Source organism: Vidua chalybeata, chromosome 3 (assembly GCF_026979565.1).
Source record: "Vidua chalybeata isolate OUT-0048 chromosome 3, bVidCha1 merged haplotype, whole genome shotgun sequence".
NCBI lineage: Eukaryota > Metazoa > Chordata > Aves > Passeriformes > Viduidae > Vidua > Vidua chalybeata.
Window position 1 is genome coordinate 25658582 of NC_071532.1, and position 247853 is coordinate 25906434.

The window sequence follows — 247853 nt, forward strand, 5'->3', positions numbered from 1 at the left end:
CCTGCGCAAATGCTTTACCTGGTTTTATCCACCATTGTGCTGTCAAAATCCCACCACCCCCTGCTCCACTCTTCTCCCAAAACCGGGTACAGATCAAAGAGCACACAGCTGTTTCATTCTCTTTATAATCTTTTTTTTTTTTTTTTTTTTTTTTTTTTCCCTGAGGAAAGATCTCCAAAAATCCATGCCATAGTCCATGCCCTGCCACCCCTCACCCTGAGGCAGCCCTCATCTCCACCAGGGGCCTTGGGACAACTCAACAGGTTCACCCAACCCCACCATCCTTTTCTGAAGTTTTGGAAGGAAAGGGAAAAACACAAAGCAGAATCTGCTCGGGAGCTGATGAGCACAATCACCACAGGCAGCTGTGTGGGTGTTGGCTCCAGGGCAGGCAGTTAAACATTCTGAGGGACAGAGAAATATATGCCAATAAGGGGTTGGCAAATTCCTTGAAAGTGAGGATTTGCAGGGCACCTCAGCTTTTCTGCTCTCATGGGTCCTGGGCAGCCTTGAATGGAGGTTACCTCAGTGACCCACAGCCATGTCCCCAGGCAGGAAAGAGACAGTGACATGGCTCCTGCCATCAGCAGTGGTGAGAGGAACACCACTTTAGGGTGTGGATTATTGTTCCTCATATTCCTTTGTTTGCCATTGTAATCTCGGCAGTCATTCTCCTTGATAAACAAACAAGTGAAAAGATGCAATGAGGTGTAAGAATAGATTTGCACAGGGCAGACAACTGAACATTTAATTTATTTACCTCTCCTAACAGATACCTGGGGTGACATTTATTAATAAACGGCATTATCAGGTGTCTGATATGTAGCTCACAGAAATTAATTACCCAGCCCATGGTAAAACCATAACAAGCCTGCAGTGCTGTAACATTTGTGCTAATTGAAAATGAGATAAGTGCTGTGGGTGCAATTTGCATTCAATGCAGTGTATTAATTATCTTCAGTTCTCTTCATGATAAATATACCTGACTGAACCACTCTGCTAATTTACTGGGTAATAGAGTCATAAGTGGATTCCCTTAGGTGACCAGCTACAGGCATCGGGCTCTTTGGAACATCAAGGCCTTCCCCTTTCCTGAGCACTTTTATAGGTTAGCAACCATGGATCACTTTCCTTGCAGGCTGGGCTGGAAGTATGTGGCAGCAAACGCTTCTTGTGGCCACACGGCCGCTCAGTACAAAATTGGGAAACAACACCCCTCACCCCAAAACTTCTGCGCTGAAGAGCAGGCAGTGTGCCTCCGTTGATAACACACCGTGGTGTCTGAAGGCAGCTCCATAAGGAAAGGATTTTCCCACCCTTCTCCTCACTCCCCCCCTCTTCATTTCACAGTCAGGTTATCGTGGGATTTAATTACATTTTGTGTGAAATATAAATTAATTGACTCTTGTAATACCCATAATGATCAGGAAAATTCAGATTTAAAGATACTGTGTAGTCCCAGTAGATTAAGGCACTAATTGTTCTGCTCTCACCAACTATGATTTATGTGGGGATCAGGTTACAAAACCAATATGTGCTCAAGTTAAAGCTCTGTGGTACCATACAATTAGGGCTAAAGCTTTTTGTAAATGGGCCCAATAATGCAAAAAAGCTCTTTGCTAATCCTGGTCTTTTAATTCAGAGGTCACGCATTGTCTAAGGCAACCGCTTATACTGTACACAGCCACTGTCCTTTATTCACCCTCCCCGTGTAGCTTGGGTATCTGAATTTGCCACTAACCTTGGACGTGCTGTTACTAATTTCAGGGTAGGTGATGGCAATGCAAGAAGATCAGGGCCAGTGCTTTGCTGTGCTGCCCCTGGAGCAGCCTGGGCATGTTGTGACTGAGAGGTGATATCTACCTCCCCCAGCTCCCCTTCAGTGTGCAGCCTGCAGATGGGGTCAGCTTTTGGGCTCTGCTGTCAGGCAAGCAGACATCCGGGGCAGCAGACGGATGGAGGTGACAGTCACTCTCACTGCTGAAGGGGGCAGGAGGTGGTGCAGGCAAGGAGAAGGGGCAGCAACAGAGGAGGGGGCAGCAAAAGAGGAGGGGGCACAGGCCCTGCTCCCCTTCAACCCGCCTACCCCACGGTCAGCAGCACTTTGTTATCTTCATGCAGACGAGTGCTTTTCCATCATTTTGTCCTTGTCCCTGGGGTACTAAAATTCAGCTTAGTTTTCCCTGCTGAACATTGCTAGCACAGCTCTCCACCACTCTCCATCAAGCACTGATTCCCGTGTAGTGAACGTGTGCTCACAGGGCAGGAGGTGGCATGGGACGGGCACGTGGTCAGTGTGCCAGAGGAACTAAAAGGTGAGAAAGATCAATTCAGTGCCAGAAGAATCAGTTTGCTTTTTCGAAAGATCATCTAAGTAAGAGCAAAAGAACTGGAGAGAAGGTGTGTGTCTGACAGAGACGGATTCACATGTTCCAGTTTAAGACAGAAAAAGCTCTCTAAGCTCTTACTCTGTCCGTTTCTAAACACATCAACAACAAATACAAGTTGTGTGGCTGCCCAAATACTCCTTGCTTCTTGAGTTTGGTCAATTTAATATGAAAGGAGCACTGTAACATTTTGAAACTATTTTTAAGGTGCTGATAATATCTGTGCCAGAGACCTTAGCAGTGATGTCTCCAAAGGAGGCATCAATTATATCTCCTCATCCCTTTCTTATTCTTTAGTAAGGAATTCTTTGGAAAGATACAATCAAAGAAATCTTATTTCTTAGAAAACTCTGTGTGTTAGCTTAGCAGTATCACTTGGTTCAAATGATAGCCCAAAAACAGATTTCTTATTTTTCCCTTCAGTGGGCAGAGAAAAGGAAAACCTGGTGGAGTACTGGTTCTCCAAGTCCAAATAATTATCTCGCTACAAGGACAAGGGATGAAGAGGGATCCTGTAAGGGTGGAGTACCTGAACCCAGAGAAAGGGCAGGCAGGGTTATCCCACTGACATCAGAGCTGTCTGACATAACTGCCTTGTGGAAACAAACAGGCATGGGAAAACTTTAACTGCAGCCACCTTGCTTTACCATCCACTCCTTATTATCACCCAAGTCCAAGCTGAGTTCCTCTCAGCTGTAACTCCTCATATGGACTCCACATTCTTTTTCTGGAGAGGAGAAAAAAGCTCAGAGGGGAAGGAGAGCCACAACATATCTGCAGTGCCTAAGGACCCCCAACACAGATGTCTGAGCTGGCATCCCTTAGTGAAATGTGCTGCAACACCTGCCTCTCTCAGCACCATGCAGCCCACCTGCCTCTTTACCACCATGGAGTCCACCAGCAGCTTCAGCAGTGTCACAACCCCTCCTGGAGCGAGCAGGATGGCTGCTGTGCTGTGCTGTGAGGGTGTCAGCATCCTCACCCCTTGGGCAAACAGGACACAGCAGAGTGCAGGCACACAGCTTGCCCGGGGGTGCTCAGAAGGCTGCACCAGGGCTCAGGCAAAGCCCTGCCCTGCTTCGTCCTTGTTTTGTTCTCAACATGCCAGACCTCACTGCCTTTGCACAGGTGCAGTGGGTAAAACACTTTCCTGCTCTTTCAGGCAAGCCAGCACTGCACAGAATAGGATATGAGATGCAATCAAAATCATGGCAGGGAAAACATGAACAAAAAAAGTCTTAACTTCTAGTGTGAAGCACACATTTGCTAAATAGAATCCTAATGGCATTATTGTAGCTAAAAACAGAGACTTGAAAATGCGGTATACATTATTATGTTCATTATCTACCAACTGCAAGAATGCTGTACTAAAACTAACTCAAAACACCTCAGGTAAGGTAATTGCTACTAATGGATTTGAAGTGTGCAAAATTGAGCATTATTACACAGACATCACATTCTCAACTTGGTGAAGCCGTTGGATATTGTAGCTACCAGCTCACTCATCTCTTGATCAGGGAGAGATTTGAGGAAAAGGGCAAGCTCTCTTTCATTCGGCACTGGAAGGAAAATTCAACAACATGATATTGCAGCAGCCTGTTTGCACCTCTGTGGTTAAGAGGGGGTCAGTGCTTGCTTTCTGAATCAATGCTTCAGAAAAACATCTGCAAAAATTTGCTCCAGGATTCAATATCTCAGGAAAGACCTGAAAATAGACTTTGCATTTATAAACTTTTGCAACTTGTAGGTCAAAAGAAAAGAATGGAAGAGGAGCCTGCAAAATTATGAGGGGATCCATAAATCCTGTGTCATATTCTGATGTAAATTAAGGGCTGGCTCTTCAAGTTATTCCAAGCCACTATAAAGCCCTCCTGCCTAAAGACAGAAAACAATTTTAATAGACTCCCTCCTATGCTAGGATATGTCTGTGGGTCAATCACAGCAAATCTAAACTTCAGCAAAGTCCAGGTGTGTTTGAAACAAGATACTTGATTCACCTGCTGGAAAAATCCCATATAACAATATAACTAATACATTTAGTTTGCTTGATATCTTGATTTTCAGGGAGGGTAGGATTCATTTTTTAAATTAGTGACTCTGCATAAAAATCCATTATTCCAGTTTAACTGTTTGTAGCTACATCAGTAGTCCCCAGGTTATTCTCAAAAAAGGGCCTCCCAGGAGTTTTGTCTCTTTCATGGAAACAAAAATTGAACTCTACCAGAGCAGATGATTTTCTAATCTTTGAGAACTTAAGTTACTATCTTATAAACTATTTTAGTATTAACACTAAAGCTATGAATTGGTGTTTGGATAAAATTATGTAAAACATTGTCATTTCAGTTAATATGTAGAAAAAATATGTGGCCAGGAGCTAGTAAGTTTCAATTCCTTCTGATTATGTTGAGGAAAAGAAATTAAAAAGGCCATGTATGTTCAAGATTAAAGCAGTCTCTATCTGAGTACAGAAAGCACAAAGAAATTTGAACTCACAGCTGCAACCGAAGGCAATGGGAGCCGTGCTTTGAACAGATAACAAACTAAGTCCTCTGAAAAATCAGACCATGCATCTCAGATGGGGAACTTAAAATTAGTGAATACTTTTGTACTTAATCTCTTTCTGCCTCAGTTCTTCATCATGAAATGGGGATAATACTACCACCCAATGCCTCACTGCAGTGCAGTGAAAATAAGTTCATTAATGTTTATGAAACATTCAGTTACCATAGTGATGAGTTCTATAGAAAAGCCCATGTGGAAATTAATATTTCTGTCTTCAGAGCAGGGTTTGAATAGAACACATTTACTAAGGCCTGGGGCCACACAATGGGGAGAAAAGTAAACAGTAAATAACTTGCCATTGAAAGATAAAAACAATAATCAAATCAAAATGGCCTGTTAAACAAAATATTTTTAAGAGAAATCTTGTATTTCTATAAAGTGAAATTTTATTTTACAAATTTTTACCACTTTCTTGGTAAAAAATCCAAGCTGTTTTGCTTTTAACTTTCACTACTCTAGTTTTCTGCTTTTGTCTTCCTAGCCGGGGAGAGAGAGTTTTTCTAAGGAGATTATTTAAATAATCTGGAAACCATTATCTTCCACTTTTCAAAAATCAAAACTTTTACCAATTTGCTTTGGCAAAATACCTGAAAAAATAGTGACATTGGTGGCCTCAAGATTGCCAAGATGGGCTCCTGAATAATCCTGACCCATCCCATCCAGCAAGTCTTCTCACCAAGTCACTTTGCAAAATAGGGACTATAGGGTTTATATTTTGAACCATAAACCCAGGTACTTGGTTTGGATAGCTTGCAGGCAGGCATATCAGGTGCTGATTGGGCAATCAACACAACTACCTCTGAATTTGAGCCATTAACCTCTTGGCCATAAGTAAATCACAGGCAAGTACAAACTGACTCTGCATAACCTGTGCAGATAAATGTGTAGGTGAGAAGACACCCCATTTTAAGAAGAGAGATGGTTCTGGCAGGAAAAGAGTCTCACCAAGAAACTGCCCTCATGGCCAATGGCAAGTTCCTATGGCAGGTGCTGAGTGACCCACAGCAAGCACAGATCAGGGATAAATTTGCCCAGGAGTACATTTTCCACCATTTCATAAGCTGCTTTTGAAATTAGACCCCCATTTTTTCCCTTCAAGCTGTTTTGCAGTCAAAGGCATTGCCTTTCCTTTATGAGAGAACTTTTGCCAAAAAGCAAAGAAAAATCTGAATACACCTACCTTTCACTGAAATCAATTATTTAAGTCTTTCTCCCACTTGTCTGCTTTAGTCATTGCTTTCTCACACATCTCTCCATTATGTCCAACAGAAATATCACAGAATCATAGAATGCTTTGGGTCAGAAGGGGCCTTTGAAGGTCATCTAATCCAACAGCCCTGCAATAAGCAGGGACATCTTCATCCAGAGCAGGTTACTCAGACCCCATCCAATGGGATCTTGAATGTTTCCAGGGATGGGACAGCCGTCACCTCTCCAGGCAACCTGTTCCAGTGTTTCTTGTAAAAAAGTCTTCCTTCTATCTAATCTGAAGCTCTCTTAGTTTAAAACCTCTACCCCTTGACCTATCACTATCTGTCTTTTTAGAAAGTTTGTCCCCAGTTCTCTTGTAGCCCCTTTAGGCACTGGAAGGTGCTCTAAAGTCTCCCCAGAGCCTTCTCTTCTCCAGGCTGAACCACAACTCTCTCAGGCTGACTGCACAGCAGAAGTGCTCCAGCTCCATTAATATTTTCATTACCCTCCTCCGGACCTCCTCCAACAGTTCCATGTTTTTCCTGTGCTGAATATAGTGGTAGAGCCTTCTACAGCAGCTTTACTTTCATTTAGCAACAATGCTATTTTCTGAAAAATGAAGCTTCAAAATGTTGCAGGGTGACAAGATTGAGGCAGGGATAATAAACTACTGGAATTATTTATTGTGCTCATTTATTGAATTTGATACCAAGCTGGGTTGCTCACCTGCTTTTTTCTTTCTGATGAGTTATCAGATAACACTGTTATCTGTAAATTACCAGTTATTTTAAAGCTATGATTAATAGTTTTTAAATATATAATAACAGAATTAATAGAATATATTTCTAATGTTCTTCTGTAGGAAGCAAAGGAACCTGTTCACTCATGCAGAACTTCCACAAAGCCAAAATCCAAGGTGTGTGGCTGCAACTGCTCTGAAACCCTGTTGTCCTCAGCTGTGCTGGGAGGTGCTTCTGCCCCCTTCATTAGCACAGGGTGACTCTCCTACCACACAGGAATTGCTGTGGAGCTGAGCCTGGGAGCCAGCACTTCAGGCAAAAGACAGCATTTCTAGTTAAGCACAGCATCAAATGGGCTTGTGCAATCCACTGTCACAAAATCCCCTTAAAATCAAGACATTAATGAGATTTTAAAAACAATAAATAAATATTTTAAACCAAATAAATTTTAACAACAGTTCAAGCAGATCTAGTTAAAGCTGTTCAAGTAAAGAAAGGTAAGACGGGTACAATCTTTGAAATTTCAAAGCGAAGTCTGAAACTAATTGGACTTTGCAAGGAACTCCACCTACAAGAAAAATATGTCATGGTTCTTTTTTATAGAGATGCAATTCTTAGGCAGGCCTGGTGCTGAAAAAGAGTGAAGAGCAGGCACTCCGGGCAGTGAGCACTGATTTTATTTCAGAATGCCTATGTTTCTATATGGCACCTAAAGCTGAGGACGCTGCAGCATCACTGGTGCTGCATGTTTGCTGGGACATGCAGGGGGAGAAAGAGCAGCTGTGCCTGGAGCCTTCAGTATCCTGTCACAGGAGTGGTCCTGCCTCACAGGCAAGGACCAAACCAGCCCACAGTTATAACCTTGTCCCTCCGAGACACAGAAGCATGCTGTCCTTTTTCACAAACTTTAGGGAGCTGCACCAGGATTACAGAAGCTTTCAGGCTTCCTTTAGGAAAAGCTCTTCTAAGCCAAGGTAGCCTAATTATGAGACCTGAGTCTGCTACACAGAGCTCTCGTACCACAAATGATGTGAGGGCCAATTGCCAGAAATAAACATTTACTGCATCAACAGGTGTTACATGTTATGCATCAATGAGGTGTACATCACCGAAACATAAAGACCCAGCAAGCCAACAGCACAGCTATCAACCAGAACAACACAGCTATAAAATCCTAATTAGCCTCATACACATGTTATGGACATTTTTATTTATTGACATGGTCAAATTAACAGGCAGCAGCATTTATTTTTAATGATAGCCTTGAAATCAGACCAGGAAGAAAGTTAGCATTAATGTTCAGAATACTGCATGCCATCCACATTTTTCCAGATGAAGGTATATTTTAAAATAATAATTAAATATTGTCACCCTAATTAAGTTACCTTGAGCAGGTGAGAGAAACACAGTTCTCAGTCAATGCAAATCTTGTTTGTCCTATTCTCAAGCTGTACAGAAAAACTACCCAGCAGGAGAAACTCAGCAAGCTCCATGGTTTAAAGTGTGCACTTAATTTAGGTGAAAGATAAGCTGTGTCTACAAAGATTTGTGTTGGTCACCACGGAATGGAAGATTCCTGTGAAGCAGACAAGATGTAATTGCCAGTAAATATCAGTGCTAGCTTGGCCACATAACATTCACAGAGCAGGAGGGAATATCTTGGTATATTTATTATTACAGTGGGGAATTTTGACAGTCACCCTAATCACTCTTTGAGACAGGTAAAGAGAAGGGAACTGGGCAGCAGCACAATTATCAGCTGGGATAGAAAAAGCACACAGAGCAAAGGAGAATAAAGAGCATTTCACAAGGTATTTTAAACAGGTTTACATTTGGATGAAGATATTAGGAGTTTTTGGATATTAAGCACTTATGGAAATTAAATCATTGCTTCATGCATTTAAAATTTACTCACTAGAAGTGCCTTCATAAACCAGATTGCCCACTTTAAAACTTCTGATCTATCCACCTTAAACAAGAATATTCTATAAATTGCAAAGAAAGACTGGGAAATGATCTGTGTGTAATAGCTGAACCAAGCAATTTGCATATTTTCATGAATTACTGTAATGTGTTCTGCTTGTAATTTCACTTGTACACAAAGGATCACAGTTGCAAAAAGTACCAACATCTCACATTCAAAAGTGATTCAGGAGTCTAATTTCATAGTCTAAAATGCTGAGACATTTAAAAATTAGAAGTTGAAATCATAGTTATCTTCATTGCACTAGAAAGTTTTGCACTAAATCCTGCTCAGTGGCTTAGATATGAGCTGAAAATTAGAGGAAGAGGAAAGCCCTAAACCAGGACACACTATTAGAGGCTCCTTGGTTCTTTTGACTTGGCATTCACACATGTGCATGCAGATAAACCTGTCTCAATCTATTTAAAAAAAATAAATAAATAAAAGAAGGGAGAAAAAAAGAAAACAAAAAAATAAATAAATAAATAAAAGAAGGGGGAAAAAAAGAAAACAAAAAAAAATCAGAAAAAAAAAAAGAACTAGAAAAATCAATTTTCACTGAAAGATTCTGAGTTTTTTTTCAGGGAAGAAGAGGTCTGTAAGCTGACCTGAGAAAAAGTTTCCACAGCAATTTTATTTTTAAAAAATGGTGATGAATGACCCACAGTGAAGGTGGGAGAAGGACCCAATTTCTGCCCACAAGGGAGAAGATTGGGTGCATGGTGGGCATCTCAAGCTGCAAGAGCAGGCACAGGACAGGGCAGCTGCCTGCAGCTCCTGGCCAGTCTCAGCCTCTGTGGGGTCCCTTAGAGAGGCTGAATTATTGTACCCAGAGAGCTCCCCCCCCATCCTGGGCAAGTCAGGATACATTTTTATAGCCTTTCTTCAAGTGATAGAAATATCAAGGGGAGGGCAAAATATAGGGGAGGGGGGAAAGGGAGGCAGTTTCCAGTATTTGTCATTATTATAGGTTATATATACAGGAAGAAAGTTAATTAAGCTTTAAAAAATCCATCACACATCAATGGGTGCATTTTAACGAGTACAAAAAGTTGAGATGTTTACTGCCAATTAAAGTGGTTTTTAAATAAGCATTAATTAACACAGAAATTCAGAAGAAAGTTATACCTTGTCAAAGAAAGGCCAGTGCAGTCTATGCCCACTTCTGCTCCCATTCATACTCAGATAGTAATTACCACCAACCCTATATTTTCCATAATAATGAGGAGAGGCTGTCATGGCTGTCAAACAAAAACAAAACAAAAAAAAAGAAAAAAAGAAAAAAAGATGCTGCACAAAAATACCCTCAATCTGAAGTAAACTTTTATTTTTAAATATATAATAAAAAGCCACAGGAGACAGTGGTGTGGGGCAAGGCACTGAGTGGGGCAGTCAGGCAGCCATGCCAGGGGCAGCTGCACACACATGGCTCCTTCCTAGGGAGCAGAGACTCTGGAACTTGGGAGGAAGCCTCTCCAGACAGTCCAGCTGAAGAAAGACTGAAGAAAAGCCAAAGAACAAGCAGTTCATCCCTAGTTTCATCCCTAGCACTGTAACTCGTGGAGGAGCTGATTCCTCTGTTAAAGCCAGAGGAGCTGGTTTTTTCCGCTAACAAGTGCCGACAGACCAGCTCCATGCTTCCCAAAGTCAGATCAAAGCAACCACTGCAAATAAGTTCAGCTTGCATGTGCATTTCCAGCTGGTGCAACTGGTGACATGGAAAACAGTATGACCCTCAATTCTGTCACTTCTCCATTCTTGAAGGATTTCTTAATAATTGGCAGGAGTTTCAGTTCTACTTCAGCTAGTGTCAAATCCTGAGGGGAGAGCAAAGGAATTGATTTCTCTGATTGTTAGTCAGGTGAACATTTAAATATCTTAGGAAATCCTTCCCTCCCCCAAATGCATCTTAGGCACCAAGTAAGATTTTCAAATTGCCTTACTGAGAATGGTTTCTCTCCTCACTTCCCCAGCCATGGAGAGATAAAAACCCCACTGCCTTTTCAGCCAACAGAAGAGGCAGGTCCCATTCCCAATAGCTTAACAAATTTGAGACAAATCTTTGCTGTAGTGTTTTTAAAGTTGATTAAAAGAAAAAAAAACACAGAACAAAAGAAACAACAAAACACAGAAAAGAAGGCTGTAGATATGCACAGACTCTTGTTCCTGACTCTTGGCATTTCACTTAGATAGTGTGCAGCTTCTCTGTAGCTTGTGTCTATCGGGGAGTATCTGGGAGCCTTTTTCCTACTCCATGTCCACAGGCAATATCTACAGTGAAATAAAAAAGGAGGGCATTAAAAGCCATGGAAGTTTTGTTGAATTTAGCTGGACAGGGCCTTCAGATCTTGTACTAATCTTTCTAACATATCTGATGGCACTACAGAGGAATATTTTATTGCTAGAAATAGTTGAGTGATTACTTCAGAGAAAGGACGGACGTAACACAAAAGAGTTTCCAAGTGCCGACAGGAAGGAGTGTTGCTCATGCAAAATTCCACATTAGGTGTTACAAAAATAATAAAAAAAAAACACCGGCCCTTGTGATGTCTGAACTCCCTGACACTGATATATGGACAGGGGAACAGAGGAGGAAAAAGACAGGGAGAGCAAAGCAAATACACTGGGATGCTTATGAACAGAATACAGGAGCCAAGTGTCACAAGTTGACCCTCTGTGTTTGCACTGAAATTTGACCACTCCAGACAAATTTCCTTCAGTGGGTTTTACCTGGTTGGAGTTCAGTCGATAATGGCTATTTCTTACAGTATTGTGACATCAATGCTGGTGAATCAAGACTTCAGAGGAGGAGTTACAACTTCAATTCCTAAAAAGAACATTGTAAGATCTTTATGTTTTCCTTAGAGGGATTTGACACAGCTCTGATTAAGGGCTGGAATAAATAAGCATTGTGCATAGAGTGGCACACCAGGAACACATCTTGCTTTGTAACAGATGAGCTGCACACATCCAAGGAAAACACTCTGTCCATGATGACTGCAGAAAAGCCCTGTTGTATTCCATGCTAGAGAATCTCTGACTTCCTGCAGCAGAGCTGCCCAGTGCTCAGGGTGGATGTACTGTACATCATCCTCTGGGACTCCCATGGCAGCAACACCTAGACACCAGCACAGGGGGTTCTCATCATTCAGGAGCAAGGAAAACAAGCGAGAAAGTTGTGCTGGATATAAATCATCTACACCTTTATTATTAGGGTGAGCGTGGCACTGGGCTGGGAAATAATCAGGCACCCGAAGAGAGACTGAAGAGCTCAGTCACACCAGGATCAGTGGTAGCAAACACTGTGGCTTCAGCCACATTTTTTCAGGCCCTCTGATGTGAAGCCATTTGAACTGTCTGTTCTCTGGGGCTGAGAATGTTCCCTCTTTCAGGCTTCCACATGGGTTGTATGAGATTGCAGCATAAAGACAAAATAGTGCTACCTCACTGAAGACAGAACAAGATTTTTTCTCTTATCCATCAGACTTTTGGGTTGGTGTCCTTCTCCAGCTGGTCCAATTCACACTTAGTTGGTATGGGGACTATACCAGCCCCACTACTGGCAGGAATTCTTGGTGCTTTGGGTTTTGCATAATAAAAAAAGCTAGCCTCCAGCCAAAAATCCTGTTCAAAAAGACCAGTGGGAACATCAGTCATACTATCAAGAGCAGGGTTAGAAGATGGAAACCTGAAGAAACCCAATCTACTTTCAGTCATCTTCTGGAAGCTGTACTGACCCAGCTCTGAAGGTGGACTCTGAATTCAACTGACTGTCAGAGCTCTGCAGTTAGTCTCTTAAAATGATGAAAGATGAAGGACAGAAAGAAAGTTTTTATTTTAAAAGGCCTAGCTGAATGTTGACTTATGCTTTAAGCCAAAAGTGCTTCTAATTCTTCCAAAGCTCCTAATCTCATTCACAGTGTTTGGATCTTTTAATATTTCTCATTTATATAGAAATATTTTAATAGCTACATAAATTTGTACAGCTCTTGGGCCTCAACATACAAGCTATAAGGATGTACTAAAAAGAAGGGAACATGCTTTTAAAATGTTAGAATGGAAAGCAAGCCAACATTTCTGCAGCAAACTGCCCTTTTGGTGGCTAGGAGACAAGTCAGAACCAAGTCCATCTAGAAAAAGACTAAAAAATAAATGAAAGTAAAAACTGCTGTCATGTGAATTATAAATCCAACATTCAATGAATAACTTGGTTGTAAATGGAACCCCCTCAGGAAGCACATACATGGAGAGAGGAGAAGGTATTCCCTTGGAAGTTATGTAGGAGCTGTCCAGGCTCCTAAGGCTTCAAATGAGGGTGCCTGGTCTAGTCAATAAGCAAAGCTGTACCATACTCCTAAGACTGTATTTTATGCTGGGGTGTTTGTTTGTTTGTTTGTTTTGTTTTGTTTTGTTTTTTTAATTAAATCAATGGAAAAAACCCTACCTGTACCCTCTGAAATCTGTGGAAACCTCATTTCTTTGCATGCTGATCTCTGCAGCCTCATCAGACACAGCTGGCCAGGTGAAGTGTCCTTCTATAGGGCATAAGCATCATGACACAAGTGTAAATCTCAATATAACCAATGTCTTGCACCAACATCAGGACTTAAAAAAAATGAAAACGTCAGACAATGTTGGCTTGTCCTGCACTTGCCAGGAAACTGATAAAAAGTCCCAAAACCCAGCAGCACCACCAGGTTCAGCTCCATAAGTAGTTGCAGCCATAGGACAGACAGCTTGCCTGTACCAACCACTTCAGGCATGCACAACTTTATTTGTGATCCTGGAAGAAATGCACATCTCCTTCATTGCCACATAAACATCCAGTGACCCATCTCTCTAAAAAACAACCTGACAGTTCTTTATTTTTTGTACAACTGAACAATAGATTCAACATTTCAGTGAGGCCTTCTCTTTTGGCCACCCCTCAATAATAGAGCTTTTGGTTAGAAAATCACTCACACACCAGAAACATTTTGAAAGTACTAAAGAGATGCCACACTGTAAAGAGGGTCCAAAGAAAATCTCAAAAGACCTCTCTCTTTTTTCCCATTGACTGTGCGGCAGGAGCCCTGATTTACACCTCTCTACCTGTTCAAGTGACAAAGGTCAACAGAAAATTTCCAAAACGGAAACAAATCTTTAATTTTAGATACTACATTTCCAGAGATGAGGCCAACAATGTGACAAGATAGTATGCTGGTATGAAGGTGGATATTATTGTGAAATGGGTGGGAGGTCAAAAAGCAATCCCTAGGCTACAGGCAGGAGGTGACCGGTAGCACAGGTTCCATATCCCTGTGCCAGAAAAGCCAAACCAAAACATAAATCCTCACGTGCCTTTGCACATGTGCTGCAAACCAAGGTGTGGGACTCCTAAAGGGGCCATGCCGGTGCTGGTGTCACATTGCAGACAGGACCTAAGGTCTGCCAAGAGACCTGCTACCTCCATTGTAAAGACAGCTTGCCAGATTTTTTATTTGAAAACCAAAAATTATACACTTTGTAGAGGAAAAAAAATAAAAAAGAGAGAGAGAGAGAGAAAAAGAAGGGAGTAAAATCTAGTTGACATAACAAAAAAAATGGAGTACTGTGTTTCCAAGAGGGTCTAAATAAAAAGACACCCTGAAAACTTCACGTGAAACATCTCTGAGCATTTAGAGGTTTCTCATGCATTGTATTGTAAAACAGCAGCTCATTCTTTTCAGAGCAGCAGAGGTAAGAGCACACAAATGATTAAACAAGCAGGTTTAACTATCTTGCACTGATGAGGAATTTGTCAACATGGGCTCAGTATTTATGCAGCTCTGCAGCAAATACTGTGTGGCTGCAGGAGTCAAACAGCTGTCTGTCAATAAAGCTATTCTCCTCGCTGGAACATAATAGCACAGACTCAACATGACCCTCAGAGGCCTCTTTAAGCTGCCTGGCTGTCTCCTCCTTCCCCATCCCTCCAGAGTCCTTCACCAGCAAGCTCTGAATTAAAAGGGAGAGGGGAAAAAAAAAAAGAAAGAAAAAAAAGTATTAGAGTCTTTGCTATCAGTCTTAATATTAAAAGTGACTTAACCCTGAGCAAGTCAGTCTACACACACAAGCCTGAGCTAAAGCAAAGTTAGGGAAAGACAGCTTTGATTCACCGCACGTGAAGGGCTACTGACAATCCCTTTTAATAGAGCTTGCAACATTAATGTAGCCAGAGCCACATGTGACACCCATTAGGGCCAGGGAGAGCTCCCACGCATATATTTCAAGGAAGCAGTAGATTCCCCGGTCCCAGAAGCTGTCTTCATTACAAAAGTCTAATGAATTTTTTATTATTCAGCCTTCAGTGGAAATGTCACCTTTCTAAAGCAAGCTGTTATCGTGTGTTTCCCATGCCAAACACATGGCCTCGAAGGAGAGGGTTTTATCTCTACATTTTTTGTGATTTGTATTTCTCTTTCAAGGAGCTCCATGCCTTAAGGCACCTGAAACGCTCACAGCACAAGAAGGTGAGGTTACACAGGATGCTGCCGACGAGGACAAAAAAACCCAGGGCCGGGAGCCGGCACAGCTTCCAACAGTAGCCGCCCTAGCCGATAATTCACCTCCTCTAGCAGATTTAATTATTATCCCTGTTCTTGGTTGGGACCACATCCTCAAAGAAGCAGGGCGCCCACCAAGCGCCGCCACCGCCGCCTGACAGCGCAGCCAGCACCACTGCCCGGCGCCTGCCAACCAGCCAGATGCTGCCACATATTGGCATCTGGGGCCTGGAAAAGCAACTGCGGGCTCCGTTTGGCGGCGAATCCTGACCCCGACAACTGAAGGAGACAAAAGGAAGATAGACGGGAGTGGGGGGTGGAAATCTCTCCTGACAATTTCACTGGTAAAGATTTAGACAAAAACCTATTGTTTCATCGCTCTCCAAATGAATAAGTTTCGAAGAGGAGAAGAAAGAAAACCGACCCGGCATATTCTAAATGCTGTCAGAGTCCAGGGTGCAAGGACAAGGGATTATTTATGAAAAGAAATAATGAGGAAACCAGATGCCTGCCTTTCTCAGCCCTCTGTGCTCCAGTCACCCTAACGGGGCTTGTGCAACCCTGCTCATCAAAGACTTCTCAGCCTTAAAACGCAGGGCAGGCTCTCAGTAACTCTTCCCATCTCTGCCACCAGGCAAAATGCCCTCCGTGTTTTATAGGGAGGCCCCCACAGTAAATCAGAGGCACAGCAAAGGCTGAGGGAAGACTAGCAGACCTCACCCCAGCCAGGGAGAGTAACTGAACAGCCATATTAACTGCACCCACCAGAATAGCAAAGAAAGCAAAACATTAAAAAAAAAACCAAACCACAAAAACCGACCAAACAAAAAAACCCTACGCTTATTTCACTAACACCAGGACTGAAACTACATGGGTGTGCTTAAAGTAGGAAAGCAAACAAGCATTCTATATCTGTTTCCAATGAAATTGGCTTCTCTCTGTAATTGAAGGGTAAGCTCCTGACCTCAGAAAAGTCAATGGGAAAACTCCTAGTGATGGTGATGGGGTTGGGACTTCACACTGTGCAGTCGCTTTACCCTGGGAAGGTGATTAACTCAGGGCCCTGCAGTATCCCTGAGCACCTGTTGAGGGGCCTGCAAGGAGCCAGAGTAGCCAGGGTCCTTCTCAGGAGAACTCCCTTCTCACCTCACCCTATTGTGTTTGCTGGGCCTGGCAGGGGCTGGTGGCGGGGGAGTTCTCTGAGGCCAAAGAAGACATGATGCTGGAAAGGATGGAGACCAAGGTAGCGAAGTAGCAAATTTTAAAATCTGGAGAAAGGGTATGTGCCACTTGGCTCATGATCCATGCTGTTGAAATAGCTCTTCTCCATGCCTGGTTTGTAAAGGAACTATGAGCTGGCAAATGTCAGACCACAGAGCACAAGCATGACCCCAAGTGGAGCATAGCTGGCCAGCGCCATGCTCTAAATCATGGCACACCACCGATCTCTCTCATGGAGGCTCTTTCCTCGTTATCCCACCACCGCGCGAGGTACCATAAAACTCTCGTTACTCACACACTGCTGTGGGGGAACCAATTTCCTAACGCTTTTACAATCCCTGTACTTTCATATTGTGGGAGTAATCCTCTCTCTTTGCTTCACCAATACATGGGGATAACAGCTGCATTTAATAATCTGCTCCTGTGTCCCAGCATTTTGGGGCAGCATTTCAGAATCAAGGGCACAGAAAGGGCAAGAAAATCTATGACCAAGGCTGGCTGAAGGACGTAACACAGGACACGGATGGAGAGAGCTGAGCAAACCTAAAAAATACCCTGGAAATAAATGGCTCAAGCCATGGAAGGGGATGGGAGAAACTGGCACAAGTGAGGTTGCATCAAGGCAAAACATCTCTTCTCCAAGGCAAAGCAAAACAAGGTTAGCAAGGCCTAAGGAAGGGCTAGCCCTAAGGAAGACTACTGACCCCAACAACTGCTCGTTCCTTGTCTGGTCCATTTTTATCCAGCTCCACCACTTGGCAACAGCCTAGTCTAGCTTACCACCAAAAGACTTTTCTCAAACTTGTCACCCTTAGGATGTCAGCAGCAAAGCATCAAGGTGACCACCCACAGCCTACCCAAGACAACACCAATTCCCCACTGCCCAGAGCTGCACATGTCCCCAGTCCTCCCGCGTATCACAGAGCCACTGCAGTCCTCTGGCAGCAGCACTAATCCCTCCTGATGGTCCCTGGGCCAAGAAGATGGAGACAGAGAGGCCTTTGGAGAAGGAGAGCCTCTGATTTGCCAAGAGACAGCAAGGTCCTGTTGGGGCAGCACATCAAGCTGTCACCCGCTGCCAGGAGTCTGGAGCATCCTCTCTGCTGAACCCTGATTAGCCTGCTCTGCCCCGCAGCAGGGGTGCAGGAGATTTCACTGCACAGCACCAGCAAACAGTGGGATCACTTCTACTGCTTTGCCACTCACAAGTTGGGATTTTCTTGAGGACAACACAACCTTTGGGCCAGGGCTGCCCAGCTCTGCTCATGCAGATGGCTCAGGCAGGAACCAGCCCTCCACTGTCCCTGCGGCGCAGCAGCCAGCCCTGTGCTGCCAGTCTCAACCCCTGCTGCCAGCAGCAGCTGCTCGGCACCTTTTAAGCAAGTCCCATTCCCCCTCTGGGAGTTGGCTCTGCCACCCCTTCCCAAACGGCAGCTGGAGCCACATGAGGCACCCTGTCCTGGGGGCTGCCAGCATCCTTGCTGCTGGCAGGGATGCTGGTCCGATGCTGGCCCAGTCCCTCACTCCCCCCCCTCGCCCCCAGACTCATTCTCCGAAGCAGGAGCTACCCCCCAGCCTGGTGACCTTGCCACAGCCCTCGTCCCCATGCAGCACCATGGTGTGACACCCGCAGGGGGCCCAGCCCTGGAGGCACAACCACATGGAAGGTCCTCAGGCATCGGGGTGGCCAAAGCCCCACATCTGGTCCTCACTACACCCCAACCACCTTTGTTGGTGGGCACGTGCCAAACAACCACCATTAACGTATGTGGTGCCACGAACCACATCAGAGCAGAGCCTGTGGGAGGCTGCTGGGCAGGAGTGTGGCTGAGGGGAACAACAGGCCCCGGCCACACAAGGGGCCTCTCGAGCAGCATCTCCCATAGTCCCCTCAGGACACCATGCAGCAAGTGCAGCAGTCCTCAGGGAACAAGTCACCGAGGGGAGGGAATGGGCAACATTCAACAGGGCGCTGCTGCAGGCAAACAATCCCGCACACCAAACTTCTTGGGGCCTGCAAAAAGCCGTGGGGCTCTGATTTGAAAGCCATGGGTGTCTCAGCACTCACACAGAGCTGAGGGCTAGCTGCCAGAGGTGCTGCTGACTGGAGGAGGACATTGGGTGCCCAGCCACAGGAATGCACGTGCCGGGGCCCAGGAAATGGCCCCTCACATGGAGCACAGGACCACGTAGCAGCCAGGAGCTACAGCACTCAGCTGACAGTACAGCCATCACAGAAAGCACAAACCCAAAGAAACTAACAATTGTACTTTTTCATTTTATTGCTGAAATCCCTAGCATAAATCTCACCACAGAGGAAGTTTCTGTTTCTCCAGCTTCCTACTCAGCGTCCTTGAGAAAACAAATTATACCACACTCAAAAAAAAAAAAAAAAAAACCAAAAATCCCATAGTGGTTTACTTCACACTTCCCTGTACCTTGTTATGCTGAGTGCTTTATTTAGAGAGGGCTGACCTCCCCAGCCTTCTTCATCCCAGTGCCCTTCGCTGCAGGGACACACCAAGGAACAGGTTAGCACTGGAGAGAGGAGCCGGGTGGATGTTCCGGCGCAGGTAACCCTGCCAACTCAGCATCCCAAAGGTGCGCCCAGAGTCAGCGTGACAGTCACTGCTGTCTGCGAGGTGATTTTCACAGGAGACACAGGAGCTGTGCTACAAGAACAGAAACGGTGAATACAGCCATTCAAAGTTATGTCTCTTGTATTTCATGAGCTGCAGTTTCTCTTATAGGTCTGGGCAGGGGCCCAGCCTTACTTCATGGCAGTTCTACCCAGGGCAAGCTTGCAAACACTTTGTATCCCAGTTTTTCTTAGTAGGACACAAAGAATATTACAGGGTGGTTCCACGGGGTGCAAAGAATTAGCACTTTGAGATGCCCTAAGTGCGTAATCTGCTGTACCTGAGCATCTACAGGAGAATAGGAAAATCTATAGGTTTATTTTACCGTGTTTTACATAGACTGTAGGGGAATTCTTGTGAGGAAAAAAAAAGGCACTGATTTGTTTTGCTGTTAGCTATTAGGTGTAACAGGAGGAAGTGGGAATGAACAGTCATCCAAATGGAGATGTGCATCACAGGGCTTTGTAACAGGCACCAAAAAGAAGGTATCTAGAGCATTTCAACTCAATAAGCAAAGAACAAAAAGCACTGATCAGGTAAGGTCAGTCTTCAAGAACTAAATGTGAAGTTCAGAAAGCCAAGGTCTGAATTAGGTTTGAAAGGTTTTGTTTATTAAAGGAATACATGTAAACACCAATACAACATAATATATGTTCAAGGAAAAAAAAAATAAAAATAGAAGTAGGATTGGTTTTCTGCAATTAACTCCAGACCGTGCTTCTCTTGACAAACAATTATCTGAGTCAGTGGTAATGTTACAAATCCTTGTAGCATCTCAAAAGCTCATTTCTGGCAAGTCCTATTGCCATTCCTTCTACTCTTCATGATTTAGATTTCCTCACTACTAACACACTTGACAAAAAAATATGTTGGTGTCATTAACTAAACCGAATGCTTTACAGTGAGAGTGACTGATCATCTGGTTTCTGCCGGAACAGGGTTCTCCTGCTGCTGCTCACAGAAACCAGCTTGTGCTCCCGTGCAATCTTATTCTGCCTTTGCTTACAGCCAGCACACGAGCACAACCTGAACACAACAGCATTTCAAAGTAACATGGAAAATACTTTTTTGTACAGTTATCACCAGGCAAATGCAATGGGACAGATCAACACAGACAGTGGCATTATCTGGTGCTGGGCTAGAGACCCCCAGGGAGGGAGTCAGGTGGCCGAGGGGAGGGAGGCTTTCCTTGAGCAACGAGCCCTGTCCAAAGTCACAGCCAGGGCAGTGCTGGAAGGAAGCTCGGGATCAGCTTGGTCTCTGCATTAGAGATTTCCGACCCGCTCGGCACAGGAAGTTGTTCCTGTGGCTCACCTGAGGGAGTTCCTGTTATGAAGCCAGAGGGTGGCGGGTTGAAACGCAGCTTCTGCGAGTGATGTAATCTTGGACGGCACTGGGTAGGCAGTGATACTAGTGACCGGTTACAGCCTGCAGTGTTGTGACAGCCCCTCTGCTGGCCTGGCGATCACAAGAAAGGGAAGAAAAAAAAAAAAAAAGGAGGGGAGTGGAATAATTTTAAAAGGAAAAAAAAAGTTTCCAGATTTCCTTTGTTTAAGTGAAGCATTTTCCTTTTCCACTTTATTTGAATACATCAACCTGGTGTCTAACAGATGGAGACTGTACAGATGCACTTTTGGGAGTGCCTATAAAATACACTGCTAAAATACAAATGGAAGGATACCTTTTTTTTTTTTCTGAGTTGTAAATTCAATAATTGTTGCTGTCACCTCACTTTCCCAAAGGAATTTGCCCTTTGTTCTCCGGATAAAGCTGGGCAGAAGAAGAAAAGAGGGGGGAAAAAAAGAGTGCAAGCAAAGGGAATATTTAGGAAAAAACCCATGGATACATACTCTGTACATTGCAGCGTACAGTGTTTGTACATCAGGAACCCATACAGGCATAGGTGCTTAGCAGCACTCAGCAAAATATTCTGCATGTCTTATATTCTTCTCCCATTCTCCAGACGTTTCTAGCAAACAAACAGGTCAGCTAATTGGCTCCTGCCCAAGTCTTACCCACTAGGGTTTGCTCAGAGATGTCACTTAGTCATTTGGCATGAGCAAATCCCTGTTCTTCCTGTTCAAGCAGCAGAGTGGGTGAAGGCTTTCTTTGATTTATTAGACTATTAACAAACAAACAAGGGAGTTCAGAAGCTTCCTCAAGCACAAGAACACGAGCAGAAAGGTTTTTTTCCTGAAGTAGCAGCTAAAAATAGGACACTTAGAGGAAGTAAAGTTCATTAAGTGATAAAGCAGTGGCTGCAGTGATGAAAGAAGAGTTTTGCCTTTTTTATCTATATATTTATTTAGTGTTATGTGTTCTTGCTCCTTATTAGAGTGCTAAAGCAGTGTTTATCCAGCTGAGGAAAAGAAGATTTCCCTTTCTGTAGTGACTTTAACATGTAGCTCATCAAATACAATAGTCAAGAGTTTTAAACAGACATTGCCAGCCAACAAAGTACAACATTTGACAGGATTATTTGCCTTTTATATGCTCTTTCTAGAATGGGAAATGATATGCTATTTTCAAGACACATTCCACAGTATTATGCAACAGCTTTCTTAATTTTTAACGGATATATTACTTTTAATGTGTCAACTTTTGCATAAAGCATTTTAGTATTTTATTTAGTATTTTCTTTAGCATATACCGTTAATAAATTATTTGCTTTTTCCTTCCCTACCCCCCCAAGAGCTGCACTTAACATAGGGAAATGGTCTATTGACACAATAAAAAAATACTTTCAACTGGCACAGTCTACAGACACTTCCATCACCGGACAAGGCACCAGGAGGACATTCCTGCCCCTGCTTATCTGGCAGTGCCAAACATGCTGCCCAGGAGTTGTCTCACAAACTTTCCTTTGATGAAAGGACTCACACACACGTAGCAACCAGCTGTCGTAGAAATAAGCCAGCAACCTGTACAACCAGTGATTCCTGTTAAAATGTGATTCCTGTTTGGCTCTGTTGCTCCAGCATCCTTTAGCCATTACATCCAAGTGGTTGGAGACATCCAAAGGAAGCGAGTCAGGGTGCTCCTGTGCCAGAGAAACCTGTCCAGTTGACCTGAGTTTGTTCAGAGGGCACGTGCCTCTCATCTCTGCAGATCTGCCCATTCTATAAGGGCGAAAAATGGATGAGATTTGATGTCTTCAACACCAGCAACACCAGCACCAAGACGCTCCGCAGGATTAAACTGCAAAAGCTTGACATAAAAGAAAAAAACACATGATTCAGTGAGTAAGAACAAAAACAACTGCTTAAAAGTTCCAGAAAGGTCTAAGGTAAGGGACATCCTACTGTTTTCCTGCTCTATGAATTACTTTCAAGAGTGCAAAAGCATACTTGAAATTCCTAAAATCCAGTAAATGGAAGAAGACTCTCTTTTCCTTGAGTATCAGTCTTACAGTCTTCAGAGACTACTGATCACAGCATGCAATTCCCTGAAGCACTGCACACTGGGACTTCATTTTAAGTGTAACCTCATTTTAAAAAGAGACAGCAGCAGCCAGAGCCTGCATCAGTAGAACTCTGGACGCTGCACTTGCTTCATGTTAACCTTTGCTCACACCACTGTGTTATGGCTACATCAGGGATAGTGGTCTGTAACTTTCCGTTTCATAAATTTTGAGTCAGTCCTAAAATATCAGGATAACATAGCCAGCTCTCCATTTCCTAAAAAAAAAAAAAAGTTTTAAAGAGTCCTACAAACGGCCTAAAACTGAAAAGTCAAAACCTCAGTGAAAGAAACAAAACAGCCTAATGGCTTCATGGAAATTTCCTGAAATTCAGCACCTCGTTTGCTTTTTAGTTGTACATCACATGCCGAATTCATGTGAAAAGGAAATCACAATATTTACATCTGTTTAAAGATACCGATCCATATAAAAGGGAATGCAAAGATAAACTCCAAAGAGACTAATAAAGACACACAAACATATTTTGCAGTTTTCAAGAAATGTTTATACGCTATTCAATTACAGCCAATACAAAGGCATGATCTCTTGCTTGCTTTTTCTGCAACAGCTAATAAGATAACTTCTCCCAGTTGTCACTTGGAAAAATGTGTATTCATATCTCGATGCAGTTAACATCTAAGTGAGCCTACATCCATAAACATAGGAATGGCTCTGCTATTTGCAGTCACTGTCACACAGTAAAAGTACCTTGCTGACAGTGAATGGTGCTGCTCTGGTATCTCCCACAAGCCACAGATGCAGCCAGGGTGTATCTGCCTTCCCTGGAAATACAGGCAGCACCAGCACAGGGAAATCACACATGGTCACTTACTTTCTGAAGATTGTCTTTCTAGAATAACTTTAATCTCGGAAAACAAATGTAAACTGAAACAGACACCTACTGAAAAGTCATATTGTATATTTTGTTGGTAGTAGAACTTGAAGGTTCCTGAAAACAAAAACCTGAGTGCAAAATACCTAACCAACATCAAAAACCAACTTTATCTTTCAGCAGAAATAAACAGATCTCTGTTTTTCAGATCCTGACTAAATGAAGATGATGTTCACAATGAAGTCACCTGGACTGGAAGCCACAGCAGGAGACAACGCCTGACACAATTTTCTGTATAGCTGAACACTGATCCCGGAGAGTTACTCTGTGATGTTTTGACCTGTTTACCCTTGGCAGTGGGGGGAAGGAAAGTCGCAATGACAAATTGCTATCCATGCCAAGAGAGCTCTCTTCCTTTTCCTGACAAGGCTTCCTCAACAATGAATGGCAGCTTCCTTGGATAGTCACACAACAAAAATGTGATTTACTGCTTCATATAGCCAAACCTCCACCAGATAAGTCACCACCCTACACTACACAGCTTGATCTAACAGGCACTAGGGAGACTGTTCTCTGAATAGACATGGCCTTGTAACACAGCTGTGAGTGGCAGAAATACATCTGCCACTTAAACCCACCAGTGGCAAAAGAGACATTCTATGGCATATGTGAAAATAGGCAATACATTAGTCTACAGCAAAAAAACAATCCTGCACTGGCAGGGACACATGGACTGGATGACTTCATTTGTCTTCTAGTCTTAATGGGATGAATTCCCTTCATTAAAAGTGATTTTGCTTTCCTTCAGCTATTTGTCTCTTATAGCATCTGTGGATGAAGGTAAAAATTTGCTACCATCCAACTATATAAATGCAGATTATATAGAATGGGATTTTTCTTCAGTCATTTCCCTTTCTACCTTTGCCAGACATGTACTTTCACCTTCAGTGACTTCATGTCACTTAGTCAAAATAGGTGGCGTCCAAACATACAGTGCCATTTCCACTAATCATTTCACAGTAACAGCACAGAAATCAATCATCTGTCTTCTCATTCACTGAGTTTTCAAAATCTGTTTCCTTTGTTTTCTTCACGAAATACTTTGTTCACTCTGCTCTGTTTAAAACTGCATCTAAGTCATGCCACTATTTATGCACCCACTAGCATGATCCTCTTCAAAGCTGAACAGCATAATTCACATATATTGCTTCTTCTCAAGTGGAACAGATCAGATCTAGGCACCACTTCCACAGTTATGTCAAAATTAACTATCAGGAAGATTGCATTAACTGAATTTCAAGACCCTGTACTACATGTTCAGTTATGACTACCTAAAGCTAAGAGTAAACTAAAACCATCAAACAGTACTATTCCCATTAATTTAAAAATGGTATATCAGGCTGGAAGCTTGTCTATATTTTACAATTTTGCCTTTTATCCAACCTACCCACTTATCTTCTGACTACAAAAGTCAATGTATTCACCATTTAAAATATTTTGCTTAAAAAATCGCATCCAGAAGGTTTCCTGGAATAGAGCTACACACTTTCAACCACAGCGAGGTTGTAACTTCAAATCAGTGTGCTACAGGTTTCATAGCACTTTGAGCTATTTTGCCGAATTGGCATCAGCATTTTTCACTTTAGTTCACGACAAATGTTTCCATGAACATTTAGGGCAGAATTCCTCAAATGTCCATGCATCACCAGCAGGTGTTTCCAAAGCATTTGCCAAACTTATTATTTGAAGAAATGGCAAAGCACTCCAGTTTTCTACAGACCCAGCTGGCAGCACAATTCAAAGTTTGAAAATGCAACAAGACAACTGGGCAAAACTCATCAGGCGCTGACAAAAGGGCTATCCACGGTCCTAGCAGCAGCTTTCTGTTTTTACATTTACTTTACCAGAACAAGTTAGGTAAGTAAGTATTTGTCCCATCCATACATACACATAGAGAAAACAAATCCTCCCCTCACCTACCTGCTGAATCAGTGATCTGGCCTCCTCTGATACATGGTCTGGTATATTCAAAGAAGTATGAGTGTTTATTCCTGATGGATGGCACTCAACCAGAGACTGGAGGAGAAAAGGAAGAAGGGAAAAAATAAAGCAGGAAGGCATGTTTATTAATTTCAAAATTGCAGTGTTGGATTATCTCCCACTATCCATGCAAATTTAACACACAAAGCAAAAATTCAGTGCTTCCTAGTATGAAGTACTGGTTCTGGGAGGAATGTCTACAGGTGTTGATGAGTCCCTGAGATAGAGCTTTAGAACATTTACATCTTAAGGCTTCTGTTCTATTGCTCACATTTGAAAAGGCTGGGAATTTGCTGGACTTTGCTTTCTTTGTGCAGAGCTGACAACCAATCACCAGTTTGATTTGGTCGAGCATTCTTAGTCTCAAAATACTGAATTAATGTGTAACAGCAATATATGGCTTCTACACCGTTTCAGGAAATAATACTGGAAGTATTAGAGCAAAAGTTTTGTACATGTATAGATGGAATGTTAGAGAACTTGGATTTCACTGTAGCTAAGAGGGCAGCATAGTTTTGGGGTTTTTTTTTTTTAGTCCTTAGTTTGGTACAGCTCTATTAAGTTGTTCTGCTGAAGGCTGAACATGTTTTGTTACTCTGGTCCCATGCAGACTAAGCAAATTGAGAGTGCTCAGGTTGGCAAAGCTCATCAGAGAAAGACAACCGAGGGAATTACACCTGGGCACACCACTGGTAAGAAACTACTGGCCAAGAAGTCACTTTTATTGAGTCACTTGCCCCCAGCCCTACCTTCCCAGTGAGGAGTTCAAAAAGAATGGCACCCAGGCTCCACCAGTCACAGGCTTCTGTCTCTTCTAGGATAGCACCAACCTCTAAACATGAGACATTTCAATTAATATTAAAAAGGTCAGTTACACCTTCAAAATTAACATATATTTACAAGGTGACTGTTTAATGCTGACAGAACATATACTAAATACCACAGAGCTTTCATTATGCCTGCAATTTAGTTAGCCCTTTAGCCACCTACAGATTGCATTGTTCAAGCACAGCAACACCATACATTTCATGCATAATTTGTCTTTTCCATGCATACACAGGCACTTCCGAGGCTTGTAGGCATTACAGTTATGATTTTTCTATTCTAGACAAAACTGAACAATGACAGACAGTAAAGCAAAGCATATTTAGAGAATTTACTGTGGCCAGAAGAGCTGGACAGATCAGAGTGGCCTAAAACATCCAGAAGAGCAGCACAAGGGAGGGAGCAGTAGTCTACTGCATGCCTTAGTTTTGCCTTTGAGGGTAGGATTTGTCTCAAGGCTAACCCACACCCTTTACTGGGATCCCCATGGGAGGCTTTTCACAATGGTCTCATAGAGAGATATCAAATCTGCTTCCCACAGCATAACCACAGCCAGTACTGTGTATCGCTACAGCCCAGCCCAAATTGTACATTGGTATGAAAAGTCGTTTCCCCTTGCATCCAACCCAACACTGCTATTGCTGCACAGGCACAAGGGACAGCAGGGAGGGGAGACAGGAGTGACAGTCCCTGGCCATACACACACACCTATTCAGTAGCATGATGCATGCAGAAAACTTGGCCTTCACTGACTCAGGCTTTAAACTACAAAAATTATTGAATACAAACATACCGCGTTGTCTGCTCTAAAAGAGGCAAAAAATCAGATTGCAATGAAGATGAAATCTTCATTTTGACTGTCAAAAAATTGCAGAAGCTGCACTAAAATAGCTTTGGTGGCAAAAGCCACACCAGCTCCCCAGCAGAGGACAACAATTAGCATACAGTCACATAGCTGTTGCTGTGAAGAGCAGTACAGCATGGGCAGAAAAATCCTGCTCATCATTTTATGGAGCTTAGCATGAGCATGGCCAAGGAGAGCTCCAGATGAGTCCCAGCCCAGGGTCAGGGAGAGGGAGGCATCACCTCAGAGCTCCCCAGAGGCAAGGAAGCACAGCCACGCTGAGCTCAGGGATGTGCAGCTGCCACACAAGCTGGAAGAGGCTCAGCACCTCACAGAACTAAGCTCAGGCTGCTGTTGCAAGAACAACAAGGAAGGATGGCTCAGACTTTGTTTCTTGAGGTAGCACATCCCTCACACTGAAAAGCTGGCTACGTTTAACAGCCTTGGAATGACTGATACATTACTATAAGGGTGCCACACATTGGAATTTATTCCACTCCTTACAGATTAATGCTCCTATCAGCACCAAGAAACTTTTACAAAGATGCAACAGCAACCACATGAGGAACTGTATCAGGATAGTTACATTAATTTTTAAAATGTTATAAGATGCCATGCAAGCACCCAGATGAAGCTGAAATTACTGTAAATTGAGAGAATTTGGTAAAAACCAAAATGTGTTCTTGCAATTAATTTTAAAGTCCTTCAGAAAGGCAGAGCTTCTAAGTAGCCATCCTTTAAAAAAAGAAAAAAAAAAAAAAAAAAAAAAAAAACAAAACAAAACAAAACAAAAAAAAAAAAACCACCAAGAACAAAGTTGGGCCTTTCCACACAAACCAGCTGGTGAAAGGTTTTCACAGCATTTTTCACTGAAACCCACTAAATGGAAATGCCTTTTCAGTTCAAAGGAGCTTTCTTCCCAATAAGTGAAGATTTTTATTTCTAAATTAAATTACACACTTATTACAGAATAAGGACAGCAAAGCCAAGAATTAATAAGATTGACTACTACATTCTCAGTTCCATTAACTATCCCATATTGACACACCTTAAATTTTAGAATAATGCCACAGAAGGAAATAACCCATTTTTCCCAAAGGTGTTCAGTGGGAATGGGCCTTATGAGTTACAGCCCAACTGAAAAAAAAATAAATTACCTAAATGTGAAAGAAATACCTCATTCAGAGCACAGGGAAAGGAAATTCTACAAAAAAAAAATTACTCAGTTTTGGTGTTATTTTCCTTTATGTTGGCAATCAGAGATGCTGATCCAATTCCCTATAGAACCAAAGTTACACTGCCTTCTTTCACAGAACTGTTCAATACAGGAAGCAACACTGATGAAGAAAATCAACATATATAGAATAAGAGTCAAAAAGCAAACCAGAGTCCACTTCCTCAAAATCCAAGTTCATCTTTTCAACTGGAAGAACATTTTCAATATATGCCAAAACAAATGTCACTGCAGTTCTCTGACAAGAGCAGCACGGAACTGTTCCATCCACTTTTGGCCATGACCAAAATGATACAAGTGGAATAAATTAAGAACAGGCAAGTAACACAGATTTCTCCCAGGGCTGAAGGACTCTGCTTGTGTTCTCATGCACAAGCAGAAGCTGCATAACAAGTCATCTGAACCAACACAGAACACAAAATGGAAAACTCAGCTGAGGGCAACACCTGAGTCCCCTTCTTTAAAAAACCTAAATTTTAGCTCAACTTTTTTCCTATTATGCAATGTCTGCCTTCCAGCTGCTTTCCCTAGGTTCCAAAGTTTCCTTATTTCAGGTTAAAATAAATGTTTTCTTAAAAAAAAAGAAAATTTAAAAATCACTGTGTACACTACAAATAAACATGTTGTTTATATTTCCTTCCTTCGAACAGGTCTCATGACTTCTGATGAAATACTGATCATAATAAGGCCAGGATACCACATCAATATTACTGCATTTTATCTTGACTAAACATCATGGGAAAATTTAGAAACTGTAGATTATTAAGTGCTTTTGAGGGACACAGAGTAGCTGGCTAATGTAATATACCACACAGGGCATATGCTTTTTTTAAAGCTTCTATACTGCAATAAATCTGAACTACAATATCTGCCTTCACTAAGAAAACATTTTCATCTCAATCCATCAGCAAAGTAATTTAGACAATAAATGGTAGTGACACATAAGCTTAAGTGAATAACATGGGGATATTTGTGCCAAATCTTTCCTCCATGAACCTTGAAATGAAGGACCTTACCCGGATTTGTACAAAAATAAACATGTGTACACATGTACATGGTGTTGGGGCTTCTAGGACTGGCAGAACAGCATTTGCAGAAAAACTCATTCCTATCATCCTCAGATAGAAAATCAGAGAAATAATGAAGTAGGGTGAAAAAAAGTCAATAGCTCTTCCAACTTTACTGCAATTTCATTAAAGAGAGAGCTTTCCTCTTTCTCCCTTCCCAAAGCATGGCCATGACATCCAGCACCACGAAGCACAAGTCAACAGCAATGCTAAATTCCTGCACAAAGCAATTCCAACAGCAGCCACTGGGATAACTGAAGGGAAGGAGATTTGTAAAATGCTATCAGGTTTAGACAGAGACAGATGGTGCAGGTAAACAGCTTCACTACCCTGCACTGTCCTCCTTCCAGAGCAGCTGGTCTCAACTGAAAGGCCATTTCTTTATGGTTTCCATACTTATCTCAATATTTGCATTATACACAGCAATGCCTTACTTCCTGATAAGAGAGACATAGCTGACAACATTCTGTATTTTAAACAGAAGTGCCAGTTCCAAAGAAAAAGCAGAACTTCCCCTCTCCTGAACACATATTCTCAATAAAGCTATCAATGGCAAACCAAAGCTTATTTTCTCACTCTTTACACAGCAACTTGAAATATATACTGTATATATACCCTTCTTGCTGAAGGATTTCAAAGGCTTTTAACGACCACACCTGCCACATTTTTTTCCAAACACAGTTCCCTCCAGGGCTGACAATAATGCCTCATGATCAGCACATGCAAACAGTAGTTAAGATGGAAGAAGCCAGGCTTGCAGGAGGCCTTAGACATTCACTGTGCAACTCAGGCCAGATGGCTCGTGAATCACCAAGAACAAAAACTTAATCAAAAATTTGGTAGGACAAACAGTAATATAAAAGAAAAAATGCATCTCCAGTCAGCTCACAGGAAAACTGGTTCTAGGTGGATGCAGCGCATCCCCAGACACCTAGGAGTAGGGAAAGGCTTTTCCCTTACCCCACATTGCAAGCAGAAACAGCACATTCTCAAGTACCATTTCTGCACTGATAAGAAAATAAGGACACCCATGTGAACTACCATCAGGTGTCTGAAACTGTCCATGAGGAATTGGACTTGTTCGATATCCTGAAAAGAAATACAATGTTTTCCCCTTCTGTGGCCATTAAAATAAGCATTGCATGAAAAACCATTAGAGACTCTGGAAATTCTATTTACCTTACACTCACTTAATTTTAAAAGATTACTGTTTTATCATATTTTGATATCTATATATGTAAAGAAACATTTGCAGAGAATCAACTAAAATAATTTCAACCTAATTCACTCTCATCAGACTCAAGTCAGCCAAGATACCGTAAGATACAGTCACTAAATAAAACACTCCACAAGCAATCTGGCCATAACGCTTTGCCTAAAATGCTTCAGCAATTTATAAAGCACAGTATTGAACCATCTATATTTAACTATAAGAAGTTTATCATGGTCTTTAAACAATAAAGTAGTGAGGCAAGTCCAATGAACATTTGCTAAGATCAAATGGAGTATGAAAATAGGAGGTTTCATTTAAAAGTTATTAAAAAACATATGAGCATCTGTGTTCCTCTCTGAAAAAAAAAAAAAAAAAGAAGAAAAAAATAATAGAATAGTGTTTGTTCTTTCTTTCTTTAAGTAGCCCAAGATGGAATCAAAACTTCCTCTAAAATAATCATGTGATGAAAGAGACAAAGTTTTATTACTGTTCTGTTATCAAAACAAAGCAAACACTAATTAACCTCTGTTTATTTTCACAAGGCATCTTGTATGCTATCTTCAAGGTTTAGTCGCATCTGTAATATTAATACTACTAAAAAAAATAGACATAAATAAACACAGGTAAAGTACAGTTTCTTCTGGAGTTAACAACTGGCTTTTATGACAGCCAGACTGAAACATCAGATTTTTAAAAATCAACACCTTGGCTACATCTTACTGCTAATTATAGTTACAGAGTCTAAGAAAAACCACAAGATCACGTACTTCACCTGAAACACGTTGTGTACTTACAAGCCTGAGATCCAATTTTTTTCAGAAAGTACCTGATACTCTCTCAAAACCTATGCTTTCAATTACCAACTCCAAGTTCATGACATTTTGCTATTCTGGGAGCAGTCAGTTGTCACTGTTTTCTGTGGGACACTCTGGGGTCTTTAGAGAGCTGTCCCACTCCAAATGGTTGCTGTAAAACTGCTACCCCAAGCCTCACAGGAACTTTTTCTGCACATCCAGACCTCATTCACACAAGCCATGTATTTTTCATGTTTGTGTTTGATCCTGTTTCCTATTACCAGGGCTTTTCAAATCAAGCTAGCCCATCCTTCTGATTTTGATGCCCAAAGCTCCTTCACCTACCCAGATTTTTTCTTTTCTTTTTAGGATAACCCTGAGACATTAATGTCACACAAAAATCTAGGACAGAGTCAGAGATAAAAAGCAGGAAGTCCAGTCTTACACTATAACCAAGAGAGCAGCCCACCCCTCAACACCTCTCAGGGTCAATGGCACTTTTAATCTACCACAGTTATTTTGTTTCTTAAACAATCTACTCAAATTAAATTACTATAATACAGAATAGCAGATTTAATGAGTGCCTGCAAACTCCTACTGAAAAACACATACACAAATAACATGTAGGTTTTTCTGCATCAAATGTGTATTTGGTAAACAGAGGCAAATCATCTTTTTCCTTATTCAGTAAATAAAAATTATAGCATGCAGGCTAATAATATCAACTAGCAATTTTTATTTTCATGCCATCTATTTTAGGTGACCAGCTGCACTTTGCATCTGTATTTTAAATTGTTTAAGAGCAAAAGTGACATCTTTATTTGGGAGTACAAAAATCAGGTTGCACATTGAAACATTTTTGTCTTTTTTTTGGAACAAATCCTTTACACACAATGCCTTCTTTTTGCTTAGGTTTTGCACTGTGCACAAGTAACAGCAGGTTACATAAAACCAAATTTACCATATATTTATGAGTAGGCTTCTGTGAATGCTAGTTTGTGTAAATAAGACTTGATTATAGCACACAGCTTATGAAAGCATCAGAATAATACGATGCATTACTGATGGCCAGTTTCCTACTTACATTTTCTAGGAAGCTAAGCTCCCTTTGGCTTTAGGATCTCAAGCAGCAAATCTCCAGTTTTTAGTAAACACAGTCTGGTGAAAACTTGTTTAAACAAAAAAGAAAAAAGACTCTAAAGGCAGCCCAGTTCTGAAACCTCATCCTCCAAAAACACTACAGGGATGCAACAGAAAGCATCCCCGCTGCTGGAACAAGAACTCGGGGAGTGTAAATAAAACATCTCATTCACACATCATATTTACACAAGATGTCAGACCAGCAAGCCGCTTCTACAACATGACACTTTACAGGTTAGACTGAAAAAGTACCTTAAAGATTTCTCTTCATGAGAAAATCCTCAACTTAAATCTGCTTTAACCAAAGACAGCCTTGACTAGGCAACAGCTGTAGACAATTCTGTCTTTCTCACAGGTATTAAGCATACTGAGAATGGCTTTTTATAAAAAAAAGTTACCAATTGTATTTTTAAAATTGTGACTGTCAAGAATGGAATACAATTATTACTGTATTTAAAAGTTAACAACTCTTTATACTTAAGATCACAATGTTGGCAAAACCAATACTTAAAATAACAGAAGGTGATAATTTGCATTTCAAAATTCATCTTGCTTTTCTCTCAATTAGACCAAAACATGTTGATTCACAGGTTTGTGTGTGTGTGTGTTTCTTTTTTAAACTTATTTATAGAGCAGAATAATGGCCCCCCTGCTAGGCTGGCATTTGCTCAAGTTTCTGTCCATGTAAATTGAATCTGTTACTGGAATTTTCCCCCCTTCAGAATACCAAGGCACATTAACCAAGAGATAAAGAGATACATTGCTGATACAATCAGCCACCAGGCAGGTGGATAAAGCAAGGGATTTTTTGTTCGTTTTCGTGGGGATTTTTTGGACAAATATGTGATAAGAGTTCTCAGGGGGCATGGAGAGCAAAGGGCTGTTTAAACAGAAGTGAATCATTCTCATCTGATCTGCTAATAACTTTGTATTCAGACATCAGCTGCTCAGCACACTTTTAAATGTTCAGAAAACAAAATTACTATAAAGAGGAGGAAAGTTAAAGGAAACAAAACACATAAACCTCACTATAGTCACTTTAGCCATATTAACACAGCAGAAATTCTCAGTTACAAGTGCTTAATTTCTTATTTAAAAGCAAATAGGTCATTCTCAGCCAAACCCCCACAGTTTACTTGAAGTGGTGTTGAGTTTATATGTCTGATTTATAATCCTATGCTGCCCTTGTGAATTAGAGAAACAACATTTGACTTATCATAGGTGAACAGCAAAGATGTAGTTTGGGCATTAATCAAAGTATAGCACAGAAACTACTTTTAAGCATCTGCAGACACCTTTGTCGGTGCCAGAGCTGGTTCAGGAACTTTTGGGTTTTTTTTTTTTTAATTGAGCAGAACTGTACAGCAGTAAAGAGTTACCCAGCCACACCAACCGATTCAGCAGCACCGTAACAGACCGCGAGCTTACAAGCACAACTCTTGATGCGCAAATCATTACAAATGAGCCGCATCTTCGTCTCCAGCTCTTAGGAGAAGTTAAGCAAATTAGGGGCAGCCAGTGCGACAGCAACATCCATTAATGGTACAATGCCACCTCCCGTCGGCAGCGGGGAAGCGCCACTCCTGCAACAGATGCAGCCCTGCTCGTAACTTACGCACAATGCAAAATGACCACTGCTGTTTCTACAGAACTAATTATACTGCTCGCAGGGAGCGGGATGCAGCTTTTTTCAACTATTCCCTCTCCTCGTCTTTTTGACACTTCTGCATTTATAATCATTGCAGTTGTTCTGTTATTTTATATATGCACTGCATAATGTCTTTTTGACATATGCATTCAAATTGCCTCTCCACTTTTTCTAAGACAGCAGGAGCTGAACAAGTCCCTGCGCTTCACCAGGGCAGGGATCTGATCACTGTTGCTGTACCCATGCTGCCTTGCTTTACCTTAATGCAAGGTTACACTCTGATGCACAGAAAGCCTTAAACACAAAATCCTACATCCTGCAAGCAAGTTCCACATAGGTGAACCTCTATTCTCCCTTGGCCCTGCAAAGCTTCCACACTAATACATTACTATCCCTAGCCATTCCAGCAATTAGTTTTCAATATATAAATTGCAGAATTTAGACTTCATGTTTTTCTTCAACAAATAAAACAGCTTAAGATTTAAAGACATCTTCATGCACTTCATTGCAAATCACTTTATAACTTACACTGTGGAAAAGCAACATCTGCAACCTCAACAATTGAAAAGACAATTGTTTCAAATACATGTTTAAAATTTTCATATAACTCTGCAATACAATTTCCTATCTATTTTAAACTGAAGAAATCCTGCAATGTGTTTAAATTTCACATTCATCCTCCCCTTTTTCTGCCTCCAAAATTTGCTCCTCAAAAATCCATGCAAAAAAGAACTGCAGCCCTAAACTCATCATCTGTTCTCAGTCTCCAACAGCAGACCCTAAAAAGCAATGTTTATTGATAGACACCTTTCCTTTCTTGCATACATTGAAAGAGTCCACTAAATTGTTGAAATCAGGTAGAATACAAGTGATCATATCCAAATCTCAAATTCTGTTAAAAGCACACAGCAAGCTAAACACAAATTTTTTACAAGCCAAGTTTCAGTGCATCCTTCAGCAGGAGAGAAAAGGAGAAGGAAGGCTGACTACCCAGAGGCAGGGCAACACAGCACATAATCCTGAAAACACCAGGAAAATTCAAAACAAGATAAAGACTCACTTTGAGTCACTTATTTTAGACACTGTGTTTTATTACAGTGATAAAATTTTGTGAAGATAATTGTTCACCTCTACAAAGCTACAGCATTTCCCTCAGAAAAAAAAAAGCAAAACCAAGATGTGAGGAACACTTATATTAAAAAGAAACTTTAAAAATAGTAATAAAACCTCAAAACTTGTTCCTAGTGCACTGAACAGAAGCACAAATACAATTTCAAAATCCTTACTCCAAGAAGCAGCTTGAGGAGCAATGCTTTCATGATAAAAGAGTTCCAGGGACATAGTACACTCCTCAAAATGAAAAAAATTATCATCCTGTAATATTGGAACCTAGAGAAAGCTTATTAACGTGATTATTTCTTTTAACAGTGGTCAAAAGCTCTAAAGCAACATTTGTCAGCAGCAGTAGCCCTAAGAAAGCTGCTGTGGACACAGCTATACACCATTACTGAATCATTCCTCATAACAGAATGACACTTGACTCCAAATATATTTTGTGCTGCTAAATTATGCCAAGTATTATTCTCCTTCTAAAAATCAACATGTTACAGCTACAATAAAGTACAAGCATGCTTCACAGAGATAACACTAAGATCAAGAAGTATGAAATGCAAGAATCATGGAATGGTACCAATTCATCCACCTTGAATATATCAAATACTTGCATTTGCAAATCTTCACCTTGCACACACACAAAGCAAATGCAGCCTGGGGTAGGGCAGAGAGGGCAGAGAGGGGAGGGAAACTTCAGTAAAAAAAGCCCGGATGGGTACCACACCTGTGCTGTGAGGTGGAAATAATGATGGTGTGGAAAACTTTATTCTTGCATTCAGGGACTTCTAAATATTATTTCAACTGCTCCCTAAACACTTAATTACTGCAGGAGTTGGCTGGCTGGGGCTTTGGGGGCAAAAAGCACCTCTCTTTAGATCCTCATTAAAGTAGAGAAAAATTAAGCTTTGACTTTCACAGCTCATTAATGATGACAGGGTGGGAAAAGGCTGCACTTCCATCTTTGCTAGAACTCAACTGGGGAGCGCTTTGTTCGCGGCTGCGTCAGGGAGACAGGGAAACACCTCTTTCTAACAGGTTGTCATACATGTTGGCAACCAAGACAGAGCCATCTATTTAACAAACACAGTAATTGCTGGGATTCCCCAAGTATTTTGTTCTTGAATAAAAGTGGCATGAGGGTAGAACGAAGGTGTTGAATTTACTTTGCTAGGTGAAAAGAATTATTTTCTGTAATACCTGCCCTTTAACTTGCATAGAAAAGATGTTATTCTTCATTTATCTCAAGAAGTTGACATTCAAAGTTTGTTGAGACCCTACCACCTTTATTCACAGAGGCACTTCCTTGCTGCATTTCACTTGCGGAACAAAAGCACAGAAGAAACACCTGATGCCAAACTAAATTCAGAACTTCCATGGCTGGTAACTCTTATTCTAAATTTTTCTAAGCACATTTGCAGACTCTGAGCTTGAGGACTACCTGCATGCCAAGTTGCAATGCCTGGCCAGACCACGCACTCAGCAGAAAGTTATGTTGGCATTTCAAAGTTGGAATGAAAACACAGTAATTTCAACTCTAAACATAGTTTTTATAAGTTAACTATGAATTTTTTAAAATATGAAGCTGTATGTGGTACACCTGGCAGTCACTGCCAAAAATCACAGACCACTATATTAGCAGAAAATAAATTGGAAACAGGAAAAGAGGGAGGGCTCAGTTTCAAGTGCCATCCTTGCTATAAGATCCCAAGAGATATTGATTTTATCACCCTCATGATTGATGAAAGCGGTTCTAAGGAAAGAGCTCTCTAAACTATTTCAAAGCCCACTGTAGCTCATCAAAAATGTCAGAGGCATCTCTGAGCCTATTAGGGTTGTATTTTTCAAACCTCTGTGGTTCTCCCCCCACCACCCACGTCCTTTGCATGTATAAATTTTTGTATTTTTAAGGGTCTTAGCGCCACCTTTTCATTTACCAAGATGTACTCACACAGAGGAAATAACTGGAAGAAAACAGAACATTTCTAACTTGCTCAAACAAGACATTCAGTACAATTACATATTATGGAAATGACATAACAAACACTGCCACAGTTCAACAATAAAGCAGTTATGAACCCTGTAGCTTTTTAAGACATTAAGGAAAAGAAGCAAAGAAAACTCAGATATTGCATGATCTCAAGCCGTATGCCACAGAGACTACATGAGAAAATGAAAGCTGCTAATCTACTTTCCAAGTGAAACATTGTAGGTGATTGCTCTAACCTGGGGCACAGTACATTCTCTCTATGGCATCGTTGTCACAGGAATCTTCAACCTCCCTCCACCTGCTAAAATACGTTAGCTGAATGTGTCCTAAAAACAAAACGACAGGAGAAATCAAAACATTTTTCCCTTCCATTTTCTGCAGAAGTGAACTGTAATTACTCCTTTTGTAGCTAAAAACAGTATCATTAAGAATAATGGCATCATTAAGTACTAGAAGCTATTACTGGGGGTGAATTTGCTGCACTGATAATGAAGCTCTAGACAGGAAATGAAGATACTAATTACAAGATAAAACGCCTACTCAGTTAATTGGAAGCAACAGCGAATAAAAAGAAATGCATTTGCAAAAGTTCCTGACCTCTATCATTCAATAAGATGTTGTTTGGGTTCAAATCGCGGCACACAATTCCTTCTCTATGTAAAGCATCAAGGGCTACCACCATTTCAGCTGCCCATCTTTGAATGCAATCCTCTGGGATATTAAACCTGGAGGTTAGCGCTAATCTTTCATCGAGGTCCTGAAAAATTTGATGTATTTCCTTCTGCCCTGCTCCTGCTACTTTGTCTTCCTTCTTTGGTGCAGTCTTTTTACTTTCAGCTGCTGGTGACATAGCTGAGTCTGTTTCCTCTTTCCTGCTGTCTTCAGTTTGATTGGAAAACAGCGACACTCCTTCATTCTTTAGCACATCTGTGTCCAAGCTTACCTCTGGAGCACCTGAGAGCAGGTTGGAAACACATGAACTTTCTTCTTTGCTTGTCACGTTTAAGGAGTAGGCCCCAAGCTCTTGGAACAGAGCCCCATCTTCTGAAGCACCTACCTCTTGGTCAGATGTAAAGAGGGTCCCAAGAGCTCCCTGAATGACACCGCTTTGCTCACTTTCTTCCTTGTGGGCAGGATCGCCCACTTCTGGTGCCACATGATTTGGCTCTTGATCAAATGCTTTGCATGGCTCCACAGAATTATTTAATTGCAAGACATCAGGTGTTTCTAACAACTTTACTTCTGACATGTCCCTATCAGATTTTGTAAACTTTGCTGGCCTTGACACGGCTGGCTCCTCTGTTTCATCAGACATGCCTGGTAAGTTTATTAGGAGATCAGGCCTTCCTTCATCAATGCTATTCACATCATCAAAAGCAGCATCCTTAAAGGAGATAACTGGCACAGAGTCATTTGAACCCCTGCTCACAGTGTCATGAGCTTTCACACCCATTTTGCTCTCCAGGACATCCAAGCTTCTGTCATTATCTGGGACAGAAAACAACGGCTTTAAAGGCTCTGATTTCAGGTTATATAATTTTTCTCCAAACTCAAGCCCCAATAGCTCACTAGTGCTATCTTTGCTGTCTATCCTGAAGAGCTCCATGGGGCTGTTCTTGGATCTAGTTAATGAGTCCAGTATCCTAGCAGGGCTGGCTATTTCTGACTCGGCATCGTCGATGAACAGCTTTTGTTCCTGAGGTGCAATCTGGGAGGTGAAGCTGTCACTGCCAACAACACTGCACTTCTGCAAGGAACTCCTCTCTTTGATATGCAGCCCTTCACTCTCTGCTTTAGCCACTGGTTCCTCATTTAGGGAGCCAGAGTCAATTTTTTCCTGCCCATATTCATTGCATAACGTTAAATAACTAGTGGTGCACTCTTCTTCTGAGCTGGATGCTGAGTCCATCCACTTGGAACTCTCCTGACCATCTTCCTGGTTGCTGCTGTCATCCTGAGAGCTTGGTGTCAGGCTGCTCCTCAGTGGGACCACCTTCAGCATGCTCTCCCCATAGCTTTCTCTGGAATCAATGCTGCTACCAGTTTCTTTAGGAGTAGGTGTTGGTTGCTCCAGGTAAATTTTAGTTGAACTGGATGTTCTGGATTCAGGAATTTCAAAGCTCTCTTCAGGACTTCTGTTTAGAAACTTACTGACATAAGACCACAGTTTCCCTCCTGAAAAAAAAAAAAAAAAAAAGAAAAAAGGGAGGGGATCTCTTAATTTCACTCAAAAAAGAAATTTTTTTTATGAAACAGGAAAATATCCTCACTCTCACTATACCCTTATGTCCACAGAGTTATTTGGATCTGCTACCCGAACAGGAAATAATTACAGGGACCACAACTTGCTTATCACACAGATTTGTATTATTACATAAATATTTAAAGAGCTGCATCTGAGATTCAGCTGCTCCTTTTTTATTTTAAACTTCACATTTCAGAGTGTGTCTCAAGTTGCAAAGTGGTCACTACTCTCCACCTGCTGCCTCTAAAGAAGCAGAAACTAGGGAAGATCAAATTGTTTAGTGCCCATCACCACCTCTGCCTACACTGAATAATTCTGTATCACAGCTCTAAACTCATCAGCAACATTAGTGGAAATAGACTGAAAACTAAACAGCAAGTTCAGTAAGGCAAATTACCATATTAGCAGGATATTTTAAGGGTCTGTGTCTCTTTGAGGAAATTGGTGTTTTTAGTTAAATATTGATATATTTCTTCCATTAACTTTAGAATTCAAAACAAGCTTTTTATGCTTTGCTGCACCACACAAGAATTTATCAATACTTTAAGTTAAACGGGCAAACAGCTCCTTCACAGCATCTAAGAAAGTTCTATCTCCAAAAATAAGTTACATTTAAAAAATACAAACCAGGACGCTTCACGTTTCCAAATGCTGCACATACTAAAAAAAGCTCACAGACTTCAAAACATAATTTTAGCAAAATAAATCAGGAAGTTACTGTACCTCTTATATGTGACAAAGAATTTGGCTTAAAGCTAGCAAGTCTCCTTTGATAACTTAGGGAGAAATGGAATGTCAAGACATTTCAACTTAAAAGACTGTACAGAAGTTCTGGAAAATGCAGGAGTTTGAACAGAATCTTTGTAAAAGACAAAATAAGTATCCATCCCACTGGGCATGTGCATGGTTTTTTGTTGGGTTTTTGTTACTTATTTGGATAAAACAGAGTTTTATATTTTTCCAAAATACATTCCTTAATACTTTGGGGTTTTTTAAACACTCTCTTTATCAGTCAAAATTCCTTTAAAAAGTACAATAAAAGAAGAAACTATTTATCATTGCCTAGGAACAGATTTTCTATACTCCCAGGTATTTCAACTAAAACTTAGCAAAGACAGGAAAACCTTGACACTTTAAAAAATTAATTTGAATAATATAATGTGAAGTTTTCCTGCTCTCCATCCCCCTTGGCTAAGACAAGACTTGTTTTTCAAGGGGAAAAATATCTCACTGGTTGTGGTGAAAGTAAGTATATTAAAAACACTAAGAGGGAATTCTAACAGCTTGAGTCCAAGGTAAAAATGAAAATTTAGGTCTGTTAATCCACATGGTTTCTGCTCTACGTACAAGCAGAGTTAGCACCAGGTCAGGATGACCCTTACCACTTTCTAGAATGCCGTGAGAAAGGATGCCAGGTAAACGAACAGGAGCAAAGGGAAGCAATGCTCACAGAGAAAGGAACAAGAACTGCTATACTGACCACAGTAAACATAAGCACTTTAGATGCTTACCCAGAGGTGCATTCAAAATGTGCACCCCAAAGCAGCAAGGCACAGCCCCTGGGTCCCTCCCAGCAGAACAGCCCCCAGCCCAGAGAGGCAGGGCACTGACTCTGAGCCTGCCTGGGCACAAGTGCCCTGTGCTGGTGACACCAAGGGCCCTGGCCCTGCCAGAGCTGCCTCTGGAGCAGGATTTCAGCCCTGTGAGAAGCAGGGAGCCCCTGCAGGCTCTTCAGGTGAGGCCACTTGCTTTAAACACAACAGGTCACACAGCAGCTCAGCAGGGCAAAGGCAGCCTGCCCTCGGAGCCCTGCAGCTTGCACAGCACTTCAGGATTAGTGGTCTGCAGCTGATTTGGTGCAAATAAGAGTTGTCCATCCATAATCACCAGCAGTTATTTTCTAATGTTATACTTCTTCATTTATTCATATTTTTGCTATAAAATGGCAGGGAGATAAAAAAACAGAAAAGTGAATGAGAAAGAGAGTGAGAAGGTACATAATTTTTACATATATGAGAGTTTATCCTCTTTTTCACACTTTTATCCATAACAATTTATTTCCTTTAAAATTTCAATTAAATTACTTCAAGTACTATAATAAAATAACTTTGCCCAGTTTATTACTAGGCATGGAATTATTCAGGTCCATTTTATACCAAACAATAAAAGCTAATTTGAGAACCACCTACTGCATTTAATAAAGCACACTATTTAATAAAAAAAATATATAGTCTCCCCATCCCAGCTGCATTAAGATTAATTAGTACAAGCTAAATATTTTCATCTACATATTACTAGTGTTTAGTCACAAATTTCTTCTGAAAATACAAATCTCAGGTGTCAAAGTGTGTTCACAGACCATGACCCATGAAGACTCACATAAGATTTTTGGAGCTTTGAGAAGTGTCTGGCAGGACACCACCTCAGCCTCCAGGTATGGCTTTATTGCAAGTATGAGCACCATCAGTGCTTCCTCTGAAGGAAGTTGTAAGAAAAGGTCTTTCTAACAGAGGCCTGCCTTGAGCTTTGACCCAGGGAGGCATAAAGCTCAAAACCTTCTTCCTGTGCTCTTCTTGTCACATCTTTTTCCTGTGTCATTACTGGACACGAGGTGTGCTTTTACACGTGACACCTGAACAGCTCTCACTGACGCAAATGTTTTGTGTTCCTACACTAAGATAAGAAGGGGCTGGGCTGCCCAGCAATAAGAAGAATGCAAGAATTATCCTTGCACAAACTAAGTTTTTCACCTACTGACAAGTAAAGCTGCTCTCAGGACAGCTCCTGTCTTCTGCTCTCTCCACCTCACTTCATGCAAGATTTCATGCAGTCTCCACTAGATTTGGGCTTCTGCTTGGTTTACTGCAGCTTAAGGGAGACCCAAGAAAGATTAAGGAAGGAAAAAGAGCCATGTTGGGATCAATACTTCAAAAATCCACAGAAAAATCACTGGCAGATTTGAGAGGTTCAGTAAACATAAAAGTTGCAAAAGAAAAAAAAGAAATCTCTTTATTTTTACAGTGTTCAGATCACCACTGTCCACTTGCGAAAACAGGGAGAACTGCAACAACTCATTTGTTTTTGCAAATCTATTATCTTAGGTTTTCAAAAAAGAAGTTTTTCATTATTAATTACTTGTATTTAAAAACCACACTGGAAATGACTACTTACTGCAACTCCAACTTAAGAGATAAACACAAGTAAAAAAAACAAAACAAAACAAAAATTATGTCCAAATATGTTAATATACAAATATTTCAAGACTGGCCTCCTGGTCAAGTGGAAATACGTAAATAAATGCCATGCAATAACTGTGTTCTATAGTGAAAAACAACAATTTAATTCCTTTTTGAAAACATTCAATCCAGGGTCAAACAAAAGTGATATTTGTATCCGCATATGTAATTATGCCTTTATGAATGACATACTAATAATCTTTCCCCCTCTCCCCATGTGTTGTGTAAGATCAAGAAAACCCATTAGCAAACCATGCTAATACAGTATCAGGAATCTATAAAAACTAAAATTACAGAAATCAATCCAAACAAGTAAGCTTCAGTTATTGTCAAATAGTCCAACAGACTAAATAACTATAAAAGCTACAGTATTAAGCTAAAGTTTATTAGTGTTTAATGCAATTTCAGAACTATATTATTAACGTAACTAATTATTTTGTTTTCTTCTGCCATGAACTGATTCTACAGCCAGCCTAGTTCAGTCTTTCTGATTTTATAATCACATGAAAATCATCAAGTTCCACATTCTTCTGCAGTTGTTCAATGAAAAATTTCTTATTAGCAGTGCCATACTTAACCACATTTCCAGCATTCTGGAGCTTATACCTCTGCTTCTACAGGCAGAATCTAAAAAGTTAGTGTCCAAAATAATCAACAGGAAATTCAGCATAAAGTGACCAAGCTGATGAACTGAATAGGAATCTTTTGTATTCTTTCAAATATTTCTGCAGCTTTTTTATTAATAGCACTTGATGTAGGACCACCAAAAAGAAAATAAAGAGACTATACAGTCTATATGACAAAATAAAACAAAACCTAACAGATCAGCAAATTTGTTTCCTAAACATGTTTTTGTTCCAGCTGACAAGGAAAATTCACGACCAGTTGGATTCTTCCTCACCCAGTGCTCAGACACTTCCCATTTCAGCTTCACATCCTGGAAGACTGGCTGACTAAGGAGACATATTCCAAAATAAATCAATACCTTTTGCTAGCTTGGTCCATGAGATTATTCCCAAGGATGAAGTACTGCAATTCTCACAGAAGTGGAATGCAGCTAATAATGCAGCAGTCACTGTATTTAGGAAATCCCAAACAAAGTCAAAGTGAACAACTCAGGCTTCCAAATAACTATACTGTGATAGGGAAGAAAAACAGAGCACTGAAAGACACATGCTTGAATTATTCTCCAAAACTGGGCCCAACTCTCTACATCACTGCATAAGGATTTGCGTATGGCCAGGACTTCCAATCTTAAAAAATGCACCTCATGAGAATCAGTAGCCTTCCTTGCTGGAAAAGGAATAATTTCATGGTTTTCAAAGAATCACTGTCCTCCTTTTGAACAGAGACATGCCTGCTGGTAAACTTCACCATGCTAATGCAATGGCTACGAAAGTGAGGCTTGCACAGTTCCTAGGCCAAAAGCAAAGCAGACACACAGGCACTGCCATGGCATAACAACAATCTTCCACAGCAATCCCAATGGCAGGCACAGTGGAGCTGCAGCTCCACATGAACGGGAAGCTGACCTCCTGCCTAATCTCTAACATGACAGTAGTTACAAGCACCAGAGTCCTGTATCTGCAGTCCTGTATTTCCAGTGTTGCTGCTGAATCTCTGCTGCAAGGTTTGCTAGTTTAGGCAAAGCTCCAATGCACTTGGAGCAAAAGCAACTATTCCAAAGCAGCCTCCTGAAAAAGTCACTTGCCAAGGAGCGTATCACCTTCCCTACATTTTCTGATTGCTGTCAAATATTTACAGCTAGCATTATCTCCTCTCCTAAGAACAAATCCCCAGCTTTGCAAGCCAGAGCACTACAGTGGCGTTGTCTATCATTTGCTGTGTGCAGCAAGCCTCTTCAGCAGGAAGTTTCTTGAGTGCTCTCCAGATTGATAGGAACTCCAGCTTGTTTATGCTTAAAGAGATTTGACAGCGTCTAACAGCCACTTAAACTTTGATGTCCCATGGAAGCCCCCCAGCCTATTTTTGAAGCATCTGTTTCTAAAATTTCTGTTGTTAGCAGTGCCAGGAAGAAGCGAGGCCTTATTAACATCAGATTGGCTCTATCCCACACTAGAACTTGGCAAGTGCTTTCCAAAAAAGCCACAAGATAACTTTATGGACTTTTGTGATTCTGTTGCATCCTTGAAGCCTCTCACTGTGGCCAGGAGAAAAATCTCTAAGAGAACCCAAGACCTCACTCACCGATTCTAGGCATGTAACATCATCATGATTTACCAAAACAACCAACCATCCAAAGTCTTCCTCTTGAGCCTGTGGTCAAGCTTGCAGAATTCCATACAAAACCCAATAGTGCTGCTCTTAATAATATACTTAAAATATACTGTGAACAGTAAACAGTGAGCAGCTTAGCAAACATATATTGTACATTCATAGATTGTCCATTAAAACCTCTGAATTAGCTACAATACGAGCCACTGCCCATTTAAATTAACATTTTACCCTTCAAACTCACAATGGAGTAGTTAATATACCTAACATCATAAATCAGTACCACTTATAAATTTGACTAGCACAATCTGCTTTCTTATTGGAATAGAATTATTTGGAGTATGAATATTTAGAGCATTCATAAGTCATGAAATAAAATTTCAAGAGATTATTACTTAAAAAGTATTGTCCTAGAAATTTTTATCCTTTCCCAGCATCAACTACAAGCACGTTCTCTATTCATATCTGGTCTGAGATGGACAAAATTTTAAGATGGGTTTGTCTATAGGGATTCCTGGTATTATTATCCTTGCAATTTAAAGAATGAGTACTACTAATGTAAGACTGATCTGATCAAGACCATCATTAGTGGGGTGAGCAAGACTACTCTGCATATAGTGCAGCATAACTTTAGCCCTATTTTTATTCATCTTTATTCACACAGAGTGAGAAGCCTTTCTCCTGAATCACTTTCCAGCATCAGTGCCATAGCAGGGTGAGGAGCAGTGGCCATTGCCCCAGTTTGGGATTTGGAATCAGTCCCTACATCTGCAATACACTTATTGAATACATTCTCAGGCAACTTACTCATCACTATGTACCCCAGCTACCCCTCTTTACAACAGAAATATTATATCACTCTTCCTCTCCCTTTGCGTGTTCTGAGCCCAGACAGTAGGTTCATGAAAATGAAAGAGCTCTGTTCATGCAATGCCTTTGTTTTTCTTACTGTTATCACAATAAAATTAACACTTCCAGAAGACTGTCTTTATCAGCTGCTCACATTAGGCCTTCCTTAAAATTTTTGTTCTTACATCTGACCACTTCTCCCACGAAATTCCACTACTACTCCACTCACTTTTCCACCTGTCACAAGGAAGAACATTCTTCCTGAAGAGAAGAACAAAACTGTAGGACTTTAGAAACTGCAGAAATATTAGGAAGACTTTTTAAAATTATGTAATTATGCTAGTCTTAAGGGCAGCTGGTATCTGACAAGGGTTGTGGGTGGGATTTCTTCTTTGGTTTGGGGCTTCTTTGGTTGTGGGTTTTTAAAAATACTTTTTCTCTGAACAAAATGTAACAGCTTATGTGGAGATTGCAGCTTAGGTGAGAATCTCCCAATTATCTTGTGTCTTATTATAGACACACCTCAAAAAAAGTGCTGCACTGTACAGAGCAGCACTGTAAATTCCCAAGATCACCATCAGGCACTACTGCAATGTAAGGCTTTTCTTCCTGCATCAGTGCTCATGGCAAAACCAAGTCACACATTGCAGAAACATTCATTCCTGTTGCAAAGCTAACTTTAACTGGCCTCATATGACATATTGTCCATGAAAAAGCCAAAATCCAAGTTATTAGGGGAAAAAGAAATAATATTCAACTTAAAAAAATTATCTTCTCTATCAGTCAGTTTAGTTCCTTCACATCACCCATTCTGTCTGAGTTATTAACATTTCCTAAAAAAATAACTATTAGCAACCCCAAAATTTATATTCTGCACTCATTCTAAACAAATATGGGTAATTACATTTAGGGAATATTTAAATCCAGGTGTTCGACAAAAAAATCAAAATGTAATTATTTTGTGCCACCTGTTCCCTGTACATTTAACAGGAATTTTATAAATAGTTTGAAGGCACAACTCTGTGGTTCTGCTTTGAACTCCTGTGTGATGCCACTAGCTCTTTTCTTAAAAATCCAGATCAGAGCAATATTAACCAACAGGAAAATGTTCATGGTTTTTAGCAGAGCGATTAAATTCTTGTGCAAATACTTGTCATTTTAACTAGAAGATGCTAAAAAGATTTACTAGTCAAAGTTTATGAAAAGTAGCCAAAGACTTTACTCTGAGAGATAACTGTAAATAATGCATAGTTGTTGCAGTCAAAGCACTCCCTCTCCTGTAGAAAAGAAACAGTTGGAAGCTTTCAATACTGCTACAATTCAAGTAACCCATCAGGATTTGAGGCCATTTGAAGCAGGAATCAGATCCACCACAGAATGAGAGGGGAAAGGGGGGAGGGACAGAGGAACAGAGTGGGGTGTCTTACATGACATCTCTCTGGCACACTAAAAATATTTTAACTGGATATATGAGAGATTAATTTGACAATGAAGTGCACCATTGATTAAAACTGAAAACCTTTGACTCTTTTCAACAATATGCTTAAAGGAGAGACAAACCTTCTGCATGCTGCAGCACGAGGAAGACAGACTCCTCGGAGATGATGTACTTGTGCAGACACACCATGTTGGGCACGCAGCGGGGGATGATGGTCGTTCTGCTCCTGCTGCACTCACTACTTTTCCTTAGACCCTGACAGAGAACAAAAAGGTCAGTTGTACCCTCAGTTGCCTTTGGAGCCTGCTGTGCTCTGTGTTTATCAACCAAACTAATCTATCCGAGTTACTCTGGGCTTCAGAGAAACCACTCATCTGCTGCTCTATGCCCCTCGGTCCCCCGAGGCTGTGCTGATGGCATCTGGCGCGTTTCCAGAGAACAGAAGATGGCACAAAGCTGCCATTAAAATCAATTACATGGGTCAATGTTTTTATTAGAATCTCTCTCAAACTAAGTCATCAGGATGACACTCAGTTATTTCCCTGTGACCTTTTTTTTAAAATTTTATTTTTGCGCGTGACCAAAAGACACTATTAAAAAAAATCAATTCAAGTCTTAAAGACAAAAGAATGCCTTAGCCTCACAGGTAATCCTCACATTTCCATTTTACTTTACTAAAGACAGTAACCACCTCAATAAAAAGGAAAGGATTAGTCTCCTTGAGAGGAAATGATTTCTGGGAGGTAGCGCAGGGATGAAGTTGCCAGAAGTGAAAAAATTGATGTGGGAGGGTGGAAGGGAGGGGAGAGAGAAAGAGAAAAAAAATTATGTCGATAGTGTGACCTATTACAATATTGATAAACATAGGCATTTACATGGGAAATTCAATGTTACCCTATCTGCCAGTAGATAATGTGAGGTTCTAATATACAATATTCGCAAATGAACCTTTATGAGAAACAAACAGGTTTGCTGTATCCTGCACATACAATTTCAAAGGCCAATGGACAAAGTTTAGAAGGGTTGTAAGCCAGATCTGAAGCAAAGTCACAAAATGTTAACAAGTAATTAAAGCTTCATGTTTGGGACACAGCTTTTTTTTCATCCTTCCTGCCATTAGCAGTGGAATTCATGTCAAGGGGAGCCTGAAGTAAATGGCCACAAAAACAATACTCATAACTAAACCAATTCTCAGCATCACAGATGCCCTGAGCACACTGGGGTCTTGATCTGAACACTTTCTGAAACATAAAAGAGTAATGCAAAACATTTTATTCTGACCAAATAACTGTACAGAAATGTAGTGGGTTAGTAACATTAAACTCTGTTATCTCAGACTACTGATGCAAAACATAAGGTAACGGATTTGAAGAAGTCCAGTTGTACATTTCATCCAGAACCCACTTTGGCCAGCAGGATATTCCTCAGCTAAAGAAGACCAAACACAAAGTGCAGTGGATGTGCTTGGATTATGGAGAATTTTCACCTTTGTCAGAAGTCCTGAGCCACCAGGGCTTTATAGATGTTTTAAGCAGCACATTAAATGTGTGATTCTTTACCAAAGCCTCCAAAGGTGTTGGCCTCAATAACCAGACGCATCTCAGGTGACTAAACCAGCACATCTGAGCACTAGGGATGTTAGAGAGAAAGGAATGCAACCAAACACTGACAAAAAGAATTTCAGGGCACTTAATATGTATTATCATAACAACAATATATTGTAGGGATACCTCTATAAAGTACATACAAATTGATCTTTGTGTAGTGGCATAATTTCGGAGGCCATATAATAAAAGATTTTACTCACCTTCAATATAAAAGTCTGCTGTGTTCTAGTGTCCATTACAAGCAAAACCTAAGCAAAAAGTAAGCAGAATTTATTTAGGATTCACAGGAGTAAGCGAATCTAATATTGAATACTCTTACAAAGAAAGTGATATAATCAATTTAAAAATTAAACCCCTGCAGCATACAGACTTGACAACCAATCTTTTTTTTTTTTTTTTTTTTTAGCAAAAAGATGACAGGATATAGATCTGTAAAATTAGGGTAACAACAACAAAAAAAGAGGATTTATTTAGAGAGAAAAGTGTGGATGGGTTTGCTGCAGAGAGAAGAACACCTACAGCTGGCAAAGAGCATCTCTGCTAGTAGGGCATCACCTCTACTGAAAGCACTTTAAACACAGCAATGAGAGAAGCACTAAATAGCACCTACAGTCTTAGCAAGCTCTATTGGGTTATGTGTTGAAAACAAAACAAACAAAAAGATACGTGTGTGTGTGTGTGTGTGTGTGTGTGTGTGTATACATTTAGGAAACTGCATCTTTAGAAAACTGGAACCCTCCGCCTTCAAGTCACCCTGCTCAGGAATTAAGTGTTTTCAAACCCTAAGAACACAAACGTGCTTGAAAAGCACCAGCTGCAAAGCAGCGACACAAGTAGCGCAAGCTCAATCCTCCTCTAGGAACAAGAATGTGCCCTCATTGTTTGTTTACAGCAGACATTGTAAGCTTCCAGTATAAATATTCACATATAGTTATAGCAAAATATTTAGGCTGCAAAATCAAACTCCTAAAGGGCTTCTCTCCCTTGCTGGCACTGGGGTTACCTAACACTGGGTTGAACAGACAAGATGCAGCAACTCCAAGTGAACAGACAAGGAGCAGTGAAGATCAAGTCAGCTTGCACCCACAAAGACTTCTTGCAGAGAAAGTCAGGAGCAACATGGCTTCATCGGGTGGCAGAAGGAGAACACCACCCAGCCTCCCTCAGCTCCCTGCTGCAAGGGGCAGCAATGCAGCCATGCTCTGCTGTCTCTGGATGGCAGCATTCAAAACCTACTTCTCTCCCCACTGCATCTCAAACATGAGAAGGAGAACTGCAGTATTTTCTAATCATTTCTCTCTCACGCTCTTTCTCCAAAGTAAATGAAGTCACAGACTCTTCCCCATTTCAAAGACCTCCTCTTTTACTAGGGTTGCAGGCAATTTTAAAAGCTTTTCTGTATCTTTGGGGGGAAAAAATATCAACCGAAGTTGGTGCTACTGAGATTTTTTTGACAAAGGAATGACACACAGTTTCCATTTCAAGGGCATGTAAGGAAAGACAGATATTCCCAGTCTTTTGAGTTTGCCACTCAACTTTTTGTTGCCACACAACAGGGCTTCAAGAAACAGTGGAAACCAACTCAATAAATAACAACTATAAAACTGGTTTTGTTATCCTTGCTTAACCAAAAGGTGTAAAATTAAAATTGAAGAAAAACACAAAACCACACCAACCAACCAAAGAAAATCAACAGAACAAGAGAAAAATAAAAGCCACTTTACAAGAGGTGCCAAAAGAACATAAAAATTGTTTGGAAACATCTATGTGTTTACAATCACTCTCCTTCCTCTTCTCCCAAGTTTGTTTGCAACTAGACACCGTTCACATTGAGGTAATAAATATGAGAACATATGTGATTTTTTTTTTTTTTAATGTGCCCTTTGACTGTCAATATCTCCCAAACAGGTGTTGGCTAAATGATTATAAATTGGCCTCTGGATACACCTCTTCAACTGAGCCATACAGGACTGGCGATAATATAATTAGACCTAAAAACATCAGGCTGGTGAATGCTTTCCATCTGTTTGGCAATAATGTTTAGTTAACAATAGTCTTTAAAAGAAGCACCTTCAACTTCAGTTCTTAAAGTTATTTATAGGGCCATTCTTAACACACCAGCACTCTTGCTAACAAGAGCTTTAGCCACTTGGAAATTATTAGCCATACAGCTGTATATGAAAAGGAATGGTAGCATTTAACATCTGTATCTCTCCAGATTTACAAGCATCAACCTCATTTAAAGTCATTTCTTAATGAACAGTTCCATGGTCTGTATTAATATTATAGTTGCATGCACAAAGATCATAAGGAGCCAAACATTTTTTTAATACCAACAGTAGGCCAATCAGTAATGAAGCTGTCAGCATAAAGGACAGAATAATAGCTTCTTTAACCCTCAAACAGGATTTGTTCATTTGTAGAGTAGAAGACACCAATTTAAAAACTGCTCATGGGTTTGCTCACCTTTATAAAGACAAAAATCTAATTTGGTACTAATTTGATACAATTGTCTTTCCAATAAAAGGCTCCTAAAGCCATCTTTTATTCCATGATAAAACAACTGCTATAACTAAAACTGTCATGAAATAATTACCTTTGATAGCATACCTTATTGCACAAATACAATTAATGTATTCCTCCCTTTCATTTTTCACACTTGCTTATCAGCACTGTATTAGCATATGGTGCAACAGAAGAGATTACTGAGCCCTCTCCCCGTAAGTTGAGGTACAGAACCACCACACCAAGGCCAATAAAGCAGGCAGCAGGTCCCTGTAGGGTAACTTCATCTGCTGCTATATTGCAGCATCAACACGAAAGCAGCAGCTACAGCTTTATACCTGCAATAACAACAACTAAGATGCCTGTGCCTTTGAGGTTAACTACCTACGTGGACTACCCAGTCCAACTAACCAGCTCCTTTCTTTTTGCTTCCAGTCAAGCATCCCACCTTCCCCGAGTGACTAACATCTCATTTACAGCTCCACTTCATTTTAGGGGCAATTATTTCTTTGTTGATTCAGAACCAACCTTTGGCAAGACTGTTTACTTCAAAAGGGACTCCAAGAAGCCCAGGAAGAGCCTTGGAAGTAACTTCAGAAATTCACGTAGTGATGGTCCATTTGGCCCTGGCAGACTGCAGACTTTACATGGGCCCACCAAAGCAAAAACTTGCTTCAAGGGAAAGCAGCCTGCATGCATTATTATCAAGATGTGGTTTAACCAGATTCTCCCCAATAATTAAAGGATAACATGAATGATTAAGTCACTCAGAAAGCTATTTCAGGAAGGGGTAAGTCAAGGAAAGAGAGGGTCACAACTATATCTGCTTAACTTTTTATCACTCATCCAGAGCAGAGAAAGGTCAGCAGCTCTTGGATGCATTACAACACTGCTGCAGAAGAGTACAACTGACCCAGCTGCCAACTTACTCTCCTCACCTCATGCTTTACAGCCAACTTATAGACAGCAGTGCACCAAGTCTCCTGTTTGCATTCCTTCACACTTCTCTCCCATGGCAAAAGTGTTTTTTGTAATTCTAAGATTCCTTTTTAAAATGCAAAGTGAGGAGTCCTCACCCTAAAGGTACAATGGGACAAAACAGGATTCCACAGAGCATTCCCTAGGACAGAGCTCTGCTGTTCTCCAGAGCAGATCACACAGAGATGCTGGCATTAGCCTAGGCTGCTTCTAGCCCACAGAGCTGACAGCACCTCTTTCACCATGTAAGTTGTAATATTTAACTTCTCCTAACAACGAACTGTCAGCTGTAACATTCAGCATCCTGTCTCAGAGAGGAGGGAGAAGGCGGCACAGCAGGGCACTCCTGGGCACTGAGCAACTAGACTGTAACACAAAAGGAGACAAGGCAAAATCCTATTTGTAATACTAATGGATGAACAGAGTCAAGGTCCACATGCTGGCTCTTACAGCTCTGTTGCTTACTCATTCTTTCTCTATTTTTTGCACTGATGACAACCTCAACACGGCCAAAACCACTGACACACAAATAGCAATCACTGCAAATAAATATCTAATGTAAATAAGTATCTTCAGCAGGACAGACATCCTAATTTTGTACAAGCACTGGAGCTCTCAGGAACATCGTAAAAAACAAGTGAATACAGCAGGACTGCATGACAGCATCTCAGTAAAGTGCAGACAGCAATACCCCTCCATGATGCCAAATAGGATTTCCTACTTGTGAATTTTTTTTTCCTTTCCTAAGTCAAGAGTTAATTCTGATGCTGACAGCAGCTACTTAAAAAAATTAGCTTCTTAGATTTGATTTACAGTGTACCCAACAGCTTAGAGGAAAATAAATTCAATTCAATTCAATATAGTAGGTCCAATTAATTGGAAAAAAATAAAATGAAACCTGCTTGGTAAATAACCATAGTCTAGCTTTAAGAAAACAGTTAATTTTAAGATCCTTTAAATGCACAGAAATTAGCAAATGTTTCGGTATGCTAATTTTTTTTAATTAAAAGATATTTCTGCAGTAAAAGCTCTTTCATATGCACTACTGATTCTTCATCAAACGTTAAGTTTCCAACTTAACACCAGTATAGCCGGTGGCAGCCTGAAGGTTTACCATCTGCTGCCACCCAAAGTCACGGTGGCCACCTTCAGAACATATGCATCAAAGCCCTGAGATAAGAGACGGAAGGAATACTGCAGAAGTCAGCATAAGGGGGAGCACAGACCCAGGGGCAGGCAACAGGCAAGTCACCAGGAAAAAAGAACACGGTGAACCAGCAGTCACCCCAGCGAGCACCCAGCCAAGGTCACGGGGGACAGCGCTGGGAGAAAGAAGGGCTGCTCTGAAGAGCATTGTTCTGCCGTGGGTGGCTTTAGCACTAACACACAAATCTGTCATACTGCACACATTTGCTTCCCCAGCTCCCCTTCCTTTTCTGGGGATTATTTTACCCCTCCCTTCTCCCCTGCCCAGCATCTCAATACTGATTTTTTTTCTAGTTTCTGTTCTTTCAGGACATAGCACAGAACATACCTATGCTTTTTATTTACCGGAGCAGCTTTTAACGCTAATCAAAACAAACACGTCAACACATTTGCTTACAAAAATGTGACTTTAAGTTCACTAACACAAGTGAAAAAGAGCTCGTGCCTGATCAAAGAAAATTGAGTAAGATCTCTCACTGCAGTACCAGACAGCAGAAAGGTTTCCAAGACAAACCACAGGTAAGGGATTACTTTAAAACCAGCTCCATTTTGTTATTAAATTGCTGCTTTACACTGAAAACACATCATGTAAATATTGTCACCAGTGGTCCACCTATTAGTTCTGCTTATATCCTGATCTGCTAAACAAATGTACCCTTATCATAGGATAGATACTCTAGCAAAAGTCCTACAAACTTGAATATGTATCAGATGATCATCTAGGATTTTTTTTTTTTTTTTGTGTTTACCCCACCAGCTGGAAAATGCTGTACTGACAGATGACAAGAAATGAGATACATCATCCACCTGATCCATGGCATGAGTATTTGGGACTGCAAGAAAACCTCAGCCGGGGCTGGAGCTCAGCTGGGTGCTGCACTCAGGACACGGCTGTGTTGATGGGCAGGAGCAGGGGTGCAATTCCTCCTGCTCTCCTCAGCTGTGCCGGCTGTCACAAGGCTACCAGGATTAAAAGATCTACTTAACACAGATTTATTCTTGTCACTTTTCAGATTACACCACTCGGACTCTCACTCATGTCCTTCTGTCATTACAGAAAGAGATTACATTTGGCTAATATGTATGAAAAATGTGATTATTCCTTATCCTTGTACCTGTGCAATATGAATTATCTTCAGTTTGCAATTATTCCTCCTTTCAAACCATTATTCTGAGGAACTTACAGCCTGTATATTCTATGACTTGGAATAATAGTGTACTTATAGGACAAATGGTGCAGCTTTAAATAATGAAAATGCTAAGAAAGCAGCATATATTCAAATTCGAATTTTTAAATACTTGGAGACAGTTGGTAATAGAGAGGAAAGTCCATTTTCTTAAAGTAAACTAAAAACTGGCTAATAAATTACAAATGGTGAAATATTAACCTAGAAAATATATCTGGCAGGTTTTACTAGTGAAAACATTTTACAATATGAAATGCCACTGGCATCCCAGAGCAATTGCCTGGCACAAATTATGTATTAAGCAACTTAGTAACAATTAGGAAGACAAACTTGTGTAATCTTGCTTTAAAAGAAAATATCTCAATAATTTATTTCTTTCTGAAGGCCAGAAGACATATAGTACAGCCTGCAGAAGAACATTCAACAATGCAATTTCTTTTTTCTAAAGGCAAGGGCAAAATTTCCATTACTCTACCAAATCTCACTCAAGTCAAAAGAAATTTTAGTGAGACAAACAAGAAAGAAGTTAGAGAGAAACTAAGGGTTACAACAACAAACACAGAGAAATATTCAGATTTGTGTAAATGGAAAGATTTCAGGAAAACAAGTGGCAGGTGTTTGGGGGTAGGGAAGAAGGGACAGGATTCTTTCTAGCTGGCAGAGACTACATTTTAAAGTTGAGCAAGCTTTGTTTCTTGGGGCTTGAAACCTGACAGTATCTTAGGAATAATCCCACAGCAGTAGGGAAAGGAAGGTGGTGAGCCAAGAAATCAGTTTTGACAACAACTCTGTAGTTGGTTTGATTTTGTAGGACTTGGCAAGCCACTTAAGAAAAAAGGTTATCAAAACATAAAGCCAGCTCTTAGAAGTTTATTTATATGAATAGTTACTATTATTACTCAGTTTCAGATTTTCAACGTTTTTGCCACTGCTATTTTCCACTATGCCCCATTTGTACATACATTCCAGTTCCCTTTCCCCCAGATCTCTTAGGCACACACAGCCACTCATTCAAATCTGTAAGATGATCTAAAGGTGCTCAACAGAGTGCACCTGAGAGCCAGGGGAGAGAAAACATCTGCTATGGTCAACTCAGTTTCACAGCTGCAACAGTCTTTAATCTCACCTGACAATAAAAGGCTGAATATTTAAGTTCCTAACAAACACTAACAGGACATAGTGAGCTACGTCTGTTACTTAGGCACAACACCACACATGCTACCATAAGAAGGGACTGTTCCTCCTACCCCTCTGATTAAATTTCATTAGAACTAGCCATAACCTGTTTGAATTCAACTCTGGGTCTGCAGATTATGCATGTGAAGTTGACATATATTCTACCCATTTCTGTCTTTTGGCACTTTCACTCATTAAGCAGACAAGCAGTGATCACACTTTATAAATAATTAATAATATTAATTTGGTTCTCCTGTGTATTTTTAAAGTTACTTCACCAAAATGTACAGCCAACAGAATTAGGACTTCTCAGGACAGCATGTGAGACACAAAAAACCCCTATATTCACAATTAACAGGATTGCTTCCATTTTCTAAAAAGCATTATCTGTTTCAGAAACTCCAAAAATAATTTGACCACAAGGCCCTGATGAAAGCATGTGATTTTATTAGGTTTCATAATAAAGCTTAACAGTGTATTGAACAACAAGCTCAAATGGATGGACAGCTGTGGAAGAACTGAACACAGCCAGTACCAGCACCGACAGTGTGCCTTGATGGGGGACCGGGGAGGGGATAGAAGAGACATGAAAGACAGCCATTGGTTACAGAGGCATAGTTATTACTTAATGCACTCTGCTTTCAAGGTGAATCTTTAAATTGAATGAATCTAAATAACAGAGGGTTCTAAAGAATAAGAAATTGGGTTTGAAACAGCATTGTGAAGGTATCCAGCAGCACCATAACAAAGTGGCTTCTTTAGGGGCCAGTTGTAGCTTCAAAGGAAAGATTTGCCTAGGGCAGAAACTCAGCACAGAACCTGCAACCTTGCTTTTTAATTAGGCAAATTTTGAAAGCAAAACTCTTCCCTATTCCAAAAAAAGAAGTTTCCTACTTTAAGGTACATGAGATGCTAAAATAATTGATCATTTGTAGTTGGTGATAACAACAGCTACAATATTTAGGTATTTGTTTTGAATGCAGTACCTCTGGTAACATTAATAAGAGCCTTGTTGCCCAAACAGCAGCACCTCACATTCCACAACGCTTGTAGGACAAAAGCCTCCTTTACAATTAGATTACACCTCCATTTTCAGAAACCTAGTCACAGGCAGGCTCTTTACATATTAAACATATAAAAAACCTGCAAACACCACCTCCTTACCTTTTGACACCATGAAGTGAGCAAATACAGCAGCAGCAGAATTAAAAAAAAAAAAAAAAAAAAAAAAGAATGGCTTCCTCAAGCAAAATGTAAGTCCATTTTAGTCTACTAAAATAGTCAGATTTATACTACAGCCTTTGCACGGGCTGCAAAAGCGGAAGGATGGGAGGCAAGGCACATATGGGCATAATTTCCCTGAATTTTCACAATAATTTAAGGAGCTTAATAATGCCAAGATCTGAACTGTCTCAGATTTAACAGAAAAAGGTCAATGCAACAAAAATTATTGAGGTGACAAGGAAGGTGAAAGGGCAGACAGGGCAGAAAGATTGCACATTGGGAATAAACTAAGCTAAAATTAAATATCTAATCATTCTGCCTAGTCTAAAATAGTTTGAAAAACGCAGAGTTTCAGGTAGCAACAAGCATTTTGTCCCTGAAAATGAAGCCAATTCAAAACACTTGAAGAGGCTTCAAACGAAGAACAAAGAGTGACATTACTCCAAGGGAAAGCACTGAACCTTTCAGCATTTGAATGAGGGTTAACAGCTGGTTTTCTCGAGGCAGCACTGTAGCAGGCAGACACCACTCTGGGCTTCAGCAGTGGGAGAACAAGTCTGCAAACCAACCAACACCGTTTTCAAGTCGGTGTGTTTAAGCCAGTCTTGCAGAGGGTTAGTCAAGCCAGCAGTTATAACGCCAGTGGCTCATTACTACCCACACACCCATTTTCTGCTGAAACCAAAGCAGCTACCTTAGGGTTTGAATGGAAGATTATTTTCAGGCAAAACTCTGTGTGGTGCTGAATCAGTTACAGCCTTGTGCCCAAAAGCATAGCATCTTCAACACCAGCCCTGAAAATCAAAATCCATTTTCAGGAACAAGCACGCTATGTCATCTACTTGGCTGCAGCAAGGATACTTACACACTGATTGGATTTCTCCATGATGAGAGCTTTAGGGCATATGGAAGCAGAGAAGGAGGGAAATGACAGTGGTGGTGAGGAAGGAAGGGAGATGGTGCTTTAAGCCAAGGGCAGGGGCATCATCTCCAGCCCACAGATACATCTGCACAGTTTTGCTTCATATTCACATGCATTTTGTGTATGCATTATAAAACCAAATAAAATATTCTCTGGGCTTAGAGCAGGTTTTCATTTGCCTCACAATTTTACAGACCCCTAGAAATATATGCTAAAAAGCAGCATACTCAGAATAAGGCTAAGATTGTGACATGAGAATCTGGAAGAAGGAACTCAGAGTACAAAGACACCTGAAAGAATTTTCTACACAATAATTAAACATGAACTCTGAGCCCTATGATACTGTTCACACAGGAGCATTGCAGTTATATGCACAGGCCTGCTACTCCTTGCATATATCTCCAACTCTGAGAATCTGGTGGTTTTGTCATCATTAGAACCCTGATTTTCCCCAACTCTGCTTCAAAGATCTGGACATGTTCAGCTCACACCTGGGATGCTTACTGAAACTGCTCAGAGAGAGCTAAGGAGATCTGGTACCACCAAGGACTGCAAAAGCTTCATTCTGATCAAGCATCTTTTCCAGTAGCTGCTCATTAGCACTACACAAGAATGGAGATATTGAGAAAATCTTTCTTGATCCATTTCCAGCATTTCTGCAGGCTCACTCTGTCAGAATAATTCACAAAATCCATGCATACCACATCCATTTAGTAGCTACTAACTTAGCACCTACTAACAGGTGCTACAGATAGGTGGTCTTTCCAACATGTCTCTCTGATATGTATACAGAGTGGAATACAGGTTAAATTCTCTACTTACAACTGAGGAAAGAAGATACAATGAATATGAAGTCAGAGATTAAAAAACCTTGTGTGCTATAAAAACAACCATAATACCTAATGTATACAGCCCCCTAAGGAGAAGTTATCAACTTATGCACACAATTACAACGAAACAGACAAAGAAAAACAAAAACCAGTCCCAATAGCAAAGTTCAGTCGAACAAGAAAAAGAAACCAAGAAATACAGACCTCAAGGGATGAGCCACAGGTTTTTGATGCACGTTACAAATGCATAAATTGACCATGCATCAGTAGCTCATGCACAAACTAGGAACTACATAAGGAACTATCAAAAGGCACAAGGGATTTGGCACAGCAAAAAGGAAAGGAACCGTTACAGTCTGCATTAGCCACTGTCACACTGCTGAATAATGCATCATCTTAAAAGTATTTGGTAAGGTGGTAACTAATCAGCATTATCAAAACAACCCAACAATTCTTCTGGTCTCTTAATTAGGCTTGCAAAAAAATCCGTATGGCCCTTTACTGTTTACAGACGGGTATTATCCTGGGATTCTGGACGACATTATTTGCATGACTCAAAAATAAGCTTGGCTTCATTGCTGAATCTCTGTCCTGGCAAGGGATTTCAATTCTGAATCTCAGGGAAGGAGAACAGCCGTGTGTGTCCCCAGCTCCCATTTCAAGTAAGAGTTCAAAAGTAAGAATTTCTACCCCTCTATATTTACAGTATCCACCAGATTGTTCAACTGAAAACACATCAACTTGTCCTTACCCAGAATGGCAACCATGATTTCATTTTTGAAAAACAGGCCTCATCCTATTGAATGCTACCAAACATGTACCTTATCCTTTAAGCTCAAATACATTTTGCATGACCTTACATGAATTGCTTAGATAAAAGCCTTTTTTTCTTCTACTTTTGTTATTTTAAAGTGCAGATGCATTTGAGTCATTTTCCCCTTTTGTTTCATATCCTTAAGATCCACAGCTTCAAAGACAAAATGTCAGCATGCAGTCGATTTATGACTGAATTCTTGAAGAGACACTGAAGAATTACCTTGTCAATCACCCCAAGGACTCTGAAGGTCTTCAGTTCCTCGGCAGGGCTCCTTAGGTTCCAAGAGGGCCTTGAACTTAGTGATCCTGGAGGCTAATGGAAGATATCAAAGATTATACATCAATCAGGGTGGTACTTGAAGGAAGACTGCCTGCTGAAGCAAATGCCAGGCCGAAGGAAACTAAATTTATCATAAATCAGAGAGACTGAAGATGAAAGGAGAAGTTTTCTGTTTGTCCTTAGTGGGGGGAAAAAACCAACTTGCAAGTAAATAAAAGTCGAGATAACATTGAAAACAAAAATTTAAAAAAGAAAAAAGCAATGAATTTTTGTATTTTCTATGCTTAATGGAACTCAGCAATTGATTACTTAGTTCTTACCACATAATAATAATCAATCAAAGCCTTACAGGTATTCTGGGTACAAAATAATTCAGAGATCACTGAGGAGGAGAAAGCAAATTAGAGGCTTTTTAAGCCTGAAGAACATAAAATATAGAATTATAAATAGGGTTCTCTTGCTCTCTGGTGGGCTTTATGAAATCCTTTTAATAATAAGGTGCACAACAGAAACAATTCCTAAAGCTGCCTTAGAAAAAGTAACTAGCTATGTATCATTAATCTAGAAATTAACACCATAGCAAGAAAATTGGCAGGTGCTAACTATTCAAGTAATTAATATGCAAATATACATAGATGTTTGTCCATAGTATGTTTTGTAGTGTCTCAGAGAAAATTCAAAGCTTGCATGTCAGAGGGGGGAACAACGTTTCAACTGGAAGTCTTTTGGGACAAAGATCAACATTTTAAGCATCCCATATACCTCTGGCATGTGAACAAATATTTTCAGCAGTTTCTAGATGCCAACTGAGAGAATTTATTAGATCTTCCTCCAAAAATTCAACATGTAGCTTCTAGTAGAACCACAGACCTGTACCTCACAAATAAGGTAACTTCATCTGCAGAGCTGCTGAATGCCAAACTCCTCTGAAGCATAATCTGGCCCCCCCAAGAAGATTTCTATCACACAAAGGTGCAAAGAGGAAGGTGAGGATTCTGAGACAATATTTAACAGCTGTGTCACAAAGGAAAATGGTTGGTAAGCAAATATGCTGTGAATTAAATGCTTCAGTATCAGGAAAAATCAAAAAAATTTCCCCTGTGATGAGAAACTCCAAGATCCTAAACTAGGCAGAGCAATTTCCTGCCCCCCTATCTTTCCCTCCCTCAGGCATCCTTACAGTGCTATCCTCAAAGGCCAAAGCAACTCCTTGAAGCCTTCCCCATTCACTCAACAACATTCTCTCCTTCCAAATTCCTTCCTAAAAATCAGTACTTATTTAAGTACTGATTGCCCACAAAATCCAAAAGAAAAGGCCGTAAATACATATCCAAAAAGCTTAGAGAAAAGTGTGCTTTTCTGGGCTCAGTGTTTGGGAGTTTATAAGTTATCTTCATTTTTTTTTTGTATGGATCTGATAATTGTTTTGTCACATAAACCCTGCCAAGCAGGAATACCAACAGCAGTTAAGAGAAAACAGCTCAGATTCTACAATCTAAAACTAAAGGCTTTAACAGGAAGAAGAACAAAAAAAGAAAACTTTACATGAACTATCTTCTCCAAACCTAATTTTGGTTCCACATTCCAGTGAGCTGTTGAAAGTATTTTGAGAGTGTGCAATTTTTCTGCAATAATGAAATACTTCCTTTGAAACAAAGAGTTGTGCTAACACAGTTTATTCATGACAAGATTTCAAAAGCATTCTAAGGAAGACATTTAAAGGAAGAGAACATTTCCTAATCCTCTAGACTACTATAAAAGATTTTCACTTCTATCTGCTTGCTATTACATTGTATAACCATTCCTCAATAATCATGCTTTTAAAATTTTCTCTTATGAATAACATTTCAACCATGAATTAAATTCATATATCTCTACAGAAGTTAATAGTTGTCTAATAATGCTATACAATCACATTTCTGCACCCATCCTGTCTAAAGAGCCAAAAAACCTCAGTATATATATTTTAGGTCCTTCTCTGAAATGTGACCAGTGGTGGCACAGTTGGTAATACTGTGTATACACACTGATTTTTATATGTGTGCTCTACAGTCACTTCCTACCTTAAAGGGATTTACAATCACATCCACAGCTCCCAGCATGCTCTCCATTTTTATCAGTTCTGTTCTTTACAGTACTTTGGTTTCACTGTTTCAAAAGTCTAATAGAAGAGCCCGATGATGGGAAGGCATCACGTTCTGTTGTGAAGCAAGCTGGAAGCAGACTCTAAATTCCCAGAACAATTCCCAAAACTACAGCAATTAAGCACTCTATGAAACAGCCTGCTCCTCTGAATAGAGTAAAAATTCAAGCTCAGCATCTAGGCAGCAAGAAGAAAAATAACTAAAAACCCTCACTCCCATCAAAAAACAGAGGAACAAAAAATACAGGAAGGAGGATAACAAAAAAAAAAAAAAAAAAAGAGCTTCATTTGCCTTTAGAAATGAGACAAATATTCTGAACAAAGTGTCAGGCTACCTCTGCCTGCAGAAGGTCTTCAGCAGCCTGTCCAAATGCTCAGCATGCTGCTCAGGTATCCCAGGATCTTCTCTGTTGTGATCAGGCCCTCCCTATTTCCAGACTACACTGTGAGCTGCATAGCTGGATTTATCCAGAGTTAGGACAGGCATCACCAGTTCCTCTCCCACCATCGCCTTCTACCATGTATAGAATTCAAGTAGAAAAGGCTGATGCTGATTATGTGCAAGGACCCAGCAGCCTGTGGCCACTGCTTGCCTTTGGAAAGCTCTGGTTTTACAAGCTACACAATAGCCCTTGCCTCAGCTTTGGCATCACTGCCAGCAGGCAGAAGAGCAGAGGGGGACAGAGGAGAACTCCACCAATCAAGTAAGAGAAGAGGCATTTCATGTTAACCTCATTTAAGGCAAGAGCAGTATCCCTAGCCCAGTGACACAAACACCATTTGATCGGAAATCATAGAATATCCTGAGTTGGAAGGGACCCACAAAAATCCAGCTCCTGGCCTCACACAGGGAAACCCCAAAAACCACACCATGTGTACATTTCAGGCTGGGGGCACCCCAGCATCTGTAAGGGGGGTTTCTTGCACCCTTTTCTTCCTGGGATGCAGTGAAACACAAGGAATGGTGGAATCCTGGTCCTTTCTTGGTTGCTCAAAGCAATCCACATGCTCAAGCAGTGATGCTACTCACACTGGTCTCTCAAAGCTTTCCCAGCACAATGCTATTTTCCCTGGATTTCCTCTAATTAAATATTTGATCTTTATTTTCCCCCTCTTCATTCTTTCACCCAGAAAGCTCTGCTAATTTAACTGCTAATGCTGCCACCTTTGACATCAGTCACCACAGATCCTCAGGATAAGAAAAGAGAACTTTCATGAACACCAGTGCAGATCTGCACATCAAAATGCAATCTCCCCTTGCCATTCAGAGGTCTGAGTCTGATGATTTCAATAACTGTCTACCTGTAGCACAGCCAGAGTTTCACTTGCAGCAAGGAGATGCCTTGTTTTGATGCAGATACACTGGTATCTGCTTCATGGATGTGACAGTGCTTCGTTTTTCTGGTATGGCAAACATGCTGGCTTCTTCCTCTCTCTGCACCAGGAGAAAACCAGGTTGGATTTCTGCCTGCATCTGAACCAGACAGAACTACAGAGTGCTGCAGAAGGCCCCCAGTGAGCACCAGTTGGGGAATGCACCTTTCCTGAAGCTGGGACGCACCTTGAATGTGATCCTAGAAGTTGAGACTGAATCTCTTATTTTATGTTAAATTTATATCTCACAGAACTACAGCAGTACGTTTTCTTTATACTTCATGTAATTTTCATGCGCATTTAATGAGAATTTTAGGAAGATATCTTATGGCAACCACAAAGACTGCTTCTTCTGTTCGGGCATCAGGCTTACATGTACCTCTTGTTACTAAATTGCTTTGAAAATCAAAAATAATTGACATTTTAAAAGACAACAGCTTTCATAATGATGCAAAAAGAAACAACTCTGAATATACAAAGTTAGGCGTAAGTAGCATCAGAACTAATTTCAAAGAGTGAATAAAAATATGCTTAATAAAAACTACCAAAGTTAAAACAGCCTCACAGCCTGTACTGCTGGGCTTTGCAGCTGACAGCTATGCAAGACTCCAGCTTTCTGATGGTCAGTCCAGTGTGATTCAGAGGGTGTTGCTGCAGCTCCCACTCAGGCTTGGAAGTGGCTCCCCAGAGATGCTACTTATAAAGGGGCAGAGGAGAAAATGCAGCTTGAGAATCTGGAAAATGACCCAGTGCTGCTCTTACACAGCGCTCTGCAGCAGTTGTCCAAGAGACGGCCTTTGAGGCTGCTGTGCTGCACCAAAGGAAGAAGAAAAGGACAGCATTTGCTGCAGCCTGTTTTTCCAGAAGGTTCACATGCCTATTTAAAGTCTCCACATCTTCTACTCTTATGGGTCACAGCAAGGCTTTTCTCAAGGTTTACAAGACACTCAAATGTGTTCCCAGCTCAAGGTCACAGCTGTGTCAGTTCCCTATGTTTCTTTTAGGCCCTCTACCCAAAACCATTCTTTAACAATGCCAAGGATTCTCCAAATACTACCTTCTTGTGTTTTTCTCTTCACCACTTGAACTTGCAAGCAGCAGGGTGGTTGCTAAGGATGCTATCCTTGAGAGCTACACTGCTGAAAAGTAACAAAGTAGTTGTTCTTCATTTGGTTTCCATGACATCAAAGACAATTTTGCTTCTCAGCTCTCAAATACCAGACTTCTGCCTCTTTAGGGAAATCTGGTCTTGGAACAGGCGAGGACCTGGCATTTCCAGCCACTAACGAATGGCTCACTTCCTCCTTGCCTGGGCCCCAGAGAAAAGCCAGTGCTTTGTGCTTTACCTTCAAGTGGTGTTCAGATGGCAAAGGGGTACCTTGGGGCACATTTAGCGAGCACAATCTTCTGAGACTGCTGCAGGTGGCTCAGCACATGGCTCAGCACATGGCTGGCACCCCAAGCCTTTGGGAGATCTGACAGGCTGAGAAGTGCAGGACAATAACTGAACCTGCACTTCTGAGCTTACCCCTTCCCTTGCTGGACAGTTCTATGGCCCAGTGGAGGAGACGGAAGCAAAATTCCATATGTAAGGAGGACAGGTCAGCCTAGTTCTGATGCCCATGACTGCTCCTTTTAAGGGCACAATAGGAAACACAAAGCCAGCTACAGCAGACAGGGGTGATAAAGCAGTTCTGCCCTGTGACACCAGGTCATGAACAAGAGTGATTTGCCTTAAATGCCCATGCCCACTTACTAGCCAGACCTCTTCCTCCAAGGTACAAATGGTCTCAGCACCCCCACTGCCCATGACATTCCCTGGACTGAACCATGCTTTCCATAACAAAACTGCACTCTGCCACTCCTAACAGGGGCCCAGGTACTGCACTAACTGCGCCCATCATGGACTTAATATCTTTAGGAGAAGGACACAAAGTATCTGCAAGTTGCCACTGGTATCTCCCAAAAATCACACTGTCTATAGATGGAGGTTCTTCCAGTGCACTTATCACTGTCCACATAGGGGGGAATAATTCATGCAAACTCCAATATAAACTATCTTGGGAAGTAAAAATAATAAGCAGTAACTAAATTGCAAGAATCCAGGCCTGCTCAGCAACCAACATGCAGGAACAGTCACATTCCCCATTTTCCTTAAGACATTATGCAGAAGCACAGAGCATGCCAACTCTTTGTGGTCCCTACCACTACCCTCACAATAATTTTGGGAGTTAAGTCCTTCTCTCAGGTAACTTTCAGGTATGAGCAAGAGACAAGTTGTTCCTCATCACAACCATCATGACCCATAAGCACCATCTGCCCTCAACATCAGCAAATTCCAAAGTTCTAAGATAAAAGTAAAATTTATGCATTATGAAGAGCAGCAAATAAAGGACATTAACATACACGTACAAACTTAGGAAAAAGATAAGGTTAAATCAAGGCTGCATGGCCTTTTTTTGTAAACAGGAGAATCAGCCAGGTGCAACACTTGGTACAAAACAAGATTTGCCATAATTTGTCAATTTTGAGTTTCAGCACAGAAGGAGGAGGTTTTTTTATTCTATCTTCTTTTTTTTTTCTTGTCTTATCCCAATTAAATCTGCTTTTCTTTGGATCTGCAAAGAAGGCATGTGTCTTATTCAGTACAGCATAAAAGAGGAAATACTTTACCTCTCAAGCTCACACAGAAAAATGCAACCTATTTCTTCCTCCTTCCCAACTGCAGTTAGTTTTTAAACTTATAAAAAGGCAAAAATAGGTTGTTCGTGGATTTTTTTCTCTTGCTCTTCAGTTTCCAAACACACTGAGGATTGCATTCAATATAGCTTCTTCCCCATTTTCAGGGGTGTTTGACCCAAAGAAAGAATACCTAGTAGGAGTTCGTATCTGTCCAAAATATTAAATTGTTCAAAGTACAGTTCATAGCAACAGCAAGACTCCCAAGCCTCACAAAATATATCCCATTTGGAACATCCTCAAAATTGTACTTGTGGGCTCTCAACATGAAAAAATCTACCCTTAAAAAAATCAGTGTCTTTGCTTTTTAAATTTACTTATTAGATAGCTTTTAGAAGGCTTCCAATTTTTGCAGCAGTTGTCTCCTTAAAGCATTTTTAGATCTGTGCAAAGTAAGAAGCAATAATCTTCTATCCCTTTTGTTATCCCTTGATATTAGAGAGCCAAAGTTTGTAGCTTTTATACTTACTGCAATAGGGCAGTCATTGACAATAACACAGTTTAACATGACTGCAGTAAAACTCTAAAGCAGAAACAGATAAATCCTAAAGGAACTGTTTAAGGAGGGGCAAGTTAGATATTTATCAAGAGTATCTTGGAACAAGCTTTGTTTGTCTTTTGTACAAGCACAGATAAATGTATTCTGCTAAAGAAAGTGGAAATTAGCACAGAAACTTATCAAAAAGGAACCGATCCCACAAGCATATCCAAGAGAGACATTTGAAAGGATCAGGAAGAACCTTTGCTCTATTAAGGACTTGTTCTGTGGAAAATTAATCTGATCCCCTCTACCGTGTGCTTGACTCACTTGTGATACATCACTATGGGCTAGGCTAAAGAAACCAACAGGTTTCTCACACCCTACAGGACTGACCAACATTCTCATGGAAAAGTCAAATGAAATGTTATATTCTAGCATGTTTTTTCCTTTACCTTTAGATTCTTCAGCATGATGAAAAATGTCTACATCATCAACCATGAGCAGTAAGAAAGCATGTGAAAAGCAGTTCTGTATTAAACCAAGCACTCCTCGTAACATTATGAAGAATCATAAAGAATGACAACTTAACAGAAACACAACATCAAAATACTCATTGGGCCTCCCAAAAGAGAAATTCTAGATAGCTTTTGAACCTTAAGCTTGAATATGCTTTGCTACTTAATTATACCAAATCCTGAAAAAAATAATTCAGAAAAAAAATAATTAAAGCCTACCATAGAAACAGATACATCTTCAGAGGTTTTATGATAGAGACTGGAAATTTTTTCAGCACGCATAAGGTATTCTGCCGTCTTCCTTTTCACTGCTTCTCGACGAGTTGGACTTGATTCACCTCAATGGAGAAAAAAAAAAGTTATGTTTCCTATAAAGAGAGAGGTACTAAGTAATCAAAGCACATGACTACTTTGATTCTACCTCCTTGATTTCTTTTGGGTTATTCATAATCAAACCTAAAGATATGCATCTTCTAAAAATCCAGTACTATGATCTCAGAGTTCTACAAAAATAACAAATTAAGCCTTGCTATAGACTAAGGTAAATAAAAAGCCTTTCCTAATATTTCTGTGCTTTAGTATATGTTCCTATGGTAACACAAATAAGAACTGAAACAAGCCACTGATCCAAACCCTGCATTCCAAAAAGCAAAATCAATGAGAATAGACAGAATAAGATGTTTACAACAAAACAACAAACTTATTTTTTCCTCAGGTTTCCAGTATAGACTCTCCTTATTATACATATAGTCTAGAAAGGCTATTAAAAGCAAAAAGGCAACAGAGGAGAGACACTAAGAACTCCATAGCTTTTCAGTGCTAGACAATCCTTGCCTCTTGTCTTGGGGTAACATGGGAAGAAAGCAATAAGCACTTGCACCAACTATTCACTTTCCTGATGGCTAAACAACCATTTCTGATCTAGCCAAACTCTTGGTGAGAACCACATAGTACCACACAAACACTAAATTCACTCTGAAGCTTTCAGTTTGATTTAAGCATTCACATTCTGAGCAATATTGCTGTAACAGATTCAACCTGTGATAACAACACCCAACCAGTCAAGCAGCCAGCAAAGGTAAGAGACTGCAAGACACAATTGTTATAACAGAGAAATGAGATTATTATGCTGAAAAAAAAGACAGAGATAACTGTCCCAGAAGAAAACTGAAGGACAGCAGAGAGTTGGTATGGCCTTGACAGTGTCTCCCAGCCCTAACTGAGGCCATCCAAGACTTGCAGAAACAAAGCCTTGACTGTGACAGGCTCTGAACTGCCAGGTGCAAGCCAGCACCTCTCAAACCGATGCTTGAACAGGGCAAGGAACTGCAAGGATATCTGCCCAACAGCTACTCCACATGAAAGACAAGGCAAGGAACAGGAGAGGCAATAAATTAAACACACAAATACACAAACCCCAACCAACAGCAGATAACAGACATTAATGAAGACTGGAGCTCATAAGACACTGATCACCGGGCCATGAAAGGAACCCGAGTGTAACCTTGAAGAAGTTCAACCAGAAACTTTGTAACTGATAAGGAAAAAAACAGGATTACTGTAGGTTATCAAGAACGAGTCCCATAAAAAAGGGCAAGCTTATTATGGAATTTCTGATAGGGAACTTACTGTGTGAAAGCTTGCATTCAGAAATTACTGCAGGAGGTTTTCAAGGGGCAATTGTGGCAATGTGCAAGACATTGTGAGATTTTCAAGGACAGAATTAAAGGTAGGGGTCAAGGTGGATTGTTTTAAAATAGAGACTCACATTCCTTTCATATCACGAGTAGAAACTACCCAAACACACAGAACCATCACACCCAGATACCATCAAAAGTAAGCAGAAGAGACTTTGGATCTACTCCAAGTTCTGGAATAAGTGATCACTTGAAAATTTTACTATCTACCTCACTGCAGGAGGAAAAAGTGATTGTCCCCTCCTTGGATACAGACACAAGACTGTTCTGCAAAAATCTCTGTCTACACATCGTTCGAGACAGACAGAAATTCAGTGCATTTTCAGGACACAATATTATGGATATTTATCAATATCTCAGTAATTTCTCTCATTCTAAAGACCTAGGGAAATCTTGGTAAAAAGTTCCCTTCATAACACTGCCAGTCTTAATCCCATCTAGGATTAAAAAAAAAAAAAAAACATCACTCAACTCTTTGAAGTTGTCATTATCAAAAGAGAGTAGATACAGAGTATTTTTTTCAATAAGCCTGTGTTGAAATTTCCTAAAACAGGACTAACTGTTGCTTTCATCTCTGCAGGTAGTGTGAAAGCACCATGAAACTTCCTTGTGCCAATGCACTGGTGAGCACCCACGTTCTCTCAGACACACCGAGTGGCAGCCGTTCAGGGAAAACAAGACATCTGCACAGCAACAATGAACTCTTCAGCCAGCGTTTCCTTCAAGCAGGCTGCTAGAAAACTGCTAGGTTAGTGTCTAAGGCTATCATAAAAGTCAATCTTACCGCTTAATTGTTAGTTATGTGAATTTAGTCGGGATGTTTTTTGCTTTTTTTCAATGCTTCAGTAATTTTACAGTAATTAACGCAAACCCGTTAGGATGTCCCCCTTAGAGCTGTCTTTGTTCTCCCTACTTTCACAAGACATTAATTTCAGTTTTTCTTCTACTTTTCCTTCCCGAGTAATTTGTTAAATAACCTTTGCAAGCTGTTCCCCTTATTAAAATCTTCAGCCATAAAAAGGGTGTGAATTAAAAAAATAACATTTATTCAACAAGTTCTGGCATCGTATTTGTGGATAAGATCATTAACAGTTCAGTCTCTGAATACTTTAACAGGTGGATGATTGAGAATTAGGTTTATGGAAATAGGATTTTGGCTTTTTATTTTTTGCATTAGTTTAACCAAGAAAATGTAAAAAACTACATTACAATACAAATTCCCATTTAAACAGCCAATATCTCACAAAAATCTGTAAATAAATACAGGATATAAATTTAATAAACAAATAAATGCTACTTAAAAAGCCTCAAACACAGAGAGTAACAATAAAGACCCCATTAAGCTAAAAATAATCTTTAGCATTTATGCCAAATTCGAGGTCATAGAACTGTTCACTTAAAACCAAATAAATCACTAAAACACAGTACTAGAACAAATCCTTATATCTGACAGATGTCAAAGCTGTGATTCAGACTCCATTTTCTTTAAATGCAATGTTACATTTTGCCATGAAATATTGGTTTTAGTTATGCAAAATGTATTTTCAAAAGCATCAATTTTATTTTATAATAAATTAGGAATAATAATTTATTCCTAGTTAAGAACTTTTGATTTAAATATTGTGTGAGCATATTGAGCTCCTATTTCCATTCTGTGGTTAACCCACAATAATCTAAAGAGGTATCTCTCTAATTACAATTGAAAGGCATTTTTCTTTAAATGCCAGCAAACAGGAAATGTTTAAACTGTGTCAAAGCCTTTGATGAATCTTTACAACTGCTCATAAAAGCTCATCCTGCTTAAAATAATATTGATTTTTCATTTATTTTCCTAGATACTAGAAGATTTATGTTTCATCTGATCAGGATCAAAGCTTCTCCCCCCTCCTGATCACTGGGATTAAATCAGCAATGTCATTTTACACTTTTAAAAACTACACTGCTAAAGCAAGATATAAAAGTGAAGCAAGGCTGATCATAGGGACCTTAGAATAAAAACCCCTCAAGATTCCCCATCTCTCTCTCTCTCTGCTTTTGCTACAGAGCAGCTGTGCCTCACACAGATTCACATGAATGAAAATATTAAGGCAAGAAACCACCCACTTAGTTTATTTTCCATATGACTTTCCTGTAATTATTTTGTAAACTGTTCACACAACAATATATAAAAACATCTGCAAAAACAGGTAATTAATGTGTCAAGCCAAACTAATGCATTTTTTATGGTGTCCATGCTTCGTCAACTGTAATTATAACTCTTTTTAAGCAAATGATGATGTGTTTGTTGCAATGTGCAAGTGGTTATTTTAGATGCTCTGTTTACTATTACTGCAAACAGAATTATAAAAACTCTACAGCTACTTTGTTGCACATATAAGCCTTCATCCACACACACAAGCAGAAGTAGGCTGCTCCCTCATTTTCCAAAGGCTTTGCCTATTTCACAGAAATAAAAATATCCTAAAATGAAAATTGGCTTTGAAAAGGCTGACCAGGCCACCCACTGACCAAAGTAACAGTAAGCCAGGACATTAGGACAGCAGCCAATGATTTAAAATTTGTTCTTTAATTTATATTTCTAAAGACAGCTCAGCTACAATATACTTACAAACATAGATATTCCTAACAGCATTCAAATGATTTTGAGGGCTTGATAAAAATATCGGAATAATTGTGCCACTGAGTTCTTCTGTGACTTGTCTGATTGTTTGCCCATAGTGCACTGACTTGAATGAAAAACACGAAGAGGAAGCTCTTCCACAACGTACAGCAGTGGCAACTGGAAAAGCAGCAATATTTTTGTTTGTCTTCTGCTCAGAGTCTTCACTCATACTTCACAGTACCTCAGAAGAGGACACACCTTTGAGAGATCAGCTAACTCAAAGCTGAAGTGCTCAGCTCAATTAACTGCTTATTCACACATCAAATCTTCTGTAATTCTATCATATGGTAAAACTACCTATGCTTAGGTAGTAACAGCAGAAAGCTATTGAAAGGGGGCCATATTCAATAAACTTAGAGAAATTTAAAAAATTGGGTCAGTAACCGTGGACAAAAATCTGTCCTTTTCCCTCAAATAATCTGGGATACTACAAAGAGAACACATCTCAGATGCATTGAAGTGCTGTCAAACTTGCCCTGGTGTGTAGCTATTTTCCTCCAAGGATCCAAGATGAAGTCATGGTGAAGATCTGTTTCTCTCTGGATGATAAAGATAGCTCTAGTTGCCACTTGCTACTAACATAGACAAAAAACCCAAAAATCATCAGTAAATCATGATATGTAGCACCCACACAGGAATTCTAGATATCCTTTCCCTTCTTTGTGCCTGACCAGGTCCAAATCATCCTCAAGGTCTTAAGAGGTTTTCCTCAGCAAGAGTTCATCTGTCAGGGCAACACAGGTGCACCCCCTGCCTGAGTAGGTGGTTGGCCAGGACAGGGATATTTTCACAGAAAAAGTAAGGCCATAAAGTTAGTATTACCTGTCCCAATCCTCTGTGACCTCCTCTTCCCGCTTTTCTCTCAGACTTACTAAAAATACATGTGGGCTGCCTTCCTTTAAAGAAGATATCAGAAGAGATTTGCTCCAGGAAGGAATATCCTCTTGCAGAACAAGCTACAAGGAACTTATGTGAGACTGCCTGTTGTGCCAGCCCCAAACTCCATGTTCTTAACAATTTAAACAGTAAAACTTTCTCTAAATACTGAAATCTTCAATGAAACATTTATAATTGCCAAATCTAACAGCTATAATACCATTTTTTATTTTTAAAAGTTTCTTTATCTTCTTCACAGTCTTCCTGCACATATCACCCAGCTGGATTGCTGAATTTTTCAAAGAATTGCTCTCTATAAAAATGCAAGGGAGTAAGCCTTAAAAGATTTATTTCTTCTCACAATGAAAAGAGGTTTAGCAGCACCTTCCTTATTAGTGGGTAGCCCAGCTGTTATTTTTGCCTAATTGGTTCAAGAGGACCTCTGTTCTTCTTAGGGCAAACACTTCTTACATCATGTGAAGCAGACTCCTTTGTCCATATTAGCCAAACAAAAGCTCAGGCACACCGTAAGTGACAATGCAACTCATAATCCAGCACAGGTTTGTGATGACTTTGGACACTGTTTTATAACCCCAAAATTTATTTCAGGAAGGGGAAAAGCTGCTGATTTTGGAACGAGTCTCCACCAACTTTCACAGGAGGGTGGGTAACCTTTAATTTTCAAACAATTACTTAAGTGAAATGTGGCAGGTGCTGGGGTAGACGGATACTGCAGCATCAAGGAAAGAGCTATAGATTTGAGCAGCAGGTGGGGGTTTGGAATTGTGAAATAAGACCACTACCTCATCAGCTCTAGTATGCTTTACATTATATTAACAGCTAGTTCCTTTGAGGTGCTGATCAAATTCTGCAGCTGAAAGAAACCTGTAAATATTAAATAATAAGACAAAGGTTAAGCCCATTATGATAAAACAGCTTGAAATTATCTTTTTTCCTTTTTTTCTTAACATTTTGAGAGAGTCAAAATTTATTAAGATGCAACACATTTATCAGAACCATTCTTTCTTGCTTTTCAGAAGATTCAGGACAGTACTGCACTCTGTCAACCAAGAAGAAAAACCACTTAAAAGTTAAACCTTTCACACTAAAGCACAAATTTGTGACAGTGAGTGAATGCCTACAAATTCTTCTTCCAACTTTCCAGTGTGCTGGTAACTATTATGTCCATATGTTACATACATCATCTTCACTGCAGGTTGCCTGAGACCCTTAGAGATCCGTATTTCCTAAGAAGTTGCCAGTTCTGCATCCAGTAGAAAACCTATGGCTACACACCTGTCATGTAAATGTCTAGGTAAACATCCCTCTAGGGGAAAAAAAAATGTTGGCATGTTTGCCAAAATTAAGATTACACAGAAGAATGGTGTGGGTGAAATGTGTTTGAGTGACCAGTAAAGAAGGAGACAGTAACACTGAAGATAAGAAATATAACTTGCCAGAAATGTTAACCAACAAATATCTGCTTCTAGAGAAACTCTCATGTTAAATCCACAAGGTGGTGGTAGCTTTTCATTTGCATGTATAGCTACCTGAAAAAAAATAAAATGAATGGTCACAGAATCCAGCATTTCAGGGAGGAAAGTCTTAACTTCCCATCTATCTGCTAATACTTGTAGTCTTAATTGTAAGGTATTTCACCAAAATAAGACTTAATATGGCAAATATTCTTGAACACTCTTCTGTTGAACTACTTCAGAAGGCAATAAACCCTATAATTGTGTTTCAAGACAGAAGGACAAGCAGTGACATTCTAGCACAGAGGAGGGAACAAAATGGTGATAGCAGCAGCAAGTCCTCCAACATTCGCATCATGGGAACAGGGGAAGAGCACTAACAGTCAGAACAAGAGAAGAAGTTATACAGGCTACCACCACGAGAGAGAGGAAGTTTCCAAGTTCTCTACACTCCTCCTTCTTGACTAAAAGGACAACTTCAAATTAGAATTAGCATCCACAAACATCCCTTGCTTCAGAGCTGAGGAAACCTACGCACACAGACACCTTCCCCTTCAAGTAAGAACAGTTCACTGCAGGGGAAAAATAGAAAAAGGCAGATTAAAAAAATAAATATGAGATTCATAAATCCTGACAGTCTAATACTACTCATATTTATGTATTAAATGCAATTCATATGTACTTTTACATACCATGGGAAATGGTCCTTTTCCTTGCGCAATCACAAAAATCTCTAAAACAGAAGAGTCAGCAGCAGGCCTTCTAGAGATCAAACCTATACTAGTCCTACACAGCTCTGAAGCTAAGGAGGCTATTTTAAGATACTGGAAGAGTTAAGAGGGAAAAACGAACGGAAAAGAAAAAAGGAAGATGTGAAAAGAGACAAAGCTGTATATGCAAGAACTGTTTAGGAAAGAATCAGAGCACTGATTGTCATGCAGCATCATGCCCTTAAACCTATCTATGCAATTTTTTTATTCCAGCTAGCAATTTGCCTCAATTCACCTACAGTGCCTAAAGCATTGAATTCTGCAGCCAGAGACTTCAAATTTCTCACCTGCAGACATCAGCGGCACTGTAACCTAATCAGTCTGCCCTGTCTACCCTGCATGCTGCAAGAACTGTGGCAGCCCTACTGGGTCTTCTGATGGGAGGCAGAAACCCCACACAGCTATAGTCAAAAAAAGATTCCTGCACTTTGCAGCTAAGTGTTGTGGCTAACAACAGCTGAGATAAAAGGCAGTGCAGGCTGGAAGAGATGTCTGTCAAAGAGGCCAGGCACAGGCAGCAACCTGGCAAGGAACTGCTATGAGGAAAGACTCAAATCTTGGAAAGGTCAGAACACCACCAAGTCAATGGAGCTAGCTGTGTCCTGAGAGGGAAAAACAATGTGATCTCTAAGGCTCACCTGGTAACATATTTATTAATTCTTTAACGACTACATGCTAAGTAATCTCTGCATCACTCCCTACACACTGGCTTGCAGGTATTGCTATAATTCACTTTCACATGTATTGCAAAGCTCTAAGCTCTGCAGCATGTATTAAGCCTCAGACTTTTATCAGCCTTCTGATGCAGAGAAGTCTTGCAGTTTAAATTGAACTTTGCCTTGAGTGTTTCTTTACACAGCTGAATCTGGCTGTATTTATTCAGTAACTAGTTTCTGGCATTAACTATATACATTAAGCATTTATACATTTACTGGCACATGCTGTATTTTACTGCTTTGCCACAACGAGGTGTCTAAACCCAGCACTTTCACATAGGGAATGGCATCACTCAGGGTAGTCCACCCAGCATCTACTGCACAGTGAAGGATCCTACAGCACTGATCAACTCTGAAGCTCTGTATGGTCTGCAATGGGCTTGGAAGACAACACATTCCAATTATGAACAGTTCCTATACTCCATACTAGCATGTGTTTCAGCATCACTGGCAGCATGGCGAGATGTGACTTTTTTTTTAACCAACCACAGTATTTCCAACATCATTCTTAATCCAGCTGCTTATCAACAGACAAGTCCTGTCACACACTTTTCTTCTGAAGCAGCAGCTGTGACCTCAAGGTTGTATGAAGCACTAGGAGAAAGGAAGCACTTTGTATCATTGTTCAGAAAGCTCAGCCCAAACAGTTCTACAGCAAACAGGTTGAGGGATAACACACCATAGGAACACAGAAGCCTAAGATCAGGGCAGGGAGAATTACAGTTCCATCAATCATCCCATCACCAACCTTCCCTGTGGAGTCCAGCACAACTCTGAGAGTTTCCCTGCAGACATCAGCTCACACCTCAATTCACCTTCTCAGAAAACAGGTCTGTTGTTTCCTTAAAGACATTGCCACAACCAGACACATCTGCTGGATAGCTCAGAAACTGTTAACATCAATGAGGAACACAACTCAAAGGCCTTCCCGAGTGAAAGGAATTTAAAATAGCTACTGTGTGGTAACAGAAGTTGTCTTCACAAGTGCCATTCAACAAACAAGCAAAGGAAGCCAGAAACACGCTGGTGGAACGCCATGGCTGCTTCCCTTTTCATAAAGTACTGTCTTCTTGGCATTCTGTCAAGCATGCTCCTGTTTGCATCCCTGGCTCCATCACAAGTTCAAATCATAGCCCATCATAATCCCAGTAATTAGACACAAGTTGGTTTGTATTCAGTATATCCAAAAATATCATCTAGTTGTCCAAAGTATTCCCAGCATTTCACTGTATATGTATTTCTGGGTTAAAAGTCAAAGTCATTTTAGCAAGGTTCCAGTAATTTGTGTAATTTTTGTTCCAGCTCTGTTTACTGGATAAACATTAAAATAGCAGAGAGCAGTGCAAAACTGACATTCACAGCCTGCTTTCAAAGATACCAGCAGCTTATTCAGAACTTGCAGATCCCTAACACAAAATAGAGATACCTGGAAAATAGCTTCTGCCTGCTGACCCTCCAGAGGCATCACATACTCCATGCAACAAGGTTCATGCTGCCTAAACTAAATCAATATTCATTCTACCCAGACACAGCTGCTACAGATGTGAAAATAAACATCCCAAAACTCCGACAGAGTGAATGGATCATCTCCCTTCAGATGTTAACATGCAACATGGACAGACCAGCAATAAACACATTTGGTTTCTAAAACACATGGAAGAGATCCCACCTGTACTTTTCTACACAAATTAGGCTCGCCATGTTGTGCAGCATTCTTGCTTCTTTACATGCCTGAAGTTATTGAAGCACAGCAATAAGCAGCAGCATTAACTCTTGTTTATCACACACCTCAGACTGCCCAGATCCATAATGGATATAACTAAAGAAAGGCTACAGTTGTAAAAAGAAGAGCAGTTTATACAAACAGGAGTCCCTTTTTTGTTACAAAAAAGTTCTCCACAGTTTCAGTCTCATGATCTGCTTCTTCCTAAGATAAACTATGCCCTATACCAAAGTCGGGGACTGCACTACTTTGCATAAAACAGAGTTAACTTCCAGCTAGAAGTTGGTGGCTTGCTATTGATTAGTGTATTTTTTTCCATCACTAGGCCTGAAGCAATGCACTGACCTCAAAGTGCTCTCACATGCTAACAAAACAAAGGAACAGCTATAATTGTGAGCCAAAGTTTCTATCACTTAGCATACATACTCGGTATGCTTAAAAAGGCAGAAAACCTTGAATTCTAGAAGGTTTCAGCTCCTAGAGAATTTTTAAACCATCCTACACAACCCTTACACACCTGTCTTCCAAAAGCTTCCAAACCCTGCATGCAGCAATGCCCAGAAAAGACAAGAGGAGCAGCAGAATTCGTATATATTCAGAAGAAAAAGGAAATTATGGCAGCTAGTCCCTGTCACTGCAAGCAAGGCAGCTCTGCTATAAATGAAACAGGAAGGCACAAAAGGTGCAGTTCAAGGGCTACACTGCCAATCCAAGATTTCATTCTTCTTCCCACTGACAGCTGGTTAATATTAAAGACGAGTATGGAGCAGAAGTAGGCCAAACATGTATAAGGAGCAGATGCCCAGAGTCCAAGGTATACACCAGTCTCTGAGGTATACAGCAGACTCTGACAGGCAGCAGTCTTTCCCCAAGGGACACAAACTGGGTCTCTTGGCAGGACTACAAATAGGACATGAAAGGATTTAGTACTAAACTCTGCAAGAGACTAGCAAAAGAAAATACATAAGCACCTTGCCCAGAATAATTAACACCACTGTAGATCTGAGAGCATGTGCACAGAGCTGAAAACAAAGTCAAGATGGCCATTTCTCAAATATACAACACCTGCCTCGCCCAACACTCCTGCCAGCAGCACAGAGAGCTGGAAAGTCTTCAGGAATATAACAGGCTCAAGTGTGCTCAGCTGCCTTTAGGAAAGCCACCTACCTCAAACTAACAGCACAGGTCTATAAACCTGCAGCACTGAACTTTCTCGTGCATGGTTTTGACGAGGCAGCCTTAAGCAGCAGCTCTTGTGCTGATCCTAAAGGAGCGACTGGTGCCAGACCCAGCCTCACCTTCAGATCCACCGAAGCAGCTCACAGAGGCGCTGCACCTGAGCAAGCAGTCTTGAGCAAATCCCAAGCTGGAAGCTCAGAGGATGGGTGGCATTCCTTCCCCAATCTCCGTGCGCTGCTACAATCGCCCGATTCCAAGTCTCGGGTGGCAATTTCTATTTCCTTGCCGCCACCTCGTGGCCAAAGTCTGTATACCCGTGTCACCGTATTTCCCAGGGAAAAAGCCACCTGCGGCCCGTTCCAGAGGCCACGCGTTCTGCAGAGGCCGTGCACAGAGACAACGGCACTGCACAGGTGTGCACGGATCGATGAACAAACACTGTGTTTCACTCTCAGCTGTTATAAAGTTTTATTTACACTGAATAGGTGCAAAATGATCAGTGACAGAGCGTTTTGTAATAATTGGACCATCCTTATCTTTGAAAGGAGTATGTTATTATCTGTGCAAAATACATAACTAGGGGTGTTGAAATAACTGAAGTGATTAGGTAGAAACTTGGTAGGTTTTTACTGCGATATACATTAAATGTTCACATATTTATGCTAAACACACTGCCTTCATAAAGCAGCTACATTTAAAAGTTTTGTTTGGGTTTTTTTTTTTTGCTTTTTTCACTGTCCTCATAGATCACGAGATGGCACATTTTTAGCAAGATATTTGGACCAGCCCTGTCATCATGAAGAGGGCAACAGTGTCTCTCTGCCAGCTTTCAGAAGCTTCAAGGAGAATGGGAAAAAATGAGCTGTATCTACCCAAATTTAGTGTGAATGCCCAGAAGAGAATGAATATTCCTTCACAGCCATGCAGGGTAACAGAGAGAAATGAAAAAATAGCTGACTGCTAGGAACCACCCAGTGTACAATTATTCCAAAGGATAAGATGCCACCTAAAATGCAACTCATTGCCATTACTTCCTCTTGTGTGCTATACAGACACAATGTGAGGGACTGCAAAGAAAAATGTGCTGGCACTGGTTACATGTTTCTTCATCCATCAGGAACACTGACACACACCACACAAGTAACCATCACTAAAAATTTATTAGTAACTCCCACTGCAATGAGTGGCATCAAGAAATTCTGGCAGAACATCACAATTTTCTAAGATTCCTTGAATTTCTCCCTAGCCTGAAAAGCAGGGATAAGTGGGTGATAGAAAAGGATTAACAGTTATCTGAGGCAGCTGGATGAGTAGCAAGTGAACAGCAAAAAAGAAAAAATCCTTGGAGGAAATTTTGGCAAATATAATTTAGAAGATCAACCTACTCTGGTTTAGCAAGTTCATATGCATGAGTTGAGCAAGTCACCTACATACAAAAAGTCTTTCACAACTTTAAAGCAAACATATTACCCTAAGGATTACCATGAATTCAAAGCCAACATGTTTAACCACTGCCACAACTCAAGTATACACAATAATTACCACAGCAAAACTGATGTGCAAGAGACTGACTTGTTTTCATGCCCTAACAGTTTGAAACTGTTTAATAAAGAAAGCTTTTGAAGTTGAAGTTTGAACTGTCAGTTCAAAACAGCATCATGGCAGCCTTGCATCATGGCTGGCAGACAGAAGTGTTTATGACAAAATAGGATATCCTTCAAAAGATCACAACTGAATGGCCCACAGGTCTATGAAAAAGTGTACTTGCAAAGAAAGAATAGCTGGGCTCTCCAAAAGAAGTCTGCCAGCATATTCAACACTAAGAATGAAAAACATTTTGACAACACAGGCAAGGAAAGGTAGGATGCTATTGAAAAGCCACAACAAGCAGCAAAGCAGCAACCCTACTGACATCACTGAGGCTTGAAAAGAGGTGGGTTTACTTTTGCCAAAAAGTATGAGACACTTTAAGCAAAGGCTATGCACATATCTTGGCTCACACCTCTAGTTCTCATCAGTAACCTACCCATTATTTTTGCCAGGCCCCATTAAATCAGCTCAGCAGGTAACTTCCATTGCTAGAACTGTTCAGAAGGTCTGGACCACTGCTGTGCGTCCCACTGGGATGCAGCAAAGGCTTCTTGCTTGTGTGTGTTTGGTACGTTCATGTCTAAGTCCAGATCTGGAGCAGCAGAATGCACCTGTGCTGTACACTGTCAAACAAAGGCACAATTCTAATCTCACTCATTTGATCTGTGTGGGACAGAAGCACAATACACAGACCCTGAATTCACTCCAGGAAAGAACAGATCTTTCCCTGTACTTTATAGCTTTAAGCCACTGTTGGACAAAACGCAGATTATATGAGGTTATCACTCAAGATTCTCAAGAGCTAGAGAAGGGAAAAAATTTTCTCCCTTACTGACAAGGAGTAAAGAGGCAGAAATATGCACGTAGTTGCATCCAGTCTATTAACAACAGCTTCTGCAGAAATATACTGACAGACCAAAGTCTTTTGAAGAAGAAAAGAAACCTTGCTCTCTCCTAGCAATGCAAGCATGTACGTTTCTATGCATCCTTTAGCCAGAAAAGGAGAATAGTTTAATGGAAGAAGCAAGAGGCATTGAGACAAGAGCAGCTCTAATCCTTTTGTGACTGGGAAGTTAACCTGAGTCTGCCTCTTCCCAAGCGTAAAATGGGGATAATTAATCCTCACTTAACCATGTAAATTAAATAATGTTTCAACAGTGCTGCAAGTGCCACATATTAATTAATGGCTAGGCAATAAAAAGGAAAGAGGCAAAAGTGGAGCACTTTCCTACTTACCTGCAAGTTGAAGGTTGTGCTGCAATTCTAACAGAGGAGATACTGGGCACTCAGAAGATGAGAGCCTAAATTATCATTCAGTCTTAGAGAGAAAAGTTTCTCTCTCTCTCTCACATGCACACAGCTATCAAGTACATGAAAGCCAAGCACATGTAACTGCATTTCAGCTCACTTCTTTGCAAGGCAGTAAGCTGATGTTAACCATGGAAATGCCATAAAAAAACATAACCAAGGAGAAGACAAACATCATGAGAAGATCCATACCTTGAACACCTTCCAGAAGCAGATCAACCCCCTTTCTATAAAAGCTTAAGGCAGTTTCATAATCTTCCTCCTCCTCCTTCTTCAAGGCCAGTTTTATTAACTCGCCTGCTTTCTCCAAGTAATCTTGTTTGCCTGGCTTGGATTTTAAGCTTCCAGTAAACAAACCATGGCTTTCCTTTTCTCCTTCAGGTTTGCTCCACTCCTGCTCAGATGCCAGTGTGCTTTGGACTGGGGGTTCAGAAGTAACAGAAAGGCCAGCAGCTCTACTGGGAGAACTTTGGTTGGATGCCATTCCATCATCTACCTCGGCAAGAGAATCTACATCGACTGTCAGAGAGATCAAGTCGCTGTCACTGGAGAAGCCTGAAAGTCAGAAAGACATCCATTACTCTAGACTGCTCATGTACCTTAGGAGCCTTCAAAATTCTTTAACCCATTCAAAGATTTAGTTCTTTCCACTTATGCAGTTTCCTCAGAATGCCCACAGAAACTCCCTGATTGCATTGCTCTAAAAAATTTTAGTACCTATAGAAAAATATTTTTTTTAATTAACTACAAACTGCAAAACAACTGGTCTTCATTTCACTACTGGGAATGAAGAGACCAAGATCTAACACCCAACTTAAACTTCCAAAGCAGCTCACCACTGGGCTGCGGGAAATTACAAAAGTAAACCTGTGTGACTGCTATTAGAAAAGTCAACCAGCAGGAGCTAAATTACTGTTGCAAGAAATCCCAACATACTGTTTAAAATCAGTAAGATGAAGCATCTTCAAAGTAGTAAATTAGGAGTTTGACTTAACACAGAGTCACTGTCAGCTTACGCATCATGCAGCACTCAGGTCACATGTAATACATAAAATCTTCCTTCACTGCTAACACGTGGTAAAATAAATAAATAAATTACTTAACACCTCTTTCATCACTCAAATCTGAGCTAACACATTTTATTTTACATTTGCCATAAGTCACTACACCCTTACTGCAAGCTGGCCTTCAGTAACTAAACCACAGGTACTTTTCATGGTTATTTGGGAATAAATGACAGCAAAGGTATTTTACATATATACCATTCATTCTGTAAGGATTATCATCCACAAAAGGCATACACTCAATTATGGTTTTCTACTGATTTAATTTCCACAAATGTAATGGAGACAACTTCTAGATCTCACCTCCACATTCCGACTGGCTTGTAAGTGTCACATCATCAAGCCCACTTAAATCCTTTCGAACTGAAAAGAAGGACAAAAATGTTTCTGATGCCCATGTGTACAACAGATTACAAATTCCTTTGCCATCAGAATGAAAATACATGACCCTTCTATAAGGAGAAGTATATATTATGAAACTGTTCTTTGACTGGCTATCAGAGATACCCATTTGTTAACACACCATTAAAATTAGGTATTAGATTTGCCATTTCTCACTGCTTCCAAGATTTAAAAACAAAACACAGGTCCTTGCTTGGATGGAAGATTATTCAAACCCCACACTCCACCTCATTTTAACAGCAGCAAGGCCATAGTCCCCTATCTCTCTCTGCTCTGATGATTTATGGCTAAGGAGACTTAAAACAGGAAAGTTTTCAAAGCTGGGACCTATACACCAAGGGGAAAAAAAAAAAAAAAATGCCAGCTTTCAGTCTCAAAAACGTCATTCCAGAATAGTACTCTGCATGAGACATATGGTGCAAGCCACAAACTTGGCAGTGCCACCTGGATATCAAGTAGCAGTTTGTTTTATCACCTTGGCACATGTACCCACTGAGGCAATAAAACAGGCAACAAGGTCAAGACATTTAGCTGTTTGCATGCACAGAGAAAGTAGATTCTGAGCTAAAACCTGGTGTCTGCTTTCTCCTATGTTATTGTCAGAGTGACAAGTTTAACCACATTTCCACGTAACGTATTCTGAATTATTTTCAAAAAATACGTGGCAGCAGCTAGAAGCTGACTCAAAGGCAACTAACTCCAACTTTCTGTTACATTTTGCAGCTGTAGAGTGATAGGAGTTTACAATTTGTAGAAGAGGTGTAAGAAGGCACTGTAGAAATACTGCTTTTCTAAAAGCCAGTAGTTCCTTATTATGAGTGAGAGGAAAAAGACATAAAGGAAAACAAATTACCAGCCACCCTTTGAAAAGCAAGGGACTGATACTTATGACACTATACTACTTGAGAGGAAGGGACAGGGTGCACAGAAGACAATGCTCCTATCTTCTCATGAAAGGGACATAAAGGGAAGTGTTCAAGCAGAGAAGAGAACTGCCTGTGTAGCCCCCAATCCTCCAAGAAAGAAAGAAAACTCACAACAGAAAAGTTGTAGGAAGACAGAGGATTCATTAACTAGCATAATAATAATGGCCCATTCACCTGCTCAATTTAGGGGCAGCAATATCAAATTTGGGGGTGGAGAACTGAGCATTTATTAAACACCATTTAGAGGTTCCAGGTGGTGGAAGCAGATCTGATTGATGGACAAAGAGTGCAGAGAGAAAGCATGAATGGAAAAGCTGGGAGTTTTGGAAGGGTGTTCAGGCCACCCAGGTGAGATGAATTAGAGCCCATCCACACAGCAGATTTCACACAGACTCAAGTTCCCCTCCCTACAGGCCAAACAAAACCACGTTTGCTCTTGTCTTGTAGCCAACTGGACCAAAGGCTGTATGAACACAGCTAGCATGGCACAGAGCCTGAGCTAATAAACTTTTCTTTAGGTCAGGTTTAGAGCCCAGAGCTGGCACCACAGCACACAACAATAGTCATGGGGTTTCCAGTCAGCTTATGGTGTAGGAAGCATCTCAAGTGCACAGGATTATTTCTGGGAAGATAATGTGTACATGGTAAAATGGAAGGAGAGGGGGAAAAAAAAGAGAATAAAAAAAAAATTACTTCCTGATGAAGTTCTCTAAAAAGTCTGGTAAGTTAATTGGTATAGAAAGATTTATGAAGAGGAAGTGGGATATCTGAACATCATCCAATGTACTTAGAGAAGAAGACAAAGTGACTGTTTGTCAGGAATATAAGATGAGAATAATGATGTTGAAAATGAACATAAATCTCTGTACTTGTCTCTGCCTTGTAAAATTTTACCAGGTATCTGAAAAGTAAACACAGTTTCCAAAAACTGGTGGAAAGCCTGGGTAACCTAGCCTCTTGAAAAGCAGATTCCTATGAACTGCCAACTCCTTTTACAAGCAAGACAATTGTTGCTTATTTTGGTACAAAAACATTTCTTCTACTGTCAATTTGCATCTTCCACCATTAATGTGCACACCTTCTGCAAAATGAACTTTGTCCGAAAAGAACAGATAAAAGTGAGAAAACACAACCCACCCTTAAAAGCAAACAGCAGCACCTGTTAAAGGATGGATTTGCTACTTTTCAGTACAACAGCTTGAAGGAGCAGTGCCCACGTGGAGGACTTTGCATGCCCACAGAAAGTGACAGAGTGAAGCAGCCACGGTTAACTGCCATAACCAGAGAAATCAGATGCAGGCAGAAGGCTGTGAAGAGTCAGGGACTCAAGGCCGAGTATTGCCACTGCCATCTAGAGGTTTGAAAGACAGATGTTTCCTTCTGTCCACAGCCTCCCCCCCACCATAATCTGCTTTCAAACGTAAGATATGAGCTGGAAGACACATAGGTTTTTAGAAAATGTAACTCCACAAAATTCACATTCAGAATCTCCAACTCCAGTGCTCATAGTTGTTCCAAGGATCCTGTAAAAGCCCTCCAGCCAATTCAGAAGGGTATCAAAGAATTCGTCTACTTTACAACATTTTTTTCTTTTCAGTATTTTATCTGACATAAAGGAACTGCTAAATCTGCTGAGAATGAGGCCCTTGTGAATAATGAATAGAAACATTCACATTAAGCACTTTTAGAAGCACTCTTTATTTTACAGGGCACAGTGTAAAGTGAGTGCATTGTCAGAATCTGAAATGTTGAATTTCACAGAAATCATTAAAACCCTTTAAAACTAGTTAGCAGTATTTATCATAACTGCCCTCTTCAACTAAACAACTATATATAAACATATGTTATATGTTTACATACATATATAAACAACAACAACTTCTATACCTTTCCCTTCACAGAGCAAAATATTGCGGGGACATTAGTTCATTAACATCATAGAAGGTACTACGAAATAAAATGCAAAGCTCACTTCCTATGTAGAATATATTGTACGACTAAGCACAGTTATTGACATAGAGAGATCCCAGTGACAAGACATACAACCTGAAGAAAAAAAAAATATTTTTTTGTCTCCCACTCACTGTTAGGAGACAAAATCTGTAGGAGTGTGGGTGGGTAGGACGGTTGGGATGGACGGAAGATTTTTGAAGTTAGGTTTTGGAATTTGTGGTTTATTGTAAAGGGTGTGGGTGTAGGGGTTGTGTTTGGAGCTGCCAGCTGCAGCTCTAAGTAGGCTTGAAATAGAGTTGAAAGAGTAAGAAGGTAAGAGAGTAAGAGAAGGTAAGAGTAACAGAGAGAAGTTTTTGTTACAATATAATAAATTTTCTTTTGTGTTCAATATTTTAATTTTTACTAACTAATTTAGTACAAGATACAAATCTTATAGCATTTACATATAGCTTATAAGAATTATTACATTACTATACTGTGTTACATTTTAAACATTAAAAACTACTCTTCAGTTCCTGTTTGCTAAGCTAGTAGGGTCTGTTCTGACCCTTGGACTTGTCTGTAAGCAGAGGGTATTGTTTAATTAAAAGGGGATTATCTTCAGCTGGCCATATTATTATTTTTCAGTTGTTTAGTAACTAAGGTTTGGTATGTCAAAGCTTGCTTTGATTTCAATTTCACTTATAGTTTCTATATTCTCAAAATCTTTTGCCAAGCAATCATATTTATAAGGCTTTCCTGTTTCATCTTCCCCAACAAAAATCCATTTTTTTTAGGACTGTTTTATCAAAGTAAATTCTATGCCAGAAAGATCAGATCCCTTCCGAAATAAGACATGTTTGTATAATAATGTGGATTTACACATGAGTGCTAAGCAACTCCAAAGGAAAACTTCAGAGTTAAAGAAGAACTTCCTAGAAATCACAAGGACCAAGAATAACTCAGAAACACATAAATATCTAAAAGATTGCATGGTACACAGAAATGCTTAAACTGACTCAGCCTAGAAGCAGGCAAGAAGCTCTAGTACAGTATTTATTTGGGCTGACTGACCCTTCCTTACAGCTATACTATTATTTAGTGCAAGTCAAGTGGCACTAAAATTACTCTATACGTGGTATCCAAGTCAGCATGCACACCTTTAGAATAAAACTTCCAGAAGTGCAGACAGCTCTGCTGAGCCAAATTTTTCTCTTGCCAATCCCAGCTCACCATTTCTGCCATTACAAGCAAACAGAAACTGGAGGCCAATGCTCCATGAAGAAATCTGCCACTTGCCATTTACGAGCTGCTTTAAAACAGATCATGCTATGAGGTTATGTGAGGAGAGAAAGCAAACCTTCAGAGCTGCAGTCAGACAGGTTGTCAGTCAGAGAGTCAGACAGAGGCTCAACAGGACCAATCAACTCAGAGCCATCATGGACCTCTCCACCCTGAAAAAAAAAAGAGGCAAAGGAATTACTCAGCTTTGCTCTATGGAAATTCTCACTGAATAGAAGTGATAGCCAAAATGATATTTCCTAATCAGTGAGTGCTCCATTACTTTAAAGTTAATTAATTTAATTAAACCATATAAGCCTGCAAAATTAAACAAGGACTTTCAGTTAAGCCATGTTTGGTTGCCACAGACTGACCAGATATCTAAATATTTAGTCTACTGCAGCTTCAGAATTTTGAACTACACATACCTGCACACCCAAGTCTAACAGAGAGAGAATAATAATGCTTCTGATCTCTTGTGTCACATATACTCTGTGCCCTGTACTCATATACTGTACATATACTGTACATATACTCTGTGCCCTATACTCATATACCCTGTGCTCCCAAGCACAGGACTGTCCATCAGACTAATGTCCCACTCATGACCCACTATGTTGAGTCCAGTCGTAGTTGAGACTTTACAAAGATACAAGGAGGACATTCCTCTCCAAGCCTAAAAGGAATCAAAGCTAAGAGAAGTAACAATAGCACTAGAAACCACCTAAATGTTTTTCTTAATTTCTGCTTCACATCTCAGGTGCACACTTTCCATGCCACTTTAACAAAAAGTGCACCATTTTCAAAATCCTATTACAAACAAGCATTGCTAATCTGTCTTGAACCAGCCCAGCACATTTTCACACAAGCCAGCTCATTCTTCTGGAGTTTATAACACATAGATGCACAGAACACTCCCTTCAGATGTTTCTAAGAATTCATTGTCCAAGTCTCCCTCTCCACAGCCACAAAAATCTGAAAAGGAACAAAACCACCCATGGGTAGAGCTAAAAACACACAGGCTGAGCTGGTGACAGACCAAACCTAAGACTCTTTTTCAGGAAAGCATGACACCACATCAGCTAACAAATGAGCCTAAATTGTTACATTTGCATAACCCCCCTTGAAGACACAGTTTGTCCTAAAAAAACATTGGTTTTCTAGTTTTATTCATTTCCCTGCAAAGCCAGAAAAGGTCCATTGGGAGGCTAAAATTAACATTTTTATTAAGCAAAGGAAGGAAAGAGAGGTCTGAAAAACTACCCAAAACCACAGAAGTATTTCCAAAGAACTGAAAAAATGCAAATGCAAATAAACCAAAAAGTAAAATTGTCTAACCCAGTCTCCCAGTCATTTATTGACACCAAAGCTTAAACAACATTATTTTAAGTGTTTTAAAGAACACTGCAATAACTTCATCACGAAAACAAGTGAAGAATCTTAAGCTTTGATAAAATTTTGCTCTTGCATATACATCCTTTAAATATACTAAACACATTAATATGCTTAAGTCCCATATCAGCCAGATGAACATTTCCTTAATTCCAGAGAGTTACTATCATGGGTACATGTAAATTTATGCTTATGAGTTTGCAGAACATTAGACTAAGCTTACTGAAAATAAAGAGGTTTGAAGGAACCATTGAATGGAAACTGCTTCAGCTGTAATAAAGAGGAAGTCCACATCAACGTACTGTCCTAAAATTTGTTATGGAGTTGTTATGATTCTCACAACACTGTACAAGCAGCAGGTTCAACTAGTTACATGCCAAATTTGTTGCTGTGGACCTGAGTCCACAAAGACCAGAAGGAAACAGTGTAAACAGTCTTCACTTCTTTGGTTTGAACTATTAACACCTACTGAAAATATAGGAACATATATTTATTAATATTTTTATTATTTCCCCCTAGAATTTATCACAAGTGTTGCTCATCATTCAATTAAAAAAAATACAAATCCCTTCACCTGAAGTTCCTGTGAAACTTTCCACTTTGTAGAGGTGTGGCATGGGTTTTTTTTTAACGCCACACTTCCAGAGCAAATTCCCAGTCCCTTCACAAAGCATGTCAGACCAGCTCACTGTCCTTCCATGGTTTATAAATTAAAGCAGAATCAGCACTATACTTCAGTCATGTTGGTAAGAACCAAATACTTCTGCAAATACTAACCAACCTTAAAAAACTCTTCCAGCTGTTTGCTGTTATAGAGAGCAGGGATATTGGCAGAAAACTGCAAGAGATCTTCAGCACATTGCCTTCTTTCTTCAATCACAGTTTCATCAAATCGCCCTGGAACAGACACACAGATTGACAGTTTTAGAAATAACTACACATTTATTTTGCAATAATAACTACGACAAAAGAAAACAAACGAGACAAAAGAAACCTTCTGGAGACAATGCCCTGAGTCTATGAAAGTCACTCCAACGCTTCAGGAGAACATAGCAAATCTTCAAACTTCCTATTCTCAATTGTCCCTAGAGTCCCATCTTCTGCAATCCGCTCGGATGATGAAAGCTGGCAGCTACGACAAGAATCCTTCGCCCTCTCATCGTAAGAATATGTGAGGCAACACTCTTGATTAGCCAAGAGACACTAACGGATGTCCAGTGTTATCTGACAATAAATGATACATGCACAATTTGACAATATGCCAGTCAGTGTCAGCCTTGATTATGGCCCAAATCCTGTAAGGAGCTGAGCAATCTTCACGTATTCTCAAGAACAACGCACAATATGAGCGGGTAGTAAACAAAGTATTGCTAAAAGCCCCCAAACAGATCTTCAATTCCAAGGTGCCATTTATGGAGGAGACAAAGTGTAGGGGAGATGGTGAAGCCCTGCTATCAGGCACTGAAGCTTTCCTCTGAAGTAACTCCATGCAGACAGGGTCTCATCTCCTTCTGGATTCAAGAGGTAAACAGAGCTGGAAGCAGCTCATTTACTAAAACGTATGAACCTTCCTTTTTCTCTACCCAGCACCCAAAACATTCCAATTAGAAAAAAACATACTTAGAAAACAATCCTACAGTTGACCTGAAGAGATTTGCTTCTCAGGAGAAAACCCTTGGATTGCTACCTTAAATTCACATCCTTCACAATTGCACGCAACTTATTTTAGCTTTTTATATTAACACCACTTTGTTGCTGAAATAGTTACAAGTTTACAAAAGAAAAAGGGCAGAGGTTAACTGTAATAATTGGAGGAGAATAGAACAGATATTGCAACAGCTATACAGAGGGGAAAAAAGGACTGGGAAGACAAGTTCAAGAAACAGTACTGCTATAACAGCATGACCAGAAAAATAAGAACCACCTGTGACAGCTCTGTGGCAATAACCTTTGAAGAGGACAAAAGAGACATTGAATAGAAAAGCAAAATTCATTTATACTTAGAGCAAGCAAAAAAATAATCCCAGAAGAAAGTATCAAAGCAGGATTCTTTCCAGAAATTCTTCAAGTAAATAGCTCCTGCCCATGCGGTATCAGAAAAAAAGAAAATAAAACTAAAAAGACACACACATACTCACAAGATCACAAACAAAGCTTTTGGGGCTTATTTTTCCCATGAAAGAAAAGAAAAGACATCATTGGGCTAATTTTCAGCTGGACTGGTTCCGTGCCTTGCTCACCCTGCCGTTTCAGCTGTACAAACAGGAGCAGCTGTACAAAAGAGTGAGCAACAAGCAAGCAGAAAGAAGGCAAAAGCAATGCTACCACGGTGAGTGGTAACATTGAAATCAGGCCCTATTAAACTGCTCACCAAACTTTCTAAGTCTTCAGAGCAACACTGGGGGTGCATTAGGGCCCTTGGTTCATTCCATGCAAAATTGGACATCATGGAAAGAAAACAACTTCCCTCAGCAAAGCACAGCAGCATGGGCCAGCTAAATGAATCTACAAATTCACACAAATGCTGCTACAATGCAGTAGAAAATCAATGGTGAAGAACTAAACACCTAACAATACCAGAAACAGAAAACTTCTGCAAGAAAGACATTTTGTAAGATATTTTTCCTTATTTCTCAAGAATCTCTCCCTGTTTCATTTCATCAAACTCAATAAAAGCTAATTTTACGTATCTACATCTTCTCAGTATCTCCGCTGGGCACCACATAGGATACATCAGGAGCAGCTGTGCCAGGCTGACCAGTGTGCACTGATTGCCAGGCGGCTGCAAACCTCCCAGGTATGAGCTGAGCATGCCTGGCCCTCAGCAGCACCAAAACACATGCTCTCTTCTTACTCAGCTGTCATTTCAGACTTTGCAGAAGTGTAATTACTTTTGCAACCACCTTCACTCTCAAATTTAGCTGATATTAGCCACATCAGTAAGGGGTTCAACTTTCTAACGGCACAACTGCACAAGCCTTAGTTTCTTAGGACACTGAGCTAAAAAAAACCAGAAATACATGTTTGAACAGAGCTGTTGAAACATTAGTCACTGTCGCATTTTCCAGCCCATTAGTATCATGATACACTATCAGGAAAACTGCTTTTAGAACTAGAGGGCTTTAGGGGAAGGAAGAACATTAGTCAGTACTGGTTCAGTTCACAGACCTCTTGGCATCTTGCTGGCAGTTTAATACCCAGGCAACCCTGCTAACTCCTTCCTCCTTTTCTTTTTTTCGTACTTTCAAGCAATGTTGTATTGCTCAACACTTTCATTGTCTCTCAAGGAAATGCTCAAAGGTGCTTACACAGCCAGCTGACTCTTCCAACATTTCTATCGGAAAAGGACATCATTCTGCATCTAAATCAACAGATGCAGTCTTTTATTCTGCTAGTATTATTATTTCTGCTAGTCTTTACAGTTCTCAGACATACACACACTTCATTATAGGGATCACATATTTCTGATATTTTTAAGAAGTGTCAACTACAACTTTAGCGTACAACACAGTTCTTACTCCTCCAGCGATGATCCATTCAATATTTCCTATTTACATAAAAAATAAATGCAAGTTCCTGTTAAAAGAATCCACAATTAATTTTGTGGAGTAGACCTGAACAATTAAACACCCAGCAAAGTGTGTGTTCATGTTTCAGTTAGCTTCTCACAAGACTTCCTACTGTACACGACACCAAATTTGTAAATATGTTACTTCATTCAGTGTCTTCAAATACAAAGAGCACCCTTATGTGAGCTTTATAATGAAAGTCATCTTTCTGACTCACTGCTAGCAAGTTACCAATATCCGGGGGGGGTTTTGTTTCTTTTTTGGTGTGTTGGTGGGGTGTAGTATTTTTTTATACTAGAGTACATTTCTGCAGTTGCTAGATATAATACATGCAGATTTACCCATATTTTGGTAAAATGCCATGTATGGTCAACATATGGAAATACTTACAAGTATCCAACAACAAAAACAACAAAAAAGTAGCTTAAAAATACTGAAAAAAAAAAGTTAATGCATATTAGGATAGGACAGTAATCATGTCCCAGTATCATAATTTTAGCAGCTGGATATGTTAGGACATTTTAGATTTCCATGATCAAATTCACTGAGGTTTTTCCTATAAAACGAGTAGGAAATGTTCAAGTGAAGTACAGAGAAAGTCAGATGATTTCTTTTTCCCATCCATAGCAATTTTTTCTGCTTTGATAAAGCAGCTCTACTGCAACAACATAAAAATACACACACTTTGTGGCAAGTCTTTAGTTGCATGAAATATGGAAGCACAGCATGACACATTTGTTCATAAATGCATCTCAATTCCCCACACCATCTCCTGAAACTCTGAGCGCTGAACTGGAGATGCCACTCAGCTTTAACACTTCTACTACAACTAAGTGCAACTGTCAGAACCACCAATGCCCATTTTGCAAACTGCACCCTCTGCCAACAATAGGTACATACATTATTTAAAGCACAAGTATCCAAAAAAAAAAAAAAAAACACAAAAAAAAAACCCACCACTTGGCAGCAATTCTACTCAAAAGTTTAATTAGAAACTAGTCTAAAAGCTGCAACAATTGTAACATTGCCACAGGGAAGCAACGCTGCAGAAATGGTCCATCAAAGCAGCATGGAAACAAAAGATGTTGAGAGGGATGGAGCTTGCAGGTCATCAATAACAGAATGAGACTGAAACAGAGTTTATAAAAACCTTGTTAACTACTAAGATTGTATTTTTCCTCCAGGACCAAAAGAAAAAAAAAAAAAAAAACCTTAGGATTTTTATTTTAAATTAAAATAAACCATATGGCAGTTACTATGTGCAGAATTGCAATGGAAGGATACACAGTAAAATTTTATGTTGTAAGTATAAAAATAATTCTTAAATTGGAGAGTCAGATAGGGCTGTTCCTTTCAGCTATGTATCAATCATTTAAAATTTGTTTTTACATTACTCCACTTTTCTGTATTCTTTTGTGTCTCAGTTTCATTTAAATGTAGGGGGAGTTTGTTTTCATTTAGTTTTAATTTCAAAGAGCTTTTGAGTAAATAACTGCATTTAATGTTTCTGTGTATTTCCTTCTCTCACAATGTACATTTCAGTCACTTTTGTTCACTAAATACAATAGAAGAAGAATGTTTTTCAGAAGGCATTTCACTCAATTCTTCCACTACTCACACAGGAAAATTGTAAAAATGGTTATTTGAATTTGAAGCAATTTTAAATTTTTAAAAAAATATTTAGGCACCTATATTAGGCACCTATACTCTCTTCCATCCTGATTTTCTTTTACCCCTCTCTTTCCCCCCCTATGAATAGCTATCACATCTTCTACCTGAAATTAAATTATGCTCTGCAAATACTAGCTTTATAAATCATTTGTCCATGAGAACTCTACTCTGTAAATCAGATTTAAAATAATCCCATAATGAAACTAATACTATATGCTTTATTTAACAATTATTGCCCATGCTCTGACACAGCACCAAAACTTACCCCACTTCCAACTTCTTAAATGAGCAACATGAAACTTGGATACAATTTGGCTGATGAGAAATACAATTTAAATCAGGAATTTCACCCAGCTCTATGCAGAGAGCCATAAAATCTGCATCAGACTTCAGCTTCATAGGTGAACATTTGCAGGTGAACAAATGTGAAACACACTGGATGCTAAAACATACCAATCTGAGACACATAGAAAATTTGGGAAAATAGCCTCTAGATGACTGCCCAACACTGCTAAAAAATGCCACACAAAGAAAACCTGCAAAAATCAGCAGTAGATATGCACCAAAAAACACCAAATACTGTCTGGGTGCTAAAACGTGCACAACACAGTCAAACCATGCAAAAGCATGTACGGCAACAAACACAAAACCCAGACACAACACATGGAAACTGCAAATAGGCATGAAGCATGTACTAGAGGTGTGGCAAAAAAATGCCAAACAAGCTCAACAGTAAAAATGCTAAAAATGTAGTGGAGGAGGGGGGAAGGATGTGGTAGCAGGATACAAAAGGGAAAAAAACAGGCAAATCCATGCTGAAGTGTGCTGTATGTTTAAAAAAACACCAAAACATATTCAAAACACATGACAATGGAAAGCAACACTGCAGCCTAAGAAACAAAAGACATTTTTTTAAAACTGCAAGAAGCTCAGCAAAAAAAGAGCACATTGGAAATTCATGGCAAAAGATGCCAAACATACTGGACACCTAAATCACCACTGCAGTAATGCCAAACATACTGAGACAACACTGTAAGAACCAAAATCCACACCAAAAAACACACAGAAATCCCAGACCAGAAACAAGGGCAAATGGCAGATGCATTAAAAAAAATGCCAAACATCCTGGACACTAAACTCCATACAAGGTGCTTAGAGAAACCATAAACACAAAGAATGTTAATTAAAAAACAAAACTAAGAAAAAACACCATATGTAAACACCATAAAAAGAATTTAATAAGCCCAAAACACCTTAGGCTCTGAAAAGCCTGCCTAAGAAACACCTCAGAAACTGAAAACCTCACCAAAAAGGAAAGAAAAAAGGGATCTGGCAGATGCATGCCAAAAAAAAACACCAAACATGTTAAAAGATTAAAAACCTTTAAAATGCCCAATGGTAAATTGCACATGGTAAATTCATGCTAAAAATGCCCAGCAAATATACTGGATACACAGAAAAAATTCCAGTGGGTAACTCACTGAAAAATTATACAGTGTATGTATGAAAAAAAAACACTAAATAAATCCTGGAGAGAAGTAACATCATAGTCATGCCCTAGGGACCAAAACCACACCTAGAAACAGTCCAAATCCAAAAAACCTTTACCCCCAGAAGCACATTAGAAACCAAAAAGCTCATCCAAAACCAACCAAATGCACATGACAGATTCAAGTAAAGAAATGTCAACACTTTAAGAATACTTTAAGAATACAATTATACAATTTTAAAGTTCTTGGGGAAAAGGTTTCAAAAACAGGTGGTAAATGTACACCAAAAGCAACAGTCAGCAACACCTTAGAAATGCCTCAGAAACACTCACAGAGCATGCAGCAGAGGCATGCAAAAAACATGCCAAACATGCTGAACACACTAAAAAAATTGTTGGAAAACGCTTAAATATTGTGTGATATACATGTACACCAAAAACATAGCACCAGTTTGTGCTGAAAAGTAAGAACATAGACTAAAAAAAGGGGGGTTTTATAAACACAACACTGCTAAAAAAGTGTGGTAGGTGAAATTCTATACAGTCACACCACTTCACTGGAAGTCCACCTACCGCTCATTCATGAGGACATACACATCAGGATGAAGTTAAGACCTATAAGAGCTAATTCCTTTTTGTCACCTGTTTCTCCTGCAGAGTCACAATCCTCTTGCAGATTGAAATATGTAAAACTGATCTCAAAAGCCTAGCTAGATAAAACTGACAATTGCAATCAAATGTCCATAATATTCTTTTTCTGTAATAACCATTTAATACAGCTCATCAATAAAAATCAGACAGCTCATCTATAAAATACTTTATTTGCTGTTCAAGTGCTGTTCACAAAGCCAATATAGACTTTATGCTCCTGAAAACAGGGAATGTATGTTGTAAAGATACAGAACATATACATCAATAAATATCTCAGCTACTATGTCTAATGTGGAGGGAGGACATAAACTCTTATACATTACAAAAATAAATAAAAGCATGAAGTTATGATACCAGCACACCTACAAGTTGAGTAGAAAAAGCGCGAGGAAAATTTTTCATGCAGCTACAAAACAAGATGTATTTATAGATATTGAGTTATCAAAGAATTTCAGCAGGTCAGGAAAAAATTATGCTTACCAAACACTATTGCTTTGGCAAAAGGTGGGAAGAGCTCTGTGTGTCTGCATAGGTTTTTATGAATTTGCCAAAGATCTTTGTGCAGTTTCTTAAAGTCACTGTATCTCTTCCAAACGACTATCTGAAGCAGAGAAACCAGAGAGGAGTATTAGTGAGGTTCATTGCTCATATTATATCACATCACAAATCCAGTGGGTTAATCACATCAGACCACCAACTCCAGCAAATTTGTTTAAAAAAAAAATATAGAGTCTGAACTGCCAACAGTAACAAGCATAAAAAAAAGGTCATTATCTGTCCCCAACCCACGTTTTGGCTAACAACACTACAGTGCATGGAGAAAAACTGAGTAAAAGTTGAAAGGAGGGCAAAGGCAGAGCTGTTTCAGTCATTCTGAGATCCAGACCTACACAGAGAGCCAGTAAGAGAGGAAAAAACGCTGAACAGGAGTGTTGCACTATCCAACAGCACACTGTGCCTGGTGCAGCTGCAGGTGTGGGGAAGAGACACAATAGCAAAAGAGAAAACCAGGGAAGAGAAATCCCAAAACAAGCAAGGGATTTTTAAGGCAATACATTAAGCACCAAGGACTAGAAAACAGCTCCTAAGTTGTGAATGTAAAGTGTTGATCATATGTAAATGCAAGCCCTCGTCTTAAATGTCTTTTTGTAATAACACCAAAAAAAAAAAATGTTCCTTTTGTAATCTAGACAAAAAACTCCATCTTAGGAATATAAAGATGTTATTGCTTCATTACACCAGCTATTCCTGATCCATTCTTTCCAGAATGTAGTCATCTCCCAGTCAGGTATCTACCTTATCCTTCTTCCATCCCATTCTTTCCATTCAAGAAAGGAGGAGAACCCAGTAGGAAAATCAAACTAATGAAAGAAGTAAACTGTGAAATTTACACGTGACTGCTACTGGATTTGTTATCAGGATGAAAAGATATTAACGAAGATTTTTTTTATATCCTGACCTCATTTTTGGCCAGACTCACTAAGCCATCACAATAAACCTCAACACTAATGTAAAGTGATTAAAGCAGAACAGAGGGAAAAAAACAAGGAGAGTGCATGCATTCAGCAGTTGATTCCACAGTTGCACCAGTCAAATGTCTCAATTAACTTAATACAACAAACACAACTTTAAATATTCCACGTATTTCTGAATGATTTACCAGGTTGCCTGCTCATATTTGAAAAAGCTGATTTTTTTTTTTCAAGCAAACCAGACTTAGAGCTAAGCAAAAGGTTTAGACTTAGAGCATTTTTATGGTATATTTTTTTTTTAATACTGCAATCAGAGGCCTTCTAATTTTCAGCAGATGCAAGTCCTACCTACAGAACGATGTAGATACAAGTTAAGAGGATTGTCAACAGTGGATATGCAAAGCTTTAGTGTGGCAACACTCTATCCACCTTAATTTCAGCTATACTGGAACCATCAGTCCTGATTCAGACCCACTTATTGGCACACATTTTCATGACTTTATTACAGCCGGTATTCAGTGAAGTGTAACACACAAGTGAGGAATCTCAAGAAGGCAAACTAGTCATTTTGCTATCAGAAATAATAATTTTTCAATGTTATACTTTTATCTAATCCAATAGCCAGAGAGTGCATGATTAGCACTTCTTGAGCAGTGTGCATATAGAACACAAAATTGCTTAAGATGGTGAATTCTTTAAACATTAAGTTACTGTATTGTCAGTACTTGGAGACAACATGAAAAGCTGACAGAAAATAAGAGCATGGGATTTCATTCCACTAAAAAAGCATCATTTTTCACTGCTACAAGTGATCACTCAATAGTCAAGAGGAAAAAAATAAATATCCTTAAGTAACTTGCATAGCAAAAGCAGTAAAGGTTATCCTAAACCTTTCAGAAGCTCATGGAAAACATGCCTTTGCTAACTTTGCTGGGCCACATGCATGCAAAGTTCCCACTCTAACATCCTCATTAGAAATTAGATTTGGAGGAAGGACACATTGTACTTTAAAGCCCAACGAAGCACAGCAAGTGTATCATAAAACATATGTTAGACTCGTACCGCAATAAGGTGCTTGTCATGGCGAGAGCCAGTAGATCTCCATTAACACATGCACCTCATCTGTTCCACAATGAATAAGCCTTTCTCCCAAATGAAAAAGAAAGATAACCCACAGGACTACCTTAGACGCAACTGCCTTACACACCACATTCCCACCATCAGTCTCCAGGAGCAAGGACATTAAAGTTAGGTCTGGCCTTTCTGTATCTACCGTCCTCACACAAAACTTCACATTGATCTATTTTATTCTTTCAAGAGGGAAGCCCTTACAAGGTTCTCCTCCTTCCTGCCCCAACAACAACAAGCTGGGATTACACTGAGTTCTAACTGGCTGCAGTGGGACAAGTGCTGTAGTCAAGATTTGTATCCCAAAGGGCAGCCAAAAGATGTGACAGAAAACTGGCAAGTGGAGTTGAGGTCACAGCACACAGCCTTACAAGCAGCTGTAAATATGTAAAGAATGTATTAACATCACAGCAGCGGCATTAAGAGACACCTGGAGGAGGAGGCAGGCACAGCTAAGTGGTCCTACATGGATGTGGGAAGCAGGTTGCATGAGACGCATCCTAAAGCCATGAGGTGGTTTTGTGCACAGAATTTCCCATTCAGTTACTCACTGAGCATTCTGAAAAACTGAGGTAAATTTATTTTCAGTGGGAGCAGGTTAAGGGCATATTCTTTTTCTTCCAAAGGCTGCCCACAGTTCTTTTTCTTACTGTAAGAGGCCATGTAACAGAAAAGTTCTCAAGGTATGAGGGTTTCTGACTACAATTCCCCCTTACGTCAACTACCATTTAGGATATTCCTTGTAATAACCAACTGTTTTCAGATAATGCTTATAACAGATTCATCCTGCACGTAACATGCTATCACATGCAGAATAATTAATATGGTAAAATGCAGGGTGGAAAAGGGCAACTATTAACAAGTTCATCTCATATTTATGTCCTCTTATTGTCTAGAGCACGTGAAACTGCATGGGTAACCTATAGCCACAAATCAAAGCAACAGCTAAAAGATAGGTTTTTGCTATTGTGTCAAAACTACTTAACACATATTCATGCAATACTCTAGCTGAAAGACACTTACAATATATTTTTATGATGAATGGACTCATCAACAGCTCTTATAAAGTGCTTTTTCCTCACAAATGAAGATTAAGGTAATGGCAGAATGTGCTCATGGATAGGTTCAATTCAGGAGTCTCCCTGGAAAAGGTGAACATCAAGCTACAAACTACAGTAATACACTTCTAAACTAGATCCATGATCATCTCTCATTCTGATAGGTTATTTTAATCTCCTAGAGATTTAAAAAAATGCAAAAAGTACAAATGCTCATGCTTGCCTGATTCTCAAGATTTCAAAGAAGGATGCAGTAAAGGGGTGTTAGATGTATTAGCCAATTCTCACCTCTGCCAAGCCACTAATCAGTAATTCTTTGTTTGACCACACAGAGATGCAATGAATTCAGTTATGAGCTCTTCTTTCATCAACTGTGCAGGTTGTCCTCAGCTGTAGTAAGAGACTGCACCAGAAAAGGAACATATGCATGTGTTGCACGATGTTTGAGAAGCCATAAGGTTGTGCTTTTGAGGGAAGATTTTGCAGGTACATAATATAATAATAACCATGTCAAGTCATTAGTCCAGAAAAAAAAAAAATCAAGGGGGGGAAAAAAATTCTTAATTAAAAAGAATCCACAATGCACACACACAGTGTATTCTTCTCTCTCAACAAATGACTCCTGTGACAGATTTTTGAGGTATTTAAGAGGCACAAGAATAGTGCAGACCCTTATTCATAGACTCTTCAGAAGAGGCAAAGAACAAGCAATTTTAAAGTTTTGTCAAAGTATATCACTGGAATATACTAAAGGAGCCTCAGAGAGATGGGCATAATATATATTATTTGCAGCCATATATAACTCCTAGACTCCTCCATTCTCCCTCTTCACTAACAGACAGTAATGGTGTAGGCTTTTCAGTGAAGCATTGGTTAAAGAGGAAAAGAGTACCTACAGCTGAGACCTAAGACTTGAACTGTGGACTGATCTCTAATTTTACCAGCAGGAGTTAAGTAACCATCAATTTGCCAATTCCAGCCCCGAGAAAAGAGCTTGTAAAGTTATCAAAGCAGTTTTGTCATCAAAAGGCACTTTAGTCCCTAAGACTTTGTTTCAAGTCACCATTCATCACTGAGGAATGAAATGCATCATGTTACAATAGCTACTGTTTTTAACCATGAAAGCTAAAGACAAATGGAAACATACAAAAATTGTTGGCTCAATTACAAGGACAAAACACACAGAAACTGATAAATTACATCAAAGATGCTTCAATAGGCATAGTGTGATTCATAAAGACATTTGCACAAGTTTAAACTGTTACCTCCTGGACATCCTCTGGATTTTTTCTTGAAACAATCTGAAAGGCAAAACAAAAATGAAACCATGTAAGTCCTTGGATTTTCAGTTTGGAAGTTAAAGAGTAATATACAATGATTTGTTGCTGAAGAGAAAAGTCTGGGAAAAGGCAAACAGCTGCATGGTCCTGTGTACTCAGGAAGTTTTGATTTAGTTTTAGAGAAGTCGAATATCCAAAGACAACTCAGTGAGGGATTTCAACAGCAGTCGTGGTCACACATAAAGACAGTCGTACATTCTAGGCAGAATGGCACAAAAGGCATCTCTCAAAACAAAGCTACATTGAGTACATCTCCTATCATCTTTCCAGCCTCTTCCTATTAATTCATATTAGGGCCACATTACTCCCAATAAGAAGAGCTCACTAAGGCTACTTGGCTTAATATAAGCTGCAAACAACCTCACTGAGAATGTGAGGATTTGTATTTAGTAAGACAGTATTTCCACTTTACTTACAATCACCAGAGCGCAGACACGTCTGACTATCCTTGCGTATTTGTTGCTCCTTAAAAAACTCTTGGCCTAATTAATTATAAATGACTTTGTCCAGGGGAAAATTGCAGTGAAAATCAGGCTTGGCTGCACACAATAAAGAAGCCTGTATTTTGTCAAGATTTCTTTTTTCCTTTAAATAAATACCAATCACAAAAGCCTTTGTAATCCAAGTTTTTTACTGGTCTTATGAAGAGCAGTAAGAGCATATCCCCACAGACATACAAACCAAACAGACACATCTTTAATTCATAACTGCAATTATCATCTGCAAGTCAGTATATCCTTCATTTTAAGAGCCAAAGCTGTTTAACAAAATAATTAGTCTATTGTTAGCTAAGGCAAAATAGGGCTTTCTTAATGCAACTGGGACTGTCCTCAGCGACACACCCCAGAATAATTGATGCCCTGAAGAGGTGATGCATATAAGGAAGCGCAGGGAGCCCACAGCACTTGCACCCCAGAGACTCACACACCGTCCTGCCGCTCCGCAAGCACCACGCAGCTGCTGCTCCGAGATGGAAGCCACCAAATCCACACTTTCCTCTTGCTAAGTGACAAAAGCATACCTCTTACATCTCCCACAAACTTAGCCCTCTTCCTCACTTCCATTTTGCAAGAATCCTTGCCAAAGCCTCCCAGATTTTGTACCATCCGTTTACTACAGCCCAGCCACTCATCTCTCACACATTTTGGAGGAGAGAAGATGGAAAAGAGAAGTGTTTCCTTCTCTAGCAATCTCCCAAAAGACCTGAAACGTTTTCCCTCACAGCTCCATGTTCTCTTTCTCACCTTGCACACCAAAGTCCTCTTCTTCCAGCGTAGTCTACATTGATAAAACCCTTCTCAACTTTTCCTCACTCTTGAGTAATCTAACATTTGGCAACTTTACCAAATGTTAACCTCAGTGGCTGTTGCTCTTTCATTCGCTACCAGGCAGTTTATAAATACAATTGGTGAAATAATCCCAACCTCCTTTTCTAATAGCTGGCTTACTTGATGCAAGGAGTCTGTAGAGCTGGGGGAAGAAAATATCACAGGCATGGCTACATACCACAAAGAACACCAAAGGGCAGACACCAACTGCTTTGCTTTGCAGTTCACCTTTAGTTAAAGCCTTGCAACAGTTTTGGCAGCTAGGTAAGTTACCAGATGGGCAGAAGGAGACCCAGAGAGATGAGTAATTACCCAGCCAGTTAGTAAGAATCTGGAATAAAACCCAGAGTCCCTGTTTCACACTTGTTCTTATGTTACACCGCCTTCTATATCTCCCAGCCATGCCAACTTTAAGTCAGTATGTAATAATTTATGTGTTGTCCTACTTTGTTCTTCATATCCTTTTCTCAAGGTCAATCTCACAAGAGGTCTGCCCCTTCCTCCCAATCTATAGTCAACCTAGAGACTTGGCAAAGATGACCCAACCCCCTAAATTTTCCATTTACTTTTTTTAATCCTTCCCCAAGGATCAATGCAGTCAATTCCTTCTGCCAATCTGTAACACAAGCAACTATAACCTATTTTCAAAAATATCATTAGGATACCCACCAATGAGCTAAGCAATGTGTAATTACTGCACTAGACTCTGAAAACAGAGATCCTACAAGGATCCTCAACGTCGAGAAAAGTACTTCAGATTATCCCATTCTTTACCTGACATGCAGATATCCAATATAACTCATTAGAATTTTAATTATCATTAATAACTGTAATCTTCCAAATTCTCTAAACTTTTATTAGTGCCCTATACTTTCAGGTACTGCTACAGAACACTCCTCATATCATAACTTGCTAATATATATTTGTTTCTTTGCATTTGGAAACGGGTATTAAAAAGCCAATATTCATTTAACCTTGTTTGCATTTACAATTATGTTACAGTTTACGAGTAAATAAAATATATATTCTCTGCTATACAAACAAAACTTAAAAGAAAAAAGCTGCAATAATGATAGACCCCCTTAGGACTCAGAAGAGACTGCATGGGTAGTTATACCTTGGGCCAGATGTTTAGGACACACTAAACAAGTGCTTTCTTATCCATGATTATTTATCTACATTACATTGCAACAGAAAGTTCCTTTAATTTAATTTCACAAAGGATTCACTCACATACTGCACTAAGGAGCCACAAATCTCCACTAACACATACTGACTACCCTAGGTCCCAGCCAGAATGATATTCAACACAATGGGAAGGTCCACCTCACTTTTTTCCCTGGCGGACCCCCAAAGTTGCTGAGCTGATGCTCAGCAAATACAGCTGGAGTGCTGTGATATCAACCATGGAGCCAGATCACCACAGGAACAGGAGGGAGGAATAGGAGGAAAGAAACAGAAAGGGTACTTGATATGTACACTAAATCCTTTTTAAATCATTTCATTCAATTTCCCAAATCCTCATTTCAAGTACTGTACAACAGATTACCAGACAGAGCCCTGTTGAAACAAAAGTTATTTATATTTCAGCACTTGGGAGTCCAAAGCATCCTTTACTGAAAAAAAAAAAAAAGAAATAAAACTATCAAAACACTGTAAAGAATTAATGATGTCTGGTTAGGTCAGTTGAATTTGGACAGCTCACAGACTGGTCAGCTCCTTGCTCTGTGCTAAATCAAGCACACCACCTGATTCTGCACTGCATTGCTTGGAAAGGCACCAGAGCACCCACAGTTTGTGGGACAAGGAGAGAAAATAAATCCCTAACTAGTCAGCCACAACTTGATTTTGAACAATTCTGCAGAAACCAAAACATCACAGAGAAATTTAACTGGCCGTAGCCAATAAGAACAAAGCACCAGAGCAAAATATGCAGCAGAAGTGTTGGCTCATTCCTGTTAGTCCTTATTTCACTGACACAACTTTTTAGTACACACACACACACACACACTTGGGCCATCAAGAGCAACTGCAGAAAGATGTGATGGTACTGTTTTCCTCTCTGCATCTATTTCAGGAAAGGCTTTTTAAATTACAACACCATAGGAAAAAGCAACTCTTTTTCCTCTTCACAAATACTAAGCTGTATTGGACTAAAAAGAACAGTTTAAACATATTTGTGTTTGGTGAACTTGGAGAGATAGATAAATAGATAGATAGACAGATAGATAGAGAGAGAGATAGATAGATAGATAGATAGATAGATGACCAAAACCAATTTTTTTAATTTTTCATTTTACAAGTCATACAAACTGATCATAGGCTAACAAGCCCTGACATTACAATCTGTATATATATACATAATGTTGTATTCTTTGAATTAAGAGGAGGGTGCTTATAAGCATACCTTGCTCTCACAGGCAGGATGTCTACAGCTGCAGTAACTACGAGATCACGGGTCATTTAAAGAAACTCTGTCATTCTGTGACACCTTCTGATGCTCTCAATATACCCACCACACCTGTGAGCTAAACTGCCACTCCCCTTGAACCTATCTCCACGTACTGACTTACTCGCCTTTCTTTTTTGGTTTAATAGGAAAGTGGAAGAGAAAAGAAAGCAAGGAATTTCCCTAAGAGCTAGGGAATTTCCCTAGGAGCTTTCATCAAAGCCAGCACCACAGCAGCTCTCCCAGCATTTGCAGCAGCTTTCCTGCTTCCCGTGCTAGGCCTGAGTGACCCAGAGCGCTCTTCCCACACGGTCTGGCCCCTCCTGGGCACGCTCAGCCTCCATGTGCGGCTCAGGCAGCTCCGCGCTGCCGGCGTGGGCGAGCGGAGCCCCCGCGCTCCGCTGCCTCCCGGCTCCTCCCGAGCGCGCTGCTGCGCTGCGGGGCTGCCAGGAACGCTGGGCAATCCCACCGCAACCTACCCACGACATCTGGGGCGGAAGAACGGGGGGAAAAGAGGAGCTGTTTGTTGTTAAGCTACTCTCGCATGCCCTGCAACGCACAGCAAGGAAATCGAGAGTTAATTGCAAAGCGCGTTGTAATGAGGCCATTACAACGTTGCGAGGCTACAAGTTTGCAGGAGGCGATCGGGGCTCGGCTCGGGAGGGGCCGCCGTGCTCCACCTACCCTCCCTCCCTCTCTCCCACCCGTGTTCCGCACAGGGGCTTCCACGTCGCGGCCGCTGTTCCGCACCCAGCGGCGGCTTTACAGCCCGAATGCGGGGCAGGCCGGGCGCGGGGAGCCGCGGGGGCGAGGGGCTGGGCGGCGGCCGCCGACTCACCCGCGCCGTGACCTTGTAGACGGTGTGGCCGCGGGGGTGGCGGCGCGGCTCCGTCACGGTGTAGAAGCGGGCCAGGTCGGCGCCGCGCTCCCGCGGGCTCAGCATCCTGCTGCTGCCCCCGCCGCGCCGCCCGCCCGGCCGGCACAGGCGGAAGCGGCGCCCGGGAACGCCCCGCCCCGCCCGGGCGGTGCCGGGGGCCCGGCCCGGGGAGCCCCGCCCGGCCGCCGCGGGATGCTCGGGTGCGCGGATCCCCGGCTCGCCGTCTTTCCCCGAGGCTGAAAGTCCGCGCCGCAGGGATGAGGCCGAGGTGTCACGGCCCAAACGTGGCAGGCACAGCCCGGCGGCGGCGCGGCCCCGTTCCAGGTGCTCTGCAAGGGCACGGCCGTGGGGGATTTACACTTGGCGGGGACTGACCGCCGAGCCCCTCGCTCACACAGGCGCCCGTGGCCTCTACAAATCCGTAATAAGCCCCTGGTACGGCACTCCCAGCGTCTGCCGTGGGCTATTTTAGGCTATGCTGCCCTAAATCTATAGGCCTGTAACGCAGAAATGACTCACGGATTTTAAAGAGGAACGCTACCAGAAAGGCAAGTTTGATGGTTATCGAGTCACCATGTTTTGTGTGTTGTGTCTCCTCCAGGTTCTCCAGGCTGCACCTGGACTTCTCCCTGCGGATGGGCTCTCGTGCATGCACAGGTCTGCAGAACACTTTGGTGTTAGGAAACCCTCCAGGGTTTGAGGGGCATTGCTTCAGTTCTAAGGAGCATAACTTTGTGCCGCAGGACCTTGTCCTTTATAAGATTACCTTCAATTTCTTTTCTGTAGTGCTCAGATATGATCTCACACCTCATATTATATTAACTGTTTCCATTTTTTTTTTTTAATCACTGTGCTTTCATTCATTTAACTGCAGATGTTAAAAAAACAGCTTTTCCTTACCAGGTTATTAATATGTCTGCTCTCATGCAGGTTTTTGACATAAAGTATTTAACAATACTTAACGACGTGTCTTTGTGAAAGAGAAGAGTCTCTTGTACTGAAGTTCATAGTAAGCACGTGCTTCTCCTTTGAGGAACATTTTCTTAAGGAAGAGGGAAGAAAGAGGACATTGGTTGTTAGCAGCTCACTTGTCACTCTCCCTTATCCTCTGAGAGGGGAAGAACATGTCTTTTACATCTTGTGCTGGTACATAGAACTTCACGGAAGTTCTATAAGTTATCAAAAGTTTGCAAATTCAAGTACTTGGGGAGAGAGTCAGTGAGTAACTAAAGAGACAAACAGGATTAGGAAATGCATGGAGCTGAAAACGGCAAGAGGCAGGGAGAATGTTCATTTGAAGTTTGCCCAGCCCCTGCACATTTCTAGGCATCTGCTGCTAACAACGTTTAGAAAGCAGGCAACTGAGCTCAGTGGACCATTGATCTGAGCCACCGTGGCTGTTCTTATGTACAGTGTAATCAATCAAAGCATCCCTCAGTGAGTCAGTAGCCTCCATTCACTAGGGAGTTTCAAAAGTGCAAATGACTCATAAAATAATTTGGCTTCTACTTACAAAGCAGAACTTGAAAATACTTAATTCTGCAGAATATCTTTTCACATGGTATAGCCAACACAAAGTAGTAATTAGATGGGAATAAAAACCCCACAATTAAGTGTTACTGGCGTATTAAGACTTTTCTAGGTCAAGGCAAGAAAATCTAGCAGTACTGAGATGAGAAACAATTTGCATCATATTAATAGGTTACTATTTTTCTTCTGTTTTGTCTAATACAAAACTTCCATGCTTTTCAGCACATCTTCATTTTCATTAAAACCCAAAGCTTCCATGATTTTTTTTTTTCCATCATCACTACTGAGATTACTACTATGTAAAAACCTTTGAAGTGACAGATCAATTTGGATGTCCCTGTGCAGGACAAAATACAGAAAATAACTGCATGTTATGTATAGATTCTGCTCCTAAAAATAACAGCAGTTGTTGTTGCTATAGCTATGGCTTACTGCCTTCTGTCCTAGAAATACATCTAAAAGATAAGAATACAAAAATTCAGAAAAGAACAAACCACCAAAACAAGATGGTCTTGAAAATGCAGTTGGGAGATCCTTTACTACACATGTGTTATGGGGTTAGTAGTTTCATTCTCATATGGTGGAGAAACTAACAGAAAATGGATGGGTATTTTTACCTTTCAGCAGTAAGTTGTGTCCAAGAAATGGAAAACCCAAAGTGGATCTGACACGTTGCCTAACTAGTGTGCTCATCACTGCATTATTTCAATACCAGTCTTCCCTACCATTCCTGGGAAAACTTAAAATGTTATTTAAAGTCACTTTTATGACAGATATAAAAGGAATGCAGAGAAACAGCATTTTACTTGATTACAGTTCCTGCAAGCATCTGCACTATTCAGCACTATATTTTTTCATATGCATTGTGCTACGTTTCCTTACAGTAAACAGGGCCAGCATTTCCTCTGTCCTCAGCAGACCTCAAGAAAGGGTTCTAAGTACTTATTCAAGCAACATTGACAGAGGCAGAGGATTGTTGCTGCAGCTGGTAAGCAGCGGTGGGTCTGTCAGCAAGGGCTGCAGGGCAGGCAGGTCTCCCACCCATCTCTCAGGCTGGCTCTCCTCAGCAGAGCACTTTCAGCTGCATCTTAAAACCTTACAATGTTGAAATACTTGCTTGGGTGAGCAGGGTTTGGTTTTTTTTCTGTAAACACTAAGCATGGTGCTACTGCCCTTGAAATATACTATGGCATCTTGAAATATACAGCAGCTCTTTCTCGGCCCCTTTGACCTTGCAGGAACACACAGTGATCCCAGGGAGAAGACCACTTGTGGAAACTATCACAAAATACGCTGAGTTCGAAGGGATCCACAAGCATCATCAAAGTCCAACCCCTGGCCCTGCACAGGACATCCTCGATGGTCACACCATGTGCCTGAGAGCGTTGTCCAAATGCCTCTTGAACTCTGCCAGACTTGGTGCTGTGACCCCTTTCCTGGGAAGCCTTTTCCAGTGCGCGACCACCCTCTGGGTGAATAAACTCCTGCACGAACACAGTGTTACCTCCATTTAAACGCTTCAAAAGCCCCAATCGGGCTGCCTACATGCGGGTTTTGCTGCGCTCCGGAGCGGGCGCTGCCCCGGCGGGGAGCGCGGGCTGGGGGCATCACCCGCCCGGGGCCGCGATGGCGGCCTGGCCTCGGCTGCCCGGACTAAACATGGCCGCGGGCCCGGCCCTGGACTACAAGTCCCAGGAGCGAGCGGGAGGGCGCGGCGCGGCCGCAGCCCGTGCGGAGGATGAGGCGGCGGCGGGGCGGCCAGAGCGCGGGGGCCGGAGCTGGCGCTGCCCTGGGCTGACCCCTTCGGGGGGCGCCGGGGCTGCGCGGGGCCGGTAGCGGGGCCCGGGCCCGCCGGGAGGTAACCGGGGCTGGGGGCGCTGGTGGTGCTGGTGGTAAATGCCCGCCATTAGGCCGAGCAGGGCCGCTGTAAACAGAGGACAGCGCGGCATGGGGCGTTCTGCTGCCGGGGATGGGGGCTTGTGGGACCGGGGGTTTAGGAGGGAGCAGTTTCTCAGTGCTTTTCTGTAAAGCATGTGGTTCCGGGTTTTTTTTTGTAAAGGAGTGATACCTCTTTTTGTTCCGTTGTAATGCTGTGGTGTCCGGGGGGGTGTTTTGTTTTTGTGTCTGCCGCACTACATCTGGTGCGCTGTGGCGGCAAAGGGTTATTTCAGGACAAGCGATCGGGTTTTGCTGAAAGTTGTATTAGCGATTAGAGGGTGTCCAAAGGAGGGCAATGAAGATGGTGAAGGGAGTATGTTTGAGGAGCGGCCGAGGTCATTTTCAGCCTGGAGGAGACTGAGGGAGACCTCATGGCAGTCAACAACTTCCTTATGAAGGGAAGAAGAAGGGCAGACATTGATCTCTTCTCTGTGGAGCCCAATGACAGGACCCGAGGGAATGCCCTGAAACTGTGTCAGGGCAGGTTTAGGCTGGATATTAAGAAAAACGTTCCTCACCCAGAGTGCGGCTGGGCGCTGGGACAGCTTCCCCAGGGAACAGCACCAAGCAGCCTGACAGTTCAGGGAGCCTTTGCACAATGCTCTCAGGGTGTCCTGTGTAGGACCAGGAGTTAGACTCAGTGATCCTTGTGGGTCCCTTCCCACTCAGCATGTTCTGTGATTCAGTGATTCTGTATTTCGGCTTATTTGCTCGGCTGAGTGGCAGCTGGGAGGTTCTCACTTCAGCGCAACTTCAAGCATACCAAGCTTTGATATCTTTTGCTTATAAGCTCAAAATATTCCTTATTTAAACAATGAGGAAGCTGAGATACTATTGTCACTCAGCCTTCCTTCCTGTGATTTTGTTGAGAGACAGATTTCTTTCTTCTAAAGAAAAAAAATCCACCTTTTTTCATGGCTTTAGTTGCTGAGCTGTGGTTTGCTCTCCTGGAAAAGAAGTAAGAATACAGATTTAGTCTTAAGCTGGTGCTATTGATGTCTTGAGACTTAGTACCTTTATTTCCCTGTTGTGTTGGCATTGGGATTTGAGCCAAATCAATGGCTTTCCAAACAAAGTTCTGACAGCTTGCAGGAAAGTGGTTCTCATTCCTTACAAGTAGCCTAATGATAAAGTTAATGCTGCATGCAAAAATGACCTTTTGTAAAGGTAATTCCTCTGAGCACTTGAAAGATCTGACACTTGAATTCAACAAAGCAGAAAATAAATTTTAAATTGTTACTGAGACAGATAGGGTTTGGACACTAAATGGCACTTGTAAAACTGATGGGGGGAAAGGATGCAAGATCACTTTGTAAAGTCCCATTTTGCATATCATTTAGATAAATGTTTAAATGCCTTGTATATAAGTGTTTGAATATCTTGTATGCATTAACTTGTAGAGAGAGAGTATCTTCTGTAAGTCTTGACCAGGATGACTTTGCCTCCACAGTTTTCTACAGGCAGATGTAGTTGTGTGCTAGTAAAGAAACTTGTGCTCTTTTGGTAGACACTCCATGCTGCCCCGCCATGTGCAGAGGCTCGGCAGAGACTGGATCACCCACTGGAATGGCTCCCAGATACTCGCCTTGAACAGCCCAGTTTCCAGCTGTATGAGATGGGCCGGACATTATCCTCCATGGGCCTCATTTCCACTCCCCATTTCAGCTGATTTTTCAGCAAACTGGAGAGTCCCTCCATTTTTTGGACCTTGGAGACAATTTCAGAACTCTAATTGGCATCTTGATAACTACACACAAAGTTGTTGCTTTCATCTACCCAACTCCAGTATGAAATCTGAGGGAGAAGAACCATTGACAAAGAAGAGAAGACTCAGTGCCCAGGATGATACTTCAACTCCTGAACAACAAACAGACTTGTCTAATCAGAAGGAAGTATCTTGTCTTTCTGTAGCACAGAATGAAGAAAAACATGGCAGCAAGAAAGGTAAAAGATGCTCTTTGCTCATTTGCCGTGCTTATTTGTAATGCTAAATACACCAAATGAGTTAGAGATATGAGCAGTAGTGCCTGCTCCTTTTGAGTTACTGTTTTTCTTGGCACCCCCTCAGGAAAACATGTCTTTAAAGTGATCCAGTTTTGTAATGCTGTTTAGTCTGTAAACTTGTATTTTGTGCTGTCAAACAGTCTACCAGAACTAGGTTCGCTGCACTTGGCAGTGGAACACAGTCAGTTGTGTGAGGGATTGCCCAACCTGGGGAGTCCTGAGCTTGGTTCAGACAACAGTCTCATGTCTCTGTCACCAGGTCATGTCTGTTAACTTGGAAGTTCTGAAAAGCTAAAAGATTTGGCTGACTTGCTTTAGGGCTGAGCTGGACTGGCAGTTGTATAGCTTCATTCCTTGTGCACTACCTGAACTCATAAACTCTACTGGACCTGAACTGGTTTCTTTCCAGACCATTTGAGTTATCTGTGACCTAGAAAACTGAAAATGAATGCACTGAGTTTTAATGGTGCGTACTTGCAGTGTGATTGTGTGATTTTGTTCTTACACCTGTATTCTGCCACTGGCATGTTAGCAAGTTTTGTGTCAGATCTCGTCTGACAGAGCAAGCAGCACATGTGCTTTTCCAGATAAGTACAGGAAGAAGTGCAGAGTTGTCTACTGGGCTTAGTAACAAACTTCCATGAAACTTCAAAGTGTCTGTGTTAGCTTGTTACAGATACAATCTTGTACATAGCATCCAGATATTTTACTGAATCTTGTGTATATTTACAGTTTTGTCTAGTGTGAGACAAATAGAGGGACACAGTCAAAATTGTTGCCCTCTTGCATAAATCTCTTCCTTAGCAAAACAAACTGGAAATTGTATTATGACTAAAAGGGGCAGTAGATGTTATCAGCATCCCAAAGGGATATTTGGACACAAATACCCATAAGGCTTAGAAACCTCATATTCATCTACAGGAGCCGGAGGGGACTTTGCTTCGTGCTAATTAAAGATATTTGCTGAGGAGCACTGTGGCTTCTCTTCTGCCGCAGAAACAGAACTTAAAGCCTTGCTGTATTCATTGCCAACACTGTAAAGTCCTGAATAATCTAAGCACAGCAATGAAAATTCCTACTCAAATAAGACAGGTGGTGACAGCTATAGCTGCAGTCTGCCACTGGTTGTTAGCACAGATAACTGGACCTCAGCTTGCTCTCAGATGAGGTCAGATATAAAGAGTGAAAAGCATCTCTGAGGTTTTAAGTGGAGAAATACATTTCTTAAAAAGTAATTGAATGCTTAATGATGGGTAATATGTTATTATAAATTTGCCTATTTACTAATAATAAGTAGGCAATGTCTACTTACTGAAGATGTCTGTCTGAAAAAGGAGGAATTGGGGCCTTCTTCATAATCTTAGGGAGCATTTATAGTACTAATAGTAGTGCTAATGATAGTACTATTTACTAATAGTAAGTATAAAATTAAAAATGGCAGAAAGGTGAAGGAAGCTTTTTCAGAAGTTCTTGGTAATTCTGAGACTTAATAACTTCTTGATTTCTCAACTCAGTGAGGACAATTTGGTTTACTATTTGTTTTGAGACTCCTGTAGTAGACCCTGTTGCAGCTTATGGCTGAGTTTTACAGACTGTACACGCAGTAGAGGTGATTGATATATTCCTAACCCTTTGTTAGTCATGGATAGAGAGATCAACAAGGTGCCCATATGCTGCCCTAAGGAGTGCATCCCAGACTGGCATACACCATCTCTGCTGAGGAGGCAGTGGCACAAGGCAGTGTAAGACTCCCAACAGACTGGATTTGGCTCACCAGTTTGGCAGCCCTTCTACAGGAGTCAGGGGTGTAGTCTGATTGCAACATTCTCCTTAAAACATGCCAGCTCCCCAATATCAAAGCTGTTGAAATCCAGGGCATATAGTGGTTTTGTGCTGTTTGTCTTGAGGTTGGGGTTTGTTTTTTTGGGGTTTTTTGGGGTTTTTTGTTTTTTTTTTTTTAACTGATGCTTATATAAAATTGATCTTAAACAGAGGGTCTGAATCACTGCTAATTGAATAAACTCTTAGAATTATTTAAGAGATTTGAAAGACAAATAGTTCTCAGTAGAATGATTTCCAAGAGCAGTAAGAAGTCATATGGTCTATAACATAACTTTTTTCTGCTTCATGTGCTTTTAACAGGAACCATCAAAAGACACTGGGAATACTTCTGTCAGCAGAGTAAAACAATGAAAATCGCTAAAAATAAAGGATCTGACCAAAGCAGTACAGGAAGTGAGGCAACATTTGATTTTACAGTCATGTCCTACAATATTCTCTCACAGAATTTGTTAGAAGACAACTCTCACCTGTACAAACACTGCAGGCAGCGATTGCTGTTCTGGACATACAGATTTCCCAACATCCTACAAGAAATCAAAGAGCTGGATGCAGATGTGAGTAGAAAATGAGTATGTGGATGTTTCTTAACAACTGATAAACTGAAATAGCAATTCCTGCTACTCTATACTGGGGTCTGAAAAAACACCTCTGTGGTTTCGTTTGGTTATAGAGCTTATTGTAAGTCTTAACCAGGAAGTCAAGTCAGTAAAATTTTGCTTTAGTCGTTGTTCAGACCAACAAAAGTTCAGTGATAGAATCTATCCTGTTTGTGTCAGAAAACAGTACTGAAAAAAAGTAGTTGTATTAGGGAAGCCACAGAAAAAAAGGCCTTGTACCATTTGAAAAATGCAGTTATGTTAGTACATAGCCAGGAATCTGGAAATTGAAGTCCCCTTCAAGCTCTTCCTTTCTTCCTAATAAATCTATACATCCTGTATGCATATATCTTTACAATGAGATACCTCTTTCTGAGAACAGCTGCTCTCACACCCTGGTAGATGCAGGTGTCCTTTCCACAGAGAAACTTCATTCTAAAGGACACAGATATTTTAACTATTTCATTGGTTGGAACTGTAACTTTTAGTGAACCAGAGATTACAGAATGTTGCTTGAGATTTGTGTCTCCCTTGAGACCTTGCATGAGCTAATGTCAGCTGGGCAAGTGGAATGTATTGCTGCAGTTCAGCAAGCAGGGGTAACTTGTTCCCCTTTAGGAGCTCAGACCTTTATCCCAGTGGTGGTTGTAGATCTGTGTTACTGCAGTGTGCTGGGGGAAGGCTTAGAGATGCTCACAGCTAGAGTTGGACTCGGTGATCCTTGTGGGTCCATTCCAACTCAAATTACTCTGTGATTCTGTGAACTCTCTTAAATGAATATTTTGAGTTTGATCTTTGGTTCCGGTTCTTAGCGTATGGAAGCCTGTTTTCCACCCTGTAGTATGCTCTTTGCCTCTTCATCCCTTCTCCCAGAGCCTTCTTCTGAGCTGCTGAGAATGTAGGAGCAAGTTACTATTTTGATTAAATTGAATCTCACCTCTGAAAATGTCTGTCTGAAAAAGGAGGAATTGGGGCCTTCTTCATAATCTTAGGGAGCATTTTCTATAGAAGAGTGAATTCTTTTGTGGGATTAAGGAATCAAAAAGCTTCTGGGTTTGCTTTTTTTAATACCCATACAGACTGGCCGACAGAGATATGCTGTAGTAACATTTTGATGTACTTACTAATATGTTTTAATTAATTAATGTTTTAACTCACTAATATGTTTTAATTGTAAACCTTTGCCTTAGGTGCTCTGCTTACAGGAAGTCCAAGAAGACCACTATAGAACAGAGATCAAGTCAAGTTTGGAATCCCTGGGTATGATGAAACTCTTAGGACCAATACATTGTCTTCTCTACTTTGGGAACTCGGCACTAGTTTCCTCAAAAAAAAAAACTCTCATTGTAGAATCAACTCTTTCGCTATCACATGCAACAATATTGTGTATCCTCTTTCATAAATTCATCAAGTGCTCTCTTGAAATTACCTTAATCTTTTTTACCAGTATTCCTGTTGGGTAGCTCTTTAAGGGCATGTTTTTTCTGTCTTGAAGCCTTCCAAATATCAGCACTAAGTGTTATCCATGGTCAGTATATGTTCATTAGGTTTTTATACAAGTGCTGTCATTCAGAATAGACAGTCTTGTCACTATCCCTCCTCTGATTTTATGGAAGGAATGTGTTGCTAAGAGTTGATTCCATGGTGGTTTAAACTGATCTAAATCTTTTGTGCCCTGCACCACCTTCCAGTTCCAGGGCCCCACTTCCATCCTGGCACTGGGTTTTGTCTGATGCCAGGAGGACATGGTAAAGGAGCAGCACTGGACTGATACTTTTTTCTTTTTTGGTTAATTGAAGTAGTCTAGCTCCCAGAATTGAGCGTTTGCAAAGAAGAGAATAATGGCAGTACTGATTGAAATCCACTTGAACCGTGAAACAGCACTGTGAAGCCAGGCTTGTGGGGGCAAGTGACCTTGTAGCTACTGTACAGGAGGATCTAGAGCTTGCTTTAGCTCTTCTTTTCCCCATCCCTAGCTCCCACATGTGTGTCCTGTCCCTTGTCCTGGGCTAGTTCTGGCACTCATTAGTGAAATCCACCAGTCCAGCAGAATACTATCCACACTAATTTTATTTTTCTGGGTTAGTTTTCTGTTGGATTACTGAGTTAGCAGTGTGTGCCACAACAAGTGGAGAGGGGAATGGGAATCCCCTCTTCCAGCACTGGTGTGAGCTCTGATCAACTCACCCTACTTCACTAAGGCTGTACTTCATGAATTCATATGGTCTGGGCAGGGCAGAGAACATTTAAAAATGGCAAAAACTATATACTATTTTAAGATCTATTTTTTTTTCCTTACATAGATAAGGTCTTGTTTAAATCTTGTTTAAATCACCTCTACATAAAATGAAGAAATTGGCAAATCACTATTTCTAGATGGACTTGTTTGAACTCCAGTGCTGTCATTTGATAAGTGTCTCTGTTTCCTTGGTGAAAGCTTGCCACTTGCTGCTCACTGAATAATTGCATAATTATGTAAATACGTTTGAGACCTTTGTTCCATGAATAATTTTAGACATTGACTAATGACTTAGCATGATTAAGGCTTTTGATTGGTAATGCTTCACTGGTATTACCCCTAAGCCATTCTTGTAGCATCCAGAAAAAACTTCAATGCACAGGGCCTCTTTTATGTGCCTTGGGGGGTTTCTTTGTTGTTTTGGTTTGGGTCTTTTTCCACATGAGGAGATAAGAACATGACTGGTATCTTAGAGTATGTAGATGTTTACACATTGCATAAGGTATTGGACCACGTTTCCTGTCCTGCCTTGCCTCAGCTCAGGTTAGGGCAGAAAGAAAAGTGAACACAGTCTATGTGAAATTCACACAGACTTTGATACTTGAGACTGGGGGTTGACTGTGATGTGAGTAAATCAGCATGAGATCTTTCTGATTTTTGTTTGTTTGTTTGTTTGTTTTAAAATCTCTGTTTATAGTATTTTATGTTCTTAATTGCTTTTCTTGCAGGGTATCACTGTGAGTATAAAATGAGGACAGGCAGAAAACCTGATGGCTGTGCCATTTGCTTCAAAACTTCCAAATTTAGCCTGATTTCTTCAAACCCAGTGGAATTTTTTCGCCGTGATATCCCACTCTTGGACAGGGACAACGTTGGACTGGTGTTGCTGCTGCAGCCCAGATTTCACTGTAAAGCCAATGCTGCCATCTGTATTGCTAATACACATCTGCTGTACAACCCAAGGAGAGGGGACATCAAACTGACCCAGCTTGCAATGCTCCTGGCAGAGATTGCCAGTGTCGCCTCTCAGAAGGATGGTTCTTTCTGCCCAGTTATCATCTGTGGGGACTTCAATTCTGTTCCTGGCTCTCCATTGTACAGATTCATAAAGGAAGGAAAGTTAAATTATGAAGGACTTGCTATAGGGAAGGTAGGCTGTGCTTCTCACTTCTCACCAAAAAAAATGGTTAATGCTAATTAGAGAGAAGTATTTGAGTGATGGTGTGATTGTTTCCATTGAAGTGCCTCTCTTGGTGCCCTGTCAACAGCCTGCAAAGCAAAAGTTACTGAATTTAAATAAGCTTGGCTATATTAGCTGTGCCTTAGGGGATATTGTGTCCTCTCCCAGCATTCTGAAAGGAAAAACTCACCAACAATCATTCCTGAAATTTAGTTAATCCACAAAATGATTGTATTCACCGTGTTTGGATTATTTTATCACTGTGTTTAAGTCTCCCAGTCTTTAAGTAGGATAAAATAACCACTTAATCAAAAACCTACTGTGTGCTCTCTGGGAAGATGACTTACTGTAGATAAACTTGGTGGCTACAGTAATTGTAAAAGCAAAGCTGCAATTAGATGCTGAATCTCAACTCTTTAATGTTAAAAGATGTCTTGTTGTGAGCTCTTGCATGCAGCTGTTGGATGTGTCACATGCTATGTAATAGGAATGACTGAACTACATAAAATGAGGAAACATGACCAAAAAAATAGCCTTGCTGGGTGTTCTTTGTTAGTGGGGACTTGATTCAAGCCCCATTTGAGTTGACTTGCTCCCAGAAGGATCAGCATCCTGCAGCTGAAGTGTGTGCTGGGTAGCTCTGTATGCTGAACCAGTGCTGTCACATTGATAAATGTGTCCTTGGAAGTGTCTCAGTGTCACAGGAACCATCTGGAAAAATTGAGCACCTGCAAAGAACTTGCTATGGATAAACAGAGTAGATGTACATAAAGGGTGTTTTACAAGGATTTGACTAATTATAAAAGAGTTATTCCAAGGAGATGGGCCTTTTTCTTTAAACTTCACAAAAATGTTCACTTATTTCAGGTTTCTTTGGTGGGTTTTTTTGGTTTTTAAAATCAGATTTCTGTCTGAAAAAAGCTTGTTGTCTTTCTCAGGTCTCTGGACAAGAACAGTTTCCACGGGGACAAAGAATCTTATCTATTCCAATTTGGCCAAAAAAATTAGGTATTTCACAAAACTGTGTATATGAAATAAAACAGCAACAAAAGGAAGAAAATACAGGTCAGTTTTTGAATTAATGAATTTTTGTGAGCCTTTGAAAGTGGCATTCAGCTAGTACTGAAAACCAGACATTCTGTTTTAGTGGGGGGAAAAACAGTGAGTCTTGAGCCTGCAAAACTTCCTTATTGAACTCATTAGAGTGTAAAGTTTATTCACATAAATTTTGCAAGTTTGAATCTGTATAAGATAATAGTTAGAAATTTCCCTTCGGAAATTGATGTGTAATATTTAAACTCCTGTGTTTGCATCCTGAAAGCCAGCTGTGCTGTGACTGGGAGAGAGAGGTGAAGGAATGCAGCACATGGACATAGTGTGGACCTGCATTCTGCCTCAGTGTTTATGAATTACAGTGTTGGCACTTCATGGGACAGTTGGGAAAAACAAGTGTTTCCTGGCTGAGTATGGCTACATCTTTCATCCACTATTTTTTCCTTTGACAGAAAAAACAATTTTAAAGTCTTTAGAGGGGATGTTACTAATGGAACAGAAGAATTTAATCCAGCTTGGTGAATTGTATCTTGCCTGCTGCAAAAAAATAAGTTTACTTAAAGATACTTTTTTTTTTATGTAGCTTTTCTGTAGCTCTTCAGCATTGGTCTCACTTATACCCTATTTTAAATATAAATTGAATTTGTTTTTATTTTGCAGGAGAGAAATTGGAAGCAGCAAAACCAGACAACGCTCAGGAGATTGTAGTAGCATCTGAAAAGTACGTATTGGGGAAAAATATGGAAGCCTCTGGCTGTTTATTGGGGGTTGGTTTTGATTTTAGACCAAATTTATATCTGATTCCAGCTGTGGACACCTGATGACCACCCAACCTCATCTCCCCTTTTGGCAAAACCATCATTGTTCATTTAAACATGAAAAGGCTGATGAGACAGCAAAATACTACAACTGGCAATGATGGAATGTGTGTTCTTCAGGAACTTGCAGATATTTTTTCAGAATGCAGGGCTGAGGTGTCAGTGCTGTTTAGAGGGTACTTTCTGATTGCATATTAAAAGAATACTTCTGCATTTTTTATCACTTCTTGACATAAACAGAACATCATCCTCTGTAGGGACATTGCAAGGCACATGTGAACTTCAGTCCAGTTGCAGAAGCCATGTTTTTAAAACAGGGAGAGGAAAAAAATAAGCCAGTGTTGTCCAGCTGCTGAAGTATTGGCACTTCACTCTCTTTTTATTGTTTTTGATAGATTGGTTTATGGATGTATAAAATCCTATAATACAGTGTGAAACTGGGAGGAAGGAGGGAAAGGAACTGAAAAGGTCATAAAATCTTCCTTGTCATGAGTTCTGTGTGAGTATGTAAGTTCTTTGAGTCTGAGAAATGTGGAGTATTATGGATTTGGTAATATAACTTTCATTCAGAAGGACAAAGCCATGGCTAGAATGCAGAGGAGGAAAATGAAACTGCTTTTTGAAAGCAAGAATATATTTGCATTTACCAAACTGGTAAACGCATATAAAGGCATAGAAGAAGGAAATTGCCCTAAATGTATGTATGGGATGGTAGGCTCCAAATCAGCTATTTCTTATCAGAAATGAGATCTTGGTATCACTGCAGATATTCATATTAGAACCCTTAGTGATTTTTGGTGATGAAAAAGATGTCATTTCTGAGAGAAGTAGATAACAAACAGGAGACCCTATTCTACGGTTTAAATCCATAGCATGCTGAATGCAACACTTCTCCCCCTCATCTTAAAAGGGATGTCATGTAACAAAAGCAGAAATTACTACTTGTCTGTGTTGTACCAACTGGCACGTTTGTCTCTGCTCTGAATCAGGTATGGTAACATGCTGATTTTTTTTTTTTTTTATTGCTTGGGTTTCAACCAGAACACATTGCGGCCTAGATTTAAAATGCAGGATGAGGCAGGTACAGCAGGTACAGCTGAGGGTTGGATGATTTGTAGAGATGATGGAAGCAAATGTCTGAGAGACAGGAGTTCTTTTGCTGAAAGGTGCAGTTTTGCAGTTTGCTTTCAAGATTGAAAAGACAGGTGAGACAAGTTGGGCTGAACTGAAGAGGAGTAGACAAATGATAGGGAGACAGAAAATGGGAGCCTGAGTGGAAGACATAAGCGTAGCCTAACTTGGAAGCTTGATACCTCTAGCTTGGGAGAGGAAAAAACCTCTAAAAATCTGAATTTCTCTTTATGCTGAAGGGTCTGGTCAGATGAGTTTGTGTTTTGTTGCTTTCATATGAGCTGCTTTCGTGGACATTTCTGCCTGCGTGTCAGGGAGAGATTGCTGAATGAGGATATGTGAATGCGTACAGAATGTATATGGAGTTGAAAACTATCTGTTGAGTGAAGTGTCAGCTAAGCCAGTTCTGATCAGCAATTTTACTTGAAAATGCTGCCTGCATTTTGCCTTCAGTGTTTTAGGCCTCTCACACAAAAGGCTACAGGATGGTTTGCAGGAGAAACACTAGTTTGCATATCCAGATAATTAATTTTGTTTGTAACCAGAAACTATTTGGTATTTCTTGATTGCTTATTCCTTCTTGGTAATAGAAGAAAATAAAATTCTTTTCTCTGATGTCTCTAGGTTATCTTCGAAATTGCGGCACCATTTTAAATTGTCTTCAGTCTATTCTCATTACTTCCCTGAAACTGGGATACCAGAAGTGACAACTTGTCATTCCCGAAGTGCTGTCACCGTGGATTATATTTTCTATTCTGCAGCAAATGATGGTATTGCTGACCAGCCAGGTAAAGAAACCACCTTTTAATTTTCATAAATGCTAAACAAGAATATTTGTTTGCTATTGTAAGAGAAGTGATGATTTCATCCATGTGAAGTTCCTCAGAGGTTCATGGTAGTGCTTTGAATGTCAGCTGTTACCGGAGAAACATGGCTGCCTTTGTCAGCCCACCACAGCTGGACTTGCAGTGCCACACAGGGCCACCCTTTTCATCTGAGGTTCCTGTCTCAGCATGGATACAAGCTGGAGGTACAGGAAAGCAGCAGTGGAAGTAGCACCTGAGAAGTACTGCTGTCAGTAATGCAGGCCACACCTACAGCAAGGCAGTATTCCCAATCATCTGATGAACACAATGAACAGCAATTTGTGATGTGCATTAAAACTGATAAACTGAACCGTTTCCTGGCAATTTACTTCTCAGCTTGTCTTGCAGTAATTTCTGCCAGGTGACAGACTCTTGGCCTTTGCTCTGAGCACGGTCACTGGCACAGGCCCAGCTGTCACTCTCCGGTTTGCAGTTGCAGCTAAAAGTCACCAGATGGTGCAAGAAAGTCGCGGTACCTCTGTGGGTACCTCTGTGACGGGTATCGTCATGCTTTACTGCTCTGGGACTTGTTCCGTCGGTGCTTCTGAGCAGTTTGCTTTCCATGCCCTCATGAGTTCTGTGTTTCATGCCATCAAGAAACATCTGTGCAGTGCTAGCACATAAATGTCTCTGCAGAACTTGAGCAAAGAAACCTGGATTCCATTCCTGCTCCCACTGTACAATGCCACTGATTTTTATAAATTAACATTGTTAATTGGTGGAATGAAAACACCACCTTCATCTCTTGTAACTTGAGACTAGATTGTTAAAATTCATTGAGTTAATTCACAAAAGTCTCATTTGTCATAACGTGCACAGTAAATGCTTCCTTAATGTAAAATGGCAAATACAAAAGCTTTGACTGAAAAACCACAATATGGGAAGTATTTAAATGACTTCTGAATGCCATGTGATATGAGTGCTGTGTGATTGCAGAGTGTGCCCCTGCACAAAATTCAATCCTAATTCACATTTATATATTTTTGCACCATCATTGCTCCAGCAGAGATACAGCACTTTTTTCTTTTTGCACTTGTTTTTCAAACTTGTTTTTTTTGCACATCACAGCACAGAATGGAACCAAACTTGAATTTTCCAACTACTTTAAACTAATATAGTTTTTATTCATGAGCTCTTAGAAATTAAGCTGTCGTTTGGATTTTCAGTTTCCTAATGACATGGGCCTCTGTATTTAAAATTGCCAAAGTCTGTACAAGTGAATTTTAAATGTGCTATAGGCTCAGTGATTCGGTTTTTTCCATTTAAAGTGTTTTATTTTAAAATATTCATGCTTTATTCTGTCATGTTTAGCCAAATATTTGGTTTGGTATTCAGGATTTCCTATAAACCAGGGTTCAGTATCTACCTGAGTCCTGCAGGGCACAGTTTTGCTGAGTGTTTTGAGTGACATTAACCACTGCACGCAGACCAAGCTCTCTGTGGCAACAAACTCCTCCTTTGTAGATGTGCAGGTGCTGTCCCAAATGACCTGGTGGACATGTGCTCTAGAGCTGCTAAGAGATCTTTGCAGTAAAAAAGCTTTTCTTTAGAGCAGCAAACAGCTGCTGGGTTGTTGAAGGGCTGGAAAGCTGGCAGATGGCAAAGGATGAAGCTGTTGAACTGTCTGAGGAGTTCAGCAGTTGCTGGAAAGTCCTTTAAAGTATCTCTTGGGAAGCCACTACCAGGGTCAGCCAGGAAGTTCTGAATTTTCTGAGAACTTTCACACAGAAAGGATTTCTGTCAAAAGTTATAGCTGCAGTTTGTGCTGGTCCTGAAAGCACTAAACTTGCCCAGTATCATCTCTGCACTTTGAAAGCAATAGGTAGGGTTGCTGAGTAGTTATTTAACTTGAATACATAGCTCAGGAAATCTAAATTGTACACATCATGGAAGGATTTCAGTGGCATTTCTCCACCTGAACTGAAAAAGCTGATTGCTCTTTGTTGATGGGCAAATCATGACTGACAAATGTAGTGGCCTTTAGTGGCAGGGTTACAGTAATTGTGGAAAAGGGAAGAACAACAGAACATCTACCTGGGCTTGTGCAAGGCATTTGACATAGTCCTGCCCAACAGCTGGAGAGATGGATTTAGTGGCTGCACCACTCCATAAATTGGCTGGAAACAGACAGTTGCCATCAATGCCTCAATGTCCAGGTGGAGACAAATGGCATTCCTCAGGGATGAGTATTGGGACCAATGCTGCTCTGTCCCTGCAAGTGTCCAAGGTCAGGCTGGATGGAGCTCTGAGCAACCTGGTCAAGTGGAAAGTGTCCCTTGCCATGGCAAGAGGGTTGGAACTTGATGGTCCCTAGGATCCCTTCCAACCCAAATCATTCTATGTAATTGTGTAGTAATTGCAAGGCTTGAGTCATGTTCACTCTTGCATGAGCAGTGTGATGTTTCATCTGGGGAAGGAGCTGGGAGTGGGTTTCTTAGGTAGTTATAGGAAGAGGTAGCAGGAGATAATGGAGATCCCTTTCTCATTATGAACAGTTTGAAGGGGAATAGAAAACTAGAATACCTTCATCCTTACAAGCAAATTGTCTGTATGACCTGCCTGCTGGGGAACTGTGTGCTGGAGGATACAGAAACAAAATGTTATGTGAACCAGTAACTCTAAAAAGATACTTAACTTTGCAAGTGGCAGCTCTGTTTAGCAATGCTGTTGTCAAAAGTAATGGACTGAATTATATGAGGCTTTTCCAGAAGAGTTACAGTGAACAAAAAAATGCATTTTCCTTTTTATTTTTATTTATGCCTCCACAAAATACTATCCTTCTGAATACTTTGAGCTCTACTGATGAAACTCTATTTTGAGAGTCATAAAAGAATTTCTGAACTGTTTTATTGGTGATTTTGCATGGAACAGTAACAACTTTGGATTACTGCTGCCATACATGTTTCCCTCCTTCTGCATCTGTATGAATGTGTAATATTTAGCCAACACTGATGAACATTTCCTTTTGGTTTGTTTTTTCTAATAGGAGCAGAGGATTCTTTTTGTGGAGGTCTGAAGCTTCTTGGCAGGCTAGCACTTCTAACAGAGAAAGATCTTTGGACTGTTAATGGTCTTCCCAATGAAAATAACTCTTCTGACCACCTGCCACTGGTAGCAGAATTCAGGCTTATTGAACGGTGATATCCAAAGGACTTGTGGTGTAGGTAAAGTTCCCTTTACCTTCTCTCTCATGGGATGATTATCATCATTTTTTAAAAGGTTAATTCAAGCACTGCTGGTCCGGTTTAAATAAGGTTTCCTGCATGCTGATTTATTAGTGTTGCGTAAAGTAGATTTTCTAAAGGGACTTCCTTTAAAAAAAAACAGTTTAATTTACTTTATGAAGTCTTTTAGGGAGAAAAAGGATTTTACATTAGCTTCCTCTTTGATAAAGGAAAACATCTGTGCCAGAGTCCAAATGGCATTATTTTTCATGAATATGTTGTAAATTATTTTTATTGTAAATCACATGAAAAAGGGCTATTCTGAGAACTGTGTGTTTCTTCAAGCAAAGGGGAATGTGTTTGTGCGCCTGCAGCATTTTATAACGAGTTGAAAATGATGTTTTACTACAAAGGTGCTTTGTGGACACTTCCATCTTAACACTTCTGCAAAGGAATTTACTCAGTATTGTCAGTGCAGAGGCTGCAAGATTGAACTTTCAGAGGAAGAAAGGCATATAGGCAAATACGCTTTAAGAATTTGCTGCTTAAAATTCAAAGGCCTTAAATATAGGTAGCATTCATTGAAATATTTTTTTAAATATCTGAAATAAAGCTAAGCTTAATGAGCACACCACATCACAGGAAACTTAACTGATCTATACAGGAACAAAAAATTAGCCCTTGACATCTTGAGGTTTCATACATATTGAACAATTGGTGACAGGGTGGGGTTTTTTTTTTTTCCATTTCATTATTAAAAAGGCCAGGTTCCATCTTGAAATGACAGATCCTGAGGTTATTAAATTATCATGGTTTTATATTTACTCTCACTATGCACTCATAAACATTCTGTATAAAATACAATTTAGAAAGTAATTAAAAAACCACCAGACTGCCTGAATAGGAAATGTAGAGGGGCTGAAAACAAATCTTGTAACTTGGTCCAACTACACATGGATGTGTATGTAGAATCAACTTTGAAGTAACAGAATTGTCTTTCAGTGTAGTGCTGGAAAACCTGCACTATTCAGATACAGTTGTCTCCCAGAAGCACTTGTGGAATTTTCATCTGTGTTGCCTTTCCCTGACTGCAGACAACTGCAATTAAAGAAGCTCCTCAGTCCATTACAAAATATGAGCACCTGCCAAAACATTCAGCTTACATTGCTGAAAATTTGGAGGGGGCTACTTTTGTCATAGTCATAGGCAGTTGTAACTGAAGATCTTTCTTCTACCTATTAACAGTGAGGTTGGTGCTGAGGATAACAACCTGTTTGATCCTGAATGCTGTCTGGTTTCAAGCACCTGAGCAATCTCATAGATGCCAGAGGCTACAAATTTCTGGGCACACCCACATTACCGCTAAAAACATTGTTCAGTTGTAGGAACCCTTGTTAAGAGCAAAAACAAACAAAAAAACCCACACAAATGTCATAAAAAAAAAGACTACCATGATACTTTTATTGAAGTTTCATGCTGTGCATATACAAGTGATGAAAAAAAGCCCAAAAAGTCATGCATGTTTTTCTATACTATTTGACCACTTTGCTGTCACTTGAACCACACTTAAGACAAATGCCATCATAAGCAAGTTTCAAGAGAATATTTCAGCAGAACTTTACACAAGGACCAAAAGCAATTTGTCAACACACCTCTACAGCATTAAGAAGCTTCAGTATCAGTTAAAAGAAAATAAAGTGTGCTGGACAAGGGTAGAAACTATATACAACCATTATTTGAGCTGTAGTAAACCATGGTTTCATAGAAAAAAGTTGCAACATATCAGATAACATTATGCTATTCAGGATACAGCTGATCAAAAGTTTTTCCACAGCATTTTATCCATGAAAAGTTATTTAAAAAATTATTTAGGTCACAAGACACTGGGCAGCATGAAGTTTTAAATCAAAACTCAGCAGCTGATGTCAAATTACCCAAGAATTTCTACCAAAAGAGTATTCTCTCTTCAGCTTCACTCCTTAACAAAAAAAAATCCTTACTGTGAACAGAGGAGTGGGAAAGTTTAAAGAGGGATGGGAAAGGCCTTCCTGTTACTGATATGGTAAACTTGGATAAAGAGGTGTCACACTTTTCAAAAGTTTTCTTTCTAGAGCTTCTGAATTCTTAATTAGTAGAGAGCCTTTCATTGGCTGTAGAAGGTTGCTGGGTCTTGGCTTTTTCCTCCTGTCCTAGGCAGGTGAAATTCAGTTTTTTGAGCAATGAGGTCTGTGAACAAGCAGTTCTTTCCTTCTGTATTCATTCATTTTCTGGCTGATGGAAGTGTTCTAGGAGCTTACATAATTCCATTTGAATAAGCATTACTGTGAGTCTGTAACAGCATCCATCTTCATCAAGACCCCAAAAAAGTAAGTGCCCAGGAGGGGAGGTACACCAGGCCCATGGCAGCATCATCTATGAGCACAGCACAAAGGGTAGAGGCTGGACATGTACAATAATCCAGTTTATATTTAGGCACCTAATGAAACATTTCCAGGAATGCAGCACTCAAATGCTTCCAGAGAACTTCACTAAGTTGAATGGTGGACCCCAGCAAGTCTTAACCGTGTCATTTGAGAACACTGCTGTCCATCACAGGTCCTTAGCCAAGGCTTACAACAAAACAACTGAGCAAGGAGGAAGCAGACAAGCTTGATTTCCATCTATTTCAGACATACTTCCTTATTCAAGTCTGACTAAGCAGTTGTTACTACAACACATGCAGGAAAACTCCCTGCACAGCACAGCAGAAGGTTTAACTTCAGCTGCCATGCCTGATTTAATACAAGGTGTCAAGGCATCACCATCAGAGACTGCTCAGCCTTTCAAAGACAAGGTTCAAATTTGCACATAAATGTGGAGAGAAAAGCACAAAGACTCAGGTTAGCAATTCCCACAGTTTTTCCATTAATCCAAGTACTACATATATGAGAAAAAAGCTGACTTGTCTCTACAAAACAGCAATCTCTATGTTTTGTGCTTCAGCGGTGTAGTTCAGAAAGACTAAAAGTTTGTGACAAAAGTATAAAAAATTATGAAAGTTTAAAAATTCATTATTCATCAATTATCATAATTTAAAAAACCTCAAACCTCGTATCTTGCCTAACAAGATGTCAGTGTTAAGAATACAGTTGCATATTACTATTACTTAACATCTTTTGGCAACATGCAGAAAATAATAATACAGGTGGCAGTAAAACATCCAGTGCTTTTTAATACTCCCAGTAATGCTGGGAAACAGTACAAATTGGTTAGAAAACAAGAATACTAACAGTTTTGCATATCTATTAAGTCTAGTGAGGTAATATTGATACTTTAAAAACTTATGCCACTTCTTCACTGCTTGCTTTTATTGCTGAATTAAAGATTTATAGTGAATATGATTTTTTTAATTGCACTGCACCCCAGCACATCTTAATATTAAGAATATGATTTGTTAATTATTCTAATGCAACCACCCAGTACAAGGCCAAGTTCAATTAACACTGGTACAGGGAAATTCTATTTGAAGAAACTCACACCACCGAGACACCTGCTACATGATGGGAGAGAAGAAAAAATCTCATATCCTGGCAAATCTAATTTTAGTTTCTCTTCACTGATGCCTTTTCTATAAATTGAAATAAATACTGCCACCAAAAAAAAATTACCCCCTATTTTCTAAGTCAAACTTTTATTTTGAGAGTACATAAGATAAAAAATAATCCCATTCCTTTTTCCTTCCAAGGGAGTGCAGGTAAAGTGCAGCGGCAGCAGCGGGAAGCCCTCTGAAGTCCGTGGGATGGCTGTGTCAGATGCGGAGCTGGTAGCCCACCTCGTTGAGCGTAGCCAGGTCTCCTTTCTTGTCCAGCACCGCCGGCCTGCACATAGGGGAGGGAAGAGGGCATCTGGTGACCATGCAGGTGTGGAGAGCACAGCAGCCACACAGAGAAAAGCTTGCCTCAGAGGAGGGCTGGATAGAGCTAAGGTTGTCATCTTAAACACAGTCCTGGTAAATCTGCTACAGGAACTACTGTTCTCTACAGCTCTCTGTGTATTGCCTCTGAGGCCACGCACCAGTGAAGTCCAAGCTGTGGCATGCTGGGATCCAGGATGTGAGCCTGAAGCACCCTCTCCTCCTGACTTGAGAGAGGAGCTAAGACTAGACACACCCCACCTGTCATCTACCCGGGAGCAGGACTCCAGCTTTTAGAACAAAGCTGAAACAGCTGAGAGCAAATAAGCAGGGCCTCTCGCATGGCCACTGCATATTGGCTCTCCCCAGCCTGCCCCCTCCTCCTGGCTGGGTCTGTGTGAAGGGCTGGAGCCCAAACAGAAAACACAGCGTGGACTCCCTTCAGCTCCTGGCAGCCAACATTCTGATACCATTCACCTGAGCAATCATACACACATGGATGCTGTTAGGCCATTTAAGTATTCCAACAGCCTGAACCAAAGGAAACCTTGAGCTATCAGTCTCTCTCTTTTTAGCAAGCAATGGAAAAGCTCCTGCAACAAAGTTGTCAAACCAGAACTATCCAGCTGATTTATAGTCTGGAAGTGTCTAATCTGAGAATTTATTGCAGGCTCTTGGCTGCTTTCACACTAAGCCGTCTGTTTGCTTTTCTGAACAGACATTGTTTAAAGCACACATTTCTCTAGTACGCTGTAGCACGTCTGCTGCCCTGCAGAAACACAGCCAAAGCCTGAACAGTACAATGGGAGGCTGATCATGGCTCCAATGCTTTCAGCTCCTCAGCCCTGGTTTCCAGCTCTGTGTGCTTACTCTTTGCTCACTCTGCAGCAGATGTGACCCCTGAGCTTGCACAGCCAGGCTGGTGCTTATCTCCCTGCTGCAGGCTGCCAGCCCATTCCCGCTGGAGCAGCTCAGGGCAGGCAGCAGGGCCCCAGGAGAGGCAGCAGTGTCACAGGCAAGCTGGAAACCAGGGAAAGCCCAGCCCTGCCTGTGGCACACGGCTGGGGCACACACCAGGGAAGAGCTGTACTGCTGCAGGCCCAAGAACTGGGGGTATATGTATAGCTCACACATACATGTGTGCAACAGAGCCTCTGAAATATTTTTTAATTCCTCAATTCAATAAGGATTTTTTTATTTTTAAGAGCAGAACTGCTAACACCAGATCCCTGCTGAGAATCTGCACAGCATTTGAGAGCTGGGGACATTGCTAATGGGGGACAGCTAATGCTCTTCTGCCTAGTGGCAGATTGAATGAAACCTGTTGGTTTGCCATTTATCTAATCACCTCTCACAATAACCTCACCATCCTCACTGCTGTACTGCCCTGCACCATGCCTCATGTTTGTCTCAGTTTAAGTAGTTCACAGAAATGAAGGAGTCTTCACTGGTCTCTCTCACTTGCAGGAAGGGATGACACTTAAAGAAATCACTGTAAGATAGTTTGCATTTTTCCACATTGTTCCTTCAGAGCAGATTGGGATTTGATTAACCAGTAAACAAGCTACAAGCTGCATCCCTCAGAGCTTGTGTAGGAGTCAGAGACCAGCAAGAGATGCACTGTATGAAATTTCCAGTGTCCTTCCTTCCCCCTTCTCTCCAATTTAGGGATCCTCTTCACACCTTTTTCTCCTTCCCTTTAATTAAGGTCACAATATGGTTTTAATTAAAGCATGCCTGGATGGTAGTACCTTCTCTGATTATCCAGAAGAGATGGGGAGTCACTGTACACCCATGGTGACATGCCCATTTCCACCCATCCACCATTGTCTGTAGCTTTTAGCCACAAACAGGCTGTCCTCTGTAAGTTCCAGGAAAAGAGAAGACTTGGACCAGAGGCACCACAGATCCCATTCTCCTCGGCTGGTGTCATGGGGACAGGACATTTTCAAATGTCTTTATGCCAAACTCTGAGGCAAGGGGCCTCTGTTTTACTGGCTCATCAGATCACACCTCCTGTACAAAGCACCCTGAGCAGTTGAGCAAACTGTGCCCAGCTGCTGGGCACACAGGATTCATGAGCTGTCTGCACTTGAGCTGCCTGATGTTACACATCCTAATGTAATCCTGCCCCCTCGCACACCCTGATAAATCAGACTAGCAGAATTTCCCTTTCAACAGCAACACTGGGATAGAAGCACACAAGGCCGTGTTGCCATGCCACTCACAGAGCATGCATGTTAAGTCTCAACATGAAATTGAATGGAAATAGATCTGGAGAGATGACATTTAGGAGCAGAGATTGTCCAAGCATGACCCTCCCTTCCAAACTCATAGCAACTCTCCCAAACCCCTTCAGCTCCAAGAACCCCTAGTGAGGATGAAACACTGCATTGCCTGTTCCAGCACAGGTCTGCAATTTACTGCACCCTTCTGCTTTGGGACTTCAGAGGATGGGCAAGTGGACACAGTAAAGCTTCAGACTTACCAGAGAGATTGACACCACCCTATCTATATCCTCTGTATTCATGCCAGATCACACCAACTGTGGGCTAAAAGCGCAGGGACTGCTGCACAGCTCAGTTAACAAGCTGCAATTTGACTACACACAAGCCTCCTAGGCAGGCATGCGCTGGGTATTGCATTGCCACCTGTCCTGCAATGTGTCCCACCTGCCTTGCAGCTGCATTTCCAGCCTGAAAGGCTCTCGTGGGCTTGCTGGCAGCCACCACTAACATTTACCTAATAAAGTTGAAGGGCCAAGGATGAGAAGTTAAACGTTTGTGGCTGTGAAACCCTCTTCCATCCTTAAGCACAGTTTCAACCTTTGTCCTTCAGAAACAATCCAGCCAAGACACTCTAGTTCGCCACTCCATATATCCTTCAGTGGGAGATTTCTCCCAGCAGGCCCATATAATTTTACTGTTGACAAAACCCAGGCTGTAATAGCAGCTTGTCATCAGTAGGTGAAGCCTTTCAAACGAATGTGTTATTCTGCCCCTGCCAGCTCACACTGGAGCAAAATACTTGTCTCGCCCTCCCCAGCAAGCTCAAGAAAGCTGTAATTACAGCACGTAAGAGATCCACAAAGAAACTTAACAGTGTTGATAAGCACAGCCATTCTTTTGCTTGGATTCCAGCCTAAAGCCTAGCAAACCTGACTCTTTCCTATTCTGCATGTAACACAAAGGCCTCTCACTCCATCAGGTTCTCAGAGGTCCACCAATATGGAGAAGAGAATACCCCATTTCTCCTCTTGTATTTCTTGCCTTATGTCAACCGCTGCATGTGCTGGGATGTGTCATTCAGCTCTTCCCTGACCTGGGGATGCCATTCCCCCTTCAGGGCTCACAGCTCATCACACTGTGTCTGGGTCCTGCATTTTCTATCAGGGTGACCCAGGGTTTATTTTAGAGTTACATATAATTTGCTCTTGATACAGAGCAACAGAGAAGAACCACTGAGCAGGTAACAGGTGCTGAAGCCACTGTAAGGCCACCTGTACACTCCCTGTCTTTCTGTCCTGGAACAGCAAAGCTGCCAAGGAGAGATCAGTCACAGAGCAGCCACATGCCCAGTAGCTTTTTCAGGAAGTCTCCAAGCCCAGTGACACTCATTCCTCTCCAGAAATACTTGATCCTCTCCAGCAACTGCAGAAGCACTATCAGAAACTAAAAAATGAAACTGCTCCTCAAAGAGAATCTAAGAGGTGAAGAAGCCTGAAGCAGCTGAGCCCATTACAACTATAATTATCTATCTATACAAGGAGCTCTCAGTGACGAAGCCCAAAGTACAGCATCGTGGACTGAGTGTGAATGAACATGTAAAAATAAAAGCTTGCTGCGAAATCATCTGATGCTAACGTATCTTGAAGTTATCTTTAGAAGGTTAGTCTAATGTCTTTGTTAGCTGTTTAAAATAAATAAATAAGTGCTGAGACAGTAGTCTGGGAGCCTATTTAAAAAGCAATGATCATAAATATGTGACTAATCTGGGTTACGTATAGGCTTTCACAGTTGTCAGTTTCCTGGCATGGAGCACTACAGCTAGAACTCAGCTCTTCCACATCTAAGGCAGGGGAGTCTACCTTAGTGGCTGTAAAAGGCCTGTGGATCTGGAAGCATCCATTTAGAGGTATTGCATCTATCCTTCTCCACACAGCTGAAGAACAACTCTTAGCTACAACACACATGGAAAGCGGCCTGGGTTTTTTCTAAGGTGATTAAAATCAAAGAATACAATTCAAGTGATGTTGTCACTTTGGAAAGACAAGTTCGCTTTTCCCCTGTCTCTGTAAGCCACACAGTGCAAGGACCCTGCACAGAGGGGCCATTAGGCAGCTGGAAACACAGCAATGCCAGGACATCAGCAGCAATGCCAGCAGCTTCTGGAGCCTCTCTGGTAACAAAGGCACCTGGTGCCATTTTCCTGTATATGCCAGTGAGCATGGAAGTTTTGTACAGCAAAGTAACATCACCAGCCTCCCCTTCTGCCCCAGCAGGGATGGTGGCAGGAATACTCACGATTTATCTCTCCTGCAGGCCCGTCTCTGAGGGCTGCCTTGCCTCCGGCGAGGGGACAGCGACTTACCCCGGGATCTCTCCTTCATTGGAGAATGGGCACTTGAGGGTTTCAGAATCTGTGAGAGATGGGGGAGGGAAGGAAATGGCAATAAAGACAATGAGTCACTGCAAATAAAAATTTAAAATAAAGGGCCTCATACAGTAGCAGGGATGGCACACAAAGAGCCTTCAGTCCCTTGGGGCTTATTCAAACCCTGCCCAGGTTAAGAGAAACTCAAAGCTGTTATCATGTGATAGCTGTTCAAGGGCCCCCTGCAAGAATTAGTTAGTGTCACCAGTTCAGATCCCAGCTGAATACTGTCTCATCCATGGCTTTCTTCAGAGCTGGCAACAGCAAGAGATAAGAAAAATGGCTTTGAGCCTCAGCTGAAAGAAACTCAGGCAGCCAAATCACCCTCTCCAGCTTTTCTCTCAACAAACAGGGGTGACCATCTCTCAGGCTGGCAGCTGAACTCTGACAGTGAGGCTTTTCAGTAGGTCTCCAACCTGCCCCCATCCTCCAGGCCCTCCAACATCAGAGGGCCATCAGCATTACACTCACAGTCTGAACTGCTTTAAAGACCTGATCCTCCAAACTCAACGCACTCACAATTCGCTCTGAATTCTGTAGTAACTGGAGGGAAAGATCAGATGGGCCTTCAGCCTTCAAGGGTTCAGGGCTGTGGTCCTGGCCCTGAGGCACTCACCAGGACAAGACCCAGTGTCACAGCTATGTGCACACACAGAGCTGGTCCCTCCATCAAAAGCAAGTACAAAATTCAGTAAGTCATCCACCCATATAGACTTTTTCAACTCAAGCCTGCTCCAGCTGTTTGCTCTCTGGACAGTATTAAAAGCGCATTAATAAAGAAGAAGGAAAAAACCCAAACTTAATTACATCAGTAATCAAGCCCATATGCTTAAGGTGATAGCATGGTACAAGGTGGCCCTCAAAACACCTTGGCAGGGCAGGAGAGATGGCAGCAGAACACAGGGGCTACAACGCCACTGGCAAGGCTCACCCCAAGGTCAGGGCAAGAGGGCAGGTGCTTCAGCCAAAAAGGCACGTGGCTGCTACGTAGGAGCCGTCCTTTAGCAGGGAATGGGACGAGAACCCAGAATAACTTGGACACGATACCACATACCTCTCCACAAGAGCCAGACCCATACTTAGCAACACACCTGCTCTGCTCTTGCTGCTGGCAGCCAGCTGGACAGGCACCAAATCTGCTTCCACCACAACCACAAACAGCTCCTTGCCCATGCCAAGCTCAGAGGCACGGTCAGGGACACCCCTCATCCCCAAGGGCAGCCAAACCCTCCAGGCCCCTGGCAGCCTGCCCTGTCTCCCCATTGTTTCCCAATTAGCTCTTCAGTCCAGCGAGCCAGCAGGGAAGTCTGTCAGGGAGTTGCTTTACTCGCCTTTCCTACATAACCTACTCTGTGATTTAGCTGAGGGTAGTGGACATCAGCCCCCTGGCATGTCCTGCAAGGAGATACAACCACTGACACAGATGTCCCATGGCACCTCCTGCAGCTCAGGTGGAAAACAAAGAGCCTCCCCTACTTGCAACCAGGCCACTCTTCCCAGGAGTTCCAGCCCTAGCCATGCTGATTCTTGCCAATCACCTTCTTCTGGAGTCATTGAGGAAAGCAAACTGGGCAACAGCTCCCTGATAGCCATGGACAAGTATATGCTCAAATGTTTCCCAGGCTAAAGGGGAGATCCTTCAACTGAATAGCTGTAAGGGCTTGAAAGCATACCAAATCCTGCAGAAGCAACACTGAGAGAGATGGAAGCACCTCGCCCAGCACACCTGACCATCTCCATGATCTCAGGCTGACACACAGCAAGACCCATCTCTCCAGGATGGGACAAGGCACAACTGCCTCCTGAGCCCAACACCCAGGTGCACGGACCTACCTTCATCCTCATATCCCTGGCAAACTTCTCCAGCTCCTTTCTGACTTCTGTGCGCATCATTTTGGACACATTGAGGACCAGCTGTTTCCACTCGATGGGCTGGAAGCTGTGCGGCTCGTGCGGGACGTACAATCCAATTTTGACTTTTTTGACTGAATGCAAGTACTTTTTATAGGAGTCTTCGAATTCGAAGATGAGGTCGCTCAGAGTTCGGTAAGTGAGAGGTTTGTCCATCAGATCCGATCGCCTGCTCATGCCCAGCGAGCCATAGCGGCCGTTGCAGTAGATCCCAAGCACCACGTGATGAAAATAGTTCCCTGAGAAGTGGGTTTTAAAGCTGATGGGGAATCGTTCCACGGAGGGCTGCCCGTTTGTTAAGTAGCTGGGGTGCACTGCATCAAGGCAACAACGGTGCTGGGAAAGCAGCAGGTACAATTACACTTGGGAGACATCTTCAGCAGGTTTGGGGTTTCTAACTGCCAGGGCAAAGGGCTTTCCTGTAAACACAAACTTACTCTCGCAGTGTGAGAATTCATTCATCTCACGTTCATCTCTGTGCCCAGATACAGCCAATGCTGCCAAAGCCCATTTCACTGCTTGGAAAATAAGATGCAATGGTTCCGATGGGGAAGGGCATTACTCTTAATCACACTTAGGGGAAAGATAAAAACCACAACACTGTTCAGGTCAGCACACCCAAAGAGAGACCACCCTCCTTAGATCTGTGGAAGCTCCCCATTTGATACCTACATCAAACTCCCATGCTTTCAAAGGGAAAAGTGTTTACCTCCCTTTCTTGAGGATTTGATACAACTGAGTTCACTGAGCCTCATTTTCTCATGTCTTCAAATAGTACCAAGAAATTTGGGCTTATTCCTCGCCAAGGTGACAGTCTGCCTTTCCTTCTGTAAACTGGCCTTCGACATTGCCACTCCTCATACAGAGTGTTTTAGCATGTTACCCTTGTAACATGTTGCTGAGAGGAACCAAAGGAAAGGTCCAAGATGAATAATTAATTAGATAAGCACAGAGGCATGGTCAGAAACAACGCTCTTAAAAAGTAAACCCTGGAATCACTGACTGGCCATTTCAAAGGCACCACATGCAGAGGCCAGGACCAAGCTCCGTGCCAATGTAGTGTGTGATCTCAGAGGGGAGCTACGTGCAGGTCACCTCCTTGGAAGGCTGCTGGCCCGTGCCAGGGGAAGGACAGGCTGAGAATCCCTCACACAAGCAGCTTTGCGTCAGCACCTACGTTGCATGCAGCTCCCTGCTGCTAATCCTGGGACAGCTGAAACTCGCCCTGGCTCTACGTGCTGGCACCTGGCCCCTGGGACAGCAGGTGCCCTTCGCCTCTGCAGCTGAGGCCCCCGCCCACGCCTGGGGGATGGAGGAGGGATGACCAGAAAAGGCTGTAGCAAAGCGCTCCAGCCTGGGGTTACTCCAGCCAGAGGCACCTGCTGTAACCTTGGAGCCATCCCTTGAGTCAGCTGGTCATGGTGCTGCCACTACAAAATACACAAGCCCAAAAGGCAGCACTGCCAGGATAGTGTTGGGGCATCCTGACAGATGGAGGAGTGGGCTCAGTTCCCACTGAAGCTGCAGGAACCTGCTTTGTCCAGGATTCTGCTCTGGGCATCTCCCACGTTCCCTCTTCTCCCTACCTCATGGCCAGAAAGGAGGTATTTTACAGCAGTGAAACAAGAGCCACCACACAGTTGAGATATCCTGGGATGTTATTGTGACCAGCTTTCCTCCCCTGCCTGCATAGCATGGCTGCCTGACAGCTGCTGGGAAACTGAGAGCACAAAAAAACCTTTGTATCAAGACTGTAAAACACAATTTGGGCTCCGTTCTGGTTCTGCCCAGCTTGACATGCTACCACCTCACCACCAGTGTGACTCCCTGGGATGCTGACCCCTGCCTGCAGCCCACATTTCACCTCTTCATTCGATAGGGTTGCATGAAAAGCATCCAGTGGCTCTTATCTCTCTCTAAACCATTTTCTCAGGGGGATATTTCACCCAGTGTTTGTTGAATTTCACAAATTCAAACTTTTGGCTTCTGGGTAAATGCAGAAACCAACTAATACGAGGTCCATGAACTGCCCAGAATCTGAACAGCAAGGAGTTTCACGAACAAAAAAAAAACAGGCAAGAAAAACACATTGACACAGAACTTTTGGAACAGCCAAAGGGAAGCTTTTCAGTTCCGTGTCAAACATGTTTAGCTGTATTCAGTGCTAGATGTCATCAGCTTTAGCAGCCTGAAGAAAATGTATTAGAGGGTGAAGGAACAGACAACACTGTGGGCTCAGCTCACGGTGCACTTCACTGGCTGTATGACCATGAGTCTGGAAGACTGCACAGCAGAGCACAGACCTCCCTACCACACACATCTGTCACCCAGCCAAGGCCACGTGCACCCACCTCCTGCCCCACTGCCATCAAACACAGACACCCTGCAGCGTCAAAGCCCACCCTGACATCACCTCCACAGAACAGAAACAGCTCTATTGGCTTTAGATGGTCTCACTGGATTGCTGCTACCTTAGGACTAGCTTCTCCAAGAAAAATAGCTCCACCCCACCATCAGTAGATGATTTATAATTAAAGATTATAAATACACTGCAAGGGCAGAATGGGGCCCAGCGCCATTATGTCAACTGGAAAACTCAGCACACACCTCATTTAAAAGGTCACCTTGCTTCGGGCCTTAAAAGGTGCATCCTGTGTACATCAAAGTCACGTTACAATAATTTTTGTCCTACAGACTGATTCCTGCAAAAGCCCATTGTATTTATCATTATGTGTAACTGAAAAAGCACTACCTTTTATTAACACCTATGAAGCTTTCAAACATCGCCACTATTTTTCCCCCTCATTATGAAAGGGTTTTCACTCTGCTCCCCAAGTGCCTTTCTGTTAAGTCCATACAAAGCTTTGGTGGCCACCCGCCACACATACACACTTCTGCCATAAGGGCTCAGAGAAGTTGCAATTTAATCTCATTAAATACTTAGTAGGAGTAAAAGAATCTTTTGAGGGCAGAAATTACCCACCATCAAATAACCCAGCAACAACTGCTGTGGAAATTAACCTTTAGGTACAGGTTGCTTCTGCTGAGGGACTGGTTAATGAGAGTCCCCACCCGAGATGAAATACACAGCAAATGGGCTGGAAAGGCACATCAGATCTTCCCCTCTGTCCATGCATCATTATTATAGCTTTCCTTTCTGCTCTGCCCAAGGAGAGCTGTATTGTAGCAAACAAAAGGCAAGCACACAGCAATGCTGCAGCTGTAATCACACTTCTGTGAGCTGGGACTGTAACTGCAGGATGGAGAGTCAAGGAGTGAATTACATGTCACAATAGAGAAGCAGTGCAGAGCAGAAGAGGGCAAAGGCAGCTGCAGCAAAGCTCAGTGGCCTCCTAATCCTGGGTCTTCTTGACAATCAAGATGATAGAGCCGGGCTCTTCTCAGTGCTGCCAACCAACAGGGACAAGAGGCACCAAGCAGAAACTGAAGCACAAGAAGCTCACAGGTCAGGCACAAGAGTCCTAGAGAATTGGTAACATCAGCCCAGAGTCCAGTCACTAGAGGGGTTCTGCAGGGCTCCATCCTCAGCCCAGGTCTCTTCAACATCTTCATTATAACATGGACACAGAACTCAAAGGAAATCTGGGGACAGCACCAAACTAAGAGCTGTTGACTCCTTCAAGGGCAGAGAGGTGCTGCAGAGAGACCTCAACAAATTGGAGAGACGGGCAACCACCAACCACATGAAATTTAACAAGAGCAAGTGCTGGAACCCATACCCAAAAAGGGTCAGTGCTTCATGTCTTAAGAGCCCAGCAAGGGTGTTTTTGCTGAAGTCTGGTCAAGATGAGCACAGAAAACTACAGGCTGTCTGGTTCTCTCCTCTCCTGACACTCCCATGGGCTGGGGCCATGAACAAGTGCCACTGAGCAGCAGTGAGCTGGAGGGATGGCAGCAGGCTGGGGAGCAAGGAAGCAGCTCTAGTTACATCAGCAATGCTGAAGCTGCTAGCACAGAGCAGCATGTGGAGCAGGAGGAAAATAAATCTCAAAACTATCAATAAGGCTTCAGTAAAACCAGAAGAGTTGGTTTTCCAAGTAACTGCTCAGAGGGCCCCCAACCACCAGTCATAAACACTTGGAGAGGTTTCCAGCTGGAGTCAGATAGCATTTCCCATGGGCTTGGGATTGCTTACTGTGAGGCAGAGGGCTACTGAGCCCACATCTGGATGTTGTCTACACAGAGGGCCCAGAGTTCTTCCTGGCAGCTCCAGGGTCCATGTAGGAAAGGCTACTGAGCCCACATCTGGATGTTGTCTACACAGAGGGCCCAGAGTTCCTCCTGGCAGCTCCAGGGTCCATGTAGGAAAGGCTCAAGCAGCTGGTTCAGCTTCCCAAAGCAGGACTGCCAGGGCGACATCCCTTAGATTGAGAAACCTACTCTCCAGTGCCTGGCTACAGTGAGAGGTGGGACTATCTAAAGATTAGACCATGACAATGTAAGCAATTAAAAGCTCTCTCTCAGCTCTTCACAGCCACCACAGGGGCTGTAGACATTCAGCACCATCTTCCTTTCCCATATTTCAGTTAGCAAGTGGGTCAAGCTGTAGACAAGCATGTAGGAGGCAAAGAGGAGCACTACACAGACATCAATATCCTGCAATGGCTACAAGAAACTCTCCCCCTTACTGAAAACACTCACTTCCAGCCCAGGGATGTACCTGCTGGCCTGGAGGAGATGGATGGACCCAGGTCTCCACTAGTGATAAACATCATCCACGGATTGCATCCACAGTAGGAACAGTGCAGCAGCTACTGAATAATTTCTCACTCCTGAGACACTTTTATTTTACTCTTCTTGTTTAATGATATTATTGGCCAGGGGCTCTAATACCCTGTGCGGGTCCAAGCGTTACCTCACATGAACTGGGAGAAGGATGCTGAAGGCAACGGGAGTGATTTATGTGATTTATGCTCAGCCAATGCAGATGCGCTCCGCAAGACTCCCTGAGGAGGGATGCAGTGTGCAGCTTCCCTCTCCCCCTCTGATATTTTGCTCTCCACGTTTTAATAAAGTGAATGCAGCACAGATAAAATTCCCTTGGCACCTTCTGGTTTACTATTCCCTTTCATGAGCTCAAATCAATTGGATCTTTGCTCAGAAAGAGTGGGCTGAACGCACCATTACTCAGCTGATTTACAACTGAACTGAGAAATGCCCTGGGGAAGACAGCAGGAAGAATGCTTCTGGTTAGGCACTGACAAGCAGATCATGTAAGCAGAGAGATATGAAACCAGTTCAGACAGCTACACAGAGAAAAAGAGCTGTGCAGACTGCTACAAAAGAATACTGGAAGATCTGCTTGAGCTTTCAGTCATCTCAGAGCAGCTGCTTCCTTGGTGTGTGCAGACAGGGTAGCTCAGTACTTTACCTCACTGCCCTATAAAAATGCTCCAAGATCAAGTGCATAGGCAATTATGCAAAACTTAATTCTGCACCAAGAGGGATTATAGAAGCATTTTATGAGAAGTCACACAGTAAAAGGCAATTGCACAAGCCAGCGAGCAGCTCAATTAAAGTGACGTCTCACTAAGCCGCTCTGCGCGAGCCGGCCTTTGAAGGAAGGCTCACACCGAGGGTCCGCTGGAGTGGGCTGTGCTTTTTCAGTATCCAAGCAACACTCAAGGCCTGCCAGCACACAAACTACAGCAGTACCTTATTTCAGATACATGGAATAGAACCAGAGGTTAACACACACAGGGCTGCTCAGCACAGGCCTGTGTGAAGGCACTGGCTGGAAACTCAGGAGAGGGTAAGCACATCTTCCCTGGAAAGTACCTCTCACCATGGAGCACTGCTGGCCTCACCATGCCTGCATCCAGACATGGCAGAGGGCAATGCTGAAGCTCAAAATCTCATGGCTGCCAAAAACCAGCAAACTTCCCCACATGTCATGCCAAAGATGCCTCCCAAAACCCCTCATGCTGCACATGCATCACAGCACCATGAGGTCCCACATTGGCACAGGCTCCATACCAGCCACTTCCCAGACACACAAATTCAGGTGGCCCATCCATTCATCACTGCTACACTCCTTGTGTACCCACACCTCAAGCAAAATACCTGGAGTTTATAGTGCATGAATTTTGTAAACCTAAATGCATCTATTACTGGACCACCAGCCAGCAGACAGTCCCTGCTCTCAGACAGAGACTTCCAAGACTGGATGCAGAAGTCCTAGAAAGATAAGCCTGTCCCATACACTCCCCTGGCTAAACCTTCTCAATTAAAAAAGTTTGCCCTAAGTTTGGGTTTTTTTAATTAGTATCTAGAGACAAAAAAAATCATACACATCTTAACTCTGAAGAAACTTCAAATGATAACAAATAGTATAAAATATAGCTTTCAACTATTTTGCTTCCTTCGCTTCTCAAAAAAAAAAAAAAAACCAAAAAAAAAAACAAAAAAAAACCAAAAAAAAAAAAAAAACCACCAAACTGAACCCACAAGTCAGGTTTGAGGCAAGCAAAAAAAAAAAAAAACCAGCAATGACACTTTCAGGTTATCATGGTTATCCATAGGCCACTAATCACCCTTTGCTCTCATGTTATGTGGAATAATCAGTTCACTGCTAGAAATACAGCACTGCAAGCCACATTGACACTGCAGAGGGGCATCAACGCCACCTGGGAATTATTTCCCCATATTCCTTTCATCCTCAAATGGTTTGGGACACAACCATGACACAAGGGCAAGCATAACAGATCCACTGCCATCATATCAAGGGAAATCAGTTAATGTAAACCTTTTGGGCTTCAGGAAAGCTTTCAATACTGTTACTCCCAGTATTCTCCTGGACAAAATATCCAGCATACAGCTAGAGAAATACAGAACACAATGGGTGAGCAACAGGCTCACGGGTCAGACATGAAGGATTACAGCAAATGGGGTTACACCAGGCTGGCAACCACTCGCTAGTGGGCTTCCACAGCGCTCCAGTTTAAGGCCAGTTCAACATCTTCACAAATTACTTGGATGCAAGACTCAAAGGTATGCTTAGTAAGTTTGCAGATGACACAACATTAGGAGGAGCTGCTGACTCCCTCAAGGGCAGAGAGGCCCTGCAGACAGACCTTGACAAATTGGAAAGCTGGGTGATCACCAGCCTATGAAGTTTAACAAGGGAAGTGCCAGATTCTGCACCTGGGACAAGACACACCCAGTTGTGTGAATAGACTGGGGAATGAGAAACTGGAGAGCAGCACCACAGAGAGGGAACACGAGTTAGCAGTGCCCTGGCAGCCAGCAGGGCCAACCATGTCCTGGGGGACATCAGGCACAGCATTGTCAGCTGGGCAAGGGAGGGGATTGTCCCACTCTGCTCTGCACTGGGATGGCCTCACCTCAAGTGCTGGGGCTAGGTTTGGGTGCCACAATATAAAAAGGATATAAATCTATAAAGAGCATCCCAAAGAGGGCAGTGAAGATGGTCCTTGAGGGGAAGTCATACAAAGTGTAGCTCAGGTCACCTAGCTTGTTCAGCTTGGAGGAGACTGAGGGGAGACCTCATTGCAGTCTACAACTTCCTCCTTTGGGGAAGAGGAGAGGAAGGCACTGATCGCTGCTCTGTGGTGCCCAGTGACAGGACTTGAGGGAATGGCCTGAAGCTGTGTCAGGAAGGTTTAGGTTGGATATTAGAAAAGGGTTCTTCACCCAGAGGATAGCTGGGCACTGGAACAGGCTCCCCAGGGCAGTGCTCACAGCACCAGGCAGCCTGACAGAGTTCAACAAGCATTTGGACAACACAGGGCCTGAACTTCAATGGTTCTTGTGGGTCCCTTCCAACTTAGGATATTCTATGATTCTATGATTTTTTTTTCTGGAAGGGCTTTGAGTCTCTTTTTGACATCAAGCCCTCAGAACCCCAATCCCTCCAGCTCATGCAGAGCTTCTCAGCATTCCCAGGGGAAACCCTGTCAGCCAGAGCCACCTCTCAGACTCCAATCCGAGGCCTATCCCTGGCACACATTGCTCAGCCCATCCCCTTCCCACCCCGCAGCAGCCATGGATTGTCACAGGCACTCCCTGCCAGGCTCTGCCAGCTCCCTCTCCCACGGGAGGGGGCAGCAGCAGCCAGCAAAAAGCTGCGGCGACATCCCAGGAGATGGTTTGCTTCGGGGCTTATTTTTAGTTGGGATTTGTTTTAAGTGAAACTTGATCATTTCTGACAAGATGTGTCTGGCAACCTGTTCCTGCAGCCCTGCCTTGCCCTCCCCTCCAGTGTTTTAGGATGGTGCAGGTTGATTTACCAGTGACTGCACCAGAGGGCAGAGAAGCAAGTCAGTGTCTAAATGACTGAAGACTGAGTAGGAAGCAAGCATTATGTTAAGGGGAAGCTCAGATGTTTAACTGTAACACACATGTTTCCGCACAAAGCACAGCTGTGGGTTCAGAGACAAAAGCTAACACGACTTGGCCACGTAAACATCAGACAAACACAGAACAGAACCCACCTCCTCGGGTGTTACCAAGCTCCAACAACAACCAACAGAGAAATGCTAACAAAGAAAACAAGGATTGTGTAGAAAGGTACTTATCTGGGCACTTTGGGTCAGATCCTGACATTATGCAGATTACCAGGGCAGGAGGCAAAGTCTGCATGGCCAAATCACAACACTTGTGACCTGGCACACAGCATCCCAACTCATACCTACAAGCCCAGGCACCTCAGCAACTTGGTGATGAATATCAGGGCAGCTCTCCAAACTGCTGGCACTCACCTCTGGCTGCAACCCTCTCAAACACCATCTGTGAGGGGCAATGTATTCAACAGAGCTGCAGTGGAACAAGTCACAGGCACATGAAAGGATACATCCCCAGGATAACTGCTTCAAGGCATTTGATAGGTAAGGACTCCCTGGTCATTTCTTTTGCTGTCTCCATTAACCTAGAACAGAAACAAAACAGTTTTCAGTCCTTCCAGCTAGAGCAATTAACAGGAATGAAAAGGTCCTCTCATACAACAAGAGCCAGGCACCTCCAGTTCTTATCTCAGCAAGAGCTGGGGAACTTGATTCTCCCCTTCAATGACTTGCTGGAGTCCGGTTAACTTCTGGAGGATGACTGTGGGGGAAAAAAATGAAAGAGGAAAAAAAAAAAAAAGATATTGAAGGTGAATGGGAGAAATGCAGTCCTCTCTGCAGTTTACAGCAGCTCCCTGAGCATCACCTCAGACTGTAACACAAAGCCCCGCTGAACTGTACGAGCTGGCAACCATGGAAATCCCAGAGCAGGATTGAGTTTAGCTTATTTTCAAAATAACCTCTGCTCTGCTCTGGAGGAAAAACAAACAAACAAACCAACCAGGAGAGAGAGCATGGTTACATGGCCCCCTAAAAACTACAAATGCCTCCATAATCTCATAGCTACAGCTGCAGATTAGAATTTATTGCCTTTTTATCAAAGCCTGCTCTGCAGAAAGCTCTACCAACAGAGACACTTCACATCCCTGCAAACTGAGTTATTGTCTTGCTGCTGCTTGCTCCACATCTCCTGAGGACAGGGAAAGTGGCAAAATCCACACAATTTCCTGCAGGAGTGCAGGAAACTACGCATGCCCAGGATTATGCAAGTTCCCAAAGTTTAGTTACAATCTAGACGCTATCTCTGGAGTACAATTATTTGACAGAGACAACACTGTGACAAGCAACAAGCAGCCTCAGGTCAGCTGAGAAAGCTGTTGTACCAGATTGACACTGCACTATTGACCTAGTAGGCAACCTATCGCGTTCCACAAACAGATCCTGAAATCCTGGACAGTTTGGTAAAAAAAAAAAAAATAACCACAAACAAATAACTGGAAGCAGCCTAAAAAAGGCCAGAAAAATCACATCCAATGCCACACCTAAAAACCACACCCCCAAAAAAGCACAGCTGAAAACTCTGCCAAAGAATAACTTTTATTTTTCAGTCTTCTCTATCCATATCCTTTCTCTGGGAAGAGCTTTGTAAACAGATCCCTACTCTAAGGAAATACAAGATTAAATGACAAAAATATTTGTATTAGAGAAGATTATGACAATATGCATCAGTCTGTTTCCCCCACTTTCTGATTCATCCACCTCATGCATTTAAGGTGTTGAATCCAAGTGACAACAGAGCTTCCACTGCTATTACAGCCTGTCACAGCCATTTCATGTCCCATTTATCCAAGTTAGAAATTATCTTCTCATTTGTAAACAACCACCCCTTACACCCTGCCAGCAGTACAGAAGACTAATGAGAGTTCGCCGGCCTCCTCCACACTCGCAATCAGGCACAGAATCCCAGAGAACTGCTGGAAGCACAGAGCAGCCCAGGGAGGGCACACAATGGGGCTCCTTCATCGCCCACAGAGGCTCCCACTGGTCACTGCAGTGGCCACTGCAAAGCCCAGTCTCTGTCTCAGATTTGTTATGTGCAGATGGAGGCATGGGAGGTATCCATAAACAAGATAATCCACTGGATTGCCTATCTTCTAACTACATGGGAGTTAAAAAAAAAAAATTAAAAGCTGATAATGAATGTGCATCATGAGGAAAAATGTTGAATTGTAAAACCATTTACCTGCAAGCCATTTGGTGTGACACAAACCAAGCATGCCTGATTAACACAGTCTGAGGGGCAGGGCCAGCATCTCCTCCTGAGGCACACACAGCAACCTGCACCTGGATCCAGGAGCTGCAGTGGGACCTGGCAGCTCAGAGATACCAACAGAGCAGGACAGTGACAAGGGTCTGTGCGAGGGGAGCATCGCCCAGGAGGCAGCACCAGCTGTCAGCAAAGCAGCATCCACCTGCACTTCTGGGGCAGGCTGTGCTCTCACACACACCCACCCTGGAGTCCAGTTTGCTTTCTCTCTGCATTTACAGCATGGACCACAGGGTTTATGTGCGTGACCCAGTTCAAGAGCCACTGAGCTTTTCTGCCACTTTTAACAAGCTTGAGTCAAAGCATGGCCTTAAACCCTGTGTTTGTATTGGAAGCAGAGCCCCTGGAGAATCCCCAAGCCACTGCTCCACCCAAGGTAGCACAAGCCAAATCTAAATCGCTCCCCACAGATTATTTTTCAGTCTGCTTTCAACTGGCTTCTCAAAAGCCTGGGAACCCACCAGCTAATCTATCCTATACTTAACCTTGCATCTAAGAAGGTCTCCTAATGTTTAAACTAAATCCTTTCCTTTTTGCAAATCAAATCAGGAGCTATTTCTGCTCTCCACAGTGGGCATGGAGACCATTCATCATCTCTCCCTTGCTACAGACATTTGGATATGCAAAAGACTAATCTACCCTCTCCTCTGTAAAAATAAGAAAGCAGACACCAATTTTTATTTAATTCCTCCCTCACTCCCCCTGAGGTTATGATTTCAGGACAATGTTTCTTTCAATTTTGGAATCCCTTCAACCAACTCACTTTCTCACAGTCCTTTGGCTAAGCCCATAACAGTATAAACAGACCAATTTCCTTCTGAATCCATCTTTCAGTGCATATTTGCAACCAAGCCAGCATGCTATTGGCTTTTCCCTGTTGGCCTGCAGTGGATGGGGTTCTGGTGGCTTTTTGTGGGTTTTTTTGTTGGTGTTTTTGGTGGGGCTTTTTTGGGGGTTGGTTGCAAGGTTCTTTTGTTAGGGGTGGGGATTTTTTGGCTCGGCTTTTTTTGGTGAATTTTATTTGGTTTCTTTTATTTTTTTAAGCTCAGCTGCTTCTTTGCAAAACTAGCCTTTTGCTCTCCACAGCTGGCTACTCCCAAACTCTCCTATACATCTGCCCTCACTAAATTATCTCAGGTTTGTTCCAGCCCAAGAGATCACTCTGAAGATCCCAGTCTCACTTTTCAAAGCCTTTCCACATCATCCAGCCTGGACTGCAAATCACCCATCAGCAAACAATTAGTCTTACCCATACCATTAAGGAAAAACTATGCTGGGATAGACACTGCACACCTCAGCTGACAATCTCTGCTAGGCAAGACTGGTAAAGTGCCATTTTCTTTGTGCTGCTTTCCACCAAGTTGGGTCCTTACATTAAATAGTTTTATTTAGACTCAAGGTCCCTGCCTTATCTGCAGAGATAGGATGTGGCCTTATCAAAAGCCACACTAAAACAAGGAGTTATCATATCCACATATCATATCCTTGTTGACAAAAGCTCTTACACGCTGATAGAAGGAAATTCTCAGAAACAAAAAGTGCCCAACAATATTAATGTTGCCTTTCCCTTCCCTTGAACTGCAGATAAACTCGAAGTTCCTAGACTTATCTTTTCCCTTATTCTTTTTAAAGGCTGCTATCTTTGCCTTCCCCAGCACCCACCCTCCCCATGTTCTCTAACAAAAATATTAATGGTTGAAGGCTGCTGCTAAGGGATCTATGGCAAATGACCTATGGCAAATGACAGAGCATTCAGCTCATTTGAGAACAGCTCATTACAGGTGCTCTTTGATTCATCCTTTCCCTCTTTTCCCTCACTCCCAAATTCTTATCACACTGTCTAAGATGTTGATAGTGACCAGAAAGTCACTTGTGAAAGGAGATTTAAGGAAGGCAGAAAAGAATTAAAAAACAGCATCAAGCATTTCAATTCCCTGCCTTAGCAGGATTTGCTTCTGCAATTTTCTTTAAATCTTGACAGTTGCCTGAAAAGAGTCCACACATACAGCTACTCTTTACAGTCTTATATCAGACAGCTGGGAATTAGCCCAGTCACTCTCTCCCCACACTCCAGTGAGCACTGGGGGCAGCCCATCTCTTCCAGGAGAGACTGCTACAGTCAAAGACAAGCACCCTGCTGCTCCCCTCTTTGTGGCATTTACACCTCTCTGACGTCTGCCAGGCAGATCTCTATTCCAGACCACAGTGAACACTTCTGCCTCTAACAAATGTAGCCAACAGGAACAGGCTGCTTGTTCCTCCCTCAAGACCTAGTCCTTGGCAGATAGTGATACTTCCTTGTTAATTGATTCAAATTTCTTTCAGTGTTTTCAGGAACCAACCAGGACTATGTCCCTTGCTTCCTGCTTATAACAGAGGCCCTGAAAAGAGTTGACTTTGCCTCTTTAGGATGCTTTCTGTTTAAAATGGCAGTGTCTAAAGACAGCTCATAGGAAACAATTCCTTTTGCTTCCAGATTTTTCACTTCGGGCACCCAATTTCACATACAGGTTAGAAAAATCTTAAAACCATTCAGCATGCCCAAAACTGGAGGATCTCACCAGCTGGCACCAATCACACTGGAGTCCCTTCAGGGATGACCATGCTTAGTCATGGTCATCCCAGCTTAGATGCTCCACATTACCTTCACCAGAAAGACTCCTACAAGACAGAATAAATTTTTTATTAGTGAGATCCTCCAGCACATTTTTCCACAAAATTTTCCTTGCACAGACCCATGTATTTGCATAAGGTCTATAAAATCTCCCTCTCCCAAGTTTTTATAAGGCTCCTGGCAGTTTCATTCATGATAATGAAGCCAAAAGAGAAGAGAAAGGCACCAGCAGGAGCAAAAGGAGAGAAAATAGCAGAGCAGATATAGATCTTGTGAATCTTCTCAAAAACAGTGTTTCAACAGCAAAAGCATTTCCCCCACATGCTGAACACTACACCGTATCTGTAACATCCCCATTTGTGCAAGAGAGAAGCAGATGTTCAAATGCCTTCTGCAGTCTATTGTCTGGAAATGCCATGAGCCCATTTTTCTTTACAGCCCCCTCAGTGTTCCTTAATAACATGGTATGTGGAAACAGTATTATTTCCCATCTCCCCTTCCCTGTTATTTAGTGGCATCGCTGCCACGTGACAGCTCCTATCGTGCTCCTTTCCTGCAATCGATTGCACATTATATCTGCTGCCACTGAATGTCTCTCCCTCCTCACAGAGCAGCTTCTGGGCTCCAATTCCCCAAAGAACACAGAATATACCCAAACATCAGTTTCTGCTTCAGTTGTAGGTTCCCCTGTTCAGCTGGCACTTAACTGGAAGGAACAGTACAATACTGCACATCCCCAGATCCTCTGTGGAGGACAAAGATTTGTTTCTCATTGTGCCTCATGCATGCATCCCAGAACAGAAGCTTCCAGAGGGCTTATCTCTCCTTGTAAATCCAGCAGTAACAGCTTGTTGACATTGAATTCACAGTAACAGATTTTACTAGATATCCAGACATACACTTCGTTCCTAAAGCTCTTACATGATCTAAGCCTGGAAGTTTTAAAAGTAACTACTATGTCAGTCAAAAGTATCATTTTTTATCAGACTGGTTGTGCCAGCAAAAGTCTAATATAGGTTTAGCCAGCGTAATCCTGCATGGGAAAAGGAAAACCAGTCCTACTGGTGTCTGAAACATTCATATCACATGCATACACACATGGATCAGCAGAGATTAACTTCACAGGGTGCCCTTTACCTATTTAGTACAAAAAGGTACATCACGAAGCCTGTGAAGGGCACTGTCCCAGGATACCTGTATTAGCAAAGCACTCCTACAGTGGATGTAGCTACACCCATAAATTTGCATTTTATGGAAATACAGCCAACTCAGGAGAAGTGAGACCCAGGCACATTTTCAGACAGTTTGCCAGTGCAACAAGAACAGCACACCAAGTTTACAGGTTCACAGCTCTGCCACCCTGACTCGCACAGCTACACCAACAGAAATCTAGCTTTTCTAAAAGTGCTATCTGTAGTCTAGGCAAATCCACATGGTGTCTAGCACTCTAAAAGTTAAAGTTGATAATAAGAGTGCCTTTTTCTTAAAGAGATTGTAAATAATGAGTTATAGCAAGACTATATCCCTTAATGAGCTCCTAGAGATAATTTATGCTCTTCTTCCTATGCTCAGCCACGCATTTTTATTTTCTCATACATCACACTGATGCTGGCAGTAAATCTCTACAATATCTAGTCCTCCTTCCATAACAGAAAAACTCATTAATATGCCCCAGCTGCTTTAGGACACTTTGACATGAATTTATGAATATTCAATTTCCATCTAGTAGTCAGCTTCTTTGTGTCCAGCCACTGCGGTCTTGAAGAGAGGCTGCCAAAGATCTCGTAATACTTTCACTAGCTTTGAGCCCTCACATAATGAAATCAGCAATATGTTTAGTGTCAATAAAGCTCTGGGAACAGCCTCATTTTTCAAGAGCCAGAGGCAACTGGAGGCCTTCAGCATCTTGCCCGAACAACTTCCAAACGCTGTGCTGCAGCAAGTGAGGCCTTTCACACCACAGAAATTGCTCAGAGCAGCTCCTGCCACCTCAGCACAAGACACCTGTCGTTGCCGTGCTGGGAGCAGATTTCTTGCAAAATAGAACATACCTCCCAGAAAAAAAAACTTGGAGGTGTAGGTGATTTTTCAGCTTTGATGAAAACTGGACAGATGAAGGAAAGGGAAGCTTTCAATGCATTATTCACACAGAATCACCAAAGCTGGGGTTGGAAGGGACCTCCAAAGACCATCTCCCCAACCCTCCTGCTAAAGCAGTTCCATTTAGAGCAGGTTGCACAGGTAGGTTTTGAATATCTCCACAGAACAAGACTCCATAACCTCTATGGGCAGCCTGTTTAAGTGCTCTGTCAGCCTCAAAGTAAACCTTTTTTTCCTCATACTTAGATGGATCTTCCAGCTTCTGCCCATTGCTCCTTGTCCTGTCACCAGGCACCACTGAAAATAGTCTGGGGTCCCATCCTCCTGACTTGGCCAGGTAAATTTTAAAAGATCTGAAATCTAAAGCAGAAACTGTAAGTTTCATAAAAACTGGAATTTTGGTTGCATAAAAAATGGCAGGAACTTCAGACAGCCTTGCATCCATTCTCCTTCTCAAAACTGGAGAAACCAAGATCAGGCAAGTGTTGAGCCCTACAGCAGAACTGCAGGATCCAGGCAGCAACACGTGCTCCTGACAGCTCCACTCCTCCCAGCACTCCCATCTACCCAATCCAGGAGCAAAGCAGCACAGGCCTTGGGACTTTACACTGTTTGAGTCCAGCACACCCCATGTTCAGGCAACTGTGCCTGGAAAGCTGGCAGCCCCTGAAGGGTTGGACCATTTCCAGGGGCACCATCCTTAACTCCACAGAACTCCTGACACCCCATTCCAAGAAGTTCCAAGCAGTAACAAGGAGAGGAGTCAGATACTTGCCCCCAAGCAAACACTAAAGCAGATAAACAGAGGAAATGGCTCCACTTGGGAGATGATTCAAAGCCACAGGCACATCTCCAGCTGCAAGCACTGTATCTGTTCCCTTCTAGGAAAGAGCACCATCCTCGTAAGCCAGGCTTTTATCCAGCCCAGGAAGACAACGACCTTTTAAGTGGTAAGTGCTGAGCATAATTCATTTTCATCCTTTACTTCCTTTGAAAAAAGTAATGGGACAAATTTAAAAATGAGTGAGCAGCTTGAAAATTGGTTTAAGCTTCTGTAAACCCATCTATCATTCAAGGCACAAGATTTGTTTTAAACTAGTTCTACCAGAGCAGTGAACATTAGATAAAGGAGGCAAGAAAGATTGCTGTCAGCAACATGAAAACCTGAAGCACAAAGCTGAGATGGGAACTGGAATTTTAGAGTGAGGGACAATTGGTTTAATGACAGAGAGCTGGGAAGAGCTAGAGACAGACCAGTCTAGGGAGTAATTATATTCTGCTTATCTAAATTTTATCCTAAAATAAAAGTATAATGTCAACACCCTTCCCGCTAATTTATTTAGGTTCTGTTAAAGAGCTGCCTAAGTATGATGCAGTTTTAACATGCAAGAGACCCCGGCTCTCTGCTGCCAGGCTCCCTGGGCACATGTTCATACTTGCACTGCACAACTCATCACCAACCAGCACAAGCCCACCACATGGATGGAACAGCAAGATGAGCAGCAAGGCAGAAGCACAGACATGACTTAAAACAGTCCATTGTGAGCCTCCAGGGAAAACTACTGTGCCCAGCATGTCAAAACTCCTGCTGCATTTCACACAGCTAATCCCTTCCTACCACCTGCAAAGAGCATTTCAGCACAAACAGAATATCAGGACTTACTCAGTTTTCAGAAAAGCAGCCCAGTCCTCCAGTGTAACACCAATAAGCAGAGTTTTCCCATCCCTGTGCATGCAGCTCTGGCCTGTAGCCAAGCAGCTCTCACGCAGCTGCTGAGCAAGAACAGCCTTTCCACTCGTTGGTCCTGATGGTCCTTTTGCCACCCTACAGCAAGCTGGGACACTCCTCACAAAGGCAGCAACAGAGGCAGCTTTGGCCCTGTCACGGAGCTGTGGCACAGAAGACACAGCCCTCCCATGCCATGGGGTGCTTGAACGCCAGGTGATCAGGGACAAGGGCACTAGACCAATTCCAGTGACACTTACCCACTCAGAGGTCTGGTTTTTCTGATCTCGAAGAACTGTGTTCCCGTGTGATTGTATCTGTATTTTGTCTGTTAAAGGAAAGTAACTTGAACAGTCAAGCAATAAAATAACACTGGTGAAAAGGTGAAGTTAAGCTCTGAGTTCTTGTGGAAACACAAAACAGGCAGTAAAAGCCATTGACTCTCAGATATGAAACACGTGGCATGTGAAATAAAGCAAAACTTTTCACTTGTCTTTTTATACAACCTATTATCAGCAGTAAGTGCAGAGTAATGTATTAAGGTTGGCCATCTAAAATTACACTCAAATTCAACATTTGAAGGCTATAAATTCTCTTTTCTACTAGGTCCGGCTCGCTACTAGATTGCAAGTTTGAAAAAAAAGTCTCACACATGGGCAAGAGAAAGCTTTCATAGCCTACCCAAACCAATCAACATAATCCATGGTCTGAAAAAAACTATTTCCTTTAGAAGTCTTAACTCCATCAGCCTCATGGCTCACCTGTGACCTGTCAACCAAAACTATTGCAGGTGCATCCATTCATACTTAGAAAATATAAATCATTCCCTAAAAAATACGATGCTTTTGAAATGAAAACAACCAGCTACGTGCAAGTCAAGGTCATTAGCTAACACTAACAGTAGAAAAGTTCATCACAAATGATGCCAGCAGATAATCTCAGCACCACTTGCCTAGAAGCACAGGCTGCCAAAGAGCAGCATCACCAGAAGCAGCCTATTTCTTGCTCCTTGAGCATTTCTGTTCAAGCAGCAACACAATAAATCAGACCAAGAAAACAATCTGTTCAATGAAAACAAAAACAAAACAAAAAACCCAATTAAATTTTGTAAAAAAAAAAATCACACTGCCTTTATTTTTGATAAGTTACTTTTCCAGTTGAATCTCTTTCCTAACCTATTACCCAAATTATATTCCCATCAGAATGTTCATGCCAGTAAAACTGGTGATAGCAAGGCAGATACCAGGGCACAAGCAGGTGACCCCACGGAAGTAAGAGTTGCTTGAAAGGCATAAATAGCACAGCTGCTGGATGTATAACCATAGCCTAAATAAAAACTCCAGCTCTCACCAGGATGCTCTGAACTGACTTCAGTTAGAGTTCAGAGTTCTCCACAAACAGGGCTTTACTTCCCTCCTGCCTTCAAAAGTAATTCATGAGGCCCTTTCAGGGTGCTCTGCACAAAGCATACATCCTCTTTCAGCCCTCAAAGGAAGCCCAGACACTGCTCCCCAGCCCACTTTGAAGCTTTTCCAAATACAGATCCAAACCCTGTGCCTAAGGCCTGCTCCTGCTACGTAGCAGAATGCAGGATTTCAAAACCACTACAGGGTCAGGTGGGGGATAATGTAATTTTTGGAGCTCTGTCTGACATAGTATCCTCTCTGGCACAATCCCAGTGAGCATGAAGCCTCTTGTCCTGGCCAAGTGGCTGCCATAAAGAAGAGAAATGCACCGTCCCCCTGCAGAGCAGGCAGGCCCCAGCCTCCTTCCCCATGGCAGCTGCTGCAACTCCAGACCCGGCTGCCGCCTTGATCCCAGCTATGGCTCCCCACCAGGCTGACCACGCCTGCTATTTCTGCATGTTCTTCCAGCTGCCTCCCGTATCCTTTCTTACTCCTTACCAGCACTTTACACTCATTCCTCATCCCCCCAGTTTCCCCACACACACATACACAAAAAGGCAGAGTTTAGGAAAAAAGGGAAAGAGAAGAACAGCATCTGGGCCAGTAACCTTCTCTGAAATTATCTGGCAGCAATGGAAAGGCAGGAATTGGGCGTGGGGCAGTGACACACAGGCTAGACAGATGTGTAGATCCCTGATGAATCCCCCAAGCAAGGTGGAACATCTGGAAGGGAGATGCCTTTGGTCAGTTCCTGTGTCACAGGCAAGCCCGCCCACCTTGGGGTCAGGACAGCTGCTTGTGCCTGGTCACCCCAGTGACAAGCACTCCCTGCAGGCTGAGCACACGAGCAATCCTCAGGGAACCCACAGGGGCTGCTAAGGCAGAGGGAGAAAGGGTTTGCCACAACACTGGCTCTCTCTTAGTCACTTTATGATGAGATGCCATATTATTTCTCCAGGCATCATGAGCCGATCATAATATCCTCATACATCAACGTCAAAATAAGCACTTCTATTCCCACCAATGTCACTTCAGTTAAATTTTTCAGTATAATTTAAAGTTAATTACATCTCCCAGAGGACTGCTATGACAAGCTGCTGCTGCTGGTGCTATCACAAATCCCTGGAGGCGTCTCTTTACCCCCAAATGATCCCAAGCCCTCGCAACCAGCTAAAGCTTCAGTAAAGCTCTGTTAATTCACATCAGGCACAAGTCAGCCTTCTTTCCGGAGACCACAGGCTCGAGAAGGATACTGCAGCATCTTCATGTAGGTCTGTATTGCCTGGAGCCATTCTGGGATTGACATGGAGAGCTTGTAGTTTGGCACTGGCGGCACTGAGGGCTGGACACAAGAAAAAAAGAAAGAGGTTAGACAGCCACGGCTCCCCGCAGAGCAGATAAGTGATTTACTGAGCAGTGGCATGTGCTCAGTGCAACACCACGCAGCAGCACAGATGGCTTAAGCCCCACGTGAACTCAAGCATCAGGCAAAGTCATCCTGCTGACCACAGGGGCTGCCCCAGCAGCAGAGCCAGCCCCTCCCTGCACAGAGAGGCCGTGGCAGGCTGATCATCAGAGCTGCCAGCATCCCCCAAATACCACCCTATGCAGGCAGGCAGTCCAGCACAGAAAGCCTATGCTTCCCATTCCCCACCCCCCAGCACAGGGCAGTTTGACTGAGCAGACTCCCAGTACTGATTTTGCTGTTCTCCCTCCCCTAGGAAGCCATTTCAAGTCTAATTTCTGGCCTCCTTTACCACAAGAGAAAGATAGAAGGAGACAAGGATCCTAGCTGCATAATTTCCCATCTGCCGTATGTCTGCATCATGCTTGCTGGGGAGGGAGAGCACAGCACCTAGAAGACCACCTGGGACCCAAATATTGAATGACATTAAGACACTTAAAGATATAGACTGGCAACATAATGGGATTTTTCCAAAATCTCATAAGACATCTGCTTGTGCCTAAGCATTTTAAGAAGGCAGGCCCTCAATCCACATTTAATCCCCACAGTTATTTGGCTCCTGAGCCTGCAGCCATGCAGGAAAGCAGCACAGCCTTGTCCTAAGTCCACTTATTTCAGAGGTGAGGCTGCAAAATATGGGGTCAGCAGATATTAAAGTGGGCAGCATGGCCACTGAATTTAGAAGTTAGAAGTTAGCACAATTCTCACACAGTGGAGAAAGCAGCTTATTTGAATATTAATACAGATTCAAATTCAGGAACCAGCAATTTGGGCAGCTGTGAGAAGGTGCAAAGAAAAGCATCTGTGGGACCATATTGTCATAACCATAGTTGAAAGTTCATAATGTGACATGTGTCACATTAAGGACATGTGTCCTTAATACACTTCAAGTCAGCAATTACTGATAAGAACAGCCAGTTCAGGTGTATGGAGCCATCTCTGGCACAGAGACTTTCCTCTCCAGTTCCCACCTCTGTTAAGATTGCACTTGCTTTCAGAGAATGAGCACCAGTAATCCCAAGGCAACAAAATCCAGAATTTACTACATGCAGCAAGTTACTACAGTGAAACAGTAAATACACCTTGGAGAAAGGGGAGAAAAACACCAAACCAGAGACTCCTACACTACTGGCACACAGAAACATACTGTAAGTGGCAAGCAGATGGCAAGGCTTCCAGCTCGCCTCCGCCATCCCAGTGCTACACGCCGGCACACATGGGCTTTCTCCTCTCACCAGTGGGAGTTATGAGCAAGACTCATTAGTGCTTCTTAATCACAGTTTTCATGCCTAAGCTCTTCATTAGAGGCATTTTTTTGGTTCCACAGGTTGCTTTCTCACCCAGCCCCTTTGAGCTGGATGAACTATTCACCTGTCCCTTCCAGCACAAAGGCAGATCTGGACTCAACACACATTATAAGATTCAAGTTTCAGAAGCAGCAAGGAGCTGACAAAGGGAATTATGGCAGGGCTGTCACACCTTCCTGGGGTAGCCATTTCTGCTCCAATATACTCAGTCCTTTGCTTCAAAGATACAGAAGCTCTAGTGCATGCATTGCACTTACACAACACACCGAGGCAATGGGAGCTGCAGACAGTGTGGGGCCTGGCTGATGCTGCAGAGGTGGGGATTTCATCCTTTTCCCAGCCCTCACCCTGCTGTAGGACCCAGGACAGCATCCCATAGTGACAGCACCAGTGTGAACAGACACAGCCCTTCCTGAAGCCCACAGTGAAACCCCCTGAAAACCCACCCTCACCAGAGGGGACAGGTTCAGACTCCAAATGAGGTGCTCCCCATCTTCAAGGTAGGTGATCACATTATCCAAGGAGGATGAGCATGTCAGATACCAGAGCATAGCCCAGAAAAGAGAACCAGGGTTTTCCCACTGGCTAGAACATATTCCAGTTACCTTAGCAGGCCTGCTGAGCCAGGAGGCCCAAGCCCCTCCAGATGTCAGACAAGAAGGGAGAAGCGTCCATAAGCCTGTGCCCACACAGGGCAGCAGCGCTCTCCTCTCTCCAGTGCAGGGCAGGCAGTACACACACCATGCTGCCAGCCAGGCCAGGCAGGGGGAGCCACACACCACTCCCACTCCTTTCCCTCCCTGATTCCTGCCCCAGCTGCAGGAGGACTAATCCTGGGCACCCACCCAGCATGGAGCAGAAGCCAGGGCTGCACAATACAAGTGAAGTACAGCTTTGTTGTGATTCAGAATGCAGCCCTCCAGCTCCTGGTATACATCCACAGCAGCAAGGAGCAGGCAAGAGGTCATGGATGGCAAGAGGAAATGCAAACACAGCACTACAGACCATGAATTTGTAAAGCAAGTGAAATTCAGAGACAAGTCAGATGAAAAGCCTTGACCTTATATCAGTCTTTCCAAGGAATAGCAGCTCCAGACAGTTGAGCTGCTGCAGTGCAAGACCACATGGCAGAGCTGGAGACTCATCCCGTGGCTGGAAATGCTGTAGTCTCACTTTACCACTGACATCCTGTGTGAAACTCATTTTGGCCGATTCCACTGTCTCACTTAATGACCAGAAAGTCATTTTCTACCAGCTCCCCCTGCAAGCACACTGTTACTCAGCATGGATGAAGCTGACAGGCAAGAGTCCTCAAAGCTGCTGAGAGGTTTAATTTATTACAATCTCCAAGTACCTCCAAGATCACAGAACAGGTAAAGGATTGCACAGCCTTTCCAAACTGTGAGTCTGCACTACTCCCAGAGCTCAAGCTAACAGTCAGAGGGGGGGATCCCACAGGTTCCAAAACTGCCCTTGCAGATAAGCCAGCTTTTTGTAAGGACTCTGCGCTTCCCAAGAGAGACGCAGCCCTGCATCTCTGCAGTTTGCATTTCTTCCAGTAAGGGCAACCTCACAGACACAGTCAGAAGCTACTTACCACCCTGCGTGTATGATTGCTGAGACTAATGCCAAGGTGATTAGAGCAATCAAGTGGAGCTTCTTGGAGAGGGGATGAAAACTCTCTCCCATCAGTAGGGATTAAGAACAGATCAGATGCAGAAATGGAGCAGTTGCACATGCCACTCACTCAGCCTGAACCAACTATCAATGCAAACAGATTACAAATCATCTTCTCACAAGCACAAGTTTCCCTCATCACTCCCAAACAACAGTACCTGGTCTTTTGCAGGGTGACACATACCCAGCAGCACAAGCCAGTTAACATAATTTGTACCACCATTTAAGAAACAAGTCTTCGTTCACATTCCTACTCTGACCCAGAAATTACCGTCACAACTTTGGTAATCCACTACCACTTTGTGGCAAAAGAACCCCAGCTCCTAACCTTCATTTGCTCACCTGAGCTGTGTTGGCCCTAATAAGGACCAGGTAGTCCTCAAACTACTCTCTGACCCCAGAAGTCCCACACTTAGCCAGCAAGAGCTATTTAGTCACAGAGGGGACCAGGTCCTCCAGCCCCCAAAGAAACTAATCACTGTAACAGGGATTTTGCTTCTGGGCAGTACTGGAGGAGTACAACTCCTACAGCACTGGGCACTGATCAACATCATCAAATTATTTGGCCAGGCAGATTTCAAAACATTTTTATTCTGCCCAGCTTACGCACATGCTACAGAGAGCCAGCCCAGAGCTGTGGCACTGAGGAAGAAGCCATGGGCAACGCTCTCTGGGACATTCCCACAGGAATACAGTGTGCAGGCCAGCACACTGGAGCCACTGGTATGTCTCTCACCAGATGCTTTCTCAGTCACTGTGTCACAGTAAAAGTTACGTGCTCTGGAGCTGGGAAGTAAAGGATGAAAGCTTTACCATCTCTTAACACCAAATGGGCTTGCAGGCCATCTAGACTGGCGTAAGCTGGTCAGGCTGCTGAAACAAGTTTTGCCCAGTCCCTGCCCCTTCATTTTCACCTCAAGTGCTTGTGTAAGTACAAGATGAACCACACCAAGGAACCACAAACTCAGCATAACCTGATTATTGTTTAGTTGGATATGCTTCCCCATCCAAAAAAAGGCTGGGTCCAGCACAAGGAGAGCAGAGTGGAGAGAGATTGTCCCTTTTGCACCCGCACTGGACCGAACATTGCAGAAGAGAGATGAAAGGCCTTTTCAGCCTGCAGCTTATTTGACAAGCACCTTCTCAATACAGCCCTACACAATAAGATTTCGACTTCCCTGTGCACAGAATCTCCTCTCTACTCCAAGAAAAGAACAGGCATATGGTTCATGTCAGTATCACTGACAGCTTGGACCATGACAACAGCAGCCCAGCCATCTCACCCCAGCACGCAGAGGGGTATGAACCAACCCAGACTTCAGCGGTCAGCTCACATTAATGCTACTTGATGTGAGGAGTGAATCAATCAAAGTCTGCCAAAGCAGAGAGCGTTAAAGACATTGTGATCAGTAACACAGCAGTGTCGAGAAGCCTTGGAACAACAACAGACATCAACATTTTGTTTGCTGTCTGGAGGAAAAAGACTCGGGTGAGGCAGAGCTATTTGGGGCTTGTACTGAGGAACGTACCAGACAAAAGCATCTGGAGTCTTTCCACATACTGGAAAAGAAATGTCTGAGTTTTAAATCCCTTGTTACATTTGAGGAGCAACGCTGTGTTTAAGGAAACGCCTGTTTCCAAAAGGAAAAGAAAAATCTGCTTTAAATTGCACGAAGTGCTTCACTCACTCTCTGAAGATTTCTTTTAACTCTTGTTTTCTGCTTTATTCTCCCCAAGCTAAAAGGAGTAATTTTCTTCTTGCTTGTTCCCCAGGACACCCACTGCAGCCCATAAGCACCCCGCAGCCTCCGTACCCCGTTCTGGGCGCTTTCGGACAGCAGATGCCCCATCCTTCTCCCCGGTGCCCCGAGAGCATCCTCTGGGCTGCGCTGTCACACCCTCCCACCCGGCCGTGGAGCCTCCCCGGCCGCTCGATGCGCACAGAACGCGGCAGCCGCCGGACCGCCGACCTCGGGCTCGGTGTCACCCGCCCCTCCCGCACGAGGGGACACACGGCGGCTTCGCCTTACCCGAGCCAGGCGGGAGGCGCTCCGGATGGCCGCCGCCACGGCACCGCCGTCGGGGTGCACCCGCTCCACGTGGCCCCACATCCGCTCCCAGGTCTGCCCGTCCATGGGGAAGCCGCTCTTGTTCACCAGGAAGAGCGAGCCGCCGTCCCGCTGCTGCTCCTGCTCCTCCTCCTCCGAGCCCCCGCCGCTCCCGCCACCGCCGCCGCCCGCCGCCCGCGGCTGGGCGCTCCGCGACCGGCCGCCCTCCTTGCCGGCCGCCGCACGCCGGCTGCTCCCGCGGCCGCCGCCGCCGCCCGCCGCGCCCGTCATGGCCCCGCGGCCATGCCCAAGCCCGGGACCACTGCCGGGATGTGCCCCGCGGCCTCGCTGCCGCCCGGCCGCTCTTTATGTGTAGCTGTGTGTGTGTGTGTGTGTGCCTGTGACGGGCGTGCGGAGGAGGCTGGGCGGGGGCGGTCCCTCGCTAGCGACGCCGGCCCGCTCGCTCCGGGAGCCCCGTCCCGACCCCGGTACCGGCCGCGGCCGCGCAGGGGGCGCGCCCCGCGCCGCGCGCCATGCCGCGCGTTACCGCGCGACCGCCCGCCCGCCCGCCCGCGGCGCGCCCCCATTGGCCGCCGCAACAAAGAGGGGCGGGGCCGGCGGGGCGGGGCGGGCCGCCACTGGCGGAGACGCCGCCGGGAGGCGCCACCTGCCGGACAGCTCGGGTCACCGCAACCGGGAGGCGCAGTCCGAGCGCTTTCGCCCGCAGCCGAGTCGAGACGAGCCGAGACGAGCCGAGCCGAGCCGAGCCGAGCCGAGCCGGGTCCAGCCCAGCCCGGCCCGGCTGAACCCAGCAGAGCCGAGCCCGGCCCCTCCGAGCCGAGGCGATCCCCCCAAGCCGAACCCAGCCCAGTCCAGCCCGAGCCCAGCTGTGCGTCCCTGTCCCCACTGCGTGATGGACGCCGGAGGATGAAAGTCCTCCTCGGAGAGAGCCGAGCTGTTCCGTTCTTCCCAGAGCTGGAAGATCCTCTGTTAAGCACTCAGCGGTACTTTGATGGCAGTGAGATCCCGGCCTGAAGGCAAAGCGCTGCCGGGAGAGGCACCAGGCGCTTGTGAGGGGCGGGCAGAGGAGCGCCCCAGGCCCGGGCAGAGACCGCCCTGGCCGTGCTGCCCGCTCCAGCGCCCACTGTGCCTGATGGCTATGGCCACGCTCGAACAGGAATTTTCAGCTTTTCATACCAAGCACAACAGTGTCAGTAATGCATCTCCTAGAGCTGTGAGTGACCCCCCCATCAGATACAAATAGTCTGAAAAACGTTGCTCCCGTCCCCTGCCCATGCGCTCAGATACTGCTGCCGCTCTGATCCCCTGCTCCCAGACAGGAATAAATTTCTGCAGTGCCCTAATCAGCTTCTCGAAGGCTCTCAGGAGCCAGAAGTGTATGTTGAGTTGCTAATCACTCTCCACAGGAGCCAATGTCTCTGTGAGTCCTACCAGTAATCCTCCCTGCTGTCCCCTGGCCACATGGTATGCCAGAATCTCATCAGGGGGTTTAACAGAAGGGAGGACAGAGAAAAGCTGTTCCATCAGCTAAAGCAAATCAAGGGCTTCAGCTTACATGGCTTGCCCAGTGTCAGCTTTCAACCCAGGAGACTTTGGTGTAGGAAACCCCCCGAGCTGAATGTGGGGGCTCTGTGTGTAAATGGCAACACAATTTGGGGGAATGAGGTAAAGGTCAGAGTGGATTTAGAGCTTCTGTGAAGTCTTCACCCTCTCCACTGTGTCCTGCCTTTCCCTAATCATCAAGCAAATGCTGCAGTCGGAGGGAAAATCCATGCTGGGCAGAGACGACACACACACACACCCTGGTGGGTTTGGAAGCAGGATCCCAGGGGAAGCAGAGTCTCTCCTTCTGGAGCGCAGATGATGCTGAACATCAGCAAGATGTGAGAGCACTAAGATGAGTTCCCAATGGGAGATGATGAAACACAGAGACCCAGAGAGGCTGCAGATGGCTGCAGACACAGAGGAGAGGGCTCTCAAGGAGCCAAGGGAGGCTTAGGCAAGACAGTGCAAGGAAAGGAAGGCCAAGAAAGTATGTGAGTTCACTGGAGCAGAGCCAGGGGAAAACCTGAAAATCATTTGGAGCTGGATCTTAGAACTAATGGGACAGTGCAGGTAGTGGCATCCATGTGTGAGCAGCTGAGAGGCACACTGCATGTGACAGAGCCTGGAGTGCCGGGATTACACAGCAGAGTGTCATCCTCAAGGATGCTGATACGCAAGCTGGCAGTCACATATATCCCAGAGCCTTGTTCCCTGTTGGAACAGGCAACCATGTTGGGGCTGTCACAGCCTTGCTCAGTGCTGCTTCACTGCCCAGAGCAGCCAGGAACCTTCAGATTGTGTTTTCCTACACCCACCCACCTCTTAGCCTGGAAGGGTGAAGATTAGAGTGATGCTATGTGCTTTGCCATTCAAAGCCTGCTGCATCCACCACGTCAGGGTGTGCTCCATGGCAGAGGGAAGGACTCTCTCTGGCCAGACAGGTAAGGGGCATGGCAAGGTTTGGACAGCACAGCTCTGCTCATAGCAGTCTGCAGCATTCAGACCATTTCCAATCAGGACTGAAAGAAAGAAGATTCTTACCAGCTCCTCCCTGATGCTCAGGTGGAAGAGTGACAAGTTGAACTCCCAGAGGTCAGTCAGTGTGTCCAAGGTCAGCTGTGGGCTGGGCAGGCAGGGCAGAAGTTAGCTGAGGTCCTGGAGCTGAAGGCAACTTTGAAGCAACAGCTTAAGGAAATAAAAGTAGAGCCCCTAAGTCCCTATGACTAAGGGAAAGTTTTAATAACCCTCTCACCAGCTACAAATTAAGTATAAAAATAGAATAATGCTGCTTTGGATTAGCCAAAGCTCTCCCTGGTATTAGTTATGAACAGATATTGAAGATGAGTAAAAGCAGGATGAGATATGCATCATGCCCCCAGTATCTAATGGCTTTCACCTCGTGGGGCCACCTAATTTTGATACTGTGACTCTTGGCAGAGCTGCTTTCCTCCCTGCCCTGTTTGCAGGTCTTCCTCTCACACCAGGTTCCTGCCCAGCCTCTGTCCCAGTGTGCCAGACCTGTTTGACTTTGAAATTCAGTCATTTTCTAAAGCTAGCTCTGAACAACACCTCCATCTACAGTCTTACTCCTAGTGCAGAGCTCATTGCTACCACAGCTGCTTTCTGGGTCAAAGGAACTAATTTGATCATAGAGTCAGCATGTAAGAGGGTTTTAACCTTCATTATTTCCAATTGCAGACTCATTTAAATGCAGCATTCAAAAGGCCCTGCAGTGCAATTACACAACCAAGTGCAGGAAACTTAATAGCTCTTAATTTGCACCATGGCAGCAAGGTGATATCAGCATTGGCACTTTTTCCAAGCAGACTTTTTCTCCAAAGTGCCACCCCCACACCCTCACAAGGAGTCCCACTATCCTCTTCCTCTGAGAGCACCCTCTTGAAAACAGCAATGAATTCAGCCCAGCCACACAGCAAACCCTCACTGCCCTGTGATATTGAGCAGAGGAAGTCCATTCATGTATTTATTTGGACTTGTCTGGGAAAACACTTCCTCTATTACCCATTGTTTCCAAACAGCCCTTCTTGTGCAAGGAGCCAGCAGGAGAAGGCTTTCCTGGGTAGCAGCTCCAGACTGACCTGGCCTCAGAAGAGGGAGCTGCAGCCAGGCTGGTGTCATTTGCTGTCTCATGGCCTGCAAGATCTCATGCTCCTGTTTTGCTGCTTGGAAATTTGGTGGTTTTCTGCTCTGCAGATCTTTTGCCAGCACAGCTCCAGCCTTTTCTAAGACCTTGTCCAGACTCTGCTATCAACAAACCTTGTTACATGAAAATACTTCTCACTGTGAACAGGAATGCCACTCTGTGCTACCAGGGCCACAAGCGGGGCAACAAACCCCAAAGTGAAACAAGGCAGCGGCAGCACTGCAGCAAAAGATGGGCTAGTCAGCAGATTGCCCTTGCCCCTGCCCTGCCTGGCCAGCCCTGGCTCTGCAACCTTGGACACCTCCAAGGAAGGCCATGTGGCAATTCCCCGGGTCCCAGTCCACAACAGCACCCTTCTCAGAGCCACAGCCACACCACAAAGCTGCCCCTGGTGCATTTGCTTTGATGCCTCTGCAGGCAGGCAGAGGGGAACTGCTCCAGCAGCCCAGCCAGCAGGGGCAGGAGACACATTTTATTCCAACCCTCCTAGGAAGAGATGAAGTTTTCTTTTGTGCAAGAAGGGAGTTTCCTCTTTCCTTCCATCAGATGGCAACAGGACAGATCTGGACCTGGGTTGTTTCCCAGGTCAGTAAAAGTGGACACTAATGCTGTACCAGTATCAGTTACTGGTGGAGCAGGAAATGAGCCCAGTTCCTCCAGCTGGCAGCACTCAGTGCAAAAGCCTGAAGCCTGGGTACCTTCCCAGTGAGAGGAAAGCTGACATCTTTACAAACAATTTCATGGGTGAAGGTGTGGATGTTAACATCTTTGAAATGGGGCTTAATGTCTCTACTAACCCTGGGAAGCAGGTTTGTTGCAGAGCCCAGGCAGCTCGGCTCCTGAAACAAACAAGTGGGGGTCTGGACAAGCCTGAGTTTCTGAACTTTGGGGTAAAATAGTAGTTTCAGTGGGGGAATATGTGATAGGCATTTAGGGAAGGCTGTACCTTACTAATACCTCAGCCAGTGGGGAAAGAAAGGGAGCAACATGTGGCTGGGAGTTTAGGATAAAAGGAGGCTGCACCCTCCAAAACCTCAGGAGAGAAAAGTTTGTGGGCATGTGCTCCGGTGGACTCTCCCTTTATGTGAGTAAACTTTCAGGACTCTTCTGTCTCTTTTTTGGACATAAACCTCTGGTGTTTATAGATTTTCTTGACGCCAGCTTGGGTACGCTTTTCTGCTAAAGTCAGGCCAAGTGATCTTAATGGCTTTTTCTGCATTTAGCAGCCAGCAGAGCGGCTGCAGTCTAAAATGGTTAATCCTACAGAGGTGCTTCAGCTCTGCAGAGGGCAGCAGAAAAACACAGGTCAAGAAAGTTTGCTTGCTGTAAGTAAGTTGCATTATTGCAATGCAAATATTGGCCCATTTCCTGAAAAGACCATAGTGACCTCATTTGATCCTTTGAAAGGAATATGAAATTTGTTTGTTTGGGGCTTTTTTCCTAAATTGAACATTATGATGGAATGGGATATTTTAGTGATGAAATGAAAGGTCAAACTGTGGTAAGGATGCAACCATGGCAATATGGGAATGGCTGTTAGTACAAGTTTGCAGAAGCAATTTGCATAACCAATAAGAACAACTTTCTGTACTCTTAAAATTTCCCTGTGATCACTGGGAAAATAAATATATAAAGCAGACTTTTAAAAAAAAGCAAGCTATAAAAGAGATGCCTGAGGGTGTGCTTCCTTGGAGCTTTCCCCAAGGTAGCCCTTTCTGAGAACTCTTAACACACTGTTTATTTTGTACTGGTCTAGCAGAAAAAATAGCCCTCCGTTGCTTTGGCTGCACAATGAAGAACTTCAGCAGCATGTTTTGAATTCTGCCTGAACAAGTCCAGGATCTCCTGCAATAATTCTACTGCAACAAATCCTTACAGTGTTTATTTTAGATGGGGCTAGATGGACTCCAGTTGTTCTCAGACTAGTCCAACAGGCAAGATTTTCTTGCATTAAAAAATATTTTTTAAAGCATTTAAAAAAAAATCAAAGTGTCATAAAAAGCCTATAAATCAGACCTTCCCCAAAACTGGTCTGCAGATTTTCACTTTCTGCTCCCCACTGCAGGTCAGCATGTCTGAGTAACCTGACTGAGACTTTGCTGACAGTGAAATAACCTTTTCCATACTTCCTACAGTCACCTCACTCTGGTCTGCAACTGATGGCATCAGATACAGCTGAAACTGTTGTTCCAGAGTGGTACAACATCAGCATCCCAATTAGCCTGCCTTACTCCTGTCTTGTTCCAAAGTTTCTGTCTCAAACATTACAGTAGCTTGGAAAATAATTACATCAATACAGTTTGTTGTTAAGGTCTTTCTTGACACCATATCACATGATTTGTTTTCTGCAGCAAGCTCTGCTTGCAAAAACAAGAAAACACTAATGTAGCCCTCCATGAATATTGGCAATATATATATATATTTTTTACTAATTACTTCTTTAACATTTAGTCAGAGTGTAAACTACCTAGCACAATCACTTTTTTTTTTTAATGGGAACTGCATAATAAAAATATAGGTAGTGCAGTGCCTGAACGGCAGTGCCTGAAAAAAATCTGCTACCTTGGAAATGAGATTTCTTTTCAGCAATTGCCAGCACCCACTGGCCTTGTCACAAGGAGCTGCCAGTGGTGGCACCAGAGGTGAGAGTCAGGACTTACCTCACTGCCAAGTGAGCACCTGAGTCATCCCTGCCTTCATGGAGAGAGGAATGCACTGCAATAAACTGCAATAAAAAATGCCTGCTTGAGGTTAGAAGCACAGTTGTTGTTGCTGATCAGAAATAAATTAAGCAGTCTAGTTCTGCTATGGGATAACCTGTGCCCTCTAGGAATAGTATGATGCTGGTTAGGAAACACTGACCAAATGTTGTCCTTATGTATTAAAGTTGCTCAAATGCATTTTCTTTCCAGGAAGAAAGAAAAGTAGACTGGAAAAGTTATTAAGCCTAGCAATAGAACGTGTCACAAACCCAAACACCAAAAGCCTTTGAACTGAGATGCTGTGTGAAATCTGCAAAGAGAAACGTGTGATTTACTGTTCTCAATGCCATGGTGCTACAAGGTGTCATCACGACACTGATGATTTCATCAAACAATTTTTGATCTGAAGCATCACTTCAAGCATCCCTGGGAGACTGTGCTCTGCAGATTAAGAGTCCCCTTTTCCAGAGAATGATTGAAGAGTAATCAAAATGCTGCAGAAGTGCCTGAAGGTGACAGTAAAATTCAAATACTGTGGTCATTTTAAAAATAAAGCTTTTAAAGGAAATACAGTAATCTGGAGCAAAATTACTTTTTTCAGCCATCTTCATTATTTGTCATGACATGAATGATAGTAATTTTCAGAGGAAACTGAAGCCTACAGAGCACCTTCTAGCTTTGGAATCAAACCCAGGAATGCTGTGTAATCACATAAGCTGTAGACTTCAAGAAGACTCCCTAACGCTCTCAGTGCACACAGACATTTCAACCCTCATGAGATTCTTGTATTCTGAGCAGATGAAGTAAGTCAGAGAAAAATCACACTGACCATGGAGCATTCTGTTCCCCAAAAGCTGGGGGACCTCTGTATCTCCCCTGATGACAGTCTGGTTTGGACAATTTCATCAAGCTTCCAAGCCTTTGAGGCCTTCTCTACCCTTTTGAAGCTTCAGTGGGGCAGTGACAAGATGAGAAATCATGGTATTGCTAGGCTTTAGGCAGTAGCCTCTAAGTGAATTTTTTTTTTTTTTTTTTTTTTTTTTTTTTTTTTTTTTTTTTTTAGCATTAGGGCCTGAAGAAAATTCAGTTATTCATTGGGAGCAGAAGATAACACAAATTCAAGTCCCCTGGAGCCAGTTAATGATCTCTGGGTGAGTCATTCTCACCCCTGTGGGACAGTGCCTCTTCATTCTACACAGGATGTACATTCTGTCTAATGCCTGCAGGGTTGTTCAGATCCAGCTGATGAATTATTCCGAGAAAATCAAGTTGCCTTCCAGTATTTGGTGGAGAAAATGCCATGCACAGCCTTGCAAGCTGCACTGTTATATTTTATCTTTTTTTTCTCTTGGCAGCAAGCTGGACAATTTGATTTCTAAAAGAATAACTGACTTTGCAGTCATCTGCAGTCCCTCTATTGCCTTAACCAAACTAGTGATCAACATCTAAAAAACCTTAGGACTGCCTCATTCTGAAAAAAGAAAGTGGGAACTCTCTGATTCAGCCTAATGCAGGCTAGAAAAACTTCTGAAGCCTTCAAAACTTCCCTGGGATTTTTCCATCTGCATGGAGTTTGTAGCTTTTGTAGACTCTTGTGTCTGTTTCTGGAAACTTGTAACACAAGGCCACAATACTGACAATGCCCTTTAGATACTATTTACTGCCTTTTTAATGGTCTAAACACTGTTACAAGCAGAAGCAGTTTACTGAGGAAGCGCTGGAAATTAGCATCCTAGAGGCTGAATTTTGATCCCTTATATTAAGCAGTATTAGCTCGTTACTTACAAATATACAATTACAAATCAGTAATTATGCCCAACCATTGCCAACACTTATCCTTTGTGACATATCTGCTGAAGTCCTTTCTACAAAGTTCAGGATATTATTGTTTTGTTTTCTGAAAAGTTGTTGTTAAACAGAGCTGTAAATATTGATTTAGAACATGGTCAGAGAGGGTTAGTTCATTGTGAAGCACAGACAGAAGGAAATCCAGCAGACTTCTAAGAAACCTTTCCAGCCCAGGAAGCAGCTGGATTGTTAGGCATCTGCCTATTTTATCCATGCACAAACCACATCGCTTTCTGGAAGGGGTAATAATTTTTAGCTTTGGATTCCTTTAGCCTCCTCCCAGCTAAAGGAATAATTATCTGACTAATCATAGCTGGGATGGCTTCACATTTCCCATTTACCTGATGAGGTTTCTAGTGTTTTCTTGGAAGGATCGAGAATCTAACCAGAAAAAAAGAAATAAAACGACCAACCCCAAAACTCCAATGCCAAAGAAACTGTAGACAATAATAAATTTCTGGGATTGTTCCTTCCTAGCTGTGGGAATGTTTAAATTACAGTGGCAACTGGGGATATTGCCTGCAGATTTCATAGAGGTACCTTAAGAGGAACATGACCTTGTGGTCCTGGTTGTAAAACAAAGAACCTCCCTGAAAGTTCAACCCAGTGTTGAACTGCATTGCTTTATGACGCAAGGCTTGTGTTTGCTGTGCTCTGCAGCACATGCAGCCTCCTTCTGTGAAGCATCTCCTATACCAAAATAGCTGAGAGAGAATCCCAGCTTTGTGGAGAAGTGAGATTTAAAAAAAAAATGAAACATTTTCTTACCACGACTCTACATACTTTGAAGCAGGTTCCTCAAATTTGCCTGGCTCACACCTTGGCTAAATGCCTGAGGGTAGGTGACAGAACCTTTGCAGAGTGTTCACAAGGGTTCTGCTGTGCTCCCTCTGATTTTAGCCGTAACTGAATGTAATGTCTCAGTTCTATCCTGTCTCAGAAGTTATCCTATTCTCTTTCCCCAGATAATCTTCAGGCAACCAAGTGCTTTATTAAAATAATATCTGCACTACTCTCAAGAAGCTGCCTTTGGATCACTCTGCTTTAGGGGTTAACTTGCCCTTTCATTTCCTCACAGACCTCTTCCAAAGCAAAGGAGAAGTCTCTGTGCTAGAGCAGTACAACTCAACTACCAATGATAGTATTTTAATTCCACGCCCCAAGAAAATGTCTCTGGATGCCAATATTCTTGTGTAAAATAAATTTCTATATGCTGCATACATGCACTCTGCATGTACAAGTATGTTTATTAATGACACAGTAAGTCATACACTTATATTTTCCTACATTTAAAAGGCAAGTTCTAAGGAAAAAAAAAATCACTTTAGATTAGCAGCTGTATTAGCAGCCGTCAAAAATATTACTACTGGCTCCAATCAATTTAGGCATTATATACTTTATTAGTAACATAGAATGGTAAGGAATGATGCCATCCACATATACACATACATACAGTATTGCAATCGGAGAATATTCATTCAGAACTTTTAATTTTCTCTTGAAATAAAAAATTGGACACTAACAAAACCAAAGTATTACAGCAAAACACATTTGGTATGTTCATGAGTAGAACAAAGACATGAGCAGTAAATAACATGGGTCCTACACAGAAATACATTTCTCTTAGGAAGTTTTTTTGCTTAAATTCATTCGAGTTCCTGCATTAACATCACTTCTCCCTCTTCACAGAATTCAGACCGAATGGTGGGGCTGGGGGCAATCATGTCTTACTGTGTAAAATGACAGCTTGTGCTCCACGAAACATCAATAACCTGTAACACTTGAGAAGGAGGTACATACATGTATTGAAAACAACTGTAAAGGTCACACATTCCCATTCACACAGAAAAACTAGTCAGCTCACAAAATGGAAAAGGAAAACAATAAATGCTTACAGCCTAACCCAATTTCACTTGGTTGTAGATGCACAAGGTAGTACAAATATTTCTCAAAAAAACATTTTTTCATTAGGCAACATGGGCTGGCAGCTCTAATTACACACTCCACTGATTGTCTCTGAAACAACAGATTGCCTTGAACAAAAGAGATGACCAAGAGGCTGAAGTTAGAAAAGCCCTATTGATGTCTTAAGTTTTAGCTTTCATATTTTCCAGATTCTGTACTGCATTAGTATATAACTGCCCTATTGATGCCTTAAGTTTTAGCTTTCATATTTTCCAGATTCTGTACTGCATTAGTATGTAACTTTGAAGTTCATATAGAGTGTTAGCAAATTCTTTTCACAGTTTAATTTGACAAAACAATCCTTTTCCAGCTTGAGAACCAAGGACACCGTTGCAGCTTCAGACTCAAAAAGCATAAACAACAGTGAATTGAGGAGAGCAATCTGGGAGGATGGGACTTTATAACCTGAAGCTGTAATTGGACAATTAACCCAAAATGTAAATGGACCAAAACTTATAAGAGTGTGAAAACATGTGACCCATCACCCATCTTGGGTGTAGCCCTGGCCATGCTCTTGTACTGCCCAAGGTGTTTCCTTTGAAGGCCTTTTTAATAAATACCTACTTTACTCCTTTAACACTGTCTAGCCTGTGTTCTAGGTAGCCTCTCAAGGCATCACTATTAACCTGAAATTATTCATATGTATTCTTGCTACTTCTTCCCTTGCTCTTTCTTCCTCATAAACCATGGGCATTTACAAACAGAAAGAGACAAGCACCCATCTACAAATACTTGTTCTGAGGGACTTACCTACCAGCAATTCCAGACTCCATCCTACAGGTCTGGTATTTTCACACCCAGCCAATAGAAATGAGGGCTTTAAGGCCATGCCAGGAATCCTAAATAAAAATGTGTCAATGTTCTCTGAGTCTCTTCCACTGAAATTACCAAAAGTTTACTGTGGCTGGGAAGAAATGCTAAGATAAGAACTAATGTTAACACTAATCTCTGAATTTTGTAGCTGAAAGTTATCAACTGCACAACCTGCTGGACTCCTGGGAACTTGGGGCAGTCCCCTTGTTTATGCTCCCCACTGTGTGTGTTCTCTTGCATCCTCCAGAGCTCTCCTAAAACACTCGGATAAAAAGCAAATTGAAAAGCAGAAGCTGATGGATTGGACTGAGATGCCTCTCCTCCTTTGGTTTCTTACACCATCCTCTCCTAGTTGATGTGCAATTCAGTTCATGATACAATTACTTTTTTTAAGGAGCTAGGATTTTTAGCCCCCAGTTCTACTCATGCTGGAGGGCTGAGCCAGGATCTGAAGGCTAAGAGTCAGAAACCCTATTTGCAATTCCAAATGCATGTGGAATTTCCAGGCTAAGAAGGTTGTTTGGAGAATCCATAGGACCCTTCCAGTATCTGAAGATGGACTACATGGAAGTGGGAGGGACTCTTTGTCAGGAATTGTAGTGATAGGACAAGAGGAAATGGGTACAAACTGAGAGGGAATTTAATTTGGAATCAGGAATAATTTTTTTACTGTGAGGATGTTAAGACACTGGAACAGGTTGGCCAGACAGGTTGTGGACACCCCAACGCTGGCAGTGTTCAAGGCCAGGTTGGATAGAGCCTTGAGCAGCCTGGTCTAGTGGGAGGTGTCCCTGCCCATGGTAGCGGGGTTGGGACCAGATGATCTTTAAGGTCCCTTCCAATCTCTTAACATTCTATGATTCTATGTTTGATTGAGTGGCTGTTGGCTGCTAAAACCCAAAAATTAAAAAGCAAAAACCACAAAGCCTCAACTACTCCAAATTTATTTCTGCCATAAGCTAGAACCTCAGTTTCTTGACAGATGATAAAACTATCACATAAAAAATACTGATTTGCTCTTTATTTGCTCTTTATTCTCCTGCTGAGCCTTTCATTTAAATACTTTATAATTGCCTGAAAATAGCTCATAGGTTTCCAACTTTCAAGCTCCTTTTAGAAGGGGAATATTAAATCCAGGATGTAATTAAGCCTTCATTATTAGGAATATTTTCTTTTCAGGGACCCAGCAGGGTTTCCAGCAAGACAAAATCTTCTTTCAACCTTTTCAGAACGTAGCCAAGTAATTTGGCAGAAGATAAACACAAGGAGCCAGAACTAGAATATTTTTTCAATAATCAGCTGAAGATAACTAAAGAAACTGGAAACTAGTAGTGAAGAAAGGAATTGAAAAATAAATTTTAAGAATGGAACAAAAATACTCAATCTTTTATTTTGAACAGTGTATACTGAACAGCGAACATCCTGGATACTGCCAAAGACCGGGCATTTGAAAACAATTCCCCAAAACTACAAAAATATTATCTTGTTAAGATTTTGCAAAACCAAAAGTCAAAGCAACCATGCATGGGCCATGAACATAAATATTTTCTGTATCTGTATCTTGATGAAAAACATATATATATTTTGGCACACATTACTATCATTTTTCCAAAGGGAAAAGCCACCCAGGTATGTCACAAGGCAGAAACTTTCACTTTTCTGACTCAGGCTGAAAACCTGTACTCCCTTGATGGGGCAGCTTCAATGTAAAGGACTGACATAATGCAAGCATCTCTACTTTCACTCCTATACCCTTGCCTGCCACTTGAATAGCCAAGAGTGACTTTTCCTATATTCAGCTGCTTCAGCTGTGGACTCTTCTAGAGTTCACCTCTCCAGAAGCAGCAAGGCCTGGTCATTTTCTCCCTAGCACTGGACCTGGCAAAGAGACATGAACCCTTTTTGGCAAGGCAAGTGTTCCAAGTGTGCTTTGTTTGTTCTGATAGGTCTTCCCCTGTCTAAAGCATTTATCATACAAAATGTTTAAATCAAGATCATCACATTTAGAGGCTAAGCTTAGAAAGATAAGCTTTCAGGGCCCTTTTTATACAAAAGGATTTTCCTGAGTCTACAGCAAAATAATAAGAAGCTTTTAATTATATTTATTGTACTTAGAGACTAAACTTGGGAGTTTGTTGTTGTTTAACCCCAGCCATCCACCAAGCCCCAGGCAGCCACTTGCTAGCTTCCTTCCCCACCAATGGGACTGAGACCAGAATCAGAAGGGTAAAAGCTGGAAAACTCATGGGTTGAGATAAAGACAGCTTAATAGGGAAAGCAGAAGCCACACACACAAGCAAAGAAAAACATGGAATTAATTCACTGCTTGCCATGGGCAGGCAGGTACTCAGCCATCCCCACCAAGTGAAATGGCTGCTTGGGCAGAAAATACCATCACTCCAAACATCCCTCCCTTCCTCCTTCTGCCCCCCACTGTATACACTGAACATGATGTCACGTGGTCTGGAATATCCCTTTGGTCAGCTGGGGTCACCTGTCCTGGCTGTGTCTCCTCCCAACATTCCATGCACTCCCAACTTCCTTGCCTTTTCTGATGTATGAAAATCAGAAAAGGCCTTAGCTCTGTGTAAGCCCTGCTCAGCAATGATAAAAACATCTCTGTATTATCAACCCTGTGTTCAGCACAAATCCAAAACACAGCCCCATGCCAGCCGCTGTGAAGAAAATTAACTAGCCCAGCTGAAACCAGCACAGAGTTAAATAATTCCCCATACCCAACAGCAACAATCTGTGGGAAACTTTGACCAGGATTCCACCTTCTGGATGGCACTGCATCTGTGGGACTCAAAGACACAGCATCACTGATGGTACTCAACTTGCAGGCTCAGTTTGCTGAGCTAAAAAGGAAATGTTTCCAAAAAGTCCACTAACCCAGGTCTGACTTCCCCAGCAATAGTATTATTGTAGTGCTATCAGTTCTGTGGGTGTGTAGATAGAGCACAAGGTAAAAGAGAAAATTTTCAAAAGCACTGCACTGAGAAACCCCCATCCCAAATACAGATAAATGAAGTAACAAAAAGTCACTGTTAATAATGTCTGCTCATTTTGCAGCTCAGATGGTATAAAAGAAAATACTTGATCAGAAAAAGTAAAAATATCACTATTTTCTTTTCAGTCATCCTTACAGCTTTTAACAAACTGCAAAAGACATGATTTAAGTTACACAAGCACTGGAATTTCACATGAGACAAGTGATACAATTCATAAAAAGGACAGAACACGTTTTCTGATACTCCACAAATATTCAGAGGTTTAACACACAAAATGGAATATCTTCAGCAGCACTGATTAAACTCAAGATGAGGCAGGGATCTTCTTTACAAAGTAAAGGCACTGGCTCTTTGTAAACACGTACTCCTCTCTCTTTAACTGAGAAAGCACTCAAAATATTCTGTGGAGGAAACTTGTGTGGTAGTGTTCCATTGCTTATAAGTATTTCAAAACAGAGATATCAAAGGCCATTGTCCTCCTTTTTACTGTATTTAATAAGAAATGTTTTTTCTCCAATTGATCTAGCGGGAAACTTTTTAAATCTCCCCAGAAATGCTACAATGAAACTACAGCAAGAACAGTGTTTTCTCTTATCTGCCTTCTGATACCTATAAAGAAGTTTCAAGGCAAAAGAAATGTCAGATGCCAGTATGAAAAACACCCATCATCTCTTGTTTTCAGTATTGTGCTATCACTTTTCCAGAAGGAATCATTGGCTTATATTCAAATACAGATACATTTAAAATAAAAAATGAACTTGTGAACGTCCTCCTGCTGTGCATTTCCCTACCCTTTCACTTTTCAAATGCACCAGCAAGACTGAACAAGAAAAGATTAGACACTTCTGATCATGACAACTTACTTCAAGATTCCTGATTTTTTTTTCAAGTATGCATCCTGAATGCAAATCTCCCTACCGTGGAGTGTTCACACAACTCTTTACTAATGAAACTGCAAGACTTGAAAATGTTAAAATAAATATTCCATACAAAGGTGAATTGTTTGCATCTTGAGCAAAATGAACTGAGCATCTTCATAGCTTCCAGTACACAACTACCACCAATATCAACAAACACATTTCACTACTCGTACACACAAATCCAGTGATTACACTAGCTCATATCATTCTGTATCTAACCAAACTTGTGCGTTTCTGAGTCACCTTCCTTCAGCTTCATAAAGCTGACTGAATCTTTAATGTAGTGCTTTCAGGTTCTACAGGACTGTCAACTGGTACCTGAAGAGGGAGATATAAAAATAAAAACACAACAGGAATTAAGGTGTTATTCAACAGAATCATTCCCAAACTCAGTATTCTTGGGTAATTATTAGGCTAGACTCCAACAGTATATGTAGTTAATTAAGCAAATTATATAAAACCCTATTTTCCTTTCTTTTTGTAATAAAAAAGAGCCCTAACACAGAATTTAGTTTCTTAGTATAACTCTAAAGTATATATTTACTGCATATAAATATCTGTCACATGAAGATTAACTTCCTTTTTTTTTTCTCCGTTACATTTAACCACAGTAGAATCTTGACCAAAGTTCAGTATCTAAGTGAAATTGAACATTATTAACACAGGCAGGTCTCAATCATGCATGGCAACATCAGGGCAAGGACTACAGCTTTTCTTACACACCCCGGTTAATATGAAGGAAACTGTGTGACGATCTAGGCTAGTTAACGAGGTGATAATGGAAAGCAGAGAAGTCATGCACAGACCCGAGAGAGCCACAACCCCGGCTAGGAAACCCACAGGATGCCACACTGAGCACACGCAGCTGCACAGATTTCAGGCTCAAGTTAGCTCAGGCAGCACCAGCTCGAAGTTTCTGAACCTCACACAGACACTAACAGAGTGCAGTTGGTCACAGATGATCAAAAGCTGCTGGGCATGCAAGACGCCTACACAAAAAGAAGCATGGCAGAGGATCTTGTAATATCTGACTCCAAAAAGCTGTATCATATCTTGATCCAAACAATCAAAAACCCACAGCACTGAAAAAAATTTTCCACTGAGAGCTTTATTTCTACCAGTAACTGCAGTAGTTTGGAAAAGCTGCTGAAACATGGAGCCTTGTGATCATCAGAAAATGCTATGCTCACTCTTCCTTTAAATTGAGAGTGTCAGCAGAAGAACAAACCCAGCTCTTTATGCAGCACTGCATAGAAACTCCAGCATGGCTTCTGTTTATCAGACACTGACTTCATCTGAAGGGACTGCAGGTATTTTAAATTAAATACATAGTCTATAGGACGGCCTCACAACTCAGTAAATAAAGAGGCTTCACAATTTACAATGCTACCCCCACTATTGTGAAAAAGCAAGATTCAAGCAATAAAAAAATATTATTAGCCACTTAAAATTCAAATATTCAAAAAATTTAAAAATTAAAAAAATTCTGAGAGCAGAAGTTTTTTCCAATTTTTTCATGGGAGTTAAGGAGAAAAGCAGGTAAGTGAGAGCAGCATCCCATGTGGCTCTGTTGTTCAAAACCAGCATGGAATCAGTCATAAGATTTTGTCAAGTACTCTTTTGCAGCTGATATGGTTATGCCAGTAGAAGTCAAGCATTCAAGTAGGTAATACAACCATGGTAAAAGAGTCACCACTTACAGCTTTAACGTCCAAGTTCATAATCCCTGAATTCACATTGTGTCTTCGCAAATCTGATTTTATTAAGGCTGAAAAAAGAAGGAAAAGGGAAAGCTGGTTCACACCTTTGCAGTGACATGCTCTTCCAGGGAAATGTTTGCAGGGTGCAAGCACACAGAAGCTGCTTTCAGCGCATTTTCAAAATACCCGTATTCGCTCTTCGCAATTTGATCTTACTCCTCACAAAGCACACAAAGCAGGAAATGACAATAAAATATTTTAAACCACAAGCACTTAAAGAAAAACTTGATAGTTCAGCACTTTCAGCACACTTGTGATTCAACATATGTAAACACTGGCACAGTTCCAGAGTGCATCAGCAATTTCTTGCATTTGGAAAACTGCAAACTGCCCCCATTTGTGCATTTGTTTCTATTTCTTGCCCCATTCTGGAGATGGACATCTGTCTCAAATTCAAGACGTCTCAAGAAATGGGGGTCTCAAGAATATGGCTGTCCATATATTAGCAACATCATCCTAAAAGCACCTACGTTTTTACATTACTTGCATTTGTAATTACCTGTTAAAATAATGCCCACAAAAATCCAAGCACAAAGAAAGATGTTTCCTGCACGAGGACTGTAGTCTGTTGTGAGCTTTCCTTGAACAAGTGTAAAGATAATTCCAAATATCTATAAACAAACAAGTAACTTCATCAGGATCATACAGAAAAGAGTCATCATTTTATCTTTAAAAGTTCCAGGTCATATCTTATAGAAATCAAATTTAAAAAAAAAAAAAAAAAAAAAAAAAAAAAAACCAACAAAAAAAAAAAACCACAGGACTATAGCAACAAAACAGAGACTTAGCTAAGTCTAAGAAAGCCTTCCTAGACTTGAGCATAGTGGTATTCCTGAACATTACTTCACTTGAAGAAATAAAATGCTGTAACCTGTGCTGATGCATTAAGGAGACCTGAGGAAGTGCCTTCAGACTCTGGATATGTAATTTCCACAGCAAATTCAAACCCAAGTGGAAGATAGCCAGTCATGAAGAACCTGTTGAAGAGGAGAGTAAGAGGATGACAGGCATGGCCTTCATCTGTAGTAACAGTAAGAAAACATAACATGATGCTCTGAACTGTCATGTGTTCATGGCTTAACAGAATTCAGTAATTCCAAATAATAGTGACTGCTTCGTTCCCTCAGTATGATCCAAGAATTTTAGCCACACATCTTTCCCTTTAGGGCAAAGCTGTTAAAACATGTTTGTCCTATTTCCCATAACCACCATACATAGGAAACAACCTTTGCAAACAAGTCTGCAAGCCACTCCATACTTGAAGCCAATTACTTTCATATCAAAGACACACACAAACAACATCATTTGATCAGCCCAAATATCCGTGCTGGAGGACAAAAAAATGAGTAGGGAGTGAGGCTGTACACTTGAACACCTGCTGGAAGCTGCTGTGGAGAAGCTGAGGGGACCGATGGATGATGGGAAGAGGCTTAATGCAGCTGAGATTGGTTGACTGGCTTTTAAACTGAAACTCTCAAGACATCTCTAGTTTCATCTTGACCTCTGTGTCTGAATACAGCAACACTCCCTCAGCACCTCTTGAGGCTTTTAGATCGGATATCTATAAGCAAAGCAACGAGCATGTTGCCTGAGCTATCAAAGTATAGGTTAATGAAAATGCAGAGAAGCCAGTCTTCCTAGATCTGCTCAGTTAAACTCTAATCACCTACACACTGTAGGTGAAAGGTCAAGAGAAAACTTCAACTTCACTGCAGACAGCTTTTTGAATAGAAACCAAATAAATTGACCACATAGAGACCTCTCTTAGGTCCTTAAAAAGGTAAATGAAATTTACTGAAAAGTGAGTTACTTTAGCTTTTTTTCTGATGTAACAGAAGGTGAAAGCCTAACTGTACTGTGAGCTAAAGGCATAGGCTGAGACCATGGTGACAGAATACACAGCAGAATTATCCAGGTAAAACATTTAAATATGTTTCAGAACAGAACTGCAGTAAGTCTTGTAGTGCTCTTTAATTGCTCACCCAAGCACTCCTCCAGTCACGAACACTACTATAAGGTATCCGAGGTCCAGGGTGAAGGTAAATACCAGCAATCCAATGAAAGAGAGAATGTAAACAATCAAAGTAGTTTGCCTGCAACCCAACAACAACAACAAAAAATTAACATTGTTAATAGAAAGCCATAGCACATTGCTGAAGCATGGAAGGATGACATGAATATCACATAAGCCACTCTAAAACTATAAAATTTGCTTCATGTAATTCTGCCTCAAACTTAGCATGCAGTGAGCACATATTCATTCCTAAACCCTTCATTTGTTATCTGGCTGCTTCACTCAAGGCTAAGGACACTTACTCAAACTCTTAAAGAATGGACAATCACAGCACACACCTTAAGACTATTTTAGTTCTCTGCTATACTGTACCTCTTGGCCATTCTGCAGTGCTGTCCATTACACAATACATCAACACAGGAGCAGCTGAGTCCAACACGATTAGCAATAAAAGTCAGCCTACCAAGAGGCAAGTCAAATCTCATTACAGTGTTCTATTTATTTTGAATCTGGAAGAAGGGATGTCTTCCAAATTCTTAAAATACATATTTGTAAGCCAAAACACATGCAGAAACAAAGCCAATCTACAGCATTAACATCCATTACGCTTGTAGAGGCACATAATGTACTAAGAGTCACAGGGGAGAACTACTCCATCACAAACAGTGCTCCAGGGCAGTGCTCGCTCCTGGGGGCACCACACCATGGATGATGGACCCAGGAGCTCCTAGGCCAGAAGAGAGCTCTGCTCCATGGATCATCCCCTGAATTAAAGCAAACATTACTTACTAACAGGATCAGGAGTAGTATAAAAAAATTGAGAATCCATCAGCTGGCCATTTGACAAAACAATGCAGGGTAGGCTTAGAGACTTTATGCTTTCCTAGAAGAAGCCCACTGGGCCACCTGGCCACTGTATGTAGGACCTACAGTGCTTTCCTTACACTCCTGAGGAGATAGAAATAGATGACAAACCCCTTTGCATTCTGCTCCCTCACTTCTTTTGGCCAATAACCAGTAGGAGTCTCAAGCTTTCACTGTAGCCACAGAAATTTCTCTCCATCAAGGCCACTAAAAGATCAGGGACCAACTGCATTTCATCAGCAGTTCATTTCAGCCCTTATGTTGGAGTATTTTCCTAATGCAATTGCATCACTCTCCTACCCTTAACCCCACACATGCCTACCCACACTTACTTGTATGTTTTAGTGTAATCCAGCCACAAACCACAAATAATCGAACCCACCATTCCTGCCACCACCAGTGTCAAGCCAATTCTCCCAGCGTTCACTTCTTCTCCCTTTCAACAAATATTTATATGGTGCTCATTAATAATTGCTTCCATTCAGAGTCAAGTTCAGACCTCTTGGCAGTCATAAGTGCAAACAAACATTCCTATGACTCCCACAGCTGTATGGTACAAGAAACTGCACAGAGGTATAAAAGAAACCAAATGCCTGAGCACACATAGTACCTACAAAATAAACATCACCTCTGCAAATGTACAGTGAAAAAGAGAAAGATAAGATCCAAGAAACTTACCTCATAATGAGTTACTATCATCTGGTTTAATAATGTGGAGACAGAGTAAAATGCCCCAGTCATAATACCTGCAGTACCAAGAAAAAAGCTTCAGTCATTCCAGGTGCAGCCATGCTGATTTGTTACCCTAAAGAATTCACCTTCTGACATTTAAGACTCACAACACAAAAACCTTTCTACCAGACTACAAGCAGATAGCACCACTTACCATAACTGATTAGCAAAAGTATAAATGGAATATTTTTGAACAAGTTAATAATGGACTGCTTGTAGGAGTAATCCTCAGGAGGTTTATTTTGCAGGACTGCTTGAGAGTGACTGGGAGGGTATTTGGGCTTTTCTTCAAACACTGGGAAAAAAGAAGAAGGAACAATTTTTGATTCATTGCTACCAAACTAATGTGGTGTTGTGTTTTTTTTGGTGTGGTTTTTTTTTTGGTTTTTTTTTTTTTTTTTTTTTTAAGTGTTTCAGCTTGATGAATTTCAGAAGAGTGACTTGTAGGAGTGACTTGTAGTTTTAACAACTGCATGAAAAACAATTTCTAGATTTTCTCATGGAAGAACTGAGTCACAGCCACAAAGGATGTGTTATCTGGTCACATCTGATTGCTACCAAAATAGGGTCAAAGACAGCACAGCCTTCATCTGCAATACATCAAGATCTTTGTATATAAATTGTAAGATTAACAGAGTGAATTCACATTATATCATAAGTCCTTGTAGCAAAGAAACTAAGAGAACTAAATATTCTGAAAGAAATCACCCCATGTGAAGCACAACATAGAGGGAAATGGCTGTTGCTTAACCCTGGCACAACAGGTAAGTGAACACAAACTGGAAAAATTGTAACCTCAACTACTTTGAGCAGTCAGCTGCTTTACGTGAGACATTGTAAACACCCCCTGTAGCCAGCATGTCAATTCCAGTAATTTAAACACTTACCAACTCCTGCTAAGAAGAACAAAAGTGTGGACACTATCGCTGTTCCGTAGAACATGATGCTGATGTTATGTGCCATAAGATCAATATCATTTGGTGTATTTGGGACCAAAACAGGTGGCAACAAAAAGCCAATTGCAGTACCAAGCTGTAAAGCAAGAAAAAAAAAAAAAAAAATCAGTTCCCTCTGAACATACAAATGACCAGAAGTGAGAACTCTTACCAGGTAGAATTCAGAATTGTTATCATAATATGCATTAATAAAACTTTAGTATCACATTTCAGAGCCAGTTGCTCTCAACGTTGTTTTACAACCAGATCTTCCATAATTCAGGTTTAATCTTTTCACTTCTCAGTTGAACTACAATACCGCGTTTAGTGTATATATTTACACTACACATAGTACTTATAAAATAATCTTCATTCTTATAAAGAATTTTTCACAGGAACTAAACATGAACATAAATTTGTATCAATCTTCCCGCAACTGAAGAGCTACAGATGACACAAGATTCCAGCTACTCTTGTAGAAATGTTCTTCATTTGATGTCATGCTCCTGCCGCTACAGTAGCAAAGCCTGACTGCAAGGTTTACTGAAGAACAGACAGAGCAGAGCAAAGGAATATCCTTATCAAGACCAAACTCAACAATTATTTCTAAGGAAAATCACAGAATGAAGTTGTAGTGGGTTTATGTGTGGAGCAAATTCCATCACAACAACTGATTTTGCATTAAAGAGACATAAAACAGGAACTGAAATTTTGGGTATACATATAAAGCTTTTAAAATATGAAGGAACAAGTCCTGGACTATTCTCCAATTTCTCTCTTCTGCTCCCCCGAAACTTAATGGCATTTTAAAGTGTTAGAACATTTATTTTAGGTAAAATTAAATGAAAAAATAGCACCAAAGACTGTTACGAGTAGGAAGCCAACAATCAGCACGCACATTAGAGGTGTGCCACTGCGCTTACAAAGCACCCTTTTTGCATACCCTGATGAGGGGTTTGCTACCTTTTTCCCCCCCAGGCCATCATATTGACACAGTATCCAATGGTCACAGGAGAAATTTGTCTCCTTTTGTCCTCACCCTTCAGTATATGAACCCTACAAACACGAACAGAGCACACAGTTACTTTTTGTCTTTAGGTATATTTTTTCCTCGCCCAATAGTAGCCAATGCAGTACCCACAATGTTCCAACAAAGTCGAGTGATACCATTTTCCATCACTTACATCTAGAGAGGTTAAGACCAGAAAGAAGAAAGTGTTCCAATGAGTTCGGTGTGCCTCATTTAAGACGCTTGTGGAGATCTGGCACTCCTAACAACCCTGGACAGGTACATCGCTGCATTCCCAGTGATTTGTGTTCCAGTTGCATCTCAAAGAAGTGAGATCTGATTTTTGATAACTGCTCTGTTCCTCCCCTGCCTGCTGTCCCAGCATTCCCTGTAGCTCTGAAGTTTCACACAGTATCTGATAAGCAACTGGATGACCAACAGCTGGGTGGGTTATGGCAACCTGTTCTATTAGACAGTTGACATTGTGCAATTAGCCAGTACAGTGAGTGGGTTATAGCGACGTGTTGTGTTACACAGTTCACATTGTGCAATTATCACTGCGGTGAGACCCAACGGGAATGCGTATGCAGAAGAGAACTGCAATGGGACACATAGACATTAGTTCTAACTTACAAGTGCCTAACTTCTTGCTACTCTTTCAATCTAGCTTTTGAGAGGTTTCTAGGGTTTTTTTTAAGGAAGTAAAACGTGAGAATAGAGAAATTCTGTTGTTCTATTGACACAGTACCAGCAAGCACTTCAGCAGACACACTGAGATCAGTCCTTATCAAAGCAATGACCCATGCTCTGACTCCATGTTGCAGAAGGCTGAATAAATTGCTTTTATTAAGCTAAATTATATTACATTAATACTATACTATATTATAACTATATCATACTAAAAGGATACTAAAGAAAAACATGTGTCTGTCTCCAGACAGTCATAATACAGCTTTAATCCAACTGGCCAATCAATCCAAACAGCCATCACCTCACCGGTGTCCAATTAACAAATCACTCTTTGGTAAACAATCTCCATAACACATTCACATGTGCCAAACAACAGGAGCAGCGCATAGAGATAAGAATTCTTTTCTTCTTTCTCTGAGCTTTCGCACTGCATCTCACAGCTTCCCAGGAAAAATCCTGGGAGAGAGAATCATGTCTCTCTCTGTTCAGAGAATGTGAATACCACAAGTCCTAGCTTCTGGAGGGGAATACACTCCAGAAATACCCACAGCTTATTTTGTTCACATCCTGATCCTGCTTCCCTTGTCCATCCTTCTCATGGTTCCCATCCACACAATTCCTGCTCTCCCACTCCTGTCCTGCACCACTTTAACCCCACATCTCAGCATCCAAGTGAAGTGTCAGTTTCAGGCTCCAAGGTGGATACTTGACACTGCTGCAGAACTGAAAACTCAGTAACTCCTTGCTACTGGGAGGCCTGGTGCATGTCAGGAAGAGGGGAAAATTAGCTGCCAAAGAAACCTTTAACCTCATACCAGGATGCAGATCCAAACTTTTTGCCTCACTGCTGAAACAACCAACAATTTCTGAAATCTTCAGTCCAAAAGGGACAGCTGATTTGTCCACTGGAGTCCTTTGATGCAAAAAAAAAAAAAAAAAAAAAGGCGTTTTGGAAGAACTGTGAACAGCCAGGTATCAGCTAGGTTTAGGTACGCCCTAACTGTAAATACTTAACATTAATGTCACTGCTGTCATAATCCAAAGTGCACAAACATAAAATCATTAGAATCACATGATAAAAAACAAATTCCCCCATTATCTTAACCAAACTCTACCTATGACCTCAGCCTGCATCAGTGATGCTGATTTTGCCACAGGAGGGGAAAAAAAAAAAAAAGCTGTGACAGTGGCAGGAGGTGAGAATTAGGCTACAGGAGGAAAAAGTATCATACCTGCACCTGTGCTTTCAGATGCACCTGTTCCAGCTCTCTGAAACTGGCCAGGACCAGGGAGCTTGAGGAAATCCATGACTCAGTTATCAGCTCCCAACAGTGATGTGAACTATCACAGCATTACACAAACCTTCAGGAGTCACCAGGGTATTGACTACTGGCACCTGGCAATTAGAGGCCTTATTTTAAAAAGCAGAAACCAATATGTGTTGTCGCTGGGGCTCTTCATGAAAGTTCACGTAGTACACATCCCTCCTTCAGTCAAATGAATCCAAGTGCCAAAATGCAAGAGAAAGAGAAAGTGGAACAGGACCACTTCAGAAAAGGGTCTCGACTGATGTACGGCCGGCAGCTGCTGGAAGCGTGTGAGCTGCCACACGCTGCCACATGGCCGGGCTCCTGCACAGCCAGACTGGCCGGGCAGCCGCGCTTCCTCACCTGGCCACTCTCCCAACACCACACCCTGGAGAAAGCCTTTTCCCACTTAAGCACCTGGTTTTTAACTCGATGCCGAACTCCAAGGAAACCCACTTCTCCGAAGCCCCGCTCGCTCCCTACCTGGTTGCCCAGCACAGCCACGGCGCAGGCGGTGGAGACCTCGGTGGGGCCGAACCAGACGGAGGCGATGCGGGAGGGCAGCCCCAGGATGAAGACCTGGGCGACGGCACAGACGGCCTGGGCGGCCAGGGTGAGCGGGTAGCGCTGGGGGGCCAGGCTGCCGCACTTGAGCCAGGCGCCCACCGCGTTGAGCCCCGCGCCCAGCAGCGCCGTGAGGCGCAGCCCGCGGGCATCCAGCAGCCAGGTGGCCGGCAGGATCAGCGGCACGTAGGCCACCATGTACACCATGGACAGCCAGTCGATCTGCGTGAAGGAGACGCCGTAGAAGCCGGCGAAGACGTTGCTGAGGATGCTGTACTGGATCCACTGGAAGGCGTTCACCAGCGAGTAGCAGCTGAAAACGGCCAGCACCGCCAGCCGCCGCCGCGACAGCCGCGTCTCCAGCCGCGCCTCCGGCCGCACGCCGCCCGCCGGCAGCATCTCCTCGGCCTCCGGGGCCGCCTGCTCCCCGCCGCCCGCCGGGGCCGCCCGGCCGCCGCCCGCCGCCTCCTTGCCGGGCAGGAAGCCATTGCAGCGCTGCAGCGGGGCCGCGGCCGTCGGCATCTCCCCGCTCTCCCCCTCCGCCTCCTCCTCGCCGCCGTCCTCCACCATCTCGGCCGTCTCCCCACCCAGCTTCCCCGGTGGCGGCGGCGGGCTCAGCCCGGCTCTGCCTGCCAAGGTCACCTGGCTGTGGATCCGCTCGCCGCCGCCCCGCCCCGGGGCCGGGCCCGGCAGCAGAGCCCGGAGGGCGGAGCGGGAGGCGGCCCCGAGGGCGGGCGGGGCTCGCCGGAGCCGGCAGCGCTGCTGTGGCCCCGGTGGGCTCGGTGAGCGGGGACTGCAGTCCGGGCTGCTGGGAAGTGTTGGGAGCGTGTGCATGTGGATATACGCAGAGATGCATATCGAGATCGAGATGGTTGTTTCGTTCGCAACTCTGCTTCCGTTTTCTTAGTCCATCTTTCTCGTGGTTCCTTTTATCTGCACAATCCCCTCACTCCTGCTCCTGTCCTGTTCCACTTCAGTCCTCACATCCCAACATCTGAGTGATGTATGTGCACACACACACTGAGACGCACGCTTCTTTAAGTCTTTTAAACTGAACTTACAAGTCACACACTTGCTGTGTGACTTTTGCTAGCTGCATGAGCACAACAGGGCAATAGTAATGATGTAAATAATCCCCACAATATCTCCAAGGAAGGAGCAGCGTCACCTCATTTCTGTAACCTTTTTGGTGGCAGGCGTGTCCACCCAGGCAAGGCTGGGTGGGCACAGACTGGTGCTTTGTGGCTCATCCCTCACCCCTCCTCCTCGGCACAGGCAGGGCGCCTCGGCTGCTGCACCATCTGTGCAGGGACACATAGGCCACACCACTTCCAGCACATTCTGGAAAAATCCAGGGCCTTTCCCTGCCATATTAAGATTTATCTCTTTGCAGTGGTGATGCAGAGAAACATACTGAAGTCATAAGAGATGGATAGGCAGAGACAGAGGCCCAAATTGCAGCAGAGGGTGGCCAGTACAGTGCATTATCGGGGCGTGTGCATCCAGTCCTTCATTGCCTCCAGAGCCGCAGGCAAAACATTCCTTGTTTCCACTCAACCTCTGAAATTTGATTTGACACATACCCCAGAAAACTGACCGTCTGGCTCACGTGCAGAGGTGGGTAGATACCACTTCAGTAAGCAATCTTCCCCCAAACCCTGCCCGGTTCATGTCTGCACAGGAGCAGTGTCTGGCAGCCCCGTCACAGTTTGTAATTTTTCTGCTGCAGACAGTGTCACCTAATAAAGAGATAGATTGTTCTCCAGAGCGTAATAAGAAAATACAGAAATATTTAAGTTTGCTAGCAATGTTAATAGTATTTTATTGGTTTCTATGGGAAATCGTTTGGAATGTGTTCAGAAATAACACACTGCACATTGTTCTGGGTATGTCAGAGCCTAATCAGATCTGTCTGGGCTGTGGATACACTCAGCCACCAATCTTAAGTACCCTCACTAATTAAGAGTTGGTATTTTACTCAAGACCGATTGACCTATGTAAGCCACAGTTCCTGATCTTATTTACAGTGTGGATAATAATATGGACACGTGCTTCAAACTATTAATTTGGCTATGTTTGCTTTCCCTGAGCACTTAGCTGAGCAGCAGTAGCAATGATTGCAGGCACCATGGAATTTTAGATACTACTGCAAGTAGTCCTGAATTTGCAGGTAAGAGGTGTGTGCAAGAAATCTGCTCTTTAAAAATAAAGTTACCTATGTCAGATTCAGGCCCTTCTTGCCTCTCTCATTCATGCCTAAAAAAGTGCCTGATTTATTTTTAGTTTTTCTCCGTAAGATCAGATGCTTGGTAAATTTCCCTCAGTTTCTCTACCTGACTTGTTCTAAGTACTGTAGCAATGGAGCTTTTTTTTTTTTTTTTTTTTTTTTTTTTTTTTTTTTTAACAGGACCTCAAGAGGAAGCAGTATAGCAGGAACTGAAACAAACATTATCAAAGGAATAGGATAGCTGGCTTTCACTTTAGGAATGTATATCCATATTACACATTGTATGCTGAAAACACAGCTCAGACTCTGTCTGTGCCAGTGCTTGCAGCAGTGGCCCTTCATGATCTCTGGCACAGGCTGTGGGTTGCCCTTGGCGTCAGGAAAAGGGCTGTGACACTTTGGCTGCTGAATAGATGTAGCGTTAGCATTGTAAATTATTCTTGTTCTTTTGGAAGAAGGTACAATCACTGATCTATAGCTGACTTTATTTAACATTTTTCCCCTCGAAATTTGGATGATCTCAAAGTCCATCCAAAGACAGCATTTACTTCTTAAAACCAGATGAAAATAGGCTCTGTTCTCCCATTCTTTCTTTCCCTGCTGTTACACCCTTGCCTGCTTACAGCAGGCAGAGCTGCTGCCGGCTAACAACCTCAGAGAAAGGTTCAAACTCATCCTGTGCTAAGGATGGCTGGCACATCTTGGGTTTCACCGCTGCCGTGGCCTCAGAGCATCATCTGTCTTCCCTATCCACCCAATGGCTCGGCACACTCAGTGTCATGTGCTTCCTCCGCGGAAGTAGTAACGAGACACCAGGGAACTGTCGAGTAAAGAAAAGAGGGCGTGGATGCAAGCGAACTCCGAGAAGGAGGCTTCTTCCAGAAAGAAGCAAGTTTATTTACAGCAGATCGACACAGAGGCAAATCCATCTTTGCTACTCTGCGCTGGTCTCCGAGAAATCAAACCTGTTTGATTTTGATGAGGTACAACCAATGTGTTTGCATCCTGGGGACATTTATCTCCAGAAGCACCTTCCTAAAAAAGAAAGGAAAACCAAATTTACAAAATGATGGCAAAGCTTTGATATTTCTCTCCTGCTGTATTTCACAGGCTTCATGAGCGTTACTTCTGATTTGTAGCCATTTGTTCAAAAAGCAGGGCCAAAGACAAAGTTGCCCAGCAAGAGAAAGTTACCCCGGGAGAAACATCCATTGTAGCAGTTCACTTAAAATGTGACTCCCTGGATTGCTTCCTACATTTCATGGACAATTTATCAAGCTAAAACCAGAACACTGATATCAAGGTTTACAGCATGGTTTATCTTAAAATTGCTATCTGTTTTAAATTTACCCTCTAACTGAAAATTTAAGCTCTCCTGAATACTCCTCTTGGTGATAGAGGAGTAAATTTCTCATGTATACCCAAGCATTAACAAAGTTATTTTCCTGAATGCTGTGAAAAGGCCAAAATACCTCTTATGTTTCAGGCAGTCACTGGGAAGTAAGTGATACAAATTTACTCCACAAAAATTATTTTCTTGTATCCAAATTCCAGAAATCAGGCATGGACCTAACACTTAAATTTTGGGGCTGGAGAAGGTTAAAAAGCAATTAGAAATGCCAAATCCTTACTTGCAGCAGTGTTGTTGTTTCTTCTGTAGCATATGTGCCATTGAAAGAAGAGTGTATCTTCACAATTATTTTGAAACTAAAAATTCATCTTGCAGATACTGCATCTTTGTAAAAAAATGGCTCAGAAGGAGCCTTTTTGTTTTAATCCAGGGTATTTCATAAAATACAGGAAACTCAGCTGTAGAGTGTTGCTTTCAGGGTGTTGTTATTAGCTTTTGGACACCACTAGCTGGGTTATCTCAGTCATATAAATTCCTAGTTATGTCCTCCTTCCAAACCTCAAAATGGTATCTAAGCCCCCATAAAAACCCCAGAAGTCAACCCATCTTTGGAAAACATGAGGCCAAGGTTAGGAGTCTGAAATGGAAATTGTGGACTCCTGCCAAAATGGTAGCAATTCTAAAACAATCCTAGAAATTTTATGTATATCAGACACACAGTTAAGACTTCCAGATCTTCTGGCATTAATGTTTCAAACCATGTATCTCAGTCTGCAAGAAAACAAAACAAAACAAAACAAAACAAAACAAACAAACAAACAAACAAAAACAACAACAACAAAAAACAAAACAAAACAAAAACAAAACAAAACAAAACACCCCAAACTATTTTACAATGCATTTATCTCTTGGTTATGATTTTCAATGCAAAAGCTCATCTCTCCATGCAGAGAAAACCTACATGACAGGAGTGCACCAGGTCCTTATCTCCCAGATGAGTTGTTTAAAAAAGAAAACCACAGCAGCTCAAGAAAGGGATCCCAGAACAAAAGATCTGAAGTTCCAACTGGGCTAGAAATGAACTATTTTAGCTGGATATTAAACAAACCTCAATAAGCTGGACTTGAAATATAGTCGGAGAGTCACACGCCTAAATATCTTGGTACAAAGCTCAGAGAGAGTACAGGGGAAAACGTAAACATCCTTTTCCTCCTATGCAGTCCTCATTCCAGCTACATTTGCCCAGTCTCCCCACAAGATAAAGCCAGAACCCTCAACTGAAGAAAAAGCATTTTCAATTCAAGGCACTTGTCTGAAATTTGTTTGTAGCTCCAGAAGTTTGCCCGGCCAGCCCAGTTTGGGAATATGACTGCCCACAGTAAGCGTGTTTGCCAGTGACTTGGGTTCAATTTTTGATGTACTGACAAGAATATATAAGTGCACCCTGAAGTACCAGAGAAAAGTTCTGGATTTTAAAATATGGGTAATTAACTTCTGTACTGTAAACAATAGAAATTTGTGTTCCTGGGTGTCCCGATCCGTACAAAAGATGCAGAAATGTACCTCTGGTACTTCTGCTTGGCTGCCATCTGCTTTTCTTTTTGTAGCTAGCTATCAATTTCATATATGTAATGGAATTTTACCCCTGAGTTTCCTACCAAAGCAAGCAGGGGAAAAATTACAGACAGAAAATAGATTTTTAATACAAAAAATAATCATGTCAACAAATACAGTTGGCAAAATTTATTGGGTTCTTATTCTCCAAGATTAACAAGCTCTTCATATATTACAAAAAATGTAACTTCCATCTGAATCCTTTATGCAGAAAAGTGTATATGCCCACAAAAAATATTAATAAAATGCATGATCTGTAGAAGAGTTGTCTTAAAGAACGTTGTCTTTTTTGATCAGCACTCGTTCACTGGAAGGTTATTAAATTTGGGGAAAGTCTTGGAGGCATTTTCAGTTACATCACACATTCCCTCCACTGACACACCAGCAATGTGCTGTCAGGCAATCCTGATGTCTTGGGTTCATTTCCTTTATAAAAGATAACCAAAAAAGCTGACAAGTGACATCAACCTGGACCATCAGAGGGCTGTGGAACAGGAAGGATTGGAGAGGCTGTGCAGATGCTGCCAGATGCATCTCTGTGTGTTCATCCCATCCCAAACAGCACACCTGGGAGATATGGCAGGATTCCACTAACACTTAGCAACTCAACTTACAAGAATTCAGTAATGTGGGAGTTTTCTCTGTTGGCTGCAGCAGGACCACAAGTGACTAAGTCAGAAGTAGCTTTCTATGGATCCAGAATGTCCACTGAGAGTTCCTGCTCCCTGCCCATCTGCATAGGAATGCTGAGCAATCAGCTGGTGAAATCACTTTTCAGAGCAACAACAATAAAATCTTCACATCTAGGATGTCTCAGAGTTACAAAAAATGAAAGAGCACAATGCTCTTGAAAAAACATGGCGTAACTCTCCTTCACTACCTGATTCATTACACTTTACCTGCCTGGTCCATGCACACAGATCCTTTGAATATTAAATGGAAGGGCCATGTGATTTTGGAGCCACTAAGAGCCTGGTATGAAAATATGTTTTAGAGACAGATTGCTCATCCAAGCTTGAGAAACGTTGCTACTTTTACTATTGAGGAAAACCAAATATTTAGTAACAGCTTGAAGTTCCCAATTTCTGAAGAGGTTATTTGGTTTTTTTTTTTTGGTGGTTTTTTTTTTTTTTTTTTTTTTTTTTTTTTTTTTTTTTTTGTTTAGACTGAATAACAATAAAAGATTCCTGCCCAGGACCCTGGCTGTGAGAGTACATTATGGAAAATGCATTGACATTCCAGCAACGTTAATCATTTTAACAGGAAGTCAGACAGACACCAGGGACTCTCCTTGTTGGAGCTCCTGTGTTGGGAAAGCACTCCAAGTGTTCTCCAAAGACCCTTTTGAACAGTAGTCCTTTGCATCACAGCTACAAGATATAAGCTATTTCAGATTAGCTGCAAACCCAGAATCTTTCACAGAAAATTCCCTCATTCCCAAATTGTTGTCAGAGGAGACAAACTCAGTGCCATATCAACCAATGGACGGTGGGCAGCTCCTGTGCCAGGACAACCCTAGAGCATGTAGAACTTTTTGCATGTGAGAGACAGCATCTACTTCATCCAGATGTTTAGAGAGCCTGGCCTTCTGCTCCCACCTCCAGCCTGCACACAGACCACCTCAGCACCGCACCCAGCTCCTGGTGGCACCATGGGGAATGGAGGGCACTTGGCATCTCCAGCAGTCACCCAGCTCCTGACATCCCTGAGGTGTCCACAAATACATTCATGGTGTGTTTCACTGGAGCAGCAGTCATATGGTGTCAGCCCAACAGCTGTAGTGTCCACCTAAAAACCATTTCTCTGTCTTGTGAGTACCCTGTGGCTCTTAAATACAGGATGACAGAATTTATTTTGGAAAAGACTTTTAAAATCATCAAGTCCAACTGTTAAGCCAGCACTGCCAAGTCCACCATTAAACCATGTCCCTTAGTGCCACATCTACATATCTTTTAAATACCTCCAGGATGGTGACTCCAGCACTTCTCTAAGCTGCCTGTTCCAACACTCAAAAACTCTTTCAGTGAAAAAGTTTTTCTTAATACCCAATCTAAACCTCCCTGGTGCAACTTGAGGCCATTTGTTCTTATCTGCACCAGCGCAGCCAGGGAAATAAACATAAGAGAATGGCCCATGAGAAGCAGTCTCACTACAGCAATCCATACAGCAACATGCAAAATACATCCCAGCTCTGCCAGAATGGCATTCAGACTGTTTGAGCATTTGGAGATAAGCCTACATTTCCAGTGAAGTGTAAACACAGGGTGAACAGAGTATTTGTGTCCCTTATGACCTCAGACAGTACCAACAGTTCATAGCTTTTAGAAACCTTAGGAGGGGAATGAAGTGGAAATAACTTGGGTCCTGGGAATAACTGTGCTTTGAGTGCTCTCTCCTCTCTGCTGGCTGTACAACAGCCTCGGGAGCTATGCACTGGGCAAAGGTGATGTTGGATGCCAGAAGGCAGACTCACAGAGCTGCTGAGAGACAGAGGGCAGTTTCACACGCTGGTGAAAGACCATCACAGCCATGAGCTGGCTAGCAGCTTCAGAGTACGGTGCTCAGAGACATTCCTGCAGCCTAAGTGAAGGGACAGGAGAGCTCCAACTGCCTCCCTTTACCTAGGCAGATTTGGCAGTCTTGGTGATGCTCCTGTCAGCTCAGCTGCTGCCAGTATAAATGTCAGTCCTGGAAGCAAAAGGCCTTGTTCCCCTTCCTCAGACCAGAGGGAGGTGGTAGAGCAGCCAGAGCCTGGGGCAAAAAAAGAGCTAGGTGATGGATGGATGGTGGTGAAGGTGGAGCTCCTACTGCTCCCTGACAAGGAGTGGGCTTGGGAGAGGTTGCATTTTTTTAGGAACTGAAGATACCTATATGTTTGCAAAATTTTATTTACAAACACCAAACTGTTTCACTGAGAATGTCATACTGAGCTTTCCCTTTAGAAGTGTGGAAATGTTTGTTTTTATCTGGGGAACACTGAAAAATAAATGTGCCTCTAGTTTCAAGATGGGCAGGTTTTTTTTCAAAACAACAGCCTATAGGAGGCTTAGCTTCAAACTGCTATGTGACTTCTCTTTCTCATGTTTTTTTGGTTTTTTTTGTTTGGTTTTTTTTCCAAAATAAAAAAAAATCCCAGTGTCTCATTATGACTCCAAAGGGAAACATGGGCATTGATATGTTTCATGGCAGCCATAGCCAATTCCTCATCCCTGCTAGTATTACTTTTCCTTTTACATTGATTCAGATACTGGAAAATGATATTTGGAAGAGATAGCAAAAGGCGAAGGCTCATGCAATCCAATTATAACCCTGCTGAAATAACATCCAGGAACTCTGCAAGGACTAACCTGATCAAGTCTTGTAATGGCAAGAGGGAAAAAAATAACAGCAAGAGGAAAATTAAAATAATAACCAGCTTGTACCTTTTCTAGGATGACAGACTGTGTCCCAGCAAAGTTATAGAGCAGCATGTCCTGAATATTCACAGTGTATATATGAAAGTCAGGGAGATGGGATCACGCTGCAGAATTGAGCAATCCAAACCCTGTGTGTCAAATTTTCTTACAGCAGGATGAGAATGCTCCAAGACTTTAAGCAGTACTACAACCACTGAAAAAATGCAGAGCTTGGATTTGTTAACCCTGCCCTCCATATGGTATAATGGCTGCTGAGATTCCCTCAGCCCACTGGTAGGCAGGCAAGGACCACCAAATTAACTTACCAGTCACCAGAGGACTGGTAATGGGCACATTTTTCATTTAGCACCTTCCTGGCCCAAAATACAGGAAGTCCTGGGACTTGTAAATACAGGAAAAGTCTTTGCCGCAGTTGCTCAGCTGCCTCTTTTCCAGCCAGGTCCATGGCACTTTTTTGTGTCCTATTTTCTTCTGTCATGTTTTATTTTAAGGTATTGGTTTTTAATGAGTGGAAAGGATGTCTTTTTCCCCATTAGATGAGTAAAATTTGGCGTGTGCATACCTGCTTAAAATAGTCCACAGGTAGAAAAAATACCTCACAAAATCATACTTTCTTCCATAATTCAAAAAAATCCACTGTACTGGGTAATGCTGTGGCAGTGGCGGTTTTGCTCAACTACCTTCACCACTCCTCCCCCAAAGTTACAGTGCTTTCCTTGGTCCTTGTTTCACTAATTTTCAGGTCTATTTTGGGATTCCTTATGTTACTAGGTCTGTACTAACCAGCACCCCTTAGCCTCTGAGATGAAGAACCATAAAAATAAGTCTGCTTTGGGAGAACCTTGAGGAAAAGGCTAGGAAGTCTGCCACATACTCATGAGAGGCACAGCTGGAAAGGAACAGTTTTCCAGTTTGCTTTTGGCAGACACCATGCTCCTAGATGTAAGTGCTCAAATGGTTATCTTTTCATCTTAAACCTCTGAACACTTAGATAACCTTCAAAACAATCATTGGTGTTCTTTAGGGGATGCCTGTGGAGCTGTGATGCAGGAAACAGGTGTTGAGCCTAGTTAAAGTCCCACATACAAAGGAGACACTCTGAAAGGTTCTGACTCTTACAGGCAAGCCCAGTTGTTTTGCTCTGCCAGCTGCTGCACAAGGGCTCTCTGTTGCTCCTCACATTGCTGAGGCATGGACACAATCCATGGAGTGAGGTCCAGCCCAAGCCACACAAAAAGTCATTTAAAACTTCATGAAATGTGATGGACTTCAAAATGGGGGGATCTAACGGCTTTGCTAGCTTCATATTCTCAGGAGACTGGCAGAAGCTTTTATCAAAGAAGAAACAGAGCAGAAGACAACACCCTTCAAAAGACAACAAACTTTGAAATATAGTGACGTATAAATAATAAAAATCAAGAAAATGTGATAACAGCCAGAAAAAGACTCCTGGCACAGAATAAAGTAGCTACAGTAGCTTCCCTACAATGTCTTCATTGCAGGAAGCCAGCCTTTCAGACATCTATCAATATGCTCCCCTTGTGGGATTATACAATTTTCATTTTACTCCTGCCTGGATGTTTAGCCAAGAAGATGAAGTTTTGGGGTTTAATCTTAACTCATTTCATATCTATCCATGCAGAGAAGTGTAAGCAATCAGAGGCTACAATGAGTTATCTTCAGACAGTTTCCACATAGCCAAATCAAGCACCCTCTGGTTCTGCAGAAATCAGAGCACATTACCTCACCAATGGCCACCAGCTTTATCTTTGTGTTTCTTGAAGAGCAGGACAGATTCCATGGCCTGTAATAAACCATCTGAGCCATGGCAAAAAAAGCCACAATACAAAACTGTATTATTGTACAACTTGAAAAGTAGACCATGAAAATGACTGTCCAGGACAGAGACTACCAGTCTCCTATGCTGCTGACAGCTTCTAAATAACCTGATTACTCAGCCCTTTGAGAACAAAATTAAAAGATAGATTCAAAGGGGGTTGGAGGGATGTTAGTCTAGGTAGTTCTGCTAGTGAGCAACAAAGGCCCCATTCTTCATCATTTGGCTGAACTGAGCCTCATCTTTTAAGTGCTGAGAAACCTCTGAGAAACCTTTTAAAAGGTCTCTGGCAGCTGGTCCCAAGTGGCGTCCTTTCCAGAGGAAAGACAGTTGTCAATGCCAGAGAGCAGGTCTTGCTGAACCACTCTTCCAGACCAGTCCCACAAATCACTGCCTTTTCAGCCAAGTCCTTCATCACTTTGGGCTATTGTGCTGGTTTGGGCTGGGGTTGAGTTAACTTTGCTCAAAGTGCCTGATACAGGGCTGTGTTTTGGATTTGCTTTCTGCACAGAACTGTAAATAAATCAAATACCTCGACTCTGTGTGTGGATTGGCCTCTTGCACACCAGGTGAAATAAAGTGTAAGAAACTATTTTGGAACAACAGCAGCCTACATTTGCTGGTCAAGAAACGCCATCTTTGGATAAATGTCACACACATGGGTTGTCAGTGGATGTGCTGCGCTCCCTAGGAGGACAGGAGGGATCATTTTGGACAGTGCTGACATCTGTTTGTGCACGTTATACACCACATTAGCCCACTGCACTCACCATTGCTTCAACTCAGCTGAGAGGTCCTGTGTAGTACAGAGCTGAGTTTCCACCCTGACTTTTCCAGGCAGGAATAATGACCCCTAGAGAAATGGGAAGTTATCTGGTGATGTTGTGATTGGAACTCCCCACATGGTGCTCCATTTAACTTGTTCCCACAGCACTCCATTTGTTTGCTTCCTCGCCCTTTGTTGTATGTCCAGAAATGATCTGAGCACAAAAGCACAAAAACACTCTCTCTATATGGTTGTAACAATAAAGCCAGTGCCAATCACCATTTCAAAGCTGCCCTCTCCAGGCAGTGCACTTCACAAAGACAGACCTTCCTGCTAGATAACCTCAGGTCCATTTCACAGGTTCACTAGTGCTCATATGCTGAGCAGACCTAGGAGGGTCCAAGAAACAGGTCCAATTCCACCCAGGAGATGCAGCATCCCATGTACACATATTTCTATGGAATTCACTTAACACAGTCATGCTGAACCTTAGTCCACATCCACAGCTCAGAGGTTTTGACAATGGTCAACAAAATCTGACAAAGAGACAAACATCTTGGAGGTACAAAGTCCCTAGAAGTTTTGTGGGAGTTTGTGTGACACTCCATTCCCTCTCAAGGCCACCAAGAGGAGTCACAAACCCAGCTGCTGAGTCTGATGCCAGCAGCTATCCAAACATGATCTACCCAGATTAATTTTGCCTAAATGACAATCCAACAGGCTCGGCGGGGCACCACGGAAGAGAGATGGGGAATTATAGGGAGGTCACAGGGACACAGAAGAAAGCCAAGGTGCTGTGATGGGCAGAGCCCAGAAGATACATGGAGGAGCTAGTGGTACCATGACAGAGATCAGGGAGATACACTGGGAGCTGGAAATGCAGCACTGGGATTGATGGGCTCTAATGGGAGCATCACAGGACATGAGTAGGAGATTGGGATTGCTGTAGTGAGGAGATCATAAATCCCTGGGGGAAAAGGATTATTGGTTGTGCTTCTTGTGAAACAACTTCTATCAATGTTGCATCATGTACTTTAAGGTGTGATTGGGCACCAACAAGGAACCCAGCACCCATTTGCACTCTTGGGTGACAAAGCACACAACCCTGGCACAGCCAAAAGAGTAGATGCAAAGTCCATATGGGAACGCTAAACAAGTTAAACCCAGTGTCCACACTCTGCCGCAGAAATACAAAATATATGTGGGCACCTCACCTGGACTGTGGCGCTGCCCATCTGCTCTGCTCTGAATGGGATGAACCCCACCACACACATGATGGAGTCAAGATACCTTAGGGGGGCTGAGGAGGCAGGGACACGTCAGCTGCTATTCCCTGGCAGCCAGGGCAGCCCAGGTGCAGTAAGTGCAGGCAGCCACGGGGACCTCGCAGCAGATGCGAAGGAGAGAGGACGGCGGCCACTGGGAGGGCTCTGCTGCTGCTCAGCAGGAAGGGCTCGGTGAGAGGGACTGAGCAGGGTGGGGAGCACAAAGAGCTCTAACAGAGCTTTAACAGCCAGCCCAGGCACAGACCCAGCCTGTCTGCCTGGTGATATCTGGGGCAGCAGGGCCTCAATCACACTGCCCATACTGTCACTATTCCATGTCTCACCCACTGCACTTCCAGAACAGGGGGATGTGGCCCTGCTTCCCCACATGTTGCTGCTGCTTCGTGGTCATTCAGGCAGCCATACTCGCCCTTGTATGGGCACCTGAAGGTTTATTCAGCCTCAACAGAGCCGGTGCTCTGCCGTGGCAGGCTGGGCTCATCTGAGTCCCTGCCCACAAACACCACACAGCCGCCTCACCTGCCCTTGGAGGCAGGGTACAAGGCATAGTACCTCACCCAGACACTGCAGACAAAACCCGTATGTTTTGATTCTGCCACTTTGGTTGAACATCAGATACTCTCCTCCAGACTCCTTGTCCTCAGTGCCATGCCTCAGAGGCACTCCAGTGCCTCATCATTTCTGCTTTCTCAGGGGAACTCCACCCCTGTTTTCATCAGCACACCTGAGCAGGGTAGTGGCACTGATCTCCTGTGCTTGCACCAAGCAGCATCTCTCTGAGCACAGCACTAAGCATTTGGGGAGATGGGTATCAGATCCTGCTCAAGGGTTCACCAGGACCATGATCCTCACTATGGTTTCTCATTGTTTCGTCATTCACAGGAGCTTAAAGTGGCATAAAAATCCACCAGCTCCTGGAGGAGGCACTTGGCACTCACGGCATGGTGGGGCCACCACCCAGTGCACTCAGGGTTTACATACCCGTGCCCCAAGAGATTCACACCGATAGAAAAGCCAACCCCAGCAGGGAAAATGAACAGATGGATAACCACCTGCTGAAGAGGAAAATGCTGAGACAAATGGATGCTATGGCAATTCATATAATTTCTTTGATCTCAGCAGTATTTTTGTACTGCATATAGAAAGCAAAGAGGAGAACAATAAAGATTTATGCTAAGCCAGTGACTCTCAGATTCACTTTCCTGCTCTGTAATGGGAACAGAGGATTGAACCCCAGCCTGCATTAATGAAAAAACAAACAAAAGCATGATGAAAGTTGCATTGTCAGCCATTTATTTATTTGCTTTTGCCTTTTAAGACCCTATCGATGCATTGCATAGGAGTCTGTTGGAAGCACCTCCAGTAAAAGTCTTTAGTCAATTTGTCTAAACTCTTATCATGATAAACAGCAGGAATAAGCAGCATTTCATCCACTTGGCCTCATTACCATCTCCTCACTTGCTCCCATGTCAAATTCTGGAAAAATTCAGAGTTCAGGAGATTCAGGCCCTGTTAATCTATGGCTAAAATAAATTTCAGAAGAAAGGCCCTTGGGAGGGTGATCCACTTGCAGCCCACCAAAGACTATTTCAGTGAGCACAGATAGAGCCCTTTCTTGTTTTTTTGTCACTCCATGTACATCCTGCAACGTAAAATGATATGGGGAGCCCTGCAAAGTGCAACCAGATCCGCTGCTTGTAGCATCCTAAGGAAAGCTGAAGGCTGAAGGTATGATGGAGATTGAAACCTACCGCTTTCCACACTGCTGTAGACAATCTGTGCCATTCCTCTTTCTGAGACAGAGATCACCTGGGCTGTATGTGACCTCCAAAATTTATAGTATGGCTGAAAAGAAAATTTGGGCTGCCACTAGCTTTCCCAAAAACTAAATTGCACTGTATCCTTCCTCCAATACATCCTTGGCCACTTCAGTCTCTTGTGTTACGTAGGGGAAGGCATGTTTTATCCAGACACCCTGAGAGGCTTGGAACAGGGTTCAGGACACACGCTGATGTTGCTAAGGCCCACCTTTGTGGGGATGGAGGATTTCACAGTGCGCAACCATGCAGCTCCCCCAAAGCCATCCTCCCTTCCCCAGCCTCTCCAGGCCAGGTGTTAACGTGGGAATGCAGGCCGAAATCCAAGCTTTCTGTTAAATTCTGCTTTTGAGGTAAAGTTACAGAATGACTGCTGAGGATCAGCAATGTTTTCCAGCTCAGAAACTACTTCCTCCTCACTGCACAGCAGTACCACCAGTCCTGAGTGAGCACCATACAGAGTTTCCCGTGCAGAGTAACAACTTTATTTCCAGTGCCCGCTGCCCACCCCCAGCACTGACTGCAGGGACTGGGGCACAACTTGCACAGCCAAACCAGCAGCACTGGGAAAAGGGTGCTGCTTCTGACCCTTGTTATGTGTCAGGGATGCCAAGGCAGGGTGGAAGTGACACTACATTTTCCTTTTCTGGAACTGTAGGTCACCTACTCCATGACTTAGCTCCGGCAGCGCAGGTCTAAGGAGAGGACAAAGCCGGTTTGTTTTGCCATGGGCCCCTGCCAGGCTCGCCCTGCCCATGGCTGTTGCAATGCCAGCTCTCCCTGGCCCAGAGGAAGCAATTCCGTGCCTCCTTCGCCAGCCTCAACCATACTCCTGCACCACCAAAAGCAGCTGCATGGCTGCTGCTGCAGGGCCCAGGGACATGGGCTGTCCAGAGCCTCCTGGCCCCTGGGGGGCTGCCCACCCTTGGAAGTGCCCTGCCCACATGGGAGCTGCAGGATGGGAGTGTGTTGAAGGTTTCTGCCACAGCAGAAGGGATTCAAACACTCAGGAATCATCCTACTGCAAGGCTAAGGCTGAACCAGAGTAATGCCACACCCCTGCAGAGACAGGGATTTTGAGATTACTTCATATTCCCCCTTCTTGCAAAACCAGTGTTTTCATCCAATGCTAAGGGTTCCATAGAGAAAAATAATTAGGTCAAAACTTTGCAAACATTTGGATGCTGCCTGACTTCTTACCTGGAGCATCTCCTCACATAATTGCATTTCCAAGCAATACTGGGAGACTTCCCAACATACAGGCAGCAGGAAGCACATGTAAGGCTGCCTGGTATCTATCACATGTTTAGTATCTCCAATGACATGATTATGAATTAAGTGAATCACACTAACATTCTGACTATTGCACACCTGTTCCCTAGCACCATCTGCAGGCAAACTCTGTTCTTTGCCCTGTTTAGTGGAAATGGTGCCTACAGATTCAGGATAAGGAACAGCTCTAGCTCCTCTGGATCAAACACTCAGCAGAGATCCAGGTGTTTGCTGCTCTAAATACACGTTGTAGTAGAGACAAACTGTGCAAGTTTGCTTATTTGCTGCAGGCTGAAAGCTGTTTAGGAACACGTGTTTAAACTCAATAAGCTACTTCTAGTCAAAAGGAAGAACAGCTGTTCTGATAAAGACAGCAAAAAAATAAAAACTCACTACAAGGTGGTTTTAAGAAACTGAGGAAGACGAGGTGAAGGAAAACAAAACTTTAGGATGGGGCATCACTTACACTGCAAGCTTTTGCCCCTTCTCCCCCATGAGGTGATAATGAATTAAGTTAATGCTTGTGTATTTTCTTCATTGACCTGGTAAAACTCCCCATAGTGAGAGAAAACCTTAGTTTTCTAAGTTCTTAGTTTCTAAGGGCCTTGCTTAGTGGCCCTCAGAACAGCTGAGTGCCATGTAAAACCCACCTCATTCAATTGCTGGTTTATAGTCAACAAAGTTTTGATCAGTATTTCACAGGCTGACATCCACACAGGTGCTGTGGGGGAGCACCAGATTCAGCTTTAGGACACTGGACAACATAGATGAATCCACAGTGACCACCTCCAAGATATCACAAAACTGAGCTTGTCTCCCTTTCACATCCTGTGTCTCCTGATACTAAGAAGTCAGAAGAGTGAGTCTAAGTCTTGAACTAAGACCAAACTCAGGCTTTTTTCTTTGAACGCAATTCAAAAAATAAAGTATTTTAAAAGTACAAGAAAATTCATCCTGAACTAGCCAAGATCTTAGCAACTACTACTTTATATACGGGAAAAGGAGAGGAGTAGAAGGGGTATAATTCTTTCCTTCCTACAGTTTTTTGAAAAGATGTTGTTTCTGCCTCTCTCAGAGTCCAGTCAGTACAGAGAATGTGCATCCAGCTGGGTTCTCTCAATGGCTCAGAAAGGGATGTGTAGTCTGCCAGTTGTAACAGGAGCTTTCTTATCATGACTGGGTCCACAGTTTGTGAGTTTCAGTCATCAGAAACAAGGAGTGAAGGGGACATCAAGCACTGTACAGGAGCAGGTGGCAAGCAGTCCAGGAAACTAAACTGACAATTTTATGGTGCTATTCTTTACAAATTATTTGTTCAGAGACATGAGAGGTGCAAAGGAACAATGTGTCTTTATCACATTCAAGAGATTATTATGGTGCACACCAAAGCTTTTTGAGAAATTCCCTATTTTCATCCTATCCAGCTATATAACACTCCTTGCTTCTTGAACTTCCAACTGCAAAACGCCACCTTAACACAAGATGTATGTTGGTTTTATTAATTACACCACAAGTAATACTTTCTGCAACATGATATATTTCAGTTTCTGAATCTATATCCGAATAAAGTGCTGAAGTTTAGGGAATACTTTTAGTGCATTCTGTGTAGTCACTTCTATAACTTCTTCAACTGGAATTCCTTTAATTTTGGCAATGTATTCAGCAGCAATGTAAATATTTTTGGGTTCATTTCTCACCTGAAAAACAAACAAAGCCAACCAAATTACAGACGCCTGGAGATCACAAGTGTTTCAGATTCAGTACTTTCTGACAGAACTTCAGTCACATTGTGGCATGTGTGGATGTATCCATTCCTCTTGGATTAAGTTCCCATGGTAACTTCTTTCCTCTCTTGTAACCACGCTTAAGACAACTTCATTGTCCTGTGCCAGTAGCTGACCTCCTCAAGGTGTAGGTTTGGATACAAATACACAGAAGTCCCTCCCTCCCATCATTTACCTGTTTTTCAGGCCCCAGAGCAGGAGAATCAGTTTCCAAGCACATATTTTCCAGTGGCAGCTGTTTCACAAGCTTCTGCTTCTTGAAGAAAGTAAGACAGCCATTAAATGCTTTATGCACTTAAAACTGGGAGAAAAAGCCCACAGGGAGGATATATGAAGGGAGGATATTCCCTACATTTAAAGGCAACATCAAAAGACTTTGGTGCCACTGTTTACACTTTATCAATGATTTCTGAATGGAAGCAAGAACACGGGGAGCTGTTCAAGAAGTCTCTTCAAATTAGAGTTCTCCTGTTGTCTAAATATCCAAAGTACTATTATCTCAAAACTGAATTCATTGTTATTTATTAAATCATGCAGGTATATTGCAGTTATATAGTTGCCAGTGCAATTCTAACTTGCTGTTTTCTGTACATATAAGATTTGTGTATGTTTTCCTCCTCTCTGCTTTACCTCTCAACCCCAGTTTGCTTTCCTTCTTAAGTACCTAACCTCATCTCCATTTATATCCACCCCTCATGCTGCCTCCAATTAAATCAAACTTTTTCCTCTCTTACACTTCCTAAGCTTATCACAAAAGCAGTCCTATTACAAAAACTACTCCTTCTCTACATGTCATGTCCCTACTGTAAAACAATACAGTCACAGAACCTTCTGAAGAAGAGTTCACTGGAAACCACAATAAAATGAGAAAAAACCCCTAGTTTCTCAGGAATAGCTGAGCTGTTTTAGCCAGAATTCCCCCTCTGAAGTCCAGCTAAGGCAAAAGCCCCAGGCAGAAATTCGGCCAAAGTAAAAATGGAGAAGGAGCAGATCCTAGCCGGAACCAGGACAAAACGTTACCTGTCCACTCCTTATAATGGAAGGAGGAACGGAGAAGTAGTATCCAGCTCTCACCCCTTCCATGGCTACAGATGGCTTCCCATCAAAGGCATGGAGCAACACTTTGGTAGCACCTTGGAGAAACAAAGCAAACCACATCATCAGCAGGGTTACAGCAGGGCTGCCATGTCAGCTTCCAATGGGACCTTGGTCACATACAGAATTAACACAGAAACTCTGCACTACTGCTCCTGAGTTAAACACACACAAACTGATGTGAGGACATGGCAGAACTGGAGAAATCCTGTTGGCAAAAGCTATGACAGAAGAAGTGCATTAAAAGCATACCTTGTTCCTTCAAGAGATTAATGGTTGGTCTTCCAGCTGAGCGGGAATGAACATTTCTGCACAGCAAGGAAAGGCCAAGCATTAGGAAATTTAGCCAAATGTCTTTTTTTTTTTTTGCAAATACAAACAAACTAACAGTGTCTTGGGATGAAAATAATTAATCTGTATTACAACTTTTATCAAGAAAAAAACCCAGGGATGTATATATTAATCCTTTCAGCTACAGTGAAGATATAAGAACAACATAGCATGGACAGGGCACATAAGATGTCTGTACAGAAGTGCCAACATAAGGAAAATTCTAAAATTAAATCTCAAACTGGAGACTGACAGGACACTTAGGCCAGTTTAATCCATCTAAGAAAAGTTCTGTGGGCACTTAATAACCATAAATCCTGGGAAGTATTTCGACATGTTACTGAGGCCTGGCAAATTCTCCTTCTGGTATGAACAAAACCTACAGTGGCAAATCCAGTCTTCTTGCCAGCTCAATCTGCTTGATCAAAACCTGTCTTTGTCCTTCCTTCTGTTCATCGGTGCTGGCAAACCTGGGAGTGAAATCCAATCCAACCTACAGTACAAGAAGAGAAGGGAAAAGTTTTACAGACCTAACACTTAACAAAACCACAATTATACATACAAAGGCATAACATGCTTCAAAACTGCAAAGCATTTCAAAATATGTATACTAGGAGACTGCAATTAAAATGAGCTCAGCTGCAGCTTAACTCAAAAAAAGGAATGCATTCTCAACCATAAGCTTTTCAACTATGAAAGTATTTGTAGGCAGACAGATACTAACAAGACTATTTAACATTTTAGTCTGTAACTGGTTTTCTGGGGGTTTATATTCTATTGACTATTATGTCAGATTAAGTCTCAAATATGGATGTCCAGTATGAGTAAAATTTCTGACCTGAACCTATAGCTTTAGTCCAATCTCTAGCAAAAATTACCCAATAATTTTATACTTTTTTGATCTAAACATATTCAGGCAAAATTTAAAGTTTGTCAAAACAGTCCCATTCACAGTTAGATGAAGAGAACTTCTTCATATACAGTACAACATGGCAAATTTAGCTACAAAGCTCTGCCAAAACATGCTTTTTCTGTAGTCAGTGCAGAACCAGACATAAGTCCCTTAGGTACTGACACACAAATAGAGGCAGACTCCATCCTAAAGCCTCAATTAATTTATAAACCAATGTAAGACAGGAGACAACAGATGGATACAGATAGATGAAGGATTAAAAAAAAGAACCCTACAAGTCACTGTGGTGTATTGAAATCACAGCTTAGCCTAACTTTGTCAGAGAAGAAGGCAGGAAGGATCTGCCTTTGGGTACAGCATGAGAGAGCATAAGTATGTAATCTTCCAACAACTCCAGCAGCATAAATTCCATCTATTTTCTAATACCGATAACGAAGGAAAAGAAGGAATCAAGCAAATCTATAAAGGAAAGCACATTAAGAGAACTACCAATCAGATTTAGTGCTTGTTCAGGCTGATAGCAATTCTTATCACATACAGAAAAACAAGCATGGACTCAGTTTTTGTAATTCCAGTGACAGCTGCTGCTGGAGAGATTTAAACATGTTATAGAATTCCACTCACTTCTCCAATCCCCACCAATTTGTCTTTGTAAAGTTCTATAAGAGGCAGCGCAGCATCCAGATCCTGCAAGAATAAAAGATGCAACTCTCATTGCCCTTACAAGAGGAAAGGGTTATGAACCAAGCATCATGATTAAATTGGCGTTTCCTTCACTGTTCTGAAATTCTATACTTTAGAACTTGCCATTACCGTGAGCTCAGTGCAGTCAGATTTTAGAAGTCTGAAGGATTTATCTTCTTTACTTAATAACCATTTTGTTATGTATTACATTCTATATCTATTTCTCTCTCTATATATATACATATATACATATACATATATATATATATATATATATAAACTTATTCCAAATACTCCTAAGCTAACTTTTCACAGTAGCAGCAAAGGTAATTAAAACAAGGCCCATAAATAGCTTGGTAACATTAAATAGATGCAGACAGCTCCCTGAGATTTTTAGGATAAGGCCACAAACAGTTGCCTTGCAGTTCCCATGTTAACAAAGGAACATCTGTACATGTTGTTTGCCGTAAGCAAAGCACGCTTGGGATTTTAAAAACCATTTCACTGCAGTAATATAGCCAGATGACTCCAGAGAACAACTCTGCTTTAAGGACTAACAGGGACAAATGGATATGCTGAGAGAGCCTGGGATTTGGTCCACTGGGTCTCCTGCATTACAGAGCGCAGAAAAACCACTGGGCAGACCTGAAGGTAAATCAGGCAGACTGGAGCATCCTGTCGTCTAATCTGAAAAGTCCCAGCAGTATCGTAGAGGCCGCGTTTTACCTTCAAAGTAACACTGCGCTGCTCCTCTGGAAAAATCTCTTGAACGGGGTGAACTCCCAGGCATGGCAAGACAAACCCTGGGAATCTAGGCACGGAATAGATAGCGAGTGTGAAAGACCACAGAGAACCTAAGTTTAACGCCAAGGACCCACAGAGAGCGCAGGTTTGAAGACAAGAAGGGCCGGCCTGACTGAGGAGGGCAGCGCATTCCCCGTCAATCCCCAAGGCGCAGACCCACGCCCGGGATACGGGTGGGCGCCGGGATCCCCGCCGGCCTCGCACCTCTCAGACAGCTCCACGACGCTCCGGAACTCGCCCGCCTGCTCCGACACCACCACCAGCGCCGACACGGCCGCCTGCGGCACACAGAGACCCCCGGCCCACTGAGACCGGCGGGGCGGCGGGGCCGCGGGCAGGGGGTCCCCTCAGGCCGCCCCGCCTCACCTGCTCCGCCGCCCGCACCACGGCCGCCACGTCCTGCAAGAGACACGCACCGTCTCAGCGCCGGGGCCGCGCCCGGGACTCCCCCCCGCCCGCCGCGCCTCACCGGCTGGAAACAGGGCGCGGCCAGGTGGCAGTGACAGTCCACCGGCCCCGCCATGCCTCGCCCGGCGGGAAGGCACCGGTCGGCCGCGGGTTCCGCTTCCGGGCCGGCATTTTCCCCGCGTCCCGGGCGGGAAATGGCGGCGCCGCCGGGGCCGGGGCCGGGGCCGGAGTCGGAGTCGGAGTCGGAGTCGGGGCCGAAGCCGGGGCCGGGGCCGGAGCCGGAGCCGGGGTCGGGGTCGGGGCCGGAGCCGGAGCCGGGGCCGGCGGGCGCGGCGCGGCGGGACCCGCGGGTGCGCTGCTGCTCGCGGCGCGGGCTGGGCGCGGTGCTGGAGCTTTGCGCGCCCTTCGTGCGGGCCCTGGCGCAAGGACAGCCCGGCGAGGCCGCCGCCGAGGCAGACGCACTCTGGGTGAGCGGGGAGCGGGAATGTCCTGTGCCGGCACAGGGCTCGGCGGGCCCCGCTGGCAGCGCTCGGCCCCCGGGGTGAGGGGGCGGCTTGCCCCGGGGTGACTCTCGGGCAGAGCGGTGAGGTGGGACGGGCTCTTCCTGGGGGATGCATGGATGGATGGATGGATGGATGGATGGATGGAGGGATTTATGGATGGAGGGATTTATGGATGGAGGGATTTATGGATGGACCGATGGATTCTCAGTCTGTTCGTGCCTAGCAGAACTTTGAAACAGCGGTGCGGGAGAACGTCACCATTAACGGGCAGCCCTGGGAGGAGGCCTCGGATGACTCCGGGCTGCAGAGCGGTAGGTGTCGGTTTCCATTTGCTTCCTGCTGGCTGGGTTTGTTTTGTTTTGGTTTGGTTTGGTCCAGAGGTAAGAGGGGTTCTATTGAAAAGGGAGGTTCTGACTTAATATAAGGAAGTAAAAACTCATCCTTAGGATAACAGAGCATTGGAAAAGGCTGCCCAGAGCTTGTCTCCAGCACTGAAGGCTTTCAAAAACCACCTGGACAAAAGTGTTCTGAGCAACCTGTTTTGAAATGGGCATTGACCCTGCTGTGAGCAGCAGGCTCTCGAGGGCCCTTCCAGCCTGAGTGTTGGAGGCAGTGACCAAGATCTATCAAAGGACACTAGGAGACTGTCTGTTGCAGCTATTTAATATACAGATTAAGTGTTGAAAATTATTGCTATATAAATATATGTAATATAAACAATGTATTTAAAATTACTGTCTTGAATAATAGTAGTGGAGATTCTTGGTAGTCTGGTGTCCAAAGAAAACTTCAGTGTGGTTCATTCACTCACCTGTGTTGGCTTTAGGTGCTCTTTGCCTGCAGTTTAATGCTTTTTGCAGTTACACAGAGCTGAAAATACAGATACATTGAGCTAACTACGGAGCTGTTGAACCAGAAACATTGAACTGTTTTTTGGTTGGGATGTTCTGAGCAAATGTGGGCGCTGAGCAGTGTGATCTGGTTGAAGATGTACCTGCTCATTGCAGGGAGTTTGGACTAGATCAGTTTTAAAGGCCCTTCCAACCCAGACTATTACCTGATTCTGTGAAGCGTCTGCAGTTGTTGTTCTAGAATGATAAAACTCCAGCTAGTTTGACTACAAGGTCAAAAATGCACTGATCTCACAATGCAAAATGTAAAACTGAGACACTGTCATCTGCCCACAGCTGGCATAAAGCAGGTATAAGGAGTATATTATGCTTTTTAATTTGATATAGGTTTACTTATGTACCTATCTCTGATCCAGTTTGAGTCACCAAGAAATCTGGCAGTTTGTGCCTTCCATGTTTATATTGACCAGTGGCTTAAATCTTTTCTGTCTGTATTTAAATGGTTTCATGGTGATCTTAAAACAAACAACCAAAACAAACTTACAGACTCCTAAAACATTGACTTGAGTTTTGCAATCACTTGATTCTGCACGGAGTGACCCAGAGAGGGTGCTCAAAATCCATTCTTTACCACTAGATTCAAAACTAGATGGCTTGCAAGTTACACGCAACACATTAGTGGGAACAGTGAATTTTAATGTTAAACTGCTTATTTGTGCACTGTGTGATAGAAAATCATACAGTTCACAAATAAGCAGTTTAACATTAAAATTCACTGTTAGAAATTTTCTATCACTGTGTGATAGAAAATCACACAGTTAGTCTTCCAATTACTGTTTGTACAGTTGGAGTTTGTTTAATGCTTGCCCTGGATGGTTCTCTGTCTTTCCCCACCTGAGATCATTTACTTCAAAATAACTGGCCAATATCTAGTTATGCTCCAGTTTCTATACTCTCTTAGCAAGGAGATTCAAGACATCTCCTTTATCTCTATTTTGATAATCGTGCATGATTTTTTTTTTAATTTGAGATCTAAAGCTTCTTTTTCTTGATAAGTTTGTCTCAAAAAAAGGTCTGAAAATTCCACAGTAACTATGTGTGTTTGTCACTTTCAGATTCAAATATTAAAATTCTGGAGGATCAATTTGATGAATTAATAGTAGAGACGGCAATTAGGCGTAAACAGTGGCCTAAAAAGATCCTGGTGCATGCTATCCAAGCCATGAAAGCAGAGCAAGAGGTGTTGGTGAGTAACCTAAGACTTCCAGAAAACTTTTGCATTAAGAAATCAATCATCCAGTGTTGACCTTTAAGCTCCTTCCCATGGTTGCTTTTGATTCTTTATCATAAAATGAAATTGCTTTTCTTCATTAACTGGTTTTGCAGTAACTAAGGGTTAAACTTAGTAAGTTTACTAAGGGTTGCTACAAAGCATTGTGACTGTGTCTGAATTGGGTCTGTGGCACAAAGAAATTGGAGCAGATTGCTTCAGCTTGGTGACTCAAGGTTTACAAACCAGTAGGCACCTCTTTATCTTCTGAGTTCCTGAAGTCCTTGCCCAAGGGCTGGTTGAGGTACTAAACGTTGCACTACATACAGACAGATGGTATCATGTGCAGTGTATGATTTAGAAAAATCAGTGGCTTCCTAAGCACTTTTTTGGAGCTTGTAACTACATGTAGTAATTACTTTCAGGAAAGCATGGGGAAAAAAAGGCAGTGTGGATTAATGAACCAGCACAGTAAATTCTGTGGAATTTTTGACACACAGTGTAAAGTAATTACTGGCATTCAACAACCCAGTTGTGTCCTCAGCTGCTAGATTGCTTCCCTGAAGTTATGTTAGGCCTCTCTTTTGCTTACCTCCTGATTAATTCGGATTCCTTTGGCAAAAAACAAGAGGATGAGGCAGAGTCAAACACTGGCACAAGCTGTCCAGTGAAACTGTGCAGTCTTCATCCTTGGAGAGATTCATGGAGATACTCAAAAGTTGACTGGATGAGGTTCTGAGCAACCTGCCCTAGTTTGCCCAGTTTTCAGGAGGGTGTTTAGAGGTCCTTTCCAACTTCAGTTATTCTATTCTAAAGCAGACGGGGATTTTTTTAGAAAGTTGTGTAGGAGCCTGCATTACATTTCTGAGGACTAAAATTGACAAATGTTAACTCTCTGGGTTAGCCAGGCAGAGATGATTTACTAAGGAAAAGTGCGCGGGTACACTTTTGTCTTATACCTGAGATATTTTCTGGCATATATTGCCTTTTGTGATCTCTCTGTTCTGTCAGTATATTAAGTATGTAAAACAAACAAACAGAATCAACTTAAATGAAATATGCTATTGCACAACACCAAGATTTAACAAGACTTTTAATCTTTCTGCTACCTGAGTGCCACAGTAGATTAGTTATTTGGAATGCCTCTCGTGCTACTTTTTTTCTCTTGCTGATCTCTTCAAAGTTCACACCACCATAACTAGATGATTATTTTAATTGAAATTGTCCGCAAAAGTTTAGTTTATCCCTGTAAAATTATGTAGAAATATATGTAAGAAATATGGAAACTTAGTTTATCTCTGTAAATGGTCCTTTTTTTTTCATCTCTCAGCTATTTCTGTAAAGGTACCAGTGGTTTCTTTGGTTTTGGTTGAGGATTTCTTGTGTTCTTTCATGACCATAGCTAATTGTGTGATGCTTTCAGAGGCATAAAGAGCAGCCAGGAAGATGTGATTTATCTGGACAGAACCACTCATTTATTGTGGTGATTTCCTTGTAATTGCCACAGCAAGAGATCATCTTGTGGGTTTTCAGTCAATATGTTCTGTAGAATTTGAGGCTAATGCAAGCCATGTTTGCTCTCCTGCTTGGAGCTGTTACTGCAAACTTGCTAAGAAGTTGTGTGAACTGTGAAAAAAATTCTCTGGCAAAACTGCAGCAAGGAATAATTAGCTTTCCCCTACTTGGTTTTGCTTGAAGAAGGTTGAGGGACAGCTCCTGAAGTGGAGAACACTGACTTGCAGATGATCTAACTTCTGTTCCCTTGGCCTTGTTTTGTTTCCTTCTTCCGTGTTAGCTGCTTCTAATTCCACCTTTAATGTAACTAAGTATGGGTTGTATTCAGTTATTACTAGTTTACTTCATGTCTCAAGTGATGTAAGGTCACAAGACTCGCAGTTTGTGAGGCAGAGTGTTCTTAGTTCTACATAAGTAATTGCAGGGCTAGAGTGTAGTTCTTTAAGTACTTTTCTTTTTCTTAGCTTTTTGTCTTAATGTACGTACCCTTTGTTGGAGTTTGTGGCTCTGTGAAAACATGCTGGTTCTGTGAATGGCTCCTGAGAAACTAGAGCAGCTCTTTTTCCTCAGCTGTGCAGCAGGTGGCAATGCTTCTTCCAAAATGCCTGGATGTCAGTTCTCATGCTTTAATAATTAGAATTCAGCAAACTAAAGCAGATTCTGGAGATGTGTTTGCAGTGAGTGTAACTGTGTTAACCAGAATGCTGTCTTCAGTAACTAAGTATCTATAATCTGTACCTCTAATACATTCTTGATCTAAATAATTCCACCACAGTCTCCATTGTTCTGACTGCTATATGTATATTAGATACCTATTAAACCAAGGGGGTATTTCACTTTTTTTTTTTTTTTTTGAATATGCAGAAGCTCTACCAGCCTGTGGTAAAACCAGCAGACATAAGACCTCAGCCTTCTCAAGGTAAAGATTTTGTGGGGAAAGCAGCTGTACTGAGGAAACACTGCCTCATTTACTGGCTAACTGTAAATGTTTAAAAAGTATTCTTTCTTTAAGCTTGTTTAAAATTGGCTGTTTATAAATTAACTAAAAAACTAGAAGTTTGTCATAAGTGAATGTATTGCTGCCTGAGTTTTACTGTGTCCATTTCTCTTGTTCTGAGTGGTGCCTGCAGTTAGGCACTGTACTTGAAGGCAAAAAGCTGGCAAAGGCCTCTGTGTGTGTGTGTTGGGGAGAAATTGTCACACAGCTACACCCAGAAGGCTTCCTTTCTTCTTTCCTTCACCACTGGTGGAAGCCAGGTGGGGAGCTGAATGGATCACTGACATTAAACTTAGTCTATTGTTGTGTTCCTTTTGCACGAGTACTAGAAATGCTTCAACCTCTCTTGCTAATCAGTCAGTTCCTTTAGGGAATTGAAAGCTGTGGTGTAGGACTCAGTGGTGGCAGTGTTGACTCTCCTAACTTGCCAAATAGGACACAGATTTCATCCTGCCTGTGTGACTTGTGAGGGTTGATGAAGGAACAGAGCTGCAAACAATGCTGTAAGTTTGCTGCATGCTTTGGAAAGATGCCTTGTACAGACTCCTTGGAACAAGGTGGTGGATTTTGAAGTGGATGGCTGGGATGTCCTCCTTTGAGGCTGGCCTTAATAAATGAGAAGTTTTGTGTTGCCTGTTGTTAAGTATTGAAAAATTACAGAATTCAGCAGTGCATTTCTAATTTGAAAAGTGAGAACCCTCACTATGAATTACTGCGCATGATGTAACAAGCAGTGGTGCTCAGAGTTTGAGGAGCTGAGCTGAATCTTCCAGTTCTCACCCTGCTGATCTGACTTCATTCTAAACATAATTTCCTCTTTGTAGATGGGAGACATGGCTTCCAGCAGTGCCAGCCTGTGCAGCAAAGCAGCCTGTAGGAGCAGTACAGTGGTCACTTTATATCTGAGTTCCTTTTGGTTTCTAGTGTCCGAATCCAGGCTTTTCTGATGTCAGTCAACTACTTGCAAGTTAGTAGCAGCTTACGCTATGATATTGTGGTTTTGGGTTTGGTAGCAGCAAAGTTATAGCAAAGATACTGTGGAGTTTATGGAGAATTTTGGTATTATGTAGTCTTTGGGAAGTTTATGTATCCCAGTTTAGCAAGTACAGTGGCTAGAAACCAAAAATGTTTAGATTACTCAATACCTTTCATTTCCTTGTTTCATTTCCCTATGTTTTGGAAAGCCTTGAACACTGAGGAATATAATGCCATCTATGTCAAGCCAAACTCTTGCAGGCAAATTTCATTTAACTGTGTGTCAGTCTTTCTGTGCAATAATCCAAATTATTATTTCTTCTTTTACTTCATCCTTACCATTTCATAAGGTCACCAGTCTCATCATCCCAATATTTTATTGTAAGAATGCTTCATTGTAGATCTATCCTTCTTTTAGAGAATGCCCTTCCATAGGGCTCTGAGAGGAGTTTAGAGAGGTTGCTTCTGGACACTGCTTATTCTTCCAAACTGAATGATGGTGCATTTTAGTGTCCATGTTCATGTAGGGATCATGTGCTCCTAAACCAGCTCTGACCAGCACACTGGACACATGGACTGTTCAACAAGCACCATCCCTTGGTGGTTACCACGTTTCAGCGGGGAATCACTGTAACCCTGAGCTACAGTGCTGACTTCAAAATACCTTCAGCAGCATTAAGATGACTTCAAAACAGAATGCTGACAGGGTTCAGGGGTGTGTGTATCACCTGACACTGTGTCCTACTGCAGGCACTGGTGAAACCCTACAGAAAACTAATAGTAGTGGAGGTGAGGCTCCTTACTTCCCAGAAGCATACTAGTCTGCTCATTTTAAGTTTTGTGGATGGAGAACATGCAAAACAGTTTCATAATAGGCTAGAGTTTAACATTTGAATACAGAATTAAAGTATTGGTGATCTTATCATATTGGTATTACAGTTGAATATATGCTGTAGTCCCCCTGGTGTTCAGCACCTGCTACCTCCTTCAGTGTTCCTGAAAGCTGGGGGTTTTTTTCTTTCCTTACTAGCACAGCAGAATTAATGCAGTTCATCTTATTTATGCTTTTTCTTTTTTTAAGTTCTTTTTAGTGTTAATGCTTGGTAAGTTAAGCTAGAAGAAAAAAAAATAGCCTTTATTGTAAAAGCCAACTTGTCGAAGACATAGGATGATTTATTTGCCCTCCTTAAAATGGGTTTTCTAAATCTCATGTTCTCTACAGTTCTGTGTGGGTTTTATCAAATGAAATATAAGCTTAAAAGTTTTGAAAACAAATCTTTCTGTTTAATTATTTCTTTACAACTGTTCTCTTATTTAAAATACTGGCTTTGTGTTTTCTAGGTAAGAACTTTGGGGCTTTCTGTAGTTGAGACTGCTAGCCTCTACTGCAATTTGAGTGATAAAGAATAATACTAGTAAGATAAACCATGCCAGCTGTCATCCTCAGTGTCACAGTGAAGTGGATGTGCTGCAGGTTTAGGTTTTATAGAGGGACTTTACTGCTTTTCTGTCAGTTTTCTGATAGTGAATAATGGGGGAAAGAGTTATGTTTCAGAAGTTGATTTGGGCTGTTTGTCTATAGATGCTTACATCGCAGATCTGAAGCAGGCGACAGAAGCAGCATCCAAACAGATCAGCGAAGCAATGCAGGTGAGACCTCTGTGTGCTCCAAGAGAAATATGTTTTTATCTTCTTGATCGGGTAATATGTCACAAAACAGGAGTTCTAACTCATCTTCCTAATAGTTTGGTAGAATTAAAGCCTGTGTGAGTACTTCGGAAGCAGGTAAAGCATTGTGTTTGTAAAGCATTCCCCCTCATGAGATAGTAAGGGCGATTACACAGGGAATACTTCTACTGAGATTTTGGAACATGCAGCATCTGAAAAACAGAACATCTTTTGAAGACTTGTATGACTTCATCTGGAGTTTGACATTTTGTTACCTCAGTACCTGCTTAGGCATCAGCTGTGGTGTTCCTGTGATACTGCCTGAGCTTAGAGATGTCATGAGGGAACACTTCAACTTGGCACACTCTTTGCGTGGTTTCTGAGTGCAGACACCTCACTATTGGGGTGGTAGCTCTGCGTTCACAACCCTCACCTGCCATCCTGAGCATCATCTCTGCAGACAATGAAACTTTTGTGCCTGTCAGAATCTCATTTAGCATATTGCATGCCTTATAACCATTGCTTTTCCCATGTAACCTGAGATACTTGGGTTTGTTTTTGCAGTCTATTCCAGCACTCACAGAAAAAGCAGAAGGTTTTTCGCAAGCATTGACTTTGCAACCAACCTTGGAACTCTGCAAGCTGCGACAAGAAGTCTTTTCTGGTTGCAAGGCGAAGGAGGAAAACAATGTCCAAAATTTAGTACCACCAGGAGAAGTCACACCAACAGGAACTGTTTCCAGTAAAAATCCTTATGTTTTGCTGAAAAGAAGAAAAGCTGCAGCTTCCTCCGAGAGAAGGCGCTACCCACTGCGGCGGAGGAAGATCACTCTCAGTGCATGAATTTCTTGTTTTGTGTTTTCACATTGGAATCTCAGTTGTACTTTTGTTCCATGTGTTCCATCTTTTTTCTTAGAACTCATCTCACCACAGTGCTATACATGGGAGCTTCTTTAATTAGTCTTTGGCCTCTTAAATATTTCTACTTTTGCTGTCATGCTGATGATATATGAAAGCCTACACATACCAGTAGCATCCAATATCCAGCAAGTGTATTTGCCATTTAACTCATTTTTTGCTCTTATATTGCAGTTTTTAGCTTGAGTCCTTGTGCTTCTCAGAGTTTGTGTGCATGCTTTATGTATGTGAGCAGTCTTTTAGGAAACCACTAACTGCTCATTTACATTCAGTATGTCTCTAAAGAGATTGGAGAATGTCTAGTTCTCCTAATGCATCTTCATTAATTACTGAGGTATGTGGATTTTATGTTAATGAATGAATTAATTAACACTGCAGCATATTGAAATCACCAAATTTGATGTGATGTTGGAGTTTTAAGGAAGTCCATGCATACATGTGACGTTAGTCCTTGCCATTCTACCTTTCCTAAATGTAGGTAATCTAGGCTTATTTATAGTCGTGTTTGTTGAAACTTGGATTTTTAATAATTGTATGTATTTACTTGTAGTGTGCTCTTCTGAACAGGAATTCAACCATCAACATCTTAGGGTCTGATATATCATTTCATGTAATCTAATTATGCAGCCTGATCAATATTTCTACCCAAGAAAGGATCTTGACTTGGGTTATGTTTGCATTTGTGTTGTTTGACTAAACTTTAAAGATCAGTAGAGGCTACCAGTAAATGCTATTCACTTGAGCTAGCTTACTTTTGTTTTCTTTACTCATTAGTACCTAGAAGATCACAAATTAGTACTAAATTGAGCACTGTGCCTTAACGATTTATAACCTTTCCTAGGTTACGGTTGCATGTGCCTGCAGTAAATACTTCTGTCTAATATGTAACATATTTGTTACACAGTAAGTGGAGGAGGGTTTTAGAAGCTTTATTAATTTCATGTTTGGTGCTAAGAAAACAGGTCCAACCTAATGTCCAAGAGACTGAGAAATCTCAAGAAAACAGATTTTAGCATCCTTTATTTTGTAAAATTGAGCATCTGTACTGAAACTTTGTATATGTAATCATATGTAAATATTTTTCCTGACCTTGTATATACAAATGTGTGTTTTTATATGAAGTAAATTAAATCAATTAAGGAAGATCAAAGCTCCAGATAATATTGTCAGTTCTAATTCTGGAATAGATGGTGGCTGAGCAGTGAGCGTACTTCAGAGGACATCTGTGTTAAATTCTGGCTTGAGTAACTGAAGTAGTTCCATTTACTGCCTTTGAACTCACAAGTGTTATTAATCTCGGGGCTGCAAAGCTTCTCATGTGAGAGGACAGGATGTGAGAGGGACTGGAGCTGCAGGGCTGTGGAACGTGTGGCTCAGACGGCTTCTCACACAGCCACTTGCTATTTTGAGTGCCCGTGCTGTGCGCGGCATTGAAAATCCCTGCTGCGGCTTTCTTCATACAGATCCTGGGTGTTGCTAGGCTAAGGTGAGCACTGCTAGATTTTGCATGGCAACTGTTACAGTATTGGCCATTTCCTCTGCTAATAGTAGGAAGATTGTCTGCTCTTCTCTGCAAATGACAGGCAAGTACAGAAAATAGCTAGGAATAGGTATCTCTTTGAAGAAATTCTGTCAGAAATAGCTGGGATAGGACAAATGCCCTAAAGAAAGAAAAAGGGAAAGCACTGTGGTTTTAAGACTTAATAAATTCATAGGTTCACGCTACAGTGGATGTTTCTGCTTAGAGACTAAGGGCCTGCACAGGATTTCAAGTAAGTGGGAATGGATGCCCTGAGTTAGAGCAGTTGGTCTTTTGTTCCATAGCCCGTGCTGCAACTGCAACTGGGTGGAAGAAGAGAAATGCACATGGAAATATTGGCCAAGTGGACTGTGTAAAGAAAAAGATAAAGCAATCAGGATTCTAAGTGCAGCGTATAAAGTAGGAATTTAAAAATCTGATGGCTATTTTGGCAGCACTGGAAAGAGAACCTCCCTTTAAAAATGCAAGTTCTATGATGAGCTAAACTCAACATGAATGTTCAGTAGTTTTTCCAGTGGTTATTAAAAAATTCTACAGCCAGTGATGCCTGCAACTAGCTGTTCTTCCCATTGGCAGAAATATATAAAACGCTTCATTTTTCCCCACTCCAGTAGCCTTTTGTCCTTCAGTTAACTTTTCATAGGAATTGGCAGTGTTGTGCAAGACATGTCTAATCAGGCTTCTACTGAAATGGCACAACAGCCAAGCTTCTTATTTTTAACTTGGGGTGAATTGGGATTGCATCAAGAAATGTCTGGTAGTTTTTCTTTATATAGCCTTTGAATTTTGTAAGACAGCTCAATGGTGATGGATGCTTGGGTTCATTTGCAAACTGAGTTTGAATTTCTTGGCTTTTGGGGGCTAGACAGAACATCTCACTGTTTGTTAGTGTGTCCTGTCTGCAATGTGCTTTTTGCTCATGAGGCTAGGCCATCCCTAGCCAAGAAAAACTTGCAAATTGGAGCAGTATCCACGCACGCTTTTGCTGTGTGTACTTTCTGAACAAAGGGGATTACAAACTGTAAAGGGGAAGCTCCTCTTCCAGAAATCTTCACATGGACACTGACATCTGTTTGGAAGCCTGGATGCTCTGAGACCCAGTTCTGACACGTACCGTTCTCCAGAAGAGCTGTGCTGTGCTAAGCTGTGATCAGAAACTAGTCTGCATGTGTGTAGGCTGCTTTGGTGCAGACAAAAATCACTCATAAACTGCCATTATAAAATGTAAGCTCAGCTGATTAGGCTGCTTTTTGGGCTGGTTTTCTCTCCTGCACAGAAACGTTCTGCCTTCACTGCTGCACTACCTGGAATTACTGTGTAGGCATTTCTACAGATGTACCAGAGATAGCTTTAATACTAAGTAGAAACTTGTTCCCACAAGCAAATTTTGATTTGTCATTTCCTTTGTAATTTGTTCTGAACAAGAACAGACTATTCAGGCTCAAGGGGACTGTCCCCTGGCTTGTCCCATGCTTGTGTTGTCCTGGAAACCTTATTCTGCAGCTGCTGGGAATTAATCAGGACTAATAAATTCTTGGTGAGCTGCTCATGATTTGATGCTGTCAGGTAGCTGGTGCAGGTGCCATTTACAGCAGCATTGCTCCTAGAGCATGGAGTTCAAAGTCCCTCTGTGGAAGGGGACTTTCTTTCCCACAGATCACTCAAGAAGGCTGTTGAGGTGTTTTATCCACATGATTCATAGAAAGAGAACATACCTGTTCCCCGAGCTTGTGAAAATACTGGCTTCTAGTCCTGTTTATTTCAACTGAGCTTAAGCTACAAAGGCAGCAAGATCCCAGTGATCTCTTCTTAAGAAACTGTCCTAAGTCTCTGCTCATGCCCTCATGTACTGCTTTACTTTAACTGCATGAGGTGTAGTTAATGCAAGATTAGGCTGTTTCAAAGGAGCAGTTGAGAGCAATTCACCCTCTAATAACTCTCTGCCTGGTGGCCAGGGCTGCTTTCCAGAAAGGTGCTGGTTTGGATCCCCTCAGCTGGAGAATGGCACTGAAACCACACCTTACTGCTGCCTCCATGAGCAGCCCTTGGTGAACATCTTGGTCTTGGCACATTAGATGACAGAGAGAAAGAAGCTAGACTGCTTTTGAAGAAACCAGGGAATGCCCTGTGAGATGCTTGGGAGACCCAGCACAGTCTGGGGCTGCAGGTTAGGTCAGGGTATATTGGCAAGAGTGTGCTTCCCAGCTGTGGTCACCAGCCACCTTCCCATGGCTGATAGGGTGGGAAGACTTGCAGGAACTCAGTCCTCCAGGGTTGGAGAAGCTCTTTGAAAAGTACAAAATCAAATAAATGCATGGATAGCCTGGAGAGTGGAGACAGAAGCTGCTTTGAGGTGGAACAGCTGCAAAGAAGCACTTCAAGGAAGTCATGCCCAAATCTTTTAGTCACAGTCCCAGATCCTACCAGGAAACCTGTGACAGAGCACAGACGTCAGTTTGACTCTTGGACTCTGGGGAACATGGTTCCCTCACCTTTAGCATGAACTGTTAGCCAGATCTTCCTGGAAGGATAGCCTATATTTACTCAGTTTGCCAACTCTTTAACTTCATCTAAGCTGGATGACTCAAGCTGCTGAGGAAACCAGAAAAATAGGGAAGTATCTGATTTATTGAGATATCTGGGGGTTTATGACCGACTGCCCCGCAGTTTGGGGGCATGTACCCTTCTCACATGGTCATGTGTTCGCCTCTGTGAGTTGAGCACAGCCAGGAGAGTACAAGAGTTACAAATCCCTTTGCAGTAGAGCAAGGATGTTGAAGTAGCTGTCAGTGCAAACACCCCCTTTCAGAGCATAAGACCAAGGTAACTGTGCAATTAAAATGCAAGGAAGGTGTTCCGAGAGGTAAAAGCAACAGTGTTCTGTTAAAATACTATCAACAGAATAGTGGAAGAGAAAGATTTTTGTCTGCAGCAATTATATTTCCAGCAGTCTTTGTCTGGCTTTGCCTTTACAAGAAGTCTGTCGCATTTCCTTATTATTTAAAGGAACAGGGTGAGTAGCGAAAGTGAAAATCGCTTTATCCCAGCACGGATGCCGTGTCCTCACACCCACGATCCCGGGCTGAGCTGGCTGTCCCCCATGTGGAGCTGCCGCCGCTTCAGAGGGCCGATGTCAGAGGAGCGCGGCGGGCAGGAGCGGCCGGAGGTGAGCGGCGGGAGACACAGCGGGGCGAGGCCGGCTCCCGGGGGCAGCCTGGAGAGGAGAGAAACTGCGGGGAGTTTATTTCTGCAGGCGAAAGAGCGAGTCGGGCCTCCCGGAGGGGCGTCGAACCCAGCCGGCCCCCGGGGCTGGGGCTCTCCGGGGGGATTTTCAGGCAGCTCCTGCCCGGCAGCACCGTGACCCGGACTTTCCCCGGGCTCCCGGCGGCTGACGAGAGCCGGCGGCCCCGGGGGGCGGTCCCCGCGGGGGAGCAGTGCGGGATGGGGCGGCCGGGTGGTCCCGGGTTCCCGATGCAGCCGGGCGCCATGTGACGGCCATGTGGGCGACGGCTCCGCCCCGGGCCGCTCCGGCACCTGGCGGCAGCACCCCCGGCCCGGGGCGGCGCGTCCCCTGCCCCGGCCCGCCCTGCCCTTGTACTCCCTTCCCTCTGCTCCCTTGCAGTCGCAGCCCCCGCGGGCCGGGGGAGCCCTGCGGGCGGCTCGGCGGCGCCGGGATGTCGTGCGCCGTCCCCGCGGCGGCGGCGGGGGCCAGCTCGCTGTCCCGGGGCGCGGCGGCCGAGGGCGGCCAGCAGGTAGGGACCGGGTCGGGGTGGGTGCTGCGGGCGGGCGGGCACATGGGGCTGAGTCACGCCGGGCAGCGCCGCGGAGGGGGTGCCCGCTGCCCTTGGGCAGCGGCCCTTTTTTTCCCGGGAAGCGGCCGCCGTGCTGGCTCTTCCCAGGTGGGAGCGCGGGCGAACAGCCGGCGATGCGCGGAAAGCGCCGGGGCACGGCGCGGGCAGCTGCTTTTCCCCAGCCTTGAGCAGCCGGGAAGGGAGCAGGGCTTTCCTCCCCGCTGCTCGCACCTCCGCCCCGTCGGCCGCGCTGGAGCGAGGCAGGTGTAAAGTGGGCAGAGCGGGAGCGTCGGTCCCCGCTCGGGTACCCAGCTTCCCCCATCAGTAGCGGTGGCCCTGCTCGCGAGGCTCTGCGGCATCCCTCGGGCAGCCTGCCGGCTTCCACCCCTCCGCTTCGGGTCTGCCTGTGCAGTGGGGCAGAGGGATGCGCTGCTCTTTACAGGGACCGTGAGGTCTCTGGGAGACCGAAGATCAACGCTGTAAAATTGGAAGTGTTCGTTCTCAGAAAGTTACACACCCGACTTCGAGCATCTTCTGTGTGCACCTTGCAAACTAGCGAAATGTTTCTGGTTGATGTCTTCCAGAGTCGTGAAGAAGATGACAGAAAAGTAAGGAGGAGAGAAAAAAATCGAGTTGCTGCACAGAGGAGCCGGAAGAAGCAAACTCAGAAAGCAGATAAACTTCATGAGGTAAAGGGATACTTGGTGCTTTGGAGGCATGGCTTGGGTACCAAGCACAGGACTTTACAATAAATGGGAATTCTTAAGCAGGTGTGGGCCTGTCTTCACATAATCCTGCTCAGAGAGCTGTGGGTGTAAGGCACAGAAAGGCGTGCTGTGGGATGCCTACTTGGGAACTCCCAGACACTGTTGCTGCTCTTGGACAGTGCAGCTCTGCCTCAGTGACACTGCTAGGAAGAGAGAGAGATGGTCCAGCCCTTGCCTCATCCTCCCTCTTTTGCTCTTCCTGTGACCACCCAAAGAATGGAATCACAGGGCTCCTTTGGGCTAAACCAGAACCATTTTCTTCTGTATTTGTGTTAAGCTTATCACATTTGCTGTGACAGTGGATGAATTCTTGCTGTCTTAAAAGGTAGAAGGTGATGGAAGAGGAAGGGTACCATGCAGTGGCAACACTGGCTTAAATCAGTTCTAGAACTGTGGTGTGAGCGCTGCCACTCAGCAGCAGGGTTCCCAGACATACCCAGTTGAAAAGGCTTCTTAGGAACTTGGGAACCTGCAAGCGTGAGAGCTCAGCTTGGCTAGCTGTTACACTTGTATGCTTTGAAAAGTGACAGTGGGTGTTCAGACGGATAAAATGAAAGTAACTAAATATTCCAGAAGCTCTTAATATCACAATGTGGTGTGCTTTTCTTGTGTCCCCAGTGCAAACACTGGAGGACAGGGATCCTTTTTCTCTGGTTTTGGATGTTACCTCACACCACAGTGCTCTTGTAGCCAGGAGTCAGCTTTTGGGGTAAGTGTCAGTTTTGCAGCACACTACCACTGTGGCTGAGTCAGTTGCTCAGCTCTGAAGGTTCATCACAGGCTTTTTTTCTTTCTCACTGTGGAAGGATCTGCCAGCAGTTAGCAGAGACTAAGAGGGACAATGTGGGGAGTTTTGGGCTTGGTTTTTCCCAGATCTCCTCTGAGTCAGCGCCAGGTGCAGGGTAGTTCTGAAAAGGGGTAACTCCTGGCTTTTGTGGAATAATTTTTGGGCCCTGTGCCATCCTGCAGCCTCTCTGATGTTCCTCCTGAACTTGAGGATCTTCCTCATGCTGGGAATCTTCATTTTGATGCACACAGGTTTTGCCAGGTGTAGGCAGATCTGGTTGAACAGACATTCATTCTTAGCACCAACAATGTGACAGTCTCATCCCTGAAAATGGGACAGAGCAATGGGACAGCAACTTTTATTCCAAAACCCAGGACCATGGGGTTTGGGGCAACAAGAGATGAGCAGAATGACAATCGGGGTTGGACAACTTGGCTGGAGTTCGGCTGCAATACTGTGTTAGGAGGACTGTGCCTGTTTCACTCTGTGAGACGTGGCACAAGGGTGTGAGGGAGGGCAAGGAGCCCAAAGTTCTGCAGCAAAGGGGAGCAAGGCAGAGCCAGGCTGCTCAGAAGAACATTGCATGAGAGGCTCTCCCTGCTGCCTTTTAAGGCACATGTAGGCTTTGAAGTTTGCTCTGAAGTTTTCCCAGGGAGGTGAGATTGAGTGGGTGGATGTTGAGCCTTGGGCCAGCAGAGATACATCCATCTACAGGTTTTCAGTGGGCTGGCTCTGAACCTCTAGCTCTCTTCTCTTCGAGATGGGGAGGCTTAAAGGCCGGAACACTTGAGACACACAGTTATCAAAAAATGTGGCACAGGAGTCTTGCATCCATCACATGTATGCTGCAGAGCAACTCAAAACTCCTCTGCAGTTAACAGCAGCATATTTATTGCCAGAAAAGCCTTACCTCAAAAGCAGCCAGGTCAGGGATAACCAAAGGCAGTGGTCTGGCTTTCTGGTGACAAAATGAGTATGATGCTTCCCTCCTCCTGAGTTCTTGGGCTTCTGAGCAGGTGGCTACAAGCCCTGGCAGGCCTGGAGGAGAGCACTGGACATGGTGTGTGGCCTGGATAAATGGCTTTTCCCTGCACTGCCCTGGGGCAGGGGGGAGGCCCTTTTCTCACCAGCAATGCCAGGCACCGGGTTTTCCCAGCACCTCTCGGCAGTCAGTGCTTTCATTTTCTCTGATCTGACCTTGCAGAGTCCATTTTGGCCCTTCCCATCAGAGGCAGACCAGGGTGGAAGAGGCCACCATGGGGACAGAGCCATCCATGCCTGCATCCCTGGGCTCCTAGAGGACTCTGAGGGCAAGTGGCACCTCCTGGTCTTCGGGGCCATGAAAGGAATTGCAGTGTGGTCAGGCCACAGGTCGTAAATGCACTTGCCCTGTTCCAGCCCCCAGGCTGGGTCTGTCTTTCCTCAGCACTTTGTAAGTTGTAGTAAAAAACCACACTGTTTTTTCTACTATTATGTGAATGTACTCAAGGTGGAAGCACTGAAAGGAATGTTTTGACTGTAAGTTGTTGTTTTTTTTCTTTCCCCTCCTTCCAGGAATATGAGTCTCTTGAGCAAGAAAATACCTCCCTGAAAAGAGAAATTGGAAAGCTAACAGATGAAATGAAACACTTGAGTGAAGTGTTGAAGGATCATGAAAAGATCTGTCCACTATTGCACTGCACCATGAACTTTGTGACCATACCAAGGCCTGATGCACTTGCCAGCTGCCTACCAAGATGAGTGCTGTCCTTAATCACCTGTCAATGTGATGTGTGAAAGTGCCATTAACAGGAGGTTTGACGAACTGCCTAGTGTGCAGTTCTTCCATCTAAGAGGGCTGGACTCGACCACACAGCTCTACTCCACATTGAAATGTTACAGTCTTCTGAATCTCAGGAAAACACCAGTATGGAAAAAAAGACAATTTGAACAGCAGCTTCTAACTTGGTAGACTCTTCAAGCCATGGTTTTGCCTTTGGAAATGTCAAAGTGCCGTGCAGCCCACTATGGAGCGATGGAATGTAGACAGGGAAAAGTACCGACCTCAGACTGGGATGCCTTTCTCCCACACATCCACTGCCAGTAACCCTTTTTCACTTGTCACCTGTGCATGTCATGATCTGGCTGCTGGGTTTTATCTCTCTAAACAGGTTTGGTTAATAAAAGCGATGTCTCATCTCTATAATGTTCTCCACCTTCTTCAATAATCAATGTCTTTATAGCATCTCTGCTTTTCATTTGCTGGTCAATGCCAAAGTCTAGTGGTAATCTTCCTCTTAGTTGTTCTATTACTTACTTATCACCTCTTCATTGGTTCCTCTTTTGAAGTGTGTGTAACAAAAGAGTTTTCTTAGTCTTTAATATTCCAAATCATCAGCCATGCTGGCATTAGTCCTTGGAGTGTTTTATATCCTAAAATATGTCCTGGTCAGTTTCTGATGGTGATTGTCTGCTCTTCTGATTGTGTGGGAGAAAAGCAAACAAGGTTTGATGGTTTTAAACATTGTTTTAAAAAGCAGATTTTACAATTTACTCTTTTAATGCACCCACTGGAAATGAAAAAGTATCTTCATCCTTCCTTCATCTTGCTTATTGCCTCTGGAAGATTATGTCTGTGGATTGAGTTTTGCTAAGCATTTTGTTCTATGTCCACACTGAAGGTGTTTGATAATTGCTTGAAAGAAAAGCATTCTGTTTTCTTTTTCTTTTTAGTTACATAAAGGAAGTATGATTGCAATGTTATTGAGAAATACACAGAAAAATGTGTTTACTTTCTCTGAAGATTCTTAATAGTGTCAACCTCTTGAAATGTGGATTCTGTGGCTTGGGATCCAGCAAAGAGTCTTTTTCTCACAGTATTTCACAGTCAAAGAGCACCTTTGGATAATAAAGATCTCCTCCCCATTGCCAACTCTCTCACTTCAGCATTTGGATTTTTTTTCAGTTAAACTCATGGGATTAATTTCTTCCCTCACCAGGATCACAGTATTTATCAGCAGAATATGATCTGAAATGTCTGAATTTTAATTTTTTAAAAAACTTTTTGTTTTAGTTTCTTTAGTAGAATGGTGCACTGCTGATCAGTGCCAAGACAGAATTTGGGAGGCCATGTAGTCAACTCTGCCTTCTAAAGGGCCCTCTTGTACCATTGTCTTAGGCTAGAAACTCCAGATGAACTATTGGCTTCTTTAAATTATTTGTTAGGTTGTTCCCAAGAGAATTTCCAGAATTTGCACCTGCAGCCTAAATGCTGTCTTCAAAGCTCCTTATGGTCCCATAAGAACTGAGTCATCCCACAGAGAGAATCTGCTGCAGTCCCTCCCTAGGAAAGCAAAAGTCTCAGTACAGTTCAAGATTTTGGGTAATGTCCTTGAAACTATTCTCTGTGTCACCCTCACGAATGGAAGTTGTCTTATGAATATTCATCCACACACCCACATTGCCTCAGGCACTGGATGCCACTGTGTAATTTGGGCAGAATAGAGATGTAATGGAAAAGGAGCATGGTGGAAATGAACAACATTCACTCTGGGAAAATCTGTTACAATTTAGGATGAAGGGAGAGAGGGAATGTTTCACATCTCTTAACTAGGTATGTGCAGCTGACTGGAAAGTACCTAATTGAGGTCAGGACTGTACAAAGCTGGTCTCACATATGGAGCCCTGTGGACCCTCAAAAATGGGAGGAAAGATCAGCTAGTCCAAGACAGTCCACCCCAGCAGAATCCTTCTAAAGACTTTTGTTCCACAGATGCTCTCTTCTAGAAGTAGAAATCTAGTTCCCTGTGTAAAATCCTCCTCCTTACACATTTATTCTTCTAAATATCTGTCTAGAAACTGACTCCAGCTTATCACTTGGTGTTATATCCAAGTTCAGTGGTAGATTCCCCATCAGTAAATACTGTTCTTGTTCTGCAGTTAAAGTTTTAATCCATGGTGTCTGCACTGGAGTTCATTGCTTTATTAATTGTATCATGTCTATGCTGAGTGCACAGGGGAAGACAGCAGAATTCTCAGCAATGTTGTGTGGTGGTTCCAAGTCCAAGAATATGTTGCTGTTCCTTGGAAGGGCTGGGAGCCCTGTGGGAGCCCTCACTGTCCCCACTTTTTTTCCCACAACCTCAGGGTATAACTCCAGCTCTTCCTGTGCGTCATGTCCATTAGTAACAGTAGAGCATGGGTTACTTCTTTCTCCATCTCTTGCATCACTTTTTTTCCCAGGAATATTTCCAAAGGGCCTTTTGCATCATTTTTCTATATGATAGAGGCACTAAGGCATTCACCAATCAGTATATTGTGTGACTAATGTTCAAAGGCAGCTGGGAGCCTTAAGTAAAAGAAGTGAGAAAAATTAGTATCCCAAGCCACTTAAGTCCAACATTCTGATATACTTATAGAATTAATGTGATAGCTGAATCATGAGTCAACAAGGACCATGAGCTGTTAAAGCACAGGCTTATGTGTCCCCTACACATGTAGCGATTACGCTTTTTGCATGAGCTGTTCGTAAGGATATTGATTTACAGGAACCTTCAGAACAGAAAGTATGTTCTGGAGCCTGGGATAATTTTTACATGAATAGGGAACCAGAAAGAAGAACAGAAAGGAAAAAGCCCATTTGTTAAGGAAGCAACAGAAAATTCTTTTTCAAATCCAAACCTCTCCTTTTGCAGCAGTGTTACACCATCAAAAAAAAAAAGGTTTCACATCTATATATGGCTAAAATCCCACTTGATGTACTGTAGCTTCAAAAAGCTTCCAGTTGGTTTGACTTGTTCCCCACAAAAATGTGGTCTGTATCACATCCACATGATTTTCAGATGCAGGTAAATAGGGAAGATCTTTTCTATATTCAGATCATGGTTCATGTGAGGTGCACTGTGAATTGCAGTCTTATTTGTGGATGTGTGGAGGGTTGCTAACAAAGCTGGATTTTGCCTCTTAGGTCCACAGTGAAGGTTACAGTTTGTCTAGATCCAGTTTTTTGCATTTTCTATGAGTCTAATGAAGAAGCAAAGTGCTTGCTGCAAACTTACAGACAAAAGTATTTCTTTGAGGAACAGACTGGGTCCAATTCAGCTATTCATCTATTAGTTTCTTTTGGGTTTAGTTGGGTCAGATTGAAAATTATTACATTTTAAAAAGTTAATTTTAGCCTCCAAAGCTAAAAAAATCAACAGAAAGACAAAGTCAAGCTTCCCATTTCTGTTCGTATTACAGAGATCAATTGTTATACCTCAAGAGAGCTTATTAGAAAGTCTTGCTCCTTCCCACTGGTATTTTGCATTCATGCCTGTGAACATTTATAAGTGCCTTTATGTACTCATCCAGTCTCACTGAAAGTACATCTTTAAAAAAAACTAATTTAAACCAGCCTGTTCTACAGACTTTGTGTTCTTTGCCTTGGTACCAGTTACTGCAATTAGTGCTCCTTCTGCAGTGCCTCCTGATCTCATCTGCATTTGGGACTTGCACTAGCCTTTGTAGTCTCATTATTTCAAATGCCACTTTTTTTTTTTTTTCTTCCTCCTTCTGTTTCTACACATCTTGGTGAAACATCCCTTAATGGAATCAGTATTAGAGGATCAAGGCTAATCTGTAGAGCTATATAGAAATTTCACTTCACTTGTATACCCTGTATATGATTAAAGGCTTTGCTGTGTGCCTTGTTTTGTCACTCGAGTATTAAGAAAGGTGTCTGTGCAGTCTTTTAAAAAGTACTTAAAGGTGGCATAACCTTTACTGTAGCTTATCAAACCCATACTATTTCCTGTCCATAGATGAATGCTTTGCTGCATGGCATTTGGGGTTTCCATCTGTGAATCAGTCTTGAACTTCTGTCTCAGTGAAAGTGATAGATAAAACAAGTATTAAAAAAAATCCCTTTTCTCTTCTTCCCATCAGTGAAGTGATATAATTCCTATTACAGGAAGGAAGCATGTCTGATTAGCAGGAGAAATGGGGGGGTTATTTTCTATCACAAAGAATAGATGTTATCCTCTTTATAGGAGGGTAGGAATTTTCTGTTTGTAAACCCTGGTTTATTGTCAAGTGGTCATTGGAGAAACATGTTACATGTACATACAGTATGTGGTGTGGGCACACATCCATAAGGGAATGAAAGAATTTGGATTCATTCTTTGCAGAAATGTGGGATTTACGTTGGTTTCACTGGAAGTAGAAATGGTCCTACAGCTGCCTCAGAGGACATGCAGTACTTTGCTTACTCACTTAGGTAATACTTAACTCAAGAATAGCTACAGGCTCCCTGGAAGTGAGTACTTCTTAATAAAGAAACCGTAGCAACAATCATCCCTGTGATTGCATGCTCCATTTCTGGCATTCATTCATGTATTTTTTTCCTACATAGCGCCTATGGAAAAAAAACTGTAATGGTAGAGTAGGAATCTTTTCTCACTGCAGAATTTTGAAATCATGGCATCAAATGTATTGTGAAAATAACTGGCATAGCTTTTGCAAATAACCTGTTTCCTGCTAACTATGAGTTTGGTCTGCTGTAAAGGAATCATTACTGTTCTCTTTAGAAGTGTTAGAAGTGGAAAAACTAAACCACAAAGGTCTTGGTGTTGAGTAGAAACATTCATTCATGGAGTCAGTACTGGATGGCTACCATGCTCCAGTGTCAGAGCTTATCTCATCCTGAAGCAGCTTCTTCATGAAGCCAAAGAGAAAATGAAATCTGTAAAATGTGTGTTTGCTTTAAATTTGCAGTAGGAGAGCTTTTATTGTATGTGATTAGAAAGTTCTACAGACTGCTAGTAGAGCTTGCTACACCCATCTGGCTGCAGTCCAGTTAAGTCTACCCAGACCATTCCCCTGGAACACAGTGTGGGTACATCTCCAATCAGGTGGAAAAGCTTTCTTCTTTAACTGTCACATAATGAACTTATGTCATGTTTTCATTATTCTAAATTCTAAATTATTCTAAATTATTAAAATATCAAAGCTCTTGAAATTCTAAGCAAGGGTTGTAAGTAGTCTCTCTTGGGATAAGCAGATTAATAAAATTTGTCTTCCCATTATAAACTGAATCTTGGTACCAATTTATTATCTGTCTTAGGTAAATAATTGACAATAAGGAATAAGTAACAAGACACTGCTTCAATATTTGATGCAGTGCCATATAAGGTACAATTGCTTCAGCTGGAGAAGTTATACAAGAATTGATAAATAGGACTAGCTATTGAAAAAGTAGAATTAGCTGAAGGAAAATGGCAAAAGTTATTTTTGAGAAGCAATCTATTAGGCTAAGAAATTGTTTACAAGTGGAGGTTCTCAAGGATTGATTACAGACCTCTTGTTTAGTATCTTTGGTAAACACTTTGGGTACAAAGGGACCATTACTACAGAAGAAGATTGAAATATCCTGCAAAATAGACTGCATGACCTTGCAGAAGGGAATAGAAATGCCATTATTCATAGAATCATAGAGTCATGGGACAGCCCATGTTGGAGGGAACCCTGAAAGATCACCTGCTCCAGCCTTTTGGGGACAAGGAAACCTAGATGAGATTATCTAGCGTCTTGCCACAGTACCAAGTGTACAGTCACACACTTGAAGAACAATTCACAAGAATTTCTGTCACAAGGCAGAGACTCTTGATTTGGAAATGCTAATGGAAGGAAGGAACAAAAGCATATTAGCAACTGATGCTGAGGCACCAATGCAGTGGAGCAAAAAGGAGGAAAAATAGGCACTCAGATGCATAGTGGTGGGGTTATTTCTTTATTTATATATCTGTGTTCTTAAAGAGAGAAATGTCAATGTAATTATGTGAGAGCCTGACCAGACTTCATCTGAAATACTATATACATTTCTGCTCAACCATGATAAAGAAAGGTAAACCAAAACTAGTACAGAAATGGAGAAGGGCTACTGGGAGGGTTAGGGAAATAAAGAATCTTTTTTTTCAGACTTCAGAGACAAAGTCTGAAAAGTGGTGGGATCATTGTCTATGTAATAACATCAGAGTAAAGATCATGTAAGGGCTGTCATAGAGAAGTAGTAGTGTTAGTAGAAGAATGAATAGGTATAACTTGTACTTGGTTTTGATCTATATGTGTGAAGAAGTTTCTACCTGTCAGAAGAAAGACATCAGAAAGCCTTGAAGCAGAAATGATGCATACAAGCAATTTTGTAGGTTGCTGTGTGTGTGTGCAACCCACTTAGTTTTGGGATGAAGATCATGTATTTCATGAGTATGCTGGTCATCCAAAATATTTCCTCCTGTCCCCATGTCCTTATTCTCTTTGGAGAAAGCTTGCAATTGAACTTTAAAAGAAAGCAGTTCTTAAAACAAACAAAGCAATCCCCTAAGATTTCTTTATCCAGAAACTCATTTTCACAGGAGGTCAGATGTAAGGTTTTGTCAGAGGCAGAGTCTCTTCCTAAATTGAATTCTTTGATTAGATACATGTAAGGAAAGAGCATTAAAAAAAGGGAGTTTTCTAAATGCCTACCAATGAACAATGATATGTTCCCAGAAAAAAAAAAAAAATTAGAACACTGTTCACAGAGAAAGAGAAACAAAATCTACCAGGAATTTGGGGAATTTCCCAAGCTGTTTAGCTGTTTACTTTAAAAGCTGAGTTACTCCATCTCTGCAAATATGCATTTCACAGAAGATTGCAGGCCATTTTTGTTTGTCTTACATCCAGTTCATTGATTAAATATATAAACAGGATGTCTTTAAGAGCAGAAAGTTTTAAAACAGGATTTGATACTAAGCAAGAGCTCTTTTAGTTCCCTTTTAGCTATTTGAGTTTCATCTTTGCTTATCAGAGCTGTTTTAGGGTACAGTAATTTCCAAGTGCACTATTGGGTGCGAGGTAAATAATCTCTAGAGATGAATATTTTTTTTTCTTTCATTTCTTACAGTAAATGACAATAGTACATAAGTTTGTAAATTTCCCTTGTAAATTCTGGTCATCCCATTTGTTTGCTGAGTTCCAGTATGGACTCGGGACCTATTCTGTGGGTGCACTGAGAGGTTAAGCACCCTTGCTTATCCCTTTCTAGGGGTGGGTGATTCATCAGCTCTGTTAAAGGACTTGATTAATAGCCAAGAACAATCAAATTTGAAAGAGTCTTTTTAATCATACAGGTGAGGAAATTACTGACCACAACTTAGCTATTAGGTCCTGGTTTCCAGGTGAATAAAATGTTGAGGGAGCCTTCCTGTGTGTGAACCTTTGTCCTGCTGGTGCTTCCACCCTTCTTCTGGAGTTTCAGATCAAAGTCAGTGAACTCGGCCCACGCAGAGGAGCTTGAAGCAAGAACAGGATCTTCCTGTGGACACAGTTCAAGTAGAGGAGCATAAATGGGGATATGGGTGGTTGAGGGCTGTAAAATAAAGTCACATAACCAGTCAGACTTTTTATGAGAAATGCTGAATGACACTCACATGCAAACACACCTGTATTTTTACCATCATGTAAAGAGACTGTAATCAAAACATTTTCACTCTAAATTATTAGAATATCAGCTCTTTATATAATTTTGATTGATATTTTGCAAAGCTTCAAATATTCCGCTTAATTCACATGAAAAACAATTCCCATCGTTTCCACTAATTGGTTTTCCATCATTATTTGTTTTGGTTTTTCTTCTGTATACCTCCAACTACAAAGTCACAAAATAACATACATTTATAGATAATTACTTTGATACCAAGTTATAAATTTTATAATGTTCATGAAAATTAAATTATTTTACTTTTTAAGTACCAGGTGTATACATTCAAAAGAAAAACCAGATGATGTGTTTTCAGGTTCACTTTTATCTCAATAGCTGATATCAGATGCACATTCAGAGGCTCTTAGCTGTCATTTTCCTGGTTTGCTGTCAAAAATTTGAGGTATATACTATCACAAATGGTAACATAAGGATATTAAATTGTTGCATTAATAAAGTAATATTTGTTAATTATTAATAAACAATATTTCTTAATAAAAATCTCATTGCACATCTGCTGCTGGTTTTATACCAAAACAGTGTTTTATATGAAATTGTAACATTTCAAGAGCAGTGATTCAGTTACTGAATGTAAATTAAAAATAACAGTGAGTAAGAAAGCAAAAATTTATCCCAAGTCGATATGCAGAGTCTTTACTTTTTGTGCTCAGGAACATTCCAATTTCCCTAACAATACTAACTTTTTTTTCTTTTATGCTATGCATTTTCAACTCCTGTTTAATATACAAATGTTCTTCATTTAGAACATCGTGCTTTGCAAGGTATTTTTCTGTTTGCCATTTATCAGGTTAGGTATATCTCTTCCCAGCACCATCTGGCCATTTTACCTAGTAATACAAGTTCTTCAAGGCAAGGGGTTTGTTGCACTGAGTAGTAATTCAGGGAAATGCCCCAGTACTTTCCTGGTCTTTCCATGCCCTGATACACCTGAACAAAACTCCTCTGCTTTTACTCATGCTTTCTCATGCAATAATAATGGCTGTGGGAACATCAAGCTGTATTGTGTAACCTGGGCAGGTTGGTTCTGTGTTTCATGGACTGAGGCTTCCTAATAATTCAGTGATGATTTCCAAAGCCTCTTATCTTTTTAACAGCCATAGGCACTTCCTGTGACAGCTGATCCCCTGTATGAGTGTTCTTTGATTAATTTTTCCTTACCATCCCTTAAGAATACATAGTGTCTGTTCATGCTTGGCTCATGTTGTGATATTTCAACTGTAATAATTCACTGGGATTTTGTTTTCTCTGTACTGAAATATTTTCTTAGCTACAACAGAATCATGTCCATATTATGCACAAATAGTGCAAATTTCCTCAAATTACCTATGCTTTTGCTTGCATCCCCTTCACCACTGGGGTCTGTGAGACTCTCGTCAGCCACATGGCACCCAAAAGGCAGGCCATGGAATATGGCATCTCATTTATAAAAATTGCTACATGTTTAAAAATGTGTCCAGTCCTGCAGCACATTCAAGAAACTCGGCACATCCATAAGGTATTTGCAGAACCTACTGCTCTGTTATAGCAGCAGAGCCTGGAGGGTTATGCTTTAAAAAAATGTAATTTTCTGCTTTAGGGTTCCTTTTTGTTGTTTAGAGGCTGGATTCCTGCATTATATCTCTTCTCTCTCAAATGGTTTTATTGCATGCAATGTTTGCCAGCAAAATATTAAACGGTCCCCAGACACCATTTAAACTCACTTGTCATGTTTTCTACGCTATACCTCACTTTGTAATTACTGCCTCCCATTGCCAATAATTCATGCCCTCCAGAAAGCCCTGTTTAGGTCTGAGTAATAAAATACTGAGAGATTAATATTCAGTTGATGACAGATCATTTAATGCAACTCTTGACAAAGCTCTCCAGCGTCTAGGAAATTGGCAGAACACGGCTGATGGCTGCCTTCTGATGTCATTCAATTAGCAGCCCAGGGTTAGTTCTCTGAGGTTATTCTCCGGAGTTTAATTCTGCTTCTTTTCAACCTTCAGTCCACTCAGGGAATTGTATGAGGCAAGTTTAATTAATGTATATTTGGCATGAAAGTGGACTTTCTTCGATGGCAAAAAAAGATTTGCATTACTGTTACAGCACTGCAGTTAGCAAATTTAAATATTTTAATTTAATTGTGTGCTGATACCCCCAGTGAGTGTAAAAGAGTTTTGCATGCATTGATTCATATTCAGGTTGTGAAGCTGCACATTGCAGTCTAGATTTTCCCAACATCTTGGGGGAAATTGCAAACAGCTGTGTATGTTGTTAAGTGCTTGGATGATTTGCCTTGCTGTTCTCAAAACCGTGGTCCTACCAACTTAACTAATAAAACTTCTGCTTTCTTCACTCCTGTTTTTTTTTTCCCTATACCCCACCTTTATGCCATCTTGGCAGTACAAAGGAGTTTTAAAATGGGCGTGAATGACAGCTAGTTTACAAACTGATTTTAGGAGGGGTGTTTACATGGGTACATTCCAGCTGAGTAAGAGCACTGAGAAATAGCTTCTGGTAAATGCAGCAGCCACAGTTTTGACGGCATGGATGTCACGCTGCTCCTCTGCCCATTGATTACCAGAACTGACAGAAAGGGACAAACCTCTGCTTAACCCACTTCAGTTCTCACTCAAATGTCTTTGTTCCCTTGAAAGGCCACTGAGGCTTTAAGGTAAGCATACCACAGTATGCTTACTTGTGGTTTATTACTGGTGCAGTCAAAGAGTGAGAAGTTTTGGTTTTAATCTTGTGAGAAACGCCAGCGTGAAACCTGCTCCTCTCCACCCCTCAGGTCAGTGGTATTTGGGAATCAGGGAATGCCTTTCTGCCAGGGTTTCAACCAAGATGCTCTGCTCCTACTCAGAGTGGGGAGAGAGAAAGGGAAAGGGCAGAGACTTCAGCCTTCAGCCATCCAGAGGAAAAAATGAACTTTGTCTCTGAAAACTACCTAACCTAGAATTTCAATCCTTTGCACGAGAGAGTAGGTGCACATGCAATTTTCCAGGTGGCAACACCAGCTAAAGCAGGTTTTAACCTCTCTCTCCCACCCTTCTCCCATATTGCTGTTCTCCCTCTGTTGGCAGCACAATGTTTATAGGCTGTGTAATAAACTTGGTCATTGAACCATAGATGGCTGAAAAGAAATCCTGTGTGGATAAAGAGCCTTTTTTGAGCAACAGTTGCCTGATCCTGTTTGGAGTGACTTGGCAAACAACAGACATGGCACAGCTGAAAGAGGGGAGATTGCTATGGCAGACAGACAGAATAAAGGCTGGGGAATGCCTTGAATTAGGAGGTCGTGCTTGCTGCTGAACACATTGTGTTATGAACCCCTTCACCCTCATTTGGCATCCAACATTTGTATACATAAACTGGACAGATCATCTGTCATTTGATAGCTGAATAAATATCTCAGCTGGCTTGTTAACATGCTTCAGTAATAGCTGAACTCCTGAGCGCTGATGAGCGGCTGTGGTGCTGTCACTGATCTCCTGAACTGACCACTTTGGCACAGATCACTGAATGCCCTGAGCTGGAAGGGACCCATCAGGATCCTCAAGTCCAGTCCCTGGCCCTGCACAGGACACCCCAAGAGTCACACCATGTGTCTGAGAGCATTGTCTAAAGGTTCCTTGAACTCTGTCAGGTTTGGTGCTGTGACCACTTTCCTGGGGAGCCTGTTCCAGTGCCCAGCCACCCTCTGGGTGAAGAGTTTTGTCCTGATACCCAACCTAAACCTCCCCTTACATATTTTCTTGAGTCCTATCACTGGTCAGGAGAGTGGAGAGATTGATGCCTGATCCTTGACTTCCCCTCATGAGGATGTTGGAGCACACAATGAGTCTCTCCTCAGTCTCCTCTTCTCCAGGCTGAACTAGCTGGTTACTCAGAGCTATGTTCTTCAGAGTCCGTGCTCCTCTGGAGCTTTTTTGATTCAGATGTAATAACCTGAAAAAAATTCATTTCCTTCTCCACTTTCCTTTGGGAATAAGCAAGGTGGAGATTCGGAAGTTTTCCTGTGACTAGAATGATGACTTCTTTATTTCATATATGGAGATATTTTTTATAGTCGTGTCTTCTTGGGTATGTTGTGAATGGGTATGTTTGGATGTCACACATAGCTTTATTTTCAAAAAAAATGTGTGCCTTTAAGAGAAGGCATTAAGTGATAAACCCTTTGCACCTCTATATTAATACTTGCTATGGCAGTACAATTGCAATATCAGTAAGAGATTACCCTTCATAATTGTTCACAGCATTTCAAAACCCTAAAGTAGCCTTTGCAGTCGTGTGATCACAATGTGCACACTGCATTTAAATGCCATGAATCAGGCAGGATAGGCAGCCCATCTATATGCCACTCTGCAGAAAGGCTTGCCAGCACCAATAAAATGGAATAAGCTCATTTGGAACTGAGAGCTTCTTGGAGTTTCCTCACTCAGTTTTTATTACAGAAGAAGTTGCATAATGCACAGTGGAAAAATCATGTCTTACACACATCTGATGTACAGAACAGTGTTCCCAAGCAATGAGTCAGGGCTTCCAGGTGAGACATAAGTCTATGTCATGCAGGAATATGTTCCACACTATTCCCTTGGGAGCTGCAAAACATTAACAATTTTCTCAGGTGATGTTTAGCTCCCCAAAAAGGCACTCAGAATACTAAGTGTTTTTACAGAATCATGTGTACTTTCCCCTACATATCCCATATTTCAGTTCTCTCTGATTTTTTTCAGGAATATTCATGTACAAAATAAAACCATTTGGCTAGTATAAATTCCTTTAGGACTTGCCCTCTATAATATTGTGTAAGGGACTGAAACAATCACATGGAAAGCAATGCCTAGGGAATCCTTCCAGAGTTTACACCAAGCTTGCTGCCTTGGGACAGTGCTTTAGCCCCTGAGTGTGTGTTATTCTTGCTGAGTAGGCATGACTAGTGCAGTCCAGGATGTATGTGTCTCTCTGAGGGACCTCCAAGCATTGACTGAAAAGCAGTAAATGAAATGTTGGCTACAGATTGTACAAGTAGCTGTACAAGTAAAATACTAAAAGCATTAAGATAAAGCTGTTAAAAAGAGAAATTGCACTTGATATGGAGTACATTCTGCTTCCAAATGAGAGAGAATGATTTACAGTAATTTTTTTCTATTTAACCATTGTGTTAGTGAGTTTAATGCTTGCTTTTAAAAAGCAGATACATACTCCTTTGGTCATAATTTCAAAGACAATGTGGCTTAAGTTGTGGGAGGCCACTCCTGTCAAGATAACCTTGGAGATGTTTGTTACTCCCTTCTTGCCAGAAGTTTCCAGTTCTGTAGCAGAATCAGTAGACCAGATTATTGTTTAGTAATGATCAAACTATTCCTTGAGCTGCCTCCCAATCTTTGTACTAAAGTGACTACCAAGAGATGATGTGATTTGTTGCACATACTCTCTTCTGAGTTGCTTACAGAATCACTGTGCATGCTTGCTCTCCAAGTGCACCTCGCGTGTGTGTGGCACAATGCAGTGTGCAATAAATGAAAAACCTCTGTGTGGGAAGCAATGCAGATGAATTGACAGGATGGGATAGTTAGCCTTGCTGAGCAGCAGAGCTAATGATAAAGGTTTTTTCTCATTCAGGGCTACACTGGAACAGTGCTGGAGCGGAAACTGCAATGTTTTCAGTTTTGTGGCTTTGGCAAGATCAATGTGTAGCAATCCTTGTGCTTCATCTGACGGCCATTCCACTCAGGGGATTTGAAATGGTGCTTCTGTGTGTGCTCTGAGGACACACTTTAAAGGTGTTGGCTCAGGGTTAGCAATTATTCTGCAATTGTGGTCCACAGCTTTTTTCAGTTTGTTCACAGCACTGGCTGTGCAGCTATCATTGGAGATGCTCGGTATCTCACGAGCCGTTCTGGTATCTTACCCATGCAGTGGAATAGGCTACAAGGATATAGGGTATTTTGCTGGCTGTCACCACTGTCATCTTCATGTTCCACTCTCGTTAAGGCAGCTTGCCGGGCAATACCTGAAAGCCTTCAGAAAATCCCAGTGACCCAGTGATCGTTAGTCACAATTATACAGTCTATAAATTGCCGTCAGGGACTCTCCATCCAAATAACTAGCAGGCTCAGAATTTTCATTTACTGGATCCGGACTCGCTGAGATGAGGGGAAGTCCCCGTGTGTGCCAAAGCGCGGCGCAGGTTTGACATGCCTGGAAGTCCCTCGCTGGGACGTGCAGCCCGTGTCCATGCGCTCCCGCACGGCTCCTACGGGTGTTCCCCGGGCACGATCTGCACAGCAGCCTCCGGACACTCGGCCAGAGCCCCTGGCAGGCACAGCCGGGTGACCGGGCTCTGGTGTCCCGGGGCAGGAGGCGAGTGGAGCCAGCAGCAGCGCCTCCCAAGCCCGCTCTCCCCTTGGGCTGACGGAGGGGCTGCAGCCCCTTCCCGCGGGTCTGGGGCTGTGCGGGGCCGGGCCGGGCCGCTCGGGCTCCGTGTCCCGCCGCAGTGGCGGTGGTCGTGCCCGCGGTGTCCCCGAGCCGTGCCCGCGGTGTCCCCAAGCCGTGCCCGCAGTGTCCCCTGGCGGCGGCGCGGCCGCCCGGCCCCGCGGCAGCAGAAAGCGAAAGACTTTCGGTGCACGGAGGGAGTTTCGGGGCCACGGTAAAGAGCTCTATACCGATCCCGGCTGCATCCAAAGCAGGGAGGGCAGCGGGGCGAGGGAAGGGATTCTGCCGCTCTATCTGCTCCACCTGGACCCCTCTTGCAGTGATGCATCCAGCTCGGCGGTCCCCAGCACAGGGAGGACACGGACCTGTTGGAGCGAGTCCAGCAGAGGCCACCAGTGGATTAGAGGGATGGAGCATGTCTCTTACAAGGAAAGACTGAGAGAATTCGGATTGTTTAGCCTGGGGAAAAAAAAAAAAAAAAAAACAACGGCTTCGGGGTAACTAATTGCAGCCTTCTGGTACATGACGGGAAGCTACAAGAACGATGGAAAGGGACTCTTTACAAGAGCATGCAGAGATGGGACAAGGGAGAATGGATTCAAATTAAAACAAGGGGCAATGGCTTCAAACTAAAAGAAAGTAGGTTTAGATTAGATATTAGAAGGAAGTTCTTTGCTATGAGGGCTGTGAGGCACTGGCACAGGTTGCCCAGAGAAACTGTGGATGCCCCATCCCTGGCAGTGTTCAAGGCCAGGTTGGATGGGGCTCTGAGCAACCTGGTCTAGTGGAAGGTATCCCTGTCCAGGGCATGAGGTTGGAATGAGATGAATGTCCCTTCCAGACCAAGCCACTCCATGATTCTATGATCCAAATGCCTCTTCCTGGTGAGGGAAAGCTTGGGGCAAGCCCTGGCCCACCCCAATTTACAGGCAGAGGGTCTCCCTGCCAATGAGGGAGGCTGGCACATCCCTGAGCTGCTCTAAGGAAACCTGCTGTGGGATTTGGGCCAAAGCAACCAAGTTTTTATTATTGGATAAAAATAGAAAATGTATAAACCTCCTTCCAGCCCAGCCAATTCAGTCTGACTTTTGGGAATGTGTTGAGCTTTAATGATCTGCTTCTGATGATTCTGCCCAGCCTGCTGCAAGCAACCAAAACCAGCACTGTTACAAGAGAATAATCCTCATTCCAATAGAAATTCCAGCAGCCTTGGTGTGGGTAGACTGAGTATCTGCTTAATGTTGGCTTACCATGAAAGAGCCAAACTCCTCACAGTGTACAGCATGCAATGCTGTTTCAAATTAACTAAAACACTAGAATCACATCCAGATGATGCAAAACAGACTTATATTTTAGTGCCAGAAGTATGCAAAGGTCCTGCACAAGCCATGCATAATAATTGCATCTTTTTGGCGCCAGCACTTGTCATTTGCTGACACAGTGCTGAGTTCATCTGAGAAGCAGAACACGTTTTAAAGAATCATGCTTGTTGTTTGGAGGGAGAGGAAACGGAAAGGCTACTTACACTTGGATATTAAGTGTTAATGTGCTGTCCTATCTTTAGTCAGTGGGGGAGAAGGAATGGGGCTGCTGTGAATAAAGTGCACTTGAAAGCTTGTTTCACTTCTGCTTGGTGCTGCCTACTAGGCAAGCAGCAAGTATCTGGTTACCGTCCTTGAGCTGTTCACACAAGCTGATCTGCCAATGGTCTGATTGAGAAACACATGCTGGAAATACCATATTTCATAGAAGGAGACAGTGACAGAAACCCTACGTTTGGGTTCTATCCTATTTCTCATTATCCTTACTAGAAATTAAACAGCCCACAGCTTTGAGACTCAGCGTTGTGCTGCTCATTGCATGCTCCCAGTTTGTGTTGAAGCAGTGGAAGTGCTATGCACACATGTGAGTTAAAAGGTCTCTGTATGTACTAGGCATTTCTGGGTTTGGGTGACCAAATTATGTACAAGAACCAAGCCACCTGTTAGAGGATCAGTGGAAGACTAGATTGCAAGTACTGAATTTTGCCTTTTGTTGTATCTCTTGAAATCAGGCATCAGTGTCATTTATGAAATCTTACTAGGAGCAAAAGCCTTCATCCCTCATGCTGCCTATGAAAAGAAGTGATTCCACATTATGTTCTGCCCCTCTAATTGTCCACAGTCCCTGATACTTCTTTTCCCTATCTTCGTTCCTGGGGATGGTGACTGTTTTCCTTAAGAAGTCAAAGGAGATGCAAGAAACAGTCTTCTTCCACAGACTGCGTATTCTGATCCATGATTTATCAGAAGTGAGGGTATTTCAGGGAAGTGTCTCAGCATCATCTTTCTGGGAATGGTAATTTCTGAGGGGGCCTGAAATAATTTTTCTCTTTCAATACTTTTATATTTCTGTCTGTAGATTGTGTTACTGTTTATGTCTGTTCCTATTTAAAAAACAGATGAATATGTTTTACTCTGCCTTAAATAGTCTCACAGCTTTTTGGCATAATTTGCCATCTTTACCAGCTCAGGATTGTAGGATATAAGCCCCAGAGCCAAACTTCAGTTTCTTGAATTTTTCAATCTAATAAGTATTTCTGGCATTTCTCTGCAGGGGATGTTTGCCATCATTTTTCTTTTTTTTTTATTCTGGTAAAATAATGTTCTCTTGTTTTGCTGTATTAGGTAAATGGAAATTCATAACAGTAGAATCAAAGTGAATCCTCTTGCCTCTCTTTATGAAGACGTGTCTACCTCTGAGTTTTTTATGGGAAACAAATCCAGATTTTCAGGGACTGGGACAATGAGGAACTGCCTGCTCTAGGAGAAGTTCTGGTTCAAGACCATCTAAGGAACCTGATGGTGCACAAGTCCATGGGAGCTGATGAGATGCATCTGCACATCCTGAAGGAAATGGTTAAGCACTATCCATCATACTTGAGAAACCGTGGCAGTCCAAACAAGTCCCCACTGGCTGGAAAAGGGGAAACATAACCCCAATTTTAAAAAGGGAAGATCCAGGGAGCTACAGGCCAATCTGCCTGACCTCTGTGCCTGACAAGATCATAGAGCAGATCCTCCTGGAAGCTGTGCTAAAGCACATGGAAAATAAGCTGATTTCCAACAGCCAGCATGGCTTCACTAAGGGCAAATTGTGCCTGACAAGTCCGGGATCCTCTGGAGACAGGCTGAGAGGGTGGGGGCTGTTCAGCCTGGAGAAGAGAAGGTTCTGGCTCTCACATTCCAGTACCTAAATGGGGCAACAAGACAGCCGGAGAGGGATATTGTACTGGAGCAGTTGGTGATAGGACAAGCAGCAATGGCTCTAACCTCGAGCACCCTGTTCAGTAAAGGAGGGTGTAGTGAGGTGGGGATCGGTGTCTTTGGCTGTACCTGAACTGAGAGAACAAGAGAGAATGGCCTTAAACTTAAAACCAGGGGTATTCTGGGTAACTATTAGAAAAAACCCTTCACTGTTAGGGTGGTCAGGCATTGGAATATGTTGTCCAGGGAGGTGGTGGAGTCACCATCCGTAGAGGTGTTCATGAGGTGTCTGGATCTGGCACTGGCTGATGTGGCTTAGTGGTTTCAGTGGTGTTGCTGGGCAGACTGGATGAACTGGAAGGTCTCTTCCAACCTTGATGATTCTATGATTCCATGAAAGAAGATGGCATCAGATCAGTTATTAGGAAGAAAGTCTTTACTGTGAGGGTGATGAGGTGCTGGAACAGGTTGCTCACTTCTATCCCTGGAAGTGTTCAAGGCCAGGTGGACTGGAGCTCTGAGCAACCTGGTCTAGTGGGAAATGCCCCTGTCCAGGGCACAGAGGTTGGAACTAGATAATTTTTAAGGTCCCTTCCAATCCAAACCATTCTTTGATTCTATGAACCAACTGTTTACTGATCAAAAGCTATGATTTGGCCTTTCTAGCTATGTGTAACCACCTAAAAACTTACAGTCAAGAGAAAGGTTCAGATATATACTAGGAAGAAAATGATACCTTCTTCTTGGGGATGAGCTAAACCACAGATGCTCCAACTAAAGCCCAGACTGATCAGAATTTTTTTGAAAGACTGACGAGCATAACTTTTCTTTGGTTTGTCTCTTAACAGGTTGATGAAAGATGAGGTCATAGGAAGCTTTCTGTCTTTTCCAAGGCTTAAAAAGCTGAGCTCGAGCTCAATGGGCTGCTTGCTCTTGGTGAAGCTTGGCATTACAGGGGTTTGTTCACCCATGTCCAGTGGGAACCCATGCCACTGTTATGTGGCAGTTAGAGTTTACTGAAAACTAAAACTGGTATTGTAAAACAATACCAATAAGTTTTTAGTGCCAGAAGTTTGAAACAGACTCTTTTGCTAATGACTTTTTTTTTTAAGAGTCCTTTTTTTCCTATTTAAAAACAAAACAGTTTTCACTCTTAGTTATGAAATGTTCTACTGAATGAGAATGTGTGGAATACTATAGATTTCCCAACAAGCTTCATGGCTGGGCTTCCTGTCCATGTAAAATGGGAAAACTACCTTGTGATCAAATTCATTGGTCCTCACTCATAAATTGAGAATTGAAGCAACTCTTTGTACCATGTCTGTTTTTTTCTAGACTGGATTTTAGCACTTCAAAGAACAGCCCATTACTTTGTATTTGTCTGCTGTTTGGTGGCATAAGAAAGCAACAAATTTATGTGTGGTTTCTAAGAAGTGTTTAGTACAATGAAGACTGAGACAAGCTTAACAATGACTTATATCATGGTGTAAGCTTCTCATTGTGTGTAAATTATTCCTAAAGGAGGAACACGTGACAAAATGCAATAACTGCAGCTAATTCAGCCCTCAGCAAGCATGCAAACAAGAGTACTGGAGATGCTTAAGAGGAAGAAGTGAGGGAAGATAACCTATATTTTTGGGAAGAACTGTTAAATCTTAAACTCTTCTGTTAGCTATCCATGTAACCACAGGCTGGACATTAGGTGCTTTTGAAATAATTGCTGGTAACCACGAACTCAGCCTTCCTGCAGAACCTGTGGAGCATATGCTGAGGGCAGCACCACTGGGAAATGTGACTGAGTTTGGAGGGGCTGGTTACACATTAGGCTGAGCTGGGAGTCTTGGGAGGTGCAGGAAAGAGAATTGGTTGATAGATGTGTGGGTGGTTTGTGTTTTGAGTAGGGAGGTAGGGGCCCAGAGTAGGAGGGTAGGCTACCATAAAGCTAGGGCTGAAAAAGAGCCTGAGAGGGAAAACTGTAGTTTCCTAATTTCTCTTACCCTTCACTGTAATACTTCCAAGTTCTGCTTATCCAGAAAGACAGAAAATAGAAGAAATATTTTATTTCCCTCTTGGCCTTCATCTTTCTCTGCCAGAACAGATTTTGTGGCATTGTTGGGATGAGACAGAATTTGTTTTTCAGCTTCAAACTGTTGTTTACCTGCCTCAGAGGGCATATATATGTATATATAAAATAGAGAGTTTGAAAGGAAAAACTTCCAGCCCACTATCACTATGCTTGCTATTGAGGTTGCTATTGCCATGGATATCAATGCTCTTTGTCATCAGGCAGATAATAATGTATTAATTTTATAAGTCTGTATATGTTGAATTTGTGCAGGTCACTCTGCTCAGCACCTATCTGTAAAAAGTTTGTTGTCTTAGTTTGATTTTTATCTTGCATACTCTGAAGGATAGCCACTGAAGTTGATAATTTATGTTTCTTGGACACGAGCATTGTAGTTTGTACCACTATTTAGTCACTGTTAAATGTGACCCGTGCAGTTTTTGGAGATGCATATTCCTACCCTGCTTCTGAATTTAGCTCACTGCACTCTTACTAAGTAGAAGTCTGGAAGGGACAAAAAGAGACCTCCCTCTGAAATTTAATCCAGATCACACATGTGGTGTGGTACGGAACAAGAACCACAGAGACCTCTGCCAGCCCTAGATCTTATAAAATCTAAGCACACCAATAATCACTGAAGTTATTTTTAAATGTTTAACATGACTCTCCAAAGCACATACACATTTAACATCTGTATCCCTTTAAAGAGTTATTTATTCTAATATATCACAGCTCTGGCAGTAATTTTGTGTTAATTGCTCAGAACAGGCTGAACTTCAGAGGGTTATAAATTTCAGTATGACATGTACTGTGGGTTTGTTTTAGTTTAGTTTTTTTTTTCCCCCAAATTTACATATACTGAATAGCCAACTAACCTGACATCATTGGGAGCTCAGGATGGTTGGTGTCTGTCCATTTCACTCCACAAGTGTGGATTTATGGCCATGAGTCATGGAAGTAGAATTACCTTTTCATGAGGTTAGCGTGATCTGTCTTTCCATATAAGATGCTTCTATGGTAATGTTGATCATGTTACTAGGGTGATGTAAAAACATTAACCAAGTGTTTTACACAGAATCCATTTTAAAGGAAACTGGGCATTAACTTCTGTTCCCTTACTAATGCATATGCTTATCCATACTTAGTAATACACTTTAGTGCTTGAATTTTAGTCCAAGCACTAAAGCACCTTAGTGGCACTTAAATTCCCAAAAGTATTTAAGCCATAATTCCAATTCTCTGCTGCCGAACCCCAGATTTCTGTTCTGTTTCTGCCCATGCACAAACATCAGGATTCATCACTTGCATTTTCCTTCTGTGTGCTTGCACGCACCCATAGCTCTAGGAATGTGCTCTGAGTGGGAATCTACCTGCCTGTCTGGCCATCAGGATCTAACTTGGCTTTTATTTTGACCACACACACACATTTCATTAAGCCATGGAATGCTTTGGATTGGAAGGGACATGGGAGACCACCTGGTTCCAGTCCCCCTGCCATGGACAGGGATACCTTCCACTAGACCAGGTTGCTGAAGGACTCAGCCAGCCTGGCCATGACCACTTCCTGGGAGGGGCACGGAGCTGTGCCATGGGAGCTGTGTGTTTATTTAGAAGGCTTGCTTAAAAAATTCACACTCCAATGGTTTTTCCACACTGATTACATGGATGGCATGTGCTAGTCAGGGGGCTGTGGGTGTCAAAATCTCTCTTTAAAACTCAAGGTTCTTTATCAGCCATGGCAGGGTTTTTTTGGCAGGATGTCTTGTCCAGCCCCTGCATTCATAGCCTTCTTTCACTTGCATGCACAGGAGTAGTACATTAATGCTTTACTACTTAAGGACCAGTCTGGAATACCAGACATAACTGGATAGCCTCTCAGCAGCTACAACACTGATCTAGCAGAATTAGAGGCTTGGCAAAGAGCATAGGATCCTACTGTGTGCTCAGTGTCTGTGAATATTTAGACTGAAGGGGTCAGTTGTGAAAGAATTTAATTTTAAATTTTTTTTCTGCTTTTGGTTGTGGCAAGCTGGCTTTCAGAGGGAATCCATTTCCCATATTTGCATTGCTGTTTCTAAGCAAGTAGTGTCCAGAATGACCTTCTCTGTGCTTTAGGAAATTGTTAAATAACAATCGTGAATGCTGGTGGGGGACTGTGCAAGCAATTTGGATAATGAAACAAAGAAATGCATCTTAAAGTACCTGGAAAAAAACCACCAATCTCTAAATGGCTTTAAATGATGGCACTATATTTTTGGAAAGAGATAGAAAAGGGTCCCCTGTCTATGTTCTGTGTCCTTCTTCTCTGATGCGCTTATTGCTGTCCATGGACATTGTACTAGGTTTGTGTGGCCAGGTTTTGGTAGCATTTCCTCCTTTTGAACAAGTGTTTGTGCAATTTAATATCTGTTATTGTTTAATATCAATAATTATTAATATCTGTTATTGTTTAATATCAATAGTTTCCCTTCTCTTTAAAAGAAATATTTTGCTGTGTGCTGTAAACCAGTTTTGTAACATTCTGCTCATTTGAGTATCAACTCCTAGAAGGACAGGAAGTGTCAGTGCAAGAGGGTAGGAGGGGAAAAATGCTGTGAAGAAACTCATATAAAACTAACAACAGATAAAACTAACAACAGATAAACAGAGTGCTTCTTGATGCTTTTTGCTAGGTGCAGAGAAGCATGGTATTACTTGAAAGGTGGGTATTTTTTAAAAATAAATATTTCCTTTTTTTTGTTACTAATTTGAAGGATTTCTTTTTTTGAACCTAACATTGGTAAACCCTTCAGAATTAGAACAGATAACTGGTTTCTTTAACCACCCTTTCCCCTGTCCATAGATAGTTTTACTGCTACAGGGAAATGTGGTGTGGCCATGCTCAGACATTCAAATACGCCTGACACACACCCATGCACAAACAAACAAAGCAGAACATTTGATTCTAAACATGAAACGTGAACAGTCCAATACACTAAATTTATTTTATTTTCTATTGGTTTCTGAAATTAGTACACACAAGTAATTTTTCTAAGTCTTTTTCTACAGTCATGAGGAATGAGGATATCACATCATCAGATGTGGGGCGTAGCAGCAAATGTGGGAGTTACAAGCCCAGCGTGATCCAGCTTCAGTGGTTGTAGTAGACTGAAAGAAGAGAGGAAGCTCTCACCATGCCAGAAGCAGAGGGCTGTGCTTCTCCAAGGCAGGTGAGGAAGGATCCCTGGTTTTAGCCAACGAAAGGTAGCAGCTTCATTCAGCAGAGGGATTATTGTTCCCAGCTAATTCCTGTTCTCATCTCACCTCACAACCAAGCAATTGTCGATGGATGGAGACTTTGGACTGTGGTAGTGCTTTGGATAACAGCATCCAAGGCACACATGCTCTTCTCTCACAGAAAAGTATCTTCTGGGTGTCAAGGAGAACTCTGGCTGAACTCTTTCAGTTCTACACATGGGCAATTCTGCGTGCAAAATAAATCCTTTGGAGGCAGGAAAATCCACCAAATGTACATTTTCCATTTAGGTTACAAAATAGCCTGTAACTGTACTGTAACCTGGTATTTGTATTATACAGAGGATTCTTTTATCTTTTAATGCATATTTGATTCACAGATTGTTTACACTTGTGGTGTCGATTGCTGTTAAAGATAGAAAGTGCAAACCACATAAACAACAAAAATTTCCCCACCCAAATTCCCAAACTCAAACAAACAAACAAGAATAATAAAAGAAACCAACCAAACAAACATCCCTCCCCCCACCACTAACCAAAAAGACCCCAAAACACTGTGAGTTTTCCTGGGTTTGAGAGGAGTACCATTAATTACAGGTGTTTTGGATGGTTTCACTTGACTGTAAGTGGTAATCACATGGCAATAAAATTTACTCTTCTGTTCAGGAGCTTTCTAGTGACTTAACAAAATTTGTGAATCTTCATAAGGCTTGTTCAAAAGACCCGGCCTTCAAAAGTAAGGAATTTTATTTTCCTTGGGATGAAGAAAGGGTAGAAAGAATGATATTGGTTATTATCTTTGTCTTTCAGATGGAGGAATTGAGGCATTGGGTAGTTTATGTATTGAAGTCACACAGCATGGCAGGAACTAAAATCTGATAATTAGATGTGTAATGATTCTTTAATGCCACAGAAAATATTGGAGTAGCTGACAGACTCTAAAAGCTCCAAATGTGATTGAGGATGATGAAGACCCCATTTCAGGGGACATTCAGGAGATGGCACTTAGGTCAGAAGCCTGCCAGAGGGAAGCTGGGGGAATAGAGTGGCTAAAGGCACTGCAAAGAACACTAAATCACCCTTCAGATGTATTAGTAATAATTAACCTGTTAGAAAGTCTAGTGAGAACTGATGATCAAGGTACAAAGGGAGCACTTAGAGGGCTGAGAAGCTGAAGAAATAGAGATCATTCCTCAGCCAGAACCCTCTCCAGGACAGGACAAAGGGAAGAACACAAGCAGAGGATCTGTCTGACACTGAAGTGATTGTAGGTTGAGTTTTTGAAAAGAATCAGCACTAACCAAGTGAGTTTTCAGTAAAAGGCTCAAACAAAATGGAAGAAGAAAATTGCTTAAATACTAAAAATAATGCATAACACTCTCACTGTCACTCTGGCTTAATCTTTGCTGGTATCTGAGGACTGGAGGGTGGCAAATATACCACCAAACCTTATGAAAGGTTCCAGGACAATCCAAGGAACTATAGGCCTCTAGTCTGAACAGGGAAATTAATGGGAATTAAGATAATGGAACTGTCAATTAATAGGTACCTAGATAAATACTTGAAAAGAGTCCGACTGGATTTTATAACGTATAATTCAGGCTTACAGGCACATCTGGAGTTCTTGGAAAGGGCTGGAAGATATGTGGATCAGGGATATTCAGTAAGTGCATTTTATGACACCTCTAAAAAAGTTTCAGTAAATTCACTCAACAAATAATTATTTCAAGAAACTGAATAGAGAAAATGCATATATGTGACTAAAAGGTAGAAAAGAGAGTAAAACTAAGCTATGAACTCTCCCATGAGGGGCAGCTCATCTAGTGATGTTCCACAGGAAACTTTAGTGGGACCTGTACAGCTCAACACTTTCATAAATTATCTGATAAGAGCCTGAGTAAAGCAGCAAGAAGGTTGATGATGGTACAACTTTACTCAGGGCAGACAGGAGAAAGGCAGTTTCAGAAGACTAGAAGGAAAACTTTATATTTGCATTTTGGAAAATAAAATGGCAGATAAAATTTAATATAATTAAACACGGGGTAATGTATACAGGAACAATCAGTCCTAGCATCATATATGAAGAGTTGGCCTT

At 42.4% G+C, this 247853-nt stretch overlaps 7 protein-coding genes across 11 annotated transcripts; 3 read left to right on the forward strand and 4 right to left on the reverse strand.

Annotated features, from left to right (window-relative positions):
• Positions 1–19816: 19816 nt before the first annotated feature.
• On the reverse strand, positions 19817–105501 carry RPS6KC1 (ribosomal protein S6 kinase C1). The gene is made up of 16 exons (XM_053938984.1): positions 105397–105501; positions 100707–100742; positions 96264–96384; positions 89185–89300; positions 87091–87184; positions 82774–82833; positions 81599–81961; positions 67630–67748; positions 60099–60191; positions 49235–49282; positions 47550–47682; positions 38022–39599; positions 37661–37750; positions 26309–26391; positions 25500–25595; positions 19817–22434 (listed from the first exon to the last, which is right to left on the reverse strand). Exons 1-16 carry the CDS (start codon positions 105499–105501, stop codon positions 22324–22326), a joined length of 3246 nt encoding a protein of 1081 aa, XP_053794959.1. The 3' UTR covers positions 19817–22323.
• Positions 105502–108718: 3217 nt separating this feature from the next.
• Positions 108719–124178, forward strand: ANGEL2 (angel homolog 2). 2 transcript variants are annotated; one of them, XM_053939402.1, is made up of 9 exons: positions 108719–108823; positions 110411–110847; positions 113050–113303; positions 114536–114605; positions 116313–116734; positions 117703–117829; positions 118478–118538; positions 120391–120554; positions 123619–124178. In XM_053939402.1, the coding sequence occupies exons 2-9, from the start codon at positions 110418–110420 to the stop codon at positions 123771–123773; spliced, it is 1683 nt and encodes a 560-aa protein (XP_053795377.1). In that variant the 5' UTR covers positions 108719–108823; positions 110411–110417; the 3' UTR covers positions 123774–124178. The 2 variants fall into 2 exon arrangements, with proteins under 2 accessions (XP_053795377.1, XP_053795376.1); XM_053939401.1 differs by lacking the exon at positions 108719–108823 and adding an exon at positions 109786–109861.
• Positions 124179–125227: 1049 nt separating this feature from the next.
• Positions 125228–159748, reverse strand: VASH2 (vasohibin 2). The gene is made up of 7 exons (XM_053939252.1): positions 159228–159748; positions 154002–154090; positions 151603–151659; positions 143086–143160; positions 134175–134556; positions 132212–132327; positions 125228–127653 (listed from the first exon to the last, which is right to left on the reverse strand). The coding sequence occupies exons 1-7, from the start codon at positions 159534–159536 to the stop codon at positions 127584–127586; spliced, it is 1098 nt and encodes a 365-aa protein (XP_053795227.1). The 5' UTR covers positions 159537–159748; the 3' UTR covers positions 125228–127583.
• Positions 159749–168905: 9157 nt separating this feature from the next.
• Positions 168906–184679, reverse strand: FLVCR1 (FLVCR heme transporter 1). The gene is made up of 10 exons (XM_053938815.1): positions 184029–184679; positions 180492–180636; positions 179759–179899; positions 179551–179618; positions 179205–179308; positions 177977–178087; positions 176866–176971; positions 176494–176605; positions 175935–176002; positions 168906–174552 (listed from the first exon to the last, which is right to left on the reverse strand). Exons 1-10 carry the CDS (start codon positions 184677–184679, stop codon positions 174490–174492), a joined length of 1569 nt encoding a protein of 522 aa, XP_053794790.1. The 3' UTR covers positions 168906–174489.
• A 16347-nt stretch (positions 184680–201026) lies between these two features.
• Positions 201027–205861, reverse strand: TATDN3 (TatD DNase domain containing 3). Of its 3 annotated transcripts, none has more exons than XM_053938725.1 (10): positions 205775–205861; positions 205672–205704; positions 205510–205583; positions 205228–205312; positions 204442–204504; positions 203288–203397; positions 202827–202882; positions 202500–202612; positions 201655–201729; positions 201027–201392 (listed from the first exon to the last, which is right to left on the reverse strand). In XM_053938725.1, the coding sequence occupies exons 1-10, from the start codon at positions 205826–205828 to the stop codon at positions 201249–201251; spliced, it is 807 nt and encodes a 268-aa protein (XP_053794700.1). In that variant the 5' UTR covers positions 205829–205861; the 3' UTR covers positions 201027–201248. The 3 variants fall into 3 exon arrangements, with proteins under 3 accessions (XP_053794700.1, XP_053794699.1, XP_053794698.1); XM_053938724.1 differs by having other exon boundaries at positions 201655–201732; positions 205775–205856; XM_053938723.1 differs by having other exon boundaries at positions 201655–201735; positions 205775–205856.
• On the forward strand, positions 205826–215560 carry NSL1 (NSL1 component of MIS12 kinetochore complex). 2 transcript variants are annotated; one of them, XM_053938721.1, is made up of 6 exons: positions 205826–206180; positions 206440–206527; positions 208183–208313; positions 210717–210771; positions 213407–213474; positions 214057–215560. In XM_053938721.1, the coding sequence occupies exons 1-6, from the start codon at positions 205827–205829 to the stop codon at positions 214333–214335; spliced, it is 975 nt and encodes a 324-aa protein (XP_053794696.1). In that variant the 5' UTR covers position 205826; the 3' UTR covers positions 214336–215560. The 2 variants fall into 2 exon arrangements, with proteins under 2 accessions (XP_053794696.1, XP_053794697.1); XM_053938722.1 differs by having other exon boundaries at positions 206443–206527.
• A 3442-nt stretch (positions 215561–219002) lies between these two features.
• BATF3 (basic leucine zipper ATF-like transcription factor 3) lies at positions 219003–224181 on the forward strand. Its single transcript, XM_053938594.1, has 3 exons — positions 219003–219116; positions 220326–220430; positions 222850–224181. Exons 1-3 carry the CDS (start codon positions 219003–219005, stop codon positions 223033–223035), a joined length of 405 nt encoding a protein of 134 aa, XP_053794569.1. The 3' UTR covers positions 223036–224181.
• Positions 224182–247853: the final 23672 nt, after the last annotated feature.

Bases quoted from the DNA above. Each gene is read 5' to 3' on its own strand.
- RPS6KC1 (XM_053938984.1), bottom strand. From the start codon at position 105,501: ATGCTGAGCCCGCGGGAGCGCGGCGCCGACCTGGCCCGCTTCTACACC. The intron at 26,392-37,660 runs GTTAGAGCAATC...TCTCATGTTTAG, and splicing joins GAGAATGTACTGTGCCCCAG to AGGTTGGTGCTATCCTAGAA. The intron at 22,435-25,499 runs GTAGGTGAGGGG...TTTTATGTCAAG, and splicing joins CCAGATCACTGATTCAGCAG to CTTTTGCAGTTTAATCCTGC.
- ANGEL2 (XM_053939401.1), top strand. From the start codon at position 109,818: ATGGCTTTAGTTGCTGAGCTGTGGTTTGCTCTCCTGGAAAAGAA. The intron at 109,862-110,410 runs GTAAGAATACAG...CTCTTTTGGTAG, and splicing joins TTTGCTCTCCTGGAAAAGAA to ACACTCCATGCTGCCCCGCC. The intron at 117,830-118,477 runs GTCAGTTTTTGA...TTTATTTTGCAG, and splicing joins ACAAAAGGAAGAAAATACAG to GAGAGAAATTGGAAGCAGCA.
- VASH2 (XM_053939252.1), bottom strand. From the start codon at position 159,536: ATGACGGGCGCGGCGGGCGGCGGCGGCGGCCGCGGGAGCAGCCGGCGT. The intron at 132,328-134,174 runs GTAGGTCCGTGC...CATCTCTCACAG, and splicing joins CCAGGGATATGAGGATGAAG to ATTCTGAAACCCTCAAGTGC. The intron at 127,654-132,211 runs GTGAGTATTCCT...CCCTATGTGCAG, and splicing joins GCCTGCAGGAGAGATAAATC to GCCGGCGGTGCTGGACAAGA.
- FLVCR1 (XM_053938815.1), bottom strand. From the start codon at position 184,679: ATGGTGGAGGACGGCGGCGAGGAGGAGGCGGAGGGGGAGAGCGGGGAG. The intron at 179,900-180,491 runs GTAAGTGTTTAA...CTTTTTTCCCAG, and splicing joins GTTCTTCTTAGCAGGAGTTG to TGTTTGAAGAAAAGCCCAAA. The intron at 176,606-176,865 runs GTTACAGCATTT...GTTTGTTTATAG, and splicing joins TCCTTAATGCATCAGCACAG to ATATTTGGAATTATCTTTAC.
- NSL1 (XM_053938721.1), top strand. From the start codon at position 205,827: ATGCCTCGCCCGGCGGGAAGGCACCGGTCGGCCGCGGGTTCCGCTTCC. The intron at 206,528-208,182 runs GTAGGTGTCGGT...TGTCACTTTCAG, and splicing joins TGACTCCGGGCTGCAGAGCG to ATTCAAATATTAAAATTCTG. The intron at 208,314-210,716 runs GTGAGTAACCTA...TTGAATATGCAG, and splicing joins AAGCAGAGCAAGAGGTGTTG to AAGCTCTACCAGCCTGTGGT.
- TATDN3 (XM_053938723.1), bottom strand. From the start codon at position 205,828: ATGGCGGGGCCGGTGGACTGTCACTGCCACCTGGCCGCGCCCTGTTTC. The intron at 202,613-202,826 runs GTATGCTTTTAA...TGTTTCTCCAAG, and splicing joins TAATCTCTTGAAGGAACAAG to GTGCTACCAAAGTGTTGCTC. The intron at 201,736-202,499 runs GTAACGTTTTGT...ACTTTCTTCAAG, and splicing joins CCATTATAAGGAGTGGACAG to AAGCAGAAGCTTGTGAAACA.
- BATF3 (XM_053938594.1), top strand. From the start codon at position 219,003: ATGCCGTGTCCTCACACCCACGATCCCGGGCTGAGCTGGCTGTCCCCC. The intron at 219,117-220,325 runs GTGAGCGGCGGG...GATGTCTTCCAG, and splicing joins GCGGGCAGGAGCGGCCGGAG to AGTCGTGAAGAAGATGACAG. The intron at 220,431-222,849 runs GTAAAGGGATAC...CCCTCCTTCCAG, and splicing joins AAGCAGATAAACTTCATGAG to GAATATGAGTCTCTTGAGCA.